The sequence below is a fragment of the Schistocerca serialis genome, chromosome 3, assembly GCF_023864345.2.
Source record: "Schistocerca serialis cubense isolate TAMUIC-IGC-003099 chromosome 3, iqSchSeri2.2, whole genome shotgun sequence".
Classification (NCBI taxonomy): Eukaryota; Metazoa; Arthropoda; class Insecta; order Orthoptera; family Acrididae; genus Schistocerca; species Schistocerca serialis.
The window spans coordinates 398,703,646-398,947,438 of record NC_064640.1 but is presented as its reverse complement, the minus strand read 5'-3'; the positions used below and the strand labels follow the sequence as shown (position 1 = coordinate 398,947,438).

Below are 243,793 nucleotides of genomic sequence, written 5' to 3'. Positions count from 1 at the left end.
TTTGTCAGTTTGCTTCTTATGTTCACATTTTTTTTTACATATGAGGAAGTGAATGATCAAATGTGTCAAAAAAGAAAACGTGATGTTTACATTTGCAGTAAGGGTGATGGGAAATATATTATATTTTATTGAAAACTAAAATGAGAAAAATAGGCATCCATATGTTGAGTGGCTTCATAATGCCAGAGCCAGGGAGAAGAAAACTTAATACCAGTATCACAAAGTGTAGACTCCTAACCTCACTCCTCTTGTGAAGTGAACTATTTCCATATAGTGTTCTGTATATGGTAAACCTAAGTATAATTACACAGGGTATTTTCTATGTCATACATCCAATGAAGAGTCAAACCTACTCTAATACAAAGTATTTTAATGTATTTATTACTTGATGACATTATAACAATAATGTTTATTCACTTACATAGTAAATAACTGTTTAAATGAAGCAACACAGTGATGGTGGAGCTGTTCAGTCAACACACTCAATCATCACACAGAACTGTATCAAGGGCTTACTTAGTATATTATAAATCGTATGCTACTGTAACTCTGCAAGCAGCAAGCATAGTAATACTTCAGGTTTGTATTACCCAGGTATTAGTGTTTAATGTGTTTGAACATTCATCAAAGAATAACTAAAGAACTAAAAGATATAAGTTTAATTTATTGACATAGTATGTATATACATTTACATTTACATTTGTGCAGTGTATAGCTTAAGTAAGGAGACTTCCATGTTTGAATTTGAAATTCAGCAATAATTCTGGAATTTACAGTTTGGTATACTTTCTACACGCAATATCCCACCTGAAATTCTGAGTTTTGATTTTGATTCATACACAAAATAGTAACTGAATTTCCATCCAAAATAAAGTTTCTTGCACATAAAATATAACATTTTCAGTTGTCCTCTATGAAATGTCCTTGTTCATCCTGAAAAAGATCAAAATAAAAATTAAAAGTATCTTTTAAATTTATTATTGTTAGTTTCTTATTTTATACTTTGTAAATGACCTGAGAAGTACAAATGGAAAGCAACAGACACTTTTGAAGTGACAGGTGACTATTTACTTTGTATGTGATATTGACTGCAGCACTACACTGAAGGCTTAAGATAATTTGTGCTTCACAATCGAAAAATTGATGCAAACTGCAAAAATATGTTCCTAATTTGGTAATGTTTATTGTCCATAATTATGAAAGTTTCTTATGTTAAGTTAGTAAATGGAAAAGAGGATATCCACAACATGTAATAAATGTTTTAGAGAATCTGTATAAGTAAATCTATAAGTTTAGATATAAGTAGTGCCTTAACACAGTCTATAACAAAAAAAATGAATTTGACAAGGATGCAGCATTTCACCCACAATTTTTAACATTTATTTATATAACACAATCTGGAAATGGAAAGAGATCTTTAACAGGGAAATTGAGATTAACAAAACTTTCCACTTGAATTGATTTTCATATGCAGGCATCATGCTGCTGATGGAAAATGAAAATGACCTGCTAAGGAGAATACATATATTATATAAGACTTGTGTAGAGTACAATATGAATTTTTCAGAAAATAAGACAAAGTCAATGGCTCTTAAAAGAAAACACCCTGTAGGAAAAAAAGTTTTGGTTAACAGCAGAATAAACAGACAGCTCAAATTTTTTAGCTACTTTGGGTGCAGTTCAAAAAATGGCTCTGAGCACTATGGGACTTAACTTCTGAGGTCATCAGTCCCCTAAAACATAGAACTACTTGAACCTAACTAACCTGAGGGCATCACACATATCCATGACCGAGGCAGGATTCGAACCTGCGACCATAGCAATTGCGCGATTCCAGACTGTAGCACCTATAGCCACTCGGCCACTCTGGCCGGCTTGGGTGCAGTGTCACATATTAGTGTGAAAAAGACATAGAGAAGATATTAGCAAATTTTGAGAATATATGTAGAATAAGGAAGAGTTTTCTAAAAATAAAACAAGTAAATAAATAAGACTGAAATTTTACAAGATAATGGCTGTTCCTAGGCTTTTTTAGATACATGAATTGTGGGTTATAAATAAATGCCAAGAAGTTCCACACAAGCAACAGAGATAAGATTTCTAAGACAAGTACAGGGATGTACAAAACATGAGAGTTTTTGAAATATGGAATTTAGGAAATAACTGAATACATGTAATATCCTCAATAAAGTACTACTGGAATAAGTATTTCAAAATAATAATTGGAGAGACATTACCTCTCCAGATAAGAAGTTTTAACACATTTGGTAGATGTAGTCCAGGAAGACTGAGGAAGCAATGGGTACCATAGCAGATAAAACAACAATACATAATGCTTCAAATGAATATGATGATGGTGATGATAATCAAATTATGTAGAAACATCAGGAAACCCAACAGAATGCAACAAACTCTTTTGAAATGGCAGTGAAATATTTGATTTGTATGTGATATTACCTGCAAGAAATAAGAAATAACTGAGAAATCACTCACCAGTCTTTTTTTTTTTTTTAAGTATAGAGTAGAACTGTATGATTTTATGGACTGACAGAACTGATTTTTTTCCATACTTCTCGAATTATACCTACAAGGTTTTAGAAAACCAGCGAGTAGATGCATATTCTGAAGACTGATCATTTTTCTGAAAGGGCAGCTACTGAGAACTGTGTTTCTCTTAATGGTTTGCACACAAATTTTGGAAATTTCTAAGTGGAATGTCAATATGCCATTAACTTTCACTATTTTTCTCTATTTTGTGTGTTTTTGTGTGTGTGTGTGTGTGTGTGTGTGTGTGTGTGTGTGTGTGTGTGTGTGTGTGTGTGTGTGTGTTTGTGTTACTTAAAAATATACATTTAAATATTGATTATAACATACAAGTTCTGAATGAAACAGCAATGTATATGAGTTTCTTACTCTTGGAGTTTATTTTTCAAAATATAAGGCAGTTTAATTCTTTATAAATAATGGTTTAACTGATTAATTATAACTAGCTCCTCATACATATTTGAGAGTTCGTTGTTTACAGTACTTTATAAGTTCTTACCTTGCTGGTTTTGTTTCCATATTTTGACCAGAATGTAACATTGCATTGTGTCCTTTTTCCAGTTCTCTGATTAAATACAGAACATGTGTCAAATGGAGGACAATAGAGGTGAAGACTAACAGCTGGCTCTGTGTGGCTTGGATTTTCAACTCGATGAAGACCCAGTGAATCTGAAATATTACAAATGACTTAAAACTTATTGTGTAAACTATGCTTGAGAAAGTAAATTATGTCTCACAAACCATATACTCATAGTACCTATTATAGCAGTTTGTCATTATTTCAGTAGTAACTGAATTAACAAGGAGTGGTAAAATGACATGTAAATAGATACATGAAGGTTTGGTACTAGATGTATCTACATGAAAGTTTATTGGAATAAATATTTTAGTGCTCTGCAATGGAACCAATTAGTGCTCAAGTGTTTTGGTATTCAGAATGTCTATTTACATTGAAAGCAGGAATTATTATTTAAAAATAATCATCAGCCTCTAGGGTTGTGCTGCATAATATTAGTTCCTGCCAATGTAAATATAATTGATGTATTTCTTCATATGTCTGGCTGAATGTTGAGGGGTTCCACAATTCTGGAAGCTCACTGAATCCTGTGTGGTCAGTACAATGTATTTCCCAGGAAATGCAAGTAATTGTGTGCTGATATTTACACGTTAAAAGACAAAAGCTTTGATCATACACACTAATTGACTTGTGAAACAAGTGTTGTTCTGTGACTATCAGCGATCATCACATGTTGTTTATTCCAACCAATGTAAATATGTTTGCGTTAGTAAAGACTGTAAATAAAAGCATCTCATGATCTGTGGTAAATCATTGCCAAATAACATCAAGTTGAGCAGCACTGCCTCCATTGCAAAGATGTTGCACACATTGTAAGTGAAGTGGGGATATATGCATTACAGAAGCCATTGTCTACTAGATGCAGAACTGTGCTGAATGTTGTTCATAATGTGTTGCTGTCCCTGGGCATTACCCTGAGCTTCTTATTAAGATTTAACATGAACTGGGAAACGTACCCCTTTTGTACCATATGTTGAAAGTTGATTGCAGAAAAATTAAGGAGGGACACTGTCACAAGTGGTAAAATACTAGTGGTCACAGGTGTCAGAGGGATGCCTTTTTTGGATAGGGAAGGGGGAAAGAAAACGAGTTTTAAGAGAGATTGGCAGACACACTCAGTTTGAGAAAACAGATGAACAGGAGTGAGATTTTAGCATACAGCCTCCATGTAAACAATGTTGAACAGAAAGTAATCAGTAACTGCCAGTTCATCTCCGCCAAAGCAGTTATAATCCCATTAGTATGCAGTATCAGTTATCTTTATTACACCAGAACATTCCGGGACTCAGAAGTAAAGTTGATGAACTACTCATTTGTATCAATGAAATGAATTCATCTAACCAAATTGATATAATCTGCCTCTCTGAACATCAAGTGACCACTGGTATAGATATTTTAGACATTTCAGGATTTAAGCTAGCTTCCTACTTCTGCAGAGTAGATATGGATGGAGGAGGAGTTGCCACGTTTATTAAAAACTGCCATAAATTCAAGAACATTGACATTAATAAATTCTGTTTAGAGCAGCATCTAGAAGCATGTGCAACAGAAGTAGAGTTCCATAACAGATCCTATATAATAGTAACTATTTACTGAGCACCTGCAGGAAATTATAATCTATTCATAAATCATCTAGAAGCTCTTTTGGGTTATTTAACAGGAAGAAACAAAGAAATTTTGATTGCTGGTGACTTTAATACAGATTTACTAATGCAATCTTCCAGTAAACATTTACTGCAGTTAGTAATGTCATCTTTTGATCTAACTCACACTGTAAACTTTCCAACTAGGATCACTAAATCCTCAAGGACAGTTATTGATAACATTTTTATAAACAAATCAAAGGAACAAAATCATATCATAAAACCTGTTATAAATGGACTATCAGATCATGACATGCAGCTCCTTGTTTTAAATGTAAATTCTAAGCAGATTATCAAGACTGCTAAATCTGAGTAAGGGAGAGTAGTCAATCAACCAAAAATTGAGTGTTTTAGAAAACTGCTCAAATATATGAACTGGAAAGATGTTTATAGTGCTCATGACATGAATGAAAAATGTAACACATTCATGAACAATGTCAGTACCATGTTTGAAAACTGTGTTCCTCTAAAAGTTACTCAAATTAAACAGAAGACTATAATAAAACCATGGATTACACAAGGAATAAAGATTTCCTGTAAGACAAAAAGGAAAATGTATCTGTCGACCAAGAATAGCTCCAACGCTGATGATTTAGCTAAATACAAAGAATACTCTAAAATATTAAAAAAAGTAATTCAGACATCTAAAGAAATGCACTACAAGAAGATAGCAATGTCAGGGAACAAAATAAAAACAATATGGGATATAGTGAAAGAGGAGACTGGTAGAACCAGAAAGGAACAGGAGCAAATATCACTAAGGGTAGATGTCACATAAGTAACCGAAGGGCATAGTGTGGCAAATCTATTTAACAAGTACTTTATATCCGTTATTGATAGATTGGGATTGTCAAAATCAGTAAATAATGCCCTTGAATATCTGAAACTAGCCTTTACAAATAGCTTCAGGTAAATGAATATGTCACTCACTTCATCAAAAGAAATAACTTCCATAATAAAATCTTTAAACAGAAAGCATTCTAGTGGCTACGATGAAATATCAACAAAGTTAATTAAGGCATGTTCTTGTGAGTTTAGTACAATTCTGTGTTACTTGTGTAATCAGTCAATTATAACTGGGACATTTCCTGACTGGCTAAAATATGCAGATGTTAAGCCTCTATTCAAGAAAGGGGATAAAGAGATACCATCAAACTACAGACCGATTTCACTTTTACCAGCATTCTCAAAAATTTTAGAAAAAGTAATGTACAGGCAGCTTCTCAACCATCTGATCACAAATAACATATTATCAAGAACACAGTTTGGATCTCTGAAGGGTTCTGATATCGAGAAGGCTATTTACACCTACAGTGAAAATGTACTTAATTCATTAAATAACAAGTTACAAGCAGCAGGTATTTTCTGTGATTTGTCAAAGGCATTCGATTGTGTGAACCACAACATTCTTTTTAATAAATTACAATTCTATGGTGTCACAGGCAGTGCTGCAAAATGGTTCAAGTTATACCTTGCTAACAGGAAACAGAGGGTGTCAGTGCAAGGGACTAGTGAATTAAGTCATCAGTTATCATCAGAATGGGAAGAAATTACATGCGGTGTCCCACAAGGATCCATCTTAGGGCCATTGCTTTTTCTTGTATACATTAATCATCTCTCATCAGTTACACTGCCAGAAGCAGAGTTCGTTTGCAGATGACATAAGTATTGCAATAAATAGTATGTCGAGTGTAGTTCTAGAGAGATCTGCTAATGATGTTTTCATGGATATTAATAAATGATTTAAAGCCAACTCACTGACATTAAACTTCGAAAAGACTCACTATATGCAATTCAGAACCTGTAAGAGGTTTCCACCCAGCATATGCATAAAGTATGAAGAAGAGCAGATAGAAGAGGTTGGCAGTCTTAAATTCCTGGGATTACAACTTGATAATAAATTCAGTTGGGAGGAGCACACCACAGAACTGAAGAAACGCCTTAACAAATCGGTATTTGCAATTCGAGTGTTAGCAGACATAGGTGACATAAAAATGAAAAAGCTTGCATACTTTGCCTACTTTCATTCCATAATGTCATATGGTATAATATTTTGGGGTAACTCTTCAAGTAAAAAATAAAGTTTTCAGAGTCTAAAAGCGTGTAATATGTATTATTTGTGGAGTAAACTCATGGATGTCCTGTAGAAACCTCTTCAAAGAACTGGGTATACTAACTACTGCTTCTCAGTATATTTACTTCTTAATGAAATTTGTCCTAAATAACATATCTCTTTTTCCAACAAACAGCTCAGTTCATGCATACAATACCAGGAACAAATATGGTCTGCACAAGGACTTAAAAGCAATCACTTTAGTTCAAAAAGGGGTCACTACTCACGAACACTCATCTTCAATAATTTGCCAGCAAACATAAAAAATTGAGTTACAAATAAAGATCAGTTTAAAAGGAGCCTGAATGACTTACTAGTGGCAAATTCCTTCTACTCCATTGACAAATATTTTAATAGAAGCAAATGATGTATTGTATATATTCATACTATTAGTATTGTTACTTCAGCTTTAAAAAAATTATAATTTGACGTGTTCCACATCCACAAGGATCTCCTCAGCACAGATCTATGGAACGAAAAACTAATCTAATCTAATCTAATCGAGGAAAAAACGTCATTTTCTGATGGTTGACCATTCAGAAAGTTGTAGTAGGTGAAATATCACCCCAGAAGCTGTAAATATATTTGACATCTGCTCATTGTGTATTATTATTTTTAGCTACCACTTGTACAGTGAAACAGTTATCTTACTTTAATACTCCCATAGTTTCCAGTACTCATACAGTCACATGACTAACTGTAAATTCAATGATTCAGTAAAGATATGCAGTACACACACAGAGGAAAGGTGGTAGATGGGCTAAACAGAAACTGCGTTCAAAAAAGGTAAGGAAACAATCTACATAAAATATACTCTATCTCGGAAAAAAGTCATTGTACGGAATATTTGTGTCAGTATCTTGCTAAAAATAACCATCTGTCACCTATAGGTACATTGACCTTTTGTTAACAGAGTCCTTTCATCGCTTCAGTTATCTATATCCCTACCCCCACCACCAATTACTCTGAACTAAGTAGGTGGGAACAAGCTTTTCAACACACTTCTGCAGCATCCTTCATATCATAAATCTACTCACTTGAAGGCCTATGTTGAAACCATGACAAAATCATAGATCACAGTAAGGGCAATATTTAAACCAAGGACGCTAAATGTTAACAGGAACTCTTTTACATTGCAATGTTATGTCTGTTGATTAGACCGAGTAACTTTCTGCAATTATGGCTCAGTCTTGTTTTCAGTACGGCTGCCGTACAGTAGCTGATAAGCATAAATGGTCAGAGTCAAAGAGTTCCGAGATAAAATTCTAGTGAGAAATAGTACATCAAACTTTTCTACAAAAGAAAAATGGCTAACACAGCCATTTTATCACCTCAGTCATATATATCCTTACTCCTGCCATGAATTACTCTGAACTAAGTATGTGAAAACTAGCTTTTCATTACACTCCCTCTTTCCGGGCATCACCTAGCTGAAGTTTTAAAAATGCTACATCCTCTACTTCCTCTATTCCTATTTTCTTGACAGCTCTCTTTCTGTTTTACTCCAATTATTTTCCACATTCCTGCTTTTTTAACACACTTGTCTCTTGTAGGTGTGTACACTGTCTGCATTTTTTTCACTCTGTGCCTTTGTCAATTTCTATTCCCCATTTCCAGTTCTCGTAGTTCCACTTGTCTTATGTTTGCCTTACCCTTCCCAAAGCACTCCTTCTTCCTTATACAAAACTGTTAGTCTGTTCTGTGGATTATATAATCAAATAAGAAACTTGGACATTACTAACACCTAAAATATTTGTTTATTAGGTGCAATAAGAACTTCAAATTTTGAACCTTTGAGAATAGCACACAATGCTGTTAAACAATATCACTTTGGTAATCCATATAGTGTTATTAAGAAAACTCAATGACAGCTACAAATTTGGGCAATGTTTAAGGTTTCATATATGGATAATGTTGGATCTATATAAGAGGAATGTGTCCTGTTTTATTGCTGTATTATTTCTTTATATTTTAATAGGATTTTAGTCATACAATGTACTCAGTATAAATAACAAATTAACAGAAAAAACTATGTACACTGCAGCTTTTACAGAAAGTAGACATAGTTTCATTCACAGGAGCTTTAATTAAAAATATGAGTGAACTATGGCACTGCATGCTGAGAAATTTGATTCTACCATTTGGCACTGTTCATTACTGACACAAAAGTTATGTTATATCACTAAGCTGTTAAACTAGACAGAGATTTCAACATACTGTAGTAAATTTAGTTTTGATTGATGTATTCTTATCAGAAGCATATCTATAAAGTAGACAACAAGTAAATATTTGTGATGTACTGTCAGATTTAAATCTATTCAATCTGTAATATATTTTTAGAAGACTAGTGTTAGAATATTGAGGTGACATATTTCAGATTTAACACTTGATTGTGAAATGTATGCCTTTACACTTACTATTCTTCTTCTTAGCAAATAAAACAAAGACTTTGTATGCATCGTGTCTGTAGTTTCACCCTTATCGAATGGTTACATGCTGTATGGATCACAAACACAACTGTGTTCTGTGATGTGTGGAATGAATTATATGTTCATACAGGTTAAATTAGTTGCTATTTACAACTTACCATTAATATAGCATACTTCATTCAGACCAAGCTCAGTTCTTGAAAGTTCTTTCAGTCCCCCATCTTCATCCATTATTTCATCACCTTCTTCAATGTTTTTTTCAGGCCATGCAAATCTCACTTCACTGAGGGTACCTTGTAACACTTTCATGAAACAATGTGCATCTGCATGATCATGAATGGCTGAGCCATGTCCTTCACCCCAACATAGGATCATCAAGTTAAATTTACCATTTCCTTCATCCACTAAGTTCCTTGTGTACCTGTAAAAAAATTATTTTTTCTCTTGTTTATTTGCCAATATAAATATGCTATGATATTTAAGATGTTGGACATTACATCTATCTGCTCAAGATTGTGTAGAAATAGTTTTGCAGAAATTAGCATGCCACTGATATTTTTTAGACTAGCTAGGTCAGAAATAGATTTTATACTGGTAAGTAACACATAGTATTACTATTGTTTCTTTTTTTTGTTTTTGGTTTCTGAAAGCTGTCATATTCCAGTTAGCATTAGCATTTCTTGTAGATGTGGTGCTGTACATAAGCATAGGTACATAGGTACTTTAGCAATATATTACACTATTTCAGAATTTGTTTTGCTCAAAATGGTTCCTTTCAATGTGATTAATTTAGAAATATATGAGAGATCCATTAAAGGTTTTCTTGAGTATGACTTTAAAGAAACTTAATTTCTGGAAAATTTTGAATACCTCTTTTATTCTGTTGCACCTACAAGTGTACAGATACTGTTTTTTGACAAAATATGCACACTCTTCTTCAGACGCTGCCATATTCTTAGTTATCTTCCTTCAGGAAATAAACTGATATTGTCTGGATCACTGTGAGTTAACAGACACTGTTGTGAAGGTTAAATGTAAATCTTATTTTCTTTCATGACCTTTATTTCATTGCTTAAGGATGATTTTTCGTATGTGATTCTATTCAGTCATTTGACTGAACTCTACCACAGCATTTGTGCTGCCTTAGGAGAACAGCAGATCAACTACAGCTACTGCATTTGTCAGGTGTAAGGGCTGACACATTTATTTTCGTTTCTCCACTTCATTTTAGACCCGATTTCTTAGGGTCAAAGTAGATGGTTTGGTTGAATACTGTTGCTTGAAGCCTATTGGTATCCATGAACAATAATATCTATATTAAGGAGTGTACTCAGTTATAACAATAAGACTTCCTTTATATTATTTCGCACCGAAATCTTTTCGAGACTCACTGAATTTCTGGCCTTGAATATCTCCCATGCTTTCAATATACTGTTAATATTATGAATACGCTTACTTAAATTCGTAATTTGGTGCCTAATCTCGTTATTGGAAATCTACATACGTATCAATTTTACTTATGCTAGTTACTACTGGCCTGATAAATTTGAAAATGGAAGGGGTACACAGTATACGATGAAAAGTATCCAGGCACATCTATGTAACAGGGAGGTTAGTGACCATGTCATCATAGCGACTATGGTTGCTAAACCTAATAAATCTGTCAAGAAGGCTTGGAGAGTATTTCCGCTAGATAGGGCAGATAAGCATTTTTTATCATCCAACTTAGACAATGAATTAACATTATTTAGTTCCAGTATGATGGATGTAGAGGAACTACGGGCAAAGTTTAAACTTATCGTAAATCATGCTCTGAAGAAGTGTGTGCCGAGTAAGTGGATTAAGGACGGTAAAAACCAACCATGATTCATAAACGAAATTCCGAAAGTGCTGAGAAAGCAAAGGCTGTTGCACTTTCTGCTCAGAGGAGAACGCGCAAATTACGACAGGTAAAACTTAGTAGAAATTGGCGCGGCTGCAAAAAGATCGATTCACAAAGAATACCACAATTACCACCCATCATACGTTACCAGAAGATCCTGCCCAGTACCCAAGAAAATTCTGGTCCTAGGTAAAATCGCTAAGCGGATCTAAAGCCGTCGGCACACGGACAGTGCTGTCGAACGTCTTGAGTGTGCAGAATTCAACGTGCTGGTGAACACTTACAAGGGAACCTCCCCATCGCACCCCCCTCAGATTTAGTTATAAGTTGGCACAGTGGACAGGCCTTGAAAAACTGAACACAGATCAATGGAGGAAACAGGAAGAAGTTGTTTGGAACTACGACAAAAATAAGCAAAATATACAAACTGAGTAGTCCATGTGGAAGATAGGCAATATCAAGGATAGTGTGAGATAAGGAGCGCCGTGGTCCCGTGGTTAGTGTGAGCAGTTGCGGAATGAGAGGTCCTAGGTTCAAGTCTCCCCTCGAGTGAAAAATTTACTTCTTTTTTTTCGCAAAGTTATGATCTGTCCGTTCGTTCATTGACGTCTCTGTTCACTGTAATAAGCTTAGTGTCTGTGTTTTGCGACCGCACCGCAAAACCGTGCCATTAGTAGACGAAAGGACGTGCCTCTCCAATGGGAACCGAAAACATTTGATCGCAAAGTCATAGGTCAACCGATTCCTCCACAGGAAAACACGTCTGATATATTCTATACGACACTGGTGACGGCATGTGCGTCACATGACAGGAATATGTTGTCAACCCACCTAACTTGTACACTTGGCGAATGGGTAAAAAGATTTTTCTACCTTGCCCGATTTAGGTTTACTTGTGGATGTGATAATCACTCCCAAAAAAGTCATGAAAACATAAGAGTTTGTCAGATAATAAAAAATTAAATCTTTCAGTCGAGGGCGACTTGAACCAGAGACCCCCAGTTCCACAGCTGCTCACGCTAACCACGGGACCACGGCACTCCCGAGCGCATAGTGTCCTTGAAGTTGCCTATCTTGCACATGGACTACTCAGTTTGTATATTTTGCTTATTTTTTCATAGTTCCACACAACTTCTTCCTGTTCTCTCGATTGATCTGTGTTCAGTTTTTCAAGGCCTATCCATTGTGCCAACTTATAACTAAATCTGAGGGGGGTACGATGGGAAGGTTCCCCCGTTGTGAGAAACTATTCTAGATGTGCATACAGTGTACATGCCGTAACGTGATATACACGATCGAAGCGCACTCCAGCCGCAGTTCTCGGTTTATCTGGCTCGCAAATCACACTGTTTACGAAATGGACGGGCGTAAAATTCCTACTTTAGTTCTATTAAACCGCACACTTCCTCCATTATCAACATGCATTGTTTTGTCTGTAGTATACATAAATAAAAACTGAAATATCCAGGGACATATTATACGGCAAAAAGGAGAGTAATATATCCATTCAATATGAACATTGGCTTATAAAAGTTCCATTACAAATAGTGCGGAAAAAATTACGATAGTTATAAGATAAAAATTATTTCATCATTCTCACTGTTCAGTAAAATCATAAGATCATTCTTACTTGATCACCGTTCCTACTCAGCAGCAGAAGCCTTACAACGTGTAACAGACAAAATTTAAAACAAGAAAGTGTAAAATATCTTCCTGTGAGTAGTGCAACCTGTCTTGTAGATCAAGTCAATCGACCAAACTCATTCCTCAGAAAGAGAGCTTTTACATTGACGTAACATCGACTATATCTATAGAACATACTTTTACTAAAGTAATAAGAAAGTATCACAACCTATCAAAAAACGAGAATAATAATAAAAAAAAATTGCAGTTTGTTTTTCCTCGGCACGATGGCACTTACCATAAGGATAATGCAACGTGTCACACTGTTCGTAGCCTACATGCGTGGTTTGAAGAACACCAGGATCAGCTTACTCATATACTCCTCTGCCTACCAAACTACCCGGATTTAAACCTAATCGAGAATCTGTGGGACCACCTCGATCGGGCTGTAAGCGCAATGTATCCTCAACCGGGAAATCTAGCGCAGCAGGCCACAGAACTGGAGTCAGCAAGGCTCCACATCTCCATCGATACCTTCCAGAAGCTCATCGACTCTCTTCCTGAACGTCTCGCAGCGGTCAGCAGTGCAAAAGGTGGTTATTCAGAGTTTTACCAGTGGTCACATTAAAGTGACCGGACAGGGTACTAGGATTGTATGGAAATACAGCATAAAATAAGTATGGTCTGTGTGGAATCTGAAGAGTGAGCGGCCGAGTCCTCACAATCCACCCACTACTTCACAAGCAGCAACTACAGGCTGTTTCACAATGCTATACAGACCCTTTTGTAGCGCACGTTGTAAGTCAGCAGTGAGCTGACACGCCCAGGGAGTGTTTATTTTCCACAGAATGTGTTAACAGCCTATGGAATACAGAAATAAGTAACTAATATAACTAACGCAAGAAACGCACACGAACGGTATCCATGTAAATCAAAGAACGCCGTGCTCTTCGAGAGGAAATAGAATCTTACTCATCCTATATGGCAGCTGCAGCGTTCTTCCAGTAAAGGCCACTTCCCAGCAACAAGCGCTACTCGCTCTACAGTTTACAAATAGACAGTACTACTAATAGAAGTGGACCTTCACATTTTCCGCTAAAAATATGGCTCTCCACAGGGATCGGTTCTCAGACTACTTCTGTTCATTACGCATGGCAGTTTTACAGGGTAAGTCAGGAGGAAAGGTACCTGCTTTGAGGGGTGACAGTATTTCTGAACAAAAAGTCATATGAACATACCTCCTATCATTAAAAGTTTCACATGAAACTAATGAAAACATTGGGGAACAGGACAAATGCCGGTGGTAGTAAATGAAACATTGTGATCTAGTGTTTTATTTAACTGCGTAAATTTCCTCAAAAAATATGTTCAAAAATTCCACAGCCAAATGCAATGCATTTTGCAGCTTTTGTCGATAGTGTACGGTCCTATACTAGAGCACACGCATATGAAATACGAGGGAGAACGTACTCCTTTGTGTCCACTCTGCCCTTGTAGACTTCGGTCTTAAGCCAACCTCACAAACAGTAATCTAATGCAGTACGATCGGGTGACCTTGGTGGCCAAGAAATGACTCCATGGCAACCGATCCAACGTCCACGATACGTTTCAGTGAGTACTGTGTCACTGGCCGTGCCGAATATGCAGGAACTCCATCATGCTGGAAGTACATACCGTTTCTTGTTGCCGAGGTATATCTTCCAAGTATTCTGGTAACACATTTTGAAGGAAATCAAGATACCGTACTCCATTAAGACGGCTATCTAAAACTACTGGACCGATGAGTTGGTCATCAACAATACTACACCACACGTTCACTGAGAATGGTCATTAAAGACAAAACTACGTAGCATAATGTAGCCTTAGTTGTATCCACATGTGAGTGCTGGTGAAGGAGGACATGCGACTGACGCCTGTGATTTTCAAACGGTTGTATGTCGGATGCGGCTAAGAAGATGGCATATCACTAATAAAATGTGATTAACGTTGTCGACTTACATAACAAACTAAGGTTTTCACATTAGGATTTTGTTTATGTAGTGGGACTTAGCTTTAAAAAATATACGACAATGTGTAATGAGTGTCACTCAGTGAGCAACATTTCTGAAGAGGGCTCGGTAATGACCCGAAGCCGATAATCAGTAAAGAAAATTTGTAATCTTAACGTAGGATTTTTAGCCACACATGTTTTAGACCAACAGATCGCGTATCTCTCCCCACTGACAATGTGAAAGAGTGACACTAATGATGATTGTTTTTGAATGCCAATAAAGATATTTTGTTTGTAACTCATTGTTTCCTTTATTGTCTGAGAGCAGTCACCGAATTTGGAGACTCACACTGTACATTGTTTAAAACTAATTAATGTAACTAACACTAATTAGCTTCCAAAGCAATATAGTGTAATGAATCAGTCGCAACATAAAATGGCTTCATAACGTGCACGTAACTAAAGATGGCTACATTGTTTTCAAGTACACAGAGTTTATGAATATGCCACTCTAATTGCACATGATAGTCATCAGAAAATCTTTGCTTTTAATTACATAAGTAAAGTACTGAAGCTCACGGTTGCGTCAGCGAGAAATACTGCATCTTTTACCCACATGACATTACTCAGTGATGACAGTGCCTCTGCATTCATTTACATAGAACATGATGGTTTCTCCTCGAACTGCAAAGAACACGTCAAGTATTTTGCCTCTCTCAGGAGAGATATCACGCAGTTATGTCACTACATGCTGCTTCTCTGCCTTGTGAAAAATTTTAACTGACGCTGTGAGGCCGTGAAAAATTCGTCGCGCACCGTCAGGACCGCAGGTTATAGGCTAATACTGTGGTGTGAGCCCTCTTACAATCGTAATCTCTGGGTTTATTCGATTGCATTTTTCAGCGATCATCTGATTATGAATGAAGTCAGCGTACAGCTATCAAAGACCGCGTTCCTCAAGTCATATCCGCAATGGTATTTGATTAAATGTGTGGCAGTTCAGTCAGCAAATAGCAAAGAGTTTTAAAGGAACAGTTAAGGGAGATTTGACAATTTCAAGTGAGTCCGATACCGGAAAAGCCAACTTCTTCCATACCTCACCTCATTCAAGCCAAAAATCCTAATATTTCACTTTCAGGCGCTGGACTCGGCTTCTGACCTCTTGAAGCTCGGGAAACTACACTGAAGCGCCAAAGAAACTGGTATAGGCACGCTTATTTAACTGCAGAGATATGTAAATAGGCAGAATACGGCGGTGCGGTCGGCAACGCCTATATAAGGCAAGTGTCTGGCGCAGTTGTTGGATCCGTTACTGCTGCTACAACGGCAGGTTTCAAGATTTAAGTGAGTTTGAACGTGGCGGTATAGTCGGCTCACGAGCGATGGGACACAGCATCTTCGAGGTAGCGATGAAGTGGGGATTTTTCTGTACGACCATTTCACAAGTGTGCCGTGAATGTCAGGAACCCGGTATAACATCAAATCTCCGACATCGCTGCGGCCGGAAAAAGATCCTGCAAGAACTGGTCCACCGACGTCTGGAGAGAATCGTTCAACGTGACAGAAATGCAACCCTTGCGCAAATTGCTGCAGTTTTCAATACTGGGCCATCAAAAAGTGTTAGCGTACGAACCATTCAACGAAACATCATCGATATGGGCTTTCGGCGCCGAAGGCCCACTCGTGTACCCTTGATGACTGCACGACACAAAGCTTTACACCTCGCCTGGGCCCGTCAGCACCGAGATTGGACTGTTGATGACTGGAAACATGTTGCCTGGTCGGACGAATCTCGTTTCAAATTGTATCGAGCGGATGGACATGTACGGGTATGGAGACAACCTCATGAATTAATGTACCCAGCATGTCAGCAGGAGACTGTTCAAGCTTGTGCAGGCTCCCTGATGGTGTGGGGCGTGTGCAGCTGGAGTGATGTGTAGCCCCTGACACGTTTAGATACGACTCTAACAGGTGACGCGTACCTAAGAATCCAGTCTGATAACCTGCATCCATTCATGTCCGTGCATTCCAACGGACTTGGGCAATTCCAGCAGGTCAATGCGACACTCCACACGTCCAGAATTGCTACAGAGCGACTCCAGGAACACTCTTCTGAGGTTAAACACTGCCGCTGGCCACTAAACTCCCCAGATATGAACATTATTGAGCATATCTGGGATGCCTTGCAACGTGCTGTTGAGAAGAAATCTCCAGCCCCTCGTACTCTTACGGATTTATGGACAGTCCTGCAGGATTCATGGTGTCAATTCCCTCCAGGACTACCACAGATATTAATCGAGTCCATGCCACGTCGTGTTGCGGCTCTTTTGCGTGCTCATAGGGGCCCTACACGATATTAGCCAGATGTACCTGTTTCTTTGGCTCTTCAGTGTGTTGTCAGGTAACTTCATTCGTTAAAAAGATACTTCTTCAAAGCAGTGAAGCCTGATATTGTGTTTAAGTGGTTTATGAAATAAACATTTCTTAAGGTAAAAAAACTTTTAATGCCTAGACTGTAATTTTCCTGTCACAATTAAAGTACGATAACTAGTTGCGGTTGCTATCCGCAACCATCTTCAAATCGTCCAAAACTTGTAAAAGCCGTGAATATGCATTGGAAAGCATCATAAGATGTAGTCATGCAGTAACATGTATTCTCAAATACGAAGACAATTACAGTACGTAGTTTAAAAACATCACCTTGAGCAACCCAGGTTGTAGACCGCAATCTCGCAGGATGACGGAAGTATAGGAAAATGTCCAGTTGCCTGAGTAAATGTTGCTTCGAATGCTCATTATTTGCAACGCAACAATACTGCAGGTATTATTGTGAGAACAGTGTATGATTAGGTTCCAGAAATGGTCAGCTGTTCCGTAGACTGCCTTATAAGAGGATGATCCTGTATGACGCATGAAGTAGTCATCTTTATAAAATTTGCGCAGATTGAAGAATAGTAGGAAAATAGCGAAAGTCCAACAGCTTGACAAGACACGTCAATACAAACTTAGTTTCGACCTGTATTGTCAGGCTGGTGGCTTTCTGAGGATGACACACCGATCAGTTGGTACCATTGGGCCTTCTGAGGCCTGTTCGAACGGAGAGAGAGAGTTACTTCATAACCTGTGTACTTCGACATTCCAAACGTTTATGAGTTTCATAACTTCTCGTAAAGTGATATCATATGACTTTTTCTTTTCACCACTATAGTGATAGTAATCGATCAGGAAAACCAATCCACAAAATAAATCAGCGGTATGCAGTGAAAGAAGAAAAAGGACAGTTCTGTCATTTCCTCTCTCTCTTTTCGTTGGAGAAAGACCTCGCTGTATTTTAACAAATGTGCTAGCATAGCATAGAGGAGCGTGGGTTACTATGAAATTTAATAATATCACTGGGATACATTAATATTTCATAATGTTAAGCAACATATTTCAATTGTACTTAAATAAAATGTAAACCTTTGCCTTCTTTACACTACTCAGAAACCCCTCTTCACTTGATACATGGAATACGGCTAATATTATGCAACGTAACACTCTTTTCATTTATTTATCGGTAAGTATTTACTTTTTGACATCATAAGCCGTGTAAAAGAATAGATACTTGCTACAGTTAGTAAAGTCTGTTAGGATGGATACACACCTAAGTTACTAAACTAAATTTATTTCAGTTTATTCCACGGGAAAGCTGAATCCAGAGGGCTGGATGAGAATTTGAACCCCGCTGTTCCTCTTATGCTTCTGTATAGGTTTAGTGATGCATTTTACTTTGCGATAACACTGTTTTAAGTGCAACGTTTTTGCGCGTTTCCTTGAATCTGGTGATACTTTCGCGCATGTAATCCGTCTTTACTATGTCAAGCTGGTGGAGTGAACGCCTTTTTGTTAGCAGGAATTCTAGTGAGAGATGTAGCATAGAGCTTAAGGCAATGGACTCGCATTCGAGAGGACCGTGGTTCGAATCCTCGTCTGGCAACCGACAATTAGGTTTACCATGGTTTATGGTTTCTCTAAATCAGTGAAGGTGCTTGCCATGATGGTTCCACTGAAAAGGACGCGACTGATATATTTCCTTGTCAATGTCCTAATTGAGTTTGTAATCTTCCTCAACGAGACTTTGTTGCTAATCTTTTTACCTTTTTTAATTATGATGGTTTCCTAAGATTAGTCTTTATTGTTTTTTCTTTATTCTTTCTTCTCCTCGGTTTTACTTTTCTTTATACATAACGAACAGCTGAAGAACAGAGTGTTAATTTCTGAATGTATTTAGTCTCTGGAGTACGATAAGTGAGGCACGTAGATATTAAGAATCCACAGATGCCATTCTACGTAGCTCGCTCTGATTTCACATAAGCTAACTTGAGATAAACACAGAGGTTCCTTAAGCCGACATGGATAAAAAGATATTGATCCAGTTGTGTTTAAAATTCTCCGAAATAATTTGCTTCATTTTCTCATGTCATGTGTTACGTTGAATAGTTACCTTCAAGTATCAGACTAGAGTAACTGTGCTTCAGGAACTCACGCTTAGTACTCTTCGCAACGTGGCCGAGCGGTTCTAGGCGCTTCCGTCCGGAACGCGCTGCTCCTACGGTCGCAGGTTCGAATCCTGCCTTGGGCGTGGATGTGTGTGATGTCCTTAGGTTAGTTAGGTTTAAGTAGTTCTAAGTCTAGGGGACTGGTGACCTCAGATGTTAAGTCCCATAGTACTCAGAGCCATTTGAACCATTTTCTTCGCAACGCCATAACAGGTGTGACTTGCTGTTGCCTTTCTCAGACCGTCGGCTGGTTCGTCGAGTCCTCGACGATTATTCAGTATCATTTCAGTCATGTTCACTCCTCGCAGCTAAAAATCTTAGTCACTGAGATGAAATACAACCTGGCTGACTGAGACAGTGAGAGACTACACACAGGAAGCGGCTATACGGGTAGTAGGGGCTGTGTGGAGGAGACTGGTTGGTTTTTTGGGTTGTAGTGTTTCGGGAAACTACAGAAAGGGCGCCAGTCTAAAAGGGTGCAGGGCAAACACAGGAAGGTAGACCTAGCAATAATCATTATTGTAGTTGTAAATTGTCGTAGCTGTGTTAGGAAAGGACCAGAGCTCCAGCGCTAATAGAAAGCACTGAAGCTCAAATCGTTATAGGTATGGAAAGCTAGCTAAAGTCGGAAATAATTTTAACTGAAATTTTTTCAAGGGACCTCACCGTATTGAGAAATGATGGATTATGTACAGTTGGCGGTGGAGTGTTTATTGCTGTCAGAATTAGTTTACATTGTTGTGAAATTGAAGTAGATAGTTCCTGTGTTTTAGAATGGATAGAGGTTATACTTGACAGCCGGAATAAATTGATAATTTTTCTCTGCCTCGTGATGACTGGGTGTTGTGTGCTGTCCTTAGGCTAGTTAGGTTTAAGTAGTTCTAAGTTCTAGGGGACTGATGACCATAGATGTTAAGTCCCATAGTGCTCAGAGCCATTTGAACCCATTTAAATTGATAATTAATTAGTTTTACCTACCCCTTGACTCAGATGATACAGTTGCTGAGCATTTCAAAGAAAACTTGAGTCTTGTTTCAAATAGGTACCCTACTCATACAATTATAGGTGATGGTGACTCGAATCTACCCCCGATATGCTAACAAAAATACATGTTTAAACGTAAAGTTAGTTCAGGAGCCTACTAGAAGTGTAAATGGTTGCGAAAACATTCATGACCTCTTATCAACACGTAATCCTGAGCAAATTGGGAACATCACTCAACATACAGGCATTAATGATCACAAGGCATTTGTAGCGAGACTGAATACCGTAACATCCAAATCCACCAAAAATAAACGCAAAGTACATCTGTAAAAAAAAAAAAAAAAAAAAAAAAAAAAAAAAAAAAAAAAAAAAATTTCGTTCGACGTCTTTCTGACTATGTAAATGAAGACCACCTGTGGTTTGAATTCAGAGAGATAGTATCGACGGCAATTGAGAGACATGTGCCAGATAAATTAATATGAGATGGTACTGATTCCATATGGTACACAAAATGGGTCAGAACATCGTTGCAGAAGCTACGAAAAAAGCATGCCAAATTTAAAGGAACACAAAATCCCCAAGATTGGTGAAGTTTTACAGAAGCCCAAATTTAGCGCGAACTTCAATGTGAGATGCATTTAATAGTTTCCGTAACGAAGTTCTGTCTCGAAATCTGGCAGGAAACCCAAAGATATTCTAACCATATGTAAAGTACACCAGCGGCAAGACGCAATCAGTACCTTACTGTGCAATAACAATGGTGATGTCACTGACGACAGTGCCGCTAAAGCAGAGTTACTAAACATAGTTCTCCGAAACTCCTTCACCAATGAAGTCTAAGCAAATATTCCAGAAATCGAATATAGAATAACTGCCAACATGACTAACTTAGAAGTGGATATTCTCGTTATAGCAAAGCATCTTAGGTCACTTAATAAAGGCAAGGTCTCCAGTCGAGATTGTATACCAGTCAGGGTTCTCTCAGAATATGCTGATACAATAGCTCCATACTTAGCAATCACATACAACCGCTCGCTCTTCGAAAGATCAGTACCCAAAGACTGGGAAGCTGTACCAGTCAAACCAATACCCAAGAAAGGAAATAGGAGTAATTCGCTGAATTACAGACCCATATCACTAAATTCGATTTGCAGTAGGATTTTGTAACTTATACTATTTTCGAACATTATGAATCACCTCGAAGAAAATGATTTATTGACAAATAGTCAGCACGGATTCAGAAAATGTCGTTCTTATGAAACACAACTAAATCTTTAGTCTCACGAAGTTATGAGGGCTATCGAGAGGGGATGTCAAATGGATTCCATGTTTTTAGATTTCCAGAAGGAAAAGTCTTCCGCCGCGCGGTCTGGGGCGTCTTGTCACGGTCCGTGCGGCTCCCTCCGTCTGAGGTTCGAGTCCTCCTCGGGCATGGCTGTATGTGTTGACCTTAGCTTAAGTTAGTTTAAGTTAGATTAAGTGGTACATAAGCTTAGAGACCGATGACCTCAGCAGTTTGGTCCCATAAGACCTTCCCACAAATTTCAAATTTTCAAACGTCTTCTGATTGAATTGCGTGCCTATGCCGCATCGGCTCAGTTGTGTGATTGGATTCATGATTTCCTGTCAGAAATGTCACATTTCGCAGTAACTGACGGAAAATCAGCGAGTAAATCAGAAGTAATATCTCGCGTCCCCCAAGGAAGCCCTCTGCTGTTCCATATGACGCTGTCATTTACCGCCTTCTAAAGTGATCAGATGGTCGAAAACAACTTCTAAATGATTTAGACAAGGTAACTGTATGGTGTGAACCGTGTCAACTAACTCTAAATAATGAAGAGTGTGAATGCATTCATATGAGTGCTAAAAGAAATCCGCTAAATTTCCATTACGACTAAATAACAAAAATCCAAATGTTGTAAATTCAGCTACATACTTAAGGATTACAATTTCGAATAACTTAAATCGGAACGATCACATAGATAATGTTGTGTGTAAAGCAAACCAAAGACTGCGATTTATTGGCAGAACACGTAGAAAGTGCAATAGGTCCACTAAGTAGACTGCTTACACCATGCTTGTCCGCCCTCTGTGCGGTGTGGCATTCACACCAGACGGGACTGTCGGAGGACACCGAAAAAGTTCAAAGAAGGGCAGCTCGTTTTATATTATCGCGAAATAGATGAAAGAGCCGCGCGGGATTAGCTGAGCAGTCATGGACTGTGCGGCTGGTCCCGGCGGAGGTTCGAGTCCTCCCTCGGGCATGGGTGTGTGTGTGTTTGTCCTTAGGATAATTTAGGTTAAGTAGTGTGTAAACTTAGGGACTGACGACCTTGGCAGTTAAGTCCCATAAGATTTCACACACATTTGAACATTTTTTTGATGAAAGAGTGCCACGGATATGAAACATGAGTTGGGGTGACAATCATTGAAACAAAGACGTTTCTCGTTGCGGCAGGATTTTGTAGTGAAAATTCGGTCACCAATTCCTTATCAGATTGCGAAAATATTCTGTTGGCGCCCTGCTACGTAGGGAGAAATGATCATCAAAATAATAGAAATCAGAGCTCGCACAGAAGGATTTAAGTACTCCATTTTCCCGCTCGCTATACAAGAGTGGAACGATAGAGAGATAGCTTGAAGATGGTTCGATGAACCTTCTTCCAGGACTTAATTGTGAATTGCAGGGTAGTCATGTTGACGTCGATGTAGCCAAGCATGCCACTGGATACTCTGCCGCCGGCTGGAGTGGCCGAGCGGTTCTAGGCGCTACAGTCTGGAACCGCGAGACCGCTACGGTCGCAGGTTCGAATCCTGCCTCGGGCATGGATGTGTGTGATGTCCATAGGTTAGTTAGGTTTAAGTAGTTCTAAGTTCTAGGGGACTAATGACCACAGTAGTTAAGTCCCATAGTGCTCAGAGCCATTTGAATCATTTTTTGATATTCCGCCGAACATATAATTCAGTATTTATATATACTCGTATTAAAGGCTATTTTTGGCATGGATGTGAGTGATGTCCTTAGGTTAGTTAGGTTTAAGTAGTTCTAAGTTCTAGGGGACTGATGACCACAGCAGTTAAGTCCCATAGTGCTCAGAGCCATTTGAATCATTTTTTTGATATTCCGCCGAACATATAATTCAGTATTTATATATACTCGTATTAAAGGCTATTTTTGGCATGGATGTGTGTGATGTCCTAAGGTTAGTTAGGTTTAAGTAGTTCTAAGTTCTAGGGGACTGATGATCGCAGCAGTTAAGTCCCATAGTGCTCAGAGCCATTTGAATCATTTTTTGATATTCCGCCGAACATATAATTCAGTATTTATATATACTCGTATTAAAGGCTATTTTTGGATTCGTGCGGAGGAAACCATAGTACCATAGCACATGGAGAACCCGTAGTACAATGTTGCGATGGTTCCTTAGCAAGGGCAGTTCAGTTTTCCTTCTCTATTCCTTCGCAGGATCACAAACTGGCAAGCAGTACACAAGAAAAAGGTCGTACAAGTGCTTTGTAAGACACTTATGGCTCAACTGTTTGAGCGATGTGAAAACAAAACTTATAAATTACACAATGCATTTTTGTCCGCATTTTCACAGCCAAACGAAGTGTGGGAAATGGAAAAATGTGGTATTAAACTGATCACCATCACATCTAATCTTGCAGAACAAAATTTAACTGCTTGAAAGTAATTAGGGTGATTAAGAAAAGCCTAATTTCTTGACATGAAGGAAATTGAAATATTTCAGGAACAGCTGCTATTAGCTGTTGTTGTGGTTTCCACTCCGAAGACTGGTTTGATGCAGCTCTCCATGCTACTCTATTCTGCGCAAGCCTCTTCATCTGCGAATAACTATTGACCTACATCCTGCTGCATCTGTATTTATATCTTCTTCTCCCTCTAAGATTTAATCCCACACACTTCCCTCCAGTACTAAACTGGCGATCCCTTGATGACTCAGAATGTATCCTATCAATCGATCCCTTCTTCTAGGCAGGTTGTGCCACAAACAACTTTTCTCCCCATATTTATTCAGTACCTCCTCGTTAGTTACTTGACCTACCCAACTAACCTTCACCATTCTTCCGTAGCACCACATTTCAGAAGCTTCTGTTCTCTTCTTGTCTAAACTGTTTATCGTCCATGTTTCACTTATATATATATATATTTTCAGAAAAGACTTCCTGACACTTAAAACTATGTTCGATGTTGACAAATTTCCCTTCTTCAGAAACGTTTTTCTTGCCTTTGTCAGTCTACGTTTTATCTCCTCTCTACTTCAGCCATCGTCAGTTATTTTGTTGCCCAAATGGCAAATCTCGTGTATTATTTTCAGTGTCTCGTTCCCTCAGCATTACCTAATTTAATTCGAATACATTCCATTATCCTGCTCGCTATGTTAATGAAATGTCCAAAAATTTCAAATCACAGCATAAATTGAAACTTCCCTTGTTTCCCGTAATAAATAATACAATAGCGATCTATGTTTAAATAGCCTACATTTCATACTTTCTTAACAAAGTTGAAAGTAAGAGCCAAAGTTGAAAAATAACGGTCAAATGTTCTGTGATATGTCTAAAAGTAAGAAATAAAACAAAGAAACATTCGATGCGTCCTTGAATAATGCTCGAAATCATGTACTGCAAATGAGGTGCCGATTAAGAATTTGAAGTTCAATGTTTAACCTACAAGGGAACCTCCCCATCGCACCCCCCTCAGATTTAGTTATAAGTTGGCACAGTGGATAGGCCTTGAAAAACTGAACACAGATCAATCGAGAAAACAGGAAGAAGTTGTGTGGAACTATGAAAAAAATAAGCAAAATATACAAACTGAGTAGTCCATGTGCAAGATAGGCAACATCAAGGACAATCTCACTTCAGGAGTGCCGTGGCCTCGTGGTCAGCGTGTGCAGCTGCGAAATGAAAGGTCCTTGGTTTATATCTTCCCTCGAGTGAAAATTTTAATTTTTTATTTTCAGACAATTATGTGACGCACATGCCGTCACCAGTGTCATATAGAATATATCATACGTGTTTTCCTGTGGAGGAATCGGTTGACTTATGACCTTGCTATCAAATGTTATCGGTTCCCATTGGAGAGGCACGTCCTTTCGTCTACTAATCGCACGGTTTTGCGGTGCGGTCGCAAAACACAGACACTAAACTTATTTCAGTGAACAGAGACGGCAATGAACGAACGGACAGATCATAACTTTGCGAAAAAAAAGTAAATTTTTCACTCGAGGGGAGACTTGAACCTAGGACCTCTCGTTCCTCAGCTGCTCACGCTAACCACGGGACCACGGCGCTCGTGAACCTACGCCGTCCATGAAGTTGCTTATGATGGGCATGGACTACTCAGTTTGTATATTTTGCTTATTTTTTTCATAGTTCCACACAACTTCTTACTGTTTTCTCGATTGATCTGTGTTCAGTTTTTCAAGGCCTATCCACTGTGCCAACTTATAACTAAATCTGAGGGGGGTGCGATGGGGAGGTTCCCCTGTTAGAATCATAGAGTTTTGAAGAGTACAAGAGGTTAAATGTCTGGTGGAATTTCACTCTAGCTGGTGCACATGACTTATATCATTGTTCAAAGGAACTTAATTTCTCAAAAATTTGACCGATCTTTTTCCAAAATATTTTTCGTAGGTGTATTCCATTTACTTGGATATTTTCCATTGAATCTCAGCCTGACACAGACTCTTCCTGCAACTAATTTTACGTGGTAGTTTCACTTTAGGTCGCTCCAGACGGACGAGCATAGTTATTTTACAGTGGTTGCTGTTTCCAGCAATTTATCCACAGTTGCACAATTGAACGTCAACAGGTCTTTGCATCTATTTATTCGCAATACTTCACATTTATTTAAGTTGAGACTTAAATGCCAGATCCTGCACTAACCGTCGATTCTCTGCAGTTCTTCCTGCTCTTCGCAATATGCGTTCCTACGCAGCAAACACCCACTGAGACAACAAAACACTAAGCTGTCTTTTCAGCATCCAGGTAAATTAACCTGCGCAGGTGTTGCTAATACAGCTGCAAGGTTGCCAAAATATAATTGACCCGGAAAGTGTTTCTGACATTTCGTGATAACATTATCTAAACAGCAAAAGCAATCGTCAGAAATCGGGAAAGCCGCAACCCACAGTGAGAAGTGTGAAAAATGTGCGCTCTTCTGTAAAGAACAGTTCTACGTTCCATTAACTGAGAAATATTAAGGAGACTGCTTGTCATCTACGTATGAAGCAACTTAAGAATGCTTCAGTTTTAGGTAACACATTTTTCATCGCTATTTTGCGTTGTAAGAAGATAATCATTAACTCTGCATATGATTGTGCGACTATTTCTGTTTCAAATTATCTGCATTTACATCTTTACTCCGCTTGCCACCGTACGTTGTTCAACTGAGGATATATGGGGTACTCCCCTGTAATCGCGGATAGCACGAGGGATGACAGACTGCCCCATGCCCCTCTGTAAAACTTCCAGATTTTCTAATTTTACCGTCGTGATCATTACGTGAGATATTTCCGTACCAAGTAATATGTTTCTTGGCTTATTTTGGACGTGCCCCTTGGAAATTTGTGAGGAATATTTTGTAATGAAATACACAAACCTCCCTCGTGAATCAATGTGTCAGTGAGAACCGTATCCAAATTCCTACAGTAGCACCTAACATCAGCCATCACATACAGACGCGGCAGGGTACTTTAATTATCAAAATCCTTATAACAGTTCGCGAGATTTGACACACCATACATGCAGAAAAACGCAACAGGTGACTAATTTATAAAATATATAGAAGATAGAAGATGAAATGACAACACCATTCAAGAATTCGTCGTAAAAAGGCTGTAAGCGTCCTCATTTATGATTAAATTACAGTTCCTTAGGATTCTTTAAATAATTCTGCGTCTAGCATCTGGCTACCACCAGTGAAATTTTCATGATCATTGCAGCACTCCGCACAGGAACTTGCAAGTTGTGACTGATTCCAGAGAGTGATTGTCGATCGCGCTGTCAATCGGTACTGGGACCTTCTGCCTTTTTCGGTCTAATGTATTTCAGTGTCGGAATAACGGGACGGAGTAGCACGCTCCGAGCCCGTGGACATGGAGGCCTACAAATCTCGAGGGTCTCGATTTTCGATTCTTGTCCTGACAAGACCATTTTTAATCAAGTTCCAAAAAGGCCTAAATATGTTCAGTAAATAAGGAGCAGTCTGGAGTGTGAGGTCTCATATGTACGCAAAATATAAACATAGGCACCTACCTAAAAAACGCTGCATGAAACTTAAAACTGTGGTTGTCAGCTAGACGCAGTTATTCTACATGAAACGTCTTCTGATACCTACGCCATCTGCACAGGTGTACTATAACTACAGTTTGAAAAATACGGGCATAAATGCAGTGAAGAACTTACCAATGATTCATTAATTGTTCATTTTAAGTATTACATTCTAAAAATTACTTCCTCGGACGTTATATATAATTGTTATACAGATTACTTTATGACTATGAGAATCCACCTAAATGAACTAGAATGGAGTCATCTAGATCCAAGCAGTGGTTTTCACCAACTGTAGAAATAAAGATCAACACTACAGTCATCTAGACCTTATACGCCAGAATTAGCAGTAAAAAAACCTTTTAAAACGTTTTTTGCACTGATGAACATACCCAATATCGCATAAACTTTTATCTGGTTGCAGTCAGCGCCTTAAAGGCAAGCACCCGCTTGCTGTGTGGAGACTTCGAAGGGAAACTAAGAGATTCCAACAACAGAGAAATGAGTGTTATGATTTCTGTCGTAAGAAGAACGACATACTTATTAAAGAATAGTAACGAGGGCAGCCAATTTGAACATTATGTCGTAAAATTAACTTTCAACCTCTAACTTGTTAGCAAAACAAATGACGATAGCAGCCGATGCGTTACTTCCCTTAAACTTTCAACCGAAACTCTCGGGGAATACCCGTCACAACGAGGAAAATTCAAACATTCTTATTGTACATGAGCTCTACAATACATTGAGTTTTGTGATAACTACGTCTCATTTCATTCTTCATAAAGCTCGATTACAAATACTTTGTGACGTGTTGATGTGAGTTTAAACAGTGATTGTAATATCGTGTATCTGAGAAGAACCCAAAAAGTAAGTATCTACAGTTCCAATTAGGTTATTATTATCTCTAAATTTCTAGTTCACACAATCGGGATCAGTTCTGTAACCCTTTGCAAACATTAGATTTTTTTCTTTACACTATTTTTCAGCACATAACACTTTTTTATAATATCAAAATGCGTTACAAATTGTAGAAACACGATGTTTAATAAACAAATAATGAATTATAAAATGGCGAAATAAAAATAATCTCTTTAACTATATATATGACGGTAGTATCTGTTCCCGAAAGAACAGTTACCGTGGATAACCATGCAGCTTTGCTAGAAATGAAATGATAATTAAATAGACACCCTAGCTGCAAGCAGGCGTTGATACACTTCATTGGGGACATATTGAAAATGTGTGCCCCGACCGGGACTCGAACCCGGGATCTCCTGCTTACCTGGCAGACGCTCTATCCATCTGAGCCACCGCAGGCACAGAGGATAGTGCGTCTGCAGGGACTTATCCCTTGCACGCTCCCCGTGAGATCCACATTCTCAACATGTCCACAACACTACATTCGTAGTGCGCCTAATAGATGTTTGCCCATCATACTCATGAGTATGATGGGCAAACATCTATTAGGCGCACTACGAATGTAGAGTTGTGGACATTTTGAGAATGTGGATCTCACGGGGAGCGTGCATCATGAGTATGATGGGCAAACATCTATTAGGCGCACTACGAATGTAGTGTTGTGGACATGTTGAGAATGTGGATCTCACGGGGAGCGTGCAAGGGATAAGTCCCTGCAGACGCACTATCCTCTGTGCCCGCGGTGGCTCAGATGGATAGAGCGTCTGCCATGTAAGCAGGAGATCCCGGGTTCGAGTCCCGGTTGGGGCACACATTTTCAACTTGTCCCAAATGAAGTGTATCAACGCCTGCTTGCAGCTAGGGTGTCTATTTAATTATCATTTCATAATCTCTTTATCCAACGAGAAAATTATCTTTATTGTCAATTGGAATATAAACGTTATATGCGAAGTTAATTGGAAATGACCATGCATTTATGGTCATGACAGTACGTACCTACTCCCTATTACAAGCCTTCAGGCTTCACGGAGAGAAAAAATTACTGTTGATGGACGTGAAAGCCATGATCTGCAATCGGAATACCCTCGCTAACTTTTTTTTTTTTAGTGAAAATAATTCATCCAGTTGTCACTCAGAAAAGAAAGCTAAGAAAAACAAAGAGGGATGAGGCTAAATCCCTTTCTGGATCTTTATCCAAATACCTTTCCGATTATGGAAAAAATAAAGATGGCGAAGGAAAGAGTAATCAAATGGTTGAATCTGTCTCCGGCATACAGAGATACTATACGTGATTTTCGTGAGGATTATGACGGAAGTGACACTGAAAGAAAAGATGATAAAGATAGTAATGATGAGAAAATTACTGAGAATGAACATATTTCCGATACATCTAACTTCGACTCCCCTTCATCCAATGGTACTGCTCAATGGGCAGTATCTATTCCAGAGTATATCAGAATTGTGATTATTGAAATGGGCGGTGAAGTATACCCAAACACAGAAGGAGCTTCTGAATCCACAGGAAAACCAGGTGAAAACACCAAGGGAGCACATCGTTGCTTAACTTCGTCCTGGTTTTGTCACATTTGAACGAGACTCAAGATTTAAGGAAATGGGTGCTATACTCACCATCAAAAAAGGCACTGTACAGTTTTTGCTGGGCCTCTGAGGGCGATAGAAAAAAAAATTCTGGCTTCTGTCAATGAAATTGAATAATTGAGTCCAAAGATATCAAAGCATAAATCATCGCCTGAACAACTATCAAAGTTACAAACATGAAAAATATTCTGCATGGACTTGGAACTAAATAAAACAATTGACAAAGATAATCAGAAGATTGTTAGTGATGAAACCAAGAAACGGAGAAACATTTTACACCGCCTTTTAGATATTACACTATTTTTAGCGCAGCAAAACCGTACTCTTCACGGTCATTGTGGAAACATGCCAATGAAAAAATTATTGCAGATATCAAAATGCTAAACGTAATAGAATAATTTTTGACAACACTCCCGACGGAAGTAGAACTGACTCACTGAGTCAAATAATTCGATACGCCCGTAAAGAAGACGCATTATGGAAGTTCGAGAATCGTTCTTAGATTTTTTGTTGATGTCAGGAAAGAGTGCAGAGGATGTATTCGACAGCAGCTGGATAATGATGGGCTGGGTATTGCGTTGTTCACGACTAAAGGCACTGTACACATAAATGTCAGATGTACATGGAGGAAATTAATGAAAAATTTTAGAAGAAAGTTCAGAAGCTCTGTTCACTCCCTGTGCTAATCATTCATGGAGTATTTCTGGGATTCGCGCATTCCCATGTTTTCCCTCTAGCGTCACCTGTTTTGCAACTGCAAAACAGATTTATTCTTTTCGTCTTCTGTACTATTATTTCTTAGCACAACCTACCCTGCAACAGTCTTACAACTTTCACCGCCCTGAATGTATTGTGAACAGCAGCTCCCGTATCACACTATCTTGAGGTATGGCTAGACGCTACTTCCGCTTTTGGAGATGCCTCTCCATTAAGAACGACATATTTAGTTTTGCTCGCAAGCAAGCATTCAAGCCATTCGCTTATCTATTCGGTTATTCCACATTCACTTATTTACGTGATTTTCCTAAATCACTCCAGGCAAATGCCGGGATGGTTCCTCTGAAAGGGCACGGCCGTCTTCCTTCCCCATCCTTTCCTAATCCGATGAGACCGATGACCACGCTGTCTGGTCTCCTTCCCCTAATAACCAACCAACCAACTTATTTACGAAACGATATCGAAGGTTCTGTATCTCACGAACGAACATAAAAATATAGGTTTCAGATAACTGATATTATGGAAACCACGTTTGATTACTACAAAGGGGTTGTTCAGTCTTCAGAACAGTGATGATAGGGCGGCCAATCTATGTTCCTAATTGTACGACAAATTAAAGTCAGTGATATAGGTCTATAGTTCTGCGTCATTCTTGTGATTTTCCTGGTCACGTCTCATGTTCCTTTGATCCGGTGGCTTGATCTTTTACTTGTTTACGGCACTAGGTACTTCACGCGGTAAGTTATGGTTTTTTATTTTATGAAAATCGCGTATGTTTTCTAAATAATGAAGTGCATGTATTAAAATTCGGGTTTATAATATTCTTTCTAAGAGATACCATCTACGCTGCCACATGCAGACAACGGGTAACTGAGTACTGCGACACCGCTGGCGTGTTCTAAGTGCATCTTAATCGGAGTGTTTATTTGTTTTTGCTTTATATGTCCTACACCAATTGTAACTTGCTTTCAAGTGTAGAGGAAAACACGTAAGTGCCATCTACCGACAGGATGTAACCCATAATATTCACTTACACTGCAGATGTGACATTTTTTCACTTCAGCGAAAGTTGGTGAACATTGCGGTTACAGATGAAGATGTTAAGCTGAAGCAGATGTAACATGCACAAAACGTCAATGTAGCCCTTAAAAACGGAGTTGCAGCTCCGAAGCGCGTTTGACTAAAACGGAAAAATAAAGTTCTGTGACTGAAGACGACGTCATACTAACAAAAATATTCGTCACCATTAAGCTATACTAACGTCTGTTAAGGGGACATTGTACATAAAATTCGTAGAAATTTGAGATTTTCTGTTTTCTACTCCATAATGTACGTTGGACGTTCCTAAACGTTTTGGTATGTAATACATTAAAATCAGACAGTTGTGAGACATTCAAATAATATTTCGAGTGTTGACTTGTGACTGTCAAATTTCTCGGCTACGCATATACTGCAACAGTTGAGCAGTCATATATTGGGACCTACACAGTCTAGAAGGCTGTGAATTGTTTCGTTTTGTGTCTACTGCTACATCTCAGAAGTTGACATTACGAATAAACAAATCAGTCCTTTGTTTCTGATACTAGTTTTCGTTGAAAGTAGTGTAATTATCGGCTATTTTTGTAGTAAGCTAAGTTCTCTTGCTTTTTATGCGTATATAAAATGACTAAGAGTAAAAGTAACTTCAAGAAACGCAAATTTGCGGTTAACAGATATGCGAGACCTGCATTTTCTTCTGATGTACTATAAAACACGTGCGTTAGCGGTAAAGGAAACCACGATAATGTTTTTGAAGTGACCACGTCCCCTAGTGCATCGAAAAGGAAAGTAACTTTAGATACAGGTGACAGTGGTAAAAGTAATGATATTGCGGACAGCGTCACTATTGATCTGCAAATCCTTGCACATGTTTTTTCTGAAACTGTCTCTTGCTGTCTTTGTGGTAGTGAAGTTAAACTTTATGAGGATATTGGAGCTAGAATAGGTGTATCTAAATTAATTATGAAATGTCAGAAACGCAAAAAAGAAAGGCATTTCATACTTCATCAAAGCTTTCAGCTAATGAATTGTATTAAATTAATGTGAGACTGTTCTATGGCCTTAGATGCATTGGTAAAGGTGCAAGGGCTGCTAATGTTCTCTGCACTGTGTTGAATTTGCCAAAACCACCTTCTATGTATATGAAGTATGTAACAGCAGCCGGCCGCGGTGGCCGTGCGGTTCTAGGCGCTCTAGTCCGGAGCCGCTCTGTTGCTACGGTCGCAGGTTCGAATCCTGCCTCGGGCATGGGTGTATGTGATGTCCTTAGGTTAGTTAGGTTTAAGTAGTTCTAAGTTCTAGGGGACTGATGACCACAGCAGTTGAGTCCCATAGTGCTCAGAGCCATCTGAACCATTTTTTGTAACAGCAATAGGGGACTCTGTAAATGCTGTGGCTGAAGATTCAATGGTTGCTGCTACATCAGAAGCTGTTGAACAAAATGAGGGTGACACAGACATCAGCATTGCTGTGGATGGATCCTGGCAAAAGTGTGGGTTTAGTTCTAAAAATGGTTTTACATCTGCAATAAGTATTGACACTGGAAAAGTTTTGGATTTTGAAGTTCTCAGTAAGTACTGCCAAGGTTTTACAGCGAACCAGAAGAACAGATTACTTCATAAGCAGCAGTGTATAAAAATTATGATGGCACAAGTGGAGGAATGGAAGTGAAAGGAGCAGTTAACATTTTACAGTGTTCGCATAAGGAGAGAGGTGTCAGATATGTGAATTACTTAGGTGATGGAGACAGCAAGGCTTTCATTACAGTACAAGACAGTACACCATGTGATGTTCCTATGCAAAAACTTGAGTGTGTAGTACATGTCAAGAAAAGGGTGGGAACATGTCTGCGTAACCTAAAAACCGAGCTGGGTAACACAAAAATCTCTGACGGCAGGACAATAAAATGTGCTGGAAGACTAATGGACAAAGTAATTGATGAATTACAGGAATATTATGGAAGGCCATTAGAAATAACTGTGACAATTTAGAGGTGATGAAAAGAGCTGTGTGGAGCACTTTCTTTCATCGACTATCAACTGATGAAAAGCTATGTCATGCTTTGTGTCCACCTCCACCAAACACTTGGTGTAAATATAGGCAAGCTGAATTTTCAGGCACCCTGCATGAATGTATACATAAACATTCTCTTCCTCTGGCAGTAATAGAGGCAATCAAGCCTATTTACAGAGATTTGACAAATCCTGAGCTACTAAAGGAGTGCTTGCATAGCAAGACCCAGAATGTGAATGAGTCCCAGTATTGTTGTGTGATGCCGTGTGCCTAAAAATGTTTTTATTGGCCTTATGACTCTAAAGTTAGCAGTTTCTGAGGCTGTAATAACTTTTAATGGTGGGACCTATGAAAGACTTAAGGTTCTGGAGAAGTTAGGGGTAATATTTGCACAGAACACAGCTAAAGGACTGTGGGAACAGGATGAGCTTCATGTACGTGAAGTGGAGTTAGCTGCTCAGCAGACGACAAAAGAAGCAAGAAAGAAAAGGAGAAGGCAAGCACTGGGCTGTTGTGACGCTGAAGAAGACACAGACTATGGGCCAGGTCAATTCTAGTGCATAAAAGACGCAGAAATGTAAGTCTGTATAAGAATTTGTAATAAAAAAGTTTTATACCTCAATATCTCTGAACTTAATTTTTTGCAATAACTGACCCATTTTCTAAAAAAGTACTGATGGTAGAGACATGAAATTTCCACAGCGTGTCAATTGTGAGATTCAACACATATGGAACTAGAATATTTAAAATATCCCGAGTTGTTTTGTTTTTATGTTCATTTATTTACAAAATTCTGTCAGAAAGTTGAGTGTTTGAAAAAAAAAGATAGCATGTCCCACAATACAATTTTAGTAATATTTATAGTTCAGTATATCTGGAAAGGTGCATTCCATAATTATGGAAAATTGTAAGTTGGTGTCTTAAAACGTTTCCAAGATAATGGGTCACAAAATTCGATTATTTAACATTGGCGGCATAGGACATACAATGTCCCCTTAATGCAGCGTCAAACATGATGCCTTTAAGGTAAATGAATGGAGCTCTCTCCATTAGCGTCATAATAGCAACACAGCAGTATTGACTCAAGTTGTGCAATTCAATTGCTCTCTCACTTTCCAAATATTCCATCGTTCATTCTTAAAAGAACATGGTATTCATAGTTCAAACTTGCTCGACGTCATATAACACAAGAAATAAGAAAACGAAATGGAAATGGGTGTTAAGCTTCACATAAGCTAAGTTTTAACCCCTCCATATTGTGAAGATCGACTTTTATAATTGGCAGCTCTACATCACCAATGCTAGGCTGCTCCTGTTACGACCGTCAGATGGTCAGAATCAATAATGCAATCGCCAAATTTAAAATTAATGAACCTTGCATGACAGTCAGAAATGTATGTACGTGTCACAAAATATTTTGAACAAACATACACTCGTATGTAAAGTCTGAGATAGGATGGACACCAAACCACAGCATTTTCAATATTTGGTTTACTCCAAGACAGATGAATTTCGATCATAAGGTGCCAGAAAAATAAACCATATGCAGTCATTTACTCATTAAATGATTGTTTGTATTCACGATATTAATCACTACTCTCTATTGGTTAATTATTTCTGATAATAAACCTATGAAACTTACGAGTGTCACAGGATTGAGAATTACGAACATTCTCAACACAAGAACTGAGTAATTATGTGGCGTTTGTGAACATGTTTATAACCTTGTAGTTGTCTAAATTGCGAGGTAGCTGGATGTCATACAAATACGAACAATAGGAAAAATATATGTTGTGCACTGTCTGGCACTCAAGTCATACTAGTCATGCGATCAGGAGTAGTGTCTTTATCACATTGCATTAGTGGTATTCCATGGATCGCATGGAGAGTGGTCTCTGGAATGTATTAAAGTGCTAGTACTAACTATAAAATAAGATAAAACATTAAATTTAATATTTTTGAGAGCATTTCTCGTGAAGAGCAGCTGTTTATCTTGGTGTTTTAAAATGAACATAAACAGTTTCGACTGCAAGAAACATTTATTTTTGTGGTTACCGGTTTCGGTCGGTTTCTGACCATCTTCAGACCTCACGCCATGACAATAGGTGGTAGTAGTGAATAGAGCTGGCGTTACGAATTCCACGAATGTCAACCACTCAGTTGATTTTCGTGGAGTTCGTAACGCCTGCTCCGCTCACTGCCAGTGCCTTCCATCATGATATGTGGTCTGAAGATGGTCATAAACTGACCGAAACCTGCAACCATAAAAATAAAGGTTTCTTGCGGTCGAGACTGTTTATGTTCATTTTAATAAATTAAATTTAATAGATGATGACTAACTGACAACCTCAGCTGCCGACAGGTGTTGTTGATATACCTCGATATGGACAGCAGGAAATGTGTGCCCCGACCGGGACACGAACCCAGGATCTCCTGCTTACATGGCAGACGCTCTATCCATCTGAGCCACCGAGGACACAGATGAATCGTGCGACTGCAGGGACTTATCCCTTGCACCCTTCCCGTGAGACTCACATTCCCGACTGTCCACAATTCTACGTATGTATTGTACCTTATAGACATTTGCCCACCCACTCTTTACTCGCGCACGCTTTGGCGATTCGCGTAAGATTTTGGGCAACCTGTGCGCATTCGCACAGACAAAGGTCATTGGCTGGGTAGCCTTTAACTATATATACGAAGACAGTAACTTGTTCTCGAAAGAACAGTTACTGTTGATGACCGTGCAGCTTTTCCCACGAATAAATGATGACTAACTGACAACCTCAGCTGCCGACAGGTGTTGTTGATATACCTCGATGTGGACAGCTGAAAATGTGGAGCGTCTGCCATGTAAGCAGGAGATCCCGGTTTCGAGTCCCGGTCAGGGCACACATTTTCAGCTGTCCACATCGAGGTATATCAACAACACCTGTCGGCAGCTGAGGTTGTCAGTTAGTCATCATTTATTCCTGGGAAAGCTCCACGGTCATCAACAGTAACTGTTCTTTCGAGAACAAGTTACTGTCTTCGTATATATAGTTAAAGGCTACCCAGCCATTGACCTTCGTGTGTGCGAATGCGCAATGTTGCCCAAACTCTTACGGGAATCGCCAAAGCGTGCGCGAGTAAAGAGTGGGTGGGCAAATGTCTATAAGGTACAATACATATGTAGAATTGTGGACAGTTGGGAATGTGAGTCTCACGGGAAGCGTGAAAGGGATAAGTCCCTGCAGTCGCGCTATTCATCTGTGTCCTCGGTGGCTCAGATGGATAGAGCGTCTGCCATGTAAGCAGGAGATCCCGGGTTCGTGTCCCGGTCGGAGCACACATTTTCAGCTGTCCACATCGAGGTATATCAACAACACCTGTCGGCAGCTGTGGTTGTCAGTTAGTCATCATTTATTCCTGGGAAAAGCTGCACGGTCATCAACAGTAACTGTTCTTTCGAGAACAAGTTACTGTCTTCGTATATAAATTTAATAGCTCCTGTGAAAATGTTCTTCAATTGAGTAGAAAGATTTACTCAACAGACAGTTCGTTACTTCACACTTAGACTCCACCACTTTATTTACACGACACTTAATGTGCCCTGGCAGGTTGTTGAATACATGTGGACTTATGTATCTGAGTTCTTTCTGAACTAATGTTGACTCCTTGGAAGAGTTTGTTTATGGTCTTTGTGTTATATTCACGTATTTCACTATTTCCGAAAGAAGAGAAATATTGGTAATGATAAAGAACGTTACTGAATGTAAATGTAGCTGTAGTGAAGCAGTTGTCAAAGTTTCTCGATCAATATGATTCTTATAATGCACTTCAGTATACAGTTGTATTTCCCTCAAAAAATGAGTCGATTAGTAAAAGTAATTATGCAGCATAAACTCGTTTCTTCTTTTTTAAAGCACCTCTTGCATTAAACACGCGTGCTGCAAATTTACAAGGGAATTTCATGAATAATGCACATTAATTATTTTTACTTACACGTTTATTTTTGTCACTATCTCTTCCCTGCTTCTCTATGACGGAATCCCAATGTTTTGGAAACTTTATTATTCCAAACAGGACACCACTTCTGTTTGTATGTCGAATGGCTCGGGTAACAGCGGTGGTGGAAAGCTCTTCCAGAGAAAGATAACGATGTTCACGCATACGTTTTTTTCAACTTCGGGAAGAAGTCGAAGTCTGGTAGACTCAAGTACGCGCTGTAGGGAGGATGTGGCAACAGTCCCATCCGTATTCGCGCAGTTTGTGGGCTACAACGTTGCCGATATGCGGGCGAGCATTGTCGTGGAGAACGAGTGGCCCAGCCTCGAGCAAGTGAGGTGGTTTTTTTGCATTTTTCTGCGTTAGTCTTGCATGAAGTTACAATAATACACTGCTGTGACACTTGTTCCACATGAGACTCTCTCCATCATATTTTGGACGTAGGGGATTTGAAGCTTTCGACTCATTCCACTGTGATTTTTAACTCCAGTTCAAAGTCTCTAACACACGTTTCATCAACAGCGACAATTCGACACGAGAATCCTTGACCTTTATGAACGAATTGTTGTTTGTGCAAGGTTGAAGTGTCCAGTCGTTTCTACTTCTCTATAGCAGTCAAACAGTGTGGGACACATCTTGCAGAAATTTTTCTCTTTTTCAAATCATTAGTCAGAATACGGAATACAGATGTTGAGGCAAGTATCATGGTTTCAAAGAGTTCCTCACAAGTCGCAACTGCGATCTTCTTCAAGAACATCTTCCACTTGTCTCACACTTTGTTCATGTGTTGACGTTTTTGGCCTTTCAGGTCTTGGGTTATTGTCTAAGCTCATACGACCACTACGAAAACGATTTACCCAACGTGAAACTGTACTATGGTCCACTGTAAATACATCACAGACTTCACTTAACGCACTGTGGGTTTCTGTCGGGTTTTTGCCGAGTAAAGATTCGATCTTGATGTACGACCTCTGGTCTTCAGCAGTACCGTAACAGCCCTTGAGACGCCTGCAGGGTCCATTTCTACCCCCCGCCAGTTTTATGTTAGAGTACACAGCGAAAAATCAACCACTTACCTCAAGCTCCCAACTACATCTGACGTAATTTTCATTGTTGTTGCATCAAACAATCCACAGTGATACCAGCTTGCGCATTATTTGTGAAATGTACCTCACAATTGAATAAGGCGCTACATTAGTTCTATACAATGGGTTTCCCGAATGAGATTTTCACTCTGCAGCGGAGTGTCCGCTGATATGAAACTTCCTGGTAGATTAAAACTGTGTGCTGGACCGAGACTCGAACTCGGGACCTTTGCCTTTTGTGGGCAAGCGCTCTACCAACTGAGCTACCCAAGCACGACTCACGCCCCATCCTCACAGCTTTACTTCTGCCAGTACCCCGTCTCCTACCTTCCAAACTTTACAGAAGCTCTCCTGCGAACCTTGCAGAACTAGCACTCCTGAAAGAATGAATGTTGCGGAGACATGGCTTTTGGTTCAAATGGCTCTGAGCACTATGGGACTCAACTGCTGAGGACATTAGTCCCCTAGAACTTAGAAGTAGTTAAACCTAACTAACCTAAGGACATCACAAACATCCATGCCCGAGGCAGGATTCGAACCTGCGACCGTAGCGGTCTTGCGGTTCCAGACTGCAGCGCCTTTAACCGCACGGCCACTTCGGCCGGCCAGACATGGCTTAGCGCACACTCCGCTGCAGAGTGAAAATCTCATTCTGGAAATCTCCCCCAGACTGTGGCTAAGCCATGTCTCCGCACTCGTGGAATTAATGCGAGAAATTAAAACTTGTGGTATATTACACACCATTACACAAAGATGGCAATGTCAGGGGTAGTATAGGAATGGAAGTTGTGAGTTCTAGGAGACTACTAAGTGAGTAGAATGCTTTATCATAAAATTTAGTTATAATTTATTAATTTGACAGCGTCAAGAAAGACCAAATTATATTTTCTTGTTGTCCACTTGTTCTGGCTACTTGTCTCATTTATCATTGTACGTAATGAACGAGAAAGAGAAATTGCAGCAGTTTGCGCACAGCAGATCGTAGTTTTGGCCGGCCGTGGTGGCCGAGCGGTTCTATACGCTACAGTCTGGAACCACGCGACCGCTACGGCCGCAGGTTCGAATCCTGCCTCGGGCATGGATGTGTATGATGTTCTTAGGTTAGTTAGGTTTAAGTAGTTCTAAGTTCTAGGGGACTGATGACCTCCGATGTTAAGTCCCATAGTGCTCAGAGCCATTTGAACCATTCGTAGTTTTGATCCGAAGGGATTATAACAGAAGGGATTAAAACTGCGTATCCTCTAATGGACCCACGTGCTCTTGTAAATCAAGTACTTTCTAATTGTACGATTAATATCGTTACTGATATCTCGCTTGTATACGCATAGAAGGATCCTTGTGTTCCATAATTAGGAATGCTCCAGTACCAGATTAGATACAATGTTTCATGTCGAAATCAACACCTAATATGGCATCAATACCTCGATAATATTGGGGCAAAGGTATCGAGAGGAATAGGTTGCTTTTTTATGTATTTTAAGCCTTTTTTTAAGAAGCATAAGCACTTACTTCGGATACAACGCGAAATATGGAAATTATGATGAGTTTCCATGAATCAAAATGAGTATAAAAAATAATAACATAAGCAGAAAAGGAAAAATATTGCAAACACAAATAAAAATATGAGTCTCTACGTAAATAAATGACACATGCAGTACGCTCGTTACAAACAAACCTATTTTCTTAGAGAAAAGTCATATCAACTTCATCCATTCTGTTTGTCATATACAGCCTAAAAATTTTGATTTTATCCTGAACTGCATGAAGTTCACATAGATTTGAGTACTCGAACTACTTTTCCAGGGTAGTAGGTATACTTCCTAACAAAAAAGTGAAGCACCCAGAAGACATAGCCGCATGCCAGCAGGTACGTAAATGGTTAGAGTTACATTACTCTGTGACAAGTAGAGCGGCCAACAGAGTGCATTAGTGTTCATGTTTAGTGTGTTACAAGGCCTGGTGGTGTATACAGGGTATATCACCTAAAACTTGCTCCGCAAATATTACGGAAATGGAAACCGCTACTGATCTGTGGTTTCCACAGAACGGGTTGGTAGTCAGGAGCTCGTACTGTCAGCCAGTCGACAGATTGTAATACTTAGAAAGAGTATTTTTTATGCAAACATACCCTTTTTTAAAAAAAGGAATAACGCCTATTGACATTAACAAACTACAGGTAGAGTAAATTAGAAAGTCTGTGTTTCTTGTAGGATTCTAGTGCGAGTCGTTTACGAGATACAGTATTTTGGAAAATTTCCACGTCAACACTTAATAGTGCCATTCAACCTGCGTAGTTGCTAGGTACGATGTTCTTACGTTTGCTTACAGTGTGCTCGTGTGTTCCTTGAGTGCACTGCGACTTGTAGTCAGTTAGTGTGTTGAAACTTCCCCTTAGAAAAATTGTGAATGACTGTGCTAGTAAACTTCTACGTTATTTGGTACAAAGACAGCTGAGTAAAAGAGAACGTACTGAGACAGTTCTCTCTTTACTTATTCTGATCATCACTAAACTGACACACCACATTTTTTTAGCGCAACGCAATCTAACTTTCAATAATCCCTACAAAAGAATGGCCCTGACTAACAATAACCTATACCTTTCATGAATCACTTACCTCACAAAAATTTTCGTTACTCGAACTACTACAATACAGCGAGCGCCAGTACTGTCAGCTAAATAAAAGAAGGCAGTAACTACTGAAGGCACTAACTACTGATAGGCATAGTTAGCAAATGAAAGATTTTGATAGAGAACAAACAATGTATTTACCTTAATAGCGTGCAAAAGTCATAATATATATATTATTGTTTAATTTGATGTCACAAAATTATATATATATATATATATATATATATATATATATATACACTCCTGGAAATGGAAAAAAGAACACATTGACACCGGTGTGTCAGACCCACCATACTTGCTCCGGACACTGCGAGAGGGCTGTACAAGCAATGATCACACGCACGGCACAGCGGACACACCAGGAACCGCGGTGTTGGCCGTCGAATGGCGCTAGCTGCGCAGCATTTGTGCACCGCCGCCGTCAGTGTCAGCCAGTTTGCCGTGGCATACGGAGCTCCATCGCAGTCCTTAACACTGGTAGCATGCCGCGACAGCGTGGACGTGAACCGTATGTGCAGTTGACGGACTTTGAGCGAGGGCGTATAGTGGGCATGCGGGAGGCCGGGTGGACGTACCGCCGAATTGCTCAACACGTGGGGCGTGAGGTCTCCACAGTACATCGATGTTGTCGCCAGTGGTCGGCGGAAGGTGCACGTGCCCGTCGACCTGGGACCGGACCGCAGCGACGCACGGATGCACGCCAAGACCGTAGGATCCTACGCAGTGCCGTAGGGGACCGCACCGCCACTTCCCAGCAAATTAGGGACACTGTTGCTCCTGGGGTATCGGCGAGGACCATTCGCAACCGTCTCCATGAAGCTGGGCTACGGTCCCGCTCACCGTTAGCCGTCTTCCGCTCACGCCCCAACATCGTGCAGCCCGCCTCCAGTGGTGTCGCGACAGGCGTGAATGGAGGGATGAATGGAGACGTGTCGTCTTCAGCGATGTGAGTCGCATCTGCCTTGATGCCAATGATGGTCGTATGCGTGTTTGGTGCCGTGCAGGTGAGCGCCACAATCAGGACTGCATACGACCGAGGCACACAGGGCCGACACCCGGCATCATGGTGTGGGGAGCGATCTCCTACACTGGCCGTACACCACTGGTGATCGTCGAGGGGACACTGAATAGTGCACGGTACATCCAAACCATCATTGAACCCATCGTTCTACCATTCCTAGACCGGCAAGGGAACTTGCTGTTCCAACAGGACAATGCACGTCCGCATGTATCCCGTGCCACCCAACGTGCTCTAGAAGGTGTAAGTCAACTACCCTGGCCAGCAAGATCTCCGGATCTGTCCCCCATTGAGCATGTTTGGGACTGGATGAATCGTCGTCTCACGCGGTCTGCACGTCCAGCACGAACGCTGGTCCAACTGAGGCGCCAGGTGGAAATGGCATGGCAAGCCGTTCCACAGGACTACATCCAGCATCTCTATGATCGTCTCCATGGGAGAATAGCAGCCTGCATTGCTGCGAAAGGTGGATATACACTGTACTAGTGCCGACATTGTGCATGCTCTGTTGCCTGTGTCTATGTGCCTGTGGTTCTGTCAGTGTGATCATGTGATGTATCTGACTCCAGGAATGTGTCAATAAAGTTTCCCCTTCCTGGGACAATGAAGGGGACGTTGGGTGTCCCAGGAAGGGGAAACTTTATTGACACATTCCTGGGGTCAGATACATCACATGATCACACTGACAGAACCACAGGCACATAGACACAGGCAACAGAGCATGCACAATGTCGGCACTAGTACAGTGTATATCCACCTTTCGCAGCAATGCAGGCTGCTATTCTCACATGGAGACGATCGTAGAGATGCTGGATGTAGTCCTGTGGAACGGCTTGCCATGCCATTTCCACCTGGCGCCTCAGTTGGACCGGCGTTCGTGCTGGACGTGCAGACCGCGTGAGACGACGCTTCATCCAGTCCCAAACATGCTCAATGGGGGACAGATCCGGAGATCTTGCTGGCCAGGGTAGTTGACTTACACCTTCTAGAGCACGTTGGGTGGCACGGGATACATGCACGTGCACCTTCCGCCGACCACTGGCGACAACATCGATGTACTGTGGAGACCTCACGCCCCACGTGTTGAGCAATTCGGCGATACGTCCACCCGGCCTCCCGCATGCCCACTATACGCCCTCGCTCAAAGTCCGTCAACTGCACATACGGTTCACGTCCACGCTGTCGCGGCATGCTACCAGTGTTAAAGACGGCGATGGAGCTCCGTATGCCACGGCAAACTGGCTGACACTGACGGCGGCGGTGCACAAATGCTGCGCAGCTAGCGCCATTCGACGGCCAACACCGCGGTTCCTGGTGTGTCCGCTGTGCCGTGCGTGTGATCATTGCTTGTACAGCCCTCTCGCAGTGTCCGGAGCAAGTATGGTGGGTCTGACACACCGGTGTCAATGTGTACTTTTTTCCATTTCCAGGAGTATATATATATATATATATATATATATATATATATATATATATATATATATATATATATAAAATTTTGTGACATCAAATTAAACAAATTTCCTTTTTCTGAAGGACACACGTCCAGATAGTCCGTTCAAAACTGGCATCTCTCTCCACAATCCACCACTGCTGGCGGCTCACCTCCAACTGCGCAACGCTACTCGCTGTTCACATCCAACTGCCCACCACTACAATAGCGGATATTACAACAATGCCAACCAGAAACAGACTGCACACATCACAGTCAGTGATTTTCACACAGAGCGCAACGTGGCGTTACCAACATAAATACCTAAACAGCCTACTTACAGTGTGAAAGTCCAAACAGGAGGTCGTGAGTGGACGATGGGATTTACCAATGCGGAAAAAATTGACATGCTCATGGGTGTATGGAGAGTGTATGAAGAATGCAGTTCGTTCTTGTACGGTATATCCGGCAAGACGTTCCAGAAGATGTCAACCACCTAGGCAATTATTTTTCACCCTCTTCAACCACTTACGTGAAAGTGGTAGCGTAATACCTAGGCAACGTGACAGAAGGAAACAAGTGACGACAGAAGATGGAGAAATCAATGATCTCACTGTTGTTGTAGTTGATCCGCACTTTAGCTCCTGCACAATCGCACGACGAAGTGGCATGAGTCAGGAAAGTGTCTTACACATTCTCCATCGACATAGGTTTCATCCATATCAGATCAGTCTCCATCAAGAGCTGCATGGAAACAGTTATGAGAATCGTGTTAACTACTGTACATCGGCATTAGGCAGGATACTCCAGAAGTGCCATGTATCATGTTTATTGATGAAGCCACATTTAGCAGTCATGTCCCCGCAAACCGCTGAAACATGAAACATGCTTCGCCAAGAGGAACGTCAGCGTCCACGGAGTATAAACATGTGGTGTGGGATAGTGAGCCGTCATCTATAGGCCCATTTTTCAGAGACAGAACACTTTACATGCGTAAGTATCGTCTCCTCCTAACAGACCATCTTCCACGGATGTCAGAAGATGTTACTCTGCAGACTAGGGGGAACCTGCGGTACCAACATGATGGCTGTCCAGCACATAGTGCACGAAGTACGACAACATGTCTTCACGAATTGTTTGCAAATCGTTGGATTGGACGCAAGGGGTCTGTACCTTGCCCGCCCTTTCCCTAGATTTGACACCTATAGAATTTTTCTGTGGGGAAATCTGAAAGACGCTGTATGCAAGGACATACGAACTACACCCGATGATACGCAACGATGTATTACTGCAACGTGCACGGACATCTGCGCTGAAAGCACTTGTGGTAGCAGTCGTTCAATACCAGTGTGGAAGCGTGTGTTGCAGCTGTCGATGGTCATTTTGAACACAACCTGAGATGGTCAGTTGCCTCTTTACTGGTCAGAATCCACATAATTAGTATATGCACTTGTGTTGTACTTCGTGTGTCCTATCACAGGTATTGCAAAAGTGTCGGTGCGGGAACTTTTCAAAATACGAAATCTAGCAAACCTCTAGCACTAAAATCCTGCAACAAGCATAACTGACATTCTAATTTACCCTACTTTTAGTTTGTTAATGTCAATAGGCATTGTTCCATTTCAAAAAGCGTATCTTGGCACAAAAAATACACTTTCTAAGTATTATTACGACTGTTGATTGGCTAACAATACGAGTCCCTGACTGCCAATCTGTTCTACGAAAACCGCATATAATAGCACTTTCCATTTACGCAATATCTGCGGTGCAAGTTTTAGGTGATTCACCCTGTACAAGGAAGGTGAACAGAGTCAGATGTTGAGCGATCACTGTGAAAGTTCGGAGATGCCGCGGGCCGCATGGTACAGAAGCCAGATTTCTGAGCATTCAAATGTAACGGTGACGCGATGTTTGACTAAATGGGAACGTAATCTACATCTGCATTTACATCTACATGGATACTTTGCAAATCTCACTTAAGTGCCTGGAAGATGTTCAGCGAACCACCGTCACAATAATTCTCTGTTATCCCAATCTCGAAGAGCTCGTGGAAAAACGTACACCTATATTTTTCCGTGCGAGGTCTGATTATCCTTATTTTATTATGACGATCGTTTCTCCCTATCTAGGTCGGCGTGAACAAAATATTTTTGCATTCGGAGGAGAAAGTTAGTGATTGAAATTTCGTGAGAACATTCCGCCGCAACGAAAAAGCCTTTGTTTTAATGACAGCCACTCCAAATCCTATATCATGTCAATGACACTCTTTCCCCTATTCCTCGATAATACGAAACGTGCTGCTCTTCTTTGAGCTTTCTCGATGTACTCTGTTAATCCACCGCACAGCAGTACTCCAAAAGAGGACGGACAAGCGTAGTATAGGCAGTCTCTTTAATAGATCTGTTGCATCGTCTAAGTGTCCTACCAACAAAACATAGTCTTTGGCTAGCCTTCCCCACAACATTATCTATGTGTTCTTTCCAATTTAAGTTGTTCGTAATTATAATTCCTATGTACTTAGTTGAATTCACGGCCTTTAGTTTTGACTGACTTATCGTGTAACCGTAGCTTAACGGATTCTTGTAGCACACATATGGATGACCTCACACATTTCATTATTTCATTATTGCCTATTTTCGCACCATACAGATATCTTTATTAAATCGTTTTGCAATTTGTTTTGATCTTCTCATGACTCTACTAGGCAATAAATGACAGCATCATCTGCAGACAACTTAAGACGGCTGCTCATATTGTCACCTAAATCGTTTATATCTACACTCCTGGAAATTGAAATAAGAACACCGTGAATTCATTGTCCCAGGAAGGGGAAACTTTATTGACACATTCCTGGGGTCAGATACATCACATGATCACACTCACAGAACCACAGGCACATAGACACAGGCAACAGAGCATGCACAATGTCGGCACTAGTACAGTGTATATCCACCTTTCGCAGCAATGCAGGCTGCTATTCTCCCATGGAGACGATCGTAGAGATGCTGGATGTAGTCCTGTGGAACGGCTTGCCATGCCATTTCCACCTGGCGCCTCAGTTGGACCAGCGTTCGTGCTGGACGTGCAGACCGCGTGAGACGACGCTTCATCCAGTCCCAAACGTGCTCAATGGGGGACAGATCCGGAGATCTTGCTGGCCAGGGTAGTTGACTTACACCTTCTAGAGCACGTTGGGTGGCACGGGATACATGCGGACGTGCATTGTCCTGTTGGAACAGCAAGTTCCCTTGCCGGTCTACGAATGGTAGAACGATGGGTTCGATGACGGTTTGGATGTACCGTGCACTATTCAGTGTCCCCTCGACGATCACCAGTGGTGTACGGCCAGTGTAGGAGATCGCTCCCCACACCATGATGCCGGGTGTTGGCCCTGTGTGCCTCGGTCGTATGCAGTCCTGATTGTGGCGCTCACCTGCACGGCGCCAAACACGCATACGACCATCATTGGCACCAAGGCAGAAGCGACTCTCATCGCTGAAGACGACACGTCTCCATTCGTCCCTCCATTCACGCCTGTCGCGACACCACTGGAGGCGGGCTGCACGATGTTGGGGCGTGAGCGGAAGACGGCCTAACGGTGTGCGGGACCGTAGCCCAGCTTCATGGAGACGGTTGCGAATGGTCCTCGCCGATACCCCAGGAGCAACAGTGTCCCTAATTTGCTGGGAGGTGGCGGTGCAGTCCCCTACGGCACTGCGTAGGATCCTATGGTCTTGGCGTGCATCCGTGCGTCGCTGCGGTCCGGTCCCAGGTCGACGGGCACGTGCACCCTCCGCCGACCACTGGCGACAACATCGATGTACTGTGGAGACCTCACGCTCCACGTGTTGAGCAATTCGGCAGTACGTCCACCCGGCCTCCCGCATGCCCACTATACGCCCTCGCTCAAAGTCCGTCAACTGCACATACGGTTCACGTCCACGCTGTCGCGGCATGCTACCAGTGTTAAAGACTGCGATGGAGCTCCGTATGCCACGGAAAACTGGCTGACACTGACGGCGGCGGTGCACAAACGCTGCGCAGCTAGCGCCATTCGACGGCCAACACCGCGGTTCCTGGTGTGTCCGCTGTGCCGTGCGTGTGATCATTGCTTGTACAGCCCTCTCGCAGTGTCCGGAGCAAGTATGGTGGGTCTGACACACCGGTGTCAATGTGTTCTTTTTTCCATTTCCAGGAGTGTATAAGAAACAGCAAAGGGCCTATAACACTACCTCGGTACACGGCGGGAATCAATTCTGTTTTACTCAATGACTTCCGGCAAATTATAACGAACTGTGACCTCTTAGACAGGAAATCACGGATCCATTCGCATAACTGAGACGAATTTCCATTACCACGCAATCTGACTACAAACCGCTTGTGAGGTATAGTATCAAAAGCCTTCTGGAAATCTAGAAATACGGAATCAATTTGAAATCCCTTGTAAGTAGCACTCAACACTTCGGTGAGCAAAGATCTAGTTGTGTTTCCCAAGAACGATGCTTTCTAAATCCGTGTTGACTGTGTGCCAATAGACCGTCCTGTTTGAGGTAATTCATAATGTCCGAAAACAATATACGTTCTAAAATCCTGCTGAATATCGCCGTTAATGATATGGGATTGTAATTTAATGGATTACCCCTACTGCGTTTCTTGAACACTGGTGCGACCTGCGCAGCTTTCCAGTAGTCGGGTATGCATTTTTCTTCCAGAGAGCGGTTGTATATGATTGCCAAGTGTGGAGCTATTGCATCAGCATACTCTGAAAGGAACCTAATTGGTATACAGTCTGGACCGGAAGACTTGCTTTTATTGATTGAAGTTCCTTCAATACCCCGAAGATATCTAATTCTACGTTAGTCATGTTGGTAGCTGCTCTTGATTCGGTTTCTGGGATATTTACTTCGTCTTCTTTGGTCAAGGAATTTCGTAAGACTGTGTTTAGTAGCCGGCCGGTGTGGCCGTGCGGTTCTAGGCGCTTCAGTCTGGAGCCGCGTGACCGCTACGGTCGCAGGTTCGAATCCTGCCTCGGGCATGGACGTGTGTGATGTCCTTAGATTAGTTAGGTTTAAGTAGTTCTAAGTTCTAGGGGACTGATGACCACAGATGTTAAATCCCATAGTGCTCAGAGCCATTTGAACCATTTTTGTGTTTAGTAACTTCGCTTTGGCAGCACTGTCATCGATAGTATTTCCACTGCTATTGGGCAGAGAAGGCATTGATTGAGTGTTGCTGCTTGCATACTTTACACACGACCAGAATCTCTTTGGATTGGATTTTCTGCCAGGTTTCGAGACAAAGTGTGCGTATGTGTGTGAATTCCTAAGGGTGATGAGGTCATCGGTCCTTAGACTTACACACCACTTAAACTAACTTAAACTAACTTAGGCTAAGGACAACACACACACCCGTGCCCGAAGGAGGACTCCAACCTCCGGCGGGAGGGGACGCGCAATTCGTGACATGGCGCCTCTAACCGCGCGGCCTCGAGACAAAGTTTCGTTGTAGAAGCTATTATAAGCATCTCTCATTGAAGTGAATTTCAAGCTTCTGTAAAAGGTCGGCGATCTTCGAGATTTTTCTTTCATTTAAATTTCTCACGCTTTTTTTTTTCTGACGCCTCTGTGTATCAAGGGGAATCCACTCTGTCGTCTGCTAATTTATTTGGTATAAATCTGTCAACTGCCGTCGATACTATTTCTTTGAATTAGGGCCACATCTGATCTACACTTACATTGTCAATTTGGAAGGAGTGGACATTATCTCCCAGGAAGGCGTAAAGTGAATTTTTATCTGTTCTTTTGAATACGTATATTTGTCGTTTATTGTTGGAGGATTTGGGGGTTACAATATTCAGTCTCGCTACGACAGCCCTGTGTTCACTGTTCGTTTTATACTCGCTATTAGCTCAGGATTATTTGTTGCTAAGGGGTCAAGTGTGTTTTCACAGCCATTTACTATTCGAGTGGGTTCATGAACTAACTGCTTGAAATAATTTTTAGAGAATGCGTTTAGCATAATTTCGAACGGTATTTCATGCGTACCTCCAGATTTAAACATGTATTTTCACCACCACATCGAAGGTAAAATGAATTCACGACCAACTATAACTGCATAAGTCGGGTACGTGTCTGAAATTAGACTCAAGTTTTATTTGGACAGTACAGATATTGTATCACCTGAGTTTGGTGGTCGGTAAAAGAATCCAGTTGTTATTTTATTCCGGTTGCCAAGAATGACCTCTACCTATACTAACTCACAGGAACTATCTACTTCAATTTCGCTACAAGATAAACTATTTATAACAGCAAAAAACACGCCACCGTCAACTGTGTTTAGCTTATCCCTTCTGAACACCGTTAGCTCCTTCCCAAAAATTTCGGCTGAACTTATCTCCAGATTTAGCCAGCTTTCAGTGCCTATATCGATTTGAGCGCTTCGACCTCTGGTACTTCGCCAAGACAGCTACGATGACTTACAACTGTTATACCGATGGTTCGTAGATCTATGTTCTTCCTGTGATCGACTTGCTCCCTTTGAGACTGAAGCCCTTTTTGTGTTTCCCGAGACCCTCCAACCTAAAAAACGTCCAGTCCACGCCACACAACCCCTGCTAGCCATGTAGCCGGCTTCTGCGTGTAGTGGACTCCTGACCTCTTTAGTGGAAACCGAAAGCCAACCATCCTATGGTTCAAGTCGAGGAATCTGCAGTCTACACGGTCGCAGAACCGTCTGAGCCTCTGATTCAGATCCTCCGCTCGGCTCTGTACCAGAGATCCGCAATCGGTCCCGTCGACTGTGCTGCAAATGGTGAGCTCTGCTTTCATCTCGCTAGCAAGATTGGCAGCCTTTACCACTTCTGGCACGTATGTTTGTCGTCATGATTCCGGACGACCATGTTTGACCACAACATGGGAGGATCGTCGTACTGTGCACCAAACACATCGTACCCCTTCACATTTACGCCTGACATCCCAGAGCAAGTAATGTATTCCTTGAAACACTGCGTGTCATCCCGCACCATTGGTCAGAGACTAGAGAACTGCCGTCTCATGCGTAGGCTGCCGTTACACAACACAAACGACTGCATTTATAATAGTGTCGTGACAGAGAAGGATGAGACTGCTGATGAATGGCGTCGCGATGTGTGCAACGATGAATCACGGTTCTGCACTACCTCGGATGACCATCGTCGGCGAAACTGCGGGCGACCTGGGCAGAGGCCCCATTCTTCCACTGTTTTGGAGTGACATAGCGATGTTACTCCTGGCACTGTGGAGTAGGGAGTCATTGGATATGACTTCAGGACACGGCTGGTAGTGACTGAGGGATCTCTGACAGGACAACGTTATGTCACGGGTATCTTGCGCCCTTACGTCTTACCTCTCATGTGACAATACCGTGATGCCTTTTCCAATAGGACAATGGTCGTCAGCACATAGTTCAAGTCTCTATGAACTGCCTGCGTGATGCTGAGGTAGTCTTATGGCCAGTAAGATTCACAGTTCTTTCTCCTATAGAACATGTGTGGGACCTGCTCAGAATTCAACTCCGTCCCATAGCCAGCGTTCAGGTTATCGAGGATGAGGTACGATAGTTGTGGGCCTGGTTGCCTCTGGACAGGATACAACAGCTTTACGACACTCTTCCCAACCGAAACAATGCATACGTGCAGGACAAAGGGAGTGCAACGCCATGTTGATAAGTGTGCTCATATTGCGAAGTTCTTTATAAATTTGACTTTATATTTTAAACACTGAAATAACATCACATACCCTCTCAACCCGCTAAGTTTCATTTCGTCATTTCCTCCGTTTCTGAGTGATTCACTTTTTGGTTATGTTGTGTAAATACTTAAATTTACTGTTATCATTTACTGAAATTTGATATATTCATCACAGACCGCATTGTAGCATACAGGGTGAGTCACCTAACATTACCGCTGGATATATTTCGTAAACCACATCAAATACTGACGAATCGATTCCACAGGCCGAACGTGAGGAGAGGGGTTAGTGTAACTGGTTAATACAAACCATACAAAAATGCACGGAAGTATGTTTTTTAACACCAACTTACGTTTTTTTAAATGGAACCCCGTTAGTTTTGTTAGCACATCTGAACGTATAAACAAATACGTAGTCAGTGCCGTTTGTTGCATTGTAAAATGTTAATTACATCCAGAGATATTGTAACCTAAATTGACGCTTGAGTACCACTCCTCCGCTGTTCGATCGTGTGTATCGGAGAGCACCGAATTACGTAGGGTTCCAAAGGGAACGGTGATGGACCTTAGGTACAGAAGAGACTGGAACAGCACATTACGTCCACATGCTAACACCTTTTTATTGGTCTTTTTCACTGACGCACATGTACATTACCATGAGGGGTGAGGTACACGTACACACGTGGTTTCCGTTTTCAATTACGGAGTGGAATAGAGTGTGTCCCGACATGTCAGGCCAATAGATGTTCAATGTGGTGGCCATCATTTGCTGCACACAATTGCAATCTCTGGCGTAATGCATGTCGTACACGCCGCTGTACATCTGGTGTAATGTCGCCGCAGGCTGCCACAATACGTTGTTTCATATCCTCTGGGGTTGTAGGCACATCACGGTACACATTCTCCTTTAACGTACCCCACAGAAAGAAGTCCAGAGGTGTAAGATAAGGAGAACGGGCTGGCCAATTTATGCGTCCTCCACGTCCTATGAAACGCCCGTCGAACATCCTGTCAAGGGTCAGCCTAGTGTTAATTGCGGAATGTGCAGGTGCACCATCATGCTGATACCACATACGTCGACGCGTTTCCAGTGGGACATTTTCGAGCAACGTTGGCAGATCATTCTGTAGAAACGCGATGTATGTTGCAGCTGTTTGGGCCCCTGCAATGAAGTGAGGACCAATGAGGTGGTCGCCAATGATTCCTCACCATACATTTACAGTCCACTGTCGCTGTCGCTCTACCTGTCTGAGCCAGCGAGGATTGTCCACGGACCAGTAATGCATGTTCCGTAGATTCACTGCCCCGTGGTTTGTGAAACCCGCTTCATCGGTAAACAGGTAGAACTGCAACGCATTCTCTGTTAATGCCCATTGACAGAATTGCAGTCGATGATTAAAGTCATCACCATGTAATTGCTGATGTAGCGACACATGAAACGGGTGAAAGCGGTGACGATGCAGTATGCTGCTCGCCGAACGTGGCCCGTGTTTGTTACAACACGCAACTGAACGTCGGAGTTTTCAAGCGTCAACTTTAGGTTACAATATCTCCGGATGTAATTAACATTTTACAGTGCAACAAACGGCACTGATTACGTATTTGTTTATATGTTCAGATGTGCTAACAAAACTAACGTGGTTCCATTTTAAAAAAACGTAGGTTTGTGTTAAAAAACATACTTCCGTGCATTTTTGTATGGTTTGTATTAAACAATTACACTAACCCCTCTCCTCACGTTCGGTCTGTGGAATCGGTTCGTCAGTATTTGATATGGTTTACGAAATATATCCAGCGGTAACGTTAGGTGACTCACCCATTATAGTTATTACTACTGTACTTGTGTTTCTCGTATACAACGTAGATGTCCTCTATAGTCTTAATTCTTATTACAGTAATGACAGGTTATTATTTTCTCCACAAACATTTCATACTTCCGAAGCTGATCCACATCTACATCTACGTGATTACTCTGCTATTCACAATAAAGTGCCTGGCAGAGGGTTCAATGAACCACCTTCAAGCTGTCTCTCTACCGTTCCACTCTCGAACGGCGCGCGGGGAAAACGAGCACTTAAATTTTTCTGTGCGAGCCCTGATTTCTCTTATTTTATCGTGATGATCATTTTTTCCTGTGTAGGTGGGTGCTAACAGAATGTTTTGGCAATAGGAGGAATAAACTGGTGATTTAAATCTCATGAGAAGATCCCGTCGCAACGAAAAACCCCTTTCTTTTAATGATTGCCACTCCAATGCACTTATCATGTCTGTGGAACTATCTCCCCTAGTTCGCGATAATGCAAAACGAGCTGCCCTTCCTTGAACTTTTTCGATGTCATCCGTCAGTCCCACCTGATGCGGATCCGACACCGCACAACAATACTCCACGATAGGGTGAACGATCGTGGTGTAAGCCGTCTCTTTAGTAGACGTTGGTTTGCTCTACCCACAACGTTATCTAGGTGATCGTTCTAATTTAGGTTATTTGTAATTGTTATCCCTAAGTATTGAATTGAATTTACAGCCTTCACATTTGTGTGACTTACCGCGTAATGGAAATTCAGTATCATTTAGTACTCATGTGAATAACTTCACATTTTTCTTTATTCAGGGTCAATTGCCACTTTTAGCATTACACAGATATCTTATCTAAATCATTTTGCAATTCGTTTCGGTCAGCTGATGACTTTACAAGGTGGTAAATGACAGCATAATACGCAAACAATCTAAGAAGGCTACTCAGATTGTCTCCTATGTCGTTAATATAGATAAGGAACATTGGAGAGCCTATAACACTTCCATGGGGAATGCGGATATTACTTCTTTTTTACTCGATGACTTTGCGTCTATTACTACGAAAATTTCTGACTGGAAATAACGAATCCAGTCGCACAACTGAGGCGATATTCCATAGTTTGGTTAGAAGGCGCTTATGAGGAACGGTATCGAAAGCCCTCTGCAAATCTAAAAATATGGAATAAATTTGACATTTCCTGTCGATAGCACTCATTACTTCATGAGTATAAAGAGCTAGATGTGTTTCACAAGAACGATATTTTCTGGATCCGTGCTGACTATGTGTCAATAAATCGTTTACTTCGAGGTAATTCATTATGTCCGAACACAGTTTATGTTCCAAAACCCTACTGCAAATCGACGTTAGCGATATGGGCCTGTAATTCAGTGAATTACTCCTATTTCCCTCTTTGGGTATTGGTGTGACTTGAACAATTTCCCAGTCTTTAGGTACAGATCTTTCTATGAGCGAACGGTTGTATATACACTCCTGGAAATGGAAAAAAGAACACATTGACACCGGTGTGTCAGACCCATCATACTTGTTCCGGACACTGCGAGAGGGCTGTACAAGCAATGATCACACGCACGGCACAGCGGACACACCAGGAACCGCGGTGTTGGCCATCGAATGGCGCTAGCTGCGCAGCATTTGTGCACCGCCGCCGTCAGTGTCAGCCAGTTTGCCGTGGCATACGGAGCTCCATCGCAGTCTTTAACACTGGTAGCATGCCGCGACAGCGTGGACGTGAACCGTATGTGCAGTTGACGGACTTTGAGCGAGGGCGTATAGTGGGCATGCGGGAGGCCGGGTGGACGTACCGCCGAATTGCTCAACACGTGGGGCGTGAGGTCTCCACAGTACATCGATGTTGTCGCCAGTGGTCGGCGGAAGGTGCACGTGCCCGTCGACCTGGGACCGGACTGCAGCGACGCACGGATGCACGCCAAGACCGTAGGATCCTACGCAGTACCGTAGGGGACCGCACCGCCACTTCCCAGCAAATTAGGGACACTGTTGCTCCTGGGGTATCGGCGAGGACCATTCGCAACCGTCTCCATGAAGCTGGGCTACGGTCCCGCACACCGTTAGGCCGTCTTCCGCTCACGCCCCAACATCGTGCAGCCCGCCTCCAGTGGTGTCGCGACAGGCGTGAATGGAGGGACGAATGGAGACGTGTCGTCTTCAGCGATGAGAGTCGCTTCTGCCTTGGTGCCAATGATGGTCGTATGCGTGTTTGGCGCCGTGCAGGTGAGCGCCACAATCAGGACTGCATACGACCGAGGCACACAGGGCCAACACCCGGCATCATGGTGTGGGGAGCGATCTCCTACACTGGCCGTACACCACTGGTGATCGTCGAGGGGACACTGAATAGTGCACGGTACATCCAAACCGTCATCGAACCCATCGTTCTACCATTCCTAGACCGGCAAGGGAACTTGCTGTTCCAACAGGACAATGCACGTCCGCATGTATCCCGTGCCACCCAACGTGCTCTAGAAGGTGTAAGTCAACTACCCTGGCCAGCAAGACCTCCGGATCTGTCCCCCATTGAGCATGTTTGGGACTGGATGAAGCGTCGTCTCACGCGGTCTGCACGTCCAGCACGAACGCTGGTCCAACTGAGGCGCCAGGTGGAAATGGCATGGCAAGCCGTTCCACAGGACTACATCCAGCATCTCTACGATCGTCTCCATGGGAGAATAGCAGCCTGCATTGCTGCGAAAGGTGGATATACACTGTACTAGTGTCGACATTGTGCATGCTCTGTTGCCTGTGTCTATGTGCCTGTGGTTCTGTCAGTGTGATCATGTGATGTATCTGACACCAGGAATGTGTCAATAAAGTTTCCCCTTCCTGGGACAATGAATTCACGGTGTTCTTATTTCAATTTCCAGGAGTGTAATTGATAAATATGAATACTGTGAAGGAAGGAAGGAAGGAAGTAGCAGGATTACGGTTTAATGTCCCATCGACGACGTAATGATAAGAGACGCAGCACAAGCGAGGATTGTGGAAAGATAGGAAGGAAAATCGGCCGTGCCCTTTTCAGGAATCATCTCGTCATTTGCCTTAAGCGATTTAAGGAGATCACGGAAAATCTTAATCTGAATAGCCGGGAGAGGGTTTGAGTAACTACCCTTCTCAATATGGGGTCTTACCAATGCGCCACCTTGGTCGGTCTTAGGATACTGTGACATTATCGAATACACGTTATCGTTATCGGAAGTATCGATACTTATATATTAGCGATTTCGGAACGTCGCTGTCTGTGACGTCTCGACATTGCTAATAATAATAATATTAATAACAAAAGGTATCGATTTTCCGATATCGATAACTACTCATATTAGCAATATCGGGACGTCACTATCTGTTGAGAATACGTTGCACTTGCCAACGGGTGGGCGTTAAAATAGTCGACGAATGATAGACGGTATACATTAGCAGATGAGTAAGAGCTGACTGTTACGTTGGAGAGAGGCCTTCTGTCACCATGTCCAGTGGAGTGCGTTTAGAATAGCCGGGACGCCCAATACCAACGTATTTAATCGAGGCCAGATAACGGGTGTGTTACGCTTGGAACACTTCATCTCCGAGGTCGTGGACGCACTTGACTTTTAAAATGCCACCGTGTCAATTATGAACGGCGAATATCTCAATTCGGGGAAATCCTTCGCCGAAAAAGCAACTGACGCAGATAATGCCCCAGTAATCTGAAGTGGCAGCACAGAAGCGCTCTTGATATTGTGGCCAGAGCACTATTAAGCTGCATGCCAGCTACAGGATGCGACTTATTCTAGCTCCTTGTGTTCTCTACAGATGTTATATATTTGATGACGTCATTTGCAAGGTTACTGTATTCAAAGCCTGACTTCCGATTGCATTTTTACATAGTTTATCGAGTTTAACCTTGGTTGTTTGAAAGGCGGCGAGGTTATCTGGAGATGGTGCGTTCTTGAACCTTTTTAAGGCCGCCCACATTTATCTAAATGCAGAGCTGCACTGGTCACACTGTAGGGAACAGGTCGAGCTGAAGGTTATGACCGGATGCGTAATTGGTGCCAGCGATGCCAACTAGCAAATCGCAGAAGCTACCTCGTTTTGCGAAGATTTCTGGCAAATTTTGGTGACTTATTTATATGTGATTGCGTTGTGGTGAAAAAAGAAAGGAACATTGTCACTTGACTTTAGTTCACAGTTAGAGGCAGTGGATACAAACACGAAAACGCGAAAAACACAACACATTATCTGCCAAATACGCTGTAGGAAAGCCATTGGCACTCAAAACAGCTTCCAGTAGTTTCGGAGTAGATAAATATGAGTTCTGCGTGGCGATCAAGGCAATGATATGCCATTCTTCCTGCAAAACAGTGGTAAGTGTACGTACCGATGACGGAGGTGGACAGCGATCACGAACCCTTCTGTCCAAAGCAGGCCACAAAGGCTAAATAATACTGAGATCTTCTGACCGCGGTGGCCAGGGCAGATGCGACAGTTCATTCTCGTGCTCATAAAACCTGTACCAGACTATGCGAGCTGTGTAAAAAGGGGCCTTGTTGTCATGGAACATCGCATCACCATGGGTAATCGCAGGTTCGATTGTTGTTGGTTGGTTTCGGGGAAGGAGACCAGACAGCGAGGTCATCGGTCTCATCGGATTAGGGAAGGATGAGGAAGGAATTCGGCCGTGCCCTTTCAGAGGAACCATCCCGGCATTTGCCTGGAGTGATTTAGGGAAATCACGGAAAACCTAAATCAGGATGGCCGGACGCGGGATTGAACCGTCGTCCTCCCGAATGCGAGTCCAGTGTCTCGCAGGTTCGAATCCTGCCTCGGGCATGGATGTGTGTGATGTCCTTAGGTTAGTTAGGTTTAAGTAGTTCTACGTTCTAGGGGACTGATGAACTCAGCAGTTAAGTCCCATAGTGCTCAGAGCCATTTTGAATCATGGGTAACAAACATTTTATCATGGGACGCACCTGATCCCTGTTCAGCCAAAATGGTCACGTAAGCCTTGGCAGTAATGCGACCTTGCAGAATAACCATGGATCCCATGAAGTACCACGATATGGCTGCCCAAATCTACACCAAACCAGCGCCATATTTCACTCTCGCGACGTAAACTCGATCAGAAAATGGAAACTGTGTGAAACAAGACTCATCCTATCAAATGACTTTCTTCCATTGCTCCATAGCCTAGGTTTTATGTCTTCGTCACCATGTTCTCCTGTTACGGGAATCTGCAGCACTGACGAGTGGTTTTGGAATTCCAGTTCGCCCGGAAAATCCCTGCTTTTGGCGCTCTCTTCGTGTCGTGTCGTTTTTGTGCTGACAGGGTTCGCGAGTGCGACATTCAGCTCTGCAGTGACTTTGACGTATGTCGACGTCTAATTTTTGGTAATAAGAGACATGAGCTGTAATGGGTGAGGAAATCATATCGTCCGCACGTGAGCTCCGATAGCGGATGGGACCGATCGGTATTATATGGATAGATTGCTGGATGGAGAAGTTCTCTTACGACGAAATGGGAGATATGTTCCTGTATCTAATGCCACTGGAGATAAGGCAAAAATAGCACAATGTCTCTGTGAACAGACAATTCGAAAGAGACATCATTCAGATAATCGTATGTTCGTACCTGTGAAGACATGTCATCGCGAGCCATCAGTAGTACAGAAAAGGGGTTCTGACCCCAATTTTAATATCAAATGGACATCAAACTGATATGCAAATTAAATTAAACTGATCAATTAATCACCCCTCCACACATCCCCCAGCCACCGCCACGACCGGATGACGTCATGTGTCCTCAGTTGACGCATGGGTCCTCACACCCTCTCCCACCCTATCTCTCCCCCATACCTACAATATTGGCGAGAATTTCGAATTTAGACGTGAATTTCGAATTTTGACTAGAATTTCGAACTTTGGCGGGCATTTATTTGTCCCACGGCTGTGCTGACGTCCAACGTCACCAAACTTGACTACATCGACAGGTCATAACCCACGTCTCGTTTGTCCACAGAAGGCAGAGAGGAAAGGTAGATTCGTGTGCCATGCAATGTAGAAACTAGAGAGCAAAATCGACTCATGGCTGCAGACCAACTCGTCGCAAATCATGCACCTTTTGTGGTGATAAAGGCATAGCTGTTGTTCTTGCAGAATCGCCAACACATCTTGGTGGCTTGCATGAATATTATTTGCACTTCTACACCTGCTACCTAATGGGCCATCAGCCTTCACTGGCTTATGTGCTCGATTTAAATTGTGCTATCGGTAGTAGGGTAGTTGGGCTCCATCGCCAATTTTGATATCAACTTGATATGCAAATTAATTAAATTGATCAATGAATCACTTCGACAAACGCTCCACCCACACCCCACCCGCCCCCATCTCCAGATGACGCCATGTGTTTCAACTGGCATGTTATTGTCTGAATAGCATAAGGAGAAGGCAATGGGCTTCACAGTAAGAAGTCATTGGAACGAAATGCTGACATACGGTGCCAAAAGATGCAGTCTGTGAACCACAAACGTAAAAAGCCTACGTAGACTACGTTAAAGACGATATACAACTCAGCGCATTATCTCACTGTCTTCAGTCAGAGTGCCCTTTAGTTCTGTAATTGCATGGTTCAGTATTTGTGCCATATGAATGAGTATCTAATAAGTGTTATTTCATATATGTATGTTAACTGACCCTACCATATTCATACAGCCTGAGGCGGTTTTGCTTATCCGTAGTCTAAAATTTGAACCTTAGCGACACAATACTGACAAAATTAGCAAAGGAATAGACTTGAAATGACTGTCAAGAGTTCTAAACTAATTTTTTGTTTAGTATGCACGAAAAATTACATACCTCTTTTAAACTACCCTTTTGCTATTTTAGTAGTTTAGAACCAAAAGAACAATTCCTATTTATAGCACAACCTAGACAATCATTGTAATTTTATGAAATTTTTAGTTGTTGATTCTACAACGATTTTTCATTATACATTTTTGCGACTTGTCTTTACACGTTCTCTCCGGCGTGTACTGTTGGTGATTCAAAGCTACATCTCTCGTTGTTTTAAAAATATAATCTGAATATATTAAAATAGTATCCTAGGGCGTTTGAATACGAAAAGCAACGCCGCCAGATGAATGAAAGTATGCATACATGCGCGGCCCCACAGCGAGAAATACAATTCGTAGCGCCGGCGTAAACGTGTTAATGTGCTATTCCTGTGGGATTTTACCAGTGCAGCATCGGCATTGGTATGGTTTTATTACTGTTTCACTTCTGGAATTAATTTAGGAAGCATATCACTAAAATTTTAAAGAGTCACATCACTACTCGTTATTACGAGGGCGTGGTTTCATTGATGGTTTTCATTACTTCTCAAAATTGCTTATCACAGTGTTTCTCATTGAAATAACGGATTGCGCTTTGCACACTGATTGTACATACTGTCCGTTTCAAAGACAGTTCTTAAAAATTGTACTGAAAGTTCCCAACTTACTTAGCAAGCGTATGGTTAACCAAAATGCGACCATTTGTTAAGACTGCCATGATTTAGGTGAGTGGAGCTGAATTACATGACTCTACCATTACATACTCTCAATCCTCTGTATTCGTAACTGTATTGCACTTTATAACATTGAGACAATAAAGAGAATTGTGTTGGTATTTTTTTAGATCTGCTAAATAAAGTTCGATGTGCATCGTCATTGAAATTGTTAGATACAGTTTTAAGGAAACTTAAAACGATTAGTCTCCCTTGTGACCTGACGTTCTAATAGCAAACATGCCGAGAGGAAAATTAAATGATGGTGATGGTGATGATGAAAAGAGAAATTTCAGAAGGCCTGAAGTAATCGTAACTTTGACAAGACGGTGACCACATGCGAACAAATGAAATTAAAGTAAGATTGTGGCACTATTGTATTACCATGACGACATAATGAAACAACAATCAAAACGTTTTTTAAATCTCGCTCGAATATCAAAGGGTCGTGCAATCGGTTCTGGGATGCATATGCCCACAAAAGGCAGTGATCTGCTTTCGAAACCGGTGTCGCAAACGGTTTTAACTGGTCGCCTCGTTTCGTTTATTTCACTGGTATTGCATTGCTCCTTCCAACATACAGGGTGAACCAGAACTCCACCGACAAAGTTTCAGATGTTGTTGAGGTATACCTTCTGAGGACTTCTGCATGAGGGATCCACGATCTCCGGCAGCTCGTGACAAGGTAAATGTAATTATAATTTATTCGGTTTGTTACTGCAATCACCATTCTTCCAGTGAAAATACCTTCACAACAAGGAAGAAGCTTGCAATATGCAAAAAGCAAAACGGACACCGCACAACACAGGGTAATCCAAGAACCTAAGCGCAAAAGTGCTGTGATGTGGCTGCCGTGACTGCGAGAATAGCTCAGCATAGCGTCGTTGTGCCGCTCTTCCATCGTATCCAGTGAAGCCATACACGAGATGCATATCGGCCAACTCCTCATCAGCAAACATACATTACAGCCATGTATCGTTGTTAGGGTACAACTAACACTGCAGGAAAAACAAAACCAAGACAGAACCGAGCAGTACTGAATGCGAGCCTGAAGGTGAAGAGTAAAATGAGTACTTACTCTTGTCAACAACATGTAGCGTTAGCGAATGGAAACGAGAGACACTGTGCATGACGTCAAAATTTGCACTGTTGTGGATCATTTTCAGTGCAATACACACACAAAACTAACTGGGACAAGAAACCAAACGAAATGCAGTAATTCCGTAACAAGCCGTCGGACACCGTTGGTCCCTTATACCAAACTACTCAGATGGTATCCATAAACAACTTTTGAAAGTTTGTCGATGGAGTTGTGGCTCACCTTGTATCTTTATGACAGGTGAGGCAGTTTGTTTCGTGAATTTTGGTGTCTCGTGCAGTCACCTGCTTAATCTGTTACAAAGTATTTCTGACCTTCTATATGTGTCGCTCATCATTGAACATTTTCAGTAAGTAGAATGTGCAGACGGTCCGAGAACTACTGGCTTGCAGGAGATGACGCGTGAACACCATTATTATTCTCACGAAGAAAGTGTTTATAAAGTTGGTTAGGCACTGCTTTCTTCCAGCGCGTGTGTAATGTACAGTACTGCATTGTTTGTTGGTTCTGAAAGGTTGAAATGGAAGAAAAAGAGAATAGGGAATTTGGGTTGACACATAGGCTTGTCACTCGGGAAACCGATAATGCGGTAGCTAATATGAACGTCCCTGTGCCTTGCATATTGCTACCAAACACGCACAGGTAATTCTGAAGGCTGGATCTGAACAGACCAGATCCTGAGTATTTCTCAGCGCCTGTAGGGAATTCACACAGGACGGAGGCGGTAGCAACAGTCGACGAAAGCAGAACTGAAAAACCGTCTGGCATCTGCCGGCACGTCGCGGAAATCCGCCATGTGTGACCAAGCCTCTGTTGCGCTTGGATATATCCCACTCAACAATAGACAGTAAGTATATCACGTGGTAACGATAAAATAATAAAAAAGACAAATAAATTGCGCTACAGTGACTAACAGCTAATGTAGGGACTAGGGATTTACTAATTACAGCTGAAAAATTGTAAGTTTCTGTTTGCAAGTAATCTAATTATTTTCTGAAAGATAATTAGCCAAAAATTATGACCTTCACCGAAGTTCCTTAGAAGTTGGTTATTCAATCCTAAATAGCACAGCATCTAATATCATTTCGGAACAAAAATACTATAAATATTCGTATGATACAACACGAACAACTAAAATTGTTGCTGATACGGTTCAGTCAATGTCCATGCCCTAAACTGTGAGTCTTCAGCCTACCGGTCTTAATTAAGGTTCATTAATTCAACTTGTACGATACCAATTCCCTTGCAAAATTACACTGACAACACACTGTAAATGCATGAAAAAGTTTAAAGACTGAGAGACAAATTATATTAACTGAATCTAAAGGTTCCACAACGGCTTCACATACGAAACGTAATCGATCATGCCCATCGAAATGCTTTAAAAGAGTACCATTGATTTGTTCCTGACACAATCAGAGTCTGCCTCTGCATCATGACGATGCAGTCTAAACTCGACATGAAGTATACTGTGTCGAATACTGACAACCGAGGTTGGCCTCTGAACGACACGGGAACCTTGACACAACTTAAACAGCTGTCAAAATTTATAAGCATATGGCTGTGGATCCTGAGTAAACAAGCGCTTGGCCGCTACTCTAATCACAGACAGTAACTGCAAAAACGAATCTAATTTCAGCCCTTTGTCAGTCACCAGAGTAGGTATTGCAGTTTGCAGCGACCTTTGAGCGGGAGGGAGGGGGACGGGGGGAGGGGGAGGATACGAATTATTTTGCTATTTAATTCACGACGTTAGCCCACACTCTACATGTATATCTCTGATTGCTGTACTAAGTAAACTGAGGAGATGAAAATGTATTCCAGCGCAGGCATTGTAAGCAGCTGTATGGAAGTGGAGTTCGCCATTCTCAGACCTCAGTCACAGAGAAGACTATCGTACAACTACATGTGGCGTTTGAAACCTTCTGCCAGATTAAAATGGTGTGTCGGACCGAGACTCGAATCCGGAACCTGTGCCCGTCACCGGGAAGTACCCTGCCAACATTTTATTATCATTATTTTTATTATTATTACTATTATTTATCAGCTGTCCTACTCGAGCACGATTCAGGATCCGTCTTCACAGATTTACTTCCGGCAGTCCTCGTCTCCTACCTTCCAAACTTCACAGTTCTAGAAATCTGCGGGACTAGCACTCGTGGAAGAAAGGATACCGTGGAGACATGACTTAGGCATAGACTGCGCAATTGTTTCGTAGTAAACTGAAACAGTATGCCTGATCGGGTCTCGAAGCCGGGACCTTTAAATTTTGCGGGCAAGTACTCTACCAAGAGGGTAAATACTCTACCAAGTGAGCTACCTGATCACGACACACGACTTGTCTTCACAGCTTTAATCTGCTAGGAAGTTTTCTATCAACGCACGTTACTCTACAGAATGAAAATACATTCGGGAAACAATTCCGTAGGCTGTGGCTAAGCCAAGTCTCCACAGTATCCTTTCTTCTAGCAGTGCTAGTTCTGCAAGTATCGCGGGAAAACTTCTGTCAAGATAGGAACGTAGATGAGGTACCGGGTGAGTGACGGAAGTAAAACTGTGAAGAAGGATCGGGAATCGTGCTCGGAGAGCGCTCGCCCACGAGAGGTAAAGGTTCGGTTTCGAGTCCCGGTCTGCTACACATTTTTTATGTGTCAGGAATTTTGATATCAGCGCACACTCCTCTGCAGAGTGAAAATTCTTTCTGGAAACATGTCACGGTTATCGTTACTTCTTCTATAGAGTGTATGGTAATTAGCAGCGAAAACTGACACCATTGAAAGTATATGATAATAAAAGAAAAAAACGTTCTAGTAAAGATGGATAATCATATTATCCGTTTTCTAGATGGATGCGAATACGGGGTTACGAGTAGCCACTTACTTCAAGATGATATATTGTCCTTGTTAGTACAATTGTATTTGCAATATAAACTTTTCGATTAAGTCCCCATCCAACAGGGCTAGAAATTCACCCATGGCCCATGTTTGGGTAATGTGGCAGATGTGTAATGGGCACCGGTGCATTTTGCTGCTGATGTAAAATGACATCTATCGGGCCAATGTGGTCCAAGATGATTAAGTTGAACAAGGTCTGCCCGCCGAAGTGGCCGAGCGGTTCTAGGCACTACAGTCTGGAACCACGCGACCGCTACGACCGCAGGTTCGAATCCTGCCTCGGGCGTGGATGTGTGTGATGTCCTTAGTTTAGTTAGGTTTAAGTAGTTCTAAGTTCTAGGGGACTGATGACCTCAGAAGTTAAGTCCCATAGTGCTCAGAGCCATTTGAACCATTTTTTTGAGCAAGGTCTCTAATTCGCCCTCCAAGATCAGCTGACCACAGTCTTCCGGATTTTTCTGCCGGGGATCATCTCAGAAGTGAAGTGTACAGGACACCCGTTGATAAAACTGACAAATTGGAGCAGCGAGTTATAGAACTTTGTTATCATTTAAGAGATGATCTGGGGGTGTTTGAAGGGATTCGTAATTTACTGTAGAGACGAGTTCAGAAATTTGGTAATTTGGAGGACGGTACTTGAAATACCTCCTTTAACTGGTTCGAGTGTACAGATAAACTTAACATGTAACGTGCCCAAGTAGCAATTTATTGCTCGTTAAGGTATGCCTTGAGTGAAATTTCAGTCCAGTTATATGAGGATTTAATCAAAATTTTCTATTAAATATACATTTTTACTAACAAGTGCAATGCTTCCTCTTGAAGTCGGAACGGCTCGTAACGACGCATCGGCTCGTTTACTAGGACTATTTTGCTTCTATCATAGTATAATTTCACTTTTTTCATAATCCAAATCCAGACCAACTCAAGACAGAGATTTAGGAACCAGGTTTTAAATTGTAGGACATTTCCAGGGGCAGATGTGGACTCTGACCACAATCTATTGGTTATGAACTGTAGATTAAAACTGAAGAAATTGCAAAAAGGTGGGAATTTAAGGAGATGGGACATGGATAAACTGAAAGAACCAGAGGTTGTACAGAGTTTCAGGGACAGTATAAGGGAACAATCGACAGGAATGGGGGAAAGAAATACAGTAGAAGATGAATGGGTAGCTCTGAGGGATGAAGTAGTGAAGGCAGCAGAGGATCAAGTAGGTAAAAAGACGAGGGCTAGTAGAAATCCTTGGGTAACAGAAGAAATATTGAATTTAATTGATGAAAGGAGAAAATATAAAAATGCAGTAAATGAAGCAGGCAAAAAGGAATACAAACGTCTCAAAAATGAGATCGACAGGAAGTGCAAAATGGCTAAGCAGGCATGGCTAGAGGACAAATGTAAGGATGTAGAGACTTATCTCACTAGGGGTAAGATAGATACAGCCTACGGGAAAATTAAAGAGACCTTTGGAGAAAAGAGAGCCACTTGTATGAATATCAAGAACTCAGATGGAAACCCAGTTCTAAGCAAAGAGGGGAAAGCAGAAAGGTGGAAGGAGTATATAGAGGGTCTATACAAGGGCGATGTACTTGAGGACAATATTATGGAAATGGAAGAGGACGTAGATGAAGATGAAATGGGAGATACGATACTGCGTGAAGAGTTTGACAGAGCACTGAAAGACCTGAGTTGAAAGAAGGCCCCGGGAGTAGACAACATTCCATTAGAACTACTGACAGCCTTGGGAGAGCCAGTCCTGACAAAACTCTACCATCTGGTCAGCAAGATGTACGAGACAGGTGAAATACCCTCAGACTTCAAGAAGAATGTAATAATTCCAATCCCAAAGAAAGCAGGTGTTGACAGATGTGAAAATTACCGAACAATCAGTTTAATAAGTCACAGCTGCAAAATACTAACGCGAATTATTTACAGACGAATGGAAAACCTAGTAGAAGCCGACCTCGGGGAAGATCAGATTGGATTCCGTAGAAATGTTGGAACACGTGAGGCAATACTGACCCTACGACTTATCTTAGAAGAAAGATTAAGGAAAGGCAAACCTACGTTTCTAGCATTTGTAGACTTAGAGAAAGCTTTTGACAATGTTGACTGGAATACTCTCTTTCAAATTCCAAAGGTGGCAGGGGTAAGATATAGGGAGCGAAAGGCTATTTACAATTTGTACAGAAACCAGATAGCAGTTATAAGAGCCGAGGGACATGAAAGGGAAGCAGTGGTTGGGAAGGGAGTGAGACAGGGTTGTAGCCTCTCCCTGATGTTATTCAATCTGTATATTGAGCAAGCAGTAAAGGAAACAAAAGCAAAATTCGGAGTAGGTATTAAAATCCAGGGAGAAGAAATAAAAACTTTGAGGTTCGCTGATGACATTGTAATTCTGTCAGAGACAGCAAAGGACTTGGAAGAGCAGTTGAACGGAATGGACAGTGTCTTGCAAGGAGGATATAAGATGAACATCAACAAAAGCAAAACGAGGATAATGGAATGTAGTCGAATTAAGTCGGGTGATGCTGAGGGAATTAGATTAGGAAATGAGACACTTAAAGTAGTAAATGAGTTTTGCTATTTGGGGAGCAAAATAACTGATAATGGTCGAAGTAGAGAGGATATAAAATGTAGACTGGCAATGGCAAGGAAAGCGTTTCTGAAGAAGAGAAACTTGTTAACATCGAGAATAGATTTAAGTGTCAGGAAGTCGTTTCTGAAAGTATTTGTATGGAGTGTAGCCATGTATGGAAGTGAAACATGGACAATAAATAGTTTGGACAAGAAGAGAATAGAAGCTATCGAAATGTTGTGCTACAGAAGAATGTTGTAGATTAGGTGGGTAGATCACGTAACTAATGAGGAGGTATTGAATAGGATTGGGGAGAAGAGTAGTTTGTGGCACAACTTGACTAGAAGAAGGGATCGGTTGGTAGGACATGTCCTGAGGCATCACAAATTTAGCATTGGAGGGCAGCGTGGAAGGTAAAAATCGTACAGGGAGACCAAGAGATGAATACATTAAGCAGATTCAGAAGGATGTAGGTTGCAGTAGGTACTGGGAGATGAAGGAGCTTGCACAGGATAGATTAGCATGGGGAGCTGCATCAAAACAGTCTCAGGACTGAAGACCACAACAACAACAACAAAAAGCTGAAATTTGTGTCGAACTGGAATTCAGATCCGGATGTCCCGCTTTACGCGAGCGGTCGCCTTAACTGCTTCGGCTATCCTAGCATGCCTTCCGTCCAACCCAAATTATCAACTTGTCGCACACTGCACATGTAGCGTCCACTGTCCATTAACCTCACTGTTCAATTTTTGTACCTTACAGTAGTACAAATTATACCTTGCTAGGTTTTTGGTTATTAACGACAGGTTTTTGTGTGCAAATACGAGGGTTATTCGGAAAGTAAGTAACGATCGGTCGAGAAATGGAAACCACAGTGAAAATCCGATGAAGTTTTGCACAGGTGTGTTGGTAGTGTATCTAGTATGACCGTCGATCGCGTTACGTCGTTCTTTGTAGTTCTGAACGCACAGGGAGCACATAAAGATACCTAGAACAATAATGTCTCCCGCCAAGTACGAGGGCCTGGTGAGAAATTTCGCCTGAAGCTATGCAGCCAACATTCCATAACTGTCGTGCGTTTTCTTCTTCAAGACAATTCTCAGCCGCATTCTGCAGGGGTAATAAAGATGCTCCTGCATCGTTTTCAATTGGAACTGTTTGATTACCCACAGTACAGCCCGTAATTGTCTCCCTCTAAGTTTCATCTCTGCTCACATATACTGCTGGCTATCAAAACAACGTTTTGGCACAGACAACGAGCTGCAGGCAAGCGTGGAGAATTGGCGGAAAGCACTGGCGGCTGCCTTCTGTAACGAGGGTATTGGACAGTTGGTACAACGGTACGACAAACGTCTAAGTCGGATCGGTGACTATGGAGATACGTAGCTGGAAGCTGTAGCTAACTGTTGCAAATAAAACAGTTTTGATTTTCACTGTGGTTTCCATTTCGCGACATATCGTTCCTTACTTTCCAAATAGCCCTCGTAATTTGGCAAACGCGACAAGTGCAGTAAAGTTTATCAGCCCATTAAGGAAAATACTTATCATTTGCTCGATAAAGTATACCAGAATTAAATGTCCTCGAATTGACTGTTTGTAAAATTACTCGATGATTGAATGTCACTAATATAAGGAAACACTGTCAGATTCATACAGTTTTATTTTTTAACAAACCAAAATCATCCTCATATCACAAATCAGTGTGGCTAACATGTTAACAGCCTGAAAATAGCAAGAAGCATCTAGTTCTGACGAGAGCTGAGCAGTAACTGCAACACCTGACTGAATCAACTCTATTTAAAGATAGCGCTGTCTACGTGATCAGTCATCAGTTATGACTCAAACGTAATTGTGATTTACATTATTTTTGGTTCAAGGTCTAAATGTAAATTAATTCAGGACAGTTTTAAAAGAGGTTTCGAAATGCCCTTTTTAATATAAAAAATAATAATGCAATATATGTGGCATTAAGAAAGATTACTTTTCCCCTAAAATACAAAATTGTACAAGTAATTTATTGATACATGTTTTGACATTCATTTTGTGCGTAATGATTGTTTCTGGCATTAAAATCTTCCTGTAATGTATGTACATGAGGAAATTAATGACATAATGTGAGTACATTAATTTATTTTAATTAAAATATAGAATTTTACTTGCATTAGATTTCCTGAAGTGAGATAGCATGAGGCTCAGCGTAGTCTACTCTAGACAAGTCATTCGAATATGTGATATTATCAAAACAACGGAATACGACCTACGCAAAGTACCAAATTTAAGATGTTATGGATCAAGTAAAACGAATCAGTCCATTACAGAGTCAATTATGTAACAATGAACTATATGTCCTCCTGTCTTCCTATAAATGTTAGTATTATTTGATGGGTACACAAAACTGAGCATATATTTCTGCAGTCGAAACATAAGTGAAAAACAACGTAAATTAGGTTATGACACAAATACAGTCTAGTCCGCATGAGCCGGCCAATAATCGAACTTTTACATGCGATGTGACTACTAAGCATGAAAGACAGCGATTAATTTTAATTATGTAACAAGCTCTTAGCGTCCAAGTTCGGACTGGACCACATCTTTTTCATTGCATGCACGACTATTGTGTTAATACGTTATTCGTTAATTTATCCAGAATGCATAAAGTAGTTTCAAGTCACGCCGTGCTGACCTACAGTCCCTGGAGCAGAATGCGGCGACCTCATAACGGGACAGCAGTTAGCGGGCACAGATCTCATATCTCCGCTAACGACGCAGGTAGGTCCGTACTTCATACATATCGCACCGCTTCCAGGGCGCATCGCTAAGAATTTACTACTGCAATAAAAAGGTAGGAGCCACAACTGCTAACCTCCACTTAGCGCCTAGTAATTGTCAATTTAAGATGATACGAAAAGTATCACCGTTTCTAAATTGGCCCGAAATACATCTTAGGCGAAGGCGAACTTATATAAATGACATATTATTTATATATCTTCACGTCTTCTGTATTCAGCCTTAATCTTTTCTTTTGAGTAATATACGTTTTATAATAGTTGTCCAAAATCTTCGAATATATTCAAAGATGTCCTCTTTTAAATAGCATTTTGTGATGCTTCATGTTCTGAATATCAAAGAATGTTCTGACAAAGCGGAAATTTCTGAAAATTTTATAAAAAGTAGAAAAATTACTGCACCAAAACTAAGAAATGTTACAGAATGTAGTTGTTAGTGACTCATTTTCCTTCTATTCCACAAGATGAAAATATTGGTAAACATAATAGTGAGCAGAATAAAAATTAAAGTCAGTCTGGTTTTAGTTCGAGAAGACGAATAATACGAGTAGGAAAGAATTAGAGATTTGAAAATTGTCCTGTGAAGAAGGAGAAGTAGTCAAGGGTCACTTTCCTACGTTTGTTAAAACTTTTGACGTGATAAACTGAAACTGCTGTTTCAGTTGATGACGAGGATAGGGATTGACTGCGAGAATATAAGGCTCATTTGAAAATTTCATCAGCTTCAGGCCACACAAATAACCGTAAATGGGTTTGAAAGAGCTGCAAAAATCAGACAAGGTGTTAGACATGACTGTTCCCTTTCATCATAATTAATATGATTATTGTGGACACCTGGAACAGAAAACAAAGGTAGTTAGGACGAACGTACAGCCGGTCCGCTGGTTCATCGGGCACGAATGAGCACCTAACAGAGGCCTGGAAGTAACAGCAGCTTCTTTCAAATCATATAAGTTAAACAGAAATGCAAAGAAAGCACCTACCGCAAATATAAAACTAGGTAAGTGAAAAATAGATGAAGTGAAACAGCTTGGGAAGCATAGTTTCTGAAGATAACAGATACAATTCAGATATTATCTAAGACTAGGTCTTGGTAAGCACAGCGTCCAGAAAAAAAGAAGCTTCTTAAGCAGCGACCACGTGAAAATCAAGATAAGAGAGAGTGTACTCGTGCGCCGGAAGTGAAACAGAAAAATGGAAGACAAAGACAAAGACCATCTGGGAGCAACAAGAATGCGGATATGGAGGAAAGTAACCAAAACGAGCTGGACACAAAAGGCTTCCAATGAAGGAGATGTTAAACAAGTAGTTGAAATAAGACAACCTCTTAAAGAAACGAAGAAAAAAAAACACGACACCAACCTTACAAACATCTTTGAATGAAAAGTATAGGAGAAAAGTCCAAAAGGCAGACCATTGAAATATTGCTTCGAGATCTCAAGAGAATGATGCGATCCGCGAAATAAAGTACGAGTCAGAAGGCAGAAGATGAGTTTTGGAGCGTGGTCTTTGGACCATGACATGACATTCTGCATACACCTTTTGGCTCTAAAACTTCATATTGAACGTTAAAGTCTACACATAATCATACTAAGTCTGCTAGAAATGGCCTTAGAAAATCTGCACTGATTCATTTATTTGCTTTCCATGTAAAGGACATGAAATTATTATAAATATGGTAGAATCATTAATATTATACACACAGATTAATTGAATGCAAAAACAATTACAGAGAAAATTCAATAAAATAAAGGAGAAAGCAATAACAATATAATGGCACGGATTAATACGTACAACAAGAGTTTATAAATAGAGAGAAGAAGATAAAAAACAAATAAACAGAAAGGTAATTCGTTTCATATTAATATGTACAAAACGTGGAGGGCTTATAAACTTACACAATAAACATAATAACGTAACGGAGAAAGCCTGAAAATTAAATACAATAAGCATATAAGAATGTGTAACCCATGAACTGGAAAGAAAACAGTATAGTACATTGAATACATGGAGCCAGTGGATCAGTTTACATACTTCGGGCAGTTGAAGACAATGAATGGGTACAAACTCGAGTTGGGCAAGTATGAGAAGGGAAATGGGCCATGTTCTTTTTAAAGGAACCATTCCGACATATGCCATGAAAAATGTAATCTGGGTGGTTCGACAGGAACTTGAAGCACCACCCTCCCGGATGCGAGTCCGAAGTCTCTCCACTGTTCCACTTCACTCGGTGATAACAGTAATAATGTTGATGATGATGCCGATTGTAATGTACAAAAAACGGGAGAAATCTATGGCGACGCGAAGTTTTCGATGTCAGCTTCCCTTTTTTACTATAATAAGAGTCGTAGTATCTTGATTAAGAATTCCATTCTAGTATAAAATATCCGGTTATAAATAATCTTCCGTTTAACAAGTTTCTTGTAGTGGTCATTTTCGCAGCAGCTGTATACAAATTGCAGTTGTTTCAAAGAAAATGCCTCTTTTGCATGCTGCACATCGAAATTTTTATTTTCAATTATGCGCCCAGACGCGTTTCGCCTTTTTTACAAGGCATCTTCAATGGGTGTCAGGTAACTTCTAATTCATTGCATCTAAGTAAACTGCTTTTCTCATCTGGCAACCAGGTGGACATCTTACAGTTCACTTTCAGTTCACTGTTTACGTTACACATGATTAAAAAGATGGCAATTACAGTGATGTGTAACGTAAACAGTGAACTGAAAGTGAACTGTAAGATGTCCACCTGGCTGCCACATGATAAAAAGCAGTTTGCTTAGATGCAATGAATTAGAAGTTACCTGACACTCACTGAAGATGCCTTGTAAGAAAAGGCGAAACGCGTCTGGGTGCATAAATAAAAATAAAAATTTCGGTGTGCAGCATGCAAAAAAGGCATTTTCCTTGAAACAACTGCAATCTTCCGTTTGTCTATTGGCTACCTATCTGGACATTAGACTAGGCTGTTGCTGCTCTCTTAAAAAATTAAATTCTGTAATCGGTGCTGTACTGTTACCTAAAGAAATGGCATTTAAATAGTAGGCCATGTATCATCAGACATATGTTGCTCTTTTTCACTATCTTCTAATGTATAGTCAACAGCCAGATAATTAAAGGCGAGCACCAACTTCTCTCAGACAGAATGTTAACTGAAGTTATCCAAATGTGTGCAAGGAGCAATGTACAGAAAGCACGGAAAGTCTCTTCGCGATTTGAATCTGGAACCACACTGTTGTAACAGTAGACCTGCTCAGTTTCTCAGTGTTTTTCAACTACAGTCGTAGTATACGAGTAAGCTCTAGCTGTCATGTGTCTCAAAAACTTGCAACAGATACCACACCATCGTAGAGAGGCGCCAGATATATCACCTTGTAATCTTCAGCTACCACACTTCTTTCAGGTGACGTAAATGTAAATATAAACTTCTGATCTATTGGTAGGATACTGGAAAATAGCAATTCGACTGAACAAAAAACAGTAATAGTACTCAAACTTAAATAGTGCTGATGAACATTGATCAGCCAGAACATTATGCCCACCTACACACTATCGACGTAAACTCGTCCAGGCGATAGCAGCGTCACCTGGCGAGGAATGACTGCTAGTCAGACACGCATCAGTGAGTATGTTGTGTGTAGAATGGGGAACAATTTGAGTTTGATCGCGTGCAGATTGCGATGGCCCGGAGGCTCTGTACGAGCATTTCGGAAGCACCACTACTTGTCAGGTGTTTGAGGAGTGCTGTAGTGAGTGTGTTCAACACTTTGCGAAACCGAGGTGAAACCACATCCAGACGTCATAATGTTTACAGATGTCGGACGTCGTAGGCTGCGGAGACTGGTTTAAACAGGACAGGAGGCGAACTGTGGCGGAACGAACATCAGTCTCTAATGCTGCGCAGAGTACAAGTATGTCTGAACACACAGCACACCGAACACTTCTAACGATCGACTTCCGCAGCCGACGACTCATGCATGTGCCAATGTTAACACATGACGACATCGGCAACTACGACTGAAATGGGCACGTGACCATCGGCACTGAACTTTGGCGCAGTGGCAGAGCGCTGCATCCCTATACATTCTTCATCATGTCGAGGGAAGGGCGCGAATCTTTCGACTTCCATGGAAACAGCTCCTTGACACCTGTATGGAGGTACGGAGACAAGCTGGAGGCGACTCCATTATGCTCTGGGGAAAACTCACGTGGGCATCCATGGGTCCAATGGAGCTCGTGCAAGGCACCGTGGCAGGCAAGGAGTATCGTACGGTGGTTGCAGACCACGTACAACTCGTCATGACGATCATGTTTCCCGGCGACAGTGGCATTTTTCAATAAGATAATGCGCAATGTCGCAAAGCTGGGAATGTGATGGAGTGGTTCGAGGAACACAGTGGCGAGTTTCAATCGACGCGTTGGCTTCCCAACCCGCTAGATCTGAACTCAATCGAACGCATCTGGGATGTGATTGAAATCGCGTCAGAGCTCATCACTCCCCTCCCCCGGAATTTACAGTAATTAAATGACTTGTGCATGCTGATGTGGTGTCAGCTCCTTCCAGCGACCTACCGAGGTGTCTTTGCTTCCATGCCACGACGCGTCTTCGCTGTTATCCGTGCCAAATGTGGACATACCGGCTATTAGGTATGGTCATAATGTTCTGGCTGATTAGTGGATGTGGGGCCCTTGTCAGGCCGGTTAACAGTGGACTTCGAACGTATACAAAAATGGATGGTGAAAATGTTCACTGGCTCATTTGACTCGCTAGGCCGCGTAACAGAAATGTTGAAAAATCTTTACTAGCAGACTGTCGAAGAACCTCCTTAGAAAACTTCAAGTTTTTCGGGGCAGGAACTACAAGCGTTCTTCAGCACTACTTGTCTATCACGAAGAGACAGTGCAGACAAAATCAGGCACAGAAGATCCATATTAACAATCATCCTTCCTACACTTCATCCGTGAATGGAAATGGAAGAAACTTTGTGATACAGTACAATAAAAAGTATACTCTGCGACACACTTCACAGTGACTCGCAGCAAGACGTAGACCTTGTTGTAAAAACACTTTAGCTTCCAAGTTCCTAGCAGTTTTATGAATGTGTGAAACAGGAAAAGGGAATCCACAACCATACCCATTCAGCATGGGAGACACAAGACATGCACGTTTTGGAACTCCGTAATTCCCAGAGGTAGAGAGGACGTCTGAGAAGATACACGCAGCCGTAGAAACAAAACGGTGTCGTTGCGACGGCACACAAACACCGCAGTGAAAGCCTGAGTCCCTAATGGTCTGTTGACTCGAATAACTTCTCATCACAGTCCTATGTCATCAATTCCTTTCTTTACACGCTCTGTTCAGCATCGCGTGAGGAGAATGGCAAAGCTCGCTAGCTATAGGTTGGTCTATCAGTTTGCAAAGCGATGGCGCATATGTGTAAATAAGCATATGAATTTAGATATAAACAGATTGGTCTAGGTGCATTTTTAGATCCATCTTTTCTATTCCTTTTTTGTGATGGTGACAACACGTCTACAGTTTTATCTGTTCTTTTTACGTATGCGAAGACATATTACTTGAGCTTGCAGTTAATTCATATTCCAGGAATTTAAATTACAACAAATTTTCTTCTACTCTGACATCAATATGTTCCTCAACGAATTTACTGTTTATTTCTGGTATAAATAAGCTAATGTAATGTTTTCCTCTTTACTCTACACTTCGTGTATAATGTCGTAATTCAATCAAAAGTGATTATCAGGGTTGATAATGCTATGCATATTTATTGACGTCCAGCACCACGGAAGCCTTCCCACCAAAGTACAATCCCTGATGTTACGAGTTAAAGAACATGGTTCTCGAGTGTTAGACAAGAAGTAAGGACGTTTCCAACGGAAAATTCCGTTCACGCATCGTGCGACTCCGTGACAGATAAGCGGTTGTAGGAAGGCTCTGCGATTAGTGCAGGCGCGTATTTTAATCAATTTTTCGTTTACTTCGAGAAAAGACTCTCGTTAAGACAGTTTTGAATAAGCATGATGAAAGTTGATTGTAATTTTCGAGAAACAGGAATGACTATAGAAAAGGATCTTTTGAGCATAAGTACGAAATCAGAACCATTTGCGATGTTCGAACAGAAGATAAAAGTAACTGTATTAGATACGGTCTCTAGAAGTAATTCAGTGGAACTTGTGCTTTTCCAAATTTCTCTCGATGCCTCGAAGGAAAACCTGAATAACATTGTTGTGTGGATTTAATTTGAAGCTCAACGACACAGACTGTCTAGCCGACGAACAAAAATTAATGCAAAAATTGGATCTAAATAGTTTTGGTGCGATTATCACAAATCAGTCCCCAGTTTTAATGTAATTTGTTCTTACGCCAAATTCTGGAAACTAGAAATGAAAATTCAGTTTCAATTTTCAGTGTTAGTCCATGAGTAAGTATAACTTCTACTACTGGTTCGTGAAAGTCTGTGAATATAAAAAGAACATAATTTTTGCACAGAGAGATCGTAACAGGAATATGAACGTAAATGTAATGGAGAACGATAACTAAACAGATGATCAGTAAAAAAAAAAAATAACTATAATGCAACCTGCTGCTATTTTATCTTGTAATACAAGTATCGAATAAACTTTAAAACCACTGTAATCAGTTCTTCCCGAAGGCCAAGGAAAATTATATTCCATGTGTTTCGTAATCCCTTTCACAACTTCACTTATCATCAGAATAAATGCATATTACCGTGAATCATCAGTTAATATTCTCGCTTTGATGATTAATTGCTCGTCAAAAGTGAGCCAAGTGAAATCTCTCAGACCCTGTGACTTTTCAACATGCCTCTTATTCACTAATAATTCTGAATTTCACTTGAATTTTTCTGTTCACTTTCCCCATTTCGTTATACGTTGTTTAGTACATCTTTCATGACTAACTTCCTTAAAAGAAAAGGAAAACAGAAAAAAAGGGTACTGACAGAATCGTCTTTGTTTTATAAACGTGCTCTATGAGATATACCAATCAATTTAATTAATTAAAAGGTAGAATTAGCAGTGCTTTCTGCAAACCTTATAAGAATTTCTGTTAAGCTGAGTAAAGAAGTGTCAACGCAGAAAATAATATACTGTCTTCAGTGACAATTGTTAACTCATCTTGCATAAATGGTCTCGTTCAAATATTGAAATACAGCATCTCATGTAGATTTGTGATACCATAAATATGCAGAAAAAATAAATAGCAAATTACGAAGAAAATTCTATGTTTGTGGCGCAAGTAATGATGAAACCGTTAATTGTAATTATCATTTCGTCGGCTTGCTAAAAAATTTAGCTTCCTCTACTTCTGCATAAGAATAGTTGCCCATTTTGAGGGCCTATAAATTCGTAACTTATCTATCATGTGCATCAAGTAGGCATATTTTTAAGGAGTTGAAATTATTATCTGTAGTCTCACAGTATATTCGTTCATTAATGATATGAAATATGTTTTTATCTCTTTACTGCAGTCTGAGACTGATATTTACAAATGCAATAGTACAAGGGAGAATAATGTGAACTGTCTTATAATGCACCGAACTTCGGCACACAAAGGACTGACCTACAGAGGAATATAAAATTGTTTGACGATTTGACCAGATTTGAAAGAGTAATCGATGTTTTCTTGTTGATAAATCCTATACCATAGAGTACTGAATAGATGGGCCCTCTGCCATGTACTTACAGTAACGTGCAGGGTATAGGTGTGGAGATTGTTAAACAGAAGTATGTAGTCAGTTCCATACCTGTAAACGACAAAAATAAAGTAATATAGATTTATCTGTAACAACTACACACGCCAAAAAAAGTTTTGCATCACCTGTACAGAAAATTGGAATAGAGATCAACTTAAACGTCATTTCCGCCATTTTTATTGCTCATGAAAACCACACATTGAATGCTGTACCACGATACAGCGAGACCTTCAGAAGTGGTGGTCCAGACTGCTGCGCACACCGATACCTCTAATACCCAGTAGCACGTCCCCTTGGATTAATGCATGCCTGTATTCGTCGTGGCATACTATCCACAAGTTCATCAAGGCACTGTTGGTCCAGATGGTCCCACTCCTCAACGGCGATTCGGCGTACATCCCTCAGAGTGGTTGTTGGGCCACATTGTTCATAAGCAGCTCTTTTCAATCTATTCCAGGCATGTTCGATAGGGTTCATGTCTGGAGAAGGTGCTGGCCACTCTAGTCGAGCGATGTCGTTAATCCTGAAGGAAGTTCACAAGATGTGCACGATGGCGGCGCTCATTGTCGTCCATGAAGACGAATGCCTCACCAGTATGCTGCAGATATGGTATTCACGTATCGTACAGCCGTTACGGCGCCTTCCATGACCACCAGCGTTGTGCGTCGGTCCCACGTAATTCCACCCCAAAACAGCAGAGAAGCTCCACCTTGCTGCACTCACTGGACAGTGTCTGAGGCGTTCAGTCTGACCGGGTTGCCTCCAAACACGTCTCCGACGATTGTCTGGTTGAAGGCATATGCGACTCTCATCGGTGAAGAGAACGTGAATCCAATCCTGAGCGGTCCATTCGGCATGTTGTTGGGCCCGTCTGTACCAAGTTGCACGGTGTCGTGGTTGCAAAGATGGACCTCGCCATGAACGTCGGGAGTGAAGTTGCGCATCATGCAGCCTACTGCGCACAGCTTGAATCGTAACACGACGTCCTGTGGCTGCACGGAAAGCATTCTACAACACGGTGGCGCTGCTGTCAGGGTTCATCCAAGCCATAATCCGTAGGTAGCGGTCATCCACTGCAGTAGTAGCACTTGGGCGGCCTGAGTGAGGCATGTCATCGACAGTTCCTGTCTCTCTGTATCTCCTCCATGTCCGACCAACATCGCTTTGATTCTCTCGGAGACGCCTGGACACTTTCCTTGTTGAGAGCCCTCCCTGGCACAACGTAACAATGCGGACGCGATCGAACCGCAGTATTGACCGTCTAGGCATGGTTGAAATACAGGAAACATAAGCCGTGTACCTCCTTCCTGGTGGAATGAATGGAACTGATCGGCTGTCGGACCCCTTCCGTCTAATAGGCGCTGCTCATGAATGGTTGTGTACATCTTTCAGCGGGTTTAGTGACATCTCTGAACAGTTAAAGGGACTGTGTCTGTGACAACAATATCCACAGTCAACGTCTGTCTTCAGGAGTTCTGGGAACAGGTGTAATGCAAAACTTTTTTTGATGTGTGTGTATATATGACAGTTGTTTAAATGACACATGGTACATGCTAATGTCTATCGTGAATATGAACAGCGAAACACATAACTAACTAATGCAAATATTTTACTGCAATATTTCATATAATAGATATATTGGCAGTAAATTTACTATGTAGACAATATTTAGCATATCACAGTTGGCGGCTACTTGGTTAAGTGTCAGAACAACATAAATCCAAGAATTTGTGGTTCACTCGTAAGCTGATCTCAGGGTTCGTTGTGGCACTTGTCACTTATTTCGTTTTTTTTCTGTAATAAATTGTTTACGAGGAAAATGCCAAGTTGGGCCGTGATTGCGAGTCCACGTTAAACTGTAGGTCTCTCGACAGCTGTCTGGTTAAGTCAGTACAAAGGTCAGAGGAAGGTAAGGGACATCATGTCCGATAGTAGCACGCGGTATTCAAAAATGGTTCAAATGGCTCTGAGCACTATGGGACTTAACATCTGAGGTCATCAGTCCCCTAGAACTTAGAACTACTTAAACCTAACCAACCTATGGACATCACACCCATCCATGCCCGAGGCAGGATTCGAACCTGCGATCGTAGGGGTTGCGCGGTTCCAGACTGAAGCGCCTAAAACCACTCGGCCACAGCGGCCGCCACGCGGTATTCAAACCAACCTGAGGGCTGAAGACGGCTTTGTCCTCTTTTCTGCTATACTGAAGCGGTATTAAGAATGCACTAATAGCTATCAGAAACACATCACAGTACACATGCTTCCCTTCAAATGTGGAATCAACTTTGAAGCCGTGGGAAATTCGCGACGTATTGCAATTGTATTTAACCTAAAATTTCTAACTGTTATGAACATGATTGACGCGTCAGCGGTAAGCTGCAGATAAAATTAAGTTTCTGATGAACTGTTGGACGAATAATCTTCTCTCTTTTCCACGAAATCGCAACGCTTTTTAGCAGTACGCATCTTGTTGACTTGCTGTCAGAATAATTCGTCACCCATACATAACGGGAGATTTAGTAATAGTGGACTGAAGGGATACCTCTGAAACCGGTAAACATAGCCGCAGTGTCTAAGAAAAGTTGCGATTCATCCACTTGGTGTCACACAAACCTTTTAGCACGCAGGAATAACATAGTTTGCTTGAATTCTGCGTTGTGACTGGTTCTCGCTAGTTCCTAAGCACAGTCAACAGGCAGTTACGATGGCTGGGATCTCCTGTCATTACGTTGCCGTCCCTCGCCCAGGTGGCTGCCTTGTAGTAGGCTGAACAGCTTGTCTAGCAGACGTTAACCTTACGGCGCTGAGTAGATAACGGTAGCCTGTACGTAACTGCGGAATGTTGCTGTTGTAGTCACGTCTCAAGACTAGTTTGACACAGCTATCCATGCTAGTCTATCTTCAGCAAGTCTTTTAATATCTGCGCAGCTATTGCAGCCTACTTCCGACTAGATCTGTTTACTGTATTGAAACCTAGGTGTTTGCCCTCTAGACTTTCCTTCATTACCAAACTTACTATTCTTTGATGCCTCAGTATGTGTCCCATCAAATTATCTCTACCTTCAATTAAGTTTTGCCATAACACTCTTTTTCTCTGCTATTAAATTCAGTAACTCATCACTGGTTATCAGATCAGGCGATGTGCAACTCCGCAGACTAGCATCGGCTTGCACAGAAATGAACATCTGATAATAAAATTGTCTGAACTGAAAATTAAAACACCAGCGATCTTGCTTAATTTGATGGAATTACGGTGGTGGAAAACGAAAAAAAGAACCACAAGGTAGAAACACTGTATCGAGGGTGTCCCAGTAATAATGTACAATATCCAGGGATATAACAGGATCATTAGAAGTAAAAAAAAATCTAATAAACATTCTCTCTAAAATGCGTGTCTTGAGAGCTATGAGCATTGCTTCATCTTCGATACTGCGAAGCAAATCTCTTCTACTGCAAGCTCATTGCTTTCCATATGTTGAGATGTCGAATGGACGAAAACAAGAGAAAAATGTCCAACATACATGGTTTCTAAAGTGCATACCTTAAGAGCTATGAGCACCTTCTCATCATCGCCACTGAACAAGTGCTTATAGGTCTTAAGATACGCACTTTAGAAACCATGTATGTTGGACATTTTTATCTTGTTTTCGTCCATTCGACGACATCTCAATATATAGAAAGTAATGAGCTTGCAGTAGAAGAGATTTGTTTCACGGAACAAAAACACATAGCTCTAACAACTGCATTTTAGAGCTAATGTTTACTAGATTCTTTTTGCTTCAAATGATCGCTCCGGTCATATCCCTGAATGCTGACTCTTCCTCCTGGGACATCCTGTATGTACTGGGCACTAATTAAGGTCTTCAAGTGAATGATTCAGTACGTCATGCTGAGGAAATTGTAGGAAGCACATACTGAACATGAAACTCTCAGTCCGTAACAGCTGTAGTTGACAAACTGAAAGAGTAGTCTACTGCTACGAGCACAGTGAGGTAAAGGTATCGTCAACCCGAATTTAGAACACTGCAGAGAAGTAGTAGGCGTGGTTCTGTTGGAGGTGGTATGTCCCTGCCTTCTTTTGGTCGTTGAGCTGGTTCAAAATGGTTCAAATGGCTCTGAGCACTATGCGACCTAACTTCTGACGTCATCAGTCGCCTATAACCTAGAACTAATTAAACCTAACTAACCTAAGGACATCACACACATCCACGCACGAGGCAGGATTCGAACTTGCGACCGTAGCAGTCACTCGGTTCCAGACTGTAGCGCCTAGAACCGCACGGCCACTCCGGCCGGCCCGTTGAGCTGACTTATCGAGCCATTTATGAGCGGGACTAGAGTTTTAGGTAGAGCACGAACCAATCTATAACTTGACATTTTTCATTTTATATATATTAAGATGGTATCTGTTCTTTCGGACATGTCCGAAAGAACAGATACCATCGGTGACCATGCAGCTCGTTAGAATGAAATTACAATGAATGAACACCCTTTGCTGCTTACAGGCGTTGACATACGTCAACGGGGACAGATGGAAATGTGTGCCCCGACCGGGACTCGAACCCGGGATCTCCTGCTTACATGGCAGACGCTCTATCCATCTGAGCCACCGAATAAGCCGGCACGGTAACTCAGCGTGTTCGGTCAGAGGGTTAGCTGCCCTCTGTAATAAAAAAAAACTGAGTTAATGGAACAACGACGAACTGAAATGGGTGTCTTGCGAAGTCCGCCCCGAGCAGATACAACGAACGAAAACGAACAAAATGAGATTAAAAAAATGGATAGAGCGTCTGCCATGTGAGCAGGAGATCCCGGGTTCGAGTCCCGGTCGGGGCACACATTTTCCCTGTAAGCAGCTAAGAGTGTTCATTTCATTGTAATTTTTCATTTTAACGCATCATTGTCAGATGTCAAAGATACGGTGAATGGCACAAACAGTCCTAGGATCGGTTGAGAACTGAGTCCCACACTTCTGCAGTCTGACGCTTACGCACTTAGCTAGCTTTTAAATCTTTACTTATTAATACCAGTCGTTTAGATGCCTTCTTCGGCTAGCGCTTATTCTGTACAAATTATTAGTTCCTTATATTGGACAAAATAAATTTATTTTTCTGTGAGTAGCCCTCTTAATCCTACTCACTATTCCTTAAACTGGTGCTTACAAATAAGAAGGATTATATGCATCTTCATCTTATCGCTGCGCAAAGACCGTTCCATAAAATTTCGGAAGTGCATCCGCATAAATTCAGCATGCGCAGTGGTTCGGTCCTTGAGTAAAAAGGACGGAGCAAGTGCTGGAGCGTCAGTCACCTCGGCTCACTCTGAAGATGGCTGGACGCTATTCAGCTGAAATATTAGACGAAGAAGTTGAATTTATGCAGCTGCACACCTGAAATTATATGGTACAAGAAGGGTTATACTTCGATTAAGAGAGCTTTATGATTGATATTCCAGCGAGTCGAGTGGTAGCGGTGGGTCACAAGCGGTATGTGCTCAAAGTGTTGCTCGTTGGGCACATGTAGAACTTTGTCAAGAATGGTTGGCTGCATGTCAGCAGTACTACGCCCGCCACTGTAACCACAAAGATATTTCATGATTATAATTATGAAATTAAACAAGAGTCATGACCTCGGTCCTGACGCGGGGAAGCAAATGATGCAGTTCATCTCTTCTATGTGACACCTTAAACCCTGGTCTTGTGATAACGTGGTGACTGAAAACTTCACGAAACAAAGTTATTAAGGTCTTCTAATCTCAACAGAGAGAAATGTACTGCTAAATTAGAGCTCCCGCTCTCTTTTGAACTGAACCGAGCGAGGTGGCGCAGTGATTAGGACACTGGACTCGCATTCGGGAGGACTACGGTTCAATCTCGCGTCCGGCCATCCTGATTTAGGTTTTCTGTGATTTCCCCAAACCAATCCAGGCAAATGCTGGGATGGTTCCTTTGAAAGGGCACGGCCAACTTCCTTCCCCGTCCTTCCCTAATCCGATGAGGCCGATAACCTCGCTGTATGGTCTCTTCCCCCAAACAATCCAAATGTTTTGAACTGAAACTGGTTTCACTTCACACATTATTATTTTACGTGGGATAGGAAAATTCTGTATCCGTTGTTTACGTTGCGGATATGAAACGATACTGACGTATTAAGTCTTTGCCGTTTGCACATAATCCAAAAAGTAAGTCTCGTTTTGTCCAACCTACACTGAAACAGGTATAGCCATGCGTATCCAAATACGGAGTATGTAAACAGGCAGAATAGGGCGTTGCTGTCGTCAACGCCTATACAGGGTGTTACAAAAAGATACGGCAAAACTTTCAGAAAACATTCCTCACACACAAATAAAGAAAAGATGTTATGTGGACATGTTTCCGGAAACGCTTAATTTCCATGTTAGAGCTCATTTTAGTTTCGTCAGTATGTACTGCACTTCCTCGATTCACCGCCAGTTGGCCCAATTGAAGGAAGGTAATGTTGACTTCGGTGCTTGTGTTGACATGCGACTCATTGCTCTACAGTACTAGCATCAAGCACATCAGTACGTAGCATCAACAGGTTAGTGTTCATCACGAACGTGGTTTTGCAGTCAGTGCAATGTTTACAAATGTGGAGTTGGCAGATGCCCATTTGATGTATGGATTACGTGGAGCAATAGCCGTGGCGCGGTGCGTTTGTATCAGATTTCCAGAACGAAGGTGTCCCGACAGGAAGACGTTCGAAGCAATTGATCGGCGTCTTAGGGAGCACGGAACATTCCAGCCTATGACTCGCGACTGGGGAAGACCTAGAACGACGAGGACACCTGCAATCGACGAGGCAATTCTTCGTGCAGTTGACGATAACCCTAATGTCAGCGTCAGAGAAGTTGCTGCTGTACAAGGTAACGTTGACCACGTCACTGTATGGAGAGTGCTACGGGAGAACCAGTTGTTTCCGTACCATGTACAGGCACTATCAGCAGCTGATTGTCCTCCACGGGTACACTTCTGCGAATGGTTCATCCAACAATGTGTCAATCCTCATTTCAGTGCAAATGTTCTCTTTACGGATGAGGCTTCATTCCAACGTGATCAAATTGTAAATTTTCACAATCAACATGTGTGGGCTGACGAGAATCCGCACGCAATTGTGCAATCACGTCATCAACACAGATTTTCTGTGAACGTTTGGGCAGGCATTGTTGGTGATGTCTTGATTGGGCCCCATGTTCTTCCACCTACGCTCAATGGAGCACGTTATCATGATTTCATACGGGATACTCTACCTGTGCTGCTGGAACATGTGCCTTTACAGGTAGGACACAACATGTGGTTCATGCACGATGGAGCTCCTGCACATTTCAGTCGAACGGTTCGTACGCTTCTCAACAACAGATTCGGTGACCGATTGATTGGTAGAGGCGGACCAATTCCATGGCCTCCACGCTCTCCTGACCTCAACCCTCTTGACTTTCATTAATGGGGGCATTTGAAAGCTCTTGTCTACGCAACCCCGGTACCAAATGTAGAGTCTCTTCGTGCTCGTATTGTGGACGGCTGTGATACAATAGGCCATTCTCCAGGGCTGCATCAGCGCATCAGGGATTCCATGCGACGGAGAGTGGATGCATGTATCCTCGCTATCGGAGGACATTTTGAACATTTCCTGTAACAAAGTGTTTGAAGTCACGCTGGTACGTTCTGTTGCTGTGAGTTTCCATTCCATGATTAATGTGATTCAAAGAGAAGTAATGAAATGAGCTCTAACATGGAAAGTAAGCGTTTCCGGACTTATGTCCACATAACATATTTTCTTTCTTTGTGTGTGAGGAATGTTTCCTGAAAGTTTGGCCGTACCTTTTTGTAACACCCTGTATAAGACAATAAGTGTCTGGCGCAGTTGTTACATCGGATATTGCTGCTACAATGGTAGGTTATCAATATTTAAGTGAGTTTGAACGTGGTGTTATAGATGGCGCACGAGCGATGGGCACAGCGTCTACACTGTAGCGATGCAGTGTGGATTTTCCCGTACGGCCATTTCACGAGTGTACCGTGAATATCAGGAATCTGGTAAAACATCAAATCTCCAACATCGCTGCAGCCGGAAAAAGATCCTGCGAGAACGGGACCAACGACGACTGAAGAGAATCGTTCAACGTGACAGAAGTACAGCCCTTCCGCATATTGCTGCAGATTTTCATACTGGGCCATCAACAAGTGTCAGCGTGCGAACCATTCAACGAAACATCATGGATATGGTAATTTGGAGCCGAAGGCCGACCCGTGTACTCTTGATGACTGCACGACACAAAGCTTTAGGCCTCACCTCGGTCCGTCAACACCGACATTGGACTGTTGATGACGAAACATGTTGTCTGGTCGGACGAGTGTCCTTTCAAATTGTATCTAGCGGATGGACGTGTACGGGTATGGAGACAACCTCATGAATCCATGGGCCCTGCATGTCAGCAGGGGTCTGTTCAAGCTGGTGGAGGCTCTGTAATGGTGTGGGGCGTGTGCAGTTGGAGTGATATGGGACCCCTGGTACGTCTAGATACGACTTTGACAGGTGACACGTACGTAAGCATCCTCTCTGATTACCTGTCATCCATTCATGTCCTTTGTGCATTCCGACGGACTTGGGAAATTCCAGCAGGACAATGCGACACCCCACACGTCCAGAATTGCTACAAAGTTGCGCCAAGAACACTCTTCTGAGTTTCAACACTTCTGTTGCCCACCAATTTCCCAGACAGGAACATTATTCAGCATATCTGGGATGCGTTACAACGTACTGTTCAGAAGAGATTTCCACCGCCTCGTACTCTTATGGATTTAAGGACAGCTCTGCAGGGTTCGTGGTGTCAATTATCTCCAGCACTACTTCATACATTGGTCGAGTCCATGCCACGTCGTGTTGCGTAACTTCTGTTTGCTCGCGGGAGCCCTACACGATATTAGGCAGGTGTACCACTTTCTTCGGCTCTTCAGTGTATAATGAGTACTTTGTCCTACAAGCCACGTGAAGCTATTGTTTTTCGCAGTCGGAAATCAGCTGATTGTGATAAGGTTTTTAACTATCGTTTATTTGCATCGCGATGGTCCTGATAAAGAGACGAGTTCTTCCTAACCATCTTCAAAATTCTTGCTGATCACGGCACCTGACTCTGTCTCTAACTTAGAGTACTAGTTGACACTTTCGCCAGTGAATTTTATGAAGGCCTTTTTCCTGTGGGTATGGGGTGCCGTTCTTACACAAGATGATTGTTAATATTTTCGCACAGCCTCGGCCTGTCTGACCTTCGGTATTTCATTACCACTGAATGTTTTACGCCTTTGGTTGACAGTTCCCCACACATCTGTCATCAATAGCTGACAGGTTTTTCACTTATTGTAAGTAGCTCAGTTCCAGATAACATTTACACACATAATCATATTGTAATTTAGCTCCCCTCAACTAATTATTAGATCTAAATTCTCAAATAAGTACATGGTTAAGGGTCCTCAGTCCCTTGTATCGAATTGTATGTATCTTGAATGAACATAGCCGCTTACTGAAGTCAGCAAACCATTACGAGTATCATCGTGTGAGTCAGCATTGGGATGTGCCAAGAACAACCATAAATGGATTTTTAGAGAATGAATCTTCCATCCTGCAACGGAGCCTGTGATATTTTGAAGCCTTATGGCAGTTTAAAGCTTTGTGCCCTTCACAGGCAACGCTCTCACTGACTGAATCATCTAGGCAAGATTCGCGGCCGGCCCTCAGCTTCACTTCTGTCAGGATCTCTCCCACATCACAGAATCTGTCCTGCATACCTTGTTGGACTAGCATTACTGAAATAAAGTTTATTACGGAGAAGTGCCTTAACCACAGACTGGGAGATTGTTTCTACCTTAGACCAGAGTCTGTGAAAATCAAGATTCCTGGTTGGTGTTGCATACATTTTAATATGCCAGGAAGATTCAAAACAGAGCAAATTCCGTTCCAAAATGAAAGACTTAAACTAAAAACTATCCTCACTGCTGTGATCGTGATTTAAAGTGACGAAACTGAAGACTGGATTCAGAATTACACTGCCTGACAAAAATGTGAAGCACCAAGAAGACATGGTCGAATGTCAATGTGACTTTGTAAACGTACACATCATCGGCGGATGTGTAAATGATCAGAATTGCAATTATCTGTGGGAGGTGGAATGGCCACCAGAGGGCATCAGTTTTGTTCTTGTTTAGTGTTGTGGCCAGGCCTAGTATGTATGTAAGGGGAGTGAACTGTATCAAATATTGAGCGACCACTATGAAGGATAGGAAGATGCCACATACTAATCTGAGACGCTGTTATCGCCACCTGACGGAGTTTTAAATGGGCTCAATGTGGTTCTCCATTTAGCTAGCTGGTGGAATCGTACTTTACCCAGATTTGTGAGGTATTCACATGTGACAATGGCGTGATGTTGGATTGCAGGTGCCGGCATACTCGTCGTCAAGGTTTCCGCCGACCACGTCTGACCACCACAAGGGGTGATCGACATACTTCCCACCAAGCACATCGTAACCCTTTCATATCTGCGCTTGCCGTACGAAAACGTTGAATACACTCCCTTCAACATTCTGAGTCATGCAGCACCAATCAGAGGAGACTAGCGGCAACCTGGCAAAGGAATTACCGTCGAACGCGTAGGCTGTCTTTAACACCACAACAGAAACGGCGGTGTTTTCAGTGGTGGTGTGACCGGGAAGCATCTGATAAATGGCACCGCATTGTGGTCAGCGATGGACCGTGGGTCTGTACAACCTCGGATGACCATCGACGCTGAGTATGGTGGCAAGCTGGGAAGAGGTCTCTCAACCATTGAAGTTTCATTGCGTTTCCTCCTCCCCTTCTGGGTGCTACACCTGTTTTTGTCTGGCAGTCTGTTTACAGATGCTGTTTACGACACGAATGTAATTACAGTTCCACTAGTGTTCTCCTCACTATATTATTCAATGTCTGCGTTTCATGAGAAAGGTGGCGGGTGTTTAATAACAAATCTTCTCGCTCGCGATGCAACACAGTCTCAAATTCTACAGTGAGACAATCTCATTCACCAGATACTAGCCAGCTAACAGCGTCTGCAACGTTCCAATATCTTGTGTGTTTGTATCCACGATAGCCAATTTCTTCCAGTTGAGATGACGCCTGTTGTGAAACTATTCCCTATTATCCGTTTGACTTTCCGGGCAATGCACGTTAAATGTATGTCTCCAAACTCGTTTAAGAGAAATGCTCCCTATTCGACATTTAGTCATGATCGTAACCACTAGTAAACTCTACCGTGGAAACGTGACATATGACTGCGTATCGTTTTTGAATGTAGTGACTCCAGCGTCGATGCAACAGGCAATTGTTTATTATAGGTTCGTTTGAGCAGTCGCCAGCGGGATCACGCGCATGCACAAAGCTGAAGGCGCGTTTGAACAGCGCCTTTTCGCGCTTCCGGCTGCTTGGTGTGTGGCTGTTAGCTGTTTCAACAGTGAGTAGCAAGCAGCCCAACTGCAGCCGTAAAAATTTTTCCGGCGCTCCCAACCTGCCAGATTAGCGCAAGCGCAGAGCTGTCTGAGTTGTCTCTTCATGTACAGGTCTCACGTCAAATGAAAGCGAAAGGGATTTCTCTGAGTGGTGAACTGTCAAGTGAATTAAAATTCATTCACATAATCGCGGAAGTCTAAAATAATATGTTATTACTTTAAGTTTTCTGATCTTATTTTATATCCACGTTATTAGCAGCCAAAGAATTAATCGTTTTACAGAACACCGAGTTTATATTTGTCAGTTTGCTGAAGACATTTAGTTCTTAGTAATCTATTGAAATAAACTGTTCTTCGCCACAGAGGCAGACAACTTATTTGAAACAAAGAGTTTCATTCCACACTGTTGTCTAGTTTTAACTGTTCACTTAATTTCAAGTGCACATTTTCGTTTTATCGCACTATGGCGTTAACAGACCACATATTACGCCACAATGAAGAGCCAAACATGAGAGTTACAGTAACCTTACTCCAAGGAAATTGGCAACCCGAAAATAAAGCTGAAAAGCTTAATACTAAGTAGGTACATCAGTGTGAATCTGGACATACAAATGCTTACTTTAAACCGAATTATTATTTTTAGTGTGGTTTAGCAGAGTTAATGGTTCCTCTCATACCTTCCGCAAAACACAATGTATTTCGATCACAAGACATTTTCAATATCTGTCTGGTACCTCCTCTAGGACTCATGTTATTTCTGATTTCGTGTTGTTTACGTCTTAAACTTACACAACGTTATTCTCGGTAAATTATAGACTGGCAACATACCGCGTTTTATCATAGTAACTTCTCAGATCGCTTTATATTAATTCCTAAAGTAGAATATAAAGTGTCAGTTGTACAGACTCTTGGATTTACAGATGATCGTATTAAATGTTTATACAGTTTCAAATGCAGGTAGTCATAAAATAACTTATTGCCTTTAGTTCTGGTGTATACAAGGAACTGTTTTTTAGTTTCGCAAGTAATTTGTATTCCTTCTTTCTAGTTTTGGGCAGTGCTGTGTCGATGTAAACCTGATTGGAAATGTTGCATCTTAACAGTATTTCACAGTTCCAATAAAAAATCTATGTTAAAGTCAATACATAACAAAATACACCTTGGGGACAAACGTCTAACATCATGCCGAACCTTCTTTGGCTCTGGATAGTGCAGCGACTTGACTTGGTATGTACTCAACAAGTCTTTGGCATTCCCCTACAGAAATACTGAGCCATGCTGCCTCTATACCCGTACGTAAATGCGAAAGCGTTGCCGGTGTAGGATTCTGTGCAGGAACTGACCTCTCGATTATGTCCCATAAATGTTCGATGGCATTTACGTCGGGCGATCTGGGTGGCCAAATCATTATCTCTAACTGTTCAGAATGTTCTTCAAAGGAATCGCGAACAACTGTGGCCCAGTGGCATTGCTCATTGTCATCTATAAAAAATTCCATTTGGGAACATGAAATCCATGAATAACTATTTTCAGTGGATTATCGGTTCAGTTGGACCAAAGAACCCAGCACATTCCACGTAAATACAGCCGACACCATTATGGAGCCACCATTAGCATGCGCAGTCTCTTGTTGACAACGTGGGTCCGTGGTTTCGTGGAGTCTGAGCCACAATCGAACCCTACCATCAGCTCGTACCAGCTGAAATCGGATCTCACCTGACCAGGTCGCGGTTTTCGAGTCGTTTAGGGTCCAACCATTATGGTCATGAGCCCAGGAGAGGCGCTGCATTCGATGTCGTGCTGTTAGCAGAGGCATTCGCGCCGGTCGTCTGTTGACATAGCTCTTTAACGCCAAATTTCGCCGCATTCTCATAACGGATACGTTCGTCTTACGTCCCACATCGACTTCTGCTGTTGTTTCACGCAGTGTTGCTTCTCTATCATTACTATAGTCTAGTTTTGAAATGAGTATTATTCCAACATAATTTTGGATTCCTGATCATGGTACTATATGCTAAAACAATTGCCCTGAGTACAATAACTGCGTATGTCCTGTCAGAACAACATTCCACAGTGCTGCACATGATCACGTGATGCTCCAGTACTGACGAAGGTCCAAACAGAAATGCGACGAGAAGCGTTTGAGCAAAGCAAAAAAACCGAGCACGGGCTCCATCGTAGCTGCGCATGTGCAGTTACACCTACTTCCTGAAGCTTGAAAGTAGTCGTCTGGTAGCTGCTCAGACGAACTTTATGGGGTATAAGCAATTTACAACCACGTGTGTAATAACTGCTACCGTTTGAATTATTCATATCCAACCATTGGTTTCTTATCTGCAGATATTTAGTTTAGGATTCTCTGGATATGTCTAAGTTTAGCCCTAAGCGTTTCGCACAATCTGTATCACTATCCGATCAGAAGTATTCGGACACCTATTAGTGAACATTAAATGGGGTTTGTCCATCCTTCGTCTTTATGACGACTTGGACTCTGCAGGGGACATTTAAAATGAGGTGTCTGAACGTCTGTGGGGGACGTCAGTCCACTCTTCCTCAAGTCGAAATCAGAGAGGGTACTGGTGTTGCACGCTGGGTTCTGGAGGGAATTCGGCGTCTCATTCGCCCCACAGATGTTCCATTGTATTAAGGTCGGGACTACGGGTAGGTCAGTCCATTTCAGGAATGTTATTGTACAAAAACCATTGCCTCACAGATGCTGATTAATGAAAGGTTGTACTGTCATGCTGATACAAACAATCTTCGTCTCCGAACTATTCCCCCACGGTTCGCCGTACAAAATGCTATAAAATGTGTTAATTTCCTTCCGTATTTACCGGATTCTTAAGCACAATAAGAGTATCACACCCTAACCACGATAACACCCCATACCATAACACCACCTCCGAGGTAGTTCACCGTTGTCACTACGCACGATGTCAGGCGACGTTTTCCAGGTATTCGCCAAACTCAAATCCTTCCACCGAATGACCACAGGGTATAGTATGGTTCATCAATCCAAACCAATCGTTTCTAGTCATCAACTGTCGATCGGCGTCGCTATTTACGCTACTTCGAGCGTCGCTTAGCATTGTCTACAAAATGTGTGGTTTATGAGTAGCTATTTCAGATGGTTCAAATGACTCTGAGCACTATGGGACTTAACATCTGAGGTCATGAATCCCCTAGAACTTAGAACTACTTAAACCTAACCAACCTAAGAACATCACACACATCCCTGTCCGAGGCAGGATTCAAACCTGCGACCGTAGCGGTCGCGCGGTTCCACACTGAAGAGCCTAGAACCGCTCGGCCACAACGGCCGGCAGCAGCTATTTGACCACTGCTCCTCATTCTTCTTAAATCCCTACGCACAGTCATTGTACTAGCTGGACTGCTGTAGCACTTTGGAATTCAGGCATGATTCCTTCCGCTGATTTCATGTGATTTTTTAAAAATCGCTTTGCGCAATGCTCGACCGTCTCTGTCCGTCAGTACATAAAGTCTGCCTTGTCTTGGTTTAACTGTTGTCACCAACAGTCCAGTTGGGCAGCTTTATAAGGCTGTAAATGCCTAACTGATTTGTTACTCAAGTGACATCCTGTGAGTAGTCCCCGTTCGGAGTCACTGAGCTCTCCGGATCGACACATTCTGCTGTTACTGCATCTCTAGTGGGAAAACAATACTCCTCGCCTCCATTTATACTAGCTGGTCGGCCTCATGTGACATTTTCCGTATTACATATGGATCTCCGTATGCCACTGCTCAGATAGTGTACACTCCACAATACACTGAACAGTAAAGGCGGATGCTGAGTACATAGTTCGGCTGATAGACCCCCATTTACAAGAGGGGCATAGCTCTTGTAATGAAATCTGACGAAGCTCTAAAAATAACGATTTTAAAACACCACAGTAGTAGAAACTTGAAGATTCAGCCTTGTTTCTTACCTATCCTATACTTTCTTACTTCATTATCAAAAAACCACTCTTACTGTTCTCTGATGCAGATATGACCATCGATTATAAAATTATCTGATAACTGCGAATATCGTTTGACCTTTGGCGGAAGAAAGTCCTTTTAACTTTGGCGGGAGACTTCAAGGACAGTATTCTTGTTAACGAATTGGTAGATAGTAACAGTGAACAAGTGACGAGAGTAATTCTAGCACAGTTAACACTATGCTGAGTAACAGATCCCTAAAATAGCCCTGTGGAATACGGCTATATTCTGTGTTTCAAGGTCGTCCTCGTCTTGCATACAGGGATTAGGCACGTGCCACCTCCGTCTTACAACGTTTATGTCCACCAGATTCCTGGTTCCTCTATGTGTCTCCTACTGTTCAGATTGTAGTTCAGGATTTTCTATGTTAGTCTTTCATTTCTCATTTTCTTCACATGTAGTTTCCATCTATCTCTGTATTAAACTATTTGCTCATTGATAACAATCACATTCGTATGATTACTTTCGCTTTCGTACAATAGCACTGTTGTTTTATAAAACCTGATATTTGTATATTTTCGGATTTGATAGTTGAACATTCTGTTTATTGTTTCTCATATACGAGGGTAATCCTAAAAGTAAGCTCTCCTATTTTTTTATAAGTACATAGACCTGTTTATTTCTACAATGGTTTACATCAGTTTACAGCTTGAACATTTATCTATTTTTCGACATAATCACCATTTCTGTCGATGCATTTTTGTAGACGCTGTGGCAGTTTTTGTATGCCCATGTCATACCAGCTCGCCGCCATGCTGTTCAGAAGGTTATGAACCTTTTCTTTCACCTCGTCATCGGAGCTGAATCGCTTTCCGGCCAAATGTTCTTTCAACCTAGGGAACAGGTGATACTCACTGGGCGCCAAGTCAGGACTATAGTGTGGGTGGGTGATTATGTTCCACTGAAACTGTTGCAGGAGAGCAAAGGTTTGCCGAGTGATGTTTGGGCGAGCGTTGTCATGGAGAATGTGTACGCCCTTGCTCAACATTCCACTTCTCCGGTTCTGAATTGCCCGATTGATTTTTTTCAGAGTCTCACAGTACCTGTCAGCGATAACTGTGGTCCCAGCGATTCAGCTCCGACGATGAGGTGAAAGAAGAGGTTCATAACTTTCTGAACAGCATGGCGGCGAGCTGGTATGACTTGGGCATACAAAAACTGCCACAGCGTCTACAAAAATTCATCGACAGGAATGGTGATTATGTCAAAAAATAGCTACATGTTCAAGTTGTAAACTGATGTAAACCATTGTAGAAATAAACAGGTCTATGTACTTATAAAAAAATAGGAGACCTTACTTTTGGGATTACCCTCGTAGCTTCAAATTTGATAAGCTTTTCATCTATTTGATTATCATTATCATAACCTGTGTCGCAGGTTACATATTAAATTATTTCATTGTTTTAATGTATCCGAGTTTACTAAGTATTTATCTTGAAAAGGCTGCCACTTTCGTCTTAACTCCACCCGAACAGGCCATGAAGACCCAACGGTACCGACCGGCCGCCGTGTCATCCTCAGATTACAGGCATCACCGGATGCAGATACGGACGGGCATGTGGTCAGCACACTGCTCTCCCGTCCGTGTGTCAGTTTCCGAGACCGGAGGCGCTACTTCTCAATCAAGTAGTTCCTCAGTTTGCCTCACAAGGGCTGAGTGCACTTCGCATGCCAATAGCGCTCAGCGGACCCGATGGTCACCCATCCAAGTGCTAGCCCAGCCCGATAGCGCTTAACTTCGGTGATCTGACGGGAACCTGTGTTACCACTGCGGCAAGGCCGTTGGCACTTTCATCTGACGTAATGCAATTTTAAACATTATATTCTGTACGTACATGGTTTAGCCTATGTACTGCCAACTGCGTCTTGTCCTGAGTTTATTGCATTATCAACTTTGATCTTCGCCTAGAACTGTTATACTATTGCTCAGAATTTTTTAGTAGATCTTGCACGCATCTTTTAACAGACTAGTTCCTCTGTAATTTCTACATTCGAATCGCAACACATACAGTAAAACGTGGTTTTTCAAGAGCTTCCACGGAGAACACTAAAGCAAAAGAGTGTGTCCCACGTTTGGTTACGAACATCACTCAGAACCTTGTCTTCCTGCATAACAGATCTGAACTACCAAATACATCGGCTCTATGATGCGAAGAACGCGAATTTGTCACTTTATTTTTACAACAATGAAGGTCGGTATGGATTCACTGATCTCCTCAGTAAACGCAATTTAAAACATTCAGTTTATGTGAGGAGAGGTAACAGTGGATGGTAGCTTGGGTTGTATTTGAGCTACGCCGCTTCAGAACCATTCGAGAAACAAAAATTGGCGAACGTTAATGGCAGTAAGAAGATTTCTTTATTGTCACGTACAAGATGTAAAGCACTGGGGAATCAAGTAACCAATGAGCACCACATTAGCGGCAGAGATAACACAAATGCATAAGTAATTTCAGGGTAATTATTCGCTAAAATTAATAACAAGGCATAAACGACCGAACGGAATTGCGCATTAAAGTCATACGCACGATCATTACATCGAATGTGACAGATGGTTTCAGGTATTCCACACTTACACAGCCCAGTCACATTATATGACCACCTGTCAAAAGCCTGAATAAAGACATTTTGCAGCGCAGATCGCTGCGAGACGCGCAGGAAAAGTCATTGAAGTTCTGGAAGGTACCGACAGGTCTGTGGAGCCACGTCGACTCCAGTGCAGTGGCCAGCTGCCCTAGGTTTCTCGATTGAGGATCAATGGCGCGTAACAGCCGGATCGAGGTGGTTCCACAGATTCTCGATTGGATTAAAATCCGGGCAGTTTGGTAGCCAGGGAGTACGGTAAACTCATCTTGGTGCTCTTCAAGCTACGCACGTACACAACTAGCTGTGTGATACTTTGTATTAACCTGCTGGTAGATGCCTTCGTGCATAGGTTCAAATGGTTCAAATGGCTCTGAGCACTATGGGACTCAACTGCTGAGGTCATTAGTCCCCTAGAACTTAGAACTAGTTAAACCTAACTAACCTAAGGACATCACAAACATCCATGCCCGAGGCAGGATTCGAATCTGCGACCGTAGCGGTCTCGCGGTTCCAGACTGCAGCGCCTTTAACCGCACGGCCACTTCGGCCGGCTCTTGCATAGGAAAAACGAACAGCATGTAGAGGTGAACTTGGTCCCCGAGGATAGATCCATACCTGTGTTGACCCACTGTGCCTTTCAGAATGGCGAGACCATCCAAGGAATGTCACGAAAACATTCCCCAGACAACAACGCTTCCTCGTCCGGCCTGGACACCTCGGACGATTATAGCAACGTGTTTGCTTTTGTACGTTTCACACCGTACACGCCAACGGCCATCTGGCGTCTGAAAATGCGACCTGTCGCCACTCAGCGAACGTCCAGTAGCGGTACTGGCGTGCATTTCAGTCTTCGTCGATGATGAAGAGCATACAGCACGGGTGCTTGAACAGGGGGCTAACGGTCGTTGAGGAGACACTCTTAGTAGCCCCTTCGTTCATCTGGGCTGTCAGTAGCTCAACAGTTGCACGGCTATGCGCCCGTACACATCTTTGCAGCCGTCGTTTACCCCTGTCACCTGTGACCCATGGTACGCCACGGTTGCCTCGGCGCCGGATTTGAATAGCGCCATTTTGCCATAGTGGCATGTTTACAGTTTAAAAACTTAGCCGTTTCGGAAATGCTTCCGCCCTTGGCCCGCAAGCCTATGATCATACCCTTTTGGATGTCAGATAAATCGCTCCGTTTCCGAATTACCACAACGACTGTACTGTTTTCCGAATTCCCCAGACACGCTTTATATACCCTCCACTGCTAGTGCTGCCACGTATTGTCTGTGAGTGCTTATTGAAAGTTGACGTCGAATATAGGCGGTGGTCGCATTAATGTGAGTGGACTGTCTATAATCATGCAGAATACTTTGTTGCTGTGTCACTTGCTTCAGCATTTTCCTGTGTAATCATTTGCCCATATGTTACGAGTTCAAAAGCAGAGTACCAGTGCTTCAGACATATCAGTACCACTATTCTTAATAGTGAAACATTCTTAGGAAATGTCGGGCAACCTGAATGCGGCACTTCGTGAATATAGTCGAGAAATACCCCCAAAGCTCTGCCCAAGCACAACGCTGCTAGTTGATTTGATTCATCATAAATGCTCCCTCGAAAAGCTACACTCATCCTAACATTCGGCTAACTCACCTTCTGCAAATCTGGTTATTGAAATCAGAGAGACAACTTAATGTTCGGGAACAGAATAAGTAATCAGAGAAATTGGCTTTTTTTCAAATGAACCGAAACACCACTGTCTGAAACGATTGAGGGAAACTACGGAAAATATAAATCAGGTTATAGAACTGAAATTTGAGACATGCTCTTCGCAAATACAAGTCGGGGGTCTTAACTATTGCTACAGCTCCTATAATTTTGAACAAAGCGTTGTAGAAATAATCCCACGGAAATAAGAGCACATACAAGAGACTCCATATTGCTTGTTTCGCTCGAATCAATCACTAATGGATACATATTTCCGTCCTTCAAGCAACTAAAATAATACGTGTGACTAGGGCCTCCCGTCGGGTAGACCGTTCGTCGGGTGCAAGTCTTTCGATTGGACGCCACTTTGGAGACTTGCGCTTCGATGGGGATGAAATGATGATGATTATGACGACCCAACACCCAGTCCGTGAGCGGAGAAAATCTATCACCCAGCCGGGAATCGTACCCGGGGATCTTTGAATTGACTTTCTGTCGCTCTGACCACTCAGCTACCGGGGCGGACCTTCAAGCAACTATATGTATCAGACCAAAAGAACTTATTTATGTGGGTTGGTGCTTGACTGGCCAAAGATTTTGAGTATAACAGGCGCTCGATCCTTCAATTTTCTGCTTTCTAACGCTACTGCCACTGGCTTGTATACGTATAATGTACCACTTTCCACCATGACTCGAACTGCAATTTATGCTATGTAGCTGTCTGGGTTATAGAAACGAAAGAGCATTTCACTTTTAGTGGGGCTGTACCTGTTCAGAGACTGATTAGTACTCTACTTTCTACTCTTTAATTACAGTATTTTCAGTTCTTACCAGAGTAATGGATCATTCAGAATCGAAAACCCAGTCGATCTGTGGAGAAATTCGAGTTATTATCTGCGGGCAGAATCAACAAGATGTGGTAGTATACCTAACCTGCTCATCAGGCTCATTAAGAAGTGGAACTCGAAGAAAGAAGGGGGAGAATGAGATTAGTGTTTAAAGTCCCGTCGGCAACGCGATCATTAGAGTCGGAGCACAAGCTCGGATTACGGAAGAATGGAGAATGAAATCGGCCTCGCCCTTTCAAAGGAACCATCCCAGCATTTGTTTCAAGCGATTTAGCGAAATCTCGGAAAACTTCAGGATGGCCGGACGCGGGTTTGAACCATCGTCCTCCCGAATGCGAGTACAGTGTGCTAACCACTGCGCTAAATCGCTTGGTGTCAAAAAAGAAATTGCTCTTCATTTAGCCTTGGAAGCATCGCAGTAGAATCTATTTAAAAGCGTGAATCAAGGAGTCTGTTAGTACTTTGTTTCTGGGGACGTCGCTGAAGAGGAAGAACCATACAACTAGAATAATATTTGGGAAAGACTAATATAATTCAAACACAATGTGCATTATAAATTTACATGTTTTCAAGCAAACATAATTTTGCATTCTTATCGTCATCAAGTTTCACAAGGTAACAAACCATCTGTTAAAAAAAGGTTATGAAACTAATTTGTTGTGATATTTAGATAGGCGTTATTGACGTTGAAACAATCGAAAGATAGAAATGCAAGCAATGTGAAGCGACAGTGACAGATGACCAATCGTGCAAATTGTAACACCTCAACTATTTTCAGTTGACACCTGAAATGGACATTGCTACCAAAAACTGTACCTCTTTCACATGCGAATTCTGAGGAAACCCTACACATCTGTTAGGTTTCCATTAGCTTGGTGGTCGTACCAGCCAATTTATTCTCAGCAGAGGTATACTTAACGCTTCTGGCGTCCTCACTCATACAAAGAACCTTATCCAACGCTCAACAAAAATTTATGATTAGTAATTGAAAGGAGTTACATCACAAATAAAATAACTCAAAAGTACTTCCGTAGCTAACGAATAATACTGTCTAATTTCCATTCTCCATCATCTCGAACACAAAGAAATTAGTTTTTCGAAGTTCAACAGTAATTGGGTAACAACTTATTCGCTTAACGGAGTGTAACATATTGATTCCATTAAGTGTCTCTGTTCTTTGGTTATACGATTATATGAAAATCTGACTCCTTTGGGGTGTCGTACTAGACAGGATATCGCTACAACTGAATGACTGCAGATGTAAATTCGCAAAAATGTAACCTGCTACCCCATCTCCCATTACTGTCAACGGAAAAATTAATAAGTTTAGGAATTTCCTCCTTGTAATATGCAGCACGGAAATGCCAGTTCGCCACTGTAGATTGTTGTTACCACCCGGTTACACCTTATCTTGAATAACTTGAGTGTTATCACTACGTCGATTGGTGCTCAGGGTCAAAAACATTGCTCTGAAATGGGACTTATCGCGAAGCATTGCGTTTTTAAGAAATACTTTATTCTAATTTATAGCTGGTTTTTCTGACATATCTTTGAGAGGCAATTGACAGAATAGTTCTGCAATAATTAGCAGCCACTCGGACGTTATGTTCGGGCAGATGGCGTATGACCTCCCTCCACATCCCCCCCCCCCCATCCCCATCACCCGCCCCCCATCCCCATCACCCCCAGAACCACCGCCGCCAAGCCGCACCAACGAGGAGGGACAGTGGTAAGGCATAGGCCTCGCTAGGGTGACCAACTCTCCCGTATTTCCCGGGATCTCCCGTATTTAGAGACATTTCTTCATAATCTCCCGGCTCCCGTATTTTCAGGCTCAGTGGCCGTTTATCTCTCGTTTTTAACTGTAATTTTCTTATCACGTACCGGTATATAAAAATATTTTTCGATCATTTAAATTTTGCACGCACTGTCAGGATTCATTCCTAGACAGCAGAGAAAACTGATTCTATATCGACCTTCGACATTAGATGTAGACATTATGTCTATCGAATATCTTTGGAATGATCGACCGACGCTTGGCCGTTAGATGTGACTTTGTTCCTGTGCCAGTGGTTACTGTGAATCGTCGTTAACTTGTTCGAGATTGATGGGCAGCGAAGATGAAGCTAAAGCGCCACAAACAAAGTATATGTGTACATATCTTACGAAATGGGAAGCTTTATATTCCCAGATTGGACCAGCACGGTCAAATGCTTATAAAGCAAACTGCTCAATTTGCAAACGGGAGTTTAGCATCGCGCATGGCGGCAAAAACGATTGTTTACAGCACATGAATACTTCAGGTACGGCAATAAATTATTAATATGATCTTATATAAAATCGTATATATAATATCTTACTGTTCAGTGCATAGTAATTAGTAATCCGCAATTTTCTGAGTTAACATCTTGTATTTGCTTGTAAGTCACAAAAGCAAGGCAAATGATGTTACTACATCATCCAAAATAACTACGTTCTTCATCTCTCCTCACCTGAGCAAAGGCTTAACAAACGAAGATATGAAAACCATTGCTGGTGAACTTTCATTAGTCTACCACACAGTGCAGCACAATGTAAGCTATAGGAGCTTGGACTGTGCTATCAAACTTTCGAAAAACGTGTTCAGTGAATCTAATGTGTCAAAGAAAATATCTTGCGGGCGAACTAAAGCTGAAATGACGATAATGAAAGTATTGGCCCCAAGAAGTGTGAACGATTTTCTGGAAGTTTTAAATGACCCCAAGAAGTGTTTCATGTTATTTTCTTTAGCAATCACCTAAACAGGAAAATGTTTCCAATTGTCATACGAAATTTTGACCCCTTTAGCGGAATTCAAAACAAATTGCTGGATTTCGTAGAACAGGCAGATGAAAGTGCAATTGATGTCCATAGGTTTTTAAAAAAACTCACTGAAAGCAAATAATTTGAATATCAGTAATATATCGTCATACTGTGCTAATGGTGCCAACATAAATTATGGCAAGCATAATTCTGTCATGAAACTATTAACTAACGAAAATGAAAAAATCCTTAAAGCGAGTTGTTTTAACCATGTACTTCATAATGCAATGAAACGTGCATGCAACTGTTTACAATATGTAGATGTTGAAGTGTTGCTGTTAAAAATATATAGTCACTTTTCCTGTTCTGCCAAATGAAGGGAAACGCTAAAATCATTTTTTGAATTTGTTGATGTGGAATGGGCTGAAATTTTGCGACATGTGAATACTAGATGGTTATCTCTCACTCCTGCTGTAGAAAGGCTTTTAAAAAATTGGGAGCCTATAAAAAGCTGTTTTAAAAGCATAGATGAATCAGACTTTCCTAAAGTTCTGAAAAAGTACTTTTGCAATGAAAATACAGAAGTAGAAACAATTGTTCAAGCTTATATTAGTTTTTTGTGAATATTGGAAATGTTTTCATTCAAAAAGCAAAGTATTTGGAGAATTCCGACCTTAGTATTATGGAATCTCATGAAGCTGTAAACTTACTAATTAGTAAAATTAGACAGAGAAAGGAAGATAGGTTTTTTGGTAGTGGTACTCATAAATTATTAGCCTCTGTTCTTGATTTAAATTTGAAATCTAGTAGTGAGGACAACTTCTTTGAATTCTATGATTGTTTATATTCTTACTTAGGTAGTAAATTTGATAATAGTTCGAAGAGTTTAATCCCACAATGTCTAAAAAGGGAATTGACATTCAAAGACATGCATGAAGTTGTAGAATATCTTAAGCTGGATTGTATTAATGAAGATAAATTATATGAGGAGTTTTGTAGTTCTAACGATGCAGTTAAATGTGCGGTCTCTTTAGATGGTAATGTTAGCCAGAAATGGATACAGGTTTTTATAACTTTGAAATCAAATAATGTTAATTTTGAAAACTTGGGTAAGCTGGTTTGTTTTGTTATGAGTATACCAGGCAGTAATGCTCACACTAAGAGAGTATTTTCTCTTATGAATAGTAAGTGGACTGATGTAAGGAGCGGAAGTAGCACAAACTAAACCAAATCTGAACTACAAGTTGCCATGAATTTTCCTTTTTCGTGTAGTGAATTCTTTGAATTTGCTAAAAAATGATGTAAAACTACCGGGTGAGGCAAAATCTGTTGCAAAATATGTATAAGTAATTGTGATGTGAAAATAAATAGTCTACTTTTACAAATACTGCTTTGATTTTTGGCGAAATTTTGCCGTGCTATTAATCTCCCTTATTTTTTGTCAAGGATATAAGAATCTCCCTTCGTTTCGTTTAGAAAAGTTGGTCACCCTAAGCCTCGCTTTCGAGAGATTGGCGGTTCAAATCCACTTCCAGCCATTCACGTTGAAGTTTATCGAGATTTTCTTAAATTACGTAAGGTAAACGCGGGAATGGTTCCCTGGAAGAGGAGCTAAACTGTTTTTCTTTTTTTTTACCCCACATTTAATAGAGTACATTTCATATTTTGACAAAATTGTCAACCGTAAACTTAATGGCATTCTGGCACATTTTCAAAGTTTTGTTCTCCATCTGGAGTCGCACTGTTTTTTTTACATGCTGAAAAGCGGCTCACTCATTTATTTTTAGTCCAGCGATCAGCCAGACCCATTTGTCTTCCATAATATACCCATTATTTCTTTTTCCTTTCCACTTTCTCTTAAAGTTAAGTAAAATACTGATTTCATGACTATCATGTGCCTTAAAAGGCAGATTTTTCTGGCGAGACCACGAGCAGTTTAGATTGTTTCACCCAACAGTCTGTTTCTTTGCGAAACAGAAGTGCTCTGAGACAAACCACATTTGTAAAAGGCTGTTTCCTTTCTTGTGTGAGCTATCTCCCTTATGTGACAGAGAAGTGGCATGGTTATTGGTTTAGTAAGCTGTTTGCGTTTTGGGGGATGAGCTAATAGTCCAACTCCACCATCGTCCATTCAAAAGGTAAGTCTTAGTAGGCTGTTTGTGGCTTCAAATAACAGCGAGCATCCTTGTTTGCTGAGAATATCTAAAGCCGTTACTTGGATTGTGAGAGCTTCTCAAACTCATTACTGGATAAGTGAAAAACAAGAGAATTCGTTAGAATAACTTTTATTTCTATCTAGAGTTTTATCGAAATTTAGATCAAGCATATATGTTTTGATTTTATCGCAGTTTGGTACAAGGGCGGAAAATACGTTATGTAATATAATGATAGAGTTACGTGAGTCAACATGTCGAGATTCAGGTAATTATGATATGAAGTGACGCATATCTGAAGACTTTAGGAATGGAAGACACTTGACAGAAGTGGTCATTTTTATTGCCGATAAGTATTTGCAATGAATTCGCTTCATTTCTAGATAAAAACAGTTTTTCTGACTTGGATGGAATATTTACGTTCGTAAGTGCTCATAAGATAACTGCTCCCCATTTGCAGATAAAATCAATTTGATTGTTATAAACTCCAAGGTTAGTGTTTGTCATTTCACTGTGATATTATCTTTGAGTTTCCAGAAACGTTCCTCGTGATTGGAAAAGAGCACAGGTCACACCCATCTAGGAAAGGGAGAACATAAATGACCTGCAGAACCACCGTCTTATATCAATTACATTTATTGGTCGCATATCTAAAAATTATTCTCATTTCAAACATTATGACCTACCTGGCCTCCACGGAAATTGGCATAGGGGCCGGAAACACAAAACGCACACTTCACTCGTTATAATACTCACTGCTGTGGATAGAGCGACTCAGGTTGGTTTGGCCTTTCAAGACTATCGAAAATCTTTGGATTCGTTATCATATAGACACTTTCTAAAAATAAAGAACGTTCCTATAGGATACCTAACTAAGCTTGCGACACACTACACTGATGGATAGTCATTTGCAGACAATTCAGTAATATCTGGTACGCCCCAGGGAAGTATAATAGCACCTTTGTTATGTATGTTGGTATGTTGTTCATCAGTGACTTAGTGGATGGTATTAGATGAAATATCAGACTTTTCGTATCTGATACAGTTGTCTACGAAGAAATTCTGTGAGACGAAATTTGTAGCAATATCAAATGGTTCAAATGGCCCTGAGCCTTATGGGACTAACTGCTGAGGTCATAAGTCCCCTAGAACTTAGAACTACTGAAACCTAACTAACCTAAGGACATCACAGACAACCATGCCCGAGGCAGGATTCGAACCTGCGACCGTAGCGGTCGCGCAGGTCCAGACTGTAGCGTCTAGAACCGCTCGGCCACTCCGGCCGGCTGTAGCAATATCCATTTAGATCTCGATGAAATATGAGCTTAGTGCAAATACTGGCAACTGTCTGTTAATGTACAGAAATGCTAAGTTGAGCGCGTCACGAAACATAAAAAACGGTATCCTTTGACCACTGGATTAATGAGTCACCTCCGAATACAGTTAAGCACGACTTGATCGAAATTATCCAGACACCAATATATAATGCGGAATTGCCCACTAGTTGTCACGAGAGGGGGACCCACTAGTATAGATGAAGGCGGGGAGAATTACATTGTCAGTAGAGAAGCAATACCAGCAAGCGGGGCGACAGAAGAGCTCAGTAACTTCGAACGTGGGCTGAACACTGGATGTCAGCTGAGTAGCAAATCATCAGGGACATTTAAACCCGAGTCGAGTGTTCGTGAAGTGGAAAGGATCAACCACAGCTAAACTAAGTCTAGGCAGAGATTATGTACGGACAGGAAGCGTCGATCATTGCGGAGGGCGGTTTTCAAAAAATGGTATGAAATTAGCGGTAGGAATCTCTCGTGAGGTCCAAAGCGCCACCAGTAGTCCAGGCAGCACAATGTGCACCGTGTGTAGGGACGGTTTACAGTGGTCGATCAGCTCCTCATAATCCACATATTTCTGTAGGCAATGCTAAGCGACGCGTGATATGGTATAAAGACCGACGCCAGTGGACAGTGGGTGATTTGAAGTGATGATCACTCTATACCCTGTCGGATAGGATTTGGCCAAAGCTGGAGAACGTTACTCGTCATTATGCGTAGTGGCAATAACCAAGTCGGAGGAAGTGGTGTTATGGTATGGTGGTATTTTGGGGTGTGGCCTCCTTATTGCGTTTAAGAAAATTCTAAATATAAGGATATGAACATATTCTATAGCATTGTGTACGGCGTACCGCAGAGGAACAATTCGCAAACGATGACTGTTCGTACATGCATATTGAAACGCCTTGTCATAAAGCAGCATCTGTGAGACTACTGTTTGTGGAGAATAACATTCCTGAAATGGACTGGCCTGCTAAGAGCCGTGACCTGAACCCAATGGAATATCTTTCGGATGAGTCAAAACGTCGATTTCGCTCCGGATCCAAGCGTCCACCATAAGTACCTCCTCTGGTTTCGGGTCTCTTCGATTCCTCCACAGACATTTAGACACTTGATTGAAAGTATTCCCAGCAAAGTTCAAGCTGTCATAAATACGAAGGGTGGATAAATCGCATATTAATATCCGCTAATAATTATCCGAAGTTTTTTATCAACAGTGGACAAATATTCGTGAGTAACGTGTGTAGCAGCATGAAATGGAATAAATTTATAGTTTCAATTGTAGGTAAAGCACATGGCAGGCTACGATTCATTGGTAGGATACAGGGAACTGCAATTTGGCGAGAAAAGACATTTCAAATACAGTAGAATACTCGCACGGCCCAAAGGTCAGTCTAACAGGTGGCATCGTGCGTATGCAAAGAAGGACGCTACGAATGGATACAGGCTTGTTCATTGGTAAGTGTAGCAGAAAAGATGAAAAACTTGAATAGGCCCACATGCGGAGGGAGGCATCGCACATTTCCGAGACCTCTTAGAAGACTTAAGATGTTCCGTTGAGAACATAAATTTCAAATATTCTCCAGCTCGCTACGTTTTTATCTCGTAGATATCCCGCAGTTAAAATTAGGCAAATAACAGCTCGCACATATACGGAGGGAACTGGAAGAAAATATGGGACAATAAAGTGTGCCTTCTGGCATGCGCTTTACAGTGATTCTCACAGTACAGATGAAGACATTAAAACATGTGTTCTTAAAAGAGGCAGGTTCTAGGAAGCGATTAAAGCACGACGTTCAGTTGAGGTTTGTGGTCTGAAAATTTGAACGTCACTAATAGCGGAATAAATACTTGATTAAATTTTAATTCTCACAATTAATGCAAAGTGCGTGTAGTTTATTAGTTTACTTGACGGTATGCGGGGGAAAATAAAAGATGGTGTCGTATATTTCCGTTTATAGGTTGTTAAACTGGTAGAATCAGCCCAGGCAATTACGTCTATAAATCAGATCTTTCGGCTGCGTGAAAGACATGAAAATGACTGACACAACCACTAGCGTGACTGTGGGTAGACACAATTTTGCACACTTGTTGTGGTGCATGTTCCGCTTGTGCCCTAGCTACAGCTAAAGTGCGTGTCGCAAGCCAGCGACCGCTCTATTAGCATGGCTGTATGCGGCGTATGGCTTTTCTTAACCGCGGCACTAGAAGTGAGAGGGTGGCCGGCCCATGACCCCAGCCGCCTTTTACCCCTGTAGAAAAATCCAAGTACTTACTTGAGAGCAGGCTGAGTGGATCTGGGGCAGGAAAAATCCCCGCCCCTAGCCGGGATCGAACCCGTGACTTCCAGGTCCCAAGTTTAGCACTCTACCCTTTTTTTCCTTCCTTCTTTCTTTCTTTCTATCTGTTTCTTCGTCTACAATTCTGTGCGGATGTCGCATGAAATTTCTCAAGTAACGACGATGAAAATTTCACTCAGTTTCTTATTGCCGATGGTGACCTGCCCCTGACCGAACGCACTGAGCTAGCGTGCCGCCACCCGTTAGCCCACCATGGTCACCTTGCACTCTATACCGTCTCAAGTAACTATCAGATCCATTTCAACAAAAAGAAGATCAACCTTCAATCTACGACCATGCCACGGAACACACAACACAAAAAGCGTGCAGAGAACATATTAGAAACTGTGCGGTACAGGTCACTACCTACTTCAGTGCGAGTTTATACACGTAATTACATGCGATGTAGCCAAGAGCTCTCGAGTCTCCTATCAGTTTTACAATAAGTGTTGTACTGGACGAAAAAAAAGTATCGCGCACTTTTGAGACAATTATTTTCGGTCGCCGACAGGGACTCAATGAAATGTCTCAAACCTTGGGAAAGATCGTTCACGACTCTCTGCTATTTCCAAGCGGTTCAAATAGTTTTACAAGGATAATTTCTTTCGAGAACATTACCCGCACATGTCGACCTCCATCTTCTTCTTCCACTGAATAGAATGTTGCTCTATTACGGAAACTAGTGGAGGAAAACCGGTATGTGTCATACCGTCTAGCAGATACGGCAACTCTCGCGCAGCGTGTGCACCTGCAATTCGAAGCGTTCAACGAGACCACATTTAAGTGAAGAACTTTTGTGCTTCAGGGGGATTATACTACAGAGAGAAGAACAGGTGGCGCGTCATACGCTATGAGGAAGAAAATGGAGACCAGCATATCGGCGTTTAATGCCACAGCTATATTAAAGTTATTAAACACGCAGAACTAAATGAGTTCGCAAAATATGGGGAAGTAAGTTGGTCACGGTCTTTCTCAAGAAACTGGTCATTCGCTTGAAATATTTGAATGAAATTTCAGGAGAACTGTATAAGGATGCTTGAGATTTGCTCCTTTTGAAAACGAAAGGACTATGGAAATTAGAGTAGGCTTAAATGTCTCGTCGACGCCGAGGTCACTAGAGAAGAAACACGAACTCGAATGGGCAGATATTCAGTTATGTCCTCTTCAAAGCAAGTGATTTTGGGAAACAACGGAAACGGACTCCTGAATGACTGAACGAGTATTGGATTTAGATTAGATGTAATTTTCGTTCCATCAGATCCATAGTGAGGAGATCCTCTAGGATGTAGAACATGTCAGAAAACAAGAATACACAATAAATATTTACGAGGAAAAACAGATATACTAATGTATCTTCCACAAATCCGAAGTATAAAGATCCCCGTGGAGGTGGAATACGTCAAAAAATTTTAATCACCTTTTCATTTAAAAACATGTAAACTTTCAACACACTGAGGTGTGTACGATAATTTTTAGGCTATTGCAGCCATGCATCATCAAGCAGAAAAATCTTTTTCCAACACTTACAATGATGGCATTTCTGCCATTAGGGAAAGAAACGTTATCTTATGCTTAAGTTAACGATGTGAGAGAGAGGTCCATGTGCCCCCATGTGTTTCCCATGATCAATGTACTTCGAAGTGTTGCTGAAGACGAGTCTTATGCGTATATAGAAAGTGTTCCGCCTAACAGCTGTCGGGCGCATTTTCTCTCGTGTTTTGGCAAATATTTTAATCTTATTTTTGCAAAGTTTAGTCTGGGTCCCCCCAAATAACTACTGTGCATCACATTTTCCGTTAGAAACAAAATTATTTTTAAAGCGGAATTTTACTTGCCATTCGGTAGAGCGGTCCCAATTTAGTGTAGTGTGATATTCGTTTTATTGATATGTATTAACAGGGATAGTAAATCATGAAAAATAACCAGTACTCCAACAGTGGCTGAGCAGCGCTGCTGCACACAGGAGCAGACAGCGCGGGTCAGAACGATACTTGAGATGGGCAAGTCCTTCGTGTTTTATGTCCCTGTTAATACATATAGATTGGGAGTTTGTGTGTGAATTTCGAGCCAAATGAGTATCATAAAATGTACTTTAGTATGCAACGCTTGCTGGGACATTACAGAAATACGGCTCTAACTGGCATTACGACAGATGCATCAGTGCGTAGGTATCTTCAGCTTTACAGTGACCGTAAACACTTTGTCTTGAAATGGACAGCGGAACCCAACACAAGACGCAATTGATAAAAGTGATAACCGCAGGAAAGTGCAGTAATACTCCTCTGAAGAAAAATACTTATCAACGTCGCTGTATATTTCTGCAGCACAGATTTTCATCTTACACCGAATTAGTAGTCATATGAAGTGATCCCCGAAGACAGTCCACACTTCTGTTTGGATTTTTAGTAAAGACCTTTCTTTATAAGTTCAAATCAATATACACTAAAGTGCAAACTGTAATTTGTTTAGTTTATCCATAATTATATGAATATTAATGATGAAGACAAGAAATCGAATAATGACTGAGCAAACTATTTCACTCACAAGAACACATACAAACCCATTGACATACAGTAGATAGGTGTAACACTTCAGAAGTTGTTGAAAGAACCAAGCAGCGCAGTGGTTTAGGTACTGGACTTCTTTATTTATTTATTCTTAAGACTTACAGCCTATTTTCTGGATAGTTAAAAAAGGCCATACACCCCCTGTGTGTAATCGCTGTTGCTACTTGCTACATACGAGCTCTCCAGAAAACCTAGTACTACAAAGGAACAGAAACAGAATAAAAAACAAAAAAGTAAATAATTTCTGCCACTAAAAAACTGCTGTTGACACCTTATCCGACTGCTAATAGTATAGTTTGTACTACTGCTATTATGACTAGCATTGTTAAAATTCTCTCATTTGTTCATTCATTAAGATCAACTGCTCTAGAATTTTGGAGTAGCAAGGTTCAACTCCCCAATGCGAATATTAAGTGCACTCTGACTTCAGTACAGTTTCAGTGCAGAAATGCCATCATTGTAAGTGTTGGAAAAAGATTTTTCTGCTTGATGATGCATGGCTGCAATGTTCTTCCAATTTCAGAACTAAGGAATAATTTTTCAGTGGAAATATTATCGGAGCGTACCTGTGTTTCAGGTGGAATGCTGTATTATCTACACATCTATGGCCGAAATTAGTATCTACTCACCAAAAATTGAAATTTAGTCTAAAGGTAAGATACAGTTAGACATCCAAGTAATTAAAGGGGACTTGTATGTGAACACAAGGGGAAAATTTGAAAAAAATGTCAGTTTTCGAAATAATGTAGCTGAAACTATAAGAGTTGTAAGCCTACGTTACCTGTGGTAACAGATATTTTGGGAACATTTTAATGTATGAACCATAGTTTTTGGTTACACACTTTTTTCTAAATTGTGTTTTGTGTTGCGAGTGAAATAAACGTTCACAGCGGATTCCGCAACTGTTGTGAAACATCTTAGGGTAAACACAAACATATAAGTGTTTCTTGCTAGGACACAGATCCTGTTAATCATATAATATTATAATCTGACGTCCAGGATACAAAAATAATAAAAGCAACTACCGTCGTTTTTCTGTGCTTTTTCCCTGACACTTTGTCCCTTGTTAGAAAGTTTTTGGACAAATCCATAAGCAGAGGACAAAAGGCTAGTCAATTAGTTAATGTGATAAAAGTGAAAAATACATCATTTGAAAGTTGATAGTGAGACGGTATTAGAAAGGAGTAGTAAAGAAAAGCTGCATGTTCACGTTCAGGAGCTGCTCTTAGCTGTGAGGAAATGGTCTCTAGCTTTACCTTCACTCTCGCAGGAAAAAGAGAAAAGAGAGGGGACGAGCAACAGACGCCGATACGGAGTGTAGAAGTAGCGGAACGAAGCCATACTGGGGAACTGGATGCTTCGCAGACGACCTGTCTCTCGCTCCTCACCGGAAATCCGCAACACGCTGTTAGGAGCAAAATATTTGCCACGATATACCTGAAGTCCTAAATGGAAAACAGAAAGAGGACAAGAGCAAACGATAAGCCATCTCTCAAGTTAAAAAAAACCTAAAATAGTAAGGAAATGCTTTAATGAAATCTTACTGAGTAATAAACGTTCCGGTTGTTTTTGGACATGAAATGATACTGGTATTGAGGATACGGTAGTGTTCACCCCAGTTACCATAATTTCGATAGCATATGAGAACTTCGAAATGTGTTACAGGAAGACACTAACGATGAAGTTCCTCAAGGCAATATCCGCTACTGAGGAAATCATATTTAAGACCACCCATTGGTCTAGACTAGGGGAAGAGGGAGGTCGAGACATGTGTAACCTTCCTTCAGAAGCTGAAATGAAATCTCAGGGTGGAGTGCAAGGCGATCCAGAACAGTGTTCTTTTTAATTCGGAGAATCTCATGATTCACAGGAGGAATACCGAATGAACTTGATGTAATCATACAATGTAGGCTTTCACGGCCCGCATCTAATTCAGTTTACTGAAAAACTTGACATATTTTTAGGAATAGTGACATAAATTGTTATTATAGCCATGGAGAGCAGAAAAATAGCTTATTGTTTGCTTAAATGTTCCCTTTTCCAGCATATCACCTAGACTTACAAAAAGACAACCTTATCCGCATATTCTATTGTTCTTGAAGAACATTTATCTTTGGTTGAGTTAGTCAATGAAGGAAAGTATTAGCTGCTCTGTGTTATCATTCGAAAAAAATGTCAGTAGCTTATTCGACATTGCTGTTCCTTCTCAAGTTACATTTAAGATATTTCCAGTGGTTTAAGTCCTACAATCCGATTTTGTTGCACCTAAAGGAAAACAATTTTTGGTAGAATAATTCATAACAAGGAAATAATAACAGTTACTACTGAAAAACTGTTTTTTAAAAGTAATTGAGTATTGTCAGATAATGAAAAGCATTAATGAATTTCAAGCGAGTTTGTAAACTAAGTCCGTTTCCGAAGCTGAGTGGTCAGCGCGGCTGAGTACCATGCGGAGGACCGGGGTTGGACTCCCAGCACCGTCAGAGATTTTTCTTTCGCGGGAGGACTGGAACAGTGTACACTCAGACTCGTGATGCCAATTGAGGAGCTATTCGACAGAGTAGTAGCTACTCCAGGTCACGAAAACTGGAAACATGCTGACCCCCACGCTTCTCCACACAGCATCCAATGACGCCATTGGCGGAGGATGGCACGGCCGACGGTCGGTGCCGATGGGCCCACAACGGCCTGCGGACGGAGTTTACCGTATTATTAACTAAGACTTCAGTTTCTCTGTAACTTCCTTTAGAAAATATTACGGGAGAGACAAATTTAAAAAATAAACAAATAAACACAGCCACACCAAATGCTTGACTTTCAGATTACTGACTTTTACTTTAGCGACCTATTAAGGGATTCTGATCAGGAGACTTTATTCCTCTAGAAAATAAAGTGAGGGAGCTATCACAATTTTGTCATGTAAAGCACGTTTAACTTACAAGTAAAAGGTGCGCTCTAGCTGTAAATTGGAGTAAAGACTATAAACTTTACAGCGGACTCGTATGTGGAATTTATTTCCTTCATTAAGAAAATATGGTCAGTAGTTAGCATGAAGAGAAATTTGATACACCTTCCCGGAATCACATAAAAACGTTATATCTCAATGATGTGGAGTAAATGAATCGTACAGAGGCTATCTAGAAATTAATATATATCCCCTGTACAATTGATTTACTCCACCACACACACACACACGCACACACACACACACACATGAACGCGCGCATGCACATACGTACGTACATACATACATTTTGACCGAGCTGGAGCAGACAGAAAGGAACTATATTAATTTGTATTTAAGAATAATTTTATCACATGCTTAGGCATTATTTGTAATTCAAGTATTGTGAGTCATTTTCGTCGGTGTTCGTGGTGCGTACTGAATAAGTGAGCGGGTGACCAATTCACGCGCCAGTGCCAGTGTGTCATTTGCGCATCTTTGTCATGAGGTTGAGTGTGATTAGTATTTATGTGGTCTAAAGTTTCTGGTATTATCTGTAGTTCTAGAAATGAAAACTAGTTGCTTGTGGAAATCCGTGCTCACGCCTAGCCTACGCCTCTGATCTCACAGGTAGATACGCCGAGATTAACGTCCCCTTATGACATACCAGTCGGACGTCAAAGATGTAACTCTATGATGAATTGCAGAGAACTTTGGGATTTGGTCAGGAGAATAGGATCTTTAAACCAAGGACTCTCTCCCATTTGTCAACCATAAACTGGTAATGAGAACTTACACCACCACTGAAATTCGAATTGGGCCACTCGGGGTTGAGTGCTATCCCGCTGCACTGTTTTAGTAATTCCGGTTAAATCTTCATTTGCACCAGTACTCCCAGGAGAGAGTAAGGTTTTCGATTCGCGGATGATATGCAGTAAGGAAGATGGACGGTAGCTTTCTCTACTCGTACATATTACTCTAATTTTAATGTCTTAATCATTACACGAAATTTATGTTGGAGTAAACAGTATGTTCTGTTTTTTAAATCTCGTAATCGAACAGGGGCCCTCGGAATTTAGAGAGTAAGGCTGACGAAAAAGCATAAGGAGATGTAGCCTTATGTAAAGCCAGTAAACGGATCGAAATAATATATCCAATCGTTCGGAACGAAATATGACACGAAGAAATCCGAAATACTAAATTCGGTCTTCCGAAACTGTTTTATAACGAAAGACCGTAATTCGATTCTTTCTTTCAACCTGACGTAAGTGATCGCGGAATTGAAAATCAATTCTAATCGCTTAATGGCGGTAAGGTATCAAAACCGGATGAGATACTTGTAAGGTTCTACAGAGATTATGCGAAGTAACTTGCTCCCCTTGTTGGAACACTTTATCGTTGGTCGCAGGCTCAACGAACGGTACCTAGCGACTGGAAAAAAGCGGAGTTCATTTCCGTTGCCAAGAAGGGTCGTAAGACAAATGCACATAATTATAGGTTTATATCGCTGGCGGTAATCTATTGTAGAATTGTGGAACTGGTTTTATGCTCTCGTATTACGACATTTTTGCGGAACGAAAATATTGTCTATAAAAATCAGCATGTATTCCGTAAACAGAGACGTTGAGAAATTCAGCTCGCTCTGTTCGTCCATGATGTCCATAGCGCCGTAGACGATATGTTCCTTGATGCCGGGGAGGCATTTCATACAGTTCCACTCTGTCGTTTAATGAAAGCAGACTACACGTTTACCGAGTATCGGACCAGATTTGAGACTGGCTTAAGGAATTTCTTGCAGATCAGCTCCGTGTCCACGATATTTCCGAACCGGGGAAAAACTTGATTGTCCCCCCCCCCCCCGCCCCCTCCCCTACAGCGTTTGAGATAGGACGTCAAAAACTTAAAAAATCGATTTTTCAAAAATATGTTCACTTTGTAGCGCACATCTTTCTGAAGAGTTTACTATATAATACAAGAAATGTAAGACATGTTATTCGGTCTTAAGTGTGTCAAAGTGTAGTGCCACGCTTCTTCACACAGCATTCTTCTGTCGCATGTCATTGTATTTCGCTCTGTGGAATCCAAACGTGTATACTTTGTAGTGAAAGCCATCAAGCCTATATTCAAGACAGTCGAAATTAAAGTGTCCTGTAGTGCCCCTCCTGCTCCCAGTTGGCCGATTTGACATCCTACAACACCCCCCCTTTTTTTTTTAAAAAAAAAAAACCTCACACTTAATGCTGGGTGCAATTATTTGTGACCGGAAGAATAAGAACTCTTCAGAAAATTTGCACTCTTCATTGCTTATTAGCTAATAACTTTCTCTTTTGTGTGATATATAATTAAATATAGGAAACATAAAACAAGTAAAGGCAAGAGACAAGCAAGACAATACACATTTCTTCAATCCATAGGTCCCAGTATTTTTTTCTCTATAATCTTGCTGCAGCTTTACTCTGCGAACTTTTCTTTCTGCGAAAAAATATATTTCCTCATCAAAGTTCGTCAACAGTTTTCGTACACGAAAAATCAAATTGTTGATGTCTAATACTGAAACATCTGTCAATACGAATAACACCCAAGACTGATGTGGTTTCTCGATTTGATTAAGTCTATTTTGTCACTGTCTGCTAAATAAAAGGAAATAGGTCTTTCTAATAGTGCAGAACTTGTAAAGCACGCCAAATAAGGGAGACTGTTTTGGCACAAATGGTCATTTTTATGTACTTCATTTACATAAATAACACGTCAGAACATAATCCACAAAGTACCAATATCAAATTCCTATTAGGCCTACTACAAGTAGAAAGTTTTATGTTAGGAAATAGTTTCACATTTCATTCATACGATCCAGTTTCTCAAGCATAAAATCGAAAATTAGTAGTACGAAGTTTTTATATAAATTTGGAATTGTCATATTCTTCTATATAATTTCTGGGATGTCCCCGTTTCTTCCTCATACTAGCAAACAATCTTGTCATCACTAATTCTGTAACTATTCCAGCCTCTGTCAAAACTCACTCTCCGGTTTAACTTTACTATCTGCCAGAATCACAGGTTCAGTTACCCCGCGTTTATTCTCCGGCTAGGCGCTATTATGTGTTCGTACAACGCGTTTTCCACGCTATTCCGAGAATAGAACTTAAGCGGCTGCTAACCGTGGAGTCTACAACTGGTAATGTAGCGATCTGGCAAAAAATTTCTGTCAAAATTTCATTTTCTTGGAAACACCGAGAAGATAATATGCAAGATTTCATACCTGTTATTCCTGTTAGTCGTTTATGTCCACACTGGTAGTCTGAATCTATGGATTTTGCTACTGATTGTAACAACGCTGATCATTCGCACACCTAGTCAACCACAAAAGGAAACAGCGATTGACATTCACCCGTTCGGGTTTATTTAGCTCAGCTCGTATAGCCCTGTCCTCTTTTGTCAGCGGGAAAGTTTTTTTTATTTCTAGATTCCCCTGGCAGAGACGTCACGTACACTATGCACGCATTGAAATACCAACTCATGATTCGTTAGGTTTTTTTTCTTAAAGAATACGAATTTGGCGCCCCCTGAAATTGAAGCCAGGGGCACATACCCCGGTTTGCCGCCCCCCCCCCCCCCTTCCCGCTCTCTAGATCCGAGCCTGTTGCAGATAGAATTTTTCATGTCGCTCTTAACGGAACAAAATAGACGTATGCAACAGTAATTGCGGTATACACCAAGGTAGTGTGATAAGACCGTTACTGTTTACGAGATATGTAACTGGTATAATGGATGTCTTCGGAAGCTGGATGAGGCATCATTTGCAGATGAAAGTGGTTATCTATAAGAATGTAGGTAACGCCAGAAGACTTTAGTGACTTTCAGGGTCTGCACAGGATTGATTGTTGGTGGAGGTAGCGGCAGTTGACCCTGAGTGTAAATAAATGTAACATACTACATATAAATAGGTTAAGAAATCCACTGCTGTATGGTTACACTGTTGGTAAGCTGGAAACAGTAAATACCGTAAAATACCCAGGAGTAACCGTTCGTAGCGACCATAAGTGACTGAAATTCATAGTAAGAATCTTAAGGGAATGTAATTCATACACGAAAGAAGTAGCTTACAAAACGCCAGTTAGAGCGATTCCTGAGCGCTGTTCATCAGTCTGGGACTGATAGAAGAGATAGACAAGATCCACCCAACAAGCGGTGCATTTCGTCACGGAATCGTTTATTCGGTGAAAGAACGCTATGGAGCGGTGCGAGAGCATTACGGAGATGCTCAAAAACTCCAATGGCAGACCAGACGCTACAAGAGGGTCATTGTGCATCACGGAGAGGTATGATATTGAAACTCTGAGAGGGTACATTCCGAGATGGGTCGGGCAATACATTACATCTACCCACATACGTCTTGTAAAATGACCACACCGAAAAAAAAAAAAATCGAAGAAATTAGGGCAAATGCAAAGGAATACCGACAATCGTTATTCACATGCATCCTCCGCGGATGGAACAGATAGTGGTACAAAACTACCATGGGCCACACACCTTAAGGTAGATTTCGGAGTATATGTGTAGATGTAGAACGTACAATGGAATCCTTAAGAAACGTGCTACGAATTGCACATCCCGTTTCAGAAACTTCTTTGTCTCTCCTGTTAACCCAACTTGGTACGGGTCACTGATAGACGAACAATACCCAAAACATGATTGATCAAGGGTTTGGTAACTGAGTTCTTCTCGAGTGGATTACGTTTTCACTGAACACTCTTAGTAAGTCACAAAAACGAATGTACTTACTCCAAAGGTAGTTTCATGTAGTCTTACACCTTAAATCTCTCTGTATAAATACTTCTAGATATTCTACATTGGTGAATAGTTACCATGATAGATCCCCGATCTTGTAGGCAATAGATGACGTGTTTTTTACGTCTAATTATCCACATTACTTGTACTGATGGTCAGTTGTTAGCATTTGCACCAAGCGTTGATCAACTGCCGGTGCTCATGCGGTTACTAACGATTTCCCAACCACGTCACAAACTGCATAAGGAAACCACAAGTGTCAGCTCCCTTGTTGTTTATATCTATCGTCTCAGATAAAAAGAAGAAAGAAAAACGACATACCACGAAGGAACTGTACGAATGGGACGGAAATCGGTAGAACTGATGTATATGCACAGACAAACAAATGATTACAGTTTCAGAAAAACTGGATTATTTGTTCAAGAGGAAAAGCTTCACTAATTGAGCAAGTCAGTTACACATTGGTACACCTCTGGACCTTATGGAAGCAGTTATTCGGCTTGTCATTGATTGATAGAGTTTTTGGGTGCCCTCCTGGAGGATATCGTGCAAGATTCTGTCCAACTGACGCTTTATATCGCTAAAATCCCGAGTTGGTTAGAGGGTCCTGCACAAAATACTCCAAATGGTCCCAACTGGGAAGAGATCCGGCAACCTTGCTGGCCAAGAGAGGTTCTGACAAGCACGAAGACAAGCAGTAAAACTGTCGCTGTGTGCGGGCGGGCATTATATTGCTGAAATGTATATCCAGGATGACTTGCCATGAAGGGAAACACAACGGAGCACAGAATATCGTCGACGTTTCCCTGTGCAGAGCGCCGTGGATGAAAACCAAAGCGGTTCTGTTATGAAATGAAATGGCATCCCAATTCATCACTCCTGCATGTCGGGCCGTATGGCGGGAGACGGTCAGCTTGGTATCCCACCGCCGTCCGTGGCGTCTCCAGAAGCGTCTTCGCTGGCCATCGTGACTCAGTTCGAAGCAAGACTCTTCCGTGATAAGTTATGAACGAATAAAGCGACCTATATGTTACACTGTCCGTGCTCGTGAAATTCAAGTTCATACCTACAGAGCTTTTCGTGCCCAGTAAAGTCATCACACACCAGCAGGTAGTGTTCCTATTTGCGGTAACTGGACTACTTGTTACTTAGGACCGAGGACGATCGAAGTTACACTAATTAAGTGAGGAGAAGCCATACAGGCTATGATCATGGGTCATCTACTCGTGTTGCAAAATGTGAGTGAGTCAGGCAAAAGCACAAATGAAATATTTGCTAAAATATTTAACTCATCTCTTCCACTGCAAGCTCTTTGCTTTTCATATTTTGCGAGGTGATAGTATGGACCAAAACAAGAAAAAAAGTCCAGTAAACATGTGCTCTTAAAGGTATACCTTAAGAGTTATGACAACTCGTTCATCTTCTCTACACAATTCTTCTAATGAAGAAGTGCTCATAACTTTTAAGGTATGCATTTTAGAGAACATGTTTACTGGACATTTTTTCTTATTTCGGTCCATACTACCACTTTCAAAATATGGAAAGCAAAGAGCTTGCAGTAAAAGAGATTTGTTTCACAGTATCGAAGATCAAGAATTGCTCATAGCCCTTAAGATATGCGTTTTACAGCCCATGTTTACTTGACTTTTTTGTTTCGAATGATCATTCCTGTCATATGCCTAAATATTTCCCATCACTTCTGAAACACCCAGTATATCTATTACTTAGCATTACGTTTCTAGGGCCGGCCGGAGTGGCCGTGCGGTTCTAGGCGCTACAGACTGGAGCCGAGCGACCGCTACGGTCGCAGGTTCGAATCCTGCCTCGGGCATGGATGTGTGTGATGTCCTTAGGTTAGTTAGGTTTAATTAGTTCTAAGTTCTAGGCGACTGATGACCTCAGAAGTTAAGTCGCATAGTGCTCAGAGCCATTTTTTACGTTTCTAGAAGTACGTGTTGACGAGGTGAACTTTGAATATAATGTTATCGACGTGCTAAAAATTTTCGTTCCGCTACTTTAGCTAAACACTCAATATACAACATTGGGCTCAAAAAACTCAGTAAATTAAAGTGCTGTAATTATTTTCATTCATTTATTTCCTATGACACAATGACTCGAGCTTTCTCTTCATCTACTATTCACGTACTGTTCACTGGCAAAAGAAAACCTATGGTAGGGACTTTTAAGCAGCAAGAAGTTCCAACATCAACCTCAAGGTAAATTATTCTCTCATGAAATTTGTTCTCAGTAATCCATTTCAGTTTGAGAACAATAGTGATACTCACAAATAAGATGTAGGAATGAGAAATGTAGGAAATGTAATATTATATCCTGCAGAAAATTTTCTTTTGCGTAAAAAAACAGTAAATTACCTAATTAGTCCCTTTGACAACCTAGGCACTGAATTAATCTCTGACAGAATATGAAAATATGCTTAAATGCAGATTGTTCGTCCTGACTGTTTCTTCTCTACAACAATGCAAGTCGTCAGTCGCATACGAATTTCCAGAGAGGTATACGGGTTGCCCCAAAAGGGCAGGTCAGTATTTTTCGAAATGAGAAAAATTATCGTACGGCGCAAAAGCGTTCATATAGACAGATGCTCTATCCCAAATGGTTTCTGAAGTAATACACCCTTTGTGTAGATAGGTAATGTGTCACGTTATTTTAGAGGATCCAGTTTATTTTATTTTAGAAAAATTGTATATGAGGTACTGTAAGCTGCATGAAATGCAATGTGCTTCCAGTATGATTAGTTCCCCCAGCCTCCACCCCCCCACCCCCCAGTCTACCTTACTTTCCCTCATTACCTGGGCACGAAAATGTTCTGATCAAATATTGTTCCATTTGTGTGCAAGGAACTGAATGAAGAGAGAAGGAAGGAAGATACGCAGCACGTAGCGTGCTACACTCACTAACGCACGTAGAGATTCTCCAACACCAGTAACACAGCATGTTATTCTTTCGTTGAAGTAGGTGGTTGAAATATTAAAATTTATCGTAATTTGTTTCTTAAAACTTATTTTGTAGTTTCTAGATTTGTTCTGAACTACGGTAAATGTGTTGTAAACTGCTGATAAAGTATTACGAACTTTTGTCAATTTGCAAGCCAATAAATATTTGTAAATTTGTTAATCAATAAATAATTGTAATTTTTAACCGAAAAATGTATTCTAACACAACTAAATAAAAATAGAATCAGTTTGTAATAACAGTAAATATTTACGAGCATTTATCTATAAACTGTTTGAAATGAAGTTTATATCTACGTAAACTTTATCTACTTTCCATTTCTGATATTTCCGGCTACGGCACGCTGTGTATTAAACGTAAACAAGTAAAAATGTGACATACCATATTACGACGTTCTTCAAGAATGTGTTTTACCGCGCATGTACCTGAACAACTAAAAAGATTGAAACCCATGTTATGTTTCTCTCATTCAAATACAGATATGTACATTTACGACTAATATCACTATAATAGCGAGATAATTCCGCTAGAATTGGATTGTGCACGCTACTATTCTCACAAAGTGGTATCGCGAGTTTATGACAAACGTTCAGGAAAAACAAATATACAAGGAAATTCTTGTTAACAATTAACGTTTAACTGCTACAGTATCACTCATCTTCTTGAGAAAAAGATTTCTTGTGTAAAGTGCTAGTTTCTGCAAACAGGTATTCCATGGATCATTGTGAAGTGAAATGTGCAGTAAAATTCTTCTAATTGACTACATTTTTCATTGAAGATAAGCTAATGGATATACCAAAATTAAACTGAAGGAGACTTAATTTGCAGAAAATCATTTAAAAACTTTTTTAAATTACAGGTATAAGTTTCTCTTTTATGTTTCCTCATCAGCAAAATGGATTGAAACTCTTTCTTCGTAAGGAACAGAAGTTTACAGAGATTTGTAGAAGGGAGAGGAGGGTGGGAGTCTGTCCTAACCTAGAAAATTTTCTGCTTTGTGTCCATTGTTTCAATTAATACGAATAGACTTTATCTGCATATTTGTTGTCTGAAAGAAATTAATTGCTTGACACTACGAATTTAAGATATGCTGATATTTTATAACTGGCAGTCATATAATAATAAAAATGTTGCTATTCTGTTCTCAACTTTTTTTTGTATGAAAGGCATTTATAAAAGGAGAATTCACTTTTAGCCATGATAAGAAAAGTACATTTATGTGACCAACGTGGGTGATTACACTATTATTCCGGAAATTTTCGTAAACGGTGTCAGCAATAAATATTATCCAGTCTTCAAAATACCCGTCGTACAGTTTTCTTACGAAAAGTCTTTGCAGTGATTTGTTTTTAATTATCACGTAAAATACTACGATTCAGAGATGTATGCCTTTTGTCTAAAATCCATATCAATTTCGTTAGGTTACAGCTATCTCAGTGTGCATAGTGCTGTCTTAACATGTTGCGGTAATTTTTAGGCCATGACCGTTTCCACATCTAGTGATCTTTTAATGCCTCAAGCTGTGCACTGATCTGGGGCCAGCAAAAGGGCCAGAGGTTGAGGGTTATCACCGGCTGCGGAACAAAATAATGCCGGCCTGGAACATTCTGACTAAAGCTCGAGAAAGCACTACACTCCGCTTCATAGCTTTTTTTCTCTCTTACAGTGAGAACTATCCGATATTTAATGCTAAGAGTCTGACATTCACTTTTCGCCTCGATTTACAATAACCCACTGTCCTAAAGTTGCAATGATCTGTTAATAATTCTTCTCGACAATTACACAGAAGTTGGCAATTCTGAGCAGAAATTTTGTGCATGATGAGTGCGGTATCTTCAAGATATTTTCTTCAATTAGGCTTCTGAACACATTAGTTCTATTTTGGTTGCCATGTTCCCAAGAAAAAAATCCATGATTATTGTACGATTTGCTTTTGGATACAATGGCCTTTAGTGAAAATAGTGCACTAAGATAATTCCCACGACAATTGTTAAAAATAATTTTCAGTTCATAGACTTATAAACATTATAAAACTGGCGCTAAGAACGCAAGGTGTTTTCAAGACGTCAATGACACAGTTAAATTACAATGGAATTAGAAACACCGTTTTCATTTTGAGAACATATTTTTTAAGCAACACGTTAGAAACTATATGTTTCTAACTTATTGTCTATGTTTTTACGATTTCGTATTTAATAAACAGTTATCCACTAAAGGTAGCAGAGAAAGAGCTGAATCATGTTGTTGTTGTTGTTGTTGTGGTCTTCAGTCCTGAGACTGGTTTGATGCAGCTCTCCATGCTACTCTATCCTGTGCAAGCTTTTTCATCTCCCAGTACCTACTGCAACCTACATCCTTCTGAATCTGCTTAGTGTATTCATCTCGTGGTCTCCCTCTACGATTTTTACCCTCCACGCTGCCCTCCAATACTAAATTGGTGATCCCTTGATGCCTCAGAACATGCCCTACCAACCGATCCCTTCTTCTGGTCAAGTTGTGCCACAAACTTCTCTTCTCCCCAATCCTATTCAATACTTCCTCATTAGTTACATGATCTACCCATCTAATCTTCAGCATTCTTCTGTAGCACCACATTTCGAAAGCTTCTATTCTCTTCTTGTCTAAACTATTTATCGTCCATGTTTCACTTCCATACATGGATACACTCCATACGAATACTTTCAGAAATGACTTCCTGACACTTAAATCAATACTGGATGTTAACAAATTTCTCTTCTTCAGAAACGCTTTCCTTGCCATTGCCAGTCTACATTTTATATCCTCTCTACTTCGACCATCATTAGTTATTTTGCTCCCCAAATAGCAAAACTCCTTTACTACTTTAAGTGCCTCATTTCCTAATCTAATTCCCTCAGCATCACCCGACTTAATTAGACTACATTCCATTATCCTTGTTTTGCTTTTGTTGATGTTCATCTTATATCCTCCTTTCAAGACACTGTCCATTCCATTCAACTGCTCTTCCAAGTCCTTTGCTGTCTCTGACAGAATTACAATGTCATCGGCGAACCTCAAAGTTTTTATTTCTTCTCCATGAATTTTAATACCTACTCCGAATTTTTCTTTTGTTTCCTTTACTGCTTGCTCAATATACAGATTGAACAACATCGGGGAGAGGCTACAACCCTGTCTTACTCCCTTCCCAACCACTGCTTCCCTTTCATGTCCCTCGACTCTTATAACTGCCATCTGGTTTCTGTACAAATTGTAAATAGCCTTTCGCTCCCTGTATTTTACCCCTGCCACCTTTAGAATTTGAAAGAGAGTATTCCAGTCAACATTGTCAAAAGCTTTCTCTAAGTCTACAAATGCTAGAAACGTAGGTTTGCCTTTCCTTAATCTTTCTTCTAAGATAAGTCGTAAGGTCAGTATTGCCTCACGTGTTCCAGTGTTTCTACGGAATCCAAACTGATCTTCCCCGAGGTTGGCTTCTACTAGTTTTTCCATTCGTCTGTAAAGAATTCGTGTTAGTATTTTGCAGCTGTGACTTATTAAGCTGATAGTTCGGTAATTTTCACATCTGTCAACACCTGCTTTCTTTGGGATTGGAATTATTATATTCTTCTTGAAGTCTGAGGGTATTTCGCCTGTTTCATACATCTTGCTCACCAGATGGTAGAGTTTTGTCAGGACTGGCTCTCCCACGGCCGTCAGTAGTTCCAATGGAATATTGTCTACTCCGGGGGCCTTGTTTCGACTCAGGTCTTTCAGTGCTCTGTCAAACTCTTCACGCAGTATCGTATCTCCCATTTCATCTTCATCTACATCCTCTTCCATTTCCATAATATTGTCCTCAAGTACATCGCCCTTGTATAGACCCTCTATATACTCCTTCCACTTTTCTGCTTTCCCTTCTTTGCTTAGCACTGGGTTTCCATCTGAGCTCTTGATATTCATACAAGTCGTTCTCTTATCTCCAAAGGTCTCTTTAATTTTCCTGTAGGCGGTATCTATCTTACCCCTAGTGAGATAGGCCTCTATATCCTTACATTTGTCCTCTAGCCATCCCTGCTTAGCCATTTTGCACTTCCTGTCGATCTCATTTTTGAGACGTTTGTATTCCTTTTTGCCTGTTTCACTTACTGAATTTTTATATTTTCTCCTTTCATCAATTAAATTCAATATTTCTTCTGTTACCCAAGGATTTCTACTAGCCCTCGTCTGAATCATATGCAGATAAAATAAAAGGAAATGGTGGTGTCTCGCATATGGTGGAATTCGGGTAACATTTATAAACTTTTCACCAAATTTCACACACATAGGCACTACATACCCAAGTTATCTATGGTTCTTTGTATGTTTACGGTAGTTAGCTTGAAGATATCAACCATTATCAATGACAGAAATGTATACATTAGTTGCACAATAATCACTGGTGACTGTTAAGGAAGAGAACCATCTTAATCAGTGCATATGTACACATACTGCAATATATGCCTGAAAATAGGGCTCTGTGATAGATGCAAGATGAGACTGCTGAAGCTAGCACAATTTTAACGTCCTTTTTTCGTTTTAAGTGATTGTTTCGTTCCTTAAGCTATTGCCAGATACACCAACATGTGTTGCATATCGATGTACATCTTAGTATCGTCGGCTGACGGACTGTAAGCTCTTTTCGTAACGTTTGACAGGCGCCAGTAGCTAGCACTGTCAAAATATTCAGCCTCCGTGGCAGGTGGCAGACTGGAGTCAAGCTCGCCCGCGGCCCTCGACTGCTGATCGGAGACGAGTGGCAGCGTGCAACACACCAAGAGGTGGCAACGATAGCTTGAAAAATATAATTTTTAGAAAATTACCGAGTTAGTATAAAGTACTATGGGATGCAACAACATACTGTATGCAACAAAAATGCTCTTTTTTCCTAATTTTTAGATTTTTAAAAAGCAAAATTTGTTTCTGGTATGTATTTGAGGCGTTTGATAATGGTTTAACGGCCGAAACTGTCAGTAACAACAAATAAAAGGACATTATAAAATCAGCCAGTTGTGGAACGTTATCTCTCATAACATTTATATTGGCTGAAGATCCACAAGTAACAAACGCAGAATATCGTAATAAATATTATATTGGACTGCACAGGATTTTCTTTGCGGACTTAACTCTCAAACGGAGTGAGAAAAGATGCGGTAGGGGAAAAATGCTGCCCAGATTCATCACTTACAATTTTCAATGTCAGCAGCAAATGTCACGAGGAAAACCACTTTATTTGGCAAGTCTATGGTGCAAATCAGTTCTTTGCCGAACAGGCAATCTGACAGGAAAGAAATGTAAAGCATTTGTCATTGGTTCAGCCCTGGGGGCAATGGAAAACGGCTGCCTTCACTACGACGGTGACAAGACTGTGTGACAAAATGAGGGGATGGGACAGGAGCGATATCGGAAGCTCATAATTCACGGGGACAATCATTCTGACAGGACTTAAGTGTTATTCATTTCTGCTTGTTTCGGACTCTATTATTTCGCAAAATCTGCCATCACATTCGGCATTTGTGTTTTCTTCGTTTTGATATTTCATGTTACATAGATCATTTGCACGATTTTTATGGAAATGATGTAGACCGATTGGTGACGCATATCCTAAGTTCGACTATACCACAGACGAGGAAGTGACATACAGCGTGAAATACATCTCTTCTACTGCAGGCTCTTGCTTTCTACGTTTTGGGATGAGGTAGTATGGACTAAAACAAGAAAAAAGTCCAGTAAATGCTGGGTCTAAAATGCATGTCTTAAAAACTATGAGCATGTACTCAGCAGAAGAGATATGTTTCACAATAACTAAGACGAGAAAGTGCTCATAGCTCTAAAGTTATTCACTTTAGAGCCCATAGCTCAAAAGTTATTCACTTTAGAGACCATATTTACTGGAGACTTTTTATTCGTTTTGATTCATTCCATTACCTCTGAAAATATGGAAAGCTAAGATCTTTCATTAGAAGAGATGTCTGACAGTAGCAAAGACGAACAGGTGCTTTGTCTCTTGTTGTTGTTGTTGTTGTTGTGGTCTTCAGTCCTGAGACTGGTTTGATGCAGCTCTCCATGCTACTCTATCCTGTGCAAGCTTTTTCATCTCCCAGTACCTACTGCAACCTACATCCTTCTGAATCTGCTTAGTGTATTCATCTCTTGGTCTCCCTCTACGATTTTTACCCTCCACGCTGCCCTCCAATACTAAATTGGTGATCCCTTGATGCCTCAGAACATGTCCTACCAACCGATCCCTTCTTTTGGTCAAGTTGTGCCACAAACTTCTCTTCTCCCCAATCCTATTCAATACTTCCTCATTAGTTATGTGATCTACCCATCTAATCTTCAGCATTCTTCTGTAGCACCACATTCTTTGTCTCTTAAGGTATAAGGTATGCATTTTAGAGCCATGTTTACTAGGTTTTTCCTTGTTTTGGTTCATACTACCATCTCTGAAAGATTGGAGTTCTGGTTCGCATTGTATGCAGGAATAAGTGACTGTGAAATTGAAAACCTGGACAAATCGCTCGCTAGAGGGGATGTCTAGTGCGGTGCTCGTTAGATTCTTTACTAAATATACTGAGGAACTTGCCTCTCTTCCAGCATCACATTACCTCAGGTCGCTAGAACAACGGAGCGAGCCACATGCGCAGAAAATGTGTAGATCAATGCAAGAAGAGTAGGAAGTTTGATGTACAGAAATACAGACCTATCTTACTGATGTAGATTTCTTCCAGAGTAATGGGACGTATATTGTGCTCGCTTATGATGCGTTTCCTGAGGACCCAACAACTCCTATGTAGGAATAATTGTGGTTTCCGCAAGCACCGATCTTGTGGAATCAAGCTTGCTCTGCTCGTTAACGAGATGCAGATGGTAGCAAATAGTGGAGTTCGAGTTGATATCGTGTTTGTCAACTTCCAGAAATGAGTCGATACAAGTCCGCATCGTCGCCAAACAATCAAAATACACGCTAACGGTATTTACGAACTGTTAAAGGTATTGGAATGAAGAATTGTTAGCAATCAGAACTCAGTACCTCGTTCTTAATAGGGAGCCATTGTTAGAAGAGAAGATATTGTCTATCACACTTCAGGTCATGTGACTCTGTCACTGTTTCATAATATTTACGCTCTTACAAAACAACGTTTTGCACCAATTTCATGACTTGAATGATTGTTGTTGTTTTGGTTGTGAACTTCTCTCTCAGTACTTTCTTGATCACAGGAAATCACTTGTGTTCTGGATAAAAAGAAAACCTGCTTTCTCAGAACAGTTCAGCAGAGCATGCTTTGTCTCCTGTCGAGAATTGGACAACGTGATATTTGTACACTGTTTAGTCTGATGTACCTGAAAAAGAATATTCAATATGTCTGTCACATGTGACCTACGCTGCCAAATAACCTGACGAAACTGTGAGCTTGATGTGGTGGAAGAAATAACTTCCCATGACGCCCTCTCTGCAGCCGAGTGTCCTGAAGAGCTGCATTTACGTCACCTCACCGGAAGTGCTGTAAGGTTCTTGCGGAAGGTAATTGCAAATTCTGCTTATTTATACATAGTAGCCTCAGAGTAGATTCTAATATAAGTGGATGAATATTCACTTACAGAGATAAAGGACACTTGGTGGAATTAGAGACAGGACAATTGGTGGAATTCGTGAACAAAGGAAGAGGTACAATATAATAAATTCACGAAGGCCAAACGTATGAAAACGCGATACCATGTTTTAAAAGACAACTTACATAAGGTTACACTTCATGGATAAATAGAAGTCACAGATATAACCGCTTGACATCGCCACTGGACGTCATAGTGCAAGTATACTTAAAATAAGGCTTCAAGTTTCTGGAACAGATTTTACGAGACAGAGAATCTGTTTGTTAGTCACTTGAATTTACCGACGGTTAACTCAGAAAACGATACCGATCATCATGTGTTCTATTGAGATCAAAAGCGAGAACGAAAGCTCAACGTGTCCCATGCAAAGTTTGAATGTAAACTGCAACGTGTGCAGGACACAATTCTACATAATCCCAAAGCACGTTTGAATACGCCAACCGCATGAATACAAGCCAAATACCCGGCGCTTGCTGCAGTCCCACCACAGTACTGAAAGTTGTCAGTCGAATGCGCCCATCTCTAAAGGCACAAGGCAAGTGTCTAAATCACGTAGGCTCGATGTGCTGCCACGACGAAGAGCGCTTTTTGGTAAAAGTGCTCGAGGGGTCCAATTGAAAAATAAGTGCCCAGCGTTGTGATTGGCAGGCACCAGTCAAAGCTTCCGCATGTCTCGAAGAGATACCTGCTGATTCCTTCACAAAGCCGGCCGGTGTGGCCGTGCGGTTCTAGGCGCTTCAGTCTGGAACCGCGTGACCGCTACGGTCGCAGCTTCGAATCCTGCATCGGGCATGGATGTGTGTGATGTCCTTTGGTTAGTTAGGTTTAAGTAGTTCTAAGTTCTAGGGGACTGATTACCACAGATGTTAAGTCCCATAGTGCTCAGAGCCATTTCAACTTTTCAACATTGTCCTTCACAAAGTTCATCGCTCAAGCAAACAGAGACGTTCACACGGAAGCAGCTGTTCTTCAAAACAAATTCTAATTTTATTATGCAGTATCTTTTATTTTTCACGCTCTTTCCTTTTCTTGTGAAAGGATCTCACTATCGAAAATGCTAATCTCTCCAGAACAAGATCGGTCTGAAACGATATGTTACTTAAACAAATGTATACGTTGCTAATTTACGGCACGTAAACGTTTTTTATCGTATCTGATTTCTGATCATAACTGTATGAGTGTTTATGCCTTGCATGTGTAATAATTGCTTCAATTTCTTTTCCACTGACATCAAAAGAAGCATCTAGTGTGATCCTATATAAATGCATATTCTTCGATATATTTATACACTTGTCTGTTATAAAGAGATCCTGATTCATTACAACCGGGATCCACAAACATTTTTCATTGACAGTTTTGTACATAGTTATTATCGTAGTGATATATTTATTTCCCGATTTAGATGACTGATCTGATGCTCCCGTTTGCTGTCTTCACACCGATTCCTATACATTAGCACTTGCTTCAACTTTATTCTGAGGATGTCCGCCTGCTTAGCGGAGTGGTAACTTGCTTGCCACCCATGCAGTGGGACCGGATTCGATTCCCGGCCGGGATGGAAATTTTCTCTGCTCTTGGACTGGCTGTTGTGTTGTCCTCATCATAATTTCATCTTCATCACGGGCACGCAAGTCGCCCAATGTGGCGTCGACTGAAATAAGACTTGCACTCGGCGACGGAACTTCCCCGGATGAGGCCTCCCGGCTAACAATGTCACACGCTAATTTAATTTTTTATTCTATGTAGTTGTATGTAAATGAAATGGGGAGGGGGTGTAACGACATGTACGGGAAGGTGATACTGTTGGAAAATTGTTGCGAACTTCAGAGAGAAACTTGCAGATGATCAACACCTGGTGCAAATACTGGCAGCTGGCTCTAAAAATAAATAAATGTAGTTTAATGAACCCAGTCTTGCGGAGAACATATACCAGACTGATATTACTAGGAAGAACCGTAAGTGTAGTTCACGCACGAAAGAGATCACTTCTAGCCGCGCGGAGTGGCCGCGCAGTTAGAGGCGCCATGTCACTGACTGCGCGGCCACTCCCATCGGTGGTTGAGTCCTCCCTCGGGTATGGGTGTGTGTGTTGTTCTCAGCATAAGTCAGTTTACGTAGTGTGTAAGTCTAGGGACCGATGGCCTCAGCAGTTTGGTCCGTTACAAATTCACACACATTTGAACAGATCACTTGTAAGAGCCTCGTTCGACTAATTGTTGCTGATTGCTTGCCTGTCTAGGAACCTTACCAAATGAGATTAACGGAAGAGACAGATAAGACTGAAAGAAGAGCTGCACTTGGTTTGTTTATTTAGTGTAAGAGTTTCACGGAAATGCTTAACAAACTGCTGTGCGTGGTGTAACAAGAAAGAGGTTGTACATCACGGAGAGCCTTGCTAACAAAATAGCGTGAGCAAAAAGTATCAAGAAACATACTTCTATCTTTGTTCCCACGAAGTCTACGTTCCATAAGCTAGTGGAATAGGGAGGGAGGAAATCTTGCTAGCGCACTGTGTACCCTCCTCTACACACCATATATTGGCTTGCGGAGTACGGTTCAAATGGTTCAAATGGCTCTGAGCACTATTGGACTTAACTTTTGAGGTCATCAGTCCCCTACTTAAACCTAACTAACCTAAGGACATCACACACATCCATGCCCGAGGCAGGATTTGAACCTGCGACCGTAGCGGTCGCGCGGTTCCAGACTGTAGCGCCTAGAACCGCTCGGCCACTCCGGCCGGCAAGGAGTACGGATGCAGATGTAGATTTGTTCCTGTACATGGCTACATGCTGGTCATTTAAAGATTTGTAAATAGCACAGTGGTATAAATTTAATGAAATGAATGGTTCAAATGGTTCTGAGCACTATGGGACTTAACATCAGACCCCTAGAACTTAGAACTACTTAAACCTAACTAACTGAAAGACATCATACACATCCATGCCCGAGGCAGGATTCGAACCTGCGGCCGTAGCAGTCTCGCGGTTCCGGACTAAAGCGCCTAGAAGCGCTTGGCCACCTTTAATGAAATGAACAATTACTCTCCGATAATGTTCATGTTAGTATGCAGAAAATTTAAATTTGAGAAAAAAATTTTCTGTTACTCATATTCAATTAGTTTTATTTAAAATTTGATGTTGGTCCACAGTCTAGAAATTTTTCAGTGATAGTCGGTGCACTGTGTGTGGTCCAACAGGTTACCGGCAGTGTATGCATGTATATATCTTTCTACATCTGTGGTTATGAAGCCGTTCCACGGCGTCAGCTAGTGGATACTTAGTGTACCAATGTCTTTTATGGCCCACACTCCCACATTCCTTTCGCATACGGTGGAGGAGAAGAATACCCCTTTTCTAAACGTGAACTTCTTTAACTTCATTTCACATTCAAGAACTGCTGTGCGAACGTCCTAATCACTGAGTAATCACTTTCCTGCCGAAAGGACTGCTTGTCGAAAACACTGCTGGGACATTGTCGTCAGTGGTCGACGTCGATGGTCTTCTTCACGGTTTGCATCATCCACGTCAGTGTGGCGTTGGTCAAATTGCTGACACCATTTCATTACGGCTGGATGAGGCATTGTATACGACGAGAATTTCACGGTGAATCTGTGTACAATTTAGACGTTTTTCCCACAAAAATCGCACTGTTACCCGTACTTCAACTTTGGAATACGTTCCCAGATTCCATGCCATTTCACTGCACCCTGTGATGCACCAGTTTTCTGTACAGCAACAGAACTGTCTCTGTAGGATACTTGGAACATGTACTTTCTGAACGAAAATCACGTCTCTCATAGACTATAAGTGTTTCAACCGCAAAAGGCTAAAAGCCTTCTCGTTCTACTACGTGACGTCAATGCATCTCCGTACCCTTCTCTACTACCTACAACAAGTGTTTTGTAGGTCTTTAGCATTATACGTGGAATACGAAACATTTGTCGTTTCGCGAGTTCTTGAACGGAACGAAAAGGAATTTAAATCAGCAGTATGTCTGCGTACAAAGATTCATGTTTATATAGTGGCTACCCTCCCCTGTAGTCGGGGTCGTCAACAAACGCCCGTGCAGTTGCGCTCAACTCCCTGAAAATAATTAAAACTAGACGTAACAACACAACACTGAAACATTTGTTTGAATAAAACGATTGTATATAACGGAGGTCTGAAGATGGAGGATTAATCTTCCAAAAGCTGTAGCCTTTAAAAAAGAAATAGTGACTGAGGTTTCCTATAGTCGGTAACTGCCGCGGACCAATCAAAAACTGATCAACTTATGCTATCCGTACGGCCGGTAGGGGTGCTTGCCCTCAAGAAGTGTTGTGCCCCCCCACCAACGTATTGTCATCAAGAAATGGGTTCAAAATGGCTCTGAGCACTATGGGACTTGACTTCTGAGGTCATCAGTCCCCTAGAACTTAGAACTACTTAAACCTAACTAACCTAACTCACACACATCCACGCCCGAGGCAGGATTCGAACCTGCGACCGTAGCGGTCGTACGGTTCCAGACTGTAGCGCCTAGAACCGCTCGGCCACTCCGGCCGGCCAAGAAATGGGTCCACCGTCTAAACTACAATTCGACACTTGAGAGCACAGCGCAACCAGAAAGCTCGCAGCGTTCCCGCTATAGTAGGACAGTGTGAAGCGGAGAAAGCGTCGTACGCACCTGTAGCGGTCGAACTTGGCGAACTTCTTCCAGTGCGCGGGGTCGCTGCGGTAGGCCTCCATGAGGGCCTGTACGTGCTCCACGTTGACGGAGTCGTGCTGGAAGGCGGCGTGCAGCTGCTGCGCCAGCTCTTGCAGAGTGCCGGCGGCGGGCAGCGGCTGCGGCGCCTTGCGCCAGTGCGCCACCACGTGCTGCTGCTGCTGCTGGTGTTGCCTCGCTACGCGCTCCATGCTGTGTGTCGCCCGGCCGCTAGCCGCCGCTGGCGAAACCGCGCCGCTCCCCCGCCACCACGCTCCGCGCTCTGCGATAAACCCGCTGGCCACTGACCTTCTTACGCTTTTGCATCCATTAGCAATACATTAATTTGCGAAATGGCTTGCGAAAAGACGAGCGTACGTCAGAACGAGCTATCTATCTGGAGCACACGTTTGCGTTCGATGGGCACTAGGGTTTTATATTTATTCGAAGGTACCGTCTCGTAGCATTTCTCAAGTAACTGAAAGCCTATTCGCAAGAAATGGTATAAAATCCCAGTGACTTCTGTTCAGAACGTGTATGCAGCGATCAACACCAGACTCGCGCTGTTCTGTACGCCTAAGGTGTCCTTACACTATACGAGCCAGCGTATACTGTTCCTGAGGAAACTTTTAACCGTAATTGCTCATCTTATTCATTATTTCATTTGCCACGAACATCTCCGTGCCGGGCGGTGTGGCCGAGCGGTTCTAGGCGCTTCAGTCCCGAACTGCGCTGCTGCTGCGGTCGCAGGTTCGAATCCTGCCTCGGGAATGGATGTGTGTGATGTCCTTAGGTTGGTTGGTTGGTTTGGGGAAGGAGACCAGACAGCGTGGTCATCGGTCTCATCGGATTAGGGAAGGATGGGGAAGGAAGTCGGCCGTGCCCTTTCAGAGGAACCATCCCGGCATTTGCCCGGAGTGATTTAGGGAAATCACGGAAAACCTAAATCAGGATGGCCGGACCCGGGATTGAACCGTCGTCCTTCCGAATGCGAGTCCAGTGGATGTCCTTAGGTTAGTTAGGTTAAAGTAGTTCTAAGTTATAGGGGACTGATGACCTGAGATGTTAAGTCCCATAGTGCTCAGAACCATTTGAACCATTTGAACATCTCCATACGCAGGATGCTAAAATCAATATTCCATTCGGCAGTGTAGACCAAAAGAAGCAAAACTTCCCAATAAATATGGCCTTTATAATGGATAACTTAAGAGCTATGAACACTTGTTTATCTTCGCTACTGAGAAACACATCTCTTCTACTGAATTCTCTTCAGTTTTAAGAACGACCTACAAAATATCGTAAACAAATGAGAACACATTATTCTGTTACTGTAAAATAACAGCACATCTAATGTGATCTGCCTCCTACTACGCTGCCAGGAAAAAATGCAACACCCTATAGGACAATATCATTTTGTTGACAAGTGAGGTGACGGGTGATTCATCACTGTAGCAGTATACTCAGAACAAATGGAACACACATATCACATTAAGCGGTGCCCAGACATTCGCGTCACAACACAATGTACCGCCTCTGGAGCCGACGCAGGCGTATATCCTCGCATGCGAGCGATCATAAAGGTACCGAATGGCATCCTGCGATAGATTGTCCCAAGCATCATGCGCCTTTTATTGCAGTTCGGCAATGTTTCTTGCAGGCTCTGGAAAACCAGTAAGTCCCCACTTCATCATATCCCATAAGTGTTCGGTTGGCGAGAGATCTAGTCATGTTGCCAGGCATGGCAGTTGTTCTACACCTCTAAGAGCATTTTGCGTAGCAGCGGTCGTATATGAATGTGCATTGTCTTGTTGAGAAAGCACATCAACTTTCTCTCGAAGACATGGCAGTAGCACGGGGATAACAGCCCGTGCAATGTAGCAGGCACTGGTTACTTTATCCAACAGAAACGCCAGAGGGCCGGCTGGTGTGACCGAGCGGTTCTAGGCGCTTTAGTCTGGAGCCGCACGACTGCTACGGCCGCAGGTTCGAATCCTGCCTCGGGCATGGATGTGTGTGATGTCCTTAGGTTAGTTAGGTTTAAGTAGTTCTAAGTTCTCGGGGACTGATGACCTCAGATGTTAAGTCCCATAGTGCTCAGAGCCATTTGAACCAAGAAACGAAACATGTGACGGCGAGTTGTAACTCATGGCCACCCCACACCATGAAGTGTGGGATGGGACGTGCGTGTAGTGGACGAATGAACTCTGGAACAGGAAGCTCACTAGGTCTACGCCATACACATGTACGTCCGTCCCTCGCATACTGACAGAAACTCACCACTGAAGACAACAGAGCGCCATTCCACTCTCCTGTCAACTCTCTCACGACACCTGAGTAGCCATGTTTGGCAGTGTCGTGGCGTCAGTGGTAGCCTGGCCAGAGGCACACGTGACCTCAATCCTGCTGCAAACAGACAGCTCCCAATGCCCTACATGTGCCAAGATTTAGTCCTTGGACGATGTTCGGTCAACCACAGCTGCTCGCACAATGCGTCGATCTTGACGTGCGTCTGCACTACGCCGACGTCAAGAACCTGGTCTACAGGTGTGCGAATGTTCCACAGACGACTGCTGAAAGCAGCGATACATCACCGATACATACAAGCTCAACTTGTGTAGCAATCCGTCGATACGTTCATTCGTCTTCCTGCTGCCCCACAATGTGACTTTGTTCAAATGACTGAAACCGAAAGAGGTGGCGCAGTGGCTAGCACACTGGACTCGCATTCGGGAGGACGACGGTTCAATCCCGCGTCCGGCCATCCTGATTTAGGTTTTCCGTGATTTCCCTAAATCGCTCCAGGCAAATGCTGGGTGGTTGCTTTGAAATGGCACGGCCGACTTCCTTCCCCGTCCTTGTCTTATCCGAGGAGACCGATGACCTCACTGTCTGGTCTCCTTCCCTAACCAACCAACCAACCAAATGACTGAAGCTGTTCATCAGGAGCACGCACTCGTCAGCGGGTCATGACTGTGCCATAGAATGAATGTTGCAAACACTATTCACCTCTAAACCCAACAAAGTTACTGCCTGCTGAGTCAACACAGAGCGTGTACAGAGAGCCCTCCTGAGGGCCATCTGATCGCCGATGATCGTGATAGATGGATCACTAACGCTATAACCCCTTAGTATGCACATATTATACCCTGGCGCCACTGAACACAGTCCTTGGGGGCGTTGCATTTTTTCCGGCAGTATATATACGACCTGCACTTGTGAGCAGTCGCCAAGATCATGTCTGCCATTTCCATGTGGAATAATAGGCTTTCATTATGCTGGCAAATGCAAAGATAAAACTACAATATGAAAGCATTTCACATACTTACTAAAACATAAAACGGTTCCGTTAGAACTAATATATGCGCTGCACATATCCAGAAGTGTGAATAATGTTTACAGTAACACCACTAACAGATGTTTACTACGTTCTGTGTCCATGGAAAATGACAGAGAAATGTGTTCTCATACGTTTGTTGCATTCTCCAGGTACTTTATAATATCAAAGAGATAACAGTAGAAGAGATATGTTTCACAGCAACAAAGACGAGCAACTGTTCATAGCTCTTAAGGTACGCATTTTAGAGCCCATGTTCACGGGGCTTTATTTCTTTTTTGAAATAAATGTAAAATGTAAACTATCTCGACCGGAATTGTCACAGTTTACACAATATTCCAGGCTATTATGCTGCAGTCGAATGGTTTCACATTTAAACCTCACGATTTGTCCCCCTCTGCAGAGACATTTTGAAGGGGGATCATAGTTTCTTTGATTTTCCGATTCACACCGTGGCTCGCTAGTGACTGCACATGAATTCCGTACTGGTAGCCGCAAGCAGATATCATGAAAGACTATATAGAGAGACTATAAAGTCTGTGAAACACAGAAACATTTCATTGGGAAGGAGGAGGGAGTTAAATTGAATGACATTTGGGTTCCTGTGCTGAAGAAGATGTGAACCAGTCTTCTACCATAGGGTGACAGCAACAGCGGACGACGGCAATCGACAACGACCAATTGCGCTCGGGTATTCAAAGCATATGACGTCACTCCACCGCGCAGGAGCCCGCGTACACGTAATTTAGCTGCAGTGAGTAGCGAGTCAGTGTGGGAATCGGACGCTCAATGAAGCTACGATACCACTCAAATATGTCCTTCACAAAAAGGGACGACACGTTTGGTTTAAATGTGAAATCCATTCTACCACGGCATAGTATCCGGGAACATTTTATAAACTGTCACTTTCTTGAACACCTTGTATACTCCACAAGCCACTGTGCATTGCATGACGGATGTACTTCATTCAGCTATTAGCAGTTTTTTGTTCTATTTCATTCGCGTATTGAGTGAGGGAAAAATGACTGCATATGAATCTGTAAGCATCCTAGCCTCTATTGTCAGTCTAAAAATAACTACGCGAGATATTCGACGGTGACAGCAAAATTGTCTCACAGTCTTCCTCGAATACAGATGCTCTAAATTTACCCAACAGTGTTACACGAGAACTTCTTCCAAGGATTCCCACGTAATTTCCCAGAGCACTTCTGTTATACTTTCATACGGCGTAAGGCTGGTGACGCGTAAGGGAAGAACAGGGAGACGTCTGCGTGGAAGCGTCGAGAGTGGCAGCCTAAATGTGATAGACGCTTTGCATTGGAATGCTTCTCGTTATAGAGGAAAAGTACGGCGTAAAATACGTGTAGCGACATTCCTCAGACGTGAGGACGGACTCTTCTGCTGAGGACAAATAGCGAAGCTACAGAAAATAGTGCGGGAAAAGGTTTAAGTTTTGAGGAAAAGCTCTATTAGAAATTGTGATGCCAAATGGAGTTTCCGTAATTTAAATTTCTTGTAGAAAGTAAAATAAAAAAATGTAGAATTTCGTAGCAAGAGGTAATGTAAAGTAAAGAACGGGGCTGGCTGACTGTTCGAGAAAACGGTACCGCCGGCCGATGAAGAAAGCTTCCCGGAAAGCAGAATCTTCTGCGAGACCAACAAATTAAATGTCTGTTGCCTAGAGCTCTGGTTTTCACTTAGTTGTTAAAATGGCATACAGAGAACGTCGTGAAAACGCCGTTTCCACTCACTTACTTTAGTTTTTTGTGAGAGATGAGGCCAGTGAAGAAATTTCGTACCTTTACTGCGTTCTTTGCTACACGTACACCGTTCGCCACGTGAGCTTAGTGACACATTACTCTTGCAGTGATCACATGGTTTTGCCTTGTAATCAATGTCTATGGAGAGATTAATTTTTTTGCCCTTTATTTGTTTTTGAACTAAGTCCTCACAACTTCTGTTGTATGAGTTTCAAAGAACTTCTCTTGCCCATAATCTGTGCTGAAAACGCAATTACTAAAGATAAAAAGAAGGGAACTTAAATCCTTTCTCAAAAATTGCAAACCAGCGGTTAGCTTCTGAGGGCGTGTTGCGACAGGCGACAGGAAAGCATCTTCCAGTAAAGTGCACAAGTGGGCGATGTATACAACCCAACACAAGAAAGTAACTTTGCTTTATCACATTCTGATATCGTATGTTCTCATTACAAAGAGGCAAATTAACACGATATTACTGCTTATTCTCTTCATTTAACAAATCATAGTGATAGTCATCAGCAGATGATCAGCCTTTAACATTCCTTCCGTTTTTCAGAGCTATAACAAATAAAACAAGTAGAGTCCTGGGTAGAGACGATTTTGAGTCCATTTTCTGGCCACCCTAGAAAGTTAAGAGAATCTGCGCACAGTAAAAGTCAGCCTTGGCCTCAGCGTTCCAGGAATTTATAACATTTCTTTCATTGGTTACTCAATAAGAACCGTTTCAAAACACTGCACAACGATGTCACATTAAATATCGCGATTTCGATAAGTCTGTTGTTGCCGAACAGACACTAATGAACAAACCTATGATTATATTTGTTGAAATGGTAATACTATCCTATGCATCTTCCTACTGGGATTCTGTCTTCAATTAAACCACTGAGATCCTGATCTGTACAGTGTGATGTTACGTTGTGTGGAAGTCAAAATGTACGAGTGAGTGGTTGCAGTAAAGCGCCCTATGTGCGTACTGTTACCGCTGTTACACTTGAGCTGTTCCGTAGTTTCTTACCAAAACGGAATTTCTTAAGGACCGACTGATCTTGTATTTCGATAAAGGCAGACGTGGTATATGGTTATAGTTGTAATCAACCAATGTATTCAAACTTAGTCGATTTATCTGCACGATTAATAACGACGTTCTAGTATTTGAAATTGACTGAAGAGTACTATAGTAAAAGATCGTGAGGTTTGATCCACGTTATTATTGGTTTTCAGAGATTAATTAACCCGTATATTAATCCCTTTCTGTTATCTGAAACGACTTCTGTGGTTTGGTATTATTTGCCACCCACCCCCTGCATTAGGGCCTGCATCTTCGGAGTTTGTTTTAATTGTTTTCTGCTACTAACGATTGAAAAACTTTGCCGATAACGATTTGCTGCGCAACTGTGAACGCATTGCACAGAGCGTGATAATTCGTCAGCCACAAGGCATAATAATATCTGCTCTCATTTGAATAATAATAATAATAATAATAATAATAATTGAGATTTCTATCTTTGATTTAATTAAAGTTGAGGAAGATAGTTTAGCAACGACGACTTTATCCAGGGCAGCGACTGTACCCTTAGTGGTGAGCGGAAGTAAGCTTCGTCATCCACCAATTAGCGAAATAAACATCACTTCCAGTGGTCTTCCATATTGACTTTGATATAATCTCCTTCAGCACATGGAAATTACGAAACTTCTTGGCGTCTCTATCACACAGTTCGCCCAAATAAATAAAGTACAATTATCTCTTGATGATCAAGACAGAGGAAGTCGTTGAAAGCTTGCGACTGCATATAAATCTGCCGCGGTATGACCTCCGTGAAGTATTAATTCAAGAATGTCACAGCGGCAACTAAGTTGTCAGATATCAGTCTCTTTCCTCATAAAATGGTTCCCTAAATTCATTCCCGCCAGAACCGAGTGGGAGATATACAGGCCACAGAAAATGATGAGAAAACTGTAAACAATAAGGGACAATTGCAAACCTTGGTGTGCTCACAATTATTTCGTACAATGTTACGGAATGAAATTCTACTTTGGTCTTGAAAGGGTTAATATGTGAACACTAATACGAGTTTAAACGCGAACACACTGAAATGCGCCAGCCACTAGTGTGACGACAGGTTTCATAACTCGACACACATTAAGCTCACGCACACATTAAAGACGAACGAGACTTACCTAATGGAAGAGATAACCAGTGTTTTGTAGCCCTGAAGTCGTGTTTCCCCATTCTTCTTCCCTTACTTACCTGGCAAGCACTCTAAATCCTCTCTTAGCTACGTCCAGTAATCCTTCCAGCATTTTGCAAAGAACTGTTTAAGTGTATCTTTCGCTCTGTGTTTTGCACGCACAAGTCTTTGCGTAGAGATGTTTGCGAAGCATCCCTCAGCCAAGGAGGTTAGTCCTGAGCCGAAGTTGGCAATAAACGTAAGGGTGAAACTCTGTGGGCGAGAACCGACTGGAGGAATGAGCAACCCGCAACGTGTTAAGGGAGATACCTGTTTTTGTTGGGAGTGTGCGGGAGCGGACGCATGGGCACGCGCTCCACACAGGATCCAAGAGGGGGTAATATGTCTCCTCCATATATCTCAAGGTGTTATCTAAATATTTTAACAAGAATTTACTTTCCTTCTGCACAACAGAGGTGTTTTTGCTTATTATTTTCCTATAAACTGCCGATTTAATAGTTCTATGCACCTTCATTGAGCACTGAGCCACGTGGTCGTAGGTGAGTTTCGCTGCTCTATAAGATGAGTGACTGGTTTCATATTATTTCTGCCACTGTTTAAAATGCCACAGAAGTTTGCAGTAGTTACAAATTCACATTCATCGCTGTGCTATCTCCGGTTATGTTGGATCAGCGTAGCTGTTGTGTGTACATCACCTTCTGTTTCGTATGCTCCACTAACCAAGTAGTACGATACTGGTAAGACGTCATTTCTACAGTCAGTGTCGCTTAATTCAGAGTCGCAACTCGCTATCGTATCTCATCCTTCCCTTCTACATTTCAAACGTATTTTCTGCCCTTTGCGAGTGTTAATGGTATGATTTCTTTACATCGGTGTTGCGTTATTTGAATATATGTTCCTTGTTCAGTGTACCATAGTACTACAGTAAGAGGTTTGAGCTTTCATACAATAAATGTTATTACAACCTTCAATGGATTACTTATCATTCATGTCCTATCGCAGCATCCTGAGAATGCTTAGTTGGTCTGTTCTGCTAATGAACGAGATGCTCAGAGGGCTGGAATATATGTGCTGCTAGTTTCATACACCATTGCTTTAACCTGCAACTTACATAATGACCCCTTTGTCACTTTTTAAAGAAACTACAATGAAATAAACACCTTAAACTGCTTATGGGCGTTGACATACATCAACGAGGACAGATGAAAATGTGTGCCCCGACCGGGACTCGAACCCGGGATCTCCTGATTACATGGCAGACGCTCTATACATCTGAGCCACCGAGGACACAGAGGATAGCGCGACTGCAGGGATTTATCTATGGCACGCCTCCCGCGAAACCCACATTTTTTAAAAATTCGGTACCTCAATCATTAAAGAGAAAACCCTTATAGGCTCACTTTATTGTCTATCTGTCCGTTTGTTAACACACCTTTTTCTCAGAAACCGATGAAAGTATCAAGTTGATATTCATGTCAACTACTAAGGTCTACGGTCACTTGACAGTGTAAAAAATTTGAGCTTCTAAAACAATGCAATCAAAAGACATGGGCATTTATGTCACATGTTTTGATACACGCAGACTGACTCATCAAAACCTGCAGGTGGCGGTAGTATCGCGTACACAAGGTATAAACGGGCAGTGCATTGGCGGAGCTGTCATATTTACTCAAGGGATTCATGTGAAAAGGTTTCCCACGTCAGTATGGCCACACGACGGCATTTAATAAACTTTGAACGAGGAATGGTAGTTAGCGCTAGACGCATGGGACATTCGATTTAGGGAATCGTTAAGGAATCCGATATCCCGCGATATACGGTGTCAAGAGTGTGTCGAGAATATCAGTGTTCAGACATTACCTCTCACCACAGACAAAGTAGTGCCGGCCGGTGTGGCCGTGCGGTTCTAGGCGCTTCAGTCTGGAACCGCGTGGCCGCTACGGTCGCAGGTTCGAATCCTGCCTCGGGCATGGATGCGTGTGATGTCCTTAGGTTAGTTAGGTTTAAGTAGTTCTAAATTCTAGTGGACTGATGACCACAGATGTTAAGTCCCATAGTGCTCAGAGCCATTTGAACCATTTCAACCACAATGTAGTGGCCTACAGCCTTAACTTAACGACCGAGAGAAGCGGCGTTTGCGTAGAGTTCTCAGCGCTAAAAGACAAGCAACTATGCATGAAATAACGGCAGAAATCAATGTGGGATGTTCGACGAACGTATCCGTTATGAGAGCGTGGCGAAATTTGGCGACACTGTGCTATGGCAGCAGACGACCGACGCGATTACCTTTGCTAACAGCACGACATCGTATGCAGCGCCTCTCCTGGGCTCGGGACCATATCGGTTTGACCTTAGGCGACTGGGAAACCGTGGCCTGGTCAGGTGAGTCCCGTTTTCAGCTGGTAGCAGCTGATGGTAGGGTTCGAATGTGGCGCAGACCCTACGAAGTTATGGACCCAGGCTGTCAACAAGGTATATTCAAGCTGATGGTGGATTCGTATTGGTGTGAACTATGTTTACATGGCAATGGACTGTAACCTCTGGTCTAATTGAACCAATCATTGACTGGAAATAATTATGCTCGGCTACTTGGAGACCATTTGCAGCCATTCATGTATGGAATTTTTATTGATGACAGGGCGTCATGTCACTGCGCCACAGTTGTTTGCGATTGGTTTGAAGAACATTCTGGGCAGTTCTAGTGAATGGTTTAGATACCCAGATCGTTCGACATGAACCCCATAGAACATTTATGGTACATAGTCGAGAGGTCAATTCGTGCACAAAATCCTGCACCGGGAATACTTTCACAATTATGGACGGCTATGGAAGTAGCATGGCTCATTATTTATGCAGGCGACTTACAACGACTTGCTGAGTCTATGCCACGTCAAATTGCTGCATTACACTGGCCCGACACGATATTAGGATGTATCCCATGACTTTTGTTCAAATGGTTCAAATGGCTCTGAGCACTATGCGACTTTACTTCTGTGGTCATCAGTCGCGTAGAACTTAGAACTAATTAAACCTAACTAACCTAAGGACATCACACACATCCATGCCCGAGGCAGGAGTCGAACCTGCGACCGTAGCGGTCACGCGGTTCCAGACTGAAGCGCCTAGAACCGCACGGCCACACTGGCCGGCATGACTTTTGTCACCTGCGTATGTACGTAATAAAGTTTGTATATAACCCACAGAGCGCGAGTTCTATTCGACCGTCTCTCATTTTTTTTCTTCAGTTGCTAAGTAACTTGCTTATGATTCTTGCCTGCCTGATTCTCTTCCTATTTTTATGCACAGAGTGGTCAGAAAGAGCCTGAAAAGCTTGTAAGGGTGTTACAAGGTGGGTTAGTCTGAGAAATAATTGTTAATGAAGAATTCCATACGTTGCGCCGTTCCCGAGTTAGTTAGCATTGAAGTTAGCCATCAGGCGTGCACAAATTCAAGCGTCTACCCAGATATAATTACTGTCAATTGTTCTCATAGCGTAGATGGTAGCGTACGAGACTGCTCAGCCTTTGGCTCGGGTTCGATCCTTATTACCGTTCCATGTGCAAGGTTTGTATCGCCTTCGTGTTCGGTTTCAGGGAACCAAACTAAGAACACATTTGGCGACACTACGAGTGGCCGGCCGCTTGAATTTGCGCGCGCAACGGCCTGATTGGCTAACTTCAGTGCTAATTAACTCGGAAATGGCACAACGTATGGAATTTTGTTCTTAACAATTATTTTTTAGCATAACATAGCCTGCAACAATCTTACAACCTTTTCAGATTGTTTCTGACCGCCCTGTGGAGTAAGATAGGCTAGTTGCATAAATGACTCTCCTTTCCAAGCAAAGCCAAGTAGACTACTTGTGAGACTCGTGAAAGAGCCTTGGAACGATCGCTTAGCATCGACGTTGCCCCGCAAACGACTAAGTAGCTAGCTAAAACTGTGCACTCTCTTGTTTTGCCTCGTTTTTCAGTGTTAGTGATAGATACCGCTCATAACCTCGTGGTTACGGCTTATATTGATTGTGAACGTATAGTAACGTTTAAGTTCCTGAAAAGAGAAATTCTTGTGGCAGGTACAGCATTCGTATCCTCAAAACCACTAGAGAGCGTTTAAAACAATTCGATGAAATTTGGACGTCATTCGAAGCAGAAAAGTGTTTTTACGGTTTTTCATCCCTCCTTTTTCATGCACTCCTATGGCATGATAATGAGAGTGTTCGACATTGACACATGCGTGAATGAAATATAAAAGGGTCTCTCTAAGGTCACCCAGTTTGGCAACACCTTCAGTGCCACCCATGCATCTTTGCTGAGCGTATGAAAAATGTGTCCGTCAGAAACTCCGACACCAATTCAGCATGAGGTTACTCTGCCGGCTGAAGGTAGGCAAACTCCACCTACAGGTTGTAATGGTACTTGAATTACGTAACCATTACGGCAGCTCACCTGAACCTCTCGATACCAGCAATATTCTACTGTGTTTCTGTAAAGTAGTTGACATATTTCTGGGACAACATTCAGATTTGATTTCATTAATGTAGAGGTACTATGATACATCGATATATTTATGTTGCAATGATATTATTCTTATGTGTATTCTTTCTTTTGTCACTATGATCTTTGACGCACTTGTAACTCTGATTTTTGGGCGCGTAAGCGATTATTAGTTAGTTTTGTTAGAGAGTCGGACATTGAGAAAGTCAAGTCTTGGACGTCATGTTGGAAAAACGCGTATTGTAGTCAGCTTATAAAATGTGAACTTTAACAGTGAGGAAGATGTTTTCAAGTATGTTTTGTATTGTGAAGTGATGTATTGTGTGTTACGTGATATTGCAATAAAAAGGAAGTGTAACTGAAATTCGGAGTGCTGATTATTTTTTTACATCACCATTGTGCTAACTTTGAAAGGTTTAATCTTCAAGAATGATTTGTGAAGCGCATCTACAAAACTTTTGAATATAGCAGAATAAAACCTAGGCCTCTTTGCATCCGAGCTTGGAATCATCAACACCTAGATTTTCGACGATTGAGCCACGATTTTACAACGAGACCAGAGTGGGAAACACGAAAAGATGAGTGCCTAGTTTATTCATTATTACATGAAATGACTTTATTAACTGTGCTCTAATGACACCTGCCCCATAATAACTTTGTTGTTGCCCGAAAATGCAGTATTTATCAGCGTGAGCAACACCACAATCATTATTAAATTTTGACCTTTGTTGTGGTAGGGTTGTTAGAAGATGTCGAACGGGCTGCCTATCCCTCAGGCGCCAGATCAGCCTCGCTGCTGAATTGGTGTCAAAGTTTCTGACAGGCACATTTTGAACGTGCTCAATAAAGGTGCGTGGGTGGCACCGAAGATGTTGCCGAACTGGGTGGTCTTAGAGGGACATTGTCATTTTGTTCTTGCATGTGTCAATGTCGAACCCTCCTATGATCACGCCACAGGAGGGTGGGACGAAAAAGCATAAAAATGCTTTATGACTTCGAACCACATTCAGATTTCATCGAATGTTTTTGAACGGTCCCTAATGATTCGACCCTGATCTACATCTACATGATTACCCTGCAATTCACATTTAAGTGCTTGGCAGAGGGTTCATCGAACCACAATCATGCTATCTCTTTACCATTCCACTCCCGAACAGCGCGCGGGAAAAACGAACACCTAAACCTTTCTGTTCGATCTCTGATTTCTCTTATTTTATTTTGATGATCATTCCTACCTATGTAGGTTGGGCTCAACAAAATATTTTCGCATTTGGAAGAGAAAGTTGGTAACTGAAATTTCGTAAATAGATCTCGCCGCGACGAAAAACGTCTTTGCTTTAATGACTTCCATCCCAACTCGCGTATCATATCTGCCACACTCTATCCCCTATTACGTGAGCTGCCCTTTTTTGAACCCTTTCGATGTCCTCCGTCAATCCCGCCTGGTAAGGATCCCACACCGCGCAGCAATATTCTAACAGAGGACGAACGAGTGTAGTGTAAGCTGTCTCTTTAGTGGACTTGTTGCATCTTCTAAGTGTCCTGCCAATGAAACGCAACCTTTGGCTCGCCTTCCCTACAATATTATCTATGTGGTCTTTCCAACTGAAGTTGTTCGTAATTTTAATACCCAGGTACTTAGTTGAATTGACAGTCTTGAGAATTGTACTATTTATCGAGTAATCGAATTGCAACTGATTTCTTTTGGAACTCATGTGGATCACCTCACACTTTTCGTTATCTAGCGTCAACTGCCACCTGCCACACCATACAGCAATCTTTTCTAAGTCGCTTTGCAACTGATACTGGTCTTCGGATGACCTTACTAGACGATAAATTACAGCATTATCTGCGAACAACCTAACAAAACTGCTCAGATTGTCACCCAGGTCATTTATATAGATCAGGAACCGCAGAGGTCCCAGGACGCTTCCCTGGGGAACACCCGATACCACTTCAGTTTTACTCGATGATTTGCCGTCTATTACTACGAACTGCGACCTTCCTGACAGGAAATCACGAATCCAGTCGCACAACTGACACGATACCCCTCAGGCCCGCAGCTTGATTAGAAGCCGCTTGTGAGGAACGGCGTCAAAAGCCCTCCGGAAATCCAGAAACACGGAATCAACTTGAGATCCCCTATCATTACTTCGTGCGAATAAAGAGCTAGCTGCGTTGCACAAGAACGATGGGACAGCAAAAACTGCTGTCATCCTACACTCCAAATGGGTAAGATCACGTTCAGTTGGGTTGAAACCCCACGATGTCCTTAGAGTAGGGTCGAAACGCCCAGGAGTTGCAGCAGTAGCCAAATTTGTCAAGAACGTCATCCTGTTGCTCACTGCACTGCAGACTGTCGCTTGCGACCGCCAAGTGTGTTCGAATCAATGCACCAAGGAAGGGTTCATTTCATTGACGCTCTTTATGCCACCTGCGGGACCTTTTTTCGTTTCCATACTGAGCAGCGATGCGTCCGAAATGTTTTCCTCGGCCACCCATACGAAAACCGCGTGATTTCAACTCAGAGTGTCGTTGTTCTGGTCTCCATCGCAGAGATGTGAAAGAAAGGGGTGAAATGTTGGTAAGAGGTGCCATCACGACCTTCCCAGGGAGTGACACGTCCAAGGTGGCGTTGGGCAGAGTTGTGGTGAAATTTTACGCCAATGTAACATCTATAACCCGCCTTCTTGCTCACACGAACTTCTGAGAAGTCGATACTTCGCCGTTTGAAGTATCGCCGAGTCCGATGGTGAAGCCGCCGGGTGCGCCGTTTTGCACCATTATAGAGTAAGGCTGTAGACGCAGGCAACTTTTAAAGAAAATTAAAACTTACGCGTTGCAGTGCGAAACAGTTACGGGGTTTCAAAACGTTACCGTTTAATTTTGTTGCGCAGTGTAGTAAACGAAATACATGTAGGATGTGAGACCAGGAGCGTTGTACCGACAGTGGTAGAGAAAAGGGGAAAGAACTATTTGAAAGCTCCCTGTGGTGTGCGTACTGTAAGACCTTCGGTACACACACCATCAGATTATTTGACTTGTCGCTCTAACGAAGTAGGCGAGTGTCAGCAATATGTCTCGTGGTCTTATCGTGGCGTGTTTGTCTTCTGCCATTAGCTCATACAATAGAAATCCCACTTGCACGCTTAGAGTATCAGATTGACGGTGACCAACTTTAAACAGAACTTGATTAATTTTCACACACATTTATTAAAATAATAAAAAGCATAGACATTACGTAACTTGATTCTGCATGCTGTTTACAATTGACAATCTGAAGTTCCTTTGGTCTTGGTACGTTAATCTTATTCTCACATATCTCTGATACTTGACAAAAGTGTCTATACATTTATCTTCATGTCTATGTTCAGGAAAATGGAAATATTATTAGGTGCAGACTGAAACTTGACTATAGACTGGTACAGACTGATGTGGACTGATACAGACAGGTGCAGATGAATGCAGACAAATGCAGACTAATGCAGACAAATGCAGACTGACTAATCTGAGGTCTGTACACTGGTTATAATATCTCGCACGTTCAGGTATCACTTCGCGAGTGTGATCTGCGAGGAGAAAAGGTTCTGCGTTAGCAGCAATCTCATTGGCTGCGTTACATATTAATATACGGATTGGCGGAAGCAGAATTTGGTCTGTCTCTAAGGCAGCGCCATCTCGTAGTGCGGAGATGGACGAGCGCTGCGCCTGCGCTGTTGTGCTTAGCGGGGCGCGCTCTAGTGGGAAAGTTGTGTATACACACTGACTACGCACGCTGACTATGCGGAACTATGTACACAGCACTCCCCTAAATGAAACATAGTGGTCACTTTTGCCTGTTGATACCGCGCACTAGACTCAGAGGCGAATTCGGAATCTGAGGACCTCACCCTGGTTTGCCGGAGCCCTCAAAATGTTCTAATGTGTGTGAAATCTTATGGGACTTAACTGCTAACTGCTGATAGTCCCTAAGCTTACACACTACTTAACCTAAATCATTCTAAGGACAAACACAAACACACACACACACACACACACCCATGCCCGAGGGAGGACTCGACCCTCTGCTGGGACCAGCCTCACAGTCCATGACTGCAGCGCCCTAGACCGCTTGGGCTAATCCCTTGCGCCGGAGCCCTCTACAGATCTGATGTACGACATCTTATAAATCTAAGTTCAAGGGATGAAATGTTAGTCATCCCCTAAAAGCTCACACTGCTTACTTTGGAGCGCTGTAGATGGTGTGGAACTGGCTTTAGGTGGTCATGTGACCGTGAACTACTGACGGAAGTTATAACAGTGGAGTGGCGTGTCTTAGTCAGTCTGTTGTATGGAATCAGCGCGGTAAAATGGGTTAACGTGGTGACGTAACAGAATGGCAGAAAGGGGCTATCGTGTTTCTATGTGCCCATGACTACACCGTGAATGAAACTACCCGGTTTATTGGTGTATGAACATGGACTGTCCAGCATGTCTCTAAGGACTGGTATTCTACAGGCAGTCATATAATCTGGCGCAAGAACAGCGGTCGTAAGAAGATCCTACTTGACGGGGACTGGAAGTGAGTGCCACGCCTTGTCAGTGACAGACTGTTTCAAACCCAGCAGGAATTACTGCTGTCAGCGGCTGCAGCTCCATCTCATCCTGTTCCCGAGCGAACATTGCCAAGAGGACTACGTACAATGGACCTTTGGAGTCACATACCTCGCAAATGGCCATTTCTCACTAAGAACCATAAGCCTTCACGTCTTCATTTGGCCAAACATTACAGAAACCGGACAGTAGCAAACTGGATCTGTGTAATGTGATCCGAAGAGACGCAATTTTGCCTCTTTTCATATAATGCAAGACGGCGACTGCATCGAATGCACATTGAGGCGTTTAACCTGCAGTGCGTGAGGAGCTTAGTTAAGACTGGAGGTGATTCTCTGATGTTTTGGGTGTGTTTTTTGTACTCTTTCTAGTTGTCGTGAAGAAAAATAAAGGTGTTTATTTCAACACTTCCAGCGAACGAGTGTTGCTCTTTCTTCTACATCTTCACCATGAGTATGCTGTGGATTTGATCATCAGTGAGCGACTTCATCTGGATATGGCATGTCAAAAGAAACTCGTCGACTCTCATCTTAGCCGAACTGAGTCTGTTGTCAATGCTGAGGTGGTGCTAACCGATATGAACGTTATGTCTGCTGGGTGCCAGATTTTCTGGCCGGTGTGCTTATCTTCTTACTGTCAGTTGCAGGAGCACTCGTGAAGCCCGCACCCCCTCTGGAAACAGATTAGATACATCTAAACCTATGAAAAAAAGACCACTGTAATATTTCTGGTAAGCCCTTAAAGCAACAACTAAACTAAATATACACTCCTGGAAATTGAAATAAGAACACCGTGAATTCATTGTCCCAGGAAGGGGAAACTTTATTGACACATTCCTGGGGTCAGATACATCACATGATCACACTGACAGAACCACAGGCACATAGACACAGGCAACAGAGCATGCACAATGTCGGCACTAGTACAGTGTATATCCACCTTTCGCAGCAATGCAGGCTGCTATTCTCCCATGGAGACGATCGTAGAGATGCTGGATGTAGTCCTGTGGAACGGCTTGCCATGCCATTTCCACCTGGCGCCTCAGTTGGACCAGCGTTCGTGCTGGACGTGCAGACCGCGTGAGACGACGCTTCATCCAGTCCCAAACATGCTCAATGGGGGACAGATCCGGAGATCTTGCTGGCCAGGGTAGTTGACTTACACCTTCTAGAGCACGTTGGGTGGCACGGGATACATGCGGACGTGCATTGTCCTATTGGAACAGCAAGTTCCCTTGCCGGTCTAGGAATGGTAGAACGATGGGTTCGATGACGGTTTGGATGTACCGTGCACTATTCAGTGTCCCCTCGACGATCACCAGTGGTGTATGGCCAGTGTAGGAGATCGCTCCCCACACCATGATGCCGGGTGTTGGCCCTGTGTGCCTCGGTCGTATGCAGTCCTGATTGTGGCGCTCACCTGCACGGCGCCAAACACGCATACGACCATTATTGGCATCAAGGCAGAAGCGACTCTCATCGCTGAAGACGACACGTCTCCATTCGTCCCTCCATTCACGCCTGACGCGACACCACTGGAGGCGGGCTGCACGATGTTGGGGCGTGAGCGGAAGACGGCCTAACGGTGTGCGGGACCGTAGCCCAGCTTCATGGAGACGGTTGCGAATGGTCCTCGCCGATACGCCAGGAGCAACAGTGTCCCTAATTTGCTGGGAAGTGGCGGTGCGGTCCCCTACGGCACTGCGTAGGATCCTACGGTCTTGGCGTGCATCCGTGCGTCGCTGCGGTCCGGTCCCAGGTCGACGGGCACGTGCACCTTCCGCCGACCACTGGCGACAACATCGATGTACTGTGGAGACCTCACGCCCCACGTGTTGAGCAATTCGGCGGTACGTCCACCCGGCCTCCCGCATGCCCACTATACGCCCTCGCTCAAAGTCCGTCAACTGCACATACGGTTCACGTCCACGCTGTCGCGGCATGCTACCAGTGTTAAAGACTGCGATGGAGCTCCGTATGCCACGGCAAACTGGCTGACACTGACGGCGGCGGTGCACAAATGCTGCGCAGCTAGCGCCATTCGACGGCCAACACCGCGGTTCCTGGTATGTCCGCTGTGCCGTGCGTGTGATCATTGCTTGTACAGCCCTCTCGCAGTGTCCGGAGCAAGTATGGTGGGTCTGACACACCGGTGTCAATGTGTTCTTTTTTCCATTTCCAGGAGTGTAGTATGAAGGTATTTCATTTCTGTGTTACTGGTTTTTTTTTCTTTCTAAGCAAATTTAGTTCGTATATACGTATATAGCATGGAAGACTGCAGTTTTGCCGGCCGGAGTGGCCGAGCGGTTCTAAGCGCTACAGTCTGGAACCGCGCGACCGCTACGGTCGCAGGTTCAAATCCTGCCTCGGGCAGGGATGTGTGTGATGTCCTTGGGTTAGTTGGGTTTAAGTAGTTCTAAGTTCTAGGGGCCTGATGACCTCAGAAGTTAAGTCCCATAGTGCTCAGAGCCATTTGAACCACTGCAGTTTTTATGGCACATTTGTTAACGACGGGAGAGAGTACCACATACAGCAGCACTTTGCTTATATAGCCGTGGCAGATGTTTGGTAACTGTATTTCAGACACCTGATTAGATTGCTTCGCTGGACAGACTGTATTTTCTCCGTAAGTAGATTACATTTCGAAATCAGGATGGACTCTATAAGCAAGTGTATGGCATGGAACACTCTAGTTTTAATGGAAAATTGGTTAATTATTGGAGGGAGTACCATGCATAGCATCACTGTACTTAAACAGCACTGACAGACGTTTGGAAATTATCCGACAGTATTTCGCTAATAACTTTTTTGTATGCTTTGAATTCCGCATTTATTGCATGCAACAACTGCTGGAGTAGGCATACCATCTTGCAACGAACTTTCGTTGACCCTAGATTTATTGTTGATCGAAATAACGAACAGCACAGTTCAACCTCAATGCTCCCACTGTCTTAAGCAAAACAATACCACAGATCTACTCTTGCTCCACTGTCGCGCATACTACTTCCTGCAGACCATGCGTGTTCACGAGACTTTGTTGCTTTATAAATTCGTCCTGTGATGACTCTCGAGCTGTAAATTTTAAAGTAGCAACCCAAGCACAGTGATTAATTGCTGTCTAACACAGCTGCTGTCGAAGACGGGAATGCCAAGACAAAGTATCGTGCTTATCTGTCAATTGCTCCTCGATATATACGTCAGTGTGCTTCACATCTTTGCCCACTCTATTTGAACGAGTCCCACCTTCGTACCTCACTGTACATCCTCAGTTTCCATTATAACTTTGAGGTGATTGTCAGCTACTTTCCTGACATTAAATGGCATAGGCGCTTTTGTGGTTAAATGACAGTTACTGGAGAACAGTAACATCGAAACGACAGATCGACACTGTATAGTCGCTCTCTACCAAACCTGTGAGCCCGCATCTGTTCGTGTTACGTGACTGATCTGTGAAGCAAAAGCATCATATGGATGCTGCAAGGATCACGTAGGTTGGCATACTCCATTCGAATATGTGACGAAAAGAAACTCTGGGAATGATGACGTATTTCTCCCGGAAACACAGGGGAAATGTGGTATGTAAGGAAGAATATAGGCAATTTTTTACTGGATAAGCGTGTAACACTGGGACAGAAGCGTAATCGATAGTACTTGTTTGATATACCCTCCACCACGCGCTGTACAGCCGCTTGAAGTGTATTTGTTTTAGATATGGGATGTTCGTAGGTGATGGAGAGGTCTGCAGGTATGTGGGAAGACATGTGGTGGAGTTGGTTGTGTTGTATAGCTAGAGAAGGCCGAAATGCATGCTATAAGCTCACGCAGGATGGCGTGAGGTCTGAAACAGGATACGTAATGAATGCTATAAAGAAAAGTACGTAGCTTCTGGAATACTTAACTTTAATCCATCATTTGTATACATCGTTCTTGATGAGACATGCTTCATACGATAACTATCAATTGCTATGGCGCCTTGCTAGGTCGTAGCCATTGACTTAGCTGAAGGCTATTCTAACTATTTTCTCTACAAATAAGCGAGGCTTCGTCAGTGTTGCATCGCTAGCAAAGTCGTCCGTACAACTGGGGTGAGTGCTAGTAAGTCTCTCGAGACCTGCCGTGTGGTGGCGCTCGGTCTGCGATCACTGACAGTGGCGACACGCGGGTCCGACATGTACTAATGGACCGCGGCCGATTTAAAGCTACCACCTAGCAAGTGTGGTGTCTGGCGGTGACACCACAGGTTTTTTGACCTGAACGTAACTAAATCTATTGCACAGTAATAGGACTATGAATCCCGTACACTGTCATCGGAACCTTAGATTACCGTAAACTGCCTAGCAGTAAGGATCTAGCGCAAGCTGAAGTAGAATGCATATGTCAGGTTCGGATTCAGTTACTGGAATCTTAAGGAATAGCAACCCAAGCACTAACAACCGACAAGTCGGTGAGCTAAAGCAGAAGAATATGTCAGGTTCAAATTAATTTGCATGGATTTTTAAGGGGGATGTGTTCCACCCACTAAGAAGTGACGGTGGAAGAGGCGAGTGACAGGAAATTCCGTCAGTATCTCACTTAGAGACTGTGGCGCTACAATTCGGATCGAAGTGTAAGAGGTAGTAAGATGATAGCTGTTGCCGGAGACAACATTGACATTGATTTGGCCGGGCTTGTACTTGTTTGTTAATTGGCTCTCGATTTACGATAGTTGGATAAGTGTGTAAGTATTGGGTTTTCTTCTAAATAAAAAGTTACCATCACACATATGCGTAGGACCAATGTGGATACGATCTGCTTTAGACGGAATACAGTATAGAGGTCGATTCACTATCGAAGAGCGCGTGGGTGTGAAACATGAGCAGTGCTGTCATTGAATCTCGAGTCTCCCCCTATTCTTGCAGTAGCTCCGAATTACGCGTGGATGTGTGAAGTTGTTGCGCCAGTGTAACTGATTCAATGGATAATGTGCTGGAAACCCTGCTGTGGGGCGGCGGGTGGAATTTAGTGCTGTTACTTAAACGTGTAATGTAACTGCAGTAAAGAATGCATTCCCCGGCCGATGCACCATATGTGGGGCGGCGGGTGGAATTTAGTGCTGTTATTTAAACGTGTAATGTAACTGCAGTAAAGAACGCACTTCCCGGCCGATGCACCATATGTGGGGCGACGGGGAGGAATTATTTTGTTTTTAAATGTTCCTATTATTTATGCTGTTGTTTTGCCGTTCTCAACACTGGCTCTCTATCTACAATTTTGGCAACCAGAAAGTGATTAGCAAAACGTGAAGCCTGTAGTTAGAATTCCTAGTGCCCACTTCATCTGAGAAATACACTTATAGCTACAGCTTACAGCTCTGAGGAATTAGGAGATTGTCTGGGATTCATAATCAAAAACGATCGTGAAAAAAAAAACGTTCTCTGTATTTTGAAAGTCACAGATGAAAAAAAAAAAAAAAGAATCCACACAACCTGACTAACAGAGCAGTTCAGAGCCTAATGTGCTGATGCAACTATAACTGTCCAAATTAAATGTTTAAATGAATGCTCGCCATAATTTGATGATAATGTTCATCAAACGCCACGCTAAATAATGGTAGAATGTCTGTCTCGCGACGGCACGTGAAAATGCGACATACGCAAACTGAAGACAGATCATTAAAGTCATCCCCGAATTAACACTTCACTCGAAAACGATTTCATGGTTACGCGTATCCCGAGTAACTTAATACGGCATCCGAGGCTGTTTATAGCAATGATACCGACGCGACGCGACTCCCGGCACAGATGGTGCGCTAATCTGCGTCTGGAGAGAACTGGGGCCTTCCTTCCTCGCGCAGCGTTCTTATATATAAAGCCGCGGTGTGGACGGTTAAGGGAATGCCTGATCAAATCGGCTCTCCCAACTAGCCGCTGGGCTAGTAATGCACCACATTAAGTTATTGAATAAATCATCGCTTCCTTTGCTGATGGCAGATGAAGCTCTCCATTTAAATGCGCAATCAGCACACACGTAAGTAATCATAATAAAAGGCTGATGTGGCTAAGTCAATTATGTTAGGCGAGAGAATTAATTTAATTACACTGCACGCAGTAGACGAGCTCTGAACTTGCCCTTTGGAGATACGCTATCGCTATAGTTTTATAGTTATTCAATTGAAACTTCTCACATCTTTATGGTTATAGCGGATCTCCATTCTACTTAAATATAAACATCCTAGCCTTATTTATTAGCCTACTTAATCTATCTTGCTTCCTTAATTTTTAAGACAAAAACCAGAAAATATTGAATTTCAACTAAAATCTTAATTTGCGAGATCCAAAGTACTGTTTCTATTAAATTATTATGAAAAAGGAATCTAAATATAAATTTTTAAGTCTCTAGCTCTTTTCTGTTGCGCCAATGATTTTTACAGAAAAACGTCCAAAATTTGAAAGTGGTTAAAGTTATTGAACTGACATTCAACACATATTGATTTAATATTACTCCTGACGTGCCAGAAACGTTTCAGGTCATTTATTTGATTTTTAAAGTATTGCGCAACATTTATGACGTCAGAGCTAGTTACAGCGGACTCGGCTGGCACACAATGGAAAGACTGATGTGAATTTATTACGGCGTGAGTAGGCTGCTTCCCTACATCACCCTCTACTTAAATTTTTTTGTTTTTGAATGTTAATGAATGAAAAAAAAATTAATTACAAAAAGGGAAGCAAGAGTACAGCTTAACTCCCTATGAAAATTTAAAATTGAAATGTAAACATATAGAAATATTAAAAGGAAAACTGATTACCTACTTCAATTATTTAAATTACAGGCATGTTCACTGCCTCTTAAGCAATATTATCCCTCAAAATTTAAGCAAAATCAATGAAACACTTTGGCATACATATTGCCTTCGACAATCACACACATAAAAATATGTAAAATTATGAAAATCTTAAATCCATTAAATTCAATTTTACATACACAAATTCGAAGAAAATAACACAGTTATTCATGATACATAAACTGATAATTATATCTTAGCAGTCTTTTCTAAACCTGAAAGAAAATTTCACAAATCATAACAATTTTTACACACGTGGTTGTAGCTGCTTTGGCTGGCGTTCTACACTTCCATTCACAAGGGCAGAGGAGGGGAAGTTGCTATGGTGTGCGTTCTACACATTCACTCTAAACTACATGGGGAAAGGGGAGGGGTCACTGTGAGTTGTGTCCAAGTCACTCCAGGCTTTCACGCAGCTACCAGGCTGCCATTATCTGGTTTGTCCTGTAGAACAAACAAAAAGAGTGCCTCAGACTCTGTTCACTTTTTATCTAAGGGTGGGTCACAATGAAATGGGGATATATACATTTTACCTTTCAATATGTTACTGGAACAAAGTTAACAGAACTTTTTCGATTTTACTCTTGCGGTTACTTAACTGTCATAAAATCGGTAAACAAATGGCTCAAAACGCCTTTAGTCACGTACTAGAGAAAATTTATGCTCAAGGCATACAATCATGAATCCTATTTAATCTCAATTTATTATTTCTGGGCAGGAACACTGAACCAATGCTCGGTACATTCTTGATAAATCTGTATTTTATTTACTTAGCTGACTCTTCTTTGATTACCTTATTCTTAGCGATAGTATGAGTATATTTGATTAGTAGTTGTCTTCTCAGTTTCTTTGTACAGGTGAGTAACTTGTGGTAATAGTACAGTTCTGAGTGTTCAAAACACACTACGTTTAGTTGACTACTAAATCCACTTATTGGTCCTCTGCTGCTGTGTCAGTTCCACATCTGCAATTACGTACTTATTTTATCGAAGTGTATTTATGCTGAGCTATAAATAATGTTTCACGTCTGCCATTATGTTATTCAATTATGTTGCTTGTGTATGTACTTATTTAACACTCACTCTATTAACATTTAAAGCATAGGATAGCACATTTATTTCGTATCTATAGTGTATTGCAGCTGATCAGTTTGCTCACGTGGCAATCCATTTCCACTCGATCGGACGCTGAAACCACAGGTAGTCTCTCTCGACCTACCACTAAACTGCATTAAGTAATTATAACCGAGCGTAATGCTAAATTCCTTAAACCTATAGGACACCATGAGCTGCTCTGTCTCATCTAACATAAGGGTCGCATTCACGCCTCCAACTCATAACCTCAATACCTGTAGGTGTGTCATCGCACACCCAACACCAAAATAATGGCCAGCTCCAACCTTATAAATACTTCAGGGACGTGTCCTTCACGTCTCAGCCACAAACACTGTTCAATTCTATTACACTGCCATTCCTTGCTACACAAGGTGAGTTCATTCTTACAACTTATCTGCATATTTTTCATAACACTAAGCAAACTCTTAGCTCTACAGCATACAATAGGTTTCACTACCATTTCAGATCCTGCTTATACATGAATTTGTATATCTTTTTTAAATATTATTGCGGGACCATTTCCAATAAAACAACACTTTGTACTTACAATATTACCAGGATTCTATACATACTTGTTACTCAAATACATTTGTATCTTAATTACGTCATACTTCTCTATTGTTTATGTCACTGTTAGGTTTTTTTCTTCACTAATCGGTGGATAGAATGGTTACAGAACTCATGGCTTGATAGCCATGACGGAAAATTTTTGTATTGCAAAGAACGAGTCGAAACTTTGGTGGATAGGAAAGATGAAGAATGAGTGAGATCTGAAATGGAAAAGATCTCACACAGCTGGGACTGCACAGCTGCCACACTGTGTAGAGGTTACAGAACAACCTCCTCCCTTCAGAATTCATTAGTTTCGTACTGGAAAGATGGGGTCGAAATTTTTGTGGATAGGAAAGATGAAGAGTGAGTGAGATCTCAAATTGGAAAGAAGATCTCACACAGCTGGGACTGCACAGCTGCCACACTGTGTAGAGGTTACAGAACAACCTCCTCCCTTCAGAATTCATTAGTTTCGTACTGGAAAGATGGGGTCGAAATTTTTGTGGATAGGAAAGATGAAGAGTGAGTGAGATCTCAAATTGGAAAGAAGATCTCACACAGCTGGGACTGCACAGCTGCCACACTGTGTAGAGGTTACAGAACAACCTCCTCCCTACAGAGTTAGTTAGTTTCAGAAACTTTTCGTATTGGAAAGAAGGGGTCGAAATTTTTGCGGATAGGAAAGATGAAGAATGAGTGAGATCTGAAATGGGAAAGAAGATCTCACACAGCTGGGACTGCACAGCTGCCACACTGTGTAGAGGTTACAGAACAACCTCTTCCCTACAGCATTCATTCACTACCTATGAACTTCTTTAGGTCGATCATGTTCCTGAGACCTAATAGCTTTTTACTCTTAGGGTACTCTAGCCTATATGCATTGGCATGTGGTTTTCCTATGATCCTGAAAGGTCCTTGGTATACGGACATGAATTTCTTTGTTTCTGCATTTATTTTCTTTGATTTTTCCTTGGTTTTGACAAGGACTAACTGACCTATTTCAAAACTGGTGGGTACAGCTTTTGCGTCATGACGCTTCTTCCTTTCCAATGCTTTTTTTCTTATATTTGCCCTAGCCATTAACTTCTTCTCGTCTGTGGATATTTGCGTTAGAATAGGAAATTCTACCATGTCTGCAATCACATTGTGTGGCTCTTGTCCAAACATCAATTCGCAAGGCGCAAAACCAGTTGCATCATGCCTTAAGTTGTTAATTACATTCTCAAAATACTTCATGTGCTCTGCCCAACTTGAGTGTTTCCGAGCACAATAAGTCCTGCAAAGCCTATTCAATTTTCTCATAATACGTTCACTCATATTTCCTTGGGGGAAATACGCAGATATTTTCAGATGTTTCACTCCGGCCTTATCTAGACATTCCTTAAATCTATCAGAAGGAAAACTGAGGCCCATTGTCTGACAGCAAATTCTTCGGAACGCCAACGTTCACGAAGAAATCTTTTTCCAACTTTTCTACCAACGTTTTTGCATTTGCTCTTTTAATTGGGTATAGCTAAACATATTTACTGAATCCATCCACGATAACAAAAACATGGGTGCACCCACCTCTCTAAGCAGGAAGAGGGCCAAACAAATCACAAGCCAGTAATTCTAGGGTTTCAGTTGGCTCTACTGAATGCATATCCCCTTGTATTCTTGTGTTAGCAGTACGGACTTTCTGGCACACTACACAAGATGCTAGACGCTTGGCAACACGGCGGTACATGTTGTCAAACACAACCTTCTCTTTTAATTTTGCAATGTACTTCTTTGCGCCATAGTGCCCATACCTCAGGTGTACATAGTCGATTAGTAAGTCTACATGTTGTGAGGGAAAGCATGGCTTCCACTCAGAAACACCTACCTTTTTCCTCCTAAACAGAATACCTTTATGCAGACAATAGTATTGCGAAATCTTAGGATAGTTCGCATTTCCTAAATAGCTCTTTACTAACTTCAGCTGGTCATCTGCATTCTGCTCACGTCTCAAGTTCTTAATCACCTCTTTAATGCACTTTCTTCCTTTACTTCGTGCAACGCAAACATTCGTACTTCACCTAGGTCTGTTGCTATAATTCCCGCGTCATCACAGAGCTCCGCACTTCTAGATAACCCATCAGCTACCAGATTGTCTTTCCCTTGAATATATCTAACCTCAAGGTCAAACTGCTGGAGATACAATGACCATCTTACCAAACGAGCATTCCTCAACTTACAGGTTTTTAAAAAGGTCAACGCCTCATGGTCACTGTAAACAATTATCTTGTGACCCAATAAATACTGCTCAAACTTCTGTACCCCAAATACAATTGCCAATGCTTCCAGATCTGAGATGCCATAATTTCTCTCTGCTGCCTGTAAAGATCGACTTGCGAAAGCTATAGTCTTGTGCACTTCTTGTTCGTTCTCTATTTCTACTAGGAATACCTCCACAGCTATACCATAGCCACTAGCATCAACCGACATGCAGAATGGTTTTTCAAAATCAGGATGATGTAAAATAGGACTATTAATTAAAGATTGTTTAAGCACCTCGAACGCCTGTTGACATTTTGCTGTCCAAACCCAAGGGGTATTCTTTTTCAGCAGGAGGTGAAGACAGGGCGCATTAAAAGCCTGATCACCAACAAAACGCCTATAGAAGCCGAAAAGACCGAACATCGATCTCAACTGCTTCTTTTTTCTGGGAGCCTCAAATTTTTCAATGACTGCTAGCTTGCCTGGGTCAGGCAGAATACCTTTTCCACTTATCATATATCCCAAGAAACCTATTTCCTCTTTAACGCACTCTGTTTTTTCAATCTTTAGTTTCATGCCACCTCTCTCAATAGCCTCTAACACTTCCTCTAATAAAACTGTGTGTTCTTCCCAGGTAGGAGATGCTATTAACAGATCATCTACGTAGACTGTTATTTTATTAATTAAGGCTGGTCCTAAAACATGGCATATCACACGTACGAACGTACAAACAGAGATATTAAGTCCGAAAGGCACCACACGGTATTGGTAACAAACTCCTTCGTACAAGAAAGCTGTGTATTTCCTTGAACTTTCCGCCAGTGGCAAATTCCAATACCCACACGTGATGTCCATAGACGTTAAGAATTTTACTCCCCGGAACTTTTGCAGTAACTCGTCCATGTTCTGCGGTCTATCACTTTCCTTAACCACTATTTCATTCAACCAACGAGCGTCCAAGACCAATCTGACACTACCGTCTCTTTTTGGTACAACAACAAGAGGATTATTGTACTCACTGACCGCTTTTTCAATCACACCCCACTCTAGCATTCTCTGTATCTCCTTTCGAACTGCCTCCTTCCTAGCTACATGTATTTGGTATGACTTTCTGAAAAACACTTGGCCAGGTTTCACCTTTAATTGACATTCATAACCTTTGACCACGCCAGGTCGATTTGAAAACACCTTATGATGTCTTTTTAAAACCTGTCTCAGTTCGTCCTTCCGATTAGCTGAAATTTTATCAATTTCCTGCAATTTAGCTTCTATTTTGTCCAAAATAATTGCTTTTTCTTCTTCTGTGTTTAGCTTACTTTTACTAAGATTAACACCTTCGTCCCAATATCTCCTATTTTTCAAAACTCGTATAGGCAGTTCCCAAGTTTCATCATTAGTTACTACATGTTTATCACTAAAAGGTACTGTAATTACTCCGGTTATCAGCAAGACCATTTTAACTGGCTTCTTTCAAAGTCAACAACACTCTGATATTTCGACAAGAAATCTATGCCAATTAAAACCTCAATACTGAGATTATTTACAATTAAGCAGGGATGATCAATTAAATTTCCATTAATGTCAAAGGGCAGCAAAGCTTCTTGCTTTACCGTTTTTGACACCTTGCCGGTAGCACCAATTATTCTTAGTCCTGATACCCTCATTACTGTAAGCTTGTCTTTACCAGGTAACGCATCAAAGAAGGACTGAGATATCGCACTCACCTCACTTCTACTGTCTAAGAGACAACGTACATTAATACCCAACATAATCACTATTATTATAGGGTGGCTTATTCTAGGTTGTACAGGTGGTTCCTCAAACTGATCCAATAGTTCCTTTTGGATTTGTCTCAAACTAAAGTGATCGACATCTGTCTTAATTACATTTAGGTCAAAGTGTGTAGGGTTTTCCTGAATTACATTTTCAGCTGCCTTTTCCAGTCGGTCTATTAATTTCAAATCGAAACACCGCACGACTTCATTACATTTAGTTTGCTGAACATGACCCAAAATACTATAGTCTGAGCGATTCTGCGCCTCCAGACTGGGCATAATACTAGTTACAGCTAAACCACTTTCATTATTATCGTCGGATTCCTTCTCTAGTGACAACTGGTCACAGCTACTGGGTTCATCGACCCCCAACAGGCTACCCTCTACATTCTCACTTACCTCCTGTCCTAAATTTATTAGTACAGTATCAACGTCCTGCACAGGCACTTTAGATAAGAGCACATCATCCTCATCGTAAATATAAGCATGAATTTCTTTTGCTTCTTCACCTGACAATTCAGTATTTTGTAGCTCTTCCCTACTATTACACTGCTGCGCCTTCTCTTTCTCTTTCCACTTAGAAAGCGTCTCTAACACGGTACCTATCAAATACTGTGAGTGATCTAATATTTCTGCTGTATTCTTAGATGCTACCGACCCTTCATCCACATGTTCAGTCTGAGTATTCTGATCTGTCTTACCAATTCCCGTAACTACTGGCTTAGGAAAAGTAACCGCCTGGTGAGCGCCAGTGTCCTCATAGACGGGAACTAGTTTTCCTGCCTCGGCCTACTACTGTTTCCTTTATTTCCATTATAGTTAACTGGCACAGCATTGCTTTCCGTACTGTTGTTTACCTGCATAATTTTGTTTGGAACAAAATTATTATCATTTGGATGCCATTGTTGGTTCTGATAATTATTTCTCCAATTCCTACCTCTCTTAGGATGGCGAACACCTACTGTTCTGATGTTTACGTTGCCATGCTGCTAGTTCTTAAGATTACTACTATTGTTATTAGCATTTCTGTTATTACGTGCTTGCTCCTCATGGGCAGCAACACGTTCTACACGTTCCAAATACTCAATGAAACGATCCAGATTGTCTCTAGGGGCAGATATAATTCTAGTTTGCCAATACCATGGCAGTTTGGCTTCAAGACCTAGTATTATCATTTCAGGTTTTAGCTTTTCGTCCAAATGTGACAAACGTGAGATCGATGACCTGGCAAACTCTTTAATAGATTCCTTGCCTGCATTGAAGCGTTTTCCACTCCAAAATTCTCTCAACACTTCATTTTGCTTATTGCTAGACCAATACTCAATAATGAAAGCTGTTCTAAATTCTGCTAATGTTTTACACTTCAACATAACATCAGCTGACCAACGCATGTCGTCACCTGCTAAATGGCTTCTAATAAATGAGATTTTCTCTCGTTCAGACCAAGTTGGTGGAATCACATCTTCAAAATCGTTCCAGAAATCTAGCGGGTGGATATTTTTATCTGGATCGAACCGCAAGAACTGCCGACACCCAATAAAAGCGGCGTTTGCAGCTACAACTTGTTGTATACTACCATTACCAGAAGTTACTGAAGCTACTTTACTCTCAATGTTAGCAATGTTAGTACTAATATTTTCTACTCTCATTTCAACATTATCTACTCTTTGCACAATATGAGTAGTATCAGTTTTGATTGCGTCTACTTCTGCTTGACATATGTTTACTTTTACATTAACATCTTTAAACCTATCTGAGCACAGTTCAGATTCCGCCTCGATCTTTTCTGTTAACTTGTGCTCCATCTTCGCATCTTCCATTTGGAAGTCTCTGCGAACCTCAGCAACTTCGGATTTTACTGTTTTATTCATTTCAGAATATTGTTGAGCAACCTTTTTCTTAATATCCTCATGGTTGTAATCAGTTTTATAATTCAAACTGTCCAGATCCTCTTTCAACTTATTGCAACTAGCCTTGAAGGAAGTTTCTAATTCAGCTTTATTGGATTCTAATTTATTATCCATTGCCTCAAACCGTTTATTAAAACTTGTTTGGCTGGGCACGATTACAGACTTTAATTCAGCTGTCATTCTAGCATTACTGGCTGATATTTTTGCATTACTGGCACCTATTGCTTGTAATATAACATTTAAATCAATAGCCCCAGTGTCTTTGGGTTGCTCACTAGCTGGCTTTTTATCACACTCAGGTGACGAAAAACTAGCTCCAACACCAGAATCATCAAAACTAAATGAAACTTCTGTTTGATCAGTCATATCTAACTTCTCCTGTTTAAATTCTACCACCTCTGATGACTGTTTCGTTTTTAATTCATCAGATAAACTATCATCCAATAAATTAACAATTTCTGCTTTCTGCTTTACTACAGGGGTCTATTATTGAATCATTGCCCCTTCCCACACTACTGTCAGGAGACAATACTTCATGTTTCACTTTAACATTACTACTTTCATGCATATTTACACTTGAATCGTTGTCTGGATTTACAGTTCCCTCAACAGACATAGGTTCTGATTTAAGTTTAACCTCAGTTTCTTCTGGCGGTTCCATCGCCGACAGTCTTTTAGTGCAGGTTAGTAAAATTTTTAACAGCTTTTCACTTAACTTAGTTCCTTCTGCACGACGTATGGCGTTGCCGGCGCGGCGTTCCAGGATTACTGATGCGACGCAGCGCGTTGAACTGCAGACGGCACTCCGACGGCTGTTGTGTGTTTGCGTGGCCCGCAACTGCAGGCGCGACTCTGGTTGCTCCGGCTGACGACTGCGGTGAGGCGAAACTGGCTTCTCACGATGCCGGCAGTGCCGCTAGACTCAGCGCCAGCTCCGTTAATCCAGATGCGCTGTTAATCCAATTGCGTCGTCCACATACACACGTAACACTATCACTGTTCTATTACTCAGCTGCATGTCGCATTTCACTCACGAATCCGAATATTAAAAAAATCACTTTCACTTTTACTCAGTTTCTTTCCCGGCCGATGCACCATATGTGGGGCGGCGGGTGGAATTTAATGCCGTTATTTAAACGTGTAATGTAACTGCAGTAAAGAATGCATTTCCCGGCCGATGCACCATATGTGGGGCGGCGGGTGGAATTTAGTGCTGTTATTTAAACGTGTAATGTAACTGTAATAAAGAATGCACTTCCTGGACGATGCAGCATAGGTGGGGCGACGGGGAGGAATTATTTTGTTTTTAAATGTTCCTATTATTTATGCTGTTGTTTTGCCGTTCTCAACACTGGTTCTCTATCTACAATTTTGGCAACCAGAAAGTGATTAGCAAAACGTGAAGCCTGTAGTTAGAATTCCTAGTGCCCACTTCATCTGAGAAATACACTTATAGCTACAGCTTATAGCTCTGAGGAATTAGGAGATTGTCTGGGATTCATAATCAAAAACGATCGTGAAAAAAAAACGTTCTCTGTATTTTGAAAGTCACAGATGAAAAAAAAAAAAAAAAGAATCCACACAACCTGACTAACAGAGCAGTTCAGAGCCTAATGTGCTGATGCAACTATAACTGTCCAAATTAAATGTTTAAATGAATGCTCGCCATAATTTGATGATAATGTTCATCAAACGCCACGCTAAATAATGGTAGAATGTCTGTCTCGCGACGGCACGTGAAAATGCGACATACGCAAACTGAAGACAGATCATTAAAGTCATCCCCGAATTAACACTTCACTCGAAAACGATTTCATGGTTACGCGTATCCCGAGTAACTTAATACGGCATCCGAGGCTGTTTATAGCAATGATACCGACGCGACGCGACTCCCGGCACAGATGGTGCGCTAATCTGCGTCTGGAGAGAACTGGGGCCTTCCTTCCTCGCGCAGCGTTCTTATATATAAAGCCGCGGTGTGGACGGTTAAGGGAATGCCTGATCAAATCGGCTCTCCCAACTAGCCGCTGGGCTAGTAATGCACCACATTAAGTTATTGAATAAATCATCGCTTCCTTTGCTGATGGCAGATGAAGCTCTCCATTTAAATGCGCAATCAGCACACACGTAAGTAATCATAATAAAAGGCTGATGTGGCTAAGTCAATTATGTTAGGCGAGAGAATTAATTTAATTACACTGCACGCAGTAGACGAGCTCTGAACTTACCCTTTGGAGATACGCTATCGCTATAGTTTTATAGTTATTCAATTGAAACTTCTCACATCTTTATGGTTATAGCGGATCTCCATTCTACTTAAATATAAACATCCTAGCCTTATTTATTAGCCTACTTAATCTATCTTGCTTCCTTAATTTTTAAGACAAAAACCAGAAAATATTGAATTTCAACTAAAATCTTAATTTGTGAGATCCAAAGTACTGTTTCTATTAAATTATTATGAAAAAGGAATCTAAATATAAATTTTTAAGTCTCTAGCTCTTTTCTGTTGCGCCAATGATTTTTACCGAAAAACGTCCAAAATTTGAAAGTGGTTAAAGTTATTGAACTGACATTCAACACATATTGATTTAATATTACTCCTGACGTGCCAGAAACGTTTCAGGTCATTTACTTGATTTTTAAAGTATTGCGCAACATTTATGACGTCAGAGCTAGTTACAGCGGACTCGGCTGGCACACAATGGAAAGACTGATGTGAATTTATTACGGCGTGAGTAGGCTGCTTCCCTACACTGTGATACTGTTAGATTCGTATTACGAAGATATGCTCCATTTGAAAAAAAAGGTGATCTATTTCTCTCGAAACATTATGCTGTCAAGGAAGACTTGACACCATTACACTGCCGTATTTCTAGCGTAGGGATCATAGACATACGGTAAAGGAGATTAGGACACATATAGCGATTTAGTTATAGCCAATCATTCGGTAACGATGAATTGCAGAGGTATCAGAATTCCTTGCAGCAATAAGGTTTCATTGGTCATTTAAAAGACCTGTTTCTGGCGTAGCAATCGCAGAGGAGATTGGGGTACACATTGAGGCGTACAGATATTCATTTTTACTCTTTCATTACGTATGCGACTGGAAATGGAACGAAGAAAGCGATAATACTGTTACGAAATAGTCCACACCGTGCAGTGGTTTACGGAATATGTATTTAGATGTAGGCTCCCATCTATTGCAGGGCTGCGACACTGGTAATCTATAGCGATTTGCATAGTATTGAGTGTCGGTGGTTGTTGGGGCTGAATGTAGATAAATCTACATCTACATCTACATCTACATTGATACTCCGCAAGCCACCCAACGGTGTGTGGCGGAGGGCACTTTACGTGCCACTGTCATTACCTCCCTTTCCTGTTCCAGTCGCGTATGGTTCGCGGGAAGAACGACTGTCTGAAAGCCTCCGTGCGCGCTCTAATCTCTCTAATTTTACATTCGTGATCTCCTCGGGAAGTATAAGTAGGGGGAAGCAATATATTCGATACCTCATCCAGAAACTATTGAATCTAAAATAGCTGAAGAGCCCTGCTAGTGTTATGTTACGTCACTGACTCCAGATCAGTAGAAGCAGAACCGATCGTTTTTTAAAAAAAAAAAAAATCTGGACACGAGCATCCGCGTGGTGGTGAATTTCACGTTATGATAGCTCTGTACATAGCTAGTGATGGGTAGAGGGCTAAGTAATGGAACATTGTTGTAGCAACGTGATGGGATTTCGAGAGAATTGGCAGGGGTCTGTGACTTGGCTGGGGGTATCTGTTCTTCAGGCTCCGGCATACGCCGATTATCGCTCAAGAGCGTACAGAGCGTAAATAAAAGACGCGAGGGCTTTTTAATTCTAATTACGCCCTTTTCTCCTCAACAAATATGTTATAACGACGATGGATGTCGCGGGAGAGGTTTGCTGCTGGGAAGGTATGGTAGGCAATGCGAAACGACATCCAACTGGTGTGATTATAGACATACCATACTTTTCCGGACGCCATACGCCTATAAATAATAACCATGCAAGTTGCCGAAAATATTACGCAGTTGGAACGTAGAGTTACTGCTGATAGTGATCCTACGTATCACCATACATGTGTTGAAAGTGACTGTACTACTACTCCTATAAAAAATTACGGTATGTCTAGCCATAAGGGGAGACTAGATTTGATATGGGGAATTGTGATTTCAACGCATTGACGAATATATCCGACCACAATGAATGATACATTCATTTCGTAAACTCATGTACAATATACCATAGCAAGGTTCAACTGGATCTGCTATAGTGTACAGACGGGGCAGGCAATACGGCTGTAACATAATGGATACACAGAACGTCCTCTCATCGTCTCCCCAAAGCAGATCCTAACATGTTGTTTGTCACAGTATCGACTGTGATGTTTATTACAGTACATCAGCACTTATCGGTGATGTCTTCCCAACCCTTTACTCCACGGCAACATTGTAGAATGTCACATAGTGCTGGACGCCTGTGATTTACAATTCTTGTTTGAGAGAGTCTTGACAGGATGCAGCACCTTCCAGAAGCGCTGACTGAAAGTAGCTGCAGTCTGTTCTAGAATCTGATTGGCTGGAAGACCTAAATATAAAATAATTTCCTAGAACTGAGGAAAATCTCCTAGCACTGAGGAAAATCGAGAAACCTAGCGAATGTGTGTGTGGTTATAACACAATTTTTTCGGACAATGTATACATATAAAGGATAATTGCACTGCTTGTCTGAAATGTGTATGGGTAGGAAGGTAAAGTTACCGTGGTCAGAGTTGCGACACGTACAAAGAAAATGGTGTGGGTTGGAAGTTAACAGATATGTCTGGCCATAAGGGACGTATACATTCTACTATTTTGACGTGGAAAATTGCTTTTTCAACATGTCCAGCCACAGCGGTATGAAAGATTTTATGTGGAAAACTGTCCAGTCATAAGGAGGGTATATATTTACGTGGAAAATTGACATTTCCAGAGCCACAGTCGTCATGAGGAGGTACTGTCGAATGTCACCAGGTTAGCGCTGCGATGTAATATTTTATTGTAATTACACTAATTCTCTAGGACGACTCCGCTTGGCGTCTGGGCACAAGCACAGGGCGGAGGTATCCTGTGGCTGGAATGAATGGACATTTCCGGCTTAAGGCGCGAGCTGCCACTGAGCCTCCTGAACTGGTCAGGTGGGGTACAACGGTGCAGCGGACCTAACTGTGCCGCCCTCTGTGTGGGTGAATACTGAATAGAGAACTAATGCTCAGTATGTGTTGGGCAGCCTTGACGATCAATTTTGTAGCGAGAATTCTCCGATTTTTATGTGGATATTGATGCAATATGGCAAGTGTTTGCGCTAGACGATTATTCCCCTGAGAACAATCGCGTAAATAGCATGATATTCCGGCAAGCCTTGTGAAAATACATGAAGTTCTGGAATTTTTCATATGCTACTCGATGACTTCAGCATAAATGAGTCACAAATATTGTCGTTTTGGCGTGAAAAATCGGATATTGCAGCTGGTATCAGTTTCGAGTTCTGCAAATTAATTCGCGATTGACAAAGCATTTCTCAGAAGACCCGGCCGGAAACAATACTGTTAGTGGACACCTTTGTGCCGGAAGAACCAGCCTTGCCTTTGTACACCAGTCTGGAGAGTGATCACTGTCTGCGGCATGTGCACCACGCCTCACGGGAGATGTCTAGCGTTGCGACCATATATGGAGCATAGATTTCTGTTTTTGTGATCTGTGTCTCTTCACAGTATATGTATAAGTGTCTGGTGGTCGATAGCTATATGCAGAATGCAGAAGAGATGATTTTGTATGGTGCAGGATACGAACTGTGTTTACTACAGTGATATGGTATGGTGATACAATCGTTTTGCTGTTATAGCCTGGTTGGAGATCGGTTTCATGCCGAAAACTTCAAGCTTTCCTCGTCAGTAGCAGAGCAGTGTAACTGAATAAGTGTCTTTGGCCATAGTTCCCATATTTCATAATCTGTAGACCAGTTTTGCAGGGTATAACTGTCAGTACAATATCACTGTTCTATGTTTTCTTTCGATCTTAACAAAACAGTTTTTCCCCTAAAATTCTCGTAATTTGTCCATCTGTAGAGAGTGGTGGACAGTGCTCCCACACCATCAGCAGCATTTTGGGAAGTAAATTGAGTAACAACCAATCAGGATGCTCCATTCACAGAAAGTTCCATAATGTCATAGAGTCACAAGATATACATTGTGGGAGAGGGTAGGGGGCAGAAGAGTGTTTACAGACTAGTAAGAATAAGACATTGGCAGAGCAAGGCATCTACAGAAAGTAGGGCGGTGCCTCGAATTCTAGGGGGGGGGGGGGGTGGCGAAAGTGGGGGGGGGGGGTCAGCGGTGTTGGAGTATGGAGGAAAATCCATCAGCAATTCAACAACACCAAGAACACATATCCCGCCAAAATGAATACATAAATACCTTACGTCCTTTCTCTCTTGCAGCTAAGCACAGACTGAGTCTTTTCCTGCCAATTCACTAGCGAGGGATGGTGCAGAAGAAGGTGAGTGACATCATAGGAGTGGTGGAGAGATGGCGGAGTTAGGTTAGTGTAGGTAGCTCAAACGACCTATTTCCCACAATAGAAATACCGCCATTCTGAGGGAGTTGGAGGGGGTTGTGACATTATTGGATGGTGGGGAAGACGTAGACACCATTTTGAATCAATTATTTGTTCTCATAACCCTTTGTTCCATTACTGCTGACGGCCTTCACTTAACGACCAAGAGCAGTGGCGTTTGCATAGAGTTGTCAGTGCTAATATACAGGCAACACTGCCTGAAATAGCCGCAAAAATCAATGTGGGTGAACGACGGTTGTATCCATTAGGACAGTGAGACGAAATTTGCCAGTAATGGGCTATGGTAGCAGACGACCCACATGAGTGTCTTTGCTAATGGCATGATGTCGCCTGCATCTCCTCTCCTGGGCTCGTGACCATATTGGTTGGGCCCTACATGACTGGGAAACGATGGCCTGCTCATATGAGTTTGGGTTTGAGTTGGTAAGAACTGGTGGTAGTGTTCGGGTGTGATGCATACCCCACAAAGCAATGGACCCAATTTCTCAACAAGGCAGTGTGCAAACTGATGGTGGGTCCATATTGGTGTGGGCTGTGTTTACGTGGAATGCGCTGTCCTCTGGTCCAACTGAACCAATCATTGACTGGAAATGGTTCTGTTCGGCTACTTGGAGACCATTTGCAGCCACTCATGGATGGAATTTTTATGGATGACAATGCACCATGTCACCGGAACACAGTTGTTCGTGACTGGATTGCAGAACATTTTGAACAATTTGAGCGAATGATTTGGCCACCCTGATCGTCCAACCTGAATCCCATCAAACACTTATGGGACATAATCGAAAGGTTTGTTCGTTGACAAAATTCAGCACTGACAATACTTTCGCAATTATGGACAGCTAGAGAGGCAGCATAGCTCAGTATTTCTGCAGGGATCTTCCAAAAACTTGTTGCGTCCACGCCACGTCTAGTTGATGCACTACGCTGGGAAAGAGAAGGTCAGGCACGATATTAGGCGACATCCCATGACATCTATCACCTCAGTGTATGTGCTCTTTAAGACGTCTCTTGGTGAGGCGATTGATGGAGTTGCAGAACTGAAAGAAGTTATATGACAACTTACTGCTGACGCTAGGCAACACATGACCCTTGTGTTTACTGCATCTACGACTATGATAGTAGACTTGACACTTAGAATTAACGATCGCTGAAATGTTATGTGTAATTGACATTCAATTCTATTTACTGACTGACATTTTAGACGCATTAAATACAGTGTTGTCCCATAACTAAAGCAGTCAGTACCTATCCACTGCCGGCCGCGGTGGTCTTGCGGTTCTAGGCGCGCAGTCCGGAACCGCGTGACTGCTACGGTCGCAGGTTCGAATCCTGCCTCGGGCATGGATGTGTGTGATGTCCTTAGGTTAGTTAGGTTTAATTAGTTCTAAGTTCTAGGGGACTGATGACCACAGATGTTAAGTCCCATAGTGCTCGGAGCCATTTGAACCATTTTTGAACCTATCCACTTTAATCAGATTGTGTAGATTTAGTTACTTCCTTGAGCTACCTTGCCGAGAATCTTCTTACTGTGAGGTTATAGTATAATAGGCAATCAAATGAAAATGATGAAGATGGGAAAAAGTAAGTAAATTGTTTATTTTTCAAAAGTAATCGCCATAATTGATAATACTATTATCGCACTGTTAGACGAGATGGTCAGTGCCTTCATGGAAAAAATATTTTCGGTTCTCTAGAGAACCCTGATTATACACAGGCGTGCACCTTTTTGTTGAAAACAAATTAAGGGCCACAAACGTCTTTTTTCAGTGGTGCAAAACATGGAAAACGTATGGGAGAGATCGAGAGTGAATGGGTGATGTGTAAGGTCTTCTCAGTGAAACTTCTGTATCGTATTCGAACAGCCTTGTCATCATGTGGACGGACCCACCTGTTGCCAAGGTTGTTTCGACTATGCTGCCATGTTCGCCAGAGATGGTCATCTGGAGTAGTGCAGAACCGAGATTCATCGCTGAACACAGTGCAACGCCATTCATCAGCGGTCCATGCTTCCCAGGCACAGTATATCTCCGAACACGTAACGTGTTTGTGTTGTGGTGTTAATGGCAGCCTAAACATGCGACGGTAATTCCCTACTCTGGTTGCTGGTTGTCTCCTACCACTGGTGCTGGATGACACAGAACGGCGCAGGGAGTCCATTACTTGTTCTCGTATGGCAGGTGCGGGTGTGAAGAGGTTACAGAATGGGATCCTGCCTTGTGGTATTCAGACGTGGTCGACTGGAACCTTGACGAATATGGCTGCCCTCATGTTTCCATGCAGTCCAACATCAGGCCACTTTCACATCCAAATGCCCCACAGATCTGGATATTGCAGGACTCAACGAGCTGATTAAATGGCAACCCCAAAAGAGGTGCCTTTAAACTCTGTGAGGTGTTGATAACGCTGTCTGAAATGAGTACTCAGAATCTCCGTGTCCTTCATGATGATCACTCAACATCTGACGCTGTCCAGACCTCCTGTATACTCTACTAGGCCTGGTAATAATACTGAACACGAACAACACTAACGCACACTGTTGAGTGTTCTACCTATCATCTCTTCTGGGTGCTTCCCTTTTTTTGTCAGCCAGTGTATTACGTACGTAGGGTACATTTGTAATGTAGGGTAGTCGAACTCGGCGGAAAAAGTAGATGAACATCACATGAAGTGTTTACAGAAAACTTCACTAATGCACCACATATGGCATGGTGTGTATTTTGAAATTGTCAGCCTTGACATAAAGGTGTTGAAGAGTGCAGTCTGCGAGTATAAGCTGAAGTGTACAGTCGGTCAGCCCTGTTGATATGATGTTGTACTCATTTACAGAATAGCAGACATAGTTTTTGTATCGAGTGGCGCAGTGGTTAGTACACTGGAGTCGCATTTGGGAGGACGACGTTTCAAACCCGCATCTGGCTATTCTGATTTAGGTTTTTTGTGATTTCCCTAAATTGCTTCAGGCAAATTCTGGGGTGGTTCCTTTGAAAGGGCATGGCGGACTTCCTTCCCTAATCCGATGGGACCAGTGACCTCTCTGTTCGGTCCCTCCCCCAAATCAACCAACCAACCAAGGTTTTAGTCTATGGACAAGCAGGTGTAAGCTGTAGGAAAGCTGAAGAGAGGTACTGGAAGAAGAAATATTGCTGTTTATGATACATGGCCGAAAGGTGATGGAATATATTGGACCAAGATCTCACCTTGGAGATATCCAACACTCACCATGTTCCCACGACTGTTCGTATCATATCCTATTAATCACGAGCTTTGAGGTACAAATTTAAGAATCTTAAATTTTAAATATTGTTAATTTATATTATCTGTTTATTCAGATAAATTTTAGAAATTTTTAAAGTTAGATAACTTCAGTGTGTGGTATCTACAGATGTAGTTAGTTATTAATATTTAGTTATTTCATTTTATTTTTAGACTTGAAGGTTATCATTAAGCGAGCGAAAATAGTTACAAAGTGTGACTATTTGCAACTGAGACTGTTGTAATAAATATTGCATGGGGAGCTTTCTGAACTATAGGCACTACTGCCTGAAGGAGAAGAGGTGGTCATCTACAGTAGCAGATAATCGCTACATTGCACAACTGGAAAAAAAGGCGCGTGTCCAACAAGGGATGCAATTGTAACAGCATTTAAGAGGACTGCAAGGCATAGAATCTCACAGTCCACAGTGAATGGTGACTGCATAAGGGTGGTCTCTTTGCCTGATTGCCTGATGACTAGTACGTTGTGTTTCTTTGACACACACACACACACACACACACACACACACACACACACACATACACACACCGCTGGTATCGTTTGCGATGGTGTCAAGAGCATAGGAGCTGCCAACAAAGGAGTGGGGTCGGGTATCTTCTTAGATGAGGGCAGATTCAGTCTGGGTGTTGATTCTGGACATACCCTTAAGTAGCAAGAGGTAGGAACGTGTAGTACACTCAGGAAAATTGCCGAACATGGTTGTTTGTAATGGGACGATGACAAAGATGGCACTGTTTTGCACACAATTTTGCATAAGGTCAAGGTGAAAGTGGAGATCACCCCTCCTCTACATGGGAGAGGTGGCACAAGTTAGGCCAAGGTCAGTAAAGATGGAACCCAAGGTGGTGGACTATAGCGTCACTAAAATGGCGGCCAAGATGGTAACTGTGATGTTATTATCAAAGATGCAAACAAAAGATAGTGGCAGAAAATTAGCTGCAGAAAAATGGGATGACTCTGATATCACATAGCAAATGGATGGTGGTGCTGCAGTCTCTATTTATCCGTTATCATTGGTGTTCGGTTCACTATAGTGAAAGGTCTAGACAGAACAATAAGAAAAAATTATCTGATGTATTATTCTACTGGTTATTATCCAATTGTTGTCGCTGATAATTATGGATGAGCACAACTGACCTATCAGACTAATTATAGTGACCACATGTTTAACAGTTTCCTCAAAATTATGCTATGTATGTGTATACCTCAGCAGTTAACCTACCAGTTACCACATTTAGGCTGTTTCTGGTATGAAAGCCAACTACCTACAAACGACTTGTGACACACATAACATATCACACTATTTACATACCAGTATCGCATTAAGGAACCACAAATATACACCCCAGCATTTACATTGGGGGGGGGGGAGGGGGGGGGAAGTTGAGCCACTTGACCTATAAAGTATATCAAGTTACAATCTTCCCACCGAGCAATCAAACAAGTAAACTACACATCACAAGTGAGGCATCACCGTTAGTGCTTACTACATATTTTTATTCAGTCACTTTGCACCACTAGGAGTTGTAGGAAGGAGTGACAAAGGAAGGTAGTCAAAGAAAGGATGTCTTTTATAGAAAACAAGCAGCAGAACACATGCCAGGACTTGTGAACGTTTGGAGATTTGTGAGCCGTGAGCAGCCATAGCAGGCTATTTGCAGAGCAGCGAGCAGCGTCGAGCGAGTCAACAGAGCAGGGTGGGATTCGTGTGTGTATGTGTGTGTGTGTGTGTGTGTGTGTGTGTGTCTGGCACTTGAGATCAAGTTAGACCACCAGAGCGTGAGCTCTCCATTCCCAACCCTCTCTACCGCAGTCCTCAGTCTCAGGGTGTGCTCTGTGCATGCAGCCCACATAACGTAACTGTCTTGTAGGTTCTTTAGTTTGTTTTTGGTACAGCCGTTTGACTATGCAAAATGGTTACCACAATTGACCACTAGAGAACACTGCTCTGTATGAGAGTAACTACAGATGCAAACAAATATCAAGAAACATCTTATTAGAGATGATACAGTCTTTAACGCTTGTAATCTCAAATTCATTACAATAACTGACATTTCTAAAGGTTAACAGTTAATCAGTATTTGAGACATCCAATGTCCATAACTCAACCACATAACCATTCCACTATAGATTTAAGTGACAGGAAGTCTTTTCTGAAAGTATTTGTATGGAGTGTAGCCATGTATGGAAGTAAAACATGGACGATAAATAGTTTGGACAAGAAAAGAATAGAAGCTTTCGAAATGTGGAGCTACAGAAGACTGCTGAAGATTAGGTGGGTAGATCACATAACTAATGATGAGGTATTGAATAGAATTGGGGAGAAGAGGAGTATGTGGCACAACTTGACAAAAAGAACGGACCGGTTAGTAGGACATGTTCTGAGGCATCAAGGGATCACAAATTTAGCACTGGAGGGCAGCGTGGAGGGTAAAAATCGTAGAGGGAGACTAAGAGATGAATACACTAAGCAGATTCAGAAGGATGTGGATTGCAGTAAGTACTGGGAGATGAAGAAGCTTGCACAGGATAGGGTAGCATGGAGAGCTGCATCAAACCAGTCTCAGGACTGAAGACCACAACAACAACAATCCTTCCCCAAAAGCAGTTTTCAAGAATGTCTAGACTCTCAAATTTCGATGATAATTCAAAGCAATCTTGTTTTCTAAAAGGTTCTCCACCTATCTGTTAACTGTCATTTGCATAAACTGGTTAATGAATTAACCAGTGAGATAACTGAAATTGACAGCATGAAGTGCTCTATGTAAATCTCATCATCAAAACTATATCACTAGTAATTTCACTGTATTCATGATAGCACGTGGATCTATGTGAAATTCGAAAATCACCTGTCATCCTTGTTCTCCAACACAAAGTGGGATTAAAAATCATGAGCAGCTAGTTATGCAATTGTTTGAACTTTAAAAAACGTGACCAACAGTTTTGTTCTGGATATGGATTAAAAACCATTATCTATAGGCAATTCAGACCAAGCAAAGGTTTAGTGCCTCACGAAGACTCGAATGAAAAAACTCTAAAAATAAAAATTATTTTCCATCAGCAGTTAGGCGTGCTGATGTTAGAGGTTGAAAGTACATCTTGAAAACCGTTGTGTTCGACAAGAATTCGAGCCCAGACAGGGGACTTATGAGAAGACATTGTGGAGTTTGGAATCTTGAGGAGACAAAAAATTGATGGAAATTTATCGTCAGAGAAGGATCAAGTCCGGCAGAGGGGGAAAATCCGAGTTCGAATCCAAATCCAGAAGCAATGTACTCAGCATCTCAAGCTCAAATAAAAGATGCAGTAAGTGTCGTTAGTTAACTAAAATGAAGTTACAAATGTGAGAATGGTTACTGTTAACAGGGTTTCTACATATTGACCCTGCTGCCTCTGTCGTGGACCAATATATCTTCTAATCGGTGGCGAGGGCATCACGTTTTATGTGAATTTGGAACCGCGATGCAATCGTACATTGTTCGCTTGGCGTTACCAGAGGTAAATAGGATCTGTTTGTGCCAGTTAAAAACCGTTGCCTTAACTGGAAATCGAACCCAGATCCTAAGTATGATACGCACAAACAAAGTTGACAATCGGCGCGGTGGTTGATGGGAGCGACTGTAAAGGCATTTCCCATTTACAGTCGCTCCCATCAGCCAGCGCGCCGAGTGTCAACTTTGTTTGCGCGAGTAATATATAAACCTACCATCAACCCACCAGACCACCAAACTTCACATGTGGGTTGGTTTTCAATGACTTTGTCGTAACTCTGGTGCGACACACTGGATGAGAATTCAGCCTCCCCTATCCGCTGGAATGAAAAACAGCCTGTTCAATACATTCATTTCCTCGTCTGATCGGATCGCCATTAACCAGCTGCCTCTGCAGCCCAGTGGATACATTGGAATTGATTTTGTAATCACTGAAATAAAATCATATAACGGTCAGTATGCAAACAGCTGACACTGTAGGATGCGGAATTTTTTCGCTGAAATTGCTGCCTTCCATTTGAGCTGACCTGTGCACCATCTTTTACTGGTAAACGTCGCGAAGTAGAAACTAAAAGGTGTGTTATTGAACCCGCTTTTTTTGAAATTTATTAAAATCACCCATCGTCTGTCTGATAATAACATAAATCTGTTGGAAGCTCAGAGATAATTTACTTCATTTTCTAACCCGCCAGTAATAGCAAAACCTTGGAAAAACGTTTCCGAGGAAGAGCCTGTGGCTGCCTGTCCTGATCAGAACATTTCTACTCCTCCAGCCTGTGGTCATCTGACTCTAACCGGAGTCAGCCCAGGTGATCGTGATGTATTCGCCTTGAGCCTATGATCTACAGTGGACGTTCCTGCAATCATATTGGCAAGTATAAGATTATTTAATGTTGTAGTTTGGTTTTCAGCGTGAAACATCTCCGATAAACTGAGTGTACACCATGCAGTAACAACAACGCTGCATACAACTTGAGGAATACTAAGTACGTAATCCACAATTGTGGGAAAAATGTATCCCGAAAAAGTAGGTTGGTGCATGAGATCATGACAGTTTTGTTTGGCGCGTTGGTACGCAGCTTGCTATAGGTGTATTTATGAATCGTCATTTTTATTTCATTTTCTAGTATTGTTCTTGCCTTGACATTTTGCACATTGCATATTGGAAGTTTAGAGTACCGTTGTTTATGACGTACACAACGGAGCGTTAAATGGAAGAACTTTGAACATCTGTGACATTTTGTTTCCTTTGGATTTCATGGAGATGTGACATTAATGGAGGAAACTCGAATATTTATGCCTTTTTAGGACGAATGCTATCGAAGAAATCACGTCAGAAAATAGTTTTCTCACTTCATGTAAGATTTTTTTAAGATAAATTATTCGGCATATTCAGGAAGCCCAACGGCTGTTGTTCTGTCATAGAAGAAACTTGAACAAACGCCGTCTTGGCTTTACAGTTCTAGCATAAGCATGCCTAGCCGCTGGTCGAATATAATTTTGATTTTTAAAGTCTTTTCATGTATGAACAATAGCGATGTGGGACGGTTTCGACCTCATTTCAAGTTCATACATGCCACTCCTAGCAGCTGCTGAAAAAGAACTCGATAGTTAACGTATCTTCGTGTAAAGTAATGTATATGCGGGGTTCGATTGCCAGTCATCACTGAATTCTTAGCCAGGTTATTTCCAATTCAAACACGCGCACATCTCACTAGTGGTGAAATAAATCTATATGTAACGTGACTTTTCGCAAAAAAAAAAAAAAAAAAAAAAACCGGTGATAGGTGCCATGTTCGAGTCCCAGAAAGAAAAAAAATATTCATTCATGTCGTCATTTCAGGTTCAAACATCTCGCTACTGCTGAGACATTTGATTGCGGTTAGCTAACAGTCCGATTAGATGCTGGGTTCGAATACCCGTCCAACACAAAACATTGTCATGTCATTTCAAGTACGTTACTTGTGAATGAAACCATATTTAACATCTTTCGAGGTTGGTTAACAGGCACAATAGTTACTGGTTAGGAGTCCCAGTCAGTACAAAGATTTTCATGCACTTTTATGTTGAGAATTACTAACTGCTGCTGCTTAAAATTTAGGTATGTCACGTCTCTTTATGCCCAGTGAGCAATGAAGATCAATCCTGTGTTCTACTCTCGGTCAGGCACGAAAGATTTGCTTAGTTTGAATTGTCTATAGATACTGAGTTCAAACATATACACAACTACCTACAATTATGTTGTTGGTGGTGAGATTTCCGTTGACGCTATTAATCGTGTTTTTCTAACTTGTTAGTTCATTAACCAGTTTTTGTAAATGACAGTTAATAGATAATTTGAGAACCTTTTAGACAGCAAGAATGCTTCAAATTATCATGGAACTGTGAGAGTTCACATATCTTTGAAAAATCTCCTATTCGCAAAAAAGAGGAAAAGGATTATAGAATGATATATGGAGTTACAGACATAAGTTGTCTCAGATACTAATAAAAGTGGCAACTTTTAGAAATGTCACTTATTGTAATAAATTTGAGTTTACAAGCCTTAAGGATTGTCTCATCTCTAATGAGGCGCTTCCTAATATTTGTAGTATCGTGGTATTTGTTTACATTTGGAGTTACTGCCATACAGAGCAGTGTTCTGTAGTGGTCAACTGTGGTGACCATTTTGCATAGTCAAACGGTTGTGCCGAGAAGAGCTTAGAGAACCTGCAAGACAGTTACGGTATGTGGACTGCATGTGAATCAGGCGGAGAGCAATTCAGGTCGTTCAGATACTTTTGAGCATGATAGTACGTTGTCAACCTAATTTACCTCAATTACGCGGATGTATGACTGGATTTATTTATTTAAACCATTAGAGGTGCTTGCCACCAAATACGCGAAAACCTTACACGCTTCTAAATCGCTGCCATGGAGTGCTGCTCAAGAGGGTCACCGCTACACAAAATACAGCGACCTGTCGGAATCGATCACCCGACCGCAACTGTCACTAGACAGCACCCAGCAATGCCCCTTCGTGCGTCCCGTAGCCAGCTGCCACCGACCGAGACCCAACAAGCACTAACGCTCGAAAAAAAAAAAAAAAAAAAAAAATTTAACTTAGCAATTGTCGCTGTATGTAGTACGTATACAAGGTAGGCAGTAAGAGCTATGTCCGCTGCTATTTAAACAATCGGTAAAAAAACTGTGGTTAGATGTACTGCCAATTAGGAAGCAAACGCCTCCAGCAGAGAACGACATCTAAGTATTTTATTGGTGAAACCTTATTTTAATGGCTGAAAACCCCAATATTGGCTTTAACTTCACAGATTTTTCTCACCGAGCTAATTTCGCCTGATGTATGTTGCCCGGAACATGGTCTTAAATCTCACATGGAAAGATAAGTCAAAGATGTCGTTTTATTGGGAGAAAACTTAAAATGCGGGGCAAATCTACTAAACAGACCTTGCATTCAATACTCCTATCAGTCCTCTTCTATAGTATTGAATTTTATGGAATCGGCATCACTTAGGATTGATGACCCTTTAGAGATAAGGACACAATGATGTAACTCGTCATTCCTATACCACTGTAGTTTGTTCAGCGTGTCATGTGGACTAAACGATTGCTCACATGCCGCTTTGCGTTGGATCATATCTACCTATTTCATTACAGCGACCTGAGACTGGCGAGCAATATTAACATGGCACATTTTGTTTATGTAGTCATTCATATCACTTATAGGTCGCTCCAGATGATCACTTAGGGGTATTTTTACGATTCCTACCATATCTACCGATTTATCGTCAATTGCATAATAGTACCGAATTCCTTGTTCTGTTTCAGCACACCACGATATATTTACATCAGCATCCTTTCTCTTTTCCATAGTTTTTCCTTGATCTCATTTCCATATAAATGAGCTGCTTTTGGAGCAAAGAACACATCTTTATAAGACGACTTCTGTTCGCTATCTACGTTTCCCATGAGTTAAAGAAATGAACCTAAGATGGTTGCTAGAATAAAGCAGCGAACGTTTTTCTCCTTCAACCTATGTGACACTCATACTCTGGCTGTTCCTCTGCTGGGTTCTCCGTGATATGAAACAGTGATACCATGGCAGTGAGCATGGGGGCTCATAGGATCTAAAGGTACATTGTACCCGATACAATTTTCACAGCACAGTATCGTTCCAGAATCACTCAAATAGGACATCGAGTTTAGGATGTTCATGGTAGCATTCTGACAGCCTATCACATACACCATCAGTGGAAAAACGTAACGCGAGAATTATTTGAGGCACATCTTTAGTCGTTATTAGGGCGGCGGAGTTTACACGTTGACTCTTTGTGATATGCATTAATTGGATTCCGAAAAGCGTGCCATTCCCAAGTCGTTTAACACTTGTTAGCAACTCTTCTTAACGGAATTTTACAGCCCAGGTCAAAGTGTCTTAATAGTAGTGCTCTGTGAGGAATAAAATGAGGTTTCATTTAACCGATTGGAAGGCTGTTGACATCGACAAATGGTGGTATTGTGAACACTCTCGTCTCATAAATCTACGTTTTTGACATCCTGGTCCTTTAATGTTGGCTAGTTTTTTTTCGAAGAAAGTGTTAAGATGACAATGTAATCATGGCTAGCGTATTAAGAGTTGGCCGAATTGTATAGCACAGGCCTAAATGTCTCAACAATAGTACTCTACGATGTGTGGCGTCTCACTTAAAAAAAAAGAGCCACATCCATTGAGTGCATTTATAATTATAAAATATTTTTGATGACTTCAGTACAGGATCTCTAACGCAACGTAAATTATACAGGACATCTAAAACATCAACTTATCCTCACTTACAAAAAAAAAAAAAAAAAAAAAAAAAAAAAAAAAAAAAAAATAATAATAATAATAATAATAATAAAATAAAAAAAATGCGTTCTACCTACGTTACTACATGATTGCAATTGTCACTGTTCTTGTTGTTGCATTTTTAATGGTCAGCAGAGTACTTAGCTAAATTTCATATGAAGACACTTGTGAGCCAAAATTTACCAAACATAAACTCTGTAATTTGTTCTTAAAATTATAGCTGAATGCTGCAAGTAACTCGAGGAGTTCCCTACACATCTGTTGGTGATTGGGGTGTACATAATTTGCGGAGTATGTGTGGTTGCTACCATCTGTTCTACCTCCACGCGACCAACGCATTTTCTGCGCCCAGTATAAGAGCATGGTGTAATTTCGATTTCGTGGATGTTTCTGTCCCATGTCAGAACTGAAACTACATATTTCCTCCTATTCTGCAATTTGTGTCGCTCCCCAATAAACGTATTTCACTAAAGCGCTTTCTCCAACTCATTCGGTTATCACGCGTTCTTTCGGAATGATGGAAAATCGCAATTGCCGAAGAACAGGGATGTGTCGTGAATCTGGTTAATCGCACTTCTAAAAACCTGTCAAGGTCTTGGCCAATACATAACACACAGAATCGATTCTGTATTGAATGCGGAAGATAGATAGATAGATCAGCACGCTATTAAGCTGTTAGTTATAATGTTCTGACTCATCTCTATTGATAACTATTTCCAAAGCACACACACACACACACACACACACACGCACACATAAAACACAGAAGTCCGCTGTAATTGGAATTCTGGTGCAGAGAATCAAGTGTAACTATTTGACAGGGGTATCTGGGCTGGATAAGTTTCTTAATTATGGTGTTGTTGTTGTTGTGGTCTTCAGTCCTGAGACTGGTTTGACGCAGCTCTCCATGCTACTCTATCCTGTGCAAGCTGCTTCATCTCCCAGTACCTACTGCAACCTACATCCTTCTGAATCTGCTTAGTGTATTAATCTCTTGGTCTCCCTCTACGATTTTTACGCTCCACGCTGCCCTCCAATACTAAATTGGTGATCCCTTGATGCCTCAGAACATGTCCTACCAACGGATCCCTTCTTCTGGTCAAGTTGTGCCACAAACTTCTCTTCTCCCCAATCCTATTCAATACTTCCTCATTAGTTATGTGATCTACCCATGTAATCTTCAGCATTATTCTGTAGCACCACATTTCGAAAGCTTCTATTCTCTTCTTGTCCAAACTATTTATCGTCCATGTTTCACTTCCATACATGGCTACACTCCATACAAATTCTTTCAGAAACGACTTCTTGACACTTAAATCTATACTCGATGTCAACAAATTTCTCTTCTTCAGAAACGCTTTCCTTGCCATTGCCAGTCTACATTTTATATCTTCTCTACTTCGACCATCATCAGTTATTTTGCTCCCCAAATAGCAAAACTCCTTTACTACTTTAATTGCCTCATTTCCTAAACTAATTCCCTCAGCATCACCCGACTTAATTCGACTACATTCCATTATCCTCGTTTTGCTTTTGTTGATGTTCATCTTATATGCTCCTTTCAAGAAACTGTCCATTCCATTCAACTGCTCTTCCAAGTCCTTTGCTGTCTCTGACAGAATTACAATGTCATCGGCGAACCTCAAAGTTTTTATTTCTTCTCCATGGATTTTAAAACCTACTCCGAATTTTTCTTTTGTTTCTAGTACTGCTTGCTCAATATACAGATTGAATAACATCGGGGAGAGGCTACAACACTGTCTTACTCCCTTCCAAACCCCTGCTTCCCTTTCATGTCCCTCGGCTCTTATAACTGCCATCTGGTTTCTGTACAAATTGTAAATAGCCTTTCGCTCCCCGTATTTTACCCCTGCCACCTTCAGAATTTGAAAGAGAGTATTCCAGTCAACATTGTCAAAAGCTTTCTCTAAGTCTACAAATGCTAGAAACGTACGTTTGCCTTTCCTTAATCTTTCTTCTAAGGTAAGTCGTAAGGTCAGTATTGCCTCACGTGTTCCAGTATTTCTACGGAATCCAAACTGATCTTCCCCGAGGTCGGCTTCTACTAGTTTTTCCATTCGTCTGTAAAGAATTCGTGTTAGTATTTTGCAGCTGCGGCTTATTAAACTGATAGTTCGGTAATTTTCACATCTGTCAACACCTGCTTTCTTTGGGATTGGAATTATTATATTCTTCTTGAAGTCTGAGGGTATTTCGCCTGTCTCATACATCTTGCTCACCAGATGGTAGAGTTAAGTCAGGACTGGCTCTCCCAAGGCCGTCAGTAGTTCCAATGGAATGTTGTCTACTCCGGGGGCCTTGTTTCGACTCAGGTCTTTCAGTGCTCTGTCAAACTCTTCACGCAGTATCGTATCTCCCATTTCATCTTCATCTACATTCTCTTCCATTTCCATAATATTGTCCTCAAGTACATCGTCTTTGTATAGACCCTCTATATACTCCTTCCACCTTTCTGCATTCCCTTCTTTGCTTAGAACTGGGTTTCCATCTGAGCTCTTGATGTTCATACAAGTGGTTCTCTTATCTCCAAAGGTCTCTTTAATTTCCCTGTAGGCAGTATCTATCTTACCCCTAGTGAGATAAGCCTCTACATCCTTACTTTTGTGCTCTAGCCATCCCTGCTTAGCCATTTTGCACTTCCTGTCGATCTCATTTTTGAGACGTTTGTATTCCTTTTTGCCTGCTTCATTTACTGCATTTTTATATTTTCTCCTTTCATCAATTAAATTCAATATTTCTTCTGTTACCCAAGAATTTCTGCTAGCCCTCGTCTTTTTACCTACTCGATCCTCTGCTGCCTTCACTACTTCATCCCTCAAAGCTACCCATTCTTCTTCTACTGTATTTCTTTCCCCCATTCCTGTCAATTGTTCCTTTATGCTCTCTCTGAAACTCTGTACAACCTCTGGTTCTTTCAGTTTATCCAGGTCCCATCTCCTTAAATTCCCACCTTTTTGCAGTTTCTTCAGTTTTAATCTACAGGTCATAACCAATAGATTGTGGTCAGAGTCCACATCTGCCCCTGGAAATGTCTTACAATTTAAAACCTGGTTCCTAAATCTCTGGCTTACCATTATGTAATCTATCTTAATTATGATGTAATGTTAAAATGCATGCCAATATTTGTAACTGCCAATAGCTGCTAAGAATTGTCTGAAACAAAGAATTATAGAGGGAAAGCAGGAAGCAATGAGAGGAAGAGATAGGTGCACAAATTAGACTGATGGATTAGGGGTATAGTATCAGCCGCATGTGTACAAAGATCACTTTAATAACAATTCAGGAAATACTGCTTGACAAGCTTATGTCATTACATTTAACGATAAGGAGAAGATTGACGTCCGCCAAGTCGTGCATATCTATCACAATCTCTCCACCATTTTGCGATAATACAAAATAAGCGGCCTTTTTTGAATTGTTTTTCGATGTTCTCCGTCTTTCCTGCCTGGTAAAGATCCAATACCTTGAAGCGCTGCCCTCAAAGAGGATGGCGAATAAGTGAAGCAAACGTAAAGGAAGAGTTGTTTTCTGTGTGTGAGCGTATCTGCAGAAATTATAGAAGTTTTTTTTGTACCAGCGTATTTGTTTCTTATTCGCTGCCCTGCCAAAACAATCCCAGAAGGTCTCCTGATTACGATCATCTACACTTGTCTTTTGGATGGTGATGTTGCAAAGCAGTGGAAGCTTCCAATCTATTGCAATCAGTAACGATCCTGCAATATTAATCCTTTGACTTAAAATGGTGAGATCTGCCAGTTTTCTCCATGTGTTGGAGTGCCGGAGATTGCATTTTTCTATGCTAAACGACCAGTGCTGGTATACATGTCTACGTGAAGAGAGAGATTGTCATCCCAAGTGAAGCATTATATCCATCACACTCTCACCATTATTTCGTGACAACACAGGAACGGCAGGAGCTGATGCGTTTACACGAAACGCAACTCTTAAAACGCATCCAATATCATTAAGTTAATCAGTTGTCTGACACTATATGTGTCACTATATGCGTTATGTGCTTAAATAATGTGTAAGCATAGCACCATTATAAACGATACATACCCAAGGTCCTATTCCAGAACTTTCCTGCACTGTGTCACGTATAGATATTACACACTGAGGTGACAATAGTCGTGGGATACCTCCTAACATCGTGTCAGACCTCCTTTTGCCCGGCATAGGGCGACAACTCGCAATGGTATGGATTGAACAAGTGGTTGGACCCCCCTGCAGAAATATTGAGCCATGCTGCCTCTATAGCCGTCCATAATTGCGAAAATGTTGCCGGTGCAGGATTTTGTCCCCAAACTGACCTCTAGATTGTGTGTCATAAACGTTCCATGTGATCCATGTCGGGCGATCTGGGTGGCCAACTCATTCGCTCAAATGTTCCAGACTGTTCTTCGAACCTATCGCAAATACTTGTGGCCCAGTGACACGGCGCATTGTCCTTCCATGAATGGCTACGAATTATCTCCAAGTAGTCCAAACATAACCATTTTCAGTCCATGATCGGTGGGATTGGTCCAGAGGACCCAGTCCATTCCGTGTAAGCACAGCCAACACCAGTATGGAGCCATCATCAGCTTCTACAGTGCCTTGTTGACAACTTGGGTCCATACCTTCATGGGGTCTGCGCCGCACTCATCTATATCTACATGGATACTCTGCAAATCACATTTAAGTGCCTGGCAGAGGGTTCATCCAATATCATTAAGTTAATCAGTTGTCTGACACTATATGTGTCACTATATGCGTTATGTGCTTAAATAGTGTGTAAGCATAGCACCATTATAAACGATACATACCCAAGGTCCTATTCCAGAACTTTCCTGCACTGTGTCACGTATAGATATTACACACTGAGGTGACAATAGTCGTGGGATACCTCCTAACATCGTGTCAGACCTCCTTTTGCCCGGCATAGGGCGACAACTCGCAATGGTATGGATTGAACAAGTGGTTGGGCCCCCCTGCAGAAATATTGAGCCATGCTGCCTCTATAGCCGTCCATAATTGCGAAAATGTTGCCGGTGCAGCCATCTGTATGTGTTCTCAACAAAATAAATCGGAACGAATCTGACCAGGCAACGGTATTCCAATCGTCTAGGGTGCAATCGATATGGTCACGAGCCCAGGAAAGGCGCTGCAGGCAATATCATACTGTTAGCAAAGGCACTTGCGCCGATCGTCTGCTGCCACAGCCCATTAACGCCAAATTTCGCCGCATTGTCCTAATGGGCACTGTGGATTTCGGATTCTAAAGTCCTTAACGTTTTCCGGAACGGAATGTCCGATGGGTCTAGCTCCAACTAACATTTTGCTTTCAAAGTCTGTTAAATCCTGTCGTGGAGCCATAATCACGGCGGAAACCTTTTCGTACGAATCACCTGACGACAAATGACAGCTCCGCCAATGTGCGTGAGACTACCGCCATCCGTATGTGCATATCGTCATCCCACTACTTTCGTTACCTCTGTGTAGATACACACACGTTGACATACATGAATTTGTAGATAATACTAACTGAGGAATAAAACCGCCTACACACATAAAGCATAATTAGCTCTGAGGACGTAGTGAGTATAATCCAAAACTGTTGGAATACTAACACAGCAACTGTGGGAACATCACTACCACATAGGTGAGAGTGCTATACGTACTGGATACTTCACTCAGAAATGTTGACTGCAACTTACAAAGTGACTCACGCTCTTGAGTGTATGCAAGAAGTATGTCATGAACAAACTATCAGCTTCCTGCGACCTCACAACAGCTCACATATGTTTGGCGAATTTATCTTCATGGAAATTTTTGCGCTAGCTGTTGTAAAACAATCCTCTAGTGTACTGCCCCCCTTCATGTTCTCAACACCACAAAAAAGTCTTCTGTGGGTATAGAGAAGCTGTTACCTATAGCTCAACACACCAGTACATAAGGGAAGTGTATGCCAGTAGTTTTAATTATTTGATGTCTAAATCGATTATGCAAAGTCTGACAGTATATACGATTCAGTAACTAAGTTATAAAATGATGTATTTATGCAATGTGCTTGGTGATCGCTGAACCTGCAGTGGCCTTCCATCACAGATGTGTGTGATGCAACTGGACACAGTTCAGCTGTACTGGCGACTTGCACGTGGAGATAGGGCTCTCTACAAGTAATGCCCAACATCCTTTGCCCGCTACAGAACATGCTGCTTTAAATGGGAACGCCGGCCGCTGGTGGCCGAGCGGTTCTAGGCGCTTCAGTCTGGAACCACGCAACCGCTACGGTCGCAGGTTCGAATCCTGCCTCGGGCATGGATGTGTGTGATGTCCTTAGGTTAGTTAGGTTTAAGTAGTTCTAAGTTCTAGGGGACTGATGACCTCAGATGTTAAGTCTCATAGTGCTCTGAGCCATTTGAACCATTTTTATAAATGGGAACCATCTGGCTCTGAGTGCTTAGGAGGGCATCTGTAAGAGTGGCCTCACGAGATGTACAGCAAGTCTTCTGCGAATAACATTCAGGGCCACCCTCTCTTACCGCGTTAGGGAAGGGCAGCAAGCGAGAGACGACATGTGGTGGCTGAGAGCTGTGATGGAGAAGATTGAGGAGCAGAGCACTCACTCTCTGATATTGGGTGACAGGGAAACACACGCATGGAGCCCACATGTGTCCTGGCACGTCTTACGCAGTGTGCAGTGTGGTGGCTGAGCTTATGGATGTGGTCCTACCTCGTTTTTTGTTTGTTTGTAATTAAACATGTGTTCACTACCTTTCCGTGTCACTCTTTCCTACTACTCCTGACGGTACGGAGTGACTGGATAAAAAATGTGTTAGGAGCTAACAGTGATATTTCATTTGTGATCGATATACACACGCTGACCTGCATGAAAGTGTAGGGAACACTGGTTGAGGAATAAGACCACTTACGCAAGGAAAGCAAACGTTTGCTGTGAGAACATTGCAAATACACTCCTGGAAATGGAAAAAAGAACACATTGACACCGGTGTGTCAGACCCACCATACTTGCTCCGGACACTGCGAGAGGGCTGTACAAGCATTGATCACACGCACGGCACAGCGGACACACCAGGAACCGTGGTGTTGGCCGTCGAATGGCGCTAGCTGCGCAGCATTTGTGCACCGCCGCCGTCAGTGTCAGCCAGTTTGCCATGGCATACAGAGCTCCATCGCAGTCTTTAACACTGGTAGCATGCCGCGACAGCGTGGATGTGAACCGTATGTGCAGTTGACGGACTTTGAGCGAGGGCGTATAGTGGGCATGCGGGAGGCCGGGTGGACGTACCGCCGAATTGCTCAACACGTGGGGCGTGAGGTCTCCACAGTACATCGATGTTGTCGCCAGTGGTCGACGGAAGGTGCACGTGCCCGTCGACCTGGGACCGGACCGCAGCGACACACGGATGCACGCCAAGACCGTAGGATCCTACGCAGTGCTGTAGGGGACCGCACCGCCACTTCCCAGCAAATTAGGGACACTGTTGCTCCTGGGGTATCGGCGAGGACCATTCGCAACCGTCTCCATGAAGCTGGGCTACGGTCCCGCACACCGTTAGGCCGTCTTCCCCTCACGCCCCATCATCGTGCAGCCCGCCTCCAGTGGTGTCGCGACAGGCGTGAATGGAGGGACGAATGGAGACGTTTCGTCTTCAGCGATGTGAGTCGCTTCTGCCTTGGTGCCAATGATGGTCGTATGCGTGTTTGGCGCCGTGCAGGTGAGCGCCACAATCAGGACTGCATACGACCGAGGCACACAGGGCCAACAACCGGCATCATGGTGTGGGGAGCGATCTCATACACTGGCCGTACACCACTGGTGATCGTCGAGGGGACACTGAATAGTGCACGGTACATCCAAACCGTCATCGAACCCATCGTTCTACCATTCCTAGACTGGCAAGGGAACTTGCTGTTCCAACAGGACAATGCACGCCCGCATGTATCCCGTGCCACCCAGCGTGCTCTAGAAGGTGTAAGCCAACTACCCTGGCCAGCAAGATCTCCGGATCTGTCCCCCATTGAGCATGTTTGGGACTGGATGAAGCGTCGTCTCACGCGGTCTGCACGTCCAGCACGAACGCTGGTCCAACTGAGGCGCCAGGTGGAAATGGCATGGCAAGCCGTTCCACAGGACTACATCCAGCATCTCTACGATCGTCTCCATGGGAGAACAGCAGCCTGCATTGCTGCGAAAGGTGGATATACACTGTACTAGTGCCGACATTGTGCATGCTCTGTTGCCAGTGTCTATGTGCCTGTGGTTCTGTCAGTGTGATCATGTGATGTATCTGACCCCAGGAATGTGTCAATAAAGTTTCCCCTTCCTGGGACAATGAATTCACGGTGTTCTTATTTCAATTTCCAGGAGTGTATAATTCAATTCTGTTGGAAAACTAACGTAGTAACTGTCGAACATCACTGTCACATAGGTATTTGATGTCGAAATCAATTACGCTACATCTGGTAGTATATCGATTCGATATTTTTTTAAAATTATTTTATTCGTTTTAGCAATGGTGTGATTGTTCAGTGACAAGAGTGTAACTTAATATGCTTTGTGGGTCGATGCCAGGATTCATATATGTGAGGTTTGTTAATGTTACAGTGGTATGTACATAGTGTGATAAGCTATGTGGGGTCACATGTCATATGTAGGTAGCTGGATTTTTACCAGAAACAGCATAATTGTGGTAACTGGTAGGCCAACTATATAGCCATTCACACCCATAGCATCATTTTGCGATATAATTGTTAAACATGGGGTCACACTAATTAGTTTGATAGGTCAGCTGGATGCACTATAATTATTTGCAACAGTAACTGGATAAGAACCTGTAGGGTAATGCCTCAACTCAGTTTTTTTTTCTTATTAATCTGTCTGGACCTTTGTCTGGAGTTTCCACTATAGTAAACAGAACACAAATGGTGGTGGGTAAGTAGAGATCGTCGCGTCAACATCTGTCTGCCGTATGACATCATTGTTCTGCCATTTTTCTGCCAATATTTTTTTTCTGCTATCATCTTGGATTTGTCATTTTTGACAAAGACGTCACAGTCCGCCATCTTGGCCACCATTTTTAGTGATGTCTTAGTCCATCATCTTGGCCACTATCTTAAGTGATCTTTACCTAAACTGTGCTATCTCTCCACTGGGGTTGGGGTGGGGGAGGGAGTGACGCTAACCTAAATTCTGCCAGCTCTTCCAGGTGACCTTGACCTTGATCTTAGCATAGAACTTGACTCAGAACTTGACCTTGTGCAAAACTGTTTCTAATTTGCCAGCTCCTCACTGAGCTATTACTGGCGTAATGTTCCATGGACATACTGAACTTCAAATTTTTGAAAAGGGTGCACTCACTGGTCAAAGTTAGTTGTGGGACTGAACTCCTAGTCCTTGTGCATATTTTTGGGAATGCATTTGTTCCTGACTTCATTTTTGTGGATGACAAAGCGCGACCGCTTCGAACACAGCGGGATATTCAGCGAATGCGCTGACCTGCCTTTTCTCCAAACTTAAATCCCTTCGAGCAACATGGGATATGTTGGAGAGACGTATTGTCGCAAGTTCGCATGCACCAATAGTCATCCAATAGGCGTCAGTCGCACTGGTGGGGGAATGGTACACCCTATGACGACATATCCTTACCAACAACCTTGTGGCCAGCATGGGAGCACGTTGCAGAGCATGCAATGCCGTCCGTGGTGATTACGCACCCTGTTACGTATCATGTCACGTCCTTTGTAATGTCCAGTGGACCATCATAAATCGCTGTGACCTTAGTGTCGTTGTTGTTGTTGTGGCCTTCAGTCCAGAGACTGGTTTGATGCAGCTCCCCATGCTACTCTATCCTGTGCAAGCTTCTTCATCTCCCAGTACCTACTGCAACCTGCATCCTTCTGAATCTGTTTAGTGTATTCATCTCTTGATCTCCCTCTACGATTTTTACCTTCCACGATGCCCTCCAATATTAAATTGGTGATCCCTTGATGCGTCAGAATATGCTCTACCAACTGATTCCTTTTTCTAGTCAAGTTGTGCCATAAATTTCTCTTCTCCCCAATTCTATTCAATACTTCCTCATTAGTTATGTGATCTACCCATCTAATCTTCAGTATTCTTCTGTAGCACCACATTTCGAAAGCTTCTATTCTCTTCTTGTCCAAACTATTCATCGTCCACGTTTCACTTCCATACATGGCAATACTCCATACAGATACTTTCAGAAACGACTTCCTGACACTTTAATCTACACTCGATGTTAACAAATTTCTCTTCTTCAGAAACGCTTTCCTTGCCATTGCCAGTCTACATTTTATATCCTCTCTACTTCGACCATCATCAGTTATTTTGCTCCCCAAATAGCAAAACTCATTTACTACTTTAAGCGTCTCATTTCCTAATCTAATTCCCGTACCATCACCCGATTTAATTCGACTACATTCCATTAGCCTCGTTTTGCTTTTGTTAATGTTCATCTTATATCCTCCTTTCAAGACACTATCCATTCCGTTCAGCTGCTCTTCCAGGTCCTTTGCTGTCTCTGACAGAATTACAATGTCATCGGCGAACCTCAATGTTTTTATTTCTTCTCCATGGACTTTAATACCTACTCCGAATTTTTCTTTTGTTTCCTTTACTGCTTGCTCAATATACAGATTGAATAACATCGGGGAGAGGCTACAACCCTGTCTTACTCCCTTCCAAACCCCTGCTTCCCTTTCATGTCCCTCGGCTCTTATAACTGCCATCTGGTTTCTGTACAAATTGGAAATAGCCTTTCGCTCCCTGTATTTTACCCCTGCCACCTTTAGAATTTGAAAGAGAGTATTCCAGTCAACATTGTCAAAAGCTTTCTCTAAGTCTAGAAATGCTAGAAACGTAGGTTTGCCTTTCCTTAATCTTTCTTCTAAGGTAAGTCGTAAGGTCAGTATTGCCTCACGTGTTCCAGTATTTCTACGGAATCCAAACTGATCTAACCCGAGGTCGGCTTCTACTAGTTTTTCCATTCGTCTGTAAAGAATTCGTGTTTGTATTTTGCAGCTGTGGCATATTAAACTGATTGTTCGGTAATTTTCACATCTGTCAACACCTGCTTTCTTTGGGATTGGAATTATTATATTCTTCTTGAAGTCTGAGGGTATTTCGCCTGTCTCATACATCTTGCTCACCAGATGGTAGAGTTTAGTCAGGACTGGCTCTCCCAAGGCCGTCAGTAGTTCCAATGGAATGTTGTCTACTCCGGGGCCTTGTTTCGACTCAGGTCTTTCAGTGCTCTGTCAAACTCTTCACGCAGTATCGTATCTCCCATTTTATCTTCATCTACATTCTCTTCCATTTCCATAATATTGTCCTCAAGTACATCGTCCTTGTATAGACCCTCTATATACTCCTTCCACCTTTCTGCATTCCCTTCTTTGCTTAGAACTGGGTTTCCATCTGAGCTCTTGATGTTCATACAAGTGGTTCTCTTATCTCCAAAGGTGTCTTTAATTTTCCTGTAGTGTCATTACTATCTTTAGATAAAAGTGTCATTTGTGTTCGTCTCATTGCGTATTTCTTTCAGTCACCTTCTGTACTATACTGTAGCACTTCTTTCTATGTCAAGCTTTATCGAGCTATGTTAATTGCAGCGATACATCATGTGAACGTTACTTTGGGCCTTAAGTTTTGGACACTAGCGTAGTTTTAGTGGGTTTCCAGTCCATCACCGCCCAGCAACAGAGTTTGGTTATTCCCCGACTATTACAGAAGCAGCGATGTTATTACAGAAGTTGCCTGTAAGCTAAATCCATTTACTGGCGTGAAAACTGCTGTGCATATGCGGAAAATTCTTCCACCCATTTGTGCTATGCTGACGCTGCATCTATGACGCCTCTAGAATTGCATCCAGTACAGTAGCTGAACATATTACACTACACACAAAAACAGTGACTATTACTAAGAATATGCCTGTGAGAGGAACTATCATATATTATCCACCGGCTATTTGTTTCGAAACTTTTGTTTTCAGAAGATAAAAACAAAATTAAAAGAACTAATAAACAACTGAAACATATTCTAATACGTCGACATGCCAGAGGTATTGATACAGACTTCGAGAGAGCCAGGGACATTATTTTGGGTGGCAGAAAGTTCTGTTTTTGAAGGCTGCTATTGCAGAGGTCGTGGCAAACACGTCACAGGGTGGTATTTGGCCGGTACAAGAAATAAATATCCAGCCCCTCGGGTGGATCAACAGTTGATACGCCGTTACTGAAACGGCATATGATGGTTATCGAATACAAGTTAGATCGCTATTAGGATCTAGACTTTGGCTTGGAACTCTGTGTGATTGAATGTTGCGTTGTAAGACGATTCTGCATTCATTTATCGATAATAATTTGGGTTCACGTTACCTGCTGTTGTTACTTTCGTTTTCTACTTCGCATTTGGTCATCGACTTACCGACAAATGTAACGCTACAACTAGGTCTAGTTTATGTCGCGACCCTGTTGAACAGTGAATGTTAGAGCTAGAATCTGCCCCTGTGAATTTTCTGTCTTTACCAAGCGACGAAATTTCAGAAAACTATCTTCTGACTATGATCATGACAACAATTGGGCAATCGCATTTGATTTTGGTTTCGGTATTGTGCCATATCCAATAACGTAACGTCTTCGCGATCAAACCTGAATGTTAGTGACGACAGAAGCGCGCATTCTACGTAAATAGCTGGCGCACCTGATTCCCTGTTATGTCCCTGGGTTGAACGCCACCACAAAAAAAGCTTTTCTCTCGGCTACAAACCCTCTGCACTCTCTTTTTTGTTGAGCGATGCGATCGCCTCAACTGTGGTGTATAAGGCAGAACCGTTGCAGACGAGAACCTAGGATATTCATGTCATTACTCCAGCTTAACTAGAGCACTGAGTCCGATGATTCTGACCTTAACGCTGGAAAATAACTCTCCACTCCGCGGAAGAAATGAAGTCCCGTTAACATAAAAACAAAACAGGGAAAAAATTGCCTACTGACGTTAGTAACTAGAACATACTACAAAAAACTGTAAACATTCACCTGGGTTCCAGTAGTATTTTAGTAATTAACGTGACTGAGTAATTAAGTATAAAGAAAATATGGAAGTCAGGCACGGATCCAGAGTTGGGTTCTGCGATCGTCACGCCCATACCCTCTCCGTTTCCACCATCACCGTCCCTGTCTCTCAGCCTAATATAACATGCTAGTACTCCGACATTTAACATCACAGTTGCCTACGATTTAATAACAATAACTATAAGATACATACAATATTTTAATATAATTTAATAATTTGTTCAGAGTAAGGCTTAGTACATTACTTTAGCATAACTTACAAGAATATCAATTTACAGGATATTAAAACGAAGTGTGGATGCACTATTACCAGTATTTCACTTATCACCACAAACTGTGAACACAAATCTCCAGACTGTGACTGTGCGAGCATGTAAAGGAGAGGAAAGCTGTTTCTTTCAGTCGTTTCTGCCTGCAGTCAGGAAAGGCAGTGTTTCTGTTATTTTTCCCCTGGTGGAAGGTCATTTCCTTCACGCCTCGCTCGCTCAACTTCCTGTGATTTGCCGGTTCTGCCTGTGAACTCACGAACCCTGTCGCGTTTGTTGCTGACAGCATGTACAGTCAGCCTGTGAACGGGAAAACTGTTCATGGCCGGAATACTGTCTGCAACTAGTCAGCCAGTTTGTAATTTGCTAGAATTCCCTGCCATTTTTGACTGCTTTCGTGCTACTTTATTTTCTGAAAATGATTTAAACAAATTGTAAATCGGTAAACGTAAAAATATAAGCGCCTTTAGTAAAGTGAGGGAGGAGGGGGATGTCAAACCCCAGTGACCTCCCGCCCTCCCCTTCGATACACACCTAATACAAAGACGTTTTACTCATATTAGACCTTTTTTAGCCTCTGTTGACTGTGCTATTATGCCACCAGTGTAGTCAGCTATTTCGTTAACATTATTAATTTAAACGTGCCCGTGAGGGTAACGAGGGCATTCCCTCGCTCTGTTTGCGGGTGGAACAGTAAAGGAAACTACAAGTAGTGGTGCAGGGTACCCTCCACCACCCACCGTACTGTGGCTTGCGGAATATCTATGTAAATGTAGAAAGAGAAACAACTTTTGTAAACGTAACGCTAAAACTAGTTACGTTGACAATTCGATCCAAACTTCGCCCTTACAAGCACAGTAGTTTCGAAGCAAGAAGGCCTAACGAATATAACGACGTAACTATAAAATTTGCACGAACGTTACTTTTACAATTTGTAAGTGCTTGACTAAGTCCTTGGCTTTAAGGCCAGTAAATGAAGACCAAAAAAGGCCGATTGTGGGAAATAAGTTGTGTAGATGCAAATTTTTGTACGGTGGTAGGAATGAGTGCAGTGAACTACATACTAGAAGTCCTGACTAATAGTGGCTGATTGTGGGAGTGGAAAGTGAATTTTGTACGATTTCCTTGAATAATTTTAAAATTACAACCTCTAACGAAAACGTATCCCAGTACAAAATTTAACTGCATTAATTGTCCTACAAAAAGGCCCTGAAGGATGGGTTTAGAATTGCAGCTTACATAGGACGACATCAGTAAGAGGAGCTCAATCACCACAATACATACAGATATCTGCAATTTTGCTTCTGCAATGCGCAGCTAGAGCCAACCCAAACAAATACTGCTAATCACGTGTTTCCTGCTGCACCGACTGTTGAGGCTAAGCTTCGGTTGGTTTCTCATTGCGAACAAAAATGTTTTTAAAACGGAATTAAACGTGTCCATTCGAGAGAAAGGTCTCACGTTTGTCTAATGCGATATTCGTTTTATGAATATTTATTAACAGCGTCATTTAAACACGAAGAATAAACAGTACTCGTGCGGTGACTGGGTAGTACTACTGCATGGGGGTAATAGTCAGTGTGAACCAGGGCAGTGTTGGAGTATTGGTTATTCTTCGTATTTTATGTCCCTATTAACACATACCGATAAAACGACTGGGTAGTACTACTGCATGGGGGTAATAGTCAGTGTGAACCAGGGCAGTGTTGGAGTACTGGTTATTCTTCGTATTTTATGTCCCTGTTAACACATACCGATAACACGAATATAAACTCTCCTTCCGCACAGGCCATGAAAGCCCAAGACTACCGACGGCCGCCGTGTCATCCTCAGCCCACAGGCGTCACTGGATGCGGATATGGAGGGGCATGTGGTCAGCACACCGCTCTCCCGGCCGTATGTCGGTTTCCGAGACCAGAGCCGCTACTTCTCAATCAAGAAGGTCCTCAGTTTGCCTACCAAGGGCTGAGTGCACCCCGCTTGCGAACAGCGCTCGGCAGACCGGATGGTGCTGGCCCAGCCCGACAGCGCTTAACTTCGGTGATCTCACGGGAACCGGTGTCACCACTGCGGCAAGGTCATTGGCCAAAACGAATATAGCACTAAACTAATTCTGGGCCGTTCTGTCTATTGGGCATCTAAAATTCCACTATAAAAATTATTTTGTTCGCAATGGGAAACAAATTGACACTAGCCTCTCATGAAAGACTTGTTCCCTGAATTTGTTTAAAGTGACGCGGGTTACACACTGCAAAAACGAAACTGTGACTGGGTGGAAACACAAGACGAAATGGGCCTGACGACTTCTAGGAGGGATACCTGAGTGTCCGTTTGATTGTTTGAAATTCATGTAAATCTACAGTTTTATTCCGATGTTGATAAAATTTTACTCATTTTTACCTTCAAAACAAGAGGAAGACCACTGTTTACATAATATATATATATATATACACTACTGGCCATTAAAATTGCTACACCAAGAAGAAATACAGATGATAAACGGGTATTCATTGGACAAATATATTGTACTAGAACTGATATGTGATTACATTTTCACGCAATTTGGGTGCATAGATCCTGAGAAATCAGTACCCAGAACAACCACCTCTGGCCGTAATAACGGCCTTGACACGCCTGGGCATTGAGTCAAACAGAGCTTGGATGGCGTGTACAGGTACAGTTGCCCATGCAGCTTCAACACGATACCACAGTTCATCAAGAGTAGTGACTGGCGTATTGTGACGAGCCAGTTGCTCGGCCACCATTGACCAGACGTTTTCAGTTGGTGAGAGATCTGGAGAATGTGCTAGCCAGGGCCGCAGTCGAACATTTTCTGTATCCAGAAAGGCCCGTACAGGACCTGCAACATGCGGTCGTGCATTATCCTGCTGAAATGTAGGGTTTCGCGGGGATCGAATGAAGGGTAGAGCCACGGGTCGTAACACATCTGAAATGTAACGTCCACTGTTCAAAGTGCCGTCAATGCGAACAAGAGGTGACCGAGACGTGTAACCAATGGCACCCCATACCATCACGCCGGGTGATACGCCAGTATGGCGATGACGAATACACACTTCCAATGTGCGTTCACCGCGATGTCGCCAAACACGGATGCGACCATCATGACGCTGTGAACAGAACCCGGATTCATCCGAAGAAATGACGTTCACCCAGGTTCGTCGTTGAGTACACCATCGCAGGCGCTCCTGTCTGTGATGTAGCGTCAACGGTAACCGCAGCCATGGTCTCCGAGCTGATAGTCCATGCTGCTGCAAGCGTCGTCGAATTGTTCGTGCAGATGGTTGTTGTCTTGCAAACGTCCCTATCTGTTGATTCGGGGATCGAGACGTGGCTGCACATTCCGTTACAGCCATGCGGATAAGATGCCTGTCATCTCGACTGCTAGTGATACACGGCCGTTGGGATCCAGCACGGCGTTCCAAATTACCCTCCTGAACCCACCGATTCCATATTCTGCTAACAGTCATTGGATCTCGACCAATGCGAGCAGCAATGTCGCGATACGATAAATCTCAATCGCGCTAGGCTACAATCCGACCTTTATCAAAGTCGGAAACGTGATGGTACGCAATTCTCCTCCTTACACGAGGCATCACAACAACGTTTCACCAGGCAACGCCGGTCAACTGCTGTTTGTGTATGAGAAATCGGTTGGAAACTTTCCTCACGTCAGCACGTTGGAGGTGTCGCCACCGGCACCAACCTTGTGTGAATGCTCTGAAAAGCTAATCACTTGCATATCACAGCATCTTCTTCCTGTCGGTTAAATTTCGCGTCTGCAGTACATCTTCGTGGTGTAGCAATTTTAACGGCCAGTAGTGTATTAAGGGAAAGGTTGTTACCAAAAATCTCTAAAAGTTATTGACCGATTTACTTCAGATTTTTACACGATCCCGTAATGAACGTTTGGGTAGATATAGAAGATACATTGTTAGCAAACATCTCGAAAAGTCCGTTATGCGTTACAGATATATTAATTTAATTGGTACTTTAAAAAGGAATTAATGCATAATCTTTGATGTAATTGTTGTTACTAAACTTTTGGACTAAAATTGGTGTATATTTGCAAAGCCCATAACCAGAATTCGAGAACCTGATTTTTATGAATGCCACAGGTGAAGTCGTATTCGTTCGTCGCGTTCCGTTGACATCCAGTAATTCGGATACACGCTTAGATTTCAAGCGCTTGCAGTTTCCTATGTGATCTGCATTCGCTATGAGTATCAGCACGGCACAGTATCAGTCACTTTTTGTGGTAGATAGTAAACATTCGGCCATCTCCAGGCACTGCAGCAGTATATATCTACAGCAACAATTGTAAGGTATTAAAATTGAATGAAGAACCATCGCTACAATTATTCGAACAGCAAAAAGTCCTCCCAGAGAATCTTTGAATTTACTTAGTCAGTTTCTCAAGATAGTGTGGTCTCCTTCCTCTGTACGGTGTAGCAAATGGTAACCATTGTTATTCCCGTGTCTAACACTCATGTCATTTTTGTAGCACCAAATTTTTCGGAGTGGAATAACTTTTAGTTTGAGTTGGAGTCTCAGAGAAGCCAGCCTGGCGAGTCAGTGTCTGCACGTAGCCGCTTCAGCTTGTGTGTGACCTCTTCCTCAGTTGCTCTGGAGGATCGGCTATAGGTTTTCAGGTATTTTAATCTTTCATATTATATTCTTTGATGATCTTAGATTATGTGTGTCTTTGAGTCATTTACTTGTTAACCGTCAGCAGTCCTTATGCATCCTATTATTCATTGGACTATAACGTACTTGTGTGATTTATGACATTAGCCAAATTACGTGTATTCCACATAGCACTGTGGAACATAGTTATAGTTGGTATGCTGCCAAGTCATTTATGAGTAGTATGCAATTTTGGTCGACCTGATGTACTGCTTTGTAAGTTTTGAGTACGATTTGGAAGTACATAAGTATAATTCTGAGATTTTTCGTCCGTGGTTTTCTATTTTTGTGGTTCAGCCTTCCAGTGATGATGGTTATAAAAATCAAAACCAGTAAGCTTAATGCGTATACCTGATGGTTATAAATATGCTTTTCTTCAAATATTAATTAGCTGGAGCAATTGCTACAATTTATTGTGCAATTTTGAGCTAAATTATAGTACGTTATTCGGAAAAAATATAACCACATGCACTCTGTGTACGAAAAACGTACTGTAGTTTACACTTTTTGGAGCACTTCTGTTCGTTACTAGTTATATTCACAGAAAAGATTGAGTAATGTCCCTAATAAATTCTCGACTTAGTGAAGTGTCGTTCTTCATATCAAATCAAAGATTAGATAAACTCTTCGTTCCACTGATCGATAGTGAATAGATCCTCGTGGATGTGGAATATGTCACATAGATCTTTTTTACAATATATGATGTTAATAAAAAGTACTCCAATAATAATAATAACAATAATAATAATAATAATAATAAATAGGAATAGATAATACAAATATTAAAGAAGAACTAAAAGAAAAATATAGACAAAGACTAACAAAAATACTGAAAACAGAATTGACAGCAAGAAACAAGACAAAAGCTATAAATACTTGTGCTATACCAATACTGACCTACTCATTTGGAGTAGTGAAATGGAGTAACACAGACCTAGAAGCACTCAATACATTTACACGATCACAATGCCACAAATATAGAATACATCACATACATTCAGCAACAGAAAGATTCACATTAAGCAGAAAGGAAGGAGGAAGGGGATTTATCGATAGAAAAAACCTACATTATGGACAGGTAGACAATTTAAGAAAATTCTTTCTAGAACGAGCAGAAACTAGCAAAATACACAAAGCAATCACTCATATAAATACATCGGCTACACCACTGCAATTTCATAACCACTTCTACAACCCTTTAGATCACATAACATCAACAGATACGAAGAAAGTAAATTGGAAAAAGAAAACACTACATGGCAAGCACCCGTATCATCTAACACAGCCACACATCGATCAAGATGCATCCAACACATGGCTAAGAAAAGGCAATGTATACAGTGAGACGGAAGGATTCATGATTACAATACAGATATTACAGCAAACATATTATTAAAGATCCCTATACCACAACAGATAAATGCAGACTTTGCAAACAACAAATAGAAACAGTAGATCACATCACAAGCGGATATACAATACTAGCAAATACAGAATACCCCAGAAGACATGACAATGTAGCAAAAATAATACATCAACAGCTTGCCTTACAACATAAACTTATAAAACAACACGTTCCCACATACAAGTATGCACCACAAAGTGTACTGGAGAATGATGAATTCAAATTATACTGGAACAGAACCATTATAACAGATAAAACAACACCACATAACAAACCTGACATCATACTCACCAATAAAAAGAAGAAATTAACACAACTAATCGAAATATCCATACTCAATACAACAAATATACAAAAGAAAACAGGAGAAAAAATTGAAAAATACATCCAACTGGCTGAGGAAGTCAAGGACATGTGGCATCAGAATAAAGTTGACGTTATACCAATTATACTATCAACTACAGGAGTCATACCACACAATATCCACCAGTACATCAATGCAATACAGCTACATCCAAACCTATATATACAACTACAGAAATCTGTAATTATTGATACATGTTCAGTTACCCGAAAGTTCCTAAATGCAATACAACACATACCATACAGTTAAAAGGAAGTGACGCTTGATCAAGGTCCGCGTAACTTTCCATTTTTAACCAGACTTAACGTCTGAGAAAGTAAAGAAATAATAATAATAATAATAATAATAATAATAGTAATTATACACACATACGTTACATCAGTTGGTTCTGTTTAGAAATTCGTCAGCGGAGTTGAAAGAGTTGGCCCCACGTAAGTATTTTAGGTTCTAGTTAAACTGAACTTTATATGTAACTAATTTTTTATGATTACTGGCAACTTATTGAAGAGTAAGCCAACGTATTATACCATATAATACACTCTAAGAAAAAGGAAGAAGAAGAAGAAGAAGAAGAAGAAGAAGAGGAAAGAGAAACAGTCGACGCACCGCGAAGGAATTATCCAAGTGGAACGTAAATCGGTAGATGTGATGTACATATACAGACAAACAAATGATCACAATTTTAGAAAAATTTGTTGATTTATTCAAGAGAAGGAGCTTCACAAACTGAGCAAGTAAATAACGCGTTGGTCCACCTCTGGCCCTTATGCAAGCGGGAATTCGGCTTGGCATTGATTGTAGCGTTGTTGAACGTGCTCCAAGGGAGAACGTGCCAAATTCTGTCCAACTGGGCGGTAGATAATGAAAATCCCGAGATGGTTGGAGGACCTTGCCCATAATGTTCCAAACGTTCTCAATTGGGGAGAGATCTGGCGACCTTGCTGGTCAAAGTAGGATTTGGCGACCACAAAGACAAGTAGTATAAACTGTCGCTGTATGCGGGCGGGCATTATCTTGCTGAAATGTAATCCCAGGACGGCTTGCCACGAAGGGCAACAAAACAGGTGTAGAATATCGTCGACGTACCGCTGTGCTGTCATGGTGGCACAGCTGACAACCAAAGGGATCCTGCTCTGAAATGAAATGGCACCTCAGACCATCATTCGTGGTTGTCGGGCTGTATGGTGGGCGACAGTCGGGCAGGTGTGCCACTGCTGTCTGGGGTGTCTCCAGACACGTCTTCGCTGCTCATCGGTGCTCAGTTTGAAGCAGGTCTCGTTACTGAAGACTATACTACTCCAGTCAATGAGATATCTCGCCGAAGACGTGTCTGGAGACGCTCCAGACAGTGGTCGGATACCAACCTCAGTGTCGTCTGCCGTACGCCCCGACAACTAGGTGTTACGGTTTGGGGTGCCATTTCATTTCGTAGCAGGATCCCTTTGGTTATGTCGACGATAATCTGTGCCCCGTTTTGTTGCCCTTCATGTCAAGCCACCCGGGACGTATGTTTTAGCAAGAGAATGCCCTCCCGAACACGGCGAGTATCTCTACTGCTTGCCTTTGTGCTTGTCAAAGCCTACCTTCGCCAGAAAATTTTTGGGATATCTCCCTAATTTAGATCATTTGGAACAGTATGGGTAGGGCCCTCCAACCAGCTTCTGAGTTTGATGATCCAACGCACCAATTGGACAGCATTTGGCACGATATCCCACAGGACGACATCCAGCAACTCTATCAATCAATGCCGAGCCGAACAGCTGCTTGGACAAGGGTCAGAGGTGGACCAACGCGTTACTGACTTCTCAATTTGTGAAGCTCTTTCTTTTGTATAAATCATCGAATTTCTCTGAAATTGTCATCATTTGTTTGTCTGTATATATGTATCATAGCTACCCATTTCCTTCCCATTATGGTAATTCCTTGGTGGTGTCTCGTTTTTTTATTGAACGAAAATAAGTATGCCAGTTTTCGTTATTTTTATTCCAACTATGTCTGATAACATTCGTATTATAGATAAGGGTTGGTTCGTGCTATGCTCTTCCCACTTGAATTTATTATCAAATTGTAATACCAGGGATTTAACCACGTCAGACTATTATATCTGCGCTTCGTCATACTTTATGGATATGATTGGTGGAAACTTCTCACATGTTCTGAATTGCATCTAGTTATTCTTTTCAAAGTTTAACGACAGTTAACTGACTATCATCTGCAAACGACACAAACTCTGCTTCTTGCAATGTAATTCATGAGCGTTCATTAATGTAGACAAGAAATAGCAGTGGACTGTAGATAGAGCCTTGTACGTCACCACACGTAATTGCTTCACAATCGATCGATGACTGATGGCATAGTTCACTGGTGTCGAAAATATTCCAGTGATAAAAGGCAGGTTGCGCAAGTAACTTAAGATTTTACTAAACTCACAAGAACACTTTTAACTAACTTTGTTAATATTTCATCATAAATACTAGAATACTTTGATTTTAAAGAATTTGTTACTGATATCATTTCTTTTGGTGATGCAAGTCCCATATTCATATAACTGAAGTTATTTTTAAGTGCTAGTCTTAGGTATTCTATGACATTACCTTCTGGCCCTGACAATCCCATGCTACCAGTAATATATGCTATAGCTAGTAACAACACAATAAATATACCAACGTTCCACGGTTTACTGACACAACACTGATACAAGCAATTCTGTTACCAAGCGCCAAGTTGTAGATGACCACTTTATGGAAAATTATACTAAATTGATGGTGGTTATACCAATGTCCAGGAAGTGCAAGTGAAATCACAAGTCCTTTGACATACTAAGCCTAGTGAGCGTTGAAGTCCAAGTTCCAGTATAACATCCGGATTCAAAGTCCAGAGCGCAGCCGAATCAACATTGAACAGCAGGTCCACCGCGGCGTAGCACTTCCGAGTTGTGGAGAAGAAACGTAGCACGCTGACAGCTGGCTTGTAAACGTCAGGAGCGGCGTTAAATAAGGTTCCACAGTTAATGGAGCCTGCAACTGAGGTCGCTGTATATCGTGGGCGGCCAGCAGCTGAGTGTTATGGGAGGCCAATCGCTGGAAGCGGCCTGCGATATTAGCAGCGGGCCGCTCACGGAGTAGTGCGGCCGACGATGTATTTCTCGGCCGCGCGGAATGGAGCGCTCCGCTGCTCGGTGCGGTGATTTAATAGTGGTGGATATCACACCACTTCCCACTTGGAGAAACGGGGAAGCATCTGCCGCGAATGAAGGCCGCATCCATGGGGTCCTCCTCCTAGTTCTCTGCGGCGTTGGTGACTCGGGGCACAGGAGCATACGGACGAAAACGCCCCGGCCAGGGGAGAAGGATGTATGGTGTGGACCTCGGCAGCGGAGTCAGTGGAGCAGGATGAGTCAGCGGGCATGTCTTCATCTTCATCCGGAATAACTCGTGGTTGGTGACCGGGCTACATCTCGTAGTCTGGGAAGTAGTCTGGAGCTGGGCGACGTCTGGGGTAAGTCACTCTTGCAGGGTTGTGGCGTTAGTCAGCTGGCGGTGGGCAAAAGGCACGTCTAAGTCTGGTGTTACTCTGTCTGTGTGTCTTGGGGTAGGATGGCAACTAGGTGACTGGTTATGGTGGTGGGGAGAGGAGGACGGAAAAAACTTGGGAAACTAATCGGGGACGAAGTTGATCGGCATGCTGCAGAACCTCCAGTTCGAAAGCTGCAACTCAATGACCTTTCGGCTCTGGTGCTGAACGATTGTTCCTGGAATCGAGACTAGTTATCGACCAAATCCTTTCACCCACACCAACATCCTAGGACGGAACTTGGAAGCAGGCAGTGGCGGTGCTGGCCTGGTCCGGGGCTGCCGTCCATGAAGAAGTTCCGCATGACTTCTGTCTCCAATGGGTGTTGACCTATAACTGCTCAAAAATAGAGTTAGTGATGTATCAGTGGAGTGCTCTTGGAGATATTTCTTCACTTGCGGAAGTGAATCTCATACTGGCAGCGCGCCAAAAATAAAGCCCACCACTGGAGGCGGTGAGCAGTCCTGTCTGGAATCTTCGCTGCTGGATTGAATAAGGAGATCAGCGGTTTATGGTCTGTGACGAGGTGAAACTTTGTGCTATAAACAAAAACATGGAATTTCTTTAATGCGAAGATGATGACCAGTGCTTCTTTTTCTATCTGGAAGTACCTGCGCTGGGTGTCAGTCAATGTTTTCGATGCATAGGTCACAGTGTGCTCAGAGCCATCCGCCTCCTGTGTGCCAGGATCGCTCCGACGCCTGTATCACATGCGTCCGCTGCAAGAACTATCTGCGAGGCACGGGGCGATCAACAACTCGGATTTCAGACTGTGGAAGGCGCGCTGTCAAGCTGGTGTCCACCGGAAAGGCACCCCTTTTTTTGCATAACTGGGACAAGAAGGCGGCTTCTGCTGCTGCTGCTGCGGGTAAGAACTTTCGGTAGTTCGATATCTTCTCCAGAAAGAAACGAAATTGGTTAAGCGTTGTTGATTTGGGAAGTCTGAGTATGGCTTCGACATGTTTATCCAGAGGACGAATGCCCGAGCTGGAAATGATGTGGCCGAGGTACTCAGTCTCAGGCTAGAAAAAACATTTTTCTCTTCTGCATTTTAGGTCAGCCGCCATTAAGACGCTGAATAAAGATTTCAGATTGCGGAGGTGTTCCTCCGTGGTTCTCCCTGTTACAATGATGTCATCTAAATAGTTAATGCATCCATCCAGTTTGAGTACTAATTGTTCAAAAAATCGTTGAAAAATGGAGGGGGGGGGGGCACTTCCTATACCAAACACTAGATGTTTCAAACGATGAAGCCCGTGTGGCGTGTTAAGAGTAAGAAACTCTTGCGATTCTGCATCAAGGCAAAGCTGGAAGTATGCTTCCGCTAGGTCTGTTTTAGGGAAGAAGTTTCTGCCCTTTAATTTTTATAGTAATTCTTCCGGCTTTGGAATAGGATATGTCACAATCTCTGATTGAGCGTTGACAGTTACTTTAAAATCACCGCACAGGCGGATATTCCCCAATGGCTTTCGCACTATCACTAATGGGATGGTCCATTGACTAGAAGGAATAGGCTCTAGAACTAAAATTGCGGTTAGGCGATCCAATTCTTCCTTTACTTCGTCTCTGAGATCTAACGGAACGGCGTCGGCTCGAAAGTACCGAGGCCGTGCATTACGTTTCAGTGCGATGTGCGCCTCAAAATACTTTGCGGTGCCTCATAATCTGGGATAAATGTCTCTAGGTCCAAGTAGGAAACATATTCGGATACCAAATTCACAGAATCTACATCTGAAAATCCAAATTTCTGAAAAGAGTCAAGTACAAACAAGTTGTCAACGGAATAACTGTTAACGACTAAGAAGGTCTTGTGGAGGGTGACTTTTATGATATGTCGTCGGCAGTCGATTTGACCACGTACTGGGGTGGTATGTTTATTATACGCCGTTAGATGTATCTTTGTTTCTTGCAAGGGAGGAGCTCCAAGTTTCAAATAGGTACCGTAGTTCAGAATGCTCACGGCTGCGCCTGTGTCTACTTGCAATTGAACTGGTTTCTCTGCAATCTGCACTTCTACGAAAAGCTTATTGGAGGTCTCTTGATGGTCTGTAGTGGCTACCAGATTATCATCCATCCGTTGGACAGGAGGCTGTCTTGCATGATGGGACTTACGACATACAAAAGCTAAATGGCCGTTGGCGGAATTGTTTTGTCAATAGGCCCATCTGTCAGGCCAGTCTTCACGTTTACGTTTCTTTAAAGCAATCGGGACATGACGGCAATCGTTTCGGTATCCAAGACCTGTTTGATAGGCTCGAGTGGAATGGAGAACGTTGTTGGTTAATTTGTACGGCGTCCCGCTTGTACAGTTGCTACGTCCAAATCGCCATTATTGTGGCCATACGCTGCTTGCTCGGATGTGTTTACATTAACGGCTGCTATGTCGATCCACAACTCCAGTTTCTTGCCTGCTGCTCGGGTCACTTCGAAGCTTGGTGCTAAGTCGAAAACTTTGTCTAATGACGGCTCTTCGAGTGTAAGTGCCTCGTGCGGGATATCCCTGTCTGGAGTACCCCAGATGATCATGTCCCTGATCATTTCTTGTGCATATGATTCCTTATTTTTATGGCTAACAAAATGACATTTTCGCCCTAAACCTTGCAACACTGCGGTACATTATCAATGAGTCTGGTTAGGCTGTTTCTTGCATTGGTAAAATGCTACCCGAGAGAAAATAACATGGGTATGCGGATGGTAATATTTAGTCAGCAACGCACGAATATTTGAAGTGAGCTCTGAAGGCTTAGATAAGGGGGCCAATCTGCACAGTAACCAGTGGTTCAAATGGCTCTGAGCACTACGAAATTTAACATCTGAGGTCATCAGACCCCTAGAACTTAGAACTACTTAAACCTAACTAACCTAAGGACATCACACACATCCATTCCCGAGGCAGGATACGAACCTGCCACCGTAGCAGTCGCGCGGTTCCGGACTGAAGCGCCTAGAACTGCTCGGCCACCGCGGCCGGCAGTAACCAGTGGATCACAGTTTTTGACCGTGACGAAAGATTTCATGAGTCTGGCGTCAGTTACCTTGAATACATGGAAATGTTCCAGTAGTCTTGATTCGTAGGCTTGCCAGTCCTGTAAAACCTCATCGAAGGAAGGGAAATCCGGAACTTGCTATGTTGCTTGCGTCTGCAGTAAGATTTGAAGAAGTGATTGGATAGTGTTCAGTAGCAGCTTCTGCTTCTCGTCCTGCTGATGAAAAAGCTGCGTGAATAGAGCATCTAATGTACACTCCTGGAAATTGAAATAAGAACACCGTGAATTCATTGTCCCAGGAAGGGGAAACTTTATTGACACATTCCTGGGGTCAGATACATCACATGATCACACTGACAGAACCACAGGCACATAGACACAGGCAACAGAGCATGCACAATGTCGGCAGTAGTACAGTGTATATCCACCTTTCGCAGCAATGCAGGCTGCTATTCTCCCATGGAGACGATCGTAGAGATGCTGGATGTAGTCCTGTGGAACGGCTTGCCATGCCATTTCCACCTGGCGCCTCAGTTGGACCAGCGTTCGTGCTGGACGTGCAGCGTGAGACGACGCTTCATCCAGTCCCAAACATGCTCAATGGGGGACAGATCCGGAGATCTTGCTGGCCAGGGTAGTTGACTTACACCTTCTAGAGCACGTTGGGTGGCACGGGATACATGCGGACGTGCATTGTCCTGTTGGAACAGCAAGTTCCCTTGCCGGTCTAGGAATGGTAGAACGATGGGTTCGATGACGGTTTGGATGTACCGTGCACTATTCAGTGTCCCCTCGACGATCACCAGTGGTGTACGGCCAGTGTAGGAGACCGCTCCCCACACCATGATGCCGAGTGTTGGCCCTGTGTGCCTCGGTCGTATGCAGTCCTGATTGTGGCGCTCACCTGCACGGCGCCAAACACGCATACGACTATCATTGGCACCAAGGCAGAAGCGACTCTCATCGCTGAAGACGACACGTCTCCATTCGTCCCTCCATTCACACCTGTCGCGACACCACTGGAGGCGGGCTGCACGATGTTGGGTCGTGAGCGGAAGACGGCCTAACGGTGTACGGGACCGTAGCCCAGCTTCATGGAGACGGTTGCGAATGGTCCTCGCCGATACCTCAGGAGCAACAGTGTCCCTAATTTGCTGGGAAGTGGCGGTGCGGTCCCCTACGGCACTGCGTAGGATCCTACGGTCTTGGCGTGCATCCGTGCGTCGCTGCGGTCCGGTCCCAGTTCGACGGGCACGTGCATCTTCCGCCGACCACTGGCGACAACATCGATGTACTGTGGAGACCTCACGCCCCACGTGTTGAGCAATTCGGCGGTACGTCCACCCGGCCTCCCGCATGCCCACTATACGCCCTCGCTCAAAGTCCGTCAACTGCACATACGGTTCACGTCCACGCTGTCGCGGCATGCTACCAGTGTTAAAGACTGCGATGGAGCTCCGTATGCCACGGCAAACTGGCTGACACTGACGGCGGCGGTGCACAAATGCTGCGCAGCTAGCGCCATTCGACGGCTAACACCGCGGTTCCTGGTGTGTCCGCTGTGCCGTGCGTGTGATCATTGCTTGTACAGCCCTCTCGCAGTGTCCGGAGCAAGTATGGTGGGTCTGACACACCGGTGTCAATGTGTCCTTTTTTCCATTTCCAGGAGTGTAGATGGTTGTCGCCTCGTCGCCATTTGGTTGCGTAATAACTGGGAATAACACAGTAAATATATCATCGTTCTACCGTTTATTGACACAACGCTGACACAAATAATTATGTTACCATGGACCAAGCTGTAAATGAACACTATATGGAAAATTAGGTAAATTGATGGTGGTTATACGAATGTCATATAAGATGAACATCAACAAAAGCAAAACGAGGATAATGGAATGTAGTCGAATTAAAACGGGTAACGCTGCGGGAATTAGATTAGGAAATGAGACGCTTTAAGTAGTAAATGAGTTTTGCTATTTGGGGAGCAAAGTAACTGATGGTGGTCGAAGTAGAGAGGATATAAAATGTAGACTGGAAATGGCAAGGAAAGCGTTTCCGAAGAAGAGAAATTTGTTAACATCAAGTATAGATTTAAGTGTCAGGAAGTCGTTTCTGAAAGTATTAGTATGGAGTGTAGCCACGTATGGAAGTGAAACGTGGACGATAAATAGTTTAGACAAGAAGAGAATAGAAGCTTTGGAAATGTGGTGCTACAGAAGAATGCTGAAGATTAGATGGGTAGATCACATAACTAGTGAGGAGGTATTGAATAGAATTGGAGAGAAGAGAAATTTGTGGCACAACTTGACTAGAAGAAGGGATAGGTTGGTAGGGCATATTCTGAAGCATCAAAGGATCGCCAATTTGCTTTTGGAGGGCAGCGTGGAGGGTGAAAATCATAGAGGGAGACCAAGAGATGAATACACTAAACAGATTCAGAAGGATGTAGGTTGCAGTGGGTACTGGGAGATAAAGATGCTTGCACAGGATAGAGTAGCATGGAGAGCTGCATCAAACCAGTCTCTGGACTGAAGCCACAAAAACAACAACATACGAATGTCCAGGAAGTACAAGTGAAATGCAGAATTACGGCGGAAATCACAAGTCCGTTGACATGCTAAGCCTAGTGAACGTTGAAGCCCAAGTTTCAGTATAGTATTCGGATTTTTAGTCCAGAGTGCAGCCCAATCAACATTGAACAGCATGTCCACCACAGCGTAGCAATGCCGAGTTGTGGGGTAGAAACCTAGCACGATGAGAACTGACTTGTAAACGTCAGGAACGGCGTTAAATAAGGCTCTATAGTTAATGGAGCCGGCAGCTGAGGTCGCTGTATATTCTAGGCGGCCAGTGTTATGGGACGCCAATCGCTGTGTTTTAAAGCGCGCGAAAGCGGCCTGCAATATTAGCAGCGGGCCGCGCACGGAGATGTGCGGCCGACGATGTATTTCTAGGCAGCGCGCAATGGACCGCGCCGCTGCTCGGTGGGGAGATTTAATAGTGCTGAATGCCACAAGATATAAAATATTTGTTAATGAGATTTTCCACACTACACCCATCGTTACCAGCGTATCATCTGCCCATAAAGCTAGCTACTCCTGTCCCTTTCTAGTTCTATCAGCATCCTCTTTCCTTGCAAAATGGCTCTGAGCACTATGGGACTTAACTTCTGAGGTCATCAGTTCCCTAGAACTTATAACTACTTAAACGTAACTAACCTAAGGACATCACACACATCCATGCCCGAGGCAGGATTCGAACCTGTGACCGTAGCGGTCTCGCGGTTCCAGACTGAAGCGCCTAGAACAGCTCGGTCACTCCGGCCGGCCGTTCATCAAAGACAAGGGTATCGTCAGGAGTGCTCCAAGGAAGTGTGATACGACCGATATTATTTTCTGTATACAAAAATGATCTGACGGACAGGGTGGCAGCAATCTGCGGTTGTTTGTTGATGATGCTGTGGTGTACGGGAAGGTGTCGTCGTTGAGTGACTGTAGGAGGATACAAGATGACTTAGGCAAATTTCTAGTTGATGTGATGACTACACGTAGCTCTAAATGTAGAGAAATGGAAATTAATGCAGATGAGCAGGAGAAACAGTCCTGTAATGTTCGAATATAGCATTAGTAGTGTACTGCTTGACACGATCACGTCGTTTAAATATTTTTGCGTAATGTTGCAAAACGATATGAACGAGCATGTGAGGATTGTGGTAGGGGAGGCGAGTGGTCGACTCCTGTTCATTGGGAGAATTTTGGGAACGTGTGGTTCTTCTGTAAAGGATACAGCACATAGAACATTAGTGCGACCTATTCTTGAGTACTACTCTAATGTTTGGGATGCGCACCAGTTCGGATTAAAGGAAGCCACCGAACTAATTCAGAGATTCGTTACTTGCAGGTTCGAACAACATGCAAGTATTACGGAGATGCTTCGGGAACATAAATAGGAATCCCTGGAGGAAAGGCGACTTTCTTTCCGAGGAACACTGTTGAGAAAATTTATCTGGCTAGGATTTGAGGCTGACTGCAGAACGATTCAACTATCGTCAATACAGATTTTGCGTAAGGACTACGAAGATAAGACGTGAGATATTTACGCTGATACGAAGGCATATAGACAGTTGCCAATAGGACAGGAAAGGAAATGGCTAGTAGTGGCAGAGGGTACCCTCTGCCAAGCACCGTATGGTGGCTTTTGGAGTATGTATGTAGATGTAATGTAGATGTAGATGTAGATTAGATAAACTGCCTCGCAGTCACTTGAATCGATACCAGAAGCGAGTAGAATGGGATACTTACCTTATGTAAAATCTCAACTAGCACTGGTCACCGTGCGATTTGCCCTAGGCTTAGGTTTGCCGCAGGCTTAGGTTTGGCGTCAGTTCAGTCGTGTTCCGCAAAAAGGGAGCGAGTGACTTCCAAACAGTGAGTCTCCGTGGTCTTAGCGTAGCGCTGCTTACTCGACTCCAACGTTTGTTCAGGGTAACACACCTCTCTTGTTATAGACACAGTTAGAGACGCTTAGGACGTTGATAAACTACAACTCTGGAAAAAAAGTATGCCTGGAAAGACGACGTTGATTTTGATGCATCTGGGGGATAGTAGGCAGCGTCATCCGTCAACAGATAACGTAGTGATATAAGTACCAGTACTCCATATAGGGAATGTCCGCAGCCAGAAGGCTCAGTATGGTGCAAACGTGTGAAGAAAGCAGGCAAACATGGTCTGGAGACGCACTCGATCTACTAAAGCCAATTGAGCGACTTTAAAGGGTCTCCGAGTGGCGAGATGGGCATTTCGGAGAATTGCTGAACAAGTTGGATGGGCTGCGTTAGTTGTGCAATGATGCTGATGTCAGTGGACACGTGAACATTCTCACACTCGTAGACGAGGTTCTGGACGTCCACGTACCTCAGATGCTTGACAGAATCGTCGTATTGTTAGGGCAGCAGTGGCACACTGTACAGTTACATGTCAACACGAACTGTTGCAAACCGATTATTAGCAGTGGGTTTAAGGGCACACGCACCTCTAGCCCGTCTTCCATTCACGCCACAGCATCGACGTGCGTGGCACGACTGGTGTTGTCAGAAGATCATTTGGAAGCTGGAATGGCACACCGTGGTCTTCCGCAATAAAAGCAGTTCTGCATGCACGCAAGGAATGGTCGTTTGCGAGTACGACATAGACCTGGTTAGTGCTGTCTCCAAGAATGCATTCGTCCAAGGCACGCTGGTCCCACCGGAGTGCATTAAGTTACAATTCTCGTTCACCTTTGGTGTTTCTGAAGGGGACGCTAACCAGCACTCGGAACGTGCAGAATGTTGTTAGACCCATTCTTTTGATGTTCTTGCAACAGGAGGGTGATGTGTATTTCCAACAGGATAATGGTCGACTACACACTGACCGTGAAACTCGATTTTCTCTGCGATACGTGCAGCAACTTCTCTGGCCAGCACGATCTCTAAACTTGTCTGTAAACGAGCATGTGTGGGATACGATTGGACGAGAAGTGACTCGTGCGACTCATCAACCAACAACTCTTACAGAACTACGTGAACAGGTCGAGCAGGCGTGGCATAACATTTCCCAGGACGGTATTTGCCATCTGTACTATCGACTGGATGTCAGAGTCAGCTCCTGCTTTGCCACCCGTGGAAGTTATCCCACGTTGTAATATGGATGTTTCAACATGGGTCGATACCTAGTACCTAAGAACCGCTTGCGTTATTGAATTGTAAATATAAACATTTCATGTACTCTATATGCACCGTTGCACCAGTAAATCTTGAGTGAATAGAAAACTTCTAAAGGGGTGTGCACATTTTTTCCCGGCAGTGTATTTTCACATTCACAATAATTACAGTCAGCTCATTAAGTATGTGGTAATCTTATTAACCACCAGGTGCTGGTACTTAACTCTTTTTTTTTTGAATGATATAAAACAGTTTTTTGGTTGCAGACAATCCTCGATGACTTCCACTGCTCTTTATACATTTGGTGACATTCTCTTGAAGTTAGAACAAGCTTTGTAAATTTTTTCCAAGTAAAAATTATTGCAGACCTAAAAGCCACTTACAAATCAATGAAAATTCGACAAATTCAGTATTTTTGGAGCAGCATAAATTAAACTAGGTTCTTGATGTCCCTTAATATGCGTATTCACATGAACATTGATTCCAATACAGTTGTGTTCATCACAATCTTATGTTGCGCAACAAAACAGGTACCAGGGAGCGAACTTCCAGTTGCAGATATTTAGTTGCTGTACACGCTTCGTCACTTTATGTAAAGACAGGGCTCTAAAACAGTCTTTAGATGGGCAACACAAAATGAATCAAATAATAAATGTTATTAAGTTTTTCTACGAAAGTAATATTCATCTTTGAGTGTTGACAGATGCGTGGCTTCGTATTCAATGTCCAGCACGCTGACTAGCCAAACACATTGAAGATAACTATCCAATCTAAAAATGTTTAACATGACTGCCGCATTTGACAGTAGTCTGTTCTGTCTGTAGTAACTTCACTAGACAGTTGAACAGTCCAACGTAAACTCGCATGTAGCGGCTTGTTATTACGGTGGCGAATGGAAATACCGGCGGCTGATGTAGACTGGAACTGTAGAACTGTAGGCACTCGGACCTGAACTCGGCGTGAACTGTGCCTGAGGTGAACTGGAAGTGCACCGTCCGCGAACCGCAATGTGAACTGCTATGAACCAGAAATGAACTCGATGTGAACTGGCGTGAACTGGATGAGAGTGGCCGCGCGACGCTGTTCATCCCGCGACTGGCGGGATGATCTTGCATTCGCGCAGAGGAAAATAGTTTCCGGATATCAGAGCCTCTTCCCCCCTCCTCCTCCCCCCCCCCCCCCCCCCCCCGCCACCAATATCACTAGCGACTGAAGAATCTTGCGCTTTAAGTCTTCTAGCGGAAGCAGAAATCGCCATCAAGGCGGCAACAGATGGAACTCAGAGTGCCGTCACGGCTGGAGTGCCAGGAAGGTAGGGCCCTCTGGTGCATATCGCTGTGTACGAGAGACTAAGTTCGCAACAGTTTTACTTAAATCTCCAGAAATCCAGAACGCTATTAATTAAATATTTGCTGTCTCGGTAAAACATTTTAACGCTGAGAGAAACATAAAATTCCTTGGAGTACGTATTCAACCCCCACGAGAACACATGGAAACCCTAATTTTAGATACATTTTTTATGTAATTTCTTCCCAGACAGCCAAAACTTTATGTCCACTTGCTTAATGACGTGTTGGTTCAAATCTGGAAGGCAGTATACAGTAGCGATTCTGAGTAACATGTTTCTTACAAGTCATTGGTAGGCTACTGACAAGGGAAACTCAAAACTGAACACAGATCAAGGATGAAAACTGGAAGAAGGTGTCCTGAACTATGAAAAAAGAAGCAAAATAGAAACAGTGAACGATCCAAGGACAAGAAGTGCAATATACAGCAGCGTTAAAAAACAACGGCGATGTTAGGTGGATTCGGTGTTGGTCCACCCCGCAGGCGAGCCGTGTTCAAACCTCCCTCGTCCTAATTTATTTTCTTTTTTTTCGCTTTTCGCTGTGTTCAAATTAGTGTCTGTATCGTGTCGTGATGTAAGATCCGTTTGCAGCATCGAGATGTAAGGAAGGGAGCTATAATGACAGCTGATTCTGCACAGTTACTCATTAGCAGCCGAAAGCAAGTGACTTTCGAATGGGAGCCGCAAATGTTCAACGAGAAGGTGACAAGTCAACCGAATCCTCCGCCATAAAACACGTCTGTTGTGTCATACATGGCATTAGTGGCAGTACGTGTGTCTTATGATAGGAATCTCTTACCGACGCACCTAATTTGTATGCCTGGTAAGCGAGTGAGATACGCCTCCGTGCCCGATGTAGGTGTTCGTATGAATGTGTATGTGATCACTCCCAAGGAAATGATAAAAACATAATAGTTTGTCACAAAGCTGTAACACCTGAACGCAATAGTTTCACAATCTCATCGTTTATCTATGCTCTGTCAAAACATATTTTTTTAACGTTTTTGAAGTTGCGTTTCGTTTTGGAAGTTTTGACTCTTGAATTCCTTTATTGTTGTAACATAGTTCACACCCGTCCGTTTGTTGTGTTCATTTCTGTGATACGTCTATGTGGTATCTCGTCTGATCTCACTGTTCATTACGTTTACTTGCGACGGTAATGTATTCTTACCACATGACTCACATTCTACAACCAATGTATAGTATGACAATTGCCAAGACTACAGAAAGAAAACAAACATTTCAATGAGGGGACGGACAGTTCATTATGTAAAAAAATGGGTGTGAGGGAGTTCTGAACACGGTCCATCCGTTTTGCAGTCCAACGTCTTTACCACTTTTTTATGTATTTATTTAAAAGAGTAGAGTGGTCAGTTCTGAGCAGGTGAAGACAAGGCGGGCAGGGGTCGAAACCCGAGGCCTGGCCACGATGCCTCTCCCCTCACATCCCTGAATCATACCCTCAAGTAGCTTTCTTTTTTACCGGGAACAGGGTAAATAGACAAAATATCGTTATTGCTACAAGCTTAAATACGACAGAAATGCCATCCTTCCAGCGGAAATAGCACGAGGTATTACACTCGAACAAAGCGAGCAAAGTTTTTATTAAAAAGGTGTCGGAAAAGAATAACAATAATACTGATGTAAGCTAAGAGGTGTGAAGCAATAGACAGTAGAGTTGTGGGAATAACCAGCGTGTTCTGGTATAGCGCATAAAAGAGAGGAGGCGTGTGTCCATGCGCCTACTCCATTGTGGGTACGATATAGAAAGTAGCGCGGAGAGTCTCAGATGTCAGCAGGGCGTGTAGCACCATCCAGCTGAGCGGGGGTGACGTAAAGATCGTGTGTAGGTGGTTGGTGAAGAAGGCGCGGTAGCGCGGTCGGTGCTCGACTTCACTGTGGGCTGTTTGTAAGTACTGCCAGAAGTCAAGGCCATCATTATACATGTTGGTGATTGTCTACCCCTTGACCTATACAATCATATGATTTTTGGTGGCGGGGAAATAAGTATCCTCAGGATGGATAAAAGTCCGTGGGTCAATCGAAACTGGCGGAACGCGGAGGTAACAGGCAACGAACTGTCGGCCAGTTTTCCAGACGTCACTGGTGGCAGCACAAGTCAGTTGGTGGACATCGTCATCCATGAGGTGGCAAATGGGACAAATCTCTGTTGGATTACTCGCTGGTCGTTGTTCATCCGTGGTGCCGATTCCAGTTGTCGGGTTTCTTGTTGTTTTTTCTGTTCACACTCGGCGATCCACTGATGACGGCTCCAGACGAGATGGTCCAGCCTCATCAGATTTCTCTCGAGTCGTTTCCTACATGTGGTCGAATATCCGTCACAATACATGACCACCGACCTGATGTATAAGGAAATGTCAGTCATCCGGTCAGGTGAAACGTTTCTATTGGTCCACAGTCCAATTTTGCAAATCCCGTTCTCACTGCTTTTGTAATTTGCGATGGACCTGGGTCAGTAAGAGAACACGTATGGATCAACTGCTAGAGAGATCCTGTCCAACAATGTGCGCTGAACGGTGTACTCCGCAACACTTGTGCCTGCAGCAGCGCTGTACTGTCCTTCAACCACTTTCCATAACAATGTGCTCAGGAAAGTAGCGGGCTAATAGCTGACCAGCTTCGCCGTTTCCAAGGTGCTCGTTCTCAGACGCAGTGCTACAACAATCTGTCCTTTGTCAGAGTCTTTTATGTCCGTCGATTTCCTCATTTGCACCAACAGAATGACTTCGCATTCCTGTCGGCCCCTTACCGCGTCACGTGCCAACAACATCACCAGGCAACATTCAGTCACGCTAAGGCTAGTGGTCTTAATATTTTGACTCATCGTTACACAGAGTATCAGGGGTATAAGTGCAGATATTGTGATCGTCGGTACCTTAACATGTACACAATCCAGTGCGTTATTTGTTCCTTCTCTGTGTCGAAGTCTTCCCACAAATATGTCACAAATTTTACGACCTAATGTTTTCTGCTGGGTCGTAACTGCACTACAAAGAGGACTATGCCTATCTCTATAGACTAACTGCATTGCGTCCATGTGTCCAAGCTTGAAAACCTGACCTGCTGCCCAGGGGAAAATAAGCAATAATGGCTTGCTCTTGCCACATGTACTTGGAGGTACAGTCGAAACTAAAAACTTACTAGTACTAATAGCTATAATTATGAGTCTGCAAATAAAGTAAATGCTAGTGTAATTTTGTACAATACACTGTCCTCAGTCACAAAAAAAACTGCACTTATACCGATTACACCCTGTATATTTATATAAGCACACAAGACAAAAAGTTCGTTATCGCCAGGACACACCAGGCTAATACCGTGTATCAAATCCTCTAGCCTTGTCATTGGCCTCAATTCGGCGAGGAGGAGACTCAACAAATTTCCTTATGAATGCCATATGCAGTTGCAGTCATACATTGATAATTAGTTTACGTAGCGCTAGCAAAATTCATGATGTTGATCGCTAAGTTTAACCCACTGTTACACAAAGTTCTCGATATTTTCAATGCTGGGATGGTGTGATTCAGTGGGCCAGTCGGGATGCGATATGGTGGCTGAGTTTTCCTCAGTCCAGGAACGTATATACACTGTCCCCCGAATATGGTTGTTATCATTCACAGTATACTCATCATGAAGAAGGAGAAGAAATTGCAACATTTGGTCTCCGGGAACGTTAAAATAAACATCTTGGTTCATGTTCACAATAACCTGAACGAGTGGGCCATGTGATGAAACGGAAAACACCCCTACAGCCTAACAGACCCATATCGGGCCTGAACGACATTGTCGACACACCGCAGATAAATGCCTCCTAAGGCAGTCATTACCCTCGACAACTTGCATCATTTGAAAGGAGCCAAAATCGCGACTCGTTGGATCACCCTACACGCCTCCACACAGCTACGAACCGATTTCTATCGTATTCTTACCATGGAAGACGCGCAGTTACGTGGGCTGCTGAGCATTAGGACTCTGCGGAAATAGTTCACTTATCTCAAGTTAAAATGTTGGGACATTATTAATGGAAAAACCAAATGGCAGGAATTTGAAGACACTATATTGATCCTATATTGGACCTATCCCACTTCAGCTACTTCAAAATGCTGTTCTTCAGTGTAACATTGTGAATCTGATAACACCATAACTTGGTTATACTCTCTCCCATGGAGAAAATTACGATATAAGTGATAATTATAGAGTTATATAAGTAATGAAATAAATTTGATCAACTGCAGAACAGAGATAAAAATTTTTAATCGACTGAGAACGTGCGGCTTTATGTATCACTGCGAGAAAAGGCCTTTTGCAAGGTACTCGACTCCAGTGTCTGTTGCATGCAGTTATCTTAGCAACTTTGAGATGGACCTGAATTCACTGTCAGCAACATTTCCTTTCCAGTTTGAAACCGATCGTCATTAACAAGGTCTGACACTCATCTTCTCTCCCTGTCGGTTAGGATATTTTTACGACCACTGCTCTTACTCCACATTACATGACTGCAAGTGATGCCCCATTCCTTGTAGAGTCGTTAGACAGTCACCGCTGATACGTCAACATACGAGATGGAATCCAAAACTTTCGAGACTGGTGCTGCCATCTAAAAAGTAGAAGTAGTAGATTTTTGCACCGCTAGGTGGCGAGAGCAGCAAATCTGATGAGTCAGTGTGCGGAGTGGCATTCAGCGGGAAGGACGTGTTGCGTGTCCACAGTGATTTCCGTAATACTCTGTGTTTGGTGTGTGGCGATTTTACGATGGATCCGCGAACAGAACAGCGCGTGTGTATCAAATTCTGTGCGAATCTCGGGAAAAGTGCTACGGAGACCCTTGCAATGATTCAACAAGAGTTTGAGGGATGGAGCATGAGCTGTGCAATCGTCCCAGTGTAAGGGCTCGGGCTCTCCAAGACCCATAAAAGCGAGACAGGAGAAAAGCAAAGTGAAGAGCATGATCATCGTTTTCTTTGATACCAAGGGAATTGTGCACAAGGAATTCGTCCCAACCAACCAAACAGTGAATTCCACGTACTACTGCGACGTTTTCGACGGCTCCGTGAAAACGTGCGGCGACGACGACCTGAACTTTGGCGTCAAGGGAACTGGTTGCTGCATAACGACAACGCGCCCTGTTACACGTCCTTGCTCAGCAGGACCTTTTTGACAAAAAACAACATGACGGTTGTACCCCACCCACCGTACTCGCCAGATTTGGCACCTTGCGACTTCGCGCTATTGCCAAAAGTGAAACTTAAGTTGAAGGGCAGTCGGTTCTTCACTCTACGGAGGATTCAAGAAGCATCGCTGGCGGTGGTAAACACCCTCAAAGAACAGGACTTCCAGAAAACATTTGACCAGTTGCAGAAGCGCTGAGACTGGTGTGTATATGCAGATGGGAACAACTTCGAGGGTGATGGTGACCATTAGTCCAAAGGTAAGGTTTTTAACAGATGGCAGCACCAGTCCCGAAAATTTTGGATAGCACCTCGTATCGGGTAACCTCATTCATTGTGTGATCGTGGTCACATACAAACAGAATGGCTTCTTTTTGCCATTCTGCCACGTCTCCTAATTGTATCTGTTCCATCTTACTGCTCTGATTCCATACGATCCACTCAAACATTCATATCACTCCATTGATTTATATCAGCAGTGGAGGGTTACACGACAGCCTGGCACTAGTTCCGCACCATCCGCAGTGCTACAAAGTGACCAGTGTATTCTTTTAAGTGGACGACTAATATTTTATCTGTTGAGCTTGTACATGCATGGTACAGTCACATTAACGTGACCACTCCCTGTGTTCAACGTTAACACGCAATAACCTCTCACAGACAGCAGGTGGCAGCACTTGCAGTGGAGGGTATATGAAGCGTGTCGAGGGCCACGCGGGAACCAGTGCAGTCATTGTCGTAATGCGGAAACAGAGCGATTTATCTGACGTCCAAAAAGGAATGATCATTGGCTTTCGGGCCATGGGTGGAAGCATCTCCGAAACGGGTAGGTTTGTAAACTGTTCACTTGCCGCCATGGTTAAAGTATGCAATGCATGGCAAATAGGAGCTATCCAGAACCGACACCGAGGCAACTGTGGTGCACCACAGGCCACAGATGATAGGAGTGAACGACGGCTGAAGAGATGTGTGCCGGCGAATAGACGTGCTATAGTTGAACAAATGAACCCCTAGATGTACTAAGGGAGTAGCACTAGTGTCCTCAACGACTGTTCAGCGAATGTTGCTTCGTATGGACCACCGCAACAGGTGCATAGATCAAGCAAGCATGCTGACTGCTGTTCATCGGCGATGAAAGGTAGAATTGCATGCCAATGCTGGAACTAGACGTCCACTGAGTGGCGAAAGGTGGCCCTTTCAGGTGAATCACGTTCTATGCTCCACTGGACAGATGGCTCTTAGCGTGTACGGCTCTGCAACAATGATCGGAAGGCGCTAGGCCGGAGTAGGGATATTTAAGATCTGGGGAATATTTTCGTGGTTTTCCCTGGGTGATCTCGTCATTCTGGAAGGTACAATGGTTCAACATTTGTATGCCTCTATCCTGGAGCCAAGTTTTGTTTTTTCCTCAGCATGATGGCATCCACCTGCAGGATAATGAAACGTGTCACACGGCTCGCAGTGAACACAAGTGCTGTTCGAAGAGCACCAGGATGACTTTATCGTACTCCCATGGCCATGGTTTAAACTAATCTATCGAGCTTACACGCCACGGATCCTCAACCGAGAAACGTAGCGCAGCTGGCCACGGCACTGGAGTCAGCATGGCTCAGCATCCCTCTCAGTAACTTCCAGAATCTCAGTGACTCTAATCATCTTGAGGTTGAAGCGCTTCTTTCTGTGTTTGCTTACAAATTGCTCGCCTAGTGCAGACCTTCACAGTGAAGATAAAGGGTAAAGCAGAAAAAATGGAAACTGTAAAACAAAACAACTGCATTAAATTACGCATTAAATTACATAAAATCCAGGAAATCCCCAACATGTGGTAACAAGAAGATAATAAAAAAAACCACTGATAATGCTGAAACTACAACGAAACATGCCTCGGGAATAAAAAGAAATATAAAAAATTATGTTTTGCTAAAGGAGAACCCTCTCCAAAAACAAATCTAATCATTGACTCTCTTCCTGCACGTCTCGCAGCGGTCCCCGCTGCAAAAGGTGGTTATTCAGTCTTTTTACAGGTCACTTTAATGTGACGGGACTGTGTATACCACAGTTAATACAGAAAACTGAAACGAGTGAAATGTAAAAGTATACAATAGTAGAGGAAAAACAGTGGCAGTACAAAAGGGGTCCGCAAATGAGATGTTTGAGAGTAATAGCGAATGGATGAGGTTATGGGCCGTCGATGACCTCTGTATAAAATATTGTGCTAGTCAGTAAGAAAGTAATTGAAACGTAAACTTTTCGGGAAAGTCCACATATAGTACTGCTGAAGTTTCACCCAAGACCTTTTTTACCAAGAAATACAGTACGACTTCGGCGTGCTTTCTTCGCATTTGGATGCAATACTGGAGTGAATTACGAGTTCTTCCAGACACTCACGAATCATCTCGTAAATCTAGACAAGACTACGTAATTCCCTGCTACATTTCTTCAACTGTGTCAATGGGACTGCTGACACGACTCCAGAAAGAAAACTCCAGAGGACTGATGTCAGGTGACCTTATAGGACAAGGTACAGACCATGCTAGACCCGTCCACTTAGGACGATATTGGCTCGTCAGATGTCTTCTTATATCGGCAGCGAAATATGCCGCTGCTGCACCATAAATTTACCACATTCCCCAACCATGGGTCATTAATTGAGATATCCTTCCTGATGAGACAAAACATTATGACCACTACCCACTGCAAGATTAACCCTTTCGTGGGCAAAATTATTGAGCAGTTTTTTTTTTTTTTTAATGAATGGAGATCAGATAGTAGTTAACAGATAGGTATATTTATCATACAGAATATCAAATTTGCTCCAACTGTGAAAGTGAGGTCACACAACAAGATGGAAAGTATTCTTCCCACTCCCCTTCCTTGGAGTTAAATGACAAAAACAACTTTTTCAGTGTATGTCATATTTATTTGATAAATTTACTTCTCTTGTTACAATGATTATTCACAATTACTTGCCATGAAATTTTCTGAAACATGGGTCTATGCAAAGTGGTATTTGACAATATGTGCAAACACAGCGAGTGCTCTTTTCCGCAGCTTTGGTACTACAATGACGGCACGTCCAGTAGGTTTCTCCTAAAATGGGTTGATGCTCCCCTACAGCCACATGACGAAAATCTTCAGGTACTTTACTCCTTTTTGCCAGAAAGACAGGTTTTTGTCCACGCCTTTTTTGGGATGAGAAGTCAGCGATCAATTGTCTGGCTAGATGGACCCCGTATATGAGCTGGTCAAGCTGTCCACTTTCTCTTTTACTAATTTTCCACAGGATAGAACTGTTCACTGCAGCAACATCCTCCAGGAAAATGAAATATTCTGTGCCATCATTTTACAGAACGTCTGCCAATAGCATACCTTTCTCGTAATTGATCAAACTTATCGACATCACCCATTATTTTGTTGTATTCTGCCACAACTTCAGGACAAGAAATCTCTGTACTAGTACCATCCTTGTTTTTCCTTTTCACTGTGGCTGTTTCTCATGGGTCATGAATTGAGGACAGGAAAGTGACTGGATGGTTATCCATCCATTTTACTGCAGAAATGGCTCCTTTTGTTTCAAACTGGAATTCTCCTCGTTCAAATTTTACCTGCTCCTTCATAAATTTGGGTAAATCAGAAGTATTTACCTTATACCATAGCTTTGAGGAAAAAATCACAAAATGTCACGCAAACAGCACTGAAAGGCTCCTCTACAGAGAGACACTCTACTATACAATACCTCTGCGCGAAGGTGCAGCAAAAACGGCGGGAACTTCCGATTGGAAGTAGTACCCTATACTGTTCGCTAGGTGGTAACACCGTACAGAGGTGGGAACTGTGAATCCCACGGGACTAGGAGCGAGTTCATTGTAGTGGGAAGCATGTTCCCCAAGGCTCACGACAGGGTTAAAAGCAGGCTGGTGGCAATGTGGGTACGCGACGCGGCGCGGAAAGTAGCAGAGACAGAGGAGGAATCTCTCTAGCGACGGTACAGGCTGAAAAAGTGTCCCGGTCCGAAAATTTGGACAGCCCATTAGAAGGCATGGACGTAGACGAGAGCCGCTAGTCGGCGTCCATATAGCCTGCGAGCCCTGCTGTCGCCGCCACAGAGCTGTGCGCAGGCCACGCCTGCCGCGCCAGCCTATCGACACTCACGGGCGCCCTATAAAGCCCGCAGCGCAGGGGCTCAGAAATCCCGAAAAGTTCTGGGGGATCGTAGAAGCCAGGCGGCAGCCCCACAAAGCCACCAGACCTCTACATGGGCAGATCGGAGTAGTCTACACTCCAGCAGACAAAGCAGCTGCCACGTCAAACACGCTCGAGCTCCAGTTCCGGGAAAATGTCATCGAAGAGGACGAGGACGAAGCAGAAGCCCTGGAACACCTAGTTGAACGCCACCTCCATTGCAGACTTCGCGCCAGATCCGACACCAACTTCGAGCTAACCAGTGGGCGTGCAGTTGCTGCTACCATCAGGCGAATCGTCAATGTAAAAGCCCCTGGTCCTGACACCGTCAAACCACCCTTCCTTAAGACCGTCCCCCAAGTAGCAGTCTCCCACCTCAGAGCCATCCTAAACAACTGCCTCACTGCACAATACTTCCCTTCAGCCTGGAAGCTTGCAAAAGTAATTTCAGTCCCCAAACCCAACAAAGATAAACTATTCCTTCAAAACTACTGGCCCATTTCCTTGCTCAGCCACTTGTCCATATTACTAGAAATCCTCATACAAAAGTCCCTACTGCAAAATCTATGCCGGCCGCTGTAGTCGGTCGGTTCTAGGCGCTTCAGTCCGGAACCACGCGGCTACTACGGTCGCAGGTTCGAATCCTGCCTCGGGCATGGATGTGTTTGATGTCCTTAGGTTAGTTAGGTTTACGTAGTTCTAAGTCTAGGGGACTGATGACCTCAGATGTTAAGTCCCATAGTGCCTAGAACCACTTGAACCATTTTTGCAATACCTATCCGCAAACAACATTCTTATCTCCGAGAAATTCGGAATTCCTTCTGGGCATAGCATCACAGAGCAAGCCATTAGTCTGGTGGCGCACATCTACATGGAGAAGGGACAGAGTAACAGCACTGCAGCTATTTTCTTGGACATAGAAAAGGCGTTCGACTGGGACTGGCATCGCAGCCTGCTATACAAACTCTCAAAAATGAACTGCCCACTCCACCTGCTCAAAATAGTAGAAAATGCAAGCAGCTAATTAAAATCAATAGAGGCAGGTGTCCCACAGGCATCTGTGCTTGGCCCTCTCCTATACCTTCTGTACACCAATGATCTGCTGAAAGAGCCAGGCGGCAATATAGGCTTGTGCGCAGACGATACTGCACTGTATCACAGTGGCAGAAACATAAATTATCTAGCCTACAGCGCCACTTGGGTAAAGTAACCAAGTGGTGCAACCTATTGAAAATAAAAATCAATGCTGACAAGCGTCAAAAAATTTTGTTCCATCATAAAATCAAACGCCACATAATTAACATCACTTACAACGGCCAGGAACTACCCTGGAAGGAAGTCGTGACATACCTGGGACTAAAACTAGACAAGAACCTAACATTCAAACACCATATCAAGCAAGGCAGAAGCAAGGGCTCTGCCTGGCTCTATCAGCTATAGCAGCTTCTAAAAGGTAGGCGCCGAACACTACCTGCCAAACTCAGAATGTGGAAGACGATCATCCTACCTGCCATCCTCTATGGTTCAGAAGTGTGGAGAATGGCAGAAGACTCAAATCTCTAGCACCTCTAGATAATCCAAAACAAAACTTTTCGAATCATCGTAGATACTCCAAGGTTCACCAGTAATGAGGAGATTAGAGCTATGTTAGGGCAACCATCTTTTCATTACTTCATTCAGCAAAAATCAACCAACTTCTTCGAGTCATGCAACGTATCTCTACATCATCTCATTAACTGTCTAGGGAGGGGCGTAAACTCTGACCACCAAGCACCAATCACCACCATCCACCGCCAATTCAGTTGCTAACCACAAAGTAACTCATAAATATACACACCCATCGCACCATCACCACCACCATCTTCCACCAAGGGGACAAACCACCCCAAGCAAATACAGCATACCCGCCAATCCGAACAAATAACGATCACTTCGTAAGATAGAGCCTTTCAAGAACGCTGGCTCTTCAAGCACATTATGGGTACATACCGAGCCATTTCATCGTCCGAGACACTCGTGTTCCGACTTCGCTCTTGTGTTCTACGAGTAATGTACGCATCGTTGTTGGTTTTTGAATATCGCTACGTCTCGGACCTCGATCTGGTTTACTCTACGGACTTGTCTATTGTCGTATCCATTCGTGGTTGTTATTGCCATCTTGTCTGCCGTATCAGTTCGCGGTTGTTATTGTCATCTTGTCTGCCGTATCAGTTCGTGGTTGTTGTTGTCCTCATTGTCGCTCATAGCTGTCTTTCCGTAGGTTTGGGCGACTGACCGTCGCCACACTCGGCCACTCGGTCTGCGGCTCCCGATCTGATTCCGGTTAATAGAAATGGCGACGAGGTAAACGGCTAACGGTGCATTATGGACACCAAAGTTGTATAGCTTGTGGAACATCAACAGCAACACCTGCGCCTGCAGCAGCAATTGCAACGGCAATTCCATCAGCAGTTCCAGCAGCAAATGGACCATTTGCGTCAGGAAATTCTGCGGTCGTCAGACCGATTGCAGGTACAATGTTCACAACCTCTCCCAACTGTGGTCACCTCCCAGACAGAGTCCCGACCACCCGTATTTACGCCATTTAAAGACACCAAGGAGGATTGGGACACGTATTTGCAGCGGCTGAAGCACCGCTTCGCCGCTTTTCGGGTTTCGATTGACGCTCTCCAACGGTCGCTCTTCCTTTCTTGGGCTTTTCCGGAGACATTTTTCTTGCTTACGAAGTCAGCTCCACTCTCAAACACGGTTACACTCACTTTCGAGGAAATCTGTTCGTTGCTGTCGACCTGTTATTCACAATGATTCCACTTGGTCGCGGGCCTCGAGTTCCATTACCACAAGCAAGCGGCCCAATATTATCGATTATGGGTGACGGATTTGTAAGTTGTGAGGCGTCGTTGCGATTTTGCCTGTGCCATGAGTGCAGCTACCACGACACCGGTTCTCACGATTTTCCTGAGCACCTACAGGTCCACCCCTGTCCATGACCACAGCCCAGCAGAGCTCCTTCATGGTCGATAGCCATATACTCTTGCAACGCTTCATATGTCGATTCCTTGATCCGTGATGTTGTGGTCCAATTGGCTCCCGATCCAGAAGTTCGCTCTGCAGTCCTTCCTTGGACGACATTGAAAATCGCGCCCTCTTACGAGATCGCGCAGGCAGCAAATGAATGTCTTACGGTCCGTTCCCAGATCGCTGCGGTTCAACCGCTGCCACGAGTCGAAATACTCGCCAGCCTTCTTCCCGAAGGTGGCGTATTGATTCGTTCCTTTCGGACGTGTCATTGAAGTCTGAGCAGCCAGTCCAACCACATCGGTGCAACCAGCGCCTTCTTGTCCTGACTATATTGTGAGGCACCAATGGGCAGACTGCCCTGATCGTTGGGCGCACTGCGCCGTTTGTGGCAAGGACGGACATCTCATAACTGTCTGCCATCGGCCGTCAGGTCAGCCTAATGGTATTCCTAACTTGCGTCATGGGACAGCGCATGAGCTTCAGGCCATCGCGTTTGCCGTGCCCTCTCGCAAGTAGGTTGCATATGGTGACAGCTCTATTTCCCTCAAAGGTCAGTTCACCACCACAGCCACATACAAGATAGTTACACGGCCGCTAACGCTATATGTTGTCAGCAGTCATTCTGCTGGCAACGTTTTCTGCCTGGATGCTTTCTCGTTGTTTGGGTTCTCCATCATGGACGAAGCTGAGGTAGTCTCCAACACGGTTCCTTTTCAGGAACTTGGTAACCTTTGTGCCTCTTTTGCGTCTCTGAGCCTGGCTTGTGGTGCTCCACTGATTTTGAGGCACATATTTCTGTACGTCTAGACGCTTTACCCTGGTTCTGTCGTGCATGTTTTCTTCCAGTCTCCTCATGGACGGCCGTTAAGCTCGAACTTGGTCCCCTTCAAGACGCTGGGGTCACAGAACCGGTCAAAACTAGTGCTTGCGCCACACCTCTGGTCGTTGTCCAGTAGCCAAATGGTTCCCTCCAGCTTTGTGGAGATTTTAAGTTGACGATCAATGCCCAAGCTCTGGTGGAAACCTCCCGCATACTACTACAAGAGGAGCTCCTCTCAAAGCTTGTTGGAGGTGAACGTTTTTCTAAAATAGACATTCTTGGCGTTTACTTACACTTTGCACTCGATGAGGAGTCGCAACGCATTGTTGTCATCAATATGACTTTTGGCTTATACAAATACAAGCGTTTGACTTTTCGGATCTCTTCTGCTCCAGTGATCTTGCAGAGATACCTGGAACAGTTAACCATGTCCATCCCAGCTTGTACCAATTACCTGGATTACTTAATTGTTACGGGTGCTACGCGCCAAAACCACCTGCGCAACTTCCGTATCCTCTTCACTACGTTGCATGGTGCAGGGCTCAACTGCCGTTTGCACAAATTCCAGTTTTTCCAGGAACAAGAGTACTACCTGGGCCACTTGCTCGCCAAAGACAGGATTCAGCCCACTGACAACAATGTTTCTGCTATTGAATCTCTCCTGTGTCCCCAAAACCTCCAGGAGTTGCGGGCATTTTTGGGGGAAACAGAATTATTATTCAAAGTTCCTTCCGCAAGCAGCATGTATTATGTATCCTCTCAACCAGTTGCGGAAGGAAGGCTATCCGTTTCAGTGGTCAGCGGCCTGTGAGCAGGCCTTCACACACCTGAAGCGCATGTTACATTCTGCCCCCCGCCTTACCCCCTTTTCCCTGTCACGCTCCCCTTGCTTTGGTTTCGGACGCTTCTCCACCTAATGTGCAGGATACAAAACAAGACACGTTTGAGCATATATGTCAGTTATTACTTTTGCTTCTAGCGCTCTAAGCACCATAATTTAAGAGTGGTCGACTACCAATGACAAATGAATCATATAGGTTGGTTGGTTGGTTGGTTTGTTGGAGGAAGGATACCAGACAGCGAGGTCATCGGTCTCATCAGATTAGGGAAGGATGGGGAAGGAAGTCGGCCGTGCCCTTTGAAAGGAACCATCCCGGCGTTTGCCTGGAGCGATTTAGGGAAATCACGGAAAACCTAAATCAGGATGGCCGGACGCGGGATTGAACCGTCGTCCTCCCGAATTCGAGTCCAGTGTCTAACCACTGCGCCACCTCGCTCGGTAAAATGAATCATATAACAATGCCTAAGGTGTACGTTTGCCGTTAAACAAACTGTACTACTCAGTGTGCATGGGTGTACACGTGTGATACCGTTAGTTATGTAAGCCCATCCACCACGGCAAGGTCATCGCATCGGATGGGGAAAATCGGTTTTTTATTGCCCTGTAACAAAATTGTCATTCGTCGTGCACTATAGTTGATTGACAGGGACTCGGCTTCCTAGCCCGAGTAACGTCATTTAGATGTTTGTTACTGACGTCGTAAACAATATATGTTACCTGTAGTCTATGCGTGTACCAGACTACGTCTCAACCTCAATTTCACTACCTTACGTCAGCGACATTATCGCGGACACAGTTGCACACAACATCAATGTGGATTGCCTAACTCCCCAGCAACCACTTATTCATTTTCCATTTAGAAAGCGCGATTTCATCAGTAACGATGATGGTTAGCGTTTACTTTCGAACACGACATTTTTTATTTAATATTTTTTGAGATGCTACATAATAATTCATGTAAACTTACTTGGGGTCCAGGATTACAAAGTTATAAGCCGTTTCAGAGTGCAAATCACTCTTAATACATGGAGTGGTCTACAAATTGGCGGGACATGTTGTGTGTTAATGTGTCTTTAAATGTTTGCTTCTTTGTAATTTTTTTCATCACGGCAAACAATTTCAATTTATCATTGAACAACACGTTTCAAGTCACCACCTTTCGGTGTGCCTAGCTTCCTCAAAAATCAGTTTATATTGTACATATGTTTGCCTTTGTATTCGTCTCAAGGAATCTGCACCTGGCGAGTGAGCATATAGCAATGAAACCTCCTGTAACCATAGTCCAACAGCGTGTGACTCAGCCTTCAGTGACAAAGCTTCGCCTTAGCGTAGTGTGAAACATAAGAATACATTCCATAGGCATTACTTCTGAATATAAGCTTTAGAAATATTAAGAGTGAACAGTTTACTTCTCAGTTTCAGTTAATATAATAACACTTGAGCAGCATTCTTCTTCTGCTGACTTTCTTTATTTGGTCCCAGTTAAAAGACCACCACATACCATCGATTGTCTGCATTCCTGGCTAGGATTAGACTGTCAGCTGTCTTCACACCAAGGTTCTTTTACACAAAAGTGCGGCATCTAACTATACCTGCGCTGCTTCGTCCATATGTGTTCCATTTATCATGTGTGGCACATCTTATCAAACTTGTAATCTTCCACTGTAAATGCTCTGCCATTATCTGATAATAAACACAGTTTTCAAACGGAATATGAAGTTTGTAATACCAGAATCATCTATATCATTATGTATGATATTCTGTTGATGGCAGGGTGATTATATTTAAAGTTAAACTTTCAAAACGCTGTAGAAATAACACCACTGGTCAGAATGACATCAAATTGCAACGGAATATTATCGGAGAAGGAGGGAAATGTATGGCAAAAGAAAAAAATAGTGTGAAATTTGATAAATAGATTGTGCTGTATATAACAGAATATGTAAATGGAAACACCTGTCATGCGCGCGACTCATTGAATATGGTATAAAAACGGTGGGTATACGGTTTTTCCTCCTTTCGCGTCTGTATCGTTCTCCATGACTGTCTCAATGCAGGATCACGCTCTGCTTGTAAAGCTGTATTACAAGACTGATGACTGTGCACACGTCGCTCTGCAAACGTTCCGGGCACTGGAGGGTTTGAAAAAAGGCGTTGGTCCGATGACTCCCGTGTGTCTGGAGAAAATGGTTCCGAATTCGAAAAGACGGGTTTTTTGGTGTGCAACCTGGTAGAGAGATTAAACGAATTGATTCGAAGTCAGTGGAAGCAGTGGCCACAACAATGCAGGAAGAGACGAGTGGTGGTGTGCAGACGTGTAGGGCACGGAAAATTGCCCGAACATTGGACATAACCGTGAGCGCGGTACGTAAAATCCTACGAAACATCCTTCTTTGCTATTCATTCAAAATTGCCCATGGGAACGAGTTGCTTCCTGTTCACCTGCCAGCAAGAGAAACCTTTGCTTTAGAATTTCTTGCTCGCGTGGAAGTGGACAATGACTGGCCATGGAAGATTTTGTGGAAAGGCAAAGCCCACTTCCATGTGACAGGATATGTCAATACACAGAACTGTGGAATATGGGCAACGGGAAATCCACACGTAAATCAACCAGTATCACTCCATCCTGACAAGGTCACTGTGTGGTGCAAGCTTACGGTATCATTTATCATAGGGCCATATTTTTTCGAAGAGATAGGTGCTTCCTGTCCTGTTACCTGTACCGTCACTGGTAAGCGCTGTGAGTGTCTTTTGCGCAACCACGTCATTCCAGCTCTCTAACAGCGTGGATGTGTGGATGGGATCATTTGTATGTAAGATAGCGCATCTCCGCACGTAGCAAACCCAGTTAAGCAGCTGCTGAAGCGCCATTTCGGAAATGCTATAATTATCAGCTGCCATTTCCCTATAGCCTGGCCGTCCCAGTCACCTGATGTCAATCCGTGTGACTTCCGGCTGTGAGGCTATCTGAAAGATGTTGTGTTCATTGCAACTTGCAAACTTGGCTGCATTGAAGGCACGCATTGCGCAACACATACTAAATATGACCCCAGGAACACCGATCAGTTGTGGAACATGCTGTTTCTCGATTTCAACTTGTTGCAGAAAACGGTGGACAGCATGCTGAACATGTTTTGCTCCAGTCACACGAATATTAATAATCCGATTTGATTTTGATTGATACTTTTTATGTGGTTTTTGGCCTCAGAAAAATTAAAAAGTTATGTGATTGATGCTTTTTATGCGGCTTTCGGCCTCAGGATGATTAAAAAGCGATGTGATTGATGTTTATGAGTTTCTCGTGCTCAGTACAATAAAAAACCGATTTTCCCCATCCGATGCGATGACCTTGCCGTGGTGGATGGGCTTACATAACTAACGGTATCACACGTGTACACCCATGCCCACTGAGTAGTACAGTTTGTTTAACGGCAAACGTACACTTTAGGCATTGTTGTATGATTCATTTGTCATTGGTAGTCGACCACTCTTAAATTATGGTGCTTAGAGCGCCATCTATTGCTACATTTTGTTACCATACGTTTTCCCCCTTCTCCGATAATATTCAGTTGCAATTTGACTTTGCGTTTGACCAGTGGTGTTATTTCTACAGCGTTTTGAAACTTTAACTTCAATAATAATCACCCTGTAGATTCACGTAGTGTTCCTACAAGTTGAAGTGTGTCAACAGAGTATGTTCCGTTTTCTCACTTACCAACTGAGAGATTTATACAAAATAAATTAACGACCGACGGAGCTGATCCTCCTTCGTACACAAAAAGGTTCAGAACACTGTTGCAAAAGCAACGAAGCAAACATGCAACATTTAAACAGACGCAAAATCCCCAAAACTGGCGATCTTTTACAGAAGCTCGAAATTTAGCGCGGACTTCAATGCGAGATGCTTATAATAGTTTCCACAACGAAACTTTGTCTCGAAATCTTGCAGAAAATCCAAAGAGTATATGAAATATGAAGCGGTCATCTTTCCCCGCTGCAGTATGGAATCAGTAAAGGACATATCTGGGAACAGGATGTGCTGTCCATTGTTGACAATCAGGACAATCGAACCTTGAAAGTCATGCCTGTGGAGATCGCACAGACCATGGTGCGGTACTTGTACGACGTAACATTATCCATGAGCTACTTTCCAAGTTTCCAGGCCTAATGCGAAGTTCAGGAGAGAAGATGTATTGTATTGTATTGTATGTTAACCGGGGACCTAGAAACGACGGAGAGGCTCTGTGCCAGCCGTAGTGGTCCACAACTCCACGACGACTACGGCAGTCCACTTCACCCCTCCGTCGCCTCACACCGAATCCAGGGTTATTGTGCAGTTCGGCCCCCGGTGGACCTCCCAGGGAACGTCTCACACCAGACGAGTGTACCCCCTATGTTTGCGTGGTAGAGTAATGGTGGTCTAGCCTTACGTGGAGAACTTGTTTGCGCAGCAATCGCCGACATAGCGTAACTGAGGCGGAATAAGGGGAACCAGCCCGCATTCGCCGAGGCAGATGGAATACCGCCTAAAAACCATCCACAGACTGGCCGGTTCACCGGACCTCGACACAAATCCGCCTGGCGGATTCGTGCCGGGGACCAGGCGCTCCTTCCCGCCCAGAAAGCCGTGCGTTAGACCGCACGGCCAACCTGGCGGGCTCGGGAGAGAAGATGACTTCATTGAGACTCCAACAATGAAGAGGCCTATGAACGCCCCTTCCCCATGTGGGATTTGGACACAGCATTAACAGCAGCTCGCGAGACGGTCCCTGGGCCAGACTTTATACATTGTGGTATTGTACGGCACATTGACCATGAATCTAAAGCAATCCCACGTGCTTGTTTTAATAAATATTGAGTGATGAGGAATATCATGACCCCTGGAGGGAGTCAATAACCTTACCCCTTCTTAAACGAGAGAAGAACCACACAACCCTAGCAGCTATCGTAGTGTCGCTCTTCCCAGCTGTGTAAGAAAAGATGCTAGAGCGGATGATCGATACCCACCTCTTTTGGACTCTGGAGTCTAGAAATCTCCTGGGTTCTGAATATATCGTTCTACTCTTGATAACTTTACTGGAGGCGGCTATACAGGAGACATTCCTACAAAACCAGCATTTAATGGCAATTTGGCTGGCTCTGAGCACTCTGGGACTTAACTGCTGAGGTCATCAGTCCCCTAGAACTTAGAACTACTTAAACCTAACTAACCTAAGGACATCACACACATCCATGCCCGAGGCAGGATTCGAACCTGCGACCGTAGCGGTCGCGCGGTTCTAGACTGTAGCGTCTAGAACCACTCGGCCACTCCGGCCGGCTAATATCAATTTTTTCCGACATTTAAAAGGCGTAAAACACTACATGGAGACACAATATCGTCCATCAGTTACAAGAATGGGGGTTTCATGGCCATCTCCCGATACTACTTAGCGTAGTTGGTTAAAGTTCCTTTCTTAAAGTTAAAAGTTTCGGTGGTAGTTATGTTCTGACCGGTATTATTAGTGTCATTAATTGTGAATGTAATTATATTGCGATCGTTTCTGGTCAGTCTAGAGTGGATTGTCCACTAGGAAATTTTATTTACAGCTTGTCTATTTGTTAGTGTGATGTCTATATTAGTAGCCGCATCGGTGCTTGTGGTGTGTCTCAGATTGTTCCGGATGATACGCCAGTAACAGGTGAAATTCTTGAATTACGTCTAAAACCTTCTGCCCCTATCATCTGATTGTCTGCTAAACCGCACTCCACTTTTCAGATTTATGTTCGCTGTTGTTAACAAAACATTGCGTGACCGTAGTTTTACGGTTTCCTGAATTTTTAAATATATGACTTTATGTGGCAGAGTATTCTGCGTAGGCCAATATGCTTGTGAAGGTCCATTCGCCGATGCCGAGCGTTCGCTTCACATTTGAGAGATTTTTTTTTGTTTATGCCTACGTTAATATGTGCAGTAATTATCACTTTCGCCGGCCGAAGTGGCCGTGCGGTTAAAGGCGCTGCAGTCTGGAACCGCAAGACCGCTACGGTCGCAGGTTCGAATCCTGCCTCGGGCATGGATGTTTGTGATGTCCTTAGGTTAGTTAGGTTTAACTAGTTCTAAGTTCTAGGGGACTAATGAACTCAGCAGTTGAGTTCCATAGTACTCAGAGCCAATTATCACTTTCACATTTGCGAACTGAAATCTATGATGGGATTGCACGAGGTTGCCATTTTTCAAGTATAACTCATGAGTATAGAACATTTAAGCTCCCATTTCTTCTACCGTGTCTCCGAGTTCAGCTATTACAAAGGAAATTCTCACTGCAGTAAGCTGCAGACTTTTGAAGTCATTGTGGGGAGTGCGTTGGAATGTAGTACTTGGGAGATGAGAGTCAGGGCGCCAATTCAGTTCGTCTTAGCTCGTACGAGGCAGATGCACAAGCTGTGTAGATCTAGATGTTCCAATCTTTTTCTGGAGACTTGGTTTAGTAGTTCATATAATTCTTCAATGTCTATGGTCCGATTATTTGCATTCATTATTAATTTGTCCCTGTCTCGGTTGGAGTGGGGGCAGGGGCGTAGGTGATTCATTGTCCCTTTTCATGTTTTATTCTTGTTATTAATAGGAGGGCGACGTATATGATCATTTCGTCGTCTAGTTTACTGAGCTACACGTTTAAGTCTATGTCCATTAACCTGAGTCCGATCCACGCGTTCTAGATATTGTCTAGTGTCTGTATTTATTAGCGTAGACACATTGTTTGACGATTTCACTCTTTCCTGGTTCATTACGTTATATTGTAGGTCCACTGTGATCGTCGGTACATTGTCTTTTTGTTGAGTTTGCTCCGTAATTATATGTGCGTGTGATTTGTGTATTGTTACCGGAAGTTGTTCACAAAGAAAACTGTGCCCAGCATACACACTATTACAAAATACGTCTGCCAGTCAATGAATGTAGCGTTTACAGGAGAAAATCCGAGAAACCATTGAGATTTCTGAGGATGTGTTTTAATTTCAACAGATACGACGGCTACGGGCTTCCGGGTTCGTGACTTCCTGACATCAAGGAAGTAAACAGCCAAGGCGAGCGGGAAATGAAAACAGCTCTCGGGAAACCACCTTGGCAGCACAATAACAATAATATTTTTGTTTCTGACACGTTTCTCGAACATTATCGCTCTATGTACTACCTGACATCATTATGGCCTGTGGTCGTTATAGATCCTCAATACATGCTAGAAAAATATGAGGTGATGAATTGAGTAAGTTTCAACATTCGAAATACGAATTTCTTACAGGAATGCTAAAATCAGCTTCAGAAGGATTGTATGATATCTATATAATCAGCAAGCACTCAGCAATTTTGTGTTGTTTTATGTATTATGTATAAGAAAAAATTGGAATTCTCTTGACAAAATTTAGGTTAGGGTCAGAGATTTTGCTGTTCGGTGTTACGATCGGATGTTTCGATAATCTATGGTCTGTGATGAAATTATATCGCATTATGCAGTTCTTTCTTTGTCGATATCATTAAAACGAATGACTATAATTAAAGTGTAGTTACAGAGGTCCCGTGTGCCCTGTAATTAATAGTATGGAAGCGAGACATTGTAGATATTCCAATGCGTGAAACCGATTTACGCTGGAGAAAAATTAGAGGCTAGTTTGGGCACCAGATGCAAATATGGCGCTGTGAATGCAAGAAAGGCGCATATAAATGTTTCCATATGTAATGGATTAGGAACAGGATGTGGTCAGAACAGGTACAACTAATGAGAAAGGCATAATGTTAATTTTATTATTAGCCTCCGTTTACGCAATTTGTTCAGTTTGAGCACCGGAGACGTCGACGAGATGCTGTACAGCGCTGGATTTACACATGGTGGCCAAAACTGGAACTAATTTTTTTCGGTATAAATCGATTAGGCAGTAACGCATTAGCATATCTACCAACATTCACCCCAATAAGATAATTACAGCCAACACTGAGTAGCTGCACCTTAATTGTAACTGACCGGTAGCTCGCTTCACAGCTCAGACGTTTAAAAAGTGTCACGTATTCGATTATTTTGTTCTTAATCACAATCTTCTACAGCACTGGGTATTTACCTTAAAAGTCCACTGAACCTCCCACTTGTTCAGTTGTAAACGAGCTAAAACTCGAAACTGGCCAATAGATTAAATGTAGTACTGTTTTAACCTAACGACCTAGTGGAGATTTCTTTCTTTGAATTTGTCGACCCTCTGGTGGCCATCCAGAAGATATCAACTTTATGTAGGTATTTTAATGACCGACACTGGCGACCTGATATTGCTGCCGCTGTGTTCGTTGTGGTTCTGTTTTCTATTTTCCCTTCAGAGGAAGGGTTCGCAGCCACTTGTGATAAGACAACTTCTCGAGACTAGTCTGTCGACATATTGGCAGCCAACACAAAAAGAAATTAATGTACAGCAATGAAATTTGAGGAATACATCAGTCTAGCTAACATAATTAAGTGATTAACACTGCAAGATCACAGGTTAATGTAAGCTCGAGATAAGCTACTGCAAATGGAAAATGCTTGTACATTAATAACCCGTGTAACCATCAGAATGTTAGATGCAGGCATGCAAATGTGCGTGCATTGTATAGTACGGGTGCCGGATGTCATTTTGTGAGATGAAGTTCCATGCATATTGCACTTCGTCGGTCAATACAGGGACGCTTAATGCTGCTTTTGGTTGACGCTGGAGCTGTCGGCCGATGATGTCCCATATGTGCTCAATTGGAGACAGATTTGGTGATCGAGCAGGCCAAGACAGGATCTCGACACTCTGTAAAGCATGTTGGCCTACAACAGCGGTATGTGGGCGAGCGTTAACGTGTTGGAAAACATCTCCTGGAATGCTGTTCATGAATGACAACACAATAAGTCTATTCACCAAGTGGACTTACAAATTTGCAGTCAGGGTGCGTGGGATAACCACGAGAGTTGTCCTACTGTCATACAAAATGGCATCCCAGCCCATAACTCCAGGTGTAGGTCCAGTGTGTCTAGCATGCAGACAGGTTGGTTGCAGGTGCTCAACTGGGCTCCTCCTAACCAACATACTGCCATCGCTGGCACCAAGGCAGAACCGACTTTCATCAGAAAACAAAACAGACCTCCACTCCGCCCTTGAATGAGCTTGACACCACTGAGGTCGCAAATGGCGGTGGTTTGATGTCAGCGGAATGCAAGCTACAGGGCGTCTGGCTGGCTGCGAGCTGTCCTTGAAGTAACCGATTTGTAACAGTTCGTTGTGTCACTGCGTTGCCAACTGCTGCTCAAATTGCTGCTGCAGATGCAGCACAATGCTCCAGAGCCATACGCCGTACATAACAGTCTTCCCTCCCGGTAGTGCCACGTGGCCGTCCTGAGAACGGTCTTCTTGCGACCGTACATTCTCGTGACCACCACTGCCAGCATTCGCGTGCAGTAGCTACATTCCTGCCAAGTCTTTCTCCATATTGCCGAAGAAACATCCAGTTTCTCGTAGTCCTATTACACGACCTCGTTCAAACACAGTGTGCTATTGATAATGGCGCCTGGCATACTAGTTCAGTCTTACGTGACTGGCGCGAAATCTAAAGAGATATCACATTTCAGTTACGTTTACCAACACACAATTCCTTCCTTCGCCGCGCCTCTTTTTTCTGTCAGTCTATCTCCGAGCGTGTAGCTGCGGCGTCTTTGGTTCGTCCCAGCAGTTCTCTAATTTGTTACTTCTACGATGGATAGGCTTAATGCCTACTCGGTGTAGATCCACCATGCGATGGCGACTACCTGCCTGTATGGTTGTTTTACTTCCTCGCTTCCTTCGCTCCTATCCTTGGTAGACATGGTTTTCTTAGTGATCTACTAGCTGTCATGATTATACATGAAGGTGGTTCACACCTTCAGCAAATCCAACTTCATATTGTCTTCATCGCAGATTCGACGAGTTCTTTACGTCAACGAATGCAATAGCGAATTCTTTTGCTGCGTGTAGTGATGAGACACAGCATGCAGATATCTGTTGGTACTGTACACTATGCAGCACATGTACACTTCCAATTCCAGAGAAAGCAGCAAGTCGTTCTTTTATACTGCTGCCGTAAAATGCATACTTCTGTGTTAAGCATTATGATACTAGTGGAATGGCTCTGAGCACTATGCAACTTAACTTCTGAGGTCATCAGTCGCCTAGAACTTAGAACTACTTAAACCTAACTAACCTAAGGACATCACATACATCCATGCCCGAGGCAGGATTCGAACCGGCGACCGGAGCGGTCGCTCGGTTCCAGACTGTAGCGCCTAGGACCGCACGGCCACTCCGGCTGGCTACTAGTGGAATCTGCTGACTTGGTTTCTCCATGCGCCCAGACAACGAAAGTATTACCAATATAGGGAAGTCAACGTTTCTGTTGTAGAGGTGCGAAATGAAACGCTGATTCCTCAAAAGTTTCCATGAAGATGTGCGCTGCCAATGGTGAAAGGAGGGGTCCCATTACTACTCCGTGCGTCTTTTCATGAAGTTTCCCTTACCACTTGGAAGAAGTGGTCGTCAAGCAGTGTCGCACGACTTAATACACGTCCGAAACAGCTTGATGTAGTCAAATGTTCACCGAATATTACACCTGCGTATTTTTCAAGTGGAAAAAATATATATTCAGAAGCTTCGTTATGTACCTGACTTCATATCTAAGAAGCATTCTTCTACAACAATTTCAATAATACATTCAGATTCAGGTTACAAAATAATTAATTATATCATAGTCTTTTGCGTATCTATTGCATTCACATGTATGACCTCTTACATGTCTGCGCCACATACACCACTCTCATTCACATATGTCAGGACCCACCTAAATATTTCTGTCCAGTCTCTTTCACGTTATGACAGCACACCATTCTTAAGGCATCGAAACTCACCCAGACAGACAGATATCTCCTTTCCAGCATGCTCAGGTAAGTACCCCATTTTATCCCAAAGCCCAGCATTGTTTTTTGGGGAAAGGGAGATTAGCTTGCTGCTTCATGTATTTGGCAGCTGGGAATTTATCATATGCGCATACTTCCGACATTGACTGCTGCTTAAAAGTTATACCATAGACAGCAAGTGGCAGCAGGAAATAGTAAGACTAATCTTAAATCATACACTATTTCATCCAGGAGGCCTTCCACCTCAACGATTTACTACATATTGAAAGCCTTCCAAGTCACTTGAGTTTCGACAGGACGTATACAAGACTCCATCAGAAGAGTCAGCGCTTGTATCTACAGTCATACTCTGTAAACAACTCTGAAGCTTATGGCAAAAGGTACGTCCCTTTTACATTCAGCAACTCCTGTTAGACCTATTTGGTATGGGTCCCACACATTTGAGCAATATTCTAGAATAGGTCATACGAGTTATTTGTAAGCAATCTCCTTATATAATGATTGCATTTATCTAGTAGTGCACCAATAAACGGTAGTCTGTTACCTGATTTACCCAAGACTGAGCTTATGTGATCTTCCCATTTCATGCTCCTACAAAGTGTTCATATGAGCTGACTGATTCCAGTAGTGACTCACTGATATTATAGTCATAGGATACTACGTTTTTTCGTTTTGTGAAATGCACAGTTTTACATTTCTGAACACTTAAAGCAATAGGGACTGATGACCATAGATGTTAAGTCCCATAGTGCTCAAAGCAATTTGAACCAATTAAAGCAAGTTGTCAATCCTTGGAAAACTTCGAAGTCCTTTCAAGATGTGGCTGAGAATCTGTGCAGCTGCTTTCAGACAGTACTTCATTAAGGAAAAGTTACAGATTACTATTAATACTGTCCGCAAGGTCATTATTATAAAACATGAACAGTAGTAGTAGGGCAAAGGGAGTTCTGGCACACTTTTGATATCAAAATTAAATAAATGTTGACAACTGATTTATTTATAACCTTAACCTATTGTTCTCCTAAGTGGTTTACGACTCCCTGGGGCTATGTGTTGTCATGTTAATTAATTTAACTCTCCTGTGGATAAACCATCCTTATGAGAAAATCCCACCCTTACCACTCCTCCTGTTCCTCCACTCCCCTCTGGTAAATCCCCATCCCCTCCTCCTTCCCCTAAACGATAGAAGCACGCTTTTAACATCAGATTAATTGACTAATTAATTAAATCGATAATTTAATTAACCCATCCTCCTCTGGGAAACCCCCAGCCCTCCACTCCCCACCTCCATTTCCCCTCCCCTCCCCATCTGGAAATTGGCAGAAAAAGACTCACTCTGTGCTGTAGAGAAAGGATCTCTTGATACAAAATTCAAATAAGGTCACTAATAATATATTGATGCATATTATTTTTTTAATCAGTTTGAAGGAGACAGGTCTCCCCCATGATTTAATAACTAAAAGCACTGTGAAATGGAATGAAGCACGATATATCAGCCCCCATTTGGGGTCACCTGCGCATTTGTCTGTCATCCAGGTAGCGCGCACATGCATCCGCACACTGCAAATGTCAACAGTGGCAGGCACCAACAGATGCTGGGTGGAGTGCCAAGTGCTGACAGCTCGATTTGCTGTGGAAGTCTGCAGCCTACTGGCATGTACACACTAGCACACACCTCTAACATCACCACGTGGACCTACCATGAGACTGTGCATGCGCAGGCCAGGCATTCACTGCACCGACTGCATAAAGAGAAAACACCTGTTGGGTACCTCACAGTCTGCAACAGGGAAGCTGTTGTTGGAGGCCTCACAACCAGCCACAACATGTACTGATGCCAGTCAGAGTGGACACACATGTGTCAGCCCCTCTCAAGTGGATGCTTCCTGTCAAGCAAAGGCAGCGGCAGTATTTGTTTCTGAGACCTGATAACCTGGGATACCACATCCGTTCTCTCTCAAGTGGCTGCATTCCGTTTTTGCATAAACCAAAGTGTCCAAACATGAAGATGGAGATTTTAATTCCTCCTCAGAATACTATGTTCCTGTTGGTTAATGCTGAATCAAGAAAGGTATGTTAAGACTACCCCCTCCACTCTTGTCCTCATTCTGCTGTCATCCATGTTTGCATTAGTTTAATTGCCAGTTTGCCTGTTTCTGTGTTAGTTTGCTTGTAAGATGAAACTTCTCCAAGCAGCACCTGTGGCATTGCCAAACGCTACAGGCAAGGAAAATTACCAGGTAAGCACATATTTAATTCCATAACATGAGATATAATTTCACAGTCCATATTTTCGTAACAAAAGTTTCACTGTATCAAATCGCAGTGTGTTCAGATTTCGTTTTCATACCATTTGTTCAGATTTCATAGCACTTGCTCAAATTTCGGTGTGAATTCTTTTCTGTTTTTTTTTTAAGCACAAATCCACCAAATCATAGAACAGCTGGAAGCTGAGAGGTAGCAGGAGTAGCAGCAGCAGCATTAACATCATAAGCGTATATACTTTTCTTCATCATAGTAGTGTGCGTATGCATAACATGGTACTGTTAGAAATATTTTTTTCTCAAAAATGTCGTCATATACGTAATATGACATTGTCTGAGGCATATTCTTTGTTGTAGATGATTTCGAGGAGCAGGAGCATCGAGGGACTAAGAGCCCATTGTAGCTATCATGTAAGTACATATTCGTTAATTTTTGAGAACATATCTCGTGGAGAACAGCAGTTTTTGTTAGTACTTCAAAGGAACATAAACAGTCTCAACCGCAAGAACCCTTTATTTTTGTGGTTATCAGTTTTGATCAGTTACTGACCATCTTCAGACCTCATACGATGTTGGTAGGTGGTGGCAGTGAACAGAGCAGACAATGCGAACCCCACGAACATCAACATCAACATGGAGCAGTTGAGGTCTGCAGAGTTCAAATGGTTCAAATGGCTCTGAGCACTATGGGACTTAACATCTGAGGTCATCAGTCCCTTATAACTTAGAACTACTTAAACCTAATTAACCTAAGGACATCACACACATCAATGCCCAAGGCAGGATTCGAACCCGCGACCGTAGCAGTTGCGCAGTTCCAGACTGAAGTGCCTAGAACGGCCCGGCCACCGCGGCCGTCCTGCGGAGTTCGTAATGCCTGCTTGTAACACTTACATCGATTAGGAGTAGGGGCATAGGTTTATTTTAAGTAACTGTGTACCTGCAATTTATGAAGTGTGCATTCTGTGCCGTTTGAACTCCTTGATGTATGGCAATAAAATTAGAGTTTTGTAATGTATATATGATAAAA

General features: G+C 42.4%; 1 protein-coding gene and 4 non-coding genes across 5 annotated transcripts; 1 reads left to right on the top strand and 4 right to left on the bottom strand.

The window, feature by feature from the left end:
* Positions 1-644: 644 nt before the first annotated feature.
* Positions 645-133,246, bottom strand: LOC126470253 (cysteine dioxygenase type 1). The gene is made up of 4 exons (XM_050097967.1): positions 132,996-133,246; positions 9,465-9,727; positions 3,044-3,213; positions 645-933 (listed from the first exon to the last, which is right to left on the bottom strand). Exons 1-4 carry the CDS (start codon positions 133,223-133,225, stop codon positions 901-903), a joined length of 696 nt encoding a protein of 231 aa, XP_049953924.1. The 5' UTR covers positions 133,226-133,246; the 3' UTR covers positions 645-900.
* On the bottom strand, positions 28,863-28,937 carry Trnat-ggu (transfer RNA threonine (anticodon GGU)). Its single transcript has one exon. It is a non-coding gene; the product is annotated as a tRNA-Thr (tRNA).
* Trnat-ugu (transfer RNA threonine (anticodon UGU)) lies at positions 29,273-29,347 on the top strand. Its single transcript has one exon. It is a non-coding gene; the product is annotated as a tRNA-Thr (tRNA).
* On the bottom strand, positions 39,176-39,250 carry Trnal-caa (transfer RNA leucine (anticodon CAA)). The gene has a single exon. It is a non-coding gene; the product is annotated as a tRNA-Leu (tRNA).
* Positions 82,764-82,840, bottom strand: Trnat-ugu (transfer RNA threonine (anticodon UGU)). The gene has a single exon. It is a non-coding gene; the product is annotated as a tRNA-Thr (tRNA).
* Positions 133,247-243,793: the final 110,547 nt, after the last annotated feature.

What these genes read in the sequence shown, in the direction of transcription:
- LOC126470253 (XM_050097967.1), bottom strand. Translation starts at nt 133,225, where the DNA reads ATGGAGCGCGTAGCGAGGCAACACCAGCAGCAGCAGCAGCACGTGGTG. An exon ending in TGAAGTATGCTATATTAATG is followed by an intron (nt 3,214 to 9,464) that starts GTAAGTTGTAAA and finishes GTAATATTTCAG; the next exon opens with ATTCACTGGGTCTTCATCGA. An exon ending in ATGGAAACAAAACCAGCAAG is followed by an intron (nt 934 to 3,043) that starts GTAAGAACTTAT and finishes GATCTTTTTCAG; the next exon opens with GATGAACAAGGACATTTCAT.